The sequence below is a fragment of the Seriola lalandi genome, unplaced genomic scaffold (genome assembly GCF_002814215.2).
Source record: "Seriola lalandi dorsalis isolate HSWRI2012SDOR001 ecotype SW California unplaced genomic scaffold, Sedor1 jcf7180002054829, whole genome shotgun sequence".
Lineage (NCBI taxonomy): Eukaryota > Metazoa > Chordata > Actinopteri > Carangiformes > Carangidae > Seriola > Seriola lalandi.
Window position 1 is genome coordinate 1,194,619 of NW_019525382.1, and position 261,593 is coordinate 1,456,211.

The window sequence follows — 261,593 nt, forward strand, 5'->3', positions numbered from 1 at the left end:
TTATTGCTGCTACTTTGCCCATCTTTGGTTTACAGAAAAAAATGTATACTTGATTTTTTTTTATTTTTTTTTTTTGTATCAGCACTTTGCCAGTCCTTGGTTTTAAATGGACAAAAATTTGATATTGGAATCTTTATTTATCCTTTGTAGCAGTAGAAGCTTAAACAGCAGCAAAGTCTATCAAAAGATATTTTTGAATGAAGTATCTTTATTGTCTTTATTGTTAGTTAGGACATGCCTAAAACAACCTCAAGCTAAATTTAAACGCTGGTAGCTAAATAGAGCCATTGAGTAATTGTGCGATTTATTACCCGATTAGTCGATTAATTGTTTCAATAATCAATGACTAGTTGACCATCAAAATAGTCTTTAGTTACAGCCCTAGCCTCCACCTTTTACAGCCATCATGTTGACGATCCGGCAAACTATCCTTTGATCAGCACGTAGGACAGCAGCCTTGGTGTCAAACTTATCAACTCTACTCTAACAGCCACCAAAGCAACATGTGAGAGATAACAGTAACTGCGGCGGATTTAAATCCCTGATTCCGCTCCATAAAGAGAAACCTGTACTTGGAAGGTGGGTATGGAATGAGGAGAACAATGTAAAATTTAAGGGTTATTGTTATGAGCAGATTCGTGGTGGTTTATCGGGGTGAGAGCAACTCTGACTAGTGATCAAAAGAGTTCAGCCGTTTGTACTGGTGCAACACAATGATTTATTACAAGGTCTGTTAAGTTTTACACAGCACCAAGTTAAGCCACCAAAAATAAAATAGCTAAAATGTCTTAAAATGTCTTTAATAATATGGGCTAAAAACAATTAAAATTCCATTTAAAAAAAAAAAAAAAAAAAAAAAGGGATGAGGAGAGCTAAAAAGGTCCATATTATTAAAATACAGGAGGCTAAAAAGTCACTCAGCTTAACAAAAGGGGGATAAAGTGACCGTGTGAGTCCTGGTGCTGCTGCCTCGCCGGTGTCGAACCTCCTCGCTCTGCGGCTGCGTGTACGTCGCGTCCTGACGCTCCTTTCCTTCTGTTGCTGGCTGGCGTTCAGGACAGCCGCCGCCTCTCAGATGCTTGTTGTGGCTCCCGATTCCTCCCTCTGCTCGTCCTGGTGCCTCAGTCCGTGTAGTTCCTCACCGACGCCGGCTCTCTCCTCTCGTGCAGCGTCTGCCCTCTCCGTCTGTCACGCTCTTCACCTCTACCTGTGCAGTGTTTTCGCACGAGTTGTCACTACTGACAGGGAGCATGCTCAATGGTAGGGGTGGGCGGATCGATTTAAATATCGATAGTATCGATACTAACGTTGGTATTGGGTATTGATCGATACTTGTGTGATGAGATCGATTCTTAAGTTTCAGTTTATCTTCTGTAGAACTCCAGGCATTTACAGAGTGACCGACTGGCCGTATAACACCGCTCTTCTCTCTCTTCACTCATGCTCAATTAGCCCCTTCCCTTTCCTTCGCTCCGCGGCTTCCACTGCTACACTCACTCACTCACTCACTCACTCACCCACCCACTCACTCACTCACTCACCCACCCACCCACTCACTCACTCACTCACTCACTCACTGCCTGTGGCTTTTTATTTGCCTGAAAACTTTGTCCTGTGTTTTATTATCATCATAAACATGATTAATTAAAGGAAAACTTACAAAATAATTAAATAATCATGAAAATTCAAGTTTTCATTCAAATTTGCATATTAATGATGCATTCACTTAATAAATTATGATACATTGCTCCCCCTACACATAAGTACATGGTAGTAGTAAAAAGGATCGGTATTGGTATCGGTATCGGCAATACTGGCCCTGTATTTACTTGGTATTGGATCGATACCAAATTTTGCAGTATCGCACAGCCCTACTCAATGGACAAATCAGGATTTCCCAGAAAGCCTTCCTTCATAACTTTTGGGAAGAAAGCAATCAAATTAAATAATTGGTGGGTAGAAGTAACATTCCTACTTTCAGTGAAACATGTATTTTTGGAAAAATTTAAAACAGAGCAATAAAAATATAAAAGACTATAACTCAAACCCCCAGGTATGACGGATCCCTGACAGCTACTGGGCTCCGGTGCTTGTTTGCTGTGGTCAGCAGAAATATATAATCAACCTCGTTGTAATCAAATACAATTTAAATCCCTCAATTCTGTGATGTTGAAGTGAAGTACCGATACCTCACAGCACTCAAGGGCTTGAACTGAGCTCCAGCAATTAATTGTCTGTCAGCAGAGAACTATTTTGATAATCGATTGATAGTTTTTGTCATTTTTCAAACAAAATACCAAACATTATGTGGTTCCCACTTCTCAAAGGTCAGGATTTTATGCAATTTTGTCGTATATGATAGAAAACTGAATATATTTTGGTTTTACACTGTTCAGTCAAAAAAAAAACAAGCTATGAGAGAACATGGGATTGGGCAGTGGGTATTTTATCTGGTGTTATTTCACTACTGACGTTTTATAAATAAATCGATAATGAAAATAATTAGTAGTTGCGGCCATAGATCAGATCTAAACACTTCTTCCACCCCCTGGTTGGATTGTGACAATGGCGCCTCCCAGTGGGCAGAAGCTGTCAGTACAGGGGGAGGACGGGTATCAAACAGCCGGCAGGAGAGGTCATCACCGTCTTCACTGCAGGTCCACAGACAGACTGCTCTCTGTCCGTGCCTGAACAACAGGCTGTTGTTTCTGCACTTGTAAAGCACCATGAACAGGCCTGCCGTGCCGTTGACCTTCTGGTAACAGTCCTGAAGATGCCCTATGCGAGCTGCCCTGTGCTAGAAGATGGCGGAGTCGGATGGTGGGGATTTTGCTTCGAAACATCCGCAGAACAGGTGAGTGAAGCGGGGTGAGGGTGTGGTGTGTCTGTGGTGTTGGACTGGTCTCTTGGTGTTACCTTGTTCGAAGTCTCCACGGCTTCGGGACTGCAGCTCAGTCCGAGCCTGCTGGGGCGTCCCGGCGCCGCGGCTAGACACCAGGAAACACCGAGGAGCTGCCCGGGCCTCCAGGCATCCGCACTGCTTTCGTTTTCTATCGATGACCCGCTGTGGGAAAAAAGTAAGGATGTAACAGTTGTCAATTTAGAGGAGGTGACACACATAAGCCAGTCTGCTGTGTTGTAACAGGTGAACATAACCAGATTTGTAGTCAGTTTTTAGGACAGGTCATTGATAAGCGTTTATCTCTCTACCTCTCCTGTACAAGCTCTTGTTTACTTAAGATTCATGTATGCCTAAGTATATGTAGGTAGAATTGCGTTTGTGCATATCACGGTGTCTTTGTGTTTATATTTCTTTTAGAATAATTATATCCTGTGCAAACACACAAACATGAATAATAAATATTATCATGGCAAAATTAATACTTTGATGCACACTGCCTTAATGTTCCTGTCATCATTAGATTGCCTTAACTGCAATAATTAACCAACTGCGGCTGAAACTAAAGATTATTTTCACCAACAATCAATAGATTAATCCATAAAATATCAAAAAATGGTGAAAAACTTTTATTCACAATCTCTGAGCCCAACGTTATGTCTTAAAATTGCTTTTTTGTCAGACCTGAAGTCCAAACCCAAAGATATTCAAATTGCAATCATATGACAAAGAAAAGCAGCAACTTTTCACATTTGAGAAGCTAAAGCCACCAAGTGTCTGAAAGTTTTGCTCGATAATGGACTTAAATGATTGATTAATAATCAAAATAGTTGCCGTTTGTTTTTCTGTGAATCGACTAATTGTTTCAGCTTTAAAACCAACCAAACACATCCAAAGTTAGGTGCAGACAATGATCTAACAATAATCGGCCTAACCGGCCACACATTGCTCAGCAAAGTTTAAAGTTGTGAACAGAAATGGTAAAGTTAAATGTGGACAGTCTGTTCTCTTGTTTTTATGAATGATTCTATTGTGATTAAAATCGGATGCAACACCCAAATTGCCCATACTGCATGTATTGATATTTATTTTTAAGAATTTAAAAATCTGATTACAATATATCAGTCAATAGTCATTTTTAATATAAAAGCAGAGATTAAAGTTTTTTTTGTTGCTTCAATTTGGTTGTTTTTCCATGGGACACATGTCACAGTGAGAAAAGCTCAGGTGTTATCAACAAACCTAATGAAGACTGAAGTCCGTTTAGCTGCTCATTTTCAGGGTGCTGGTGTTGTGCATGGTGCTTCACTGTCACACTGTTGTGGGCCACTGGAAAACTTGAATATAACAGAGCCGCTGTTTTTGTTATCAGTAACTAACACCTGTGGCTTTTCCTACTGAGTAAAATGTCTGCTGTGAAAAAGGAGTACTGTGACTGAGAGTGGGACTGCTAAAGTTGAAAAATAAACACACGACCAAATTGCCCTATGAGACACCTAGAGCTTTTTCCTAGAGCTTTTCAGCCACTGTTTCATACTTATTCCGTTGTCTGACAACAAAAACAAAAATGTATGTATATGAAAACAGCTTCATTGTAAATCTGGCTGTATTAAAATACGGTATATGTGAGTAGAGAGAGAGGGGGAGAAGCAAACAGATACAGAGCTGAAACTAGCTGACACTTGAAGAATGAAGACGTGACAATGTCAGTTTTTTACAGCGGATCCACAACAGTTTTCAACTACGTCCTGAATCTTTGATTTTCAATGATTGAATTGTTTTCAGTCTGTCTTTTGGAGTCTCCTCACCGTGACATGCTATGACGCCAATAGCTGTTGGTTGGCTGGCAGATGATGAGATCCTCAGCTTATTTCTGCAGTAAAAGTGTCAAGAGACACTTAGCATGCCTAAACCTAAACGAAACCTTTTTAGGACCAAGTAACCCATAATTTGATATTCTTTTAATTTAACAGGCTCACTTTGTAGTGGAGGGACTAGTACCCGCTCCATTCAGATGAACATCTGCGGTTTTCATGCAATATAGGCAATTTAATACAAACCTACATTTTCAAAACGATAAGAGAAAAAAAATCATCTTATATTTGGGCCAATATGGTATATAATGGCAAGACTGGTTCAAATTACTGCAGTCATATCTTTGGCACAGATTAGCAACAGTGTTGGCTGATAAAATAAACCAGGTCAATCTATTGCCTGGGCTTTAGTTCCATCTATATCTACAGTTCAGTCCAGATTATTAAAGTTATAGTAATATTTAAAAAGTGCCATTTGACCATATCCATGAAGCATGAAGTCTCAATGACTAAATACACAAGATCAGGCCACAGGTATGTAAAGTCTGGAAAAGTAAGAGCACTGTCATATCTGTAAGTTATTGTTCAGTTGAATATAAAATTGTTAGATCCATGTACACACAGGCCTAAATGCTTCGTGGCTTCAGTCTTCAGGCCATTCATTAAATATTGCATGACCTAATTTCTCCCTGGTATCAAACAGTGATCTGAATATTAAAAATATTGGGTTAAAAAAAATGGGATCATTCCTTATGTAGTGTTTTAATTTAAAGTGATACCAGGAAGATAATTAATCTCACAGTTTCTGTCTGTGGTCATAATGTCTCATAAAGTCTTTATTTTGTACAATGTTTGTTGACACTTGCATGCACAATAATATTATCTCTACCCAATGCAATGGGTTTTATACCCACAACATGTTGTTTCTGCACCCTGCGATTTTATATGTAGGCTTACTTTTGATATAATGTTTCCACCCCCCGTGATCATGCTTCTTACTGGCAGATTCATTTCAGTGTTCTATGCTCAGCAATGAGGTGGCAATGTTGCTTCTATGTAGTGTGTTCAGATACGCTCTCATTTCTCTTTTCCCCCTGGTCGATTGTAACAGATTAGATTAATCTCATCACTACTTCGATACAGATTAGATTACTTCATCACTATTTCTTTGTGCATCTACATCTTTGGTTAACACCAAAAGCTACAAATCCACAATTTAAGTACTGGAAAAAGGTTGTAGTTATTTGAAAAAAGTGCAGGATCCCTTGATTCACTGCTTGTGACTCGGCCTGTCTTTCTCTTCCAGTATGGCTAACAAGAATAGCACCCTGCGCTGTACTTTCTCAGCCCCAAGCCACAGTACCACTCTCCTTCAGGGCTTGTCGGTCTTGCGGGCTCAGGGCCAACTACTTGATGTCGTGCTGGCCATCAATGAGGAGCGCTTCCAGGTCCACAAAGCTGTGCTGGCTGCTTGTAGTGATTACTTCAGGTTAGTGAAATCATAAGACCCTTTACTGGCCATTTACATTTTTAATTGGAAGCACTTAGCTGATGCTCTTAGCCAGAGCAATTTATACTGAGAGCACTGTTAGAGTAAGCAGTTCACAGATCAATCATATTCAAAGCAATTTAGTTGGGAGGGGAAGGTAAGGGTGGGAGAAACAAAATGCAAAATTGTGTACTCGCTTGTGCTTGTTTTTTCTTTCATTTTGTCTTTTGATATGAGCCATTATACTTAATAATTTATATTTAGAGAATTCCTACTGATTATAAATTGTAGAATGATATATTCCAGACATTAACAAATGTTTGAAAAATGTAGCCAAATCTACTCTTAATGTTGTTTTGCACATTTTTTCTTTAAAAAGTAGTTTTCAGTTCATCTGCCGTGGACACCAGACCTAAAAAACAATAATTTAGAAAGATTCTGTTACTTAGTCATGGAAATTATTGCTCTGCATTTACATGAGATGGAATTATAAAAATGTTTTTTACTGACTTTTTGTGTTTCAGAGCAATGTTTACCGGAGGCATGAGGGAGTCAAATCAAGATACCATTGAGCTTAAGGGCTTGTCTGCCCGTGGGCTGAAACACATCATCGACTTTGCCTACAGTGCAGAAGTCACATTGGACCTGGACTGCATTCAGGACGTCCTCGGAGCAGCGGTGTTTCTTCAGATGGTCCCAGTCGTGGAGCTCTGCGAAGAGTTCCTCAAGTCAGCGATGAGCGTGGAGACATGCCTGCACATCGGCCAGATGGCCACCACCTTCAGCCTGTCTTCCCTCAAGGAGTCGGTGGATACCTTCACCTTTCGTCACTTCCTCCAAATTGCTGAGGAGGAGGACTTTCTGCACATTCCCATGGAGCGCCTCGTCTTCTTCCTGCAGAGCAACAAACTGAAAAACTGTAGCGAGATCGACCTCTTCCACGCCGCCATCAGGTGGCTCCAGTATGACGAGTCCCGCCGGGCTCAAGCCAGCAGTGTCCTCTGCCATGTCCGCTTCCCACTAATGCGCTCCTCAGAGCTGGTGGACAGTGTTCAGACGGTGGACATCATGGTGGAGGACGTGCTGTGCCGGCAGTATCTCCTCGAGGCCTTCAATTACCAGATCCTTCCTTTCCGACAGCATGAGATGCGGTCCTCGCGGACACTCATTCGTTCTGATGTCATGTCACTCATCACCTTTGGTGGCACGCCCTACACTGACAACGACCGCACAGTGAGCACCAAGGTGTACTATCTCCCTGACATCGCTTCCCGCCAGTTCAAAGAGCTGACGGAGATGGAGACAGGGTGCAGCCACGCTTGTGTTGCTGTACTTGATAACTTTGTGTACGTCGTCGGCGGGCAGCACTTACAGTACCGCAGCGGCGAGGGCGCAGTGGACAGCTGTTTCCGCTACGACCCACACCTGAGCCAGTGGCTACGGATCCAACCCCTGCAGGAGGCCCGTATCCAGTTTCAGCTCAACGTGTTGCACGGACAGCTGTACGCCACCGGAGGGCGCAATCGATCTGGCAGCCTGTCGTCTGTGGAGTGTTACTGCCCAAAGAAGAATGAGTGGACTTATGTGGAGCCACTTAAACGCAGGATTTGGGGTCATGCAGGGACTCCATGTGGAGAAAAGCTTTATATCTCAGGGGGTTACGGCGTCTCACTGGATGACAAAAAAACTCTTCACTGCTATGATCCCGTATCAGACCAGTGGGACTTCAGAGCTCCCATGAATGAACCCAGAGTGTTGCATGCCATGATCAGCAGCAGGGATCGGGTCTATGCACTGGGCGGTCGCATGGACCACGTGGACCGCTGTTTTGATGTGCTGGCCGTCGAGTATTACATTCCAGAGAACGACCAGTGGACCACCGTCAGTCCCATGAGGGCAGGGCAGTCCGAGGCAGGCTGCTGCTTACTGGACAGGAAGATCTACATCGTTGGAGGCTACAACTGGCACCTGAACAACGTCACAAGCATCGTGCAGGTGTACAACACAGAGACAGATGAGTGGGAGAGGGATTTGCACTTCCCAGAATCTTTTGCTGGCATCGCTTGTACGCCGATTATACTTCCACAAAACACCACACAACGCTAACTGCCAGACCTGTGACTGTGAAGATTTTATTCCATGTGCTCTTTCTACCGAACACTGACTCGACACTAGGTGTGAACGTAATATAAGCTGTTAGTGTGAGTGTGGGGGGGTTTAGTTGAGGGAATGACCTGAAAAGCTACGAAGCAGCATTACACAAAATAATGTATTATTTTGTATCTTTGCTTTGGGTGAGGTGTGTCTAATCAAGAGGTAGACCTTCATTGATATGAGCAAACCATCATATGAAAACTCTAAAGGGTTTTTATGTTGGGACACTTTTATAATACACTTTTGAATTACGGGATTTGAGAGTTTGTCATTATTCACCAAAACATTTTGATACGTTCCAGTGGAAAAGCCTTTAGCAAGATGATTTTGAGAGTAATTTCCTGTTTAAATAACAGATTGACTGATATATTATTGCCAGTCTGATTTTCAGTCAGCTATGACATAATATACAGTATAATCAGTCTTTTTATAACATATAATCAGTCTTTGATTATTGTACACTTGCCTATTTGGAAAATCTAAAATCACTGACAAATGAACTGAAGATATAGGTTCTCTTTCAGAATAGCATAAGCAAAAATTATAACACGTTATTACAAACTATTAGTGATTCTGTGAAAGTGTTATTGTTTCACCAATCAAGGGCTTAAGTTTCAGACGGCACAAAGAGGCTCTTTGATTTTATCCTATCCTTTTATCGGAGTAGATTTGATTTGATAATCGCATCTTTGAGTGAAGGCCTTGAGTTAAAATTTGCTGTGCAAAGGTATTAAGAGACTCAACCTTTATAATGTTGGACTTTTTGATTGTACAGTTGTGTGTATTTTTTTTTTATTTGTTGTTTTATTATTCTACCAAAAAAAGATAACTGATAATCTTAACTGTTTTTACACGTCTCCTAAAATGTACTGATCAACAAACCACATACCGATGCACAGAATTGATTGCACGAATTAACACAAGCATTGGATGTGTCTCAACTTCGAATCAGTGATTCCACATTATGGTGTTAATGTTCTTTCTTTCGCCCCTCAGTCAACGTTACAAGCCAGTGTGGACCTCTTAACGCTGCAACATAAATCTTTGATGTTTGTGCCCATTAGAATGTCAGTGTGTGCTGCTTTTTATGTTAAACAAGTGCTACATGTTGCTTTCAGTACATGCTTCTGTCCCAAGCACAGTAACATTTAATGTTGCAGGGGATAACTGTCTTTTAAAAAAAAAAAAAGAAAATGTAACTACTGAGCTGTTGCTCAAACCCTCACAAATCTGTAACTCACATGGTAAACATGCTCAAAGTATTTGTCATGGCTGATACCGACTTGTGTTTTTATTTGACTGCCTTGCTGCACTTTTAAGCAGTATCTATCAGACATCTGATTCTGCTGCTGAAGTTATAACTGTACTTAATGTGTGTATAAGGAAGAAACAAGCTTAAAGTTCTTATTTCCTTTTTAAATGTGACCATCTGTATGATGGTGAGGAGTGTCCATTTTAAAACTGTCTCCTGTTTGCCTTAGTGTTTCTTTGTCTTGTTCTACCTGTACCAGTTAAAGCACATTACATTGTTGAACTGCAATATAAAAGAAAGCACTGTAGTCAAAGGGGAATGTAGACATTTGTGTAGCTTTATGTGCATCCTTTATTAAAGGTGTATCATATTTTAAAAATATCCTTCACGTGCTTTTTGTTTTTCGAGTTTGATAAGATGACGCACACAAGCCAACTGAAGCGCTGCGTCACATCATAAAAGTTGAAATGTTTGTGTCCACTCATTGCCACTGACAAAGTACTGTGCAGTTTTGCCTGATAAGAAAAATTATACTTCTTTTAAATCCAAGAAAAATGTCTTCTAGTAGATTTGCATTGATATTTAGGGTCATAGTCCTTGGGAATTTTTATTTTCTACTTGATGATGTCGAGCTGTCCAGGTGCAGAGGCAGCAAAGACTGCACCTTGACACGTGGAATGTAAAGGTGCAGCAGCGCCTTAACTCTGTGGTGTCCGGCCACCATGCTCCATATAACCATGCACCGTGATTTGCTCGTGGTACAATAATGAACAGAGATTTTTAACCAGCTCCAATGGTTCCTTTAAGCCTTTAGATGTTGATCTGGGATTCATTTTTACCTCACTGATCATTCTGTGTTGTGTCTTTGGAGTCATCTTAGCTGGACGTCCACTTCTAGGGAGAGTAGCCACAGAACTAAATCGTGTCCATTTATAGCCAGTTTGTTTAACTCTGGAATGATGACTATCTTAACTCTTTGAGATGCCTTTGTAACCCTCTCAGCTTTTTGCACATCAACAGTATTTCATCGTAAGTCTCTTTCATCTTTTTTTTTTTTTTGGGGAGGTACGGTTCACATTAGCAGATCCTTCTTGTGAATAGCAAACTCATAAATGTATTTAAAATAAATAAAGTATTTCTTTATAAATCAAAGTAGCTCTAACCCACACCTCCAATCTTTTTTTTATTGACTGACACTATGATAACTTCTGACTCACTTAGCTTTTATTGATGTCATTAGCGAAGGGATCACATACTTTTTCCAGCCCACACTGTTGATGTTTGAGTGGCATTATCAATATGAACAAGAACAGCACAATGATTTGTATGTTATTAGTTCAATTAGACTGTGTTTGTTCATAATCGTAACTTGGATGAAGATCTGAGCATATTTTAGGACAAATTTATATATAAAGGGAGGTAAAAAGGGTTCACTCACTTTTTCTCACCCTCCTGATTCTTGTTTAGGTATAAGCTACAGCACCACCAAACACATTCAAGGATTTTATATGTGCTTCTCAACTTTCTACAACCAAACATCGGCTACGTTGATTTTAGGATTCAGATGCTTTGCAATTTTTTTTAAGATCTTTTTAGGCATTTTGACTTTATGAGACAGCGACGGTGTAAGAGATGGGGGCAGAAAGAGAGAGGTATTACATGCAACAAAGGGTCCTGACCAAAATCAAACTAGGGAGTTTGCAATTATATTGTGTTTACCTTAATCCACCAGAACACAAAGTTTCCCAGGCCCAGCAATTGTACTATTTTAAATAAAAAAAGGGAATATAGTGTAACAGCAAGAACATTGTTGCTGTTTTATAAACTATAAAAACCTATTATACTATAACCTAGATGTCCTAAAACCAAATCTTAGGTCATTTTGGTGTGTGTAGCAAGAACTCTCAAAAACTATAGGAGGTGGATTTATGCTGTTCAAATGGAATTTGATTCTCTTGTGGAAATGCCAGAGATTGGTGGCGCTCAATCTACTGAGAAACATGGACAATACTTCTCACCCCTTAATCCTTTCTGCATGGATAAAGTAGCATCCTCCACAATAAGCTAATACCACCAAGATGCACCACTGATGGCTGACAGATGTGTGTGGCCATCAGTCTGTACAAATGACACTCATACTGAATACTGCCAAGGGATTATAATCATGCATCTCGGTCTTAAACCACTGTTTATATTCCTACAACTGTTTTTTACTACATTTCCTACTTGCACTTCCTACTTGTGTGATCAGAACTTCATACAGTTCATACAGTGTTTTCCAAACATTCATACACATTTAAATGCCTGTGATTTGTAACATATGTGACACAGATGCACCTTTCCCTGCAGTTCATTAATTGCTTATAATTTGAAACACTAGCTGTTTTTTTTTTACCTCACTTCATTTCATTTTTACTATTTGATGTGTAAATATCCATGTCTACTTTATTGTTGCCATTAATAAAGGGTTGTTTAAGCTATAATTAATGAACATTATTAATGGTTAGGGTTAGAGGATAGCAACATATGGTTTGCCAGGTTGTGTGAAATCTTTCCCCGGCATGACACTTTCGTCTTTTTAGCCAACTACCTTATTATATTTTTTTCTTGGTGTTAATCACAGAAACCCTGGGGAAATGTCATATTATTCCATCATAGGGGTACTGTAAGGTTGCAACCATCAATTATTTTCATTATTAATACATGTCACGTTTATTTTTTCTAATCGCTTGTCGATTGTTCAAGCCCAGAATAACATATAAGGCAATAATTGTTTTAATTTGTACTGACCAACATTCATAAAACCCAAGGATATTGATATTACTGTGATAGAAAACTGGGGCAACTAGCAAATATTCACATATGAGAAGCTTGTACCAAGAATGTTCCTTGAATTCTTGGCATTTCTGCTCAAAAAAAACTTTTGGGTTCTCAAAATTGTTGTCAATTTTCAGTATCGGTTACTGGGTCCCTGGGGAAATTGTGAAACTGTACAGTGGGCACCAACAGGGGCCCAACAACAAAGTTTTGCCCCCGGTGCTCCTCAGGAGGAGAGTCCAGTCATGTTTGTGCTGTTTCATTGGAGACTCACCCACCTACAAACCCTGGGCTACTGGCAGCAGCTGCAGAGGCAAAAGGCGAAATAGCAGACACGCTGACCGTGCGCAATGACGACACAACAAGGCCCAGGCGTAGTGCGTAACGTAACATTCCATTGAGAAGAAGAGGGAAAGATGGCGTCCTCTAACAATCCTCGCAAATTTAGCGAAAAAATCGCTTTGCATAATCAGAAACAGGCGGAGGAGACTGCTGCGTTTGAAGAAGTGATGAAAGACTTGAACATCACCAGAGCTGCACGGGTAAGACGCGCACACCCCCGGCTGTTTACATTTTGTTACATCGCTGTTTTTGCAGCTAACGAACGCTGCGGAGATAAATCTGAACGTTGGGATGCTAAAGTGGCTAAAGTTAATATTAACGTCCTCAATGTTATCTGCACCGGTGCAACACCACAAAATCACGTTTTCACCCTGCCTGCAAAATAAAAAGCACCCTGGCCTTCCTCAGGGTAGTATAGCATGTGCAGCGTTAACCAGCTTATCTAGCCTGTGTAATGTGCACCTGTGCTCTTGTATGTGGATGGTTTGAGCAGCTGACATTTCATTAGCAAACACATCGGCTGGCATGTAAATCACAGTATAATAACATGTTTGGAAAGTCAGCTGCTGGAAACTGCATAGGAGCAGCATCTCTGTGAGGGATCGTATGTGATAACCAGTGACTGTCCTCTTTAGGTTAACCATCTACTACTAGCTTGACGTTACCCGTTACACCAGCTCGGCAGCTATTTGTTAACAATAAGCAAACATCAGACTTTTCGGAAATAAAGTCAGCTCTAAATGGCCCAACATGTCTGTTTTCCTAGCTCTAACAGTTTAGTTTAGTCAGTGTACATTAACGTTAAGTCAGCATAACTTTGTCAACTTTCTCTCAACGATGGTAAACAGATGAGTTAACCACCAGGGCTGCAACTAACAGTTTTATTTGTGTATAAAATGTTGGAAAATTGTAGAAAATGACCGTTATAATCCAACAGCCCAACACGATGTCTTCAAATATTTTGTTTTGTTCCACCAACGGCCCAAAACACAGATATATTTGGTTTACTATTATGTAGGACAGATAAAAAAACAAAGAAACAGTAGATTCTCTAATTTGAGAAGTTGGGAAGCAAATGTTGGTCGTTTTTGCTTGAGAAAAATAACTGAAATTAATTGAATTATTCATTTATCAGAAACTACCTATTCATTTTCTGTCTGTTGAGTTATGTTCCAGCTCCATTATCAATAAACCTGCTGATTATTATTATCCCATGTTTAATCAAAAGCTGGAAAGAGTGCTTGGTTTGTCCTTTATTACATTGATATAAAATAAGTGATTTTCATCATTTAAGTAATCAATTAATAAGAATTGACATTGGTTCCAGCTGCTAAAATGGGACTAGCTGCTCTGCTTTATATAATTGTAAGTTAAACAGGCAATTTTAAGATGACACTTTGGGCTCAGACATTGTGATAAGAATTTTTCACTATTTTTTTTACATTTCATAGACTAAACAATTGATTTATTATTCAAAATAAAATCTACAGATTAATTGATAATTGAAATAATTTAGTTGCAGTCCTAGTTTCCTCTATAAAGTATCATAAAATAGGGAAACATGCCCATTATAATTTCCTCAAATAAAAGTTATTGGATTATAGTCCAATAACATTCAATTAACAAACATATAAATCACAGTGACGAAGCAAATCTCAATATTTTAGAAGCTGAAACAAGGCAATGTTTTTTTTTCAACTTTCAACTAAAATGATTCATCAATTATCAAAATTGTTGCCAATTTTTGGTCAGTCAATTGATCAAGTAGTCGTTTCAGCTCAATGTACCACAAAAAGGAACAGCTTGTTGCCAGGAAACGTTTGGGCTAATTGTCGGCCCTATTGCTGGAAATGATGCCCACTTAGCACACGCTGCATCAGTGTAAACCTGAGCTGTACTGTCATTTACTGCATGGAGAAGAATTGAATTAACTTCTCTCAGATTTGTGGTCTCTGCCAGATTTCTTTGTGTTTCCATCCAAACATCCGTCCATTGCATTTGTTCAGATCAATCTTACTGCAGTTCATTATTGGTAGAAGAGGCCTTCCATCACATGTCACACATAATGACATACATGTCTTTTGTGACTGATTTCTCTATGAAGACGTGTGGCTGATGTACTAGCCAGATGTGTTACATGGAAAGTCTGATCTGTAATTGCACCAGCTGTCAGTCAGGTGTCACTCACATCAGCTGATGTGGTCTTTATTTGCTATGAAAGATGTTGTCTGCCTCTTGATTGTTCATGAAACAGCCACATCTGCCTGTCTCACCATGTTTCGTCTGTCAGTTAATGAAATCATTAATCGTTCATTTCACCACTGTGGACTGGCAGGTGTCATTCATTTTTAGCATCACTTTTTTTGTGAATCAGATCAGTCATTCACTCATGCTTTCATGCAATTTTACTTTGCACAGTTGCAGTTACAGAAGACCCAGTATTTGCAACTAGGGCAGAATCGTGGACAGTACTATGGAGGCTCACTGCCCAATGTCAATCAGATTGGAAATGGCAACATTGACCTGCCTTTTCAGGTGAGCCCTTAGCCTCTCGGCTGGTAAATCAAAGGTTTGTTCTCGAACAGTGTACCTTTTTTAGTTGTTGGCGATAATATTGGACACACAAAGGCTGCAGTTATCTGTAGTATTGGTGAAAGATTGGCTCAAAACAGTGAATAAAGCAATTAAAGAAAGTCTGCAGGCTTAGCTTAGGTTATGACGGTAGTAAAGTGTCCAGAAACGACCTGCTGGTCAAAGCTGCAAGGTCCGACCGGTTTTATCTTGGTTCAAGAATGAAAGAATGAAAGGATGAATGAAGTGTACTACAAGGCATACCAGTTCTACCCTGCAGTGTAATTTGGTTCCAAAATTTTTAAGTATATCATTGCTTGTCACGGCTTTCCATCTTTAAATACATTTGCCAACTCGAGCATCAGTATGGGGGGCCCATGGCTTGACTCATTTTGAAATGAACACATTTGCACCATTAATCCTAAGACATTATCCAAAGACATAGTTTTGCTGTGTAAGTAAGTGGTTTTGCTGGCCTCATTCACCTGGTGTGCTCACTCTAGAACTCGGTGCTGGATACCAGTCGGACAACCAGGCACCACGGGCTGGTGGAGCGTGTTTACCGTGACCGGAACCGCATCACATCTCCTCACCGCCGGCCACTGTCAGTCGACAAACACGGACGCCAAATATCCTTTGTCTGAAAGCGCGTGGGGATGAGGATGTTTTGACTTTATTTGTAGTTGCTCTGCTCTGAATCTGTACCCAGAGCCTGCTATATCACTGCAGGGTTTACACCTTTGGTCTTGTTTTGGCCTCTTTTTGATAACAGACACTTGGGTGACTTGGACCCCCTTGGCTGTTTCCAAAGACATAACATGATCTGAGTTGGTCTCAAGTGTGAACAGTTTCTGTCCAATTCTCATTGACACAAATACAATGACATTTCATTTCAGCATATTTCATAGTTGCAATGATGGATACACTTTAAAATGAATCTGAACTTGAGATGGGATATAAACTGTATGGGAGGATCTTCCAGCTCTGGCTCTTTATTCACAGTACCATGATAGATGAGAGTTGATTACATGGTTTAGCTAACAGAAGTAAGTAAGGAGTGTAATTGCTATGTATTAGACAAATAACACTGGAATTATTTTGTTTACACAGTGTACTAAACCAGACAAATTTGCATACAAAATGGTTTGTGAGGAATACATGCAGCATGTTAGCATCTGAAACCTCAGAGTGAAACAGTGGATAGTTGCCCAATCCATTTAGAGTGATGTCTCTGCAGTATATGTAGGTCTGACACATGACAAATACCACCAGTTATGGTTTGATACCTCTAATGGTGAGGTATCATCACACAGTGCTGCAGTGTTTGACAGATTTCGATCAAAGTGAGGTGAATTTAAGAGCGTGATATCGAATGATACAATATGAGACAGTGTGTTGTCACACTTCTGTTGACAGGATTATTCTTAGAAATATGTTCCACCATTAGGTAACAAGACGCTGACTGAAGCCCTTTTCAAAGTAATTGGATCCCAGTAACACTTGTGTGTATGTATCAGGTCTATTAGATTGAATCAGCCAAGAGACATAAAAGTATGGATTAGCTTGGATCCATTTTTCATCCCGCCTACTTTATTAGCCTTAACTAAATTCACATTGACAGCTGTCCTTACAGCTCAGTTTACCTCTCCCCACCGCCAGACACTAGCTGGAGAAGGTAAGCCACCTCCCCTTGTCATTTTGCCAAAGTGATAATTGAGGCACAAAACTGGATACAGCTCAATTGCAAAAATTAAAACATGACACCTGTGTATCCGTGTTGATACAAAATTTCCAAACTCAACCAACACAAAGAAGAGCACACATTTGCTGAATGACGGCAAACAAGTGTTCATAACAGTGTGAGATTCTTGATGGGTAAGATGCTGTAGACTTGGCTATCTGCCCTCAGTGTGGATTTGGCAGTGATTTTGCTGACATCTCATCTTTCTAACACATACAGGACAAATTCGGACTCTGCCTTACACCAGAGCGCCATGAATCCGAAGCCCCAGGAGGTGTTTGCAGGGGGATCACAGGAGCTGCAGCCAAAACGAGGTAACGGAAGATCCAGTTACAAAGACACAAGGCTGCTTTTATTTATTAATGTGCCAGTGCAGGCGGCAAACCTTAAATGACACAAAAGGGTTGATGTCACAAAGAAGTGGATCTAGACTCCTCATGAAATATTTATAGAGTAAATGGATACTGATCTCTGGCAAAGAACTACTTCAGCATGTAGTATAGCACACAGCTGGCTGTAGAGAAGTGACATCTCTTAATGAAGCTGACTCAGGATGATTTAGAGAGCAGGATCAATAATTCACTGATTATCCATGGATTATGTCTTTTTATGTGTGAGGCTCTGCTATAATGAAGCCAAGATTGGCTGGCATCCACAATCTGTCTGGTGGTCACCTTGCTATTTTTAGAGACTCGGCAATCTAGTGCACAGCAATATATTCTGCATGACTGGGTGGGATATTGATGACTCATTTCTTGCACTGATTTGAATTGTTGTGTATTTTGTCATAGCAAGCAACTGTGTCTTGCTGTTTCACTAATTAGTACTGCTGCTAACAGTGCCTGGGACGGAGAATTCAGAGTCAAATGCAGACAAGGATGCGCAGAAACAGTTGTGGAATGATAAGAAGGTACTGATGGGAGAGGGAAGGGCTGCAACCTGTACACTTGTTAAGGTACAAGATTTGCAGCTCATGATTACGTTTTCTCCTCAGGATGATGCATCAAAGCCCAACGCGTGTGATGTCCCGGGAATCAAGTGAGTGGCTCAAGTGTATTGTATTATTATTCTTTACAGTGAAACTCTGGGGTTAGTTACACAGCCATAAATAAGTCATGCTGTAAGTGCACCGATACAAGACAGCCGGTCTAGCTACACTAGAAACATGCTGGAAAGGCACTTAAACACGCTGCATGTAGTCCTACAGGAAATGACCCAGATGCTGGTATAACACATCTGATCCCAGTGAAAAGCAGAGTCTGGAAAGCAGTCATTGGTGCTTTTAATATTATTGTAAGAGTCGTCTGTTGTTCCCTTTCAGCACCACTTAATTTAAAATGAGGTTTAAATAAATGTTATGCTGTCCAAGTCACTAATGGATCACTGATGCTAAAATAGTACAGGAATCAGAAATGTTCCTCCCACAGTAATTAAATATAGTTTCATACACGGACTAATCCTAAATAACAGCTCTTAAGTGTTCTCTGGTGCTGTTAAAGGTTTGTTTACATCTGTAATGTTTGTCATGGGCCTGCATTTTCAATTCTAATAATTTATGAAGCATAAAATTCAGTCATTTCAGTCAAACTCGAGCAATGTCATATTTCACTGACCGGGCCTTGTAGTTTTCCCCGTCATGTGGCCAGTCACACTACATTAAAGTTCTGCTAAGGCGAAAAAAGTTTTATTGGCATGACATAAGTTATGTTACGTCTGTTGAAATGCACTTTTAAAGGATTATTAATTTCAAGGAAAATCATGACAGTAACATTATTGGTTCATAAATGGCCAGATTTAAATAGGTATTGAATTATGTCATGAAGTATCAGTGTCTTTAGTTAAAAAATATTGGCATCTTTGTTTGTTGATCAAAGTCTAGACCACATATTGTGTCACAGAAAAACTAAAAAGCGTTTCTCATGACTGATGGAACTCTTTTTTTCTTTTTCTTTTTTTTTTTAGTATATTCCCATCACCAGACCAGGAATTGAACCCATCCGTGCTCCCAGCTGCACACAACACCGGCGGTTCGCTGCCTGATCTGACTAACATCCAGTTCCCTCCTCCGCTATCCACCCCGCTGGACCCCGACGACACCGTGGCCTTCCCCTCCCTCAGCTCGTCCAACAGCACAGGCAGCCTGACCACCAACCTCACCCACCTTGGCATCAGCGCTGCCAGCCACGGTAACAACCTGTCATTCATGCTCGCCATGTGAGGAGGTAGAGTGATGGGAAAAACCTCTGTATGCTTTACACTCACACTTCACTTAAATTTTTATTACGAGCATAGTTGTAGCACAAAAAACATTTTGTAGTTATTTGGAGTTTATTTGGAACTGGATAGTAGGTAAAATATTTAGTTTGAAACAGCCACAAAGTAAAACAGTAGAAGATATCAAACCTAAGAGTTGCTACTGTAATACTAGTTGTGTTTTCCCTTTATATCATTTGCCTATACAGCAATTTGTGAAACAAAGCTCAAAAATATGTCAGCGATATTCTCAAAATGCCAAAAAGTAACAGGATTCTATTCTACGCTCATATCTGCGACCTCAAGTGAAAGCACATGCAGTGTTGGCATGAGTTCTGAGTCTGGATCAGCAGACTGTTGGCTGCCTTTTCATCATTTCCGATGACTTGGCCTTTCTGAGCTGATGATCAGTTTGGCTCAACAGCATCAATTAGTCACAGCCTCTCATATTTGAACCCGAAGAACCACGTAGGAGCTGTACAAAAGCACAATGGACTTGTGTCTTGGTCATATGCTATTCTGCGGTAAACTCTTACGCATTCCACACACTAAAGCTGCAACAGTTACTTGAATTGAGCAAATATTTTGATAATCGATTCATCATTTTTTAAGAATAAAATGCCAATATTCTCTGGTTCTAGCTTTTCAAATATAGTATTGGAGTAATAGAGTGTTTCCTGACATTTTATAGACCAATTGACGAATTGATTAATTGAGAAAATAATCAGGGGATTCGGTAGGTCTGAGTTGAGTTGAGTTGAGTTGTATTCACCTGTATTTGTTTCTTCCCAGGGATCCCTACCTCCTCTCAGCCCACCATGACTGTCACGGCACAGCGCCGGCAACCTCCTGTGGTGCCGCTCACCCTCACCTCTGACCTCCATCTTCAACAGTCCCCGCAGCAGCTCTCACCCACCCTGTCCTCACCTGTTAACATCACACAAGTAAGGAGCTGCTGGGCCAGTGTACAGTTGTGGCCTGGGTGGTGTTTTTATAACAGTAAAGCACTTTGACTCTAGGAGGGTAAAGAGTTGAAATTACACACAAACCCTAAACAGAGTGTGTATGCGTCTTTCTTCAGGCCGTGCCAACGGAGTCGTTGACCCTGGAGCAGCAGCTCGCCCAGTACCCCCTGTTCAACCAGTTGACTGCTCAGGCCCAGGCCCAGCTGCTCAGCGACCTGCAGAAGCAGCAGCAGGCCCTGCCGCAGGGCATCCAGCTCATCGCCTTGCCAACTCAGGCCTCTACTGGTACAGTCACCGCCACTGCAAGCAGCCCCTCACCAGACAGCCAGACGACCGCCAGCATCAGCATCAGCTCGGTAAGGAGCCAGGAAGTCTAATCAGAGACTGGAAGCAGAGATAAAACAAACAGTTAACCTGATGAAATGACTGGGACTGTTTTGCTTATTCTTAAGGTTCTATTCATTTTGTCACTTTATTGTTCAACCCAGAACACCCAGTGAATATCTTCACATCCTTTTTATGCTACAGGACTTTTACATTAATTTGTCATTTTTTTTTAGAATAACTCACCTTATTTACTCTTGACTATCAGATCATTTTTATTAGTTGTGTGATGATCAGGAAGATGCTAACAGGGTTTTTTTTAAAGCTGACAAATTCTTCTCACCATTTGAAACTTTTAGCATTTTCTATAGTTTTCTCAGCTTTTGTGTAGGTTAAGGCATTTTGAGATACAGTAGGAGGAAATTGGCTTATATAGACTTATACGAAAGACATATACACCTTTGACCACTCTCTATAACACAACAATAACTTCAGCTATGATATCAGATGTTACTGTTCCACAGTCACATTTTCCAGCCACAGAGTTGCCCCACAGTTTATCAGCTGGTGATTCCTAATACTTCCCACTTGCATGTATACACTTTATACATACTGAGCAGGTCCTTGGCTGATGCCCTCTCACACCCCGTCCTTTGAAGTTTGTGTGTGCCAGGCATGAAGCTTAGTGCTAGCTAACCCTCTTCCCTCCAACAGTACCGCAATCAGACTGGCTCACCAGCCACTCAGTCTCCAACCTCCCCAGTCTCCAATCAAGGCTTCTCCCCCGGCGGCTCGCCTCAAGTAAGGGCCCACCCACCGAGCTAGCTGCTGTTTGGGGAAGGGCTTTGCGTCTGGGGGGAAAGCTAATTGTAGATGAGTTAGGCTGCTTTTCATTCTCTGTATCAGCAGTTAACCACTCATGGTGTCAACAGCTGCATAAATCATTTCTTCATCACCACTGTCACTGTTCACTGTGTGCATGACAACATGGCGATAGTTTGTTGATGGAGGCCCGACCATTTGTTACTGTGAACATGTTAATGTTCATTTGAGCTACACATGATTGAATCTTATGTTCGTTTGTGGTGAGCTGCAAGATGAAGACAAGAGGTCTCAGATTGTTGTGAATAGACTAAATAGTGTTCCACAGGTAAATTATGAAGTAGTGTATTGGCTACAACTGTGATACACTCATCCTGTTGGGAAAGTTTCCCTAAGAGACCATTAATCTAAGGGCAAGGAAGTCCTCATCATTGAGGCCTTTTCTCCTGTAGAAGTGAAACATGAAATACGGTAATACACAAAACACACATTTTTGTAACTTCCCATCAGTCTCATACCTGCAGTTTGAGCGGTAAAATCATTTTCTCTGGCAGTAAGCATTTTTCAGTCTTGAGTGTCTCTGAGCTCATCATCCATGCCGGCCGTTATTCTTGGCTGTTTTCTGCAGTAAAGACGTTGGGAGATGCTATGAACCCGATGCCAATCATGATGCTTATATTTGCTCCGTGGCAGCAAAACACCAGATCATGAAGCCTTCAGAAACACCTGCAGGTTACCCTGGACTACCAAAACATATTTATGGCTGACTATTAACAGTTTCACTATAAACTAGGGCTGCAAATGAAATCGAAATATAATCGAAATTGCAATATGAACTGAAGTGGCAACAGCTGCCATTTTTTTTGATAAAGGTAAAATGTGTCTGAACATTTTTGTGCGTTATTAGCACCATCAGCATTGTGGTGCTGCAGAGACGCCCCGGCCTACAAATCATATTCTCCAGACCTTTTTTTTTTTTTGTTTGTATATCGTTCAGCCCTTCTATAAACAGACTTGAAAACACTCGCTAGCCTAGCAACTTTAAGGCTACGAACAACCCATAATGCAACACTCTCAGTAGAAGGGCCTGTTAAAGCAGTCCTCTCTGCATTCAGAAAGAATATTTGATGTTCTGAACATGTAATTGTCTAGTCTTTGAATATAAGACAACTTCCACTTTTTCCAATGTAATTCCCAGAAAAAAATATCTTGTTACATTCTGGCCAATATCATATCAGTTGTTTTTTGGTTTAAAATTTGAACTAAGTTGAAATACATTTCTTAATTGATTGGTTGTGTGTTCGTTCCCTCAAACAGACTTTATTTCAGAATAATTCTCCCATGTATTTTGGGTCATTGGAACACAACTCTGCCTCCATTTACATCTGCTATTTACATACACACAAACACAACATGTCGCTGCCTCCTGTGGGGAAGAGTCATCAGAGCTTTATTCCATCTTCTATAAAACATTTGGCAGAGAGGAAAGGACAGCTGCATGTGTTTTAATAATACACGTTATGTGTTCAGTGTTTTTCAGGGTGCATGGCCACTTAATGGCTAAAGGCCACATCAAGAAAAGCCATTACTCTGTCAAAAGCTGAAAGATAAGATGTCAGAAAAATGAAAATAACAGGTTTTTTAGTTAATGTGAGAAAGCTGACTTGGAAATACGAGGAGGAGGGACTCGAAAAGGGAAAAAGTACAGAGGTAAAGATCAAATCTAGACCAGCTAAGACTTTCACACACTGATTAATGTCCTCGGCTTCAGTAACTAAAAGGTTAACGTTGGAAATGGTTAGACTGGGACTCCACCACTAAAAGAAAGCCAATCACACAGTGTTGACTCTGGGTCCAGTGGTGCTTTTCTCATTGCAAGAATATTTGAAAGGGAAAACCTGGTATTTGTCTGCCCGGTGGTGTTCTCACATTTTACTCACCTCTTTCATTGCAGAGATGTGGAACATGAAGGCTCGGGCAAGAGTGACACTGAGTGGGGGAAAGAGCCTCTGTAGATTTCCAAAAGCACTTAAATTCAAAAGAAATCATCTCAAATGCTTGCCTCTTAGTCTAAGTGAAGGTAAAGGAAATCCCTAGATATCCTGTATAAGGTAGAGTGGTGGATGAAAGTGTTTGAGATGGTTTCTGTTGAATAGATGTTTTTGCTGTTGGGTCATTGTGCTCTTTGCCCTCATCAACCTTGCTCTTGTTGGAGTCCACGTTTTTCAAATCTCTTCAGCTGTAGCAAATGAACAATAGTTGTAATGAACTAAAATATGAGAATAACCCTTGTTGTTGCCAGATGCCAGAATTTCCCTTTAACAAATTGATTTGTGTTTGTGTCGTCATGAGCAGGGCTGCCGCACTGTTGTATATCCCTGTCTCCAGGGACGGGACAAACAACCACACCATGTTCATTCTCCCATTCCATGTCTTAGGGTTTCTTTTTTTTTTTCATTTGAAATTATTAGGTGTGTTTGTTTAATTTGAATAATAAATCATAAAGAAAATCCCTTTTTTTAAAGTTTTTTTCGAGCGTTTCATTCACCTCTTTTTGTCTCTCGACCACGACAGCTCTAATCCAGAAAACCATTTGCTTCGGTCACTGCTCGGTCTGACAGTTGTGTCACTTTGTGTTTTGCTTGTGTTTTCTGTTCTTCCTTCGCTGAAATGTCTGCTTGTGGGCCCAGATAACCTGCCCTCTGGCTAATATTGCTTTTTTTTGTGTGTGTGTGTGTGTTTTTAATTGTTGCTGCTTTCTTACCAGTTGTTCTGAATTTTTTGGTTTACTTCTCTTCCTCCAGCACATCCCTGTGGTGGGCAGTATATTTGGCGACTCCTTCTATGATCAGCAGTTGGCATCGAGGCAGACCAATGCACTTTCTCACCAGGTGACACAGAACGCTCAGAAAGCCAATAAGCAGCAGTGACAGAAATGTTTTCATCAGAAAGTCACTGACTCAAACGCCACGTTTCAATTCTCTGATTTCTAGCTGGAGCAGTTCAACATGATCGAGAACCCCATCAGCTCCACCAGCCTTTACAACCAGTGCTCCACCCTCAACTACACACAGGCGGCCATGATGGGCCTCACTGGGAGCAGCCTACAGGACTCTCAGCAGCTGGGCTACAGTAACCACGGCAACATCCCCAACATCATCCTAACAGGTAGCCACACCAGCCAGTCCATTAGATATACTTTTGCCCTATTCCACTTGAGTTTGACCATGAGCACATGGGACTCATTTAAACACAGTTATGTGCTTATCTACTTCACAGTTTGGATGCTGCAGCGTAACTGCGGAGTAGTATTGAGTTTAACTTCTTTCCCAGGATGAAATTACCTCCCTCTTCCAGCGCAAGATGACAGTGATGACATGTAGGAATTTATTTATGGTTAAATGCAGGATATAGTAACAGTGATATCGTACTCGCCCCCAGTGAAAGTTGAGATATCAGAATGCAGCCATGTTACTAAATGTATGTCCAATATGTCTGACCACATTCTGTTGTAAACATCCATCGCAGGTCACAGACTGACTTGAGGCTGTACTTGGATTGTCCTGTGCAATGAGGACATTTTTTGTAACATCACTGGTGCTCATGTTTGTTTTATCTCTAAATAAAGTGGCTAGATAATCTGTTTTATGCAGCCCGCATGATTGTCAGTCTGCCTGTGTTTGTTGCTCCACTGGACCTATTTTTAGTGCCGTCGCTGTGTTCAGAGATCTCAACAATTACTTTGGAAAGTGCAATGTCACATAAACAACAGAACTGCGGCACAGGGTTAGAAAAAGACTCTCCACACGTCACATGGTGGCATTATATGATCCTTTAAGCTCAAAATAATATTTTAACGATATTTGTTCTGGCTTTATGTGTAATTGTGTGTAATAATTCTTTGTATTTATTGTTTTCTTTTCCCAAATTATATAAGTGTCAAATGACAGCTTGATTAAAATGTCCAAAATAACATAACCAGTGTAACATAATAGAAAATAGTTTGTAGTTACTGTTGCCATTTAAGAAATGCAGATACCTCTTTAAATTTATTGTAAAAAAAACATTGGACTGTCCCGTGTTTCTCAGACGTCAGTATCACCATCTTTCTCTATTGTCTCATTTCTCAGTCACAGGCGAGTCTCCTCCGAGCCTCTCCAAAGAGCTGACCAACTCTCTGGCCGGTGTTGGTGATGTCAGCTTCGACGCAGACTCTCAGTTTCCTCTGGACGAGCTGAAGATCGATCCACTCACCCTGGACGGACTGCACATGCTCAATGACCCCGACATGGTGCTCGCCGACCCCGCCACCGAGGACACGTTCAGGATGGACAGGCTGTAACGTTAGAGGCCGACTGTGGCCAAGAACAAGAAGGGGAAAAAAAAAAAAAAAAAAACCACACTAACTTGTGAATGGAGAGAAGCAAAGGGCAGGATGAACCCTCTCCCTCGTTGCATGGCTGTCCAGCTGTCCGACCTCGCCCTCGACTCCGTGAAGCCCTTTGAAACGATGCGCCACCAAAAGACAACAGGGAAAAAGACATCCAGTGGCTTGCCGGGGAATGGCCTCGCTGTCGTTTTGAATGAGATTGGTCGCTCAGCGCTTTCGCTAGCCTGCTGTGTTTACAGTGTACCATTACATGCCACATATATTCCAAAAACGCACATTTGACTTTTTTTTTTTTTTTTTTCTTTTCATATCCACTGTACTATTTGTTTTTGTTCATAATTTGCTCGTAGCAGGAAGCTGCTAGGACATTGGGCTAAACCATTCCCGTTATAACGGCTGTGTTCAAAAACAAACAAAAAAGAAAAAAACTTTGCTTTCCTGTACCCGGCAATCAAATGAATCGGTTTTTCCCATCATGCCGTAACGGCTTTCTATTTCACACTCAAAGCTTTATTTTTTGACAACCAAATGTTATTTTCATCATGTACTGTATGTTTTGATGCTTTATGTATTTATATGTTCTATTTATTTATTTGGTTAAAGATTTTATATTCCATTTCATAATTTAAATTTGATGCCAAAATGCTCTCTGTAGGCATAGTGTAAAATTGCACTGATGTAATTTGTGTCTATTTATTAATTACTAACATATTTATATATGTGTTTGTTAAGCTACTTGGTTAATGAAGGAGTGCAAAACCTCCCCATAGTTGCTCTTTGGTGTTCGATGTGCCATTCTCTGATGTGGGACGTGGTAGACGTTGCCATGCTGCAGCCCAGCGGTCAAATCAAAATGTCATAGTTTCCAGAAATGGATTTGGGTTTTATGCCATTTGAATTAATTCTTTTCTGAGAAAATCATCAGGTATTTCTATTTAACTAGAAAGCAAGAGAAACGTGTCCAAATTCATTTTCTGCCAGTGAAAAGCCAATATCCATGCAGACTGAAGCTGTCTGTTTTTAAACCAGAGAACACTAAAATCTTAAATCTTTTTCACTGTGAAATCACCTGATTTTGCCTTACATGAGTATTCTACTGTTCTACTTAAGTGTCTAATGTGACAGCGTATTTTCGTAACTTATTGTAACATTTTTCTTGTATTTGAGAGGAACTTAACTTTTGATTAGTGATACTTGTGGTTATGTTGTGTAAGGTTTGACAAATCAATGTACTGTATTTTGTAGCGGTACAGTTTATAGCCAAATTGTTGATGTTTTTTAAAGTGGGGCAAAAAAAAAAAACTAAATGAAAAAAACTCAAAAGGACGGGTTTAAAGTGTTTGAGAAGTAGTGCAATTATGGGGAGGCTTTTTGCTCCTTGACAGGGAAGCTCTAACAAAAACGCTACTGACCTTTGCAACAGGGGTCATCAATAACAAAAGTACCATACAGCAAATAGGGGTTTTAAATATTGATTGAAGGATATGTAACAGTATCAAAGCCTTCAAATGGTTGTATTCGTTAGACGCCGTCTTGCAGTCTCAGAGTTTATGAAGATAAGGATATTTTTATTACAGTGAGTAAACTGAATGAAGTAGAAAAAGGCTACGTAAAGATTATGTTTAAGAAAGAATATGAGTGTATTTATATATTTAAAGTATTTTATGCAATTTTTTTTTTTTTGCCAGCACCAACACCGGCCCCGTTCCATTCAAAACAAGCAGGGATCTAATAGAGTCTAAAAGAGTTCACACAAATCTGAAAATGTACATCCCGACATCATCTCTAGCTACGTCCATGACACAGTTGTCTTTTGCCAAAAATGTGTCAAAACAAATTGTGTCAAATTTTAAGATTCACGTCAGATGTCGGTCCGCTTCAGCCTTTTGTCAGAGTTTCCCTGAGAGTCGTGTGTAGGTCTGTGGGATCATGTTTGGTATATTGTAATGTTCATGTACAGACGTGCTAATCATTTACTCACCTAAAGCGCTGTTGGGAAAAGTTCCCAACCCCCTCCCCCCCCTCTTCCCGAAAAGGAATCACGTTTGGTTTACTGCACTCCTCTACAGTTGTACAGTTGGTTTCAGTTGAAGTGTTTCTTGTCTGCTGTACACCTCCATCAAAGGTTTTGTTTGCCTTCAACAGATCTGTGATTCCTATGCAAATGAGACAAAAAATGACCCTCAAAGGAAAAAAAAAAATCCACCTGGCTGATGTTTTATTGTTTAACACATTCCAGGAGTTAAGCTGGATTTATGCTTCGGAGATGGTGTGGTAATGGAGACCTCCTCAAGAATGTAACTACACACTGCAGCTACAGCTGGAAGTGTGATTGGTCAGCTTGGCCTGCTTGTGTTCTCTGTGACATGTTGCTGATGCTGGTAGAAATCGCTGACAGTCACATTTTCAAGGGAGGGTCAGTAATCTCCTCTTCAATATCACTCCACAAATTTATATTGTGAGCTAGAGAAGCCACAACTTTCCCTTTTGCAGTATTGCACATCTAAATTATTACTAAATTATTACTTTTGTGCATAAGATATACAAACTTGTACAGACATGATAGAGACAAGGATTTCAAGGGCTCTGTTGACCGTCACAAAATAACAGAAAAAGTGGAAATGATGAATGATCATCTCTGTTCAGCTGCTGGACAAATGTGTGTTTTTGAGATTAAGCTCCTTTGTATCCCTATAGAACATGAAAGAAAAGATGTAGTCTTCTTTAGTTGGAGAGTACAGTGTATAATGAGTGCAGGACGTGGAGTTTTGCAGTGGTGCTATGACAATCAACGAGTGAAATCGTACGCTGAGCTATAAATGAATCTGCCAGAGAAGCATAAATCCAGCTTTACTTTGAAATGAAGTGTCTTTTCTTTCTTTTCTTTTTCTTTCTTTTTTTTGTACATCACTCACCCTGCCTGTTCTGTCTCTAATCACTCTTGGATAGTCTCTACATTTTTCACAATTCCCGTCCACCTTAATGCATACTTCCTCTCTGCCTCTTCTATGAATTTCTTCCTGTGTGACTGTTGAACTTTGGTGCGAAACTGCTGCTCCAGAAAGAAACCCTTTCTCTCTAATCCTAAAGGAACTGATGCCAAACTTGACCTACTCTTAATGTTTTAGATCATTGGAACATTTTACTGTAGTGAAACATTTGTCACGGGCCAGGTACTCATTGAAGGAAGAAAAATAAACAAAACAAAACAAAAAAAAGGCCCAGAAATGCACAACACTTTACCAGGAGCTGATTTTGTGTATCTAAAGTTGGGATTTTTCCTCAGAGTCACTGAAACAAATGTATAGAGCTCATTCTTTACATGTTTCCAAAGGTTTTTATTCCTAAAAGAAAAAAAATACGTATTGTCTTAGACCCGAACGTCACTGCTGCGTTACCAATAATGCCGGTGTGTTGAGCTTTCCTGTCATTTCTTTTCTCTCATCCTGCTGAATAACAGTCATTCACACTGACCTTGTACATACACTATAGCTGAAACAAAATGCATGACTAAACTGACAGTCCAAACCTCTAAATGAGAAAAGGCCTTCTATAGCTCCGCAGGTTTGATTTGTGTAACATAAAGCTATCACCAAGTCTGAAGGGATGCATGTATGGGTCTCTCCTGAGCGACAGTTAACTCCTGTTAAGTGACTCTGTTACCTCCATCTCTGTATAATGCTACTTCACGAATGATAAAAGAATGTATTTTCTGTGGCAGTGTCCTAGTTTGAGCCTGTTGCCAAATGACCTGACGCTTGGAGTTTTTTCTGGTCCCGGTCTTCTTCTCTTCTCTGCTCTTCGGTTGTCTCTTTCCTCCTCCCAAAAAAACAGACTGTTGCTCGTTCCACTCTCTCTCTTTCTCTCTCTCTCTCTCTCTCTCTCTCTCTCTCTTCCTACTGTAGCATCTCACTGCGTACGAGTCGGTGTAAACAGGCGATTCTCATACTGTCGATCCGGCCGCCTCCTCTCCGTCATCACAACCTTTTGGCTTTCTTGAGAGAATGAAAGGAGGTTCTGTCTCGCCAAGACGGCAGGTTGTGGGAGCTTCTGCATTACGCAGGCAGCTGCATGACATGACAGACACATTGAGCAGATTCTTATCCCATGTTATGTACAGGACTTAAATCTAGCTATGCTGAAGTGGAGTGTGTTTTAAGACATCAGATATGATTGTTTTATGTTGTCGTTGCCTATCATGTCAGGTTCTGGACTGGGTAAAGTGTAATTCTGTTTTTTATTTGATTTTTTTTATGTTTTTGTGCAGTGTTTAGTCCACTAGTTGCTTGGCACTTTATTTGTGACCTCCTGGCTTTTGAGCAGGGACTGTTCTGCCCGATGTGAATGCTGACTGTTTCACACCAGATGTATACTCCGGAGATATTTTCATGTCAAAGAAAAGATGACTTCTATATTTTCCTTTGTAAACTATATTTTGGCTTGTCTTGTTTTTTTTTTGTATTTTTTTTGGTATTTGTTTTGTTTTGTTTTTTATCTGTGAAGATTTTAGGAGATGCAAAACTAGAAAGGGCTTACTCCAGTGCAGCTTGCGCTCTTGTGTTGGAAAAGAACGGCGCTCCGAATGTATTTCTCTGTTGGTCATTATCCCCCACATGAAAACCACATTGAGCGATTCACGCTTCACACAGTGACACTAGATCGGCCTCAGTGCAGCAGTTAGTTGCAGTTTGCGTCTTGACTTTGGCCACACGAACTGCTGCCAACAGAGAACTGCACTGAACGCTGCTGCAACACAGTCTCACTTCTTGAAATGATCCAAACTCTGAAATGCAGGTTACATGTTTTGGACATGAAGAAGGTGATTCCATCAAAATGAAAGCATGTGGCCCAGGTCTTCCCCGGGACACCACGCTCTACCAGAGGTTCCCAGCTGCCAAAAAACATCTGGTCGATAAAGCGTGGTGTGCTGGAGAAGAGATGCCAGACATGAGACATGAAGACATAAAGTGGTGACATATGTGACAGGGGTGTTAATGTAGTTGCCATTTTCACTTGTCACACAAAGTGAACAATGACTGTGTAACACTGGTGAAGGTTAGAATTAAATTTAGGCAACTTAACGACTTTGAATAAAGTTAGGACAATGTAGAAAAAAAAAAAAGAAGAAGCGGTTAATAAGGTAAAAGAAATGTAACCATTGATCATCAGAGCTGAAGCTTGGTCGTGGATACTTCTCACATGTAGAGCCTGAATTTGCGTTTTAAAATACTGGAAACAAACTTCTCAGGCCGATGAACAAAGAATTGGAGGTCCATATTCCAAACATTAAACAGAAGGATGACCTCAGAGTATATTTTACTACGTCCCATGAACTGTTTGGTTCTGACTCATCTGCTTGTTTTAGTTTAAGACTCCCCTCGCTTGCATTACTTCTTAGCACAGCCCATGTTTATGCTGTGTTAAAAAAAGCAGTGAAGCTAAATCTGGGTCCAAACTGAAAAAGCAGATGAGTGAAGTTCATACAGGCGTCCTGTGTTTCAAGGTTTATCCTCAATCCCAGAGCAAAAGGAAAGAGCTGCTGCTCGGTCTTTACTGCTTGTTCCCAGAGTGTTTTAGGTCTGAAATGTCCTTTTAATAACACAGGGTTTTCTACATCGACTAAAAGGCTCTGGAAAAACAGTTTAAATTCCACGTAAAGCTTATAGTGAGAATAGCATTATATCACTGTTGTCCTGTTAGTCGTAGTAAAAGATCTGTAGTTATTTATTTGTTGCCATGTGATTCTCCTTATGTGACCATTTGTTTATAAGATGAAAGAAAAATGTCAATTAAATTGAATGTGGAAGATTTTTCTCTGCACATAGTCTTGATTTGGAGAATAATGCTGGTTTAAAAAAAAAAAAAAATGTCCGGTTTCATTTTACAACATCACAGCGTGTTGCTGTGGACATGCATGATGTTTCGATCCTGTTGTATATTGTCTTTGCTATCGTTTCTATTTTGTAATCTGTATTTCAAAATGCAAAATTTAAAAGATTATTTTGGATATGTGCATGCTTGTGAAATGTTCAGAATGTTGATTTCCACTAAAAGCTGTTGAGTTTGAAAAAAGTCATGTCTGTTACTTAAAGTCAAATGTTTGACCTTGTTTGTAGAGTTAATATATGAGAGGGATTACTAATATTGGATAACGTATAGAACCTTTCATTTATAGAGCACGTTTCTAGATATTTAAAGACTCGTTACATGACAAAAATATAATATTCCTGATCTTTTTTTTTCGAAAATTTGCATCATCACCAACAATTATTTTTTCCCACTGATGCATTTGACATGTTTACAATTTAAAGTTACGTCTAAAATCAATTATTTCACAATTGGTTTTGTGCTAATACTCTCTGGTTATTGATCAGAGAGGCTATAATCTATTTGAAAATGCACAATCGCCATAATAAATTGTCACAGTTAGAAGTTAGAGTTTAAATTCATCCAGATACTGCTCATAATTTACCAACCACCATCCACATTTATTCAATATTGACAGTTTAATCTTTGCAATAGTTCTTCCTTCAGAAAGTATACATTGAAAGTTATAAAAAATATAGATGATGATATTTCGTTTCAATATTATTTCAGACAAATTTCTTCAAAAAAACTGTTTATGTTTTATTTTTTAATCGCTGGTTTCCTCTGAGGATTTTTTTTACAGCCGTGAAGTTTCCGCTTCTCTGTCAGGAGTTTGGAGCGCAGTCGATCTGTTGTCGTCTTCATTTCAGAGACGTCTCTTGGACTTTTCATTCAACTTTTTGTGTGACAATGATTTTCTTTCTGAGACACCGTTGTGCGTTGGAAAGTGTTCCCAGAATTCCCTGGGCTCGTCCCCGTTTCATCAGGCCACCAGCTGGACCTGCTGGGCTCTGTAGGTGTCAAAGTCCTCAGGAAGAGTGTCTGAAACAAGACACAGCATGAGGTGGAATCAGTTTAGTTCAGTTTGAGCAGCCAAAGGAAAAATACTCCACAAGGAGAAGGAAAATTTGTTCTGTTCTTACACAATTGCTGCATTTACACAGCCTCTATTTTCCATTTGTGTTTGTACAGTAAGTATAAAACAAGTTTGCACACCCAAATTTATCAGAATGCTCTTTCAATTTCTTCTAAAACATGGAGAGTAAAATGTTCAGATGTGTTCTTTGCCCTTCTTCAATCATTTTACTTCATATCAAGCCATTTCCAACTAATTAGCTTTTTAATAACTGAGGTAAGTAGTAGTAAGTACTAATAACCTTTGTTAAACTGTTTAAAAACATTAATGCTCAGTTTAAAATATCATTTTGTTTAGAACTTAAATACAAAACCAACGACAAGTAGCTGATAAATGTCGCTGTAAAAGAGCAGTTTGTGGCCACAGTCGCGTCTCTCAAACCTCTGTGACGCGTCACTCACCGTTGCAGCGATAACGCAGGTTCGCCCAGATGATGTTCTCCTGGGAGAAGCAGAAGACTCCTAGTCGGCCTCCTCTCATCGTGGCGTCGATGATTACACCTGTGTCCGCCACCATCTGAGGACCCTCGTAAAAACGAACTCTGCACACCAACAAAGAGAAGGTAACAACACAGCAAAGCATGGAGTCATGATTTGTACATATGTTATTCAGTCTGTAAACAAGATAATTTAGAATATGCTTGAATATTTTTTCTCTCTCTCTCTCTCTCGCTCTCTCTCCCTTTTGGTAGCAGCTGCCAGTTTCTCCCACCTGCCAGTCTTGGTGCTAAGCTAAAGGCTAACCATGTCAAGGATCAAACTTACCGCACAGAGATTAAACTGATTTAAAAACAATCTCATCTAACTGATGTACCTGATGTAGCCGTCAGCGGGCCGGTGTTGGAGGAACCAGCGGTACGAAGTCTTGTCCTTCCAGCCAACATTGCGAGCATCTTTCCACAGGAGTTTCACCTGGTCACTGGTGTCACCGGTGTGCCACAGCGCGTTCCTCAGGTTCTCGCCTGGACCTGTGTTTGACTTCACGGCCTTTTGGAAACCACAAATGACAAAGTCTGAGTCTCTGGACCAACTGATGTCTTTGGCCCTTTGATTGCAGCAGATCATTAAGCTTGTCATGGCAGCTCTTGGGTGTTTATGCATATCTTGAGGAAGAATGGAGTATTGTCAACATAAAGACACAAGCAAGAAGTAAATGTACACAAGGCCACTGGCTAATAGCTGGCCACTGAGGTTTACCCCAAACAAACAGGTTATGTCTTCCTCCTCTGTTCCTGAGAAATGCTGATATTTCGGCACCAAAGCACCATTTATAAAGGTTTTATAAGCTGTAATTTTAATGGCTTTATAAATCAGTTTAATAGTGCTTTAGAGATCAGTCACAAGCATAAGAAAGCCATTTAAAAATCTAAAATGTGAATGTGTCTTTACAATATTATTTCTTTTCTTATTGGCGGAGCAGCACACTACCTTCAGTTGGATGCCAGGTTCTGCCACAGCTCTGAATGGGTTTGCCTGCCAGTAGATCTGCTCCACCTGCTTCCACATCACCACGTAGAAACTGGAGCTGTCCTGGTAGCCGAAGATAAATCCTGCGTAGTCGTCGTCCGTTACCGTATTTACATGAAAGGTCCCTTCAAAATCCACGCCGCTGAAAGCAGTGTAACCTGTGGGGGAAAATGTTGCACACATGTATGACTAGATATGGTAACGGACCAGCTACAGTTTTAAAGCACAAAGTGAAATTTATGGATACTTTGATCTTTATAGAAAGATTGAAGTTAAGCTGGTGGTGGTAGCTTCATATTCACCGTGCACTCATGAGAGAGGTGTCAGTCTTCTCATCTAATTCTTTGCAAGAAGCCTAATGAGCTACTTTCCCAAAATGTCAAAGTATTCCTTTAAACAGCTGATATGATGCACTTACCAACAGCCAACCCAGGATCACTGTTCATCGTCTGGACAATCTCTCTTCCCTGCAAGATTAAAAAAAAACCATGGATTTAAGATTTAATCAGATTAGAAGAAGTGTTTTGGGACACAAGAAATACAACAACAAAAGGAAAAAACAATGACTTAACCTGGTTCAGCACCACCCAGTTGGGGTCAATCTGTGCATCTCCCTCCGGATCTAAAACGACAGTCTGGTACTCCCTGAAGTCAGTGAGGGTGACTTCAGCATTTTCTGGACAAACATCGATGGTGTCGATGATAGTGTCGTTGTCAAAATCCGTCTCACAGACATTACCTATACCATTGCCTGAGGAGATAAATTAAAGAGCAGTCGTTGACTGACTTAAGAAGAAAACTTTTTCTTTATTTGTTGTTTAAGAAAATGACAGGAATTTCTCCTTTGATATGTCAGGAGTGCTGCCCACCGTCAGAGTCCTCCTGCAGAGGGTTGGGGATCAGACGGCAGTTATCGGGACCGGGCGGCAGCAGGTCTGGGATGCCGTCATTGTCATCATCATCGTCACACTCGTCACCCTTGCCGTCTTTGTCGGTGTCGAGCTGAGAGCTGTTGATGACAGCTGGGCAGTTGTCCCGAGAGTCTTGGTGACCATCACCGTCACTGGATAGACGAGAGTTTGATTTTATTGTCGTGTGAAAGTTTTTGATTTCCAGTACGACACAGAGAACTATTGTATTTGTGATGTGACTGATTAGGTCACACGATACCTGTCCTTGTTGGTGTCGCAGGGGTCTCCGATCAAGTCGTTATCAGCATCCATCTGAGAGAGTTAATGTGAGTTATTGTTGAGAGGAAACTGAACAAGGTCTGTGTTACCTTTGACAAAACAGGCAGCAAGGCAATGAACCCAACATATCTGCTGACATCTTTAATTACGTGACAGTTTTTATAAACGTCATTAGCAGGAGGGCAGCCAAAACAAGAACTTTAAGTTGTCCTTTAAGCCTTTTGTTCAGATCAGTCATCAGTCATTGTGCTTAGTGGTGAAAACTATTCATATATTTACATTTTTTGCTCTTGAAGAACCTTATTACAGCTTATTACTGATGGATTATAAAGTTAGAAAAGTTTTGGTTATTGTACATGAGAGATGTGTTTTTGATGCGGCTCAGTTGGAAAAGGTGATGTCAGTTTTTTACAAAATATGAATCAAAATCTGATGACAGTTGTTTACTCATGGAAAAAGACCACTGTCATTCAAATCGGACCAAACTAAACCCAACAGTCCGACTCTTTTTTTTAACTTTAACTTTGATTGTCATGAATATTTGATGTGTGAGTTGCAACCACATCCATTTAGCATTCCTCTTTACTTTGCAAAATGTTTTTATACTTCCTTACTCTTACTCTTACCTACTCTTCTGTCTGAGGAGTTGAACCTGTTCATACTTCGGCTCGACAGACTGACCAGTAAGATGATCATACTCTTTGAGTTAAAATGGCTCTTATAACACATGTTGAGTTTCAGTATGTAAACAGCATGGGAGCAGTATGTAACCAGAAGAGCATGAAACACAGTCTTCTGACCTGGTCGGGGTTGGGAACATAAGGACAGCTGTCGCAGGCGTCTCCCACTTTGTCTCCGTCTCGATCTTTCTGGTCGGTGTTGGGAACCCTTTTGCAGTTATCCAGGTGATTGGGGATTCCTGAGATTCAAGTGTTCATCGGTGAATGTGAAAAGTCAACCCCTGATTTTTCTTACACTGAAGTCGTATAGCTGCATGTATTCATCAATGATACAATCATACCTCAAGTTGCAGGCCTCATTCATATCAATGTTTGCAAATATTGCTATGACAAATCAAAACCTACATACTCACATCCCCTTTTAGTCCATTTAGAAATGGATTGTCTGTCCTGTAATATATACATACATATATATATATATATATATATACATATATATATATATATATATACAATGACCCATATGGCATACTAACCATCCCCGTCAATATCTTCATCACACTCATCACCAAATTCATCCACATCTGTGTCTTTCTGGTCGTTGTTTTTCACAGCACGACAGTTGTCGCAGGCGTCACCAAAGTCGTCCTCATCAATGTTCCTCTGATCCACGTTGGGCACCAGCACACAGTTGTCCTGAAAAGACGCTGTTTTAGTTTCGGGAAGTGAAGTGACTTGAAAACATATACAGTGTGTACACAAGCCATTCTTTAATTTGTATCTCTTTTCAATGATTTTCATTTTTCATCACTGTCTTTAATGTATGAACCTGCATGTTGGGGATCCCGTCTCCATCTGCATCCTCATCACAGGCGTCTCCTATTCCGTCTTTGTCTGCATCTTCTTGACCAGAGTTGGGAACAGTAAGGCAATTATCCTGAAAAGAATTTTGCTCACTATTAATTAACGTTGACTACAAGAAAGCAAAACCAAAAAATCAGGTACAATTAAGTTAAGAAAGGGAGATGGCAGGCAAAAAAGGACAACCAAAACCCATTTATTGCACCAGTATAGTGTATGATACACAGTGTTTTGGATCAGTTTCTCCTTCCATGAAGAGCGTGTTTCAATTCAAGAGCTGCTGAAACTAAGATATGTTAGTTTTAGTTTAGAATTTTACCGTCCCATGATGGTCTAATTGTTGTTTCTAATGCAATTCAAGCCCCAAACATTGGCCTGAAACAAAGACTTTTCAGTTTCTGACAAAGTGTCAACAAAAGTTAACTTTAAATACTCTACAATTTCTCACTCTCACTCTCTCTATATATATTACGACAGCTACAACGACAGTTGTTATTCTTTGTAGATGACTATATTGTGATCATTTACACTGTTTTTTGTATCGTGGAAATAAATTAGTTACTCACCTTGTTACAGTTCCTCTCAGGACAGTCCAGCTTCTCATCGGGGAAACCATCGATGTCAATGTCAGAACCGCAGAGGTAGCCGTTACCAGCCCATCCAACTCCACACTGTGCGGATGGAAAGTGTTTTATGAACTGTCCCGACTGTTTTCATTGGCTCTGTTGTACACTGCAGTAAGTCCTCTAACAGGCCTGCGATTGCACAATATTTGGCACAAAGTGCTCAAAGTTTTATATTTCAAAGAGTTGGGTCAAAAATGTTTAAACAGCTTCATGGTATGTTTTGCAGCTCTGTACAAACTCAGCTACTACTACTGTATATTTAATGCTTGCCAACCTTTTCCCCGAGGAAAAGAAGTCTAATGTTTAATTTGTTCACCTGACACTCGATTGCCCCCTCTCGATGTACGATGCACTCTGCGCTGGCGTGGCAGGGGTTGGGCTGTCCATTCCCGCAGGCTCTCTCAGGCTTGCAGCCACGTCTCTGATCGCCAACGTAGCCCGGCTTACAGGGACCACACCTGAACGAGCCCTGATGATACACAGAGGCACTGACTCCATCAGCATCAGAGCTCAAGGTTCACACCTACACCTATAGGCAAAAGAACCACCAGCCCTCTGACTGGACTTGTGATTGAACTGACACTGTCCAATCAGCATCAGGTTTTGAAGACATGGTCAACATTTCTAACATTGTTAGTCCTCTTTTCTTATATACGAGTTATAAAGTACTGTATTAGCAGCAGATTCCCCTCAAGCATAACATGTTCCTAGTGATTATACTCACAGGTGTGTTCATACAGACTGAGTTCTCCACACAGCCTCCACTGTTGGAGGCCTCACACTCATTGATGTCCTTGCACACCTTGATAGGAAAAGCAGACAGAAAGAACATCCAGTAACTTTAATGGGCTTCCATGTCAAGATCGAAATAAGAGGCAAAATGAAGTGCAGTGAAGTGAAAGCAGTCTTGTGTTTCAGATTGAAGTGGTGCTGAAACGGTCCAGTGCGCTCTGTTTGACATTCTGTGTGGAGAGGGAGGAGGTGTTGCTGATGGATGTAGAAAGGAGCTGGTGAAAGGGACAAGACGAACGTGTTGAGGTAGAGAGGGGAAAATGGCTACTCCTGTATGTTTTCATCCAGACTTACCACAGTCTCATAATAGGGGAGAAGATGTTTTAAAACATTTTTTTGAATTTATTTATAAATTACTTTATTTTTCACAAATTTATTTTTAAATATCTAATTAAATAGGTTGTGCAGCAGTTACTGTGGATGAATGATACTACTGTCCATACAGTTAGTCTTCATCTTTTTAATAAAATATTGATGACATATTGTTTTTAATACCTAAATATTTAAAACTACCACCACTTCAACTGAAATAACCACATTGATTTAGTTTATCTATAAAATATCTTATTATTATAATAATCATCAAGATTCACTTACTAGCATCCGCAGGGTGTGTGATATGGTCAAGAAAGAATCTCCATGCTCAGTAATCTATGAGCCTGAGTCACTTTGTTTTCTTCTTTTGTTCTGACAGTGGATGTAGTGGTTTAGAGGAGGTGAACAGTGTGTTTGTATGTGTGTGTGTTCACCGTTGCTGACCTGTTTATTGGCGGTGGCGTAGGCAAGGCCGACGCCCTGGACCTGGGGCCCAGTGTATCCAGCAGGACAGGAACCACAGCGGAAGCCGGGGGAGGTGTTGATGCAGCGCACACCCATGTGACAAGGCATCACTGTACACTGCCAACAACAGAGATACACAAACACACACATGAGGATGTTATTCATGATCAATTCCTGGCTCTGCTACACCACGTAAGCTGATGATGATCAATTGTTTTGAAGTGCATCAATCACAAAACAAATATTCTTTTCTTTTAACAAGCCCTGCACAGTAACTCAGATGTTTTCAGTGGCTAATGTATTATGTCGTGACATATTGTATCATATCTCTGTGTACCTCATCCACGTCAGTGCAGTGGGTACCGTTACCCTGCATACCATCAGGACAGGGTCCACACTTTACACCCTGAGGTGTCTCCATACACTTCACCCCTGGGTGGCACGGGTTGGGCACACAGGAAGAACGAGGCTGCATTCCTCCCATCCCTGAGGAGAGAGAAGATCAAGTATCTTGTGTTTCAGTGCAGTGAAGTGTCGTTTCATACGATGCTTATCTAACTTTGTTCTGATGATTTGTGTCTAATTCGCTTTGACGGATTCTGTGGTATATCAGCTTTATATGATGATATGGAGCTTCCATCAACACACAAAAATATTAATGCATTCTGTCCTGATAATAGTCATGTATACATCTTGCTATGCACATCTTTAAAATCTGGGGAAAAAAACTATGGATAAAGTGTGTTATCAATTCCAGGTCTTCAAACTTATTGAAAATGGATGTGGAAATTGGCTTTTACTATCAGCCTACAACTCAGGACAACAGCCAGAGTTTTCAAATTCATTTTCAAAATGTAAGTGGGGGAGTAATTTCAACATGGAAATGATGTACTTTCAAACATGAACTGGAGTGTATTAAGTACATTAAGGGTTTCTGGCAGGTCAACTCACCACAGGCTTCACACTCCATCACTGTGTTCTTCAGGAATACTATCTCTTTTATCTGAAAAATACAGTGGATCAATAGATTATCATTTACTGGCACAGACATACAGTTTGTATGATTCCTCAACACAATAAGTAGCAAACTGAATCTGATTATCTGCCCATGCAAGTTTAGTAAGGTTTTGTCACCTAGCCGTTTGGAAAACAGCTGTTTACTTATTGGTCTAGAAGAAATTTTGTGAGTTCAGCAGCAATTTCCCCATGAGCTGTCTCTTTATATCGCCTCTACTTCTATCGTGTATTTCCTTCTTACTGAAGTAAGCATGCTAACCAGCTAGCCCTGGTCCAGCTGGTCTGTCTCATTACTGTCCGATACTGAGTCACTGTAGCGTCCCGGCAGCCGTGCAGAAGTAAGGCTGCAATGGCAGAAGCTTTTGGAAAGACTCTTAAAAAAACAGCTGTTACTGCTAATGGTGGCTATGTAGCGTTAGCTTACAAATAGCTCCTTTTATTTACAATGGTTATCAATTAAAATGCAACATTTTTGAGGCCTAAATAATTATGATGAATCAATGAATTTTAGCTTTTAGAGCTTTTAAGTAGAAACAAGGGTAGAGTATTTGAGTTTTATCTCTTCATATCTAAAATGCATCTGATTTATTTTTTGGGCAACTGATAAGTGATGGGTTTAACATTTAGTCTAATTTTTATCTGCAGAAATAATTATGAAGTATGACCTCGCACCAGATCATAAGCAGCCCTGTGTGTGTGCGCAGACTCATGAGTTGTGCACAGCTGAGTATGATGAAGATGACGAGATCGCTAACTGTGCACCAGCTGTGGAAGTGAAGATGGTTTTTACCTGTTGTTTCAGAAGCTCTTTGATCTCAGCCAGCGCAAGGTTAGTCATTTTAATCTGGCTGATAATTTCTCCATCTGGATTTGGAAAAAAAACAAAAACATTCAGCAATGTATTGCACTTACAACGATTAGAAGAGATACATTACATAACTATTTATATTACCAGCTGATTTACCCTCTTAAGTGAACCAGTCTACTCATGTGCAGAGTTTAACTATGTGTGAGATATAACCCTTTTAACACACAGTGCCCTAACTGCAAGGGTTTAAAAGTAACTGGTACTAAATGTTTCTTGGGCAGCTGAGTCGTTGTAACATTAGTTCATAAAAGAGCTCTCACATGGCTCAGAGTTGACTGAGAGTGATTTAGATGGGAAGCCTGAGACACAGAAAGGCCAGGCGGAACAAAGAGCAAAGAAAAATGTAACAGCTCATGACCCAAAGCCACAACCTCATCTGTCAAACATGGTGGTGCTTCTGTTATGGCTTTTACGTATGCAAACCAATGGAACTGACACACTGGCATTTGTTGAGGATTTCACTGCTGACAAAATCAACAGGATGAATGCAGGTCGACATGAGCATTCTGTGTGTTCACATTCAGTAAAATGAATCTAAACTCACTGGATGATTTCACCATTTAGCAGGACAACTGTCCTAAATGTATGGTCAAAGCAAGCAAAGGGTGAGGAGGTAGAAAATCCTCGAGTCCTGTGAGTCAATCACCTGATCTCAGTCTGATTGAGCTGCATTTCACTTGCTGAAGACCAGACTAGAGGTAGAGACCCCACAGCTGAAGGCTGCTGCACTGAAGGCCTGGGACAGAATCACCAGGGATGATACAGAGCTTCTGCTGATGTCTATGGGGGTAAGGATTTAGGTAGTCATTCCCTTAAAAGGATTTTCCAAGACAATATTAAATCTACTCACATTAAATCTGAAACTTGGTACTTTAATGTTGTATCCATTATACTTATTCAAATTAAATGTGCTGAAGCTCAGAGCCTGAAATGCAAAAAAATATGTGGACTGTATGTACAGTACACAGAAGCACTCCATCGAACGCCAAAACAAACAGTCGTAAAACCTTGTTCCAGGTGGATGCCTCTTTAGAGGTCTTTGCACCTCATCAGTTTTTCTGTGGATACTCTGTTGGCTGAACATCTGGGACTGGAAGCTCACTGGGGGCAGCGGTTACAACACACATGTCCTCCTGTACAACATGATGCACTGCCTCTTATCTAATAGTCTAACACCTGACATTCCTCAGCCACCACAGACCTCACTTGTATCCACTGCCCACGCTTTCACTGGAGTCGGAGATGTTTTGATTGGAGCTGGAAAACTGATTTTCCAGATATGGAATGATACAAAATTTTATGTAAGTTGCAAAAAGTTATGTAAGTTTTTCATGTTGCATGCGTACAGGAACTAAACTCTGTGGACATCCTGGTGTTTTTACAGCGTGTCACTGTAAGTCCAAGTACCGAGTCCCAGGTTTGAATATGATCTGGATTTTCAGTGCAGATAATGAAATGTAAACCATCTGTCACCATAACCATCCTACAAAGCAGAGAGGCTGAAAAGTTGCTTATTCAAATCAATAAACTCTGGAGTTTCAGCCTGTACTTTGTCTGGTATAACCACTAGCTTATGGTGGTAACTAACTGACATTACTACGTCTGTTTTCTGATTTTATGAGTCTTCTCCTATTGTTCTACTGTTACACTGTGTTTTAACATGTCAAAGAAACATTTTTCGTTTTATCACGAAAGTAAAAAAAGCAATTCAATAGAAAAATTACAAAATGAAGGGAAACTTTGTGTGACTGAGCAGTGAGAGTGAAACAAAACAGTGGAGTCACGAGCCAGTTCAGAGGAAAATTCTCTGCTCTCGTTGTCACATTGTTTTCACATTATTGATATGTTGTTATTATAAAGAATATTGATTGTACCAACTCTGAAATTTCTCTTTAAGTCCACAAAAATGTGAAAAAAAACAAAAACTGCAGTGGTTCTCAGTTTACAGACCCTGTGGCTGTCAGATTCGTAAACCTCCAGCCAGGCTGGGATACTGTTTGTGTTCAGGTGTAGTCAGATCTTGATGGACCGTACTGCTTGTACTAATTGACCCAAAGACCCCAACATCCCCCCTTCAGTCACTTCAGACATCACCTCTTCCCCCAGAGGAGCCGTATAAGGGCAGAAATCTCCCCAGTGTGAAGCGCAGGAAATGTGTTCTTCTCATTAGCAGCAACTCTGTTTACTGAAAGAATTCCACAGCACAGAGAAAAGATACTGGAAATAAATCTCTCCCACCACTAATAGAAAGGTTGGAGGATTTTTTTTTTTCCTTCAACAGAAAGCTCACAGTGATTGTTTTTCCTCATTGTGTGTAAATACATTTATGTCCTCAAAGCTTTGCAGGGAATACTCAAACTCCAGAGTCCTCTGAGTTATTTTACCTTGACAAGTCAATTTTGTGTTTCCTCGAGAAGTCAGATTCTTGGTTTTCTAATTATAAAAATAAAATAAAAATAATAAGCAAATACCTTTTTTGTAAACAAAATTGTGGCTTAATTTTGATTAATTTATAGGATGTTCTCAGACATTTTTGCGATGCCATTTTCCCAGTGAGATAAGTCAGTTTTCATTTTATTGTTTCCCAGCCCAAAGCTTGTTTCAAGTCATGTTGTCATGCTGTGCTGCTGCTTTTTGCAGTCATTACCTGTCTTATATAGTCATGTGTATTTTAGTGATTTCTATGCTGTGTGGTGAAATGAGGACAATAAAGTTCCTATCTAGCAAACCTATTTAAAATGACTATAAAATCTAAAAAGAGTTTGGCTCACCTCTCTGTCCTTCTGCAACGTGTTGTCCCATGCACAGCGCGCAGGTCAGCACCAGGGACCACAGCATGGTTTAATCTCTGCAGCTCTTCAGGTACAGCAGATCTGTGTCTTCTCTCTCCCCTTCCTTGAGCTCAGTATCAGTGGACCCCGTGCAAACCTGGTTCCCGCATAGTTTTAGTCTTTCCTCCCCTGCTTTGGCTTTATACCAACCCCCCCCCCACTCCTCAACCGCCCCACTCACACCCCCACTCCCTGGCTTACATCCCCAATCCCAGTCCTACAAATCACTTCTTTGGAAATGAGGATAGGGGTTTGATTGCACAACATGAGACATCCACACATATAACAGAAGCATCAGTCTCTGTGTGGTTTCCATTCAGGTCATACCAAAGTGGGCCAATTGAAAGGACCGGTTATGCTTCACTAACAGCTAGGTAGGGCTACATAGTACAAATCAAAAGGGGGTTTTAGTCGGTTGGTTGGTGTTTTCGGTTCAGTGTATTTTAGACAAACTGGCCTGCTGGAAGAACGCAACCCACTGCAGGGCCAGTGTGGATCCAACTGGGGCTCTGCAGCAGGACTGGTTTTGATGCTTCAGGTACTGGCGACGGGCAGGAATCGAATCACACACTGCACCACTGGCTGACTGATTGTGAACAAACCCATCGCACCACCAGGTCCCCTTCACACTGGGTGTTTCCCCTAATCGCGCTTTTCAATCGTTACTTCGGGTTTTGGACTACAAAATTCACAGAGCCTCCTAAAGATCAACCTTTAGAGCTTCAGTCTTTTAAGACCATGAGCTCTTTGGTCAGACAAATGATCAAATGATATTTGAACTGAGACACTCGAGCTTTATTTCTTTCACATTCTGACTCCTTCATTTAGACATTGGCTGTAAGAGAAACAATGGAGCATTCCTTTTACTAAATACCGCAGCATATCAGTTCTGGGCTTGATTTTATGAGGCTCCATGAATTTTAAATCCCAACACCCAAAGTGAAGACTCACAGCTCTTAATTGTCAGAGCAAACGGCTCAGGGTGTCAGAGGCTTGCTCTGAAGTCTTGACGTAGTGGGTTCAGTCCTTTGGTGAATTTTGAAGCCAAACAACCAGATGAAACATTTGTTTCAAGTGTCCTTGACCCAAAATAACTTATTTATAAGACTCAATAAAATGAGGGATGATTATCTGACTATGCAGCTCGTGCTGTCACAGAACTTTTTGGAAGGTTTGTGGGTATGAGTTTGATTGTTATGGGGCTCAGTAAAAAGAGTTTTTTTGTTCTTGTTGTTTTCTCATAAATAATTAGAAATGATGGTCCACTGTTTGTGAAGTAGGAATGTGTGTGTGTGTGTGTGTGTGTGTGTGTGTGTGTGTGTGTGTGTGTGTGTGTGTGTGTGTGTGTATGTGTGTGTGTTCGTATTTTTCAGTAATGGGATAGACAGATGTTGGTTACATTCCTCACACTGAAGGTTTTGGGGTTTTAGACCAGATCACTTTGACAAGCTCTCACCACCTCCACTCCCTCGTCTTCTCGCTGCCTTGCCCAAAGGAGCGGGGAAGTCTCATTCTGGGCCATAGTGGAAAAACAAACACAACATCTCGTTTCTGTCGCCACACTGGAGAATTGGATACTTTGTGTGGAGTGGAAGAAATTACATAACATCTCTGAGATCTTCTTTCTCATCTTTAAACTGTTATCAATAAGGGCTGAAAGTTTGATTTAATTCTAACTGGTTCAATAATGTGTTTTATCAAAGGATGGAGGGAACCATTAATGATTAAAATTCCTTCAATGAACAGTTTTCCCATTCTTTCACCTTAAGGGTTTCTAAGGTTCTCAAATGTGATGATTTGCTGCTTTTCTTTGTCTTAAGTTACAAGTAATTATATCATTTTGAGCTTTAGACTGTTGGTCGGACAAACCAAAGAATTAATGGATTCATCAGAAAAATGATCAACACATGAATCCATAAGGAAAAGAGTCATTGGCTGCAACCTCCTATAAAACTGTTAAAAATTGTATTTACAACCAGCTACAATAAAGGGCCATTTCAGCTTTAGAGGTGTGTGACTGAGCTCCACCAGTGCTACAAATGTGACCTGAAAATGCAGCGAACAGATCTCTTACCTCCCCGATCCTCTCTGCCGCTGTGAGGAATGTTGAGGTCAAAGGTCGAGAGCAACAAGCCTCCTGTAAAGTTCATTAGTGATGCTTTATTGCTTGTAGTACAAGAGTTTGTCAACACGGCAGGGGGCTTCCCAGTTTCTCAGGACGCGACCTCGGGTTGACCTCAGACCTTTCCTGTCACCTCCCAACAGCCTCAGAGTTACATAATACAGAGTTTATGAAGACTTCCTCCTGACTGCCACCCGACTCCTGTCCTGTGTGTGTTGCAGCATTAAGTCCTAAAAGTTTTATTTTCTTTTTTTTTTTAAAAAAGGGGAATATTTCAACATGTTTTTGTACAATCAATCTGTTGAGGCACTTTGGTAAATGTAATACGATACATACTGCTGAATCTAGGCCTGGGCCTAAAGTGGAGACAAGATGTTGAAACGATATCTAGAAAACTGGTTTTAAACATTTACAACCAATGGAAAGAAATCATAAAAAAAAAATTTATGTCAATAAGGGGAGGAAATTAAAAACCACCAGGACTCAGTGTTTCTCTTAATTTTATTCAAAGACATGAATTTGTCTCCGTCTCAATGTAAAAAGCAGCAATGTTTATGCTTTATTCACATTTGAATTTCTGATTGAGAGTCAGATTAATTTGCATTTTCTGTTTCTTTAATAAAATACGGTTTGGTGGATTAAAAGAAATCCAACGACACCTGGTAACACAACTACTGATGTGGGACGAAGGCCATCCTAGAACGACCACGCAGCTCCTACAAACATGGATCACCACACAGTGTTTGGCACAGATGTTCACAAACGCATAAATAAGTAGGTCTAAAATGTCCAGGTTGGGCTGCAGTGTGAAACGTTTACTCTGGTATTTACAGAGTCCTCATGCTGTGTAAAATGCAGAAAGCACCATTTGGCTCTAACAGAAAGGGTCTCATTTGGTAAAACATCAAACTGCCCCTTTCCCTAGAAAGGAATGGGAAGTCCCATCATGTGGAGGCCATGAGGGCGAGTCAGATGCAGTTTCATCAGAGCAGCGTGACATCCTACTCGGCTTTCTTGGCTTTCCTCTTGCGAGCGCCTTCGCTCAGCTCCTCCTTGGTTTTGAGAGGTGAGGATGGAGTGGCGGCGGGAGGATGGTGGTGGTCCTCCTCAGAGCCACCCAGTGGGGAGCCGAACAGCAGATGGCAAACCCAGGACTCAATGAGGGCGAAGGGGGAGCCGTGAGAGTGTCTTGCGGTCATCACCACCTGAAGGAAGATGGAGACAGTGGGAAAATTTTAGGACATTTAAATGGGCTCTCCACCTATTTTTTGCACGTGGAGATTGGTTTACTCATCGTGACGAGTTCAAGTCAGTTTGAGAAGAAGAGTTTTATGACATTGTCTGCGGTTTTGGAGGAACTTTCTAAAGTCTGATGAAACAACCCTGATTTTCTTTGATGTTTGAAACATGTTTACCAGGAGCGGAGGGAATAACAAAAGATGCAAATGAGTTGCAACATGGGAATTGTAGGATCCAGCATTTTTGGACCTTGTCTCATACAAGGGACAAAAACTGAAGATATCTCAGCCTCTGCTGCATCGGTGTTTACCATTGATCAAATTTGTGTCTGTTAATTGAGATCTCGCATTGCAATGTCACTGAACTGTAATGACCTTTTATTCTCCTGTTGTTCAATTTTATTTGATATTGTCTCGTGTTTCTTTTATATCTCTGAATTGCCTTGTTCTTTAAACGTGCTGTACAAATAAACTTGCCGTGCGTTCTTGTGCATGTGCTAGTCTGACATAAAACAAAGCAAGGATCTCATCAAAACACTGATCCACAGGTTCACTGGTGCTCAAAAACTTAAACAGAAGTGTGTTTCCCTGGAAAGCCGATGAAACACAAATAGTGTTTCATGTGTGTTTTTTTTTCCTTGTTTAAATTTAGCCACAATTTAATATGACAATTTACATATGACAAGCAAGTGGGGTGTTTTATTTCTGGCACATAATCCTTTCATGAAGGATGAAATGTTATCTTCTTATATACAACACAATACGCAATCAGAACTCTAGACTTAAATCAGCTCTGTCAACTACATGTCACACGGCAGCACCTTGCTTGTGGCCATGAAGAGGGTGAAGACGAGGATGAGGGTGCTCTTGGACACTGGCAGCCAATGAGCCTCCTGTAGGGTGAAGAGGATAGCTCCGTACAGACTGGCTTTGGTCGGGCTGCGGAGATGAAAGACAAACTGTCAGCAAAAATCTGTCCATCATATTGCTTACTAGGGCAGAAATCAGAGATGGAGTGGGAGATCGTGGCAAACATTTTTTAATTTTTAAATTTTTTTTGTCATTATTGAAAAATTTGACGTTTTTATTAGAGGTTTATTGTTACCTCTGAAGTTTGAACAAATTCTCTTACACTTATCAAAAGCCTTATGATAAAGTTGAAGTGTCTGTTGCCATGATAAAAACCATGGGTAATATATTTTCATCTGACAGTGATATTACAGGCTCTCTTATGGATGCTGCCACTAGGGGGCACCAATGTCAAACTACCAAGCTACATATAGTATCTTCAACAAACTTACTGTGCGTTTCAAACAGATTGACTGTAGTTTGGGTCTGACTGTGATCACAGTTACTTTTAAGTTCTAGTTTTGTCTCTGGGGTTGGGCTACACGCTAATCTAAAACAGCCTACATGCTGGATGAGGTAGTGATGAGTATGTGTTCCCATCAGCTGCTGCAGAGCAGGAAACACAGACTTACAATGACATGTTGAGGATCTCGTTGGTCTCGGGCCTCCACACACCGCGCAGCAGCTGCTCAAAATTGGAAATGAGAGCCACTCCAGACCCTGGCAAGATAAAAATAGACAAGTGGAAAAAATGAGGACAAAAAAGTCTGCGTCTCGTGTCACTGCTCTCATCTGGCTTCAGCCTTTCTCCCCCATTTTCAGCATGACCAGCCTGCAGGGCCGCACCGCTGCAGCAGAGACAGTAAGAGGCCAGAGCACACTGACTCTTTATATAGATTTTCTATGGCTATTTTTGTTTTATGGGAGAGTTTCACAGAGAAGAAGTACAGGGGAAATGTGGTTTACAGTAGGTGTTTAACAAAAGACGGGACCTCGCAGGTGGTCCTTATTTAACAAACATTTAAATTGTTGCCTATTGGTAAGTTGTGATTAAGTTATTGTAAACACACGTATGAATGGCTTGCACTGCCCGGGGCAAAAATTAGCTGCTGGGTGTCTGTTAATCCCCTGATCCCTCAGCTCTGTGTGAACTATGTACAGTTTTGCTCGCATGGAATGCTATCTGCCCCCGTATCGGCTGTGTGGGGATTCGATTAAACACAAATGAATTCACCATGCACCGTGTAAGCACAAAGATGAAAAAGATAAGGTACTGAAAACTGGACTTTTTGACACGATTCAAAAGCCCAAATGAAACATGACTCATTTTCATGCCACAACTTGTTTTGCTCATAGTGTACTGTAATATCCTGCATATGATATTACCAACGATGTAACGGTACCTGTCCTGTCCTACTGTATGAACACAAGTTGCTGTGAAACCTGACACCAACCTTTGACGTATCCGATGATGACCATGATGAGGAAGCCGTGGTGGTAGGCGTGGTGGGCGTGGTGAACACCGGCGGCGATCTTACGGGTGCGGACGACCTCCTTCAGGGCGACCAACACGAGTTTGACAGGCAGGAAAGCCACGCATTTATAGAAGAGGTTCAGTGGGCAGTAGAAGATGAGGTACCTGTGTTCGTACCGGACATAGGGAGAGAAATATAAGATATCAGAGTGAGGGAAGGTGAGGGTAAGAATTTTCTTTAAATTTCTCTCCTATAGTTTATATTTAGCTTGATGAACATTGTATTGAATGTATTGTATTAAAGGGTCAGTTCACCCAAATCACAAAAAGCCCCCTATATTTTCCCCCTTGCATCTAGCCATCAAGTTTAGTTTTTTCTTCTGCTGAGACGTGAAACAACCCACACAACCCACACAACCCAAACAACTGGACTTTTTTCTCAAAGTTTCATGTTCGTTAGAAAATTGTTTCTAAAAGGTCATGAGTCGTAGTCGACCACTAAATGATGTTTTAAAGTCTTTTTCACACTGCCACTGAAACTGAATCTTCAAATACAGTATAAAGATACTGAAATCTACCTATAAAACTCCCCCCAGGGACTGTAGATCCCCCATATTCTCATAAAAAAAATACATGGTGCCAATCTGTGGATTCTCCCAAATGACTGGGTGGTAGTTTCTTAACAGATATGCTGAGCTTTTAGATGTTTTCAGCCCCACTAACCAACCTAAAAACTAACAAAAAAAATCTTAAAAGCATAAAAACAAAGTAGCTGCATAGTTAGATATAGTTGGTCAAAAGTGGGAAGCATATTTAGTGTTTTTGGGTCCGACCCGTTTGATTGAAAGACTTGTTTCTTTTCCTACGAAAAGCAGAAAAATAAATGAACCATGTTGTTGTCTGGCCACAATGGCAGGTCTAAGTCAGCAGTCACATGACATAAATTACCAGTCAATTTTTTGAATGGAAAGACCTCCAAACAATGGCTGGAAGGGAAAAGTCTTGAAAGTTTGATGAAATGTGCAAAAATCAAACAAAAAAAAAAACCAAAAGACACTGTGCATGTGTGACCTTAAAACAGAATCTCCTCGCCCGTGAAGGGTGAAGTCGTTCTGAGGATTTTCTCACCAGACAGCTGAGGCCAGAAGGATGTGGCTGTTGTGTTGGAAATAGTCGATGGGGCTGCTTCCAAGCATGATGTCTGCGAGGATGTAACTACCGAAGCAGTAGAGCATGGCACAGAGCCAGGAGGCCACAGGACTCCTGCGAGAAACCTCCACTGAGCCTGCAACACAGAGGAGGAGCTGTCAACAAAATGTAATAACAGTATAATAAGAATGTGTTTCAGTGAGCAAACAGGTTAGGTTAGAGGTGTTGGTGAAGGTTGTGTGTGTGTGTGTGTGTGTGTGTGTGTGTGTGTGTGTGTGTGTGTGTGTGTGTGCACTCAGTGTCCTGCTTATGTCTGTTTGTGTGCAGATTAAGATGTATTTGGCTTTTATTAAATATCAGATCTCACAGTCAGCTTCATCCACTGTCAGATTCTGTCACGACCACAGCTACAAAAATACCTTGAAGCATTTTAAATCTTATTTTGATTGAATGTATTCTTTCTTTTTATAATTTCTTTATTAAATGAAGGTGCCTTAATATATGGATTCGGATTGCAGTGTGAGGGAAATACAGTTTAGGCTTTTCCCAATTAATTGTAACTGAATGATTGTAAGAAATTATTGATTCCTATAACTAATTTATTTAAAATAAAAACTTAAGAGGTAAGATGCCGTATGTACGATTTTAAAATGTCAAACTTTTGTTTTTTCTTATACCAAAAAAACATTGTAGCAGATATCAATTTGAATTTTAAAATGAAAAAAAAGTTAATATAATTAGTAATTGACAGATTTAATCATTCAATGTAAACTCATTTTAAACCATGTTCTTTTTAAAAAAAAACAAAAACAAACTAACTCTTCTTTAATTTCATTATGTTTTTTTTTTTTTATGTAACAAATTATTTTAGATTAGAAACCATTGAAAAAAGTACATAGCCTTGACTGTGTCCTAAATTTGAATTGTCTAAATCCTGTTTTAGAAGCTTTTCCACTTTGGCCAGAACAAAGTTCTGTGATAATCTTTGTTCTTTTTTTGGAAATCACATGGGTCAGATTGATTTGGGCCGTGTATATGAAATTTAAAAATATTCTGTTTGTTCTTGCAGCGCAAAACTGTTAGCGACGACCTTCAAAAGTCATTATCAGTGGATCCCTTGTGTGTCTATGCGCTATATCTTTGTCCACACCCAGTCGACCATTTCAGTGCACACCCCCGATAATCTGTCTTTTTTAACCTAATATTGACCCAGGACTTCTACAGTCATTTACAAGTTGACAGTTTGCCATCTCAACAAATGCCCGAGCACAGACTTCAACAGAACAGACTGCTGTTTGTAATTTATAAACTATATGTTTTAGATATGATAATTTAATATTCATTTTTTTAGTATATGTGACACTGACTTATTATGTGCCAAACGTCTTGGACGACTTGAAAATTGCTTGTGTCTGATTGGTTGGCAGGTATCCATTAAAACTGTCTATCAGGACACTTCAATTACAGCCCCAGTCAACAGTTTGCCCACATTTCTAAATCAATATGCAAGATGTGTTAAACTGCAGCTAACTATAGCAAAAATGTCAAGGCTTCAAACTGCGTTACAGGGAACCCTCACCGGTGAAATAAAGCAAACTGCAGCAAACTAAGAGAAAACTGACTGAAAGAAACAGGATGAGCATTTGAAGATGGACTGTGTTGTTTCTTTCTGTAGCTTTATGTTCAATAACACACTCTGAGGGGCAGAAGAGGAAGAAAAAGTAGCAAAACCTCACTACAAAACTAAAAAGGCCTGCTATCAAACATTTTACTTGTGTAGAACTACATAAGTATTATAGTATTCTGTTTTTAAATGAATAAAAAACTGGCTGCTGTTACAACATTGATAGAAACATACAGTAAATCGAGATGTGAGCACAAATCTCCTACAACAGGTGGGTGAGGGTGTCGTGCTGCAACTGGCGCTCAGTTTGAAAGCAATCTGATCCTGAGAAATGCGGCCCTATAAATATATTCTGCTCAACTGCTCCTCCTGCCTTGCAACTGTCAGGCCCATCTTAACCTCTGACCCCCACACTTGTCTCCCTTCCCTCCTACAGTACCGACCCCCCCCCCAAAAAAAAACTCATTCATGTGCTCCTCTAACATGTGGTCTGTGAACTGGGGATCTCTACTCAGACACGTGCGACTAATGGTGGATATAAGGTGATCAAATCTTGGCAGTGTGAGTCATTTGACTGTAAAATGTCCTGAAATGTGAAATGAGATAAAGTTGTACACAGTCATGAGGTCAGCCTTGGTTGATAGACATGCTATAGTTAGTCTGAGGCCTGATGATAAAACAGATTTTAACTCTAAAACGTGCATCAGTGCCTTTGACTGTACGACTCTTTAAAAACAAATACTGTCTCAGTGTTTTCGACTTCTTGTTCATTTAATCTAAAACTAAATACAACAAATGTGTTAAAAGGAGAGTGAGCCAGTCCCCTTTACCTCAGCTACTACGGGAAATGTGAACAGCAGCATGGTGTTGCACCTGCTTTTTGACACCCGTAAAACTTTGGGATGCAGTAAGAACTAAGTTTATTCATAAATTCATTTGTACATTCAAACTAGCAACGGTCACAACAGAAATACTACAACAACAACTGCACTAAAGTAAAACGGCAAGTCACTGCAAAAGATTCAGAATTTCAACTGACACACGGAGACATGTTGCTGCGCTTGCTTACAATTCAAAAGCATCGGGAGAGTTGTTATTCAAACTAAATTTGCATCTCGCAGTAAAAGTTTGCATTGCTCACTTTACATATTGCACATGCAGCAGCAGCAGCACAACAGCCACGTGTTGTGTTGTTTTAACCTGGCTCAACACTTAACAGAGTACACCACCCATTAACCGTAGCACTCCTATGACACTATCAGACTCCTAAGAACCTAAGGTATCGTCTTTACTACCCAAAAAACTTGGAACCTACATCACCCACAATGCAACTTGACAGCTGACAATTTAGATCAGAGTTTCAGGTGTGTTATGCTAGTAGCGACTGACTAAGTCTCGAGCTGCTAGCCTCAAGCAGAGATGAGGAGCGGGCTACAGAGGTCTGGTAACTTCATCTCTCTTCAGACCCAACCAACGTTGACTCAAGTGACATCACTTGAGGCAGATTGTCAGATTTCCTGCAGCTTCCTCTGGCACCACAAAATAAAACTTTTCTCACATATGCAGTCGTAGTCCCCAAGACCTGTAATCAAACTTTGATGTGTTGATGTGTATCTAAAGGTCCGCTCTAAGGGTGACTCTAGATTAGCATTAATTTATTTTCTGCTTAATTTAATTTAAAACACAGGGAGTTCAACAACATAGTTAACTCTGTCTAACTAAGTAATACTAACTAGCCTAGTTGTAGATACATTTTGAAAAAGCATATAACCATTAACTTTCTCCACATACTTCATGTAGCATAATCTAAGTTTCCAGAAGTAATTTAAAGAGACGACAAAGTAATTTAAAGAGATACAGAAGTTTATTCACCTGACTAACAGCTCCTATACTTTCCTCACTGCCAGTGGCTGGAGCATCAGTGCAGCGGAAAATGTGGGAGATAATGACACAAAGATGACATTTCCCAGTTGTCTTAGTACAAACCACGTGACTCATGTTGTACAAGGTGTTCAATGCAGCTTATGCTCCTTTAGAAGCAACAGAATAAATCTGTGAACTTTTTGATTTTGTGACGAGGTTGAAGTGTGTGTGGCGCTCCTGCCTTCTTCACTTCACACGTCAGAGCAAACTTTTTCTTTAGGGGTGTGGAAAGTGAGGTATTTCAAAGACTGCACACTCCCAGGGACATCAAGGTCATGCTGGGCTTCTTGCTCAACACCTTATTTCATGTTTAACGCTCAGTGTAAATAACACACCCAACCCAAATGCAGCCTACAAGTGTTCAGCAGAAGGGGCTTCGGAGGCCCACTGACACTCTATTTCAGGATCTTCTATTTATTGCCTAAGCCATTGGTATGCACAGGCCTTCTCTCGGGTTTCATCCTCCTCGAGAGGATCTGTTGCTCAAAGGAGTTAAATCTTGGAAAATATCAGCCTTGACCCAAAGCTGAGTAGTTTAATCTACTCCAGCGAGTTCCTACAGTGTAAATGAGGTCAGGCTGCTGCAGCAACAGACATTTCCTCAGCACCAAGCTCCTGCTTCACTTTATATAACAGGTCAAGCTTTATAAGGATAGGGTGCTATAGAGATAACAGCAACAGAAAGACCATTTTGGGATTCAAGAGCAATGAGTAGTTATACCACAGAAAAAAGCCATAAATTAATAAATAATAAACCACTAATTATTAAATGCACGTTATATAAATATTAGGCTTTTTCATCTCAGTCACTACTTATACGTTCTTTTGGGTTTATATTTTTAATTCCTATATTAGCAATATATATTTTTACTTTGTGGTGTTATAAATAAAGGTATGTTTATTAACAACAACAGGTCTGGTGAGTGTGGAGCATGTAGTACAGTAGATGCACCTGCCAAACTATGCAGATAAATATATTTATGTAATAGTGAAGCATGCCCTTAATCTGAAAGACAAGCGCTCACTTGCGGCAAACAGAAAAGTGTCAAAGCACACTTACCTGGCTCATACTTGAGGTAGAGGATGGATACGATGTAATAAGCGAGATCAAACACAGGAAACATTCCCATTTTAGAGAAGGCTGGGGCAAAATCGCCCAAATTAAGAACTGCCAGCACCTCCATGTTGTGTGTCTGACAACCAGTGACTCTCTGTCTTATTTTTTTTAATTTTTATTCCAACTGCGCAGTCTGGATCGGAAGCCCCCCCAACCCGGTCGACCGACTCTCCACCAAGCCCCCCGGTCTGGACAGTGAAATCCTGTGACACTCAAGCGCTCCTATTAATACCTCTCATCTCCAGAGCCTCAGCATCATCATCATCATCATCTGCGCTCCGTGCCAGCTGCTCCGCTTCTTATGCGACAGGAGGTTTACGTGTCAGCTGCTGGAGAATTAAAATGACAAATAAAAGGCTTCGTCCTCTTCTTCATCGTAGAGTGTCCACGCTTACTACGAGCAAAGAATTATCCACTGGTTCCGGATCAGATCCCGCACCGGGGCTGACTCTAATCCCTAACAGCTCGACAGCATTTGGTGATATCGCTGCTTGTTTACATTCTTCCACATGAGGCAGAGATATTGTGATTAAATGCGCAGCTGTGCTAAACTTGAATATATATATATATATAAAACCCCTATTTTATGTATTTTAATTATAATAAATTATTTTAATATTATTGTTTTTTATTGTTTTATTTTTTTTATTTTAATTCTTGAGGAGAATAATAATCGGCGCAACGACGTTTGTCACCACCAGGGGGCTCTAAAACCACCACACTGAAAACCTTGCATCTCCAAAACATCTAGTGATTTGAGATGGGTGAATTGTATTGGTCATCTATCTAAATGATCAACACCCGTTGCCTATTACGTTTATCCGTTTTGGACATCATTATCCGTGTCTTCAGAGAAGTTTACTGTTGAAAAGCAGCAACAATATCAAATAGTTGGCTACTGAACTCTGACCCACCCCACAGATGACCTCCGCTACTCCTCAGTGGTGGGTCTGAACATTTTTCCTCCTCTGTTGTATATGCATGGGGGCAGCAGAGTTGGCAGTAAAATATTAGATTACACAGTCATAGATGTCACAATAGAATTTCTTGTTATTTTAAGCTACATTTACTTCCTGACTGTTTAAAAAAGGGTTATCTAAGTTCTTTAAAATTTTAATTTTCCAACGTTGAAGAGAGAGAAATGACCCTGCGATGACCTTTCTTAGCTGTAGATGGCGCTCGTTTCTAAGAATAGGGTCTCCAAAGCAGGATATTTCTGCTGGTGTTGCCTCTTAAATCCAGCCTGCTGAAACTTAGTTGATGAGTTTTACGTCCCTAAATTTAGTCTTTCAGGTAGAACGTCGTAGTCCTTATACCAAATATTCTTATAACATCCATTCAGTCTCCTTTCCCCCCTCTCCTACAATGCCCCTACCCACAGTTTAAGCCTTATCCACCCATAACTACTTAAACAAATCGTAAGGAAGTGATAGGGAGAGGCCTGCCTGACAGGCAAATTCAGGGTATAAAAACTCAAGAGACAGCGCTCGTCGGGGCACTGAAACTCCATTGGTCACATTTTTGATTGCGTAGATGAAGACGGAAGTGAGAAATCTCTGTGATGTGATGAGAGCAAGATGATCGCAGATCTGTTGATATTCGGGTAATTTATTCAATGTCTGGCATGTGTTTACATAGAGACACGTTTTTTTATTTTACTGAAATGTTTTCCGTGTGTGTTTTTGTACACGGCGGTGCCAGTTAGATGGCGGTGTAACAAGCTAACTAGCTCAGTGCTAATGCCAGCTCAGCAGCTAACGTTAGCTCTGCAGGTAAATAATCTCACCTGTCTGACCACTTTGTCTCTCCGTGCTCTCCAGGACCTTGCTGGTGAATGCAGGGGCTGTGCTGAATTTCAAGCTGTGAGTATTTCATCCAAAGTTAAACGTTTGACTTATCATTTTGTAAATATACACGAAGTATAAAGCTGCCAGGAAACTAAATTGCTAGAAAAAAGACAGACACGTAATAATTACTTAAATATTATTAGAGAACAGGTCAATGTTGTACAAAAAAAAAAATGTTTTACGATATAAACATGCAAATTTAGCATGAAAATATAATAAATAAGATAATAATATCGTCTGTTTACATGTTAAGTGACTTTATCCCAACTTGTTTTTGTGCCTCTTCCATTAAAAGTTAGTATATGCCTGTATTGTCACTGACAATATGAATAATTAAAAGAAGTTGATGATATGAATGAGTTGAGGTGTGTGAAAACCCCACATCAGCACTTTGAACTAGTGTCACCAGCTTCTCTCTAAATGATGTACAAATAAATGTATGCTTTTGTAAATAAAACATGCTTAGAGTGTTTTACATTGAAACCAGAGGGTTAACCACTGCTGCTTTCAACTTTACATGTAGAACAGGGCTTTATTTTATTTATCTATTTATAACTTCTCTCTATATATGTGTTATTGACCTGGCTAATTTTCAGTTGCAGTTCTTTGGTGAGATGTTCTGAAACCAATGAAGTGAGGGTATACAAAGACAACAGGATGCCATAAAGGCAGCAATAAAAACAAAATAAGCATTCTCAAGACAATGCAGACACCATCCAGAGGGAAACAGCAAAACAATAGTACAATAATATAGCAACAATATCCATTATTTGTAACATGTATCCATGCAACCAACAGAAGACACCCAAAACAGAAATAATAAGGCATCAATAAAATATAATTATTATGTTGATCTTGACAAAATGTTGAAAGATACTGAGTAGTTAGTACAATGGTAATATCAGACACATAGGCCGTGCAGCACAGTCACAACTATAGAAGATAATATCACATTGTTAAATAAAGCAGCAGTAAAATGAACAAATGGAACAGTAGGACATTGACTGTGGATGTTTTGCAGCAAAAGGAAGGAGGGCCAGGGATTTGGAGATGAGTCCAGAGCGCCAACAACAGGTGTGTATGAGTGTTAAAGAGAGAGATGAGAATAGAATTAAGAAAATGTGTGTGTCACAGATATCTAAAAAGTACAGCCACAAAAATGATTAGTCCATCTTTCAGGTGACAACATCAGAGAGTTCCTGCTCAGCCTGCGATACTTTCGGATCTTCATCGCTCTGTGGAACATCTTCATCATGTTCTGCATGATTGTGTAAGTAAGACTCTGTTAGTCAATACTGGTCATGTACTTTAAAATAGTTGTAAAAGGACGTAATGGTGAATGTGCTGATCTCTCAATTTCATTCACTAGGTGACGTGTTCTTCACTGGCACTGTAGTTTATTTTGAGTCAATCCCACATACACCATCATTCTACTCACACTAGAGGGTCAAATGTTTATTATTAATGGATGAAAATAGTCCCCAACAAATAGGCTGTTGACCCCTGTTTGAGTAAAGTTTGCTAAAAATCACAGTGTCCGGCTGTTTTTGGAATTTACTGCGCCTTTACACAAATAAATCTATATATTTGTGACCTATTTTTCAAGATTTATATCTTCAGTAGAAACCAGTGGAGTTGGGGTTGTGTGCCACAGACTGAATAAGGAAGTCAGAAAGTAGCTCATATGGGATTTGTTGACAGTATGAAAAACAACTTAACATAAGGCTCAACCTAATAATCCCTCTGCTGCCTTTTTGATGTCGTAGAATGTACAACATGGGACAAAAATGTAAACTTCCGTTTAAGATTGTTTGATTATAAATCATTTCTGGTGATACTTTTTCACCAGACACACATGTAATTGCCTTTGACTAGTGTACGTGACACTTGACACGTGACACGTGGTTAATCCAAATGTAAAAAAAGGTGATATCACTCTCAAATTGATTGACAGGTCTTTTACTACAGGGACATACACGAGGCAACAATTAGGTTAAATATTTTCTGAGGCTTTTGGAAGCCCCCTTTTCTTCCATTGTCCACCCTCTTATGCTTTTTAACCTTTTAAACAAAAGTCCTGGAAAATGTGCTATGAACTTGTTTCTTATCTAAGTAGTTGAATGTCTTAAATCTTCACAGATTGTTTGGATCATGATCAACATGTGCGGTGACCAGACTCCCACTTTTTCAACATGGATGCTCTGAACTTCTCCTTGATGGGATTTTCTGTTCCTTTGACTCTTTTAACTGTAATTATGCTCCATTTTCTTTACCACCTCAAATTCTAATTCTGCATCTGGCTGTTCAGGAATCTATGAATCGCTGTATTTATTTTGTCTAATACAAGTTGTTACATTTTTACTTTTTTGTTTAAGCTGTAACTATCTCACCACCCCTGCCTTCTGCTGGATATGTGTCGTAAATGTGCCCTTGTGCTTCAGTGTAGAAGACAAGATGGTTTCTTCAGCATGTCGGTTCATTTATTAAAGAAACACCAGGGTTGAAAATGATGGGCAGCCTTTGCTAACAGAATAGGAAATTTTGTTGTTAGTTGTCTGTCATCATTTAAGGATCCTGCTCTGTCCCATAACCTCACATATGGCAACTGTAATCAGAGTTGGTGTTCAACCTTTGACTTACCAAGATGATCTTGCTGAAACATCCTTTTATTCCTTTTACCTGCATGGACGTCAGAGTTCAGCTGGATCCAACAGACAAGTCAGAATTATCTCTGTCACCTTCTGATACAATAAATGGTTCAGACATCTCCAAATTTTACTTATCTCCTGTTATGTGTGTGATGTGCAGCGGCTCAGATAAAAAAATATAAATATATATTTTCCTTTTATTCTGAGGCACATGTGCTGTAAGTAAATGTATATGCACTATATAATGTAAATGTGTCCTTATTCTTAACAATAAAAATACAATTTTCTTATCCTCTGTCTGTTAATTGACTTGCATGGTTGTGACTGTCTATACTGACTTTGCAATGACATGACTAATAAATTAAATACATTTCCTAAAAGCAGTTGCAGTTAATTTGCAAGAAATTAACATATTTTACCATCTTTTATATCAGACTTAATTTTATTTCAATGTTTAAGCATAAACAACTACAGCAGATTTGGATTTGTTAACCTCAAGAAGTCTTCTGTATAACCTAGCGATTATTTCATTATTGTCTAATCTGCTGGTTATTTTTCGATTAATCATTTTGTCTATCAGACATTGGAAAAAGGCCTAGAACACAAGCGCACATCATTAAATGTCTTATTTTATCCAAGCAGAAGTACAAAACCCAAAATATTTAATTTACTCCAGTGTCCAAGAAAAACAGCAGGTTCTGACATTTGACTACTTGTATGCAGTATTTTTTAATTTCTGCTTTAAAAATATCTCAAATGATTTATCATTTGCCTGCAAATCTGCACAATTGTTAAATTTATGCCATAATGGCTTTAAAGGGGTCTTTTATTTTTTTTAATCAAAAGGCATAAAAGAAAAATGCAGTATAAGTTAAAGAAAAAAATCAAAGAACACATCACATAGAGCTTTTGAAAAAAAAGTGTGTTAAGAGATAAAACTTGGTGATGATTCTTTATTTATAAATTTATTACATGATACCTATATTACTTGTTAATTTTATATTTATTCCAGCACATTACTTACACTCTTCCATTCCTTGCACCACTTCATTTTTAGCCTACTGGGTTATATATATAATAGTCATGTGTTGATTTATCTTTGTTCTGCTTTGTTATCCCTGTTTTTTCTGTATGTCCGTTTATCTCCCTGGGTGCTTTTGTTATTGATACTGTGAGCTGTGCACTAACGTACTTGACCATTAAAACCGATTCTGAAGTAAAATAAAATATATATTATATACTTTATACATATGTAATAAAATAAACGTAGGTTTTAATAAGAGATCTATTATTCTATCTATTGTTCAACATATCACGGCAAACAATAATATAGACGCGAGATGACGTAAATTGACGGTGGTTGCGTAAAATTCTCCCGTCGTGCTCTTCGCGGGCTCTTCACAAAAAGCCCGATGAGAAGGCCGAGGAGGAGGAGGCTACCAGCCGAGGGGGGTAGCCAATTCCCGGAGAGGATTTTCTGTTCTCGTTGTCTGAATTCACGAATACGTGAGGACAGCGAACGAAACTAGATTTAAAGCATGATAAGACATGACGCCCACTCCCACAGAAGATCTTCCGTCGGGCCTGTGAGTGTCGGCAGGTTTCCCACCGCCGCCTCGCCTCCTCGGGGGATCCTGCTGTCTTGAGTCCGTCCTGACCGACCCACGACACCGCCAGGCGATGACAGCGGCTACAGCCACTCCGCAGGTGATGAGAGACCGGCTGCTACAGGCCATCGACGGCCAGAGCAATGTGAGTATGTCCCGTAGTTTCCAAGGAACGAGCTGGGTGAAGAGAGACGGACAATAAGCCGCTTCATGTCACTGCAGAGGGGTGATAAAGTGGAGGTGTGGGGCGAGTTATTATTTGCTTGCTAATTAGCTGGCTAACCTCTCTTGTTAGTGATAGTAATTAATACCAGGCATTCAGGAGCCTGGCTAACACAATGCTGTTGGCTAATGTTGATGAAGACAAGTTGGCAGTTTGTACACACTGAATTGCACAATGCCTCATAACTATAGCTTAAACTAAGCTACCAGGTAGGAAGTGTAAATCTGCAGGTAAGTGTCCTTCAGTGACAGATGTTGATTAAATGAGGGTTTCAGGAAACTCAAGTCTTTTTATACTTTGAAATAACATTTCAACCCTTACCCCATACAGCTGATGACAATGCGTTGGTGTGTTACAGGACTTCTCAAAGATTGGTCAAATCTGTGGTACAATTAAACTGGACAACACCCTGTCATCACTGTGACATTACAGTGTCAAACTTTAGTAGGATGCCGCTCCAGTTCTTCTCTACTGTGAAATTACCATGGTTGTCTCACAAGCATTATTGACTAAGGTTAGATAGTATTTCCAACTTGAAGAATTGTATGGTGTGGATTCTGCAGTATATACTGTGCTCCAGATTAAAGTGAACAGTCAGATATGTACAGTACGTTTCTTCTATCTTGCTAGCAGATCTTACTTATTCTCCTTGTGGGTTAACATGGTTGTATTTGCATGCAGTCTCCAGTCTCAGTTTGTCATACTGAACCTGAAACCAGCATGAGTACATCGTCTCTTGACATACAGGTGCAAGTTTGAAAGTGTATTCAAATTAGGCCCCGGCCTTTTAATAGCCCCTCTTTCTTTTGTATGTAAAACGTGCACATTAGGCCTCTTGCCTATAGGACTATGTTGGAATAATATATATAGTGTGTGTGTGTGTGTGTGTGTGTGTGTGTGTGTGTGTATATGTATATATACATACATATATATATACACATATATATATATTGGTGATTTGATCCTTTGTTTTCATTCAAGTTAAACATATATAATATGTATTCATTTGTTCTTATGTTTTTTACTTATAGTTATAGTTATTATAGTTATTTATTTTCATAGTTATTTTATCTAATTCCCAATGACTTTTACCAATTCAGTGCGCTGATGTCAATTTGGACAATAAAGTTTATTGTTTAACTGTAAAATGTCTTGCTTTCATTACATATCTTCATCACAAGTGTCCATATATGTGTGTGTGTATGTATGTGTGTATATATATATATATGGAATCACAAACTGTAACATCGACATACAAGTAGATGTACTTGGACGCTGTTGTAACGCTGACAACACTATACTGTTACAGGATTGTGTTATATAAAGGCATGTGTCTTTTCAGCAGATATGCAACATGGTGGTAGTTGTGGAGGTGATCTCTTTTTTGGAAAAATATCCCATCACCAAAGAGGCACTGGAGGTAGGTTACATGCATGCCAACAACATGTGCATTCAGAAATAAAATTCAGCTGAATCTGGTTTTTCAGGAATCAAGTGACAGCCAGTGTTTAACACCAATCTTGTCTCCTTGAAGGAAACCCGTCTTGGCAAGCTCATCAACGATGTCCGGAAGAAAACCAAGAATGAGGACCTTGCAAAAAGAGCCAAGAAGCTTCTGCGAAACTGGCAGAAGCTAATTGAGCCAGGGAAGGATGAGGTGTTGTCCAAAGGACACACTGGTGCATCATGGTCTTCCAATGGTGGTGCTCATCCCTGCATCTCCACTCCAGCTGCCACCACACCATCAGGTAAAACAGGTCCAGAGTTGAAGAACAGAAATGACTTCAACAACTGCTACTCTCCAAGGGTGGAAAAACCAGGCAACAGGAAACGTAAGGCTAACCAGAGGGAAGGACAGCTCTTGCCAACCAAGATATCCAAAACAACTCTTAATGATAAAATACAAAACTCAAAACAGCTGCCAACCAATGGAATTGGCAGTAGCTCTGAAATTTTTACAGATTCTCATGCACATCAGCCTTCAGACAGGGAGATTTCTGAGCCTTTGGACAATGACAGGCTAAATAAAATCCCTGTCAATGCTGTTAAACCTCATCCAAGTGCCCCGGTATACAGCCAGCCTCTTAGCACTTCTTCTTTGCTAAAAGCATCCGTTCTGCAGCAGCAAGCCAGACAGGAGCTAGCTGCCTCTGGGGGGCAGTATCGACCCAGAAGCCCTCGCTGTTCCTTGCAGAGTCCTCAAACTCCAAAGCAGGAAGTTGTTGTCAAACAAACTGCAACCCAAGCACAGAGTGAGCCTCGTCTTTCTAGCCCCACTCTGAGGCCTGGGTCTGTGGACACCTCTGGGCTGGGGCCTTCTCCTCAGGCTTTAAATGTCTGTGTTCAGGGTTTGCACACTGACGGGTTGGGGTCTGCAGATTTAGACTCTCAAAGCAGGACTCCCAATACGTCTCTTCACAATTCAACTGCCTCCCCCTGCAGTGACGGGGTCAGTTTGGAAGATGATGGTGCTGTTGGCAATACAGGGAAAAGGAAAAGACAGAAATACAGGCCTAAAGACTATGTGGTGAATTTAGATGGACAGACTGTAGTTGATAGCACTAAACCAGTCAGGTTAAAAGATAGGAGGCTGACATTTGACCCTGTAACAGGGCAGATCAAAACCTCCTTCCATAAGGAGTCTTGCCAGGAGGGGGAGGTCAGACTGGGGCACAGACCTGAACCTCAGTGGTCAGATCAGCCGAAGCAGAATCCATCTGTCCCTCCCAGTCCCTTCCAGCAGACAGACTGGAAAGAGCTGTCGAGGAGCGAAATCATCCAGTCGTACCTTAGCCAGCAAAGCAATGTGCTGACATCATCAGGCGCCCACACCCCGGGTGCACATTTTTTCATGACTGAGTTCTTGAAGAAAGAGGAACACCAAAGTAAAGACACCAAGGAAACACACGTGTTGGCACCAGAACGATCAGCCAAGGATTTACCAGGGGTTAGCAGAGAGGTCAACAACGAAGACCTCAGCAGATTACATGCACAACACTGGTCCGGAGTTAACGGCTGCTATGACACAAAGGGTAACTGGTATGACTGGACGGAGTGCATCTCCTTGGACCCACATGGAGATGAAAGCAGGCTGAACATACTGCCATACGTCTGTCTGGACTGAAACAGAGGTCAGGTTTCTGAATTGGAAGGTGTAAGCTGCCTTCATCATACATGTGTGAAGGCACTTCTGTAAGTGTAAGCTGCTGTTTTGCACTGTTAGTGAAAATGGAATAAATATGCTGCCTGCTCGGGTGTGTGTTGGAGCACAGGGTGTGTAATCAGTGTTTTTATGAGTTTGTGATCATTGTGTGAGGACAGCACGAAGGGAAAAGGCTATGCATTATCTGCCCATGTAGTTGTTGGTGTTCAGTAACTGTAAAGATTGAGATTCCAATACCTGCCCTTCTTTGTACTGTAGAGAGACATCACATTAAACTGCACAGCCACAATTTATTCATCTTATGTTATCGACACGCCTTGCAGAATGTGACAGAATCTTCTGCTTCTTATCATATTTAGTTCACAGTGCAGCATTTTTTTCATTTCAAGTTTAGTTCAATTTTATGTTTTAAAAAAAATCTGTGACCTAGTGGGATATATAATTGGAACATACATTTGAGAGATAAATTTACCAATGGTTTTTTGTTGGCATTGGTCGTGTCTTGAACAAGGCTTTTTAGCTGTAAAAGCTGAAATGAATGCTATATTCAAGTAGCTATCATTACCATAAGTATTAACTGTTGTTGCTGTGAAAAATATTTCTCATTGCAGCTTTTAGAACCATTTTTCCCCCATTGCACGACTGTCTTATGCTGCGACTTTTAGCAGAATGAATAACTGACAAATCAGTCTTAAAACATTGGAATTTATTATAATATTTTTTTTTTTTTTGCGTTTTGAATACTGTTAAATAAAGTGACACGAAACTGCCAGATGTGACCGTGCAGAAAAGAAAGGCTTGTAACGGGCTAGAACGATATAAGCTGATAAAGAAATGTGGCTGTCATGTATGATATTTATTTACATCCACATATTCATTTTGAGATTTATATACATGTTCAGCCTACACTGAATAATCTTTTTCTTTACTCAGAATCGGTTCAGTGACGCAGCAGTGGCAGTCCAGACTTTCCCTGCTGATACACCAACCTATCTTACACAGGGAAATGCTCTAAAATTACACATTTTGATAACGTGAACTAACTTTATTTTATACTTGCCTTTTCCCTTTACTGTGTATTTAGGTTGTAAAATATGAATTGAAATGGCAGAGAGATTACGCCACTAGCTTGCATATTTGTACTGTCAGGAAGAACTGAAATATAAATTGACATGCTGGATAAAGTACTTAATATCATTCCTTTAGATATTGTTTGCCTTATGGAAACCTGTGTTTTCCCTAAAGACGGAGCCTTAGTGAATGTACAGAAATTAGCCTTTTGTGTTCAGTTGAATGCAGAAGAGAACATATTTGCTACTTAGTCCTTTTAAGTGGACATGTTGATATGTGTTAATAAAAAAAAAATTAAGGAACTGTGATTGCTTGTCTTTTCTTTAGGCTGGATCTGCATGCACGTCACCCTCAATTGAATTTTAATCCCCAGGATACCCATAGTTCTTTGTTACAATTTCTCCTCCGTAAATGCAGTTGGTGTTGATTTGATCCATTTGTTCAACAGAAAAATAAAATGGTAACATTTTTTGCTTCAAAAATGACAAACGTGTCCCAGTTAGAACTTCTCAGTTTTGAGGTTTGCTGCTTTTTTGTGTTATGTGATAAACTGAATACTTTTTAGTTTTTGGTTTTGTCAGACAAAATGGGAAATTTGATTGTCATGGAGGAAATTGTTATGGGCATTTTATATACAAAATATTTAACTTATACTAAACATATATTCTTTATTTAAATGCATTCTTAAAGGGTTTTCTTAGACAAAGTATGACAATTTAATCAATTCTGTAGCAACATCCGAGCACGTGAGTGGCGATGCAAAGTTTACAATCCCCATTTTATCTCTTTCAGACAGGAGCTGTGCAGCCAATCACACAGCTGCCTTTGACCTTGTCTTTAAACAGACTGGAAAAAGTTGTTATATTTAAATAAAAATGCAAAAATATGTATACAATGTGTATCTATATAATTATTTTACATATGCATTAGGTTATTTATCTCTTTCATGGTAGTGTATTTTATGTATTTATTTATGATTAGTATAGTATTGTGAAAAAGTTGTGAAAATTTAGTTTGAAATTCAAACTCCAAAGTCTACCATTTTAAGAGTAGTTTACAGCAGTTCCATTTTATAAACGCATGTCCGTGAGTATCTTTTATTTTGAAGCCAGGGACCGGAAGCTGTGCGTTTCAGTCGTTGTCGGTAGTTTGACTAACGAGCAGCGCTGCCCTCCCCCGGCGAAGCCACATACACACACTACCGGTGACTCGTCACTCCGCGCTGGAAGATGGCTGCGGTGGAGCGGACCCCGGTCAGGGAAGGGATCCGAATAGTTTCACTGTGTGTGTGCTGGTACACGGTCAGCTCGGGGGGCAACATCGTCAATAAAATCATCCTGAACGGATTCCCGTACCCGGTCACCGTATCTCTGTTTCACATCATCTCTATCGTCGTCTTCCTCCCACCGCTGTTGCGGGCATGGGGGGTCCCCAAAACAGAACTGCCGGGCAGGTACTACCGGTGGTACATCTTGCCTTTAGCTTTTGGAAAATATTTTGCATCTGTGTCGGCTCACTTCAGCATATGGAAAGTTCCGGTTTCATATGCGCACACGGGTGAGTACAACGGATTTGCGTTAGCTTTTTTGAGTGAGGCCACCCGAAGCGTGTCCGCCACGGTAACTCGGTGATGTGTCTGCCGTCAGCTGATGTTAGCTTCGCGGCTAACGGCGCACAACTCGGCGACACCGACAGTTTACTCGCTTGTGGGCCCCGGGTAATGTTGACGTTGTGTAGACTGTGATCAGGCAGCCTAATTAACTCAACACTGGTCCCCTAACTAGCTTCAAATTAGTCCGTTTTAAACTCCCTCGAGAGAGACCGGCTGCTGTAAGCTAGCTAGCCAACTTAATTAACGCCGATATAGTACGTCAGGGGGGAGGGTCCATTACTGAACCTGTTCTGTGTTGTTGCAGTGTGCACTTCTAACTTCCATCTCAGACTTACCACCTCTAAATGCAATTGATTTTTCTCCTTAAGAAACCACGTGAAATTATATTAGGTTACCTGCTGCGGAATTTAATAACATAACTCGCTGCATGTCTTACATGATGTTCAATGCTCAGTGGTAGAAGTACTCAGATCTCAGTCAAAGTAACATACAATCAGAGTTAGCTTTATCTGTGTGCATACATTCATTTTGATTCCCGTGTTACTTCCTCTGAACCACTTCCAAGATGTCAGATTTAGCAACAGGCAGGATTTATTTTAGGGCTATTACTGTAGACCGTGTTAGCTTTAACGAGATGTTCCTAATAATCTGGGTGCATTGGGGAACCTGGGAAAAACAGTTAACTTCCAAGAGTCTGTCTTAACTTCAAATCATGTCAGAAACTATCTCTCATGTTTAGACCTCAGTTGGATCACTTTAAAGACCCATGATGGTCTTTGACCCAATTTTAGAGCCATTGCTGGACTTCTGTCATTAAAGATGACAGTTTCCATGAGATCAGGTTCTGGAGCTGGAAAGCAATTTCCAGTCTAATACAGTCCTGCAATAAGGTTATAAGGGTTGAGGTGGATAGGAGTTTTCAACATTACTGGATCCGGTTTTGCCACTCTAAGCTTAAAAAAAAAAAAATAGTTGCAGTGTTAAAATATGTGTAATTTGAATGCATAACCAAGGTGTTTGCTGAGTAAAACTGTCATTGTTAGTGACGCCAGAGTAAACTTGTTGTAATAGTAGGAAAGCGAATATATGGTGCAACACAACAGAGGCGTGACGATCAGAGTGAGACAAGTTTGACAGGTGTGGGTTCGGCTCTGACGTAGGAGCATTGTAGTCCAAACTTCCATCTTTTAAGCTCCATTTGCTGCTGTTAGTTGCTATTGCATGATTGTCGAGAAAAAAAGAAAACAAACTGACATTACCATATTTCTTATCTGTTTCTTTCACAGTCAAAGCCACAATGCCAATATGGGTGGTGCTGTTATCAAGAATTATCATGAGAGAAAAGCAAACCACAAAGGTGAGTAGTTTCGACACAGTAAACAAGGCACAAGGCCTGCTCTGTTTCAGCCTGTTTCTCATGTGTTCGAGACTCAGCAGTGGTGATGTGGCACAGTACTGCGCCTGTACTGCATCTCATATTACGGCCATCTGCAGGGGCTTTTGTCCCCGAAGCCGATGAGGCGCTCGGTGGGAGTGTGGAGGTCAGGGAGGGAAACTAACTTTTATTTCCACAAACTGGCAACATTCACATGAAAAAATCCCCAGATTCACTCACTACTTTTTATATCAGGAGCCAGCTTAGTTTGTGTTTATGCATGCCTGTTTTCCATCATGCATAGTATCAAGGAATGCAGCATGCAGGTGGTTGAACACTTCCAGACTAGAGGGCAGAGTTATATGAGAACCAGAAGAAGCGTTGTCTCCCATTTTCTGGCTCAGCGATGTCATGGTTTTGGAGGACAAGTCACCTGATATACTTTGATATCAGCCCATGAGTTTTAGGAAAAACTGTGGGAAGGATTTACATTAGATGGACTGGTAGGTCAACTTCAATCACAGTAGTTAAGTATATCCTGGAGTGTGTCCCACTGCAACACTACGTTATGACGGAATCAGGCAGAACGTCTTCATGAATAAAGCTAAACTTCAGTTCAAGTCCTTTTGTTTCAGGGTTAGCGTTAGGGTTAGTTTGTCAAATGGTGTGATAATATTACTATATACAAATCCACTCAAAATTTACAGTAGTAAAATTATGTTAATGAAACATCTAGAGCTGCTAGTAAATGTTATTTTCAATACAACTTAATCTGCTGATTGTTTTCTCTTGTTAACTGATTGATTGGTCTATAAAATGGAGAAAATTGTGAGAAATGTCCACCACAATTTTCCAGAGCCCTGGGTGATGTCTTCAGATGACTCCAAAAATATTCAGCATACTACCATAGAAGGCCAAGACAACCAACCAACAAATATTCTTAATTGAGAAGCTGGAAGAAACAAATATTTAGACTTTGTGTTTAGAAAACGACTTGAACAAAAGATCAATTATCAAAGTCGTCAGTTAATTTTCTTGGCCTCAGGGTGTGGTAACAATGTGCAGTATTGCTTAACTACAAATATGACATTGAATGTGACAAAGTCTAAATTGACACTCCTTGACACTCCTTTCGTAGCTGTTATAGAAAACTGATCATTACAGAAAAATATCATCACAGGGGAAGTATGACCATATTTTCTTCATGCACAGCTTCTGTCAAACTGTTAAATCGTATTGGCTTTACTAACTATAATGTAGTTCTACCTTTAGTAATATTCACTGTGAAGCTCTATTATTTATAATCAGACCAGGAATCACTATCTGCCTCTTCTTGGAATTAAAGAATGGGGATTGGAGGCCCAGAAGTTTGATTGTGGCAGTGGTAACAGGTTTTGACATCTCTGGGATTCAGCTTCATATTCCCTCCCAACGGTGGAACATTTTACAGTCAAGGTTTGCCAAATGTGAATGAGAGGACTTCTTGAGTCTAACATCAGCTTGTCATGTTTACTTTCCAGCCAACAGTTCAGTGTTCAGACAGGCTGCGACCACAGACAGGGAACGTAGGTGTTGATGACGTGTTACTTAATGTGCAGAGATCCTGTTTGAGGAGTAGCAGGCTGCGCTGTACTGTGCTGAGAAAACCTGACGTTGTATCAAACACATTGGAACATCTTGTAGACTGAATAAGTACTTTGTGAAAATAATACAGTTCAGTTCAGTGTTTATACTTGACTCAACTTTGTTCAAAAGTGACTTTGAAATAAATTCCCAACATCACAGACTGTACAAAATACACTCAGTGTCTACTTTATAAGGTACAACCTAATGCAGTCTAATACAACAGCCCTGCCATAACACCTGTCTTTTCAAAGCTCTGTTTCTGTTGACATTGTCAGAAATATGTAAATTAGATTATATGTGTATTGGTCATACACAGTGGTGGTTTCATACTGGACTATATTATATTGAATGGTGATTCTAATTTTTTTTTACCTTTCCATTTACAGACATTAGGGAAGCAGAAATTTGAAATACCTCTCAATATAATGTTGAGCTATAAATAATGATTATTTTCATTATCAATGAATCTGTTGATTGTTTTCTTGGTTAGTTCATTCTATTAGATGCTAAGAAATAGTGTTATTTGCAGTTCCCGAGGCCACAGTGATGTCTTCAATTTGCTAGATTTGTACAAACACATATTGTTCATATATGTCAAACAAAACCAACAGGTTCTCACATTTGAATGTTAAACATTTTTGACTGAGACAATTAATCAATCATCAGTTGATTTATCTTCTTTCAATCAACTAGTTGATTAATTGACTAATTGTTGTATAATGCAGTCCAGTACAACACCACCACTAACTGCGACTTCAGTGCTAAAACATAACTTAGTTAACACCTCTATTACAGTGTCAACAATAACTGAACATTATAGGTAAAAGTAAACTTTATGGCAGAACAGTTGCCTCGGATTTTATTAGACTGTACAGGCGTATGTGATAATATGGACACTGACTGTGTATCTTAAAAGAACCTAATGCAAATTGACTAAACTGTTCCTTCCTCAAATGTGTTTCTGTCGTCTTGCATCTTTTCCTTTTGAGCGCAGAAAGCCTTCAGGATGAATTTTCAAAATCATTCAGGACACCTGAAATGGGACAGAAATCTAGGCCTCTGCCAAAATAGATGATGCCTCTCTTAATGTTCAGAGTTATGAAAAAGAACCAGCGCTTACCTTCAGTGTACTTGTGAAGAACAATTATTTTGGCACATGCAGGACATAGCAAACTGTTTGGTGTGTATAAAGACGAAAATATTGTTAACTTTTCAACCTGAGTCATGTTTAAATAGTTAATACCTTGTTACCTGAAGCTGCTCTGCTTCCTATTAGTGCATCCTGACTGTGTAATCATCAACCAAAAAAAGACAGCTGCTTTAAAGGGCCAGTCTACAGGTTTGGTTTAGAGCCAGTAAAGTCCGCACGTCTGTCTGCAAAAATGAAAAATACTTGTTTTGTTTTTTTGTATGAGGACCAATTTCTGACTAAACAAGTGAACAGTCTCCTTTTTACTGCTCTTTTATAGCTTGTTTTAGCTACTCTTACTTTACTACTGAGATCCTGGTTCTTGTCATACCATTGTTCATGTCTCTGTACCTTGTACTTGTATGAGACAGCTTGTTCTGACAATAAAAAACCGTGGGCCGTCTGATGACAGTAAATTGGTGCAAATAGCCAGTAGGTGTTCAGTGCAGTGTTTTCTCAGTTTCACAGTGAGGGGTTCATTGAGAGAATTAGTGAGTGGGTGCTCAAGTGGGTTTCACAACAACTGCACGTCTGTATCATTTCTCATGGTCCAACATTTTCAATATGCAAATCAATGTTGCTGTAGATGTTATGACGCTTTCATTCTTAGTAGGTTAGCTAGTAGTAGGTGAGTACTTCCAGCTGCAGCCTCTAGAGTAGTATATATTAATATTGTAATTAATGACTATAGCTGCAACAGTGAGTCCATTAGTCAGTTGATAACAAATTAATTTGGAGCTGATTTTGTAATCGAGTCATTTTTCCAAGCAAAATGACCAAACATTCACTGGTTCCAGCTTCTCAGATACAACGGTTTGATGCCTTATTTATTATACATGACAATAAACTCAATATATTGAGGCGTATTATTGAATAATTTGCATATTATTTTCTTAAATGTTTGTGTGTAAAATTATTTAAAAAACTTGAAAATGTTCATCACAATTTCCTAAAACCTTTGGTGGCATCTTCAAATTCCACGTTGAGACTGTGTTTTGCCAAAGTCCAAAGATGTTCATTTTACTGTGACACAAAACACAGAAAAGCAGCTAAACCTACCGTATATAATGAAAAGCTGCAACCCGAGAATGTTTCAATTTTTGCTTTGACTTCAACAAACAAAAACACTCACATCAAGATAGTTGCCAATTATTTTTCTGTCAATTTGTTGCATTTTAGTGTAATGACTTCAGGGTTGGATTGCAGGTTGGGAAACGGCAGCAGATGAAATTTTAGTTCTCTCTTGCGCTTGATACAAACTACTAACGTGTTGTTTCTCTCTTGCCTCGGTCTGTGTCTTTGTTGTAGGTGTACGTATCGCTCATCCCCATCATTGGTGGAGTGCTGCTGGCCACAGCGACTGAGCTGTCCTTTGATGTTTCAGGATTAATCAGTGCTCTGGCTGCCACGCTCTGCTTCTCTCTGCAGAACATCTTCTCCAAAAAGGTAAATCACCCCCATGCTGATATGTGCCACTTTATCCCTGCGCCAAAGAAAAAATTCTCAGTGGTAAGATGTGAAACGCCTGAAACTGACATCCTTGTGTGTGTGTGTGTGTGTGTGTGTGTGTGTGTGTGTGTGTGTGTGTGTGTGTGTGTGTGTGTGTGAGTGAGTGAGTGAAATGCACTCAGAGAGGAGAAGTGGTTCTGTGTCGAAAAGTCATGAGGGTCAACTGAATTTCACAAGAGGAAAATCTGCTGTAATCTCAAAAGTGGGCTGCAAATGATAATTGATTGTTTTTTCCTTTTCCTCCTGTTTGTTCTTGTTTTTTTCCTTTCAGCTTTGACTTTGTGTACCAGGTTGTTACGTTCATGACTAATTATTGTCCTTGTTTGTACGTTTCGAAACGGTTTAGATCAAATTTATTTACATCAACAATATTTTTTGTCACTTTTCTGCTTCTTGCGATGAGTTTGATTCTATCGTCCAGAGAAATCATCCATATCAATGATCTCTTTCTTTTACTTGTATTGCATTTATCTGAGTGGCTTTACAACGTGGACAGTTCATACTTACAAGACTGACCTAAGATTTTCAAGACATCTTCATGGCTTGTATGTGGCATATAAGATAAGTCGCATGCTAGTCACGATGGTTACTCTCACATCATGTGCAAGTTTCAGGCAGTCAGTAATTGAGTAATTGGACGTGGGTGTTGGTCAGTTAGTCACCAATTTTAGATGCTGTTAAAGTACTCTCAAATGTTACTGCCATATTCAGTTTTACAAGCTAATTTTAAGATTAATGCTTGAGGGGGACTGGAGGGAGAATCTAACCTATAACTGCTGAATTCAGGTGGTTCGCTGCTGTTCTCTCTTTAGCCACAAGATGGTGGCTGCATTTCATAGAGCCTTTTTTTTTTTACAACTCTTGATCATATTCTCTGGGCAGCATCGAAGTGAAAATCCAGCTTTCAGCAGCCATTGCAACTTAACAATAAAGTGAATTTTTAACAGAATCATCCAGGTTAAAAAGGTCCTGGTTTAATATAACATTACTGGCACCAAACTGATTTTTTTTAGGTTTGCAGGGATGGACTGTTTCTGTTTTTAAAGGGGCAGGCGGAGTGGTTAAAATTAAATGTGTAGTGGATAACAGAAAGTTTCAAAACAGGGAGACACCCAAGACTGTCCATCACCTCCACATCACCTGTGCTGGTGCAGTCATGACTCAAGTAATTTTTCCACTACCCCCTTTTTTTTTTTCTTTTTTTTTTTTAATCAATTTCTTTAATCAAAGGTATTGCGTGACACACGGATCCACCACCTGAGGCTCCTCAACATCCTGGGCTTTAATGCGGTGATCTTCATGCTGCCCACCTGGGTTCTGGTGGATCTCTCTGTGTTTCTCGTGAATGGAGACCTGGTGAGTTGCAATAACAGCTCTTGAATGCAGTCTGACATTTGTATCATCATTTATACATGTTTCCTGAGTAGAAATGATCATGTTGCTCCATCAAAAGCAAGAAATAATGTTTTATTATGAGATTTAGAATTTAGCAGCCAAAATAAATAGCTCATAAATAATTACACAATGCCATAATTAAATGCATCTGCTTGAAAGTTTAAGAGGTTCCCGTGAGCCTCACACTATAAACTCCTTGATGAACTTCTGCAATTTTCTGTAGTGCTCAGTGACCGAACAACTTCAGCTAGTCGTTTCAAAGCTTATTCAACGCTTCACAATTTTGTGCAGCAGTTATCTGACAGAATGTGTGGACAGACATCTCAAACAGTAAGACCTGCGGCAATTATTAGGGCTTGTTTTCAACCGTTGATTATTTCAGGTTAATAATTTAATCTATGAAATGTCAAAAAAAGGTGAAAAATGTCCATGAAAATTTCCCAGAACCCAGTGTCTTCAATTTGTTCCTTTCATCTGACTAACAGCCCAAATTCAAAAGAATTTGGCAGCATTTTGGCTTAATTTAAAACGGTGAACATTACCTAAACACTACCTGCTCCATTTTTGTTTCTTTTCCCAGTCGGACGTGTCGGGGTGGTCTGGTACCTTTGTCCTCCTGCTCATCAGTGGCTTCTGCAACTTCGCCCAGAATGTCATCGCCTTCAGCGTGCTCAACCTCGTCAGCCCGCTCAGCTACGCCGTCGCCAATGCCACCAAGAGGATCATGGTCATCAGCATCTCACTGCTGATGCTGCGCAACCCAGTCACCCTCACCAACGTCTTGGGTATGATGACGGCCATAGTTGGGGTCTTCCTCTACAACAAGGTGAGTCCCCCCCGACCATTGGGTGTTAGCAGGTCAGGCAGGTACGGAGGAAGAAGTGCACAGATCTTCAAGTCCGACAAGACAAGTTAACAAACATGCAAAATAAACAAACCAACGAATAAAACGTATGGATTATTTAATTGATTATTTAACAACCATTTCTTTAACAAAAGGTTGCCAGTGGAACCCCTGAATCTAAAATCAATCATAAACGTTCTTCTTAAACTCAAAAGCACAGACGTGCTCCAAACTGAGTCTGTTCTACTGTGATCATCTTCTTTACCAGCACTTTGCTCTGTTTACATTGTAGCCGTTAGTTTTCCTAAACTGCAAACTGCCGGGCTCACTGCCTAAAAGTATCTTTCCATATCAGTCGTGCTCTATCCAACTTGTGGCTGTTAACCATTGACTTTAAGAAAAATAGTGACATTACACATTATTTATCCTCTTGGAGAAATTCATTCTCTGCATTGACCCACCCAAGCTATTTAGGATCAGTGGGCAGCCACAGTGCGGTGCCAGGTGGCCAACTTCCTAAGACACCCAGTCATTTAAAATCCATTTGCCCCTCTCCTCTGCTAACAGGCCAAGTATGACGCTAACAAGCAGAAGAAGCTGCTGCCGAGTTCCAAGCAGGACCTGATGTCCTTTGACAACCCTGCGCTGGAGAAGATCCAGGCCAACGGGTCAGTGCCTTTCTCCCATGGCTCAGAGCAGCAGCAGCAGCAGCAGCAGCAGCACAGCTGGAACAACGTACTGACCGACCACTTCCAGTACAGCCGGCAGGCCTACACGACAAACTACAGCAGCAACCACCAGTATGTGGTGTAAAGGAGGAGTCTGTCCTCGCTCTGGGTCGCTGTCATAGACATTACTGTTACCGCCCCCCCTCCACCCCCCAGCAGCGGGTCTTCTTCCGCTCGACTTCACACTCGAGACTGAAGGCAAGTGCTGTATGGTTTGATAGGAAGAATGAGGCGGTCATGATCGACCAGTGACGTGATCTCTCCCACGTCCCTCCCTGTCTAAACTTCACTTTCTGACACCTTCGCCGTATGTCATTGCTTATTTATTACTTTGGTACGGACTGTATGGGATAGTTTGGGAGAAAACAAAACTCATATCAGGCATTTTGGTGAAGGATCAAGCCATGTTATCCAGACAGAGAAATGCCACAGCAGGTGGACATTTGAAAGGTAGTTGATCAGTGATTTACACCTCACTGTTTGGAAATGTTTGAGTTTTGTTTTCACAACCAGCCATACATTGTTACATTGTATTTTGTTCACTTTCAGAGGAAAGGATGTCAGCTGTAATTATTTACTGGAAACATGCACCCAAACAAAAGTCTGTCATGTTATATTTTGTAACAAACGCAGTTCAGTGGAAGGGCTTAACATTTTTGCTTTTAGGCATTTCATGTTTAGCATTGTCATTTTTTTTCATGAGGCATTTGTCATGATGTGAGGAGAAACGAATTGTTTAAATTGTCCTCGGTGAATAAATTGTCTTCCACTATTCAGAAGCTTGAGGCAGATGGAATTTGTTTGTGGACAGTGGAGGATTTTAGGTGACACTCACCTAGAAAAGTGGTTTTGTAGATTTTGTCTGGTGGTACAATAATTTGATCAGACTTTCACCAGGCGTTTTGAGCTTTTAATGACTCAATGGAGCAATGTCAGTCAGTTTAGCACGTTGGTCCAGGCTGAAATATCTCTGAAATGTCATGATCCTCAGAGGGTGAATCCCACTGACTTCAATTCTCCCTTGACTTTTCATGTAGCAACCATCAGCTGAAAATTTCAATACTAGTGTCTGCCGTCCTATACTATACTGAAATCCTGCAAAACGAATGACATTCCCTCCCTCAGCCTCAGCTCTACTATGTTTAGTTCTGATTAACAAATGCTAACATGCTGAAAATTCACTGCAACACAGTATCTGCACCGGCTTTAAAGGGTGCTTCAAAAGTACAAGTGCCTGATGAAGAAAAATGCCCAAATTTCAACATGAATTCATTGTATCTGCATGAAGCTGATGCTTGTAAAGTTGTCACTCATAAATAGATTAGTAAAATTTCAGCCAGGCTTGTTGTCAGGAAGTGTTCTGAACTGCCACTGTTGAAAACTTTCTTTTCTGAGATGGCTTTACAAAACACACTAAGTGTTCTTGTCTTTGAATTGAGACAAATTTCCCTCAAAACCAAGAGGGAGACTGGTTCTGTCACTTAGAGTCAATGACCTCCCTCACATCTGTCCTGTTCCCCAAGGTAACAAAGACATTATCATTTGTTATCATTTATCATGGGGCATTAATGTAAAATGTAAAAAGTTAGCTTAAACTTGGATTTACCAAAACAAAGCATCCTTGTAATATGGACTACAACAGCTGCATACATGCTTGTGTTTCATCTTCCCGGGGGAGTCTAACCACGTGAAATGTAGTACAGATGTTAAAATTAATTATTTTGCTGTTATAGCTTCAAGTTGAAGAATCAATTTAAAACAAAGGATGGTAATTTTTTTTTAATTGATTATTTGTATTTATTGATCTGCAAAGCTTCTCAGGCAGAGTGAGATTTTCTCTCCTGTCAGGCGATTTTTCAGCCTGAACCAAAGCTGCTCTATCATGTTTATGTTTTTTTAAACAGATGCCCGTGTCGAGTTTGAACATCATGAAACAACTAAATGTGTTATGCAGATTGTGACCGTCTGTCAAGTGACTTTATAGTCCTGCTGTTTTATTTAAAACATTATCGTCACATTGGTGTCAGACAGTCACTGGACAGACTTGATTTAAACTGAGACATGCATGAAATCAGAGTTTTGGTTGTGCAATTAAAGATTCAGCTGTAATTTCAGTTGGACCTTAGGCTTGATTATCATTATTGATTACTATGTTGATAATGATAATCATCTATTTCTGAAAAGCCTTTTTACTGCTTGAGGAACTATTTCATTTAGGAAACATCTGTCACTTGTTTTTCTTCTAGCATGACTGCTTCTGTTATCTCTGATGCACACCGGGCATCACACTGCAGCAATATAAAGTTTTCATGTTCTTTTTTTTGTGGTTTAACTATCTCTGCATTTGAAATCAATGTTGTATATTTTGGGGGACAACATTCATTTAATTTTTGTAAAAGTGCCATTTGTAGCCTGTGAGCTCTTCTTTTTATTTCAGCTGTAGTTTCTGGATGACATGGGTGAGGGAATTGTGCAGTTATATTGCATTACTATGGCTTTTTTTAGTGTACTATGTTTGCCTTTTCCGATCATTTTAAAACACTGTCACAGTATTTAACGTGGAGAAAAATCCCCAAATGATCCTGAATAGATCTCTGAGGGGGCGGTGCACTCTGGGCTTCCCAGAGACAGACTAGTATCAATTCTTGTCTGTTTATTCTTTTTTGAATGGAAACTATTTCTTCTGAAATAGTTTGTAGTTGCATAGTTTGTAGGTTCTTGGGAACTCAAAGATGCTCTGGTTTTCTCCATAAGGGAGAGAAACCATCAACGCTTCGGTAGGTAACCAAACATCCTGTCTTTAAAAAATATGTAAAGTTGGCTGTTATTACACTGATTGACCACAAAAGTAGAAACACTTGTATGATGTAATGTGAACTTTAACAGACCAGATGCAATGAATAATTTGTACCTTACGCAAAAAAAAAATATTTTTCTTTTTGTTAAGACTGCTGCTGTAGTTGTTTGTGTTGACAATTGTGCACTTTGAGGCTGTTGGACTGTGTTGAATGGAAACATGTAAGCAGAAATATCCTTGAAATATAATGCAGTCCAATACAGCACCACATATTACAGCCTCACAAATGACAAAGGAGTTGAATCAAAACGTTACAGACGATATCGGCATCAATTAAAATTATACATTTCATAAGGTCAGCATTTATCTGCTGCAATGTTTTTGTTTCCAGCTACGTTTTTTTTTTTTTTTTTTAACTGTTCATTACATTTCTAAACTATGGATTAAATTACTGTATGTTGTGAAAGTTTTTTGCTCCAAGTGCTGAAATCGAAGAACTACCACCCAACTTTTCAGCTCCACAGAGCTTCATACTCTCTCTGAGCACATTTTTGTTTTTCAGTCACATCTACTGTATAGTTCAGTGTAGCTGCTCTCTCCAGCTACAACAACTGGGATAAACCTAAACAGCAGACTAATTTACTCACAGTGGAGCATTTAGAAGTTGAAAAGTTGCTAAATGAGGAATAAATATCATGAGAGAGACGGATACATGCAAGTATTTATCATTTAACTTAAACATCTTCCTTATTTCTACCACTGTCATATGAGGATACCAATGCCTGAAAAAACACTGCTGTGTTGAATACCTGTCCTGATATATTGCAAAACACTAAGCACCAGCTGTCAGTCAAGACGATGCACACACATGACTTCAACTAGTTTTCTACCACTGGTTCCCCAGAAACATTTAAAACACAGTCACATGTGAGAAACCTGTTTTATAGATATCAAGAGGAACATTCGCCTCCTTTAATCATCACAATTACTCTAATACAGAGTTAACCTCAAATTAAAATTGTCTTGTAATTAAGACATAGAATAATACTTCATCTGCATGTCAAAGCAGCAGAAATGTGACATATCGAGCTAGCTGCGAGTTAATTCTACTAAAACATAAAAAAAATAGCAGATGTACATTGACAAATAATTTCATTTCATGTTTAGGAATGTAATACTCGTGTAATCTGTGTATCAGAGTCTGCACTCATTTCCCCAAAATGTTGAATCTAGACTTTTGGATGTAGCAGGAAGTAAAGCTGGTGGTCTAGTATCTTTTCGATGCATTTTTAGCCCGAGTACATTGGGAGAAAGGAATAATAGTACAAGCTACATTTGAACCTTTTGTGGTTAATCACACTGTCTACTGCTGCAGCTCATGTTTTAGCATTTTGAATTTTTTTTTTTTTGTCTTGTTCATGTCCTCCCTCGTGTTGCCAAAAGCAAGAGTGTAACTATTGATGCTGATGCTCTATAGGAAGGAGGCCTTGCTTGCTGGTCGACAGGATGTCAAATCAGTAAATTACCACATGTAGGACACGTGTTGCAATTTATAAATTTCCTCCTGATTTTGTTTTTCCAGTGTCATGCTGGCTGTTTTGTTTCTGTACAGTGGGCTAACTCTAAATTTAGGGAACTCTTGATCTGGATGTGTGCTCTTCGCTGTAAAACTTTTCACTGGGATGTAAATGTTAACGAATGGAGAAAGAGTAATTGTACAATTATTATTTTTGTGCGTCTTTAATGGATCTTGAGACAGAATTTTTACTTAACCGATGTTTATAGATTTTTTTATTTATGGTGTCAAGGTATGAAAATGTTGTACAGAAGTGCAGCTATGCACAGTCTTGTCTGTTTATGTTTAGTAAATGCTATTTTTAAATGTTTGGGGGGGAATAAATGCATTATGGAATCCTGAACATATCAAATGTCTTTTCCCTTAACAGGTAAAAATCAGGCTGACTATACTATGGGCAGGGGTGAAATATTTTTGTTTTCAGTCACACTTCAATAGTCATTTTTCTAGTGGAAAGTTAAAATTGTATATATTGAAGTTGTATCATATTCTGTACGTCACTTCTAGGAGAACGGGTGTTAAACGTGAAGCCTGTAGACTTAACCTGCTCTCTTCTTTTCTCACTGGTACCAAGGAGCCAAACCTTAAGTTCAAGTATTCATTTGAATATCACTCAGATCACTTCTTCACTCAGATTGTATAGCTTTTATTAGTTTACAGAACTTGGTCATCTTCCAAGCACAAGCTCAGATATCTTTCTCAGGAGTTGAAGGTAGAAGATAAAAAGAGAGTTTAAAGCCCTGTGAATAATGGACTTACATTCCTCAGGCTGTCAAAGACAGGACTCTAATGGGATGATGAAGTGTTAATTAGTGTCTGCTGGATGTGTAAATGGTTAGTTTTGGAGTTTTTTTGCCCCCTAGTGGCCAAGAGTCGATGAACACAGCATCAATTCAAGTTGTTTTTTCGGGGACATTAGAGTGGTAAATGGCAATATACAGGGTTTTTTTTTATTTTGGTTGAGTGACAAATTTCATGCACACATCATTTTTGTTTCACAGGCTGTGTTTGCTGGTAATTTATCACCTTCTCATTCTAGTCTTTCCACAGAAGCTCTCAGTGCGGTGCATCTTTTATCGAAACTTTCGGGGAAAGGAATTGGGTCTGCAAAAAGCCCGGGGTGGATTTTGAAAACATCCAGGAAAGAAAATCGTGCAGATGGAGCTGATTCACCCTCCTTTTCCCACGTTTGATGAAAAAAACATCAGTCTCAGTTACCAGTATGTTGTCCACCTGCTCGGCTGCCACCTCCTGAACCACTGGCCCGCCGATGTTTTCCAGTGGTTTTTATACACAGGTGAGTTCAGAAGTAATGAGGCAGGAGTGTTTACTATGTTAAACTTAACATAACTAATTGGACACAGTGACAGAGAGGACCAGGTCACACATCTACAAAATCTCAAGGATAACACAATGAAGTCAAAGAATTTCTATTGTGGTCCTTGATGTAAAGAGCATTGATGCAGGAGTCCAGGTGCCTACAAAAATCCATACAATAAATATGATGCAGTATGTATTATCAAAAATGTAATCCCATAATCATAAACATACTCCCATAATCCCCAATTTAACTTCCTTCCTAAAAAAGATGGGTCATTACTTACTTCTTAAAATATGCAGTGGGAACATTTACCTGAGGCAGAACTACAACTGAAACCCAAACAATGCTGACCCTGTACACAACCAGGAACAGCAGACTTAAAGCTGTCATAGACTGAATAGTACTGATGAAATGGAGAAACTGGACAGTCGACGGCAGAGATTCTTGTTAGTTTGATCACGACCATGTCGCACTTAGGTATTTGTTCCTGCACAAAAGTCCAAATTACTGTAAATTCCAATTTATTTTCAAATAATCTCCTTAGAAGTTTCCTGGAAAGAAACATATGATCTGAATAATATAGTTAGAGGTCAAATAGAGAGTGATCGGTTGGTCAGTCAACATTCAGGTAAACATGCAAAATGTGCATGGTTCTAAAAAAGCATCTCAACACAAATGAAGAGTAAAGTTTTTAATAATACATGAATGAGTGTATTGGAGTTTAAATCGAGCAATTTCATTCATGGAAATTCATCTGGAAATTTATAATAAACTTAACTCACTGATTTGATCTGATCTGAACTCTATAACATTCTCTGAACTTTGTACTTCGTACCAAAATACGTCCCGCATACATTCTTTCCAGGGAACTTTCAAGAAATTATTAGGAAATAAATATTTTCTTGTGATATTGATGTAGATGCATCTTCATCTGCATCAACAGTAATGTAGTCATTTAGTAGAGCCCAAGTCCTGATCAGGTCCAAAGCGGCTAAAGACCAACTTACTTATTTGCTAAGTGATAGAGATTAAAGACAAACTCAGGCTCAGTTTTACTGCAAACAAGAATCTTTAATACAAACAGACGTCAGCAGCACATAGTCAGTGCTTTATCAAGTTCATATCAGTGTCTCTCCGAATGCAAAACTACCTCCCGAGGAGTTCCCCAAAGCCACGTCAGGTGTCTCATAAAAACAGCTGTGATGGGTCTCGCCCAGGTTTTCCTGCGATGTCTGTGCACTGCTATATGAAGACGTGACTTTTAATACTGGACCTTCCATGACTCACAGGTCAATTGAAAATTGTCTCTAGATGAAATGAGCTATTCATCTACCTGCAGGAGCTGTGTATCCCTGGAGCATCCAACTGATTCGTTCACATAAACTACAGGACGGACTAATGATGTGGACGGAGGAGCTGGAAGTGAGGGGAGAAAGAATGACGAAAAGTGCAACATCATCTGGATGTGATGGTAAGGAGGAGGGCGGAGCACTGAGTGGACAAGGAGAGGGTGGATGACAGTCAAAGTTACAGAATACAGGCTCAGTCATGTCTTATTGTTGCACCTCCGTAAGTCCCGTGTGCGTCATGCGTCTCCATACATGATATCAGAGCAGGCCTCCACTTTTATTCAATAAATAATCCTCCAGGAGCTCGGCCCAACTGTGGGCCACAGGCTCGTCACCGTCTTTCCATCTCACAGGTGACAGCTCTGAAACAGAGTCTGTGACGCTGCATCAAGCAGCAAACATTCATCAAACTTGTCTTCAGCCTGCAGTGTTTTAAGTCTGGTTGAGGCTCTCCGTGTCACATGGAGTGAATTTGACAGTAGCAGGCAGCTGAGTGATGATGTTTGCGCTGCACATCAGCTGGGTGAACACGTGGCTGTCCTTCATGATATCAGGATAAAACAGATTCCTTTGTGGTGTAGAGGAGGAACTACTTCGAGTGCTGCTGCTTCCCCTCGATAAACTGAGTAATCGTCGAAACAGAGACCTCCTGAGGAGGATGTAGATCCAGGGGTCGAGGATGGGGTTAACAGAGGCTATCCTGATGGCAGCCAGGTCAGCTCTGGGGTCGTGTTTTAACATGAAGCAGTTGGCAAACACACGGATCTAAAGGAGGAAAACTACAGTTACTACAGTTCAGATCTTCAGACTGTAAATAAGAGTTTTAACATGTGGTTAGATGTTTACAGGAATATCTCCTTTTATTTATCAAGTTTGAGGTTTTCCAATTCAAATTAACTTAGCAAGAAATATATTAGTTCTTAGGGCTTTATTATCAATGTATCTACAGATTTTTTTTTTGATTAATCGGTTAATTGTTTAGTCTATAAAATGTAAAAAAAAAAACATTGTGAAAAATGCCCAATACAATTTTCCTAAAGCCGGAGATGAACTGAAGAAAGTTTGACATTTTTGCTTGATATCAAATTAAATACCACTTCATTTCTGTCTATCAACTCATCAGTTAATGAACTATATGATCCCTCCTCAGAGTTTTAATGTCTATGAATTGTATTTCATAAGTTAAAAGAAAAACAAGATTTTTCCTTCTCAAACTGGTTTATTTCAATAGTTGAAAGGGCAAAACTATCAATTATATATCAGGAAATTTGAATCAATGGACAAAGCCCAGAAAATAAACACAATTTATAGTAGAAGAAATGTGTTTTTAATTCTCTCCCATCCTGTTAAACATCAGCTTCATATCATGGCCCCTTTGGAGGGCCCTGACCCCCAGGTAGGGAACCAATGGACTACATAAAATTACATTGCAAACTATAATTCCCTGTATCACAACCATATGGAGAGCTTATTAGATGAATATAAAATACATCTAAGTCAAAACTTTAAACTCATGTTGGCTAACACAGACACGAAATGTAGATAAAATGTCATAACTGCAGTGACATTTTTGGCAGTTTTCATCAGTTATTTATAGTTAGGTTCATGCCAGGTCAGGTTTTTTTTCCGGGTTATTAACGAACATTTTCCTGATGGACTGAAGGAAAAAATGTTGTAATGAAGGTGAAGTGATAACAGTCTTTGTTTCTGTCAATGATACAGCACTAATGATAAATAATATACGCTACTATGATAATATGCTCTGTTGGCTACAGTTCAGTTTTGCTTTTAATGCCAATTTTTATGCCTTTACTACTTATCATTGCTACTACTTCTCCGTTACATGTAGACTATCTGACAGCTAAAGTTAATAGGCTAGTTCGACTTCATTAATAGTTGCTGCTGCTGCTCCATGTGAAGTTAATGGGATGTGCAACTGCACCGACTGCTATTGCAAACAGTTAGTTTAATGAATTCCTACTTGACTCACCACCAGCGGGGCTGAACAGGCCAGGACCACCGCGGAGGTCATCACCAGCACCGCCATCATCTGCGTCTCTGCGGCCGAGGACAGAGCCCTCCACCTCTCCCGGACGCTGGCTCTGGTGACGGGCCGCTGCACCGTCCTCTGCCGCATCAGCAGCAGCGCTCCGGACACCGCCAGGTTCAGCACGATGGTCCCCAGGATGAGCAGCAGGCTGACGACGCCGTACAGCGCGGAGTAAGCGGCGGCTCGCGGCTTGTGCGTGTTCCAGTCGATGAAGCACCAGGTGCTGGACGACTGCAACAAGCTCCCCGCCATGCCGATCATCGGGAGGCAGCAGAAGACAATGTGACTGATGTAAATGGAGATGAGGAACTTTTGCGCAAAGCGTCTGTCCACCCCCCACCGCTGGTAGGTGTAGGGGCAGCAAATTGCCAGGTAGCGCTCTGCTGCCATGGCGAATATAATGCTCAGACCTGTTAAACCGAAGAACAGCAACAAAAACGATTGAAACTCGCAGACGTGTGAGTTTTTCAGCACATTCTGGTCCAGGTAGTTGGCTATAGTAAGCGGGCTGGCCAGACAGGTACCCAGCAAGTCCGTCACCGCCAGACCGCACACCAGCGTGTAGAAAGCGGAGGATTTTCTCTCCTGTCTCGATACTGAAAGGACGATTATTGCAATCAAATTCCCAATGGCGCCCCCAGCAAACATGAAAATAGGTAAAGCGATTGCTGTCTGGACGCTGACCGATTGTGAATGCAGAGGCATAGTTTCGTTAACGGAGACATATCCGTGCGTAAAGTTTGGGCTCTCCATCGCCACATGCACCCACCGGCTGGCGTTTGTCAGCGACTATACCTTTGGTCTGTTGTGAAATTGGGAGCGCATTTCCTCTTTAACCCCCTGCAATGAAAGATAAGGAGTCAGCATGGACATTTTCTCTGGTAGTCCCATCCCCTCATGCTTTCCAGTAACCCAGATGCTAGTTAACCACGAGGGATGTTGCGCGCAGCTGTGAGCCAAGGGGTGGGATGTTTCTAAATGTGCTGAACCACGCCTGACAGGATGGATGGGATGAACGCGACAGACGAAAAGGAAAATAGACAATTCTCTCTTTCAATTTCCGCTTCATGTCTCATCTGCCAGTGTTGGCGTCATCACAGCTTTGCATAGTTTGTGGCAGCTCTTAAGGAGGTCAAATTGAAGGGCTGGTGAGTAAAGAGCGAGGCTGAAGAGACTTCAGCAGACTTTTCTCACCCAGTTACACATGAGTCATATGTGGGCGCAGGGAGGTTTGTGGCAAATGCAACAGTTAGTCCTGCACAACTCACTCAGTTTGCATTCAGAAAGCTTGGACATGGTCACTGCTAAGGTGATAAAAAATGATAGTTTCTTAATAAATGATTGCAAGTTGTGATTAACATCCTAATAAGTCTAATGCATTTATAAGGCAGTAATAATGACAAGGTTTGGTTTTTTAAATTGTGAAAAATCCCTTTTACTCATTGTACTTTGTAACTGGAAAATAACTGCAAAGTAGCCGGACTAAAATTGATTGATTATCATGTTCTTAATAGATTACCAACATTTATAGCTGCATTACTGCCAAACAAAAATGATAAACTGATCAATAAAGAATTAGAAATGCTCCATTAACCATTACCAGCCTCTTATAAAGAATAGAAAAGCTTATTGTAAATTTTCATCAAGTAAAATGTAGTCTTTCACCCAACAACAGTGTTAGCTTTAAACATTTAACCTCTGTTTAGTGCTGCGCAGCTGTTGATCTTGTTTATGTGTCAAAGTGTCTCCTCATAATGTTTGTGAATTGTGCAGCGAGTCCGGTTTTCACAGAGCCAGAATTCTTGCAGTCAAAGCCTCTAAAGTATTTATTTACTCACAGTTGTTTACATGCAAATATCTAAACCTCCAACAGTCACTGCTGCTGAGTCCATGTCTCACTTTTAAAGTGTGTAACCAGCTTTAACTTGGTGCACAAAGGTCAAAATTCTCCAAGAAATAATTGAATGATTTGTTTCAACCCCTGTGTAACATCAGCATGTGCACATGAATTGAAAAGTTAGATGAAATCGATGTTAAACTCAAACATGTTTCCCTCTATTGTGCAGGTTTCGCACGTTGTTCTTTAATTTAATTAATTCCAGTGTCTGTGGGGCAGAAGTTAGGATTGTGTCAGGAATGTTGACACGTTCCCCACACGGTACTAAAACCAGTGATGACAGCATCATCAAAACACATGAATTACAGAACTGCATCACTTTTAGTTTACCTCTTTAGTTTTGATTTGACTGAATTTTCGATGAAGTTGCGGAAAATTTAATTAAACACATGAACGTATGATTGGATGAAACAAGAGACCGTGATTGTGTTCCAGTATGCTGCTGTGGTTGGTATTTTCGTCAGTGCAGCACACAGCTTTGTCCCAAACAGAGATGACTGTAAATGGTTGTGAGGAACAACAGAGGGCTGATGGACAACGAGAACACAGGGGACGTCAGTGCACTTAGTCTGCTCCGACTCTCCAGCCATCACACATTCATTACAGCGTGACTTATGTTTACAGTGAGGAGCAGCGGAGAGGGGTCTCAGTCTGCAGCCAACCTTAAAAGACAAAATACAACACCTCTCTGAGAGGTAAACCGCTGCTGCTCATCTCTGCTGCAGACAAAGGAGAGCTGGCAGAGTCTAAAAAAACAAACCACTTAAGCGATACCAAAGCTCGGAAACTCCAACATGTCCTTAAGGTGAATCATGGAATGTACAAGACGTACCTCTTTTGGTTTATAGCTTATTGAATGTCATAAAGGTAATTCATTTAGAGCAAATGCACTTAAAGTGTATTATCTATGTCTGTGGTTTCTGCAGTGGGCAGCAGCTATAAAATTGTAGGTGCATACTATATGACTAAGCTGCAAAACAGAACTCAATACACTATCCCCTTAAAAGGTCGTTATACCTTTCTCTACCCTCATCCTAACAGATGAATCAGCACTTGACATCACAACCAGAAGACTTTTTCACCCACTATTCTAAAATATTTACACAAAACCTTTTTATTTTTATCACATTTTATATAACAATAACTTTACATTTACTTCCCGTAAAACACTGTATCGTTAGTGGTTACTTCAGCCCTGTTCCCAATTGGGTGATGTCAGTACAGCTCTGAATCCATGTGTTAGTGCAATCAAACCATTCTTTGAGAGATGGGCTGTGATCCATTGCTCAAGAAAACCAAAGATTATTTTCATTATTGAGTAATCGTTTAGTCTCCTAAATGTCAAAAGATAATTAAGAATGTCCATCACAATTTCCCAGTGCTCAAACTGAAATCTTCAAACTATTTGTTGGTTCAACTAGCAGACCAAATCCTAAAGATACTCAAAGGCCACTGTCATAATTCACCACTTGTTTTTGCCTACAGTGCTATCCTGGTGTTGGACTGACCATTGGCCATACAAGGATAAATCTGCATCAGCGGATCATAAAAAAGGATTGGGCTCACTGGCCAATCACAATCAGCTTTCAACCCTCACTGACCCAACTCCAAAACACCACATCCCACTTGTTTGAGTTGCCGGTTGAACCAGGACTGGCTTCCTTAGTAGTTGTGACATCACAAATCATGCTCGGTGGTACACCCTTTAATTTAGATATAGCTCTCTGAACACACATTGTTCTGTACAATGAACGTCAAATATCCATTAGAAGCGGAAATGAAATATTTTTTTTGAGTCGAGGGGGACTTTAAACCTGCACTAACGGATTATTTTAGCCCATTGGGGGCAGAAAGGGCAAGAAAGAAGTTGTGAACGCATCATCATTCAAATATACATTTTTAGAGGGACCCTGTGAAAATGTTATTTTAAGACCTTAACTGTTTTATTTATTATCTTTTTTGTAAAGTTCTGTTTAATCAAACACAAAAATCCCTCAGACAATGTGGCTTTGCACCACAGAAGGACTGTGAGGCTTTCATTATCAGTAGCTGACACTTATTTTCTTTAATCATCAATCGAAATTAGTGAACAAAATGTCAGAAAATAGTGAAAAATGCCCATTAAGTTAACATATTCAAATTTCTTTTGTTGTCTCAAACCCAAGCATGTTGAGTTTAACATAGAAAACTGGGAAAATAGCAAATATTCACATTTGAGAATTGGGAAGCAGGTACAAGTGAATTTTATTTAAGTTACTTAAACAATTAATCACTTATCAAAATTGCTGCCCATTAATTGTCTGTCAATCAACTTTTGATTAATCAACTGATCATCTAAGATGATCCGTTGACTGGTTGTGGTCTGTTTCTGCGTACGTCTGGGAAAACAATGAAACTGTCATGGAAGAGTGGGAGTCAGTAGGAACCATTAGGAGGTTAAACCAAACATGTATAACACAAGTGATGCAGAAAAGAGAAAATAAATAAAGAAATGATGATGTTGAGATCATTATCATATTCCCCCAAGTATTTCAAACTAAGCATAATAAAACACTATAAGTCACCAGCAGCATGAGCACAAAGTTCTCCACCATTAAAGGACCAGCTATTCAACACTGTAGTGTTAGTATTGCATTGTATTGTATTGCTCTGATAAACCTTTTGGTGTAAAAGGAGTTTAGGCATTTGGGGTAAGAGGGACACAAAACTCTGCCCTTCCCTGGAAGTGAGATAAACTGATTCCCTGGGTCCTCAAAGGCACAAAGGAATCAGAAGTCAAGTATGTTCAGAGGACTTGCATACGCAGATTTTAGTCAAAAACAACACAAGATAAAAAAAAAAAATTAGAGTAAAATAAACTTGAGTAAAATAAACTAATTATTCACAAGAAGGAAGACTTCAGTGGGCAGAGCAAAAAACCCAAATAGGACTGATTAGGTTCAGTGAAAAAACACTAGTGATGAGTGAAGAGGGAGCCACTCCGTTCGGTCCTGCAACTTTAAGGGAGTGAAACACATTTAAATGGAGTGCAGGTGACATACAAGGCAGCGAGGCCGTCGTCCCTCCCAAGAAGAACAACAGCATCATGTGTCCCATCATGCCCCTGAAATCATGTTTATAAACAAATCATTTTCAGCAACGAAATGTGATGACGATTACATTTTCTACTAACATAATGAGGAAATCTTTTTAAATTAATGTATTATATTTTCCAATTTGCAAAAGTGTTGATACTGAACGTATCAAGCATTTCTTTTTAAGATGCATCCTAAAACACAAGACAATTACAACATGCAAAATTAGGATGATGATATTATTGATGAATTTGAAATTCTCCCTGCAGATTTGACTCATTTATTGCAAATTCATGCAGTTGGAGAAACAAGAAACTGAACAAGTCTTTGATTACTTCACAAATTATATTAAAAATAAAAATAAAAGACTGGATGTAATTCTGTAAATCTGCTTTCATTTCCAGAGCAGCTGCAGTTTTGATTAAATTCAGTGGAGACTGAGTTATTTAAACCAGTATGTCTAAGCAGGACCTCCACAGAGAGAGACTCCAGTGGTCCACAGTTAAATGTGAAAAGACTTAAGTTGTTGTGTTAACAGTTTAAGAGAAATTATTCCCAGCTACAGTAAATTATGATTCTTATGTTGCACTCTCATCGCTTGACAGTTTTATGACCCTGAGGGGAATAGAGTACATCACAAATCAGCGATCAACATCAAATCAACAAATGTCTTCCTGTGCCTCTGTGACAGCTCTTCTCATAGCTTCTCATATGAATGTTTGTGACTGATCAGAAGTTTGGTAGTTAATCTGTGACATTGAAAATAACCAATAATCTGTCAAAATGAGATTAAAAGCAAGTAACCATCATAATGGATAGATCAGTTAAAACCTATTCCTATGAACCGTTTCCCATGGTGATTAATGCACCAAACAGTCTACTCCTCATGTTCACAATAAGTTCTATTTTACTTCAAATTTCTCGTTGCCTTTCGTTTCTGCTGGTTGAAATATTTTATCTTTGTTTTTATAGCGCCAATATTAGTTAGTTCATTGATTCCAATGTAAACAAAACCATTTGGATCTAATGTGTAAATAACAGCAGTTTGAAAGATTATTCTTGGTTCTTAATTGTTGTGTGTGCCACTTTCAATGTGAACCTTGATGTTGTTTTAATCACAAATGGGTATGTTGTTGCAATACCAGACTCAAATCAACTCGTGTACATGCGTGGAGTGCCAAAACAAACAAATGCAGTACTGAGTTCCCTGGAACTGAAAGATGCTAAAATGCCGGAAGCCAGTAAAGATTTCGTCTGAATACCTACTCATCGTTTGCACACTTTTGAGAAATGTTGTCACTCCAGGTTTTCCGAGATCCTCTTTATCGACATTCAATGATCTGCTGGGGAAAGACAACTCCTGTCTAACTTCAGAGCAGCTTCTTTCATTCTTTTCATCCTTGTCGGCTATAGCAGATATGATATCTTTCTTGAATAAAGGAAGATCTGTAACTCAACCCCTTTTTTGTTATTGTTAGGTGGTTATGACCAGAGCATGACCATAAGTTCAGAAATATTTTTTGAACGTAGAGGATAAGATGACGACAAATGCTGATCTGACTCCAGCACTCACAGGAAGTGAAGCGATGTAGTTCATGGGAAAAAATATTCAAGCAACACTGCTTTCTGGTAATCCATCTACCACCACGGACTATTACTATGATTTAAAAAATGTTTAGCTGGAGGGAGTCATATCTGGACAATATAAAGGTTCAACTTCCATGTTTCATTAATTTCCCCTTGGGGATAAATAAAGTATCTATCCATCTATATATCTATGTTTCTGTTTCTCTGCACTTCCCAATAACCCTTTATGTTCCAATTAATTTCTGTTGATGCCGTTTGAGTCGAGCTGAATAAAATATCAATTAAAGTGCCACCCCGTCACTCTGGGTTTAAATCTTATCTGAGATTTTTCCACATGAAAGCTGTTCACATATTTCATTCTGGACCGAAGTGGTAGAGCGACAGCTCATCAAAAATCACACAAAATTTATTTCTCTGGTTTCTCTGGTAAATCATGTAAACCTTCAGCATTTTGGTATAAGCTAGCCCCCTGTCATTCTGTTTGAGCAATACACATACTCATGCACTTGGTCACTTAATTTACTGCAGATCCATCTGGAGAACAGATGCTGGGACTGTTGTCTGTCTGATTTTTAGTTTTTTCATCCAAAAAGAATAATCAGTGGAACATCCCATTTACTGTGTTTGGAGGTTCACCAAAGGCAACCATTAAAAGAAATAACACAATATCCTATTGGCTCTATTGTGAAAGTAAAATGATCTTATAGTTAAATAAGCCTTTGTAAGAGTTTGTAAGAGTCACAGTGAGCAGGTAGGAGTTCAGTGTTGGGAGATGACTGATATTAGCACTTAACCCGAGTCCTTAAGAGTCCAAATACTGTGTTGTGGTCAGACAAAATTTAATCCAAGCAAATAAAGAACAAGCTGATCCATCATGAATTATAGTGTTTCTAACTTGCTTACACATTAAAATTGAAACGCAGTCACTGAAACCAGAAACTCATGTACCAAATCCCTAAACCAAAAATGCAGAATTGCAAGCACAAGTTCTGCTTTACACTCGGTCTTCAATTCTAAATCTGACTTTTCACACAGTTCTCTGCATTAGTCACAACTTTCAAAATTAAAATCTCTCGTGTCCCTTTGGAAAAAGCAGTCATGATGACAAGCTTTATTTACCAACCAACACAGGTGTAAACACTAGTCACTTATTTGTTTACTCACACATGAGCTCTTCTGTTATGGGGGAATACGGAGGTCAATGATGACGCAAGAGCCAGAGGTCAAGGAGTGAGAGAAAGAGGAAGTAGAGGAGGGCGAGCATGAGAAAGGGCAGTTTCCTCAGATGACATCAGGTCGACCATGTGCTCAACACTGGATTGAGTATGAAGGAGGATGGGCAGAGAGTTCATCCAAACCTTAGCCACCACACAGTTGCATCTATCATACGTATACGTGCAGAAATGAGAACGGGTAAGTTGCCTACCTTCGACGCTATGCGACTGCCCTTGATGCTTGTACGTATACTGTAGTGTACTGCAGTCCAACATGTCAGCGTGTTACCGATAGACGACCAGGCCATGGTGGAAGACACAAATCTTTTCCCTCATCAATCTACACTCAATACCCCATAATGACAAAGTGAAAACAGAATTTTAGAATTGTTTTGCTTATTTATTAGGAGGAAAAATTTTAATATCACATTGACAAAAGTATTCAGACCAGCTTTGTTATGACACTTGCTCAAGAGCCTCCCATTTCTCTTGATCAGAGTTGAGAACTTTTCTACACCTTGATTGGGGACCACCTGTGGTCAATTAAGCTGATTGGACATGATTTGAAAAGAAACACACCTGTCTATAGTGTTTTGTGTTGAGCACATCAGTGTTGTTGTTGGTTGGGCAGAAAGAGCACTTCATGCCGTGTGTCATTTTGAGGAAAGAGGAAACTCTTGTGAATGCAGAGCTTTGCTCCTTCCTGGAGATGGTTGGAGTTTTGTGTTTTGAGACAATAAGCCATAAATGTGTGTAAACAACTAAGTGCCGTGACCCTGAATTTTCTAAAACATTGACATTATATTTGTTTAATTCTCTGTATGTTACCCAGAATATTGTACTTGAAACAACTAAAGTTTCACTGTCACATTACCTAACATTATGTAGTTGTATTTGAACTCACTGAGCACACTGGTTTGACTGGTTTGATTATTTCTGGCTTGTTAATGAGAGAGGTAAGAGGAGAATGGTCGGACTGGTTGGATCTGAGAGAACGGCTACAGTAACGCAGATAACCACTTTTTTGTGTGGTGAGTAGAGAAGCTTCTCAGGATGAACAACACATCAAACCTCGATTTGGACGGAGTATGACAAGCAGGAGATCGCATCAGGTTCTAGTCCAGGCCGCTGTTGGTGTAATGGCGTCCCTCCCTGTCATGGTTTTGAGTTTCGGTCCGCTCATTCATCCTTTCATTCATTCATTCATCATTCTAATTCTGCTGTCATTCACCTTTCCCACCTGCAGAATCACCTGACCTGCTCCTCCTCCCCACTCACCTGCCCACCTGTCCCCCATTTCCTCATTAGCTCCTCAGTATACATACCGGTCTGTTTCCACTTGCTCTCTGCCAGGTCGTCTCTGTGCCATGTGCCGGTCCAGTACGCTGTTCTGTGCCTTCCTGGTTTGGTGCTTATTCTGTTTTAGACCTTGCCTGTGTTTTTTTTTTTTGTTTTTTTCTTCTCCACCCTTTGGACTTTGTTCGCCTGCTTGAATTTTTGTACCCTAGTTTTTTTTCTTAGTGAAGACTCTTTACTTTTACATCTGCCTCCTGAGTCGTGCTCATGGGTCCCTTTTCTGCGAGCCGTGACACTCCCCATATACGGCTCTGTTTACAGTTGTAAAGACACACAGGAGCTTGGCGTTCAGCCACACTGTCACTAGCCACCTTGTTTCTCCTGAGGTATTTTTACACTGGTAAAAGCCAGTCAGCTGTTTGTACATGTCATCTACATGCAAACACAGGCAGAAATAAAACAAAAACCCTTTCAGTGTCCTGTATGACAATAAATGCAAACAAAGGTGTCTCTGTGGAAACAGTAGTGGGGGACATATCGAGAACACAATGCTGTTAATGTGGGCACATTCAAAGACGCATGTTAAGAGAAAGGCAACAGCTGTACTCTGGTCTGTTCATTAAGTAACTCTTCTAATATACATAAATTTAAACACCAGCAAACTGGAAAACATCTGGATTTGGACAGGACCAGGCTGATGTTTAGCTTTAGTGCCAAATGTTTTTTAGTTTATCCAGCGCGGTTCTAAATCTCTTTCATCTACACAAGAGGTCACACAGTTTCCACAACACAGAGAGGAACATGTAATCCTTCTGTTAAAGTTTAAAAATGAAACGCGCAACAGCAGCAGATTTGCTGTCCCACATTATATGAAGTGGAATGTGGGAAACACTTGACCGCGTTAGAGTAATCTGACTGAGACTTGCTCAGATCAACATATTGGAGAGCTGCTCATGTATTTGATGTTATCATTCACATCCTGTGAATTGGGAAAAAATGTTTGTACACGTACTGTAAATATGATCATCATCACGTAATGTTACAGGTCACATAATTGACGTTTAGCTGACGTCCAAGAATCGGCTAACAATTACAATTAAAAGCAACGTGACAAAGGAAACATGTTTAAAAAGTCAGGGAATATGTTCAAAACAAATATGTGATGCACTTGGCTGTGCCTCGATGCCAAAGAATGAAATGTAAGCCAGCTTGAGCCCATATATGGATGCTGGACTCGGCTGTGGGTTTTACGGTCGTGGACTTTGGTCCATGGTCCAATTTAGGTTGAGAATCAGCTCCAGTTAGCAGCTCTCAGGTTCATTTTGGACCAGTGTAAGATTGTTCCGGTTCATCCCAGACATGGTATGAGCTCAGTCTTAATATGGATTTCAGCATCCTGAACCAGTGTTTGGTGGCTATTTTATAAACTGAGACTGAGACTGCGTTTTTAAAATTACTACTTTAAGGTCAACAAAAACTATGAAATTCAGAGTTCAGTATTTGCTATTGTAAGTCCTGGCAGCGTTACAAAACCTTTTGAAACTCCATTTAGACCTTCATGTTGTTAAAAAAAATAACATTTGCAGGAAGTGCAATTGACAAGTTAACTGAACAAATCAAATATGAAAAAACTTCTGAAAGTATCACCTCCAAAATTAGGACCAGGCATGACTGTATATGTGCATATATGACCATGTGATGCATGGACCGATGACAAAGCATCCAATACACACGGTGTAACAAATCCCTCAGTGCATCGGAGCCTCCCAGAGCTCAGCTACAGTGTGTGTGTATGTGTGAGAGAGATAGTCTTTTGACTTCTTCGCTGTCACTGTCGGGAAATGACAGGCTACTGTAACTGTTATCCCACAGTTGTAGTTCTTGTTAAAAGGGAAACACGAGACCTCCTCAGTGTTGTGATGACAGTAACCTACATGAACTTTTCCTGTCTTTCTTCAGATTCACTGTTAAAGTGGATTAAATCTGGTATTTCATGTCCTCAGGTTGCTGGAGTCTGTACCATTCTGCCAAATCTGCTGTCGTGACCTAAATATTCAGGGTTTGCATATTATTTTGATTTTAAAAGAATCCCACTCATTTAGAGGAGATTTTGGGAAAGCTGTGCTTAATCTGACATAAAACTCTTCCTGTTCTGGGGGTTTTCAAAAAATTAGCTTCACTTTCTGAGAAAATGTTTCTTCAGGCAAAAAGCCTCTTTGTTAACTTAAATATCACGTCACCAGCGGTCTGGTTCAAAACATGTATCTGAGAAAATGCATCGCGTGCACGTTCAACATGGAAACCACGAGGGGGGTCTGACAGCTAGAGAGAGAAAGTGACTTCCTCTGTATCTGTAGTATTTTCAGCTTTCTGAGAAACATTTCTGACTGTGTATGCAAATTAAAAGCAGTGGTAGAAGAAGTGTTCAGACAAACTGGAGTAAAAGTAGCCTAACAATACCGCAAGGACTTTTACAAGCAAATTTTCTGCATTTAAAATGTTAATTATTTACAAAATCTAGCCCACTACAGTTTTCAAAAGTAAATGTAGTCATTAAGTACTTGGCGAAAAAAACCCTTTTAGGAGACTCTCATGAAAAGAATTACACCATAAGTTGTCTCACACCCTCTTGCGGTCGTCTGAGACAGCATCACTGTTTGCAAACGCCACAAAATGACATGTTTATGTTAAAGTGGCAAAGCCCATTGGAGCTAAGGAGGAAGTCAGGGGACATTATGTAGCAACAAAGTCCACATCTGGAGGAAGTTGAGGTGTATAGATCGATTGACAAAACACTGTAAGCTTCCTGTTTCAAACTGACGGTCTTTGTTTCTTTAACCATGAATATGATTGTTCTATTTATCTATTATTCAGTTATCATTGTAACCACGGTTGTCAAGGTCCTCTAACCTCAAATCAGTATAACCACGATCTTTCCCTCAACCCCACCAAGTTCTTTTACTAAGTTTTAATAAACCTTTACTATAGTGCTGTTAAATTGTAAAAGGGTTAATTATTCATTTCTCATCCATGATTTTTTTTTCTTTTCCGTGGCATATCTCTTGCCGCCGGAGGTTGTATCAGAAGACAACCTATATAGTTGTTCAGGGTGGAGAACTTGTTGCCTTTTACAATTATCATATAAAGCACTGTCCAAAGGTTTTAGGTATTTTAGATTATCATCCATCACACAATATCATCAGGGATGAGCGTCTGGTCGGTCCCAAATTCATTCTGCAGACAAAAGAACAAGGAGTCCTGCAGCACGTTTGTGTATTTGGTTGTGTTGTGAGTATTTGCAGCGCACATGTTGTCAAACTGACGAAGATGTTTTCTGAATCATCTGTGTTTTGTCTATTTGCATGTGTTTTCTTAAGTTGTTTTTCTTCCCAACTCAGGCTGCGTTTGTGTTAAAAGAATTCTTCATAGGTCATCGCACAGACCAACAGGAAGTGATAAGAGGAGGTGAATAATGATGAATATTCCAGTGTGTTATATATATTTCATTCTCAGGGGAGTGCCTCAAAAAATGGGACAAAGATACAGACTAATGATTTTTCTCACCAAACTTTTGATTACCAGGAAACGGGGGACTGCAGTACAAAATCAATGGCAGCTCCTTCACCAAACTCAAAGGCTGAAACAACTGAGGTTATGACTGCCTGAATAAAAGAACATGAACTGTGGTTTGTTTAGCCGGAAAGTGACTGATAACTTTGGCCCCACACATACACAAGGTTAGTTTGAAAAAAATGATAATAATATTGCTCTTCAGTGTGAGTTGACAAGTTTACTCAGCGGTTCACGAAAGTGAGTCATTAAAATGACACGTGTGCCGTCATTCATGAACAGTGAGGGGTGCTTTATAGGAGCAATCCAAACATTTCTGCACATGTTCAGTTTAGTCATCACATAGTCAAGTACTAGGCTTGTGAACACAGTTGCATAATGTTGTCTGTGACTCTGGGGGGTTTGAGACCCTGATGTAGTCATGGTGATTGTCTCTCCTCCCACTCAAAACATGGGTTGTGACCAAAATCACTCCCTATTTACTATAGTGACCTATATTTATTGTCTGTCTGCCATTTAAGTATAGCATATATATATATATATATATATATATATATATATATACATATATATAAAATATATATATAAAATGTAAGTGTTGAGTGTCTAATACACGGAGTAGTGAATGAGTGAAAGGGGGGGCTGGGGGTGATTTTGGACCCAGCCATCAGTTTTTAACAGAAAGCCTGCATCACAAAGTGGAGTGAATCCTGTTGTGTTTTTGGTGACTTTTCCTCTGCCATCATGAGATTCACACACGTGGTTTGAAGCGACATGTCTTGACAACTATTTTATGGATTGCCATGAAATGTAGTACACACATTCATGTCCCTCTAAGGGTGCACTGTAATGACTCTGGTGATCCTCTGACTGTGAATTTAGCACCATCATCAGGTCAAAACTTAAATTTGTCCAATACTTTGCTTTATGACCAAAGTACTGCAAAATTATATTCCCATCAACTTCAGTTTACTTGGTTAATTAGCAAATGTTAGCATGCTAACATGCTAAACACTATACTCACTAAACATCAGCATGTTAGCCTTGTCATTATAAGCATTTTAGCATGCTGTCATTAGCATTTAGCTGTAGACTATTAGTTTTAATCTGTCTCTTGTAAGTGTCGAAGTTTGACCAGAAATGTGATACTTAATCACTTCAAGATTAAATGATACATGAATAATGAAGTCAAAACACTACAGGAATTATGAGATCAATCCTACATTTTGCAATAAAGCAAAAAAAGTTGCAATTTAAGTGGTTTACATGAGGCATTACATAACATTGTAGTCAAATCAAATTTCAAATTTCAAAATATCTAAAGCGAGAAATTTCTGAAGGGGTTTGTGTCATCTGGTTTCTCTCAACCATCCTTCCTGCAGAGTTTTTCAGTGAGCTGTTTTTTTTTGGCAGGGGGGCACATTTAGTTTAGCTGTTATTTAAAGAAAATACCACCCAAAGTCTGTCGTTGAGGGAAACACATGACCTCACACTCATCCCCTGAGAGGGAAAGCACCATATACTGACCCCCCTTCCAATTAGAAGCTCTCCAGTCCTCGACCCAAGTTCCCATGTACTTGAGCCTCCCAGCGGATGTTAATATATGACCAGTGTGTCTACATCCTGACCTTTGACTCTGAGAAGTTTCAGCTATGAGTCAAGCCAGGCAGCAGTGTCAGAGCACAGACGCACTCACGCAGCAGGTGAGGTGAATCAAACGGTCTCTCTTGTTCAAATTCATCTTCATCTCAGAAGTCCTTAAATCTGTGGATGCTTTTTCTGTGCAGTTTGACAACAATAATATCTGTCATTGAACTGATTTAGCATGCTCTTTTGCAGCTACAATCTGTGACAGTCACATTGTGTTCGCAGGGATCCTGAGCCCCCCCAGCTTACAATTTCCAAACAAACTTCGTCAAGATGGAGATGGAGCAAACGGCTGGAAGTTGTCCTGCCCCGGGCCAAGCTGCTGTCAGGACCTGGCTCCCCACCAGTACAAAAGGTAAAAGTATCTGGCTGCTGCTGACTGTCAGGATTCATTCTTAGAAAAAAACATAAGTTCAGAGATGTGCCCTTGAGCTGTGACCGGTGAAAAACCTGCTGAATGTACGTTTCCTTGCCTTTTCTTTGGACATGATTGGTCAGGCTGCTTCAATTCCTTAAATCCCATCAATTCTAATAGTTACAACATAATCCCTGAAAATAACCAAAGTCATTATTCCCAGCAAAATCAAAATCATTAATTTCTTTCTTTTATTCTAAACTTGTTGCTTCATTTTTGTTGAAACGTCAAAAAGAGACAAATACATAACTTTGCTGTCTGAGATCTCAAATCAGATTTGACTTGATGTGTACAATCTCTCTAAAGACACCGAGCAGTTGCAGAAATGCTATTTGCTTTCAATAAGAATAAAGTTTTAATGTGACTGACTAGATTTACATTCTTTTTAACTGTTTTTCTGTAGCAACGCATCTCTGCTGAATGCGCATGGACTGAATTGATACTGTCAGTGGGAAGAATTTCATCCAAAATGAGACCAAATCCAAAAGCCGAAAAAGAAAAAAATGGATATGTGGAATCTAGTGTTTCTGAGCGACTAAAGATGTGTTCAAACAGAACGCAAAGTAAATTTTACACCTTGCATCATTCAATGAATTTGACAGCCGGGCACTTTTTGCAGGTTATGTTTATTTGCCTCTGACTGAACTAAGAACTGACTAGAAACTCTTGCTCTTTCTGTTATTACCCTCCATCCTCTCTCCTCTCTCTCCTCACATGTGCGAATCTTCCACTCAAGTTGACACATTTTCAACTCCTGCAGAAGCATCTTTGCATCAGTTCGTCTCATTCTGTGTGAATTCGCATCTAATTTCTTCTTCCTTCCTTCCATTCTCCGCCTGTAAAATCTAGGGACATCTCGGTCTCTGTTTCTTGGATTTTGACCCTTCTTTCTTAAAATATGTCTTTTCTCTGTTCCCCAACTTTATGGTTCAGTGCCAAACCACTGGTGTCAATCCTTCAGTGGAAGTAAATGTGGTCTCTTTTTGGTGAGAATCAATGACGCTTCATTTCAACTGGATACTAGATATATTATTTTGAAATTAGGCGGTCTGTACACTGAATAACTGAGAGTGATTATGTTTGTTTTCTCAGTCTTGATTAACTAAAGGGTGTCTATCTGTTCCAGCAGTTCGAGAAACACACTGTTGATGCCACTTGTTGAGTTATACAATAGTGTTGGTAATAGACGCTTTCATGTGAACTGGATAAATGTCGGTTTATCTGGTGTAAATTACAGCTCGCGTTGCTCCAAAACGCTGTGTCCTTGACTGTTTACATTTGGAAAAGCAGATGTTTAGTGAGCAGAGTGATAGATTGTCAGCGAACCTTTAAAAATGTAAATCTTGCATAATCTTTTTTACACACTGCTCAGACGTGTTAATGATTAGCCATCGGCCGAAACTATGGCTTTATGAGAATATGATCACTTTGGCTTAGACTATAATCTATTTCTGTGCCTGTAAAAACCTTTACTAAGGTGCTTTTGTAGCCTAACCACACTTGGGATTCACCATGTGAGCCTCAGGCGGCAGTGCAAGTCCTGGGCTTTGTCAAATTTAGCCTTAATTTCTTTCTTCAAAAATATGCAAAAGTAATCTAGGCAGGAATTGTTTCCTGCAAAACGTATTTGGCAAATTAGTAGGATGTCAATGTGACTTCCAGGAGACAGGATAAAGAGCTTTTGTTGTAGCTGACTAATAAGTGAGTGCTTAAAAGTGACCACAAGGATGTTGAAATGGATACTGAATTAGAAGAGAATACTTGATCAAAATACTTTCAGCGGCATTGTGGTCCAGTTGTTAGGGATCCAAGGATGTCTGCTCAGCCAAATGAAAAGCCTGACTTTTTTCTGTACTTTGCCATAGCTGCTCAACAATGGATCTGTGATATCTTCTCATGAGTATCAGCATCAGTGTAACATTTAGGGACAGTTGTTTGGTCTAGTTTGGTTTGGATTATTGACAACATTATGATGCTTTTATAAAACACGACATAGAGAGCGAAAACGTCTTAAGACCATAAACCGTAAAAAAGCTGGAGGCATACATTTCAATACTGGAAACCTGAACCTTAAAAGCGTAAAATACATAACCGTTCTTTTAACAGTTCCTTAAAACGCAGACAGGGTAGACGGTGTTCCAGACATCCCAAAAACCAAACTATAATATATGATAAAATAGACATTTTATCATTTTGCAACATTGTTAATATATATATTAACAACGTTGCAAGTTCTTAGGAGGCAGAAATCAGAGTAAAGCGTGAAACAGTGCAGTGAGATATCTACATGGGATTGCTTGTCTACTGGACTTGGCTGTAGATACTTGAAGACGTGTCACGTCTCATCCAAGAGGCTTCTTCAGTTCTGACCGACTGGTGGGGAGCGCCATGGATTTAACATCTGTACGGTCGTTATCCAGGCCATTGATGTCACTTGGTTCATCAGTGCTCCCAGCTGTTGTAACGAGGAGTTGGCCCTCCTGTGTTGATCCATGTGTTTGTTCAATAGTTGTTTAGTTGATATACAAGTCTGATATACAAGTCTGTGTACACCAGAGCTACAGGTGGTGAAGGAAAAAACGGGAAAAACGCAACAACATCGTCATCCCCTGCGTGTCTGCAGTAAGACACTCAGGAGGATCTTCAACAAGCACTGCATCTCCGTTTTTTTCAAAACGCAGCAACGCACTAAGACAGAAACCGGTCCATTCAAAAGGCCGCACACCCAAACACAGGAAAAGCAGTGTAGGGTATGCAGTCAGGTGCAGTGAGGAATGCACAGACTTTCATATTGGGAGGGGCCACCTCCTCAGGTCGAGACTCAGCAGTTTACCTACACCTGAAGGGTAAGGGACGCTCCCTCACGGACAACAGTGTACATATTTTAGGAAGGGAGGAATGGTGGTTCTGGTAAAGAGAAGTGAGGGACGCTATCTACGTTAAAGTAGAGAAACCATCCGTCAACAGAGGAGGAGGTCTACGGCGACGCCACTTATCCCCCACTAACAATGTCGTCCTTCAACCCTGCAGGAAATTTAACAACCATTCACACTTGGTCTCATGTGACTCCAAAAACTCCAAAGACCGTCATTTACACGTGGCCTCAGATGACTTTACGACAACTTTAACAACTGTCTTTACAACAGCCAAGAGCACTAACGAACCAAATGACATCAAGGCCTCAAAAATGATCCCACAGCGGTTAAACACCTGGGACTCCCCACCAGTCAGTCAGAACCCGAGGAAGCCTCCCGGATGAGACGTCCTTATGTATTCACAACCGAGTCCAGTTGCCCTCAATTCAACTCTCCTTGGATACGCTGCTTGAGTTGTATCATGTGTCCTCCAGACTTTCACTGCAGTTTATTTTGCCATCTCAGGTCACTCTACAGTCGAGCTTCTCCAAATAACAGGAAAGAGATCTGTTGACCAGTTTATCCGTCGCAGGAGGTGGTTGAAGCTGAGTATTGTCAGGAGAATATATATAACTCACCCGCATTAGAAACTCCCCATCTAACAGAGCAGTAGCAAATGGGCAAAATGAAAAATGTCTTCATGCCTATGTGAGAATTTAGCATTGGGGCTTTTATTGGCTCATTTCCCCAGTTTACTGTCTGCAAAAACAGCAGCCTGTGTTTTCGAAAAAAAAAGGAGCAATTTTTGTTAATTTTACTGGGTATTTCGCTTGTTACAATCACCAACTTACAATACTGACTTTGACTACTGGACTGTTTAACGCAGATGTGAGACCTATTAGAGTTTAACATTAAACTAGACCACGACTTAACGCCAGTAAACTGTTACACAACAAGCATGAAACTGTTTAAGAGCCGACCTTTGTTACATCAACACATACTAACATTTCCATACTTGCTAAATGACCTGTTTCCATTCCAGGAAATGAAATGAAACATTGACCAAGGATCAGTCAAATGCTCCCTCAGCTATTTGCTTACAAACGCACACACACACACACACACACACACACACACACACACACACACACACACACACACACACACACACACACACACACACACACACACACACACACGCACACACACACGCACACACACACACACACATTCAGAGCACAAAGACGCACATACTTGTACTGTTTATCTGTTTACAAAGATACATAAAAATATGTAGTTATTAACACAAAAATGCACAAAGTCACAGAGACACAAACAGAGGCATTACGGTGAAGACACACAAGTGCAAACATATCGAAAACACAAATACACATGAGCTTTAATTGAATTATGACACACAAACATTATTAAAACACAACAGATTAATATAAATATACACAGACACGCATTTCCTTGCTCTCACACAGATTTATCCTCACAGTTTGACCCTTTATTTCCTCTCCTCGTGTTTCCCAGGAGCCGCCAGCACACCCAGTGACACCACCTCCCGTTTTCATGGAGACGGGGTTCGGTACAAAGCCAAGCTGATCGGTGTAGACCCGGTACCCGAGGCGCAGGGGGACAAGATGTGCTGGGACACCATGATGAAACTAAAGGTAGTCTGTCCTCCACTGCCAAAATAATCTTACCTCTGTCTTGTCTTGATTAAAGATGGTTAATTGCCTGTGAGATGATCTTCTCCTCCTCTACGTTCAAAGTCATTTTATCAGAGAGCAAATTAAAGATAAACACCAGACGTCTGGTATCATATGGCAGGAGAGATGGAAAATCTGTCGTCAGTGGTTGTTATGAGCTAGAGTGATTTGTCTTCAGAGGCCAGTATTTAATTCGAACCATTGCACAAAAATGCTGTTTTGTCAAAAGCCGTGAGGTGTAATTTTCAGTCCTGCTAAGCAATCTGTCTGTCAACCCCCACAACTATTGGAAGGATTGTCATGAAAATTTAGCAAAGAGACATTTATGGTTCCCAGATGATAAACCCTACTGGTGATCTCCTCTTGCACCACCATGACGTTGACATTTTGGGGTGAAATGTCTTGACAACTATAGAGTTGTGAACTGGGGAGAGCTGTTTGGGCATCTCTTGTGCATGGACATGTTCAATCATCGTTGCAAATGATCAACGACTGTGTTTCCGAAATATCTGCTAAAAAAGAAAAATGGATATACAAAATACAGACTTAAATTAAAAAAATTTAGCTGAGAAGTTGACTACGACTCCCAGGGTGCATTTCATTGACAGTGAAAACAGGATGTACAGCTTAAATTGTTTCACTTTTAATTTTGATAGAATTAAGCAGCTGTGGTGCCACTTTTCAATAATGAAGTATTTTGAATTTCCAGGAGAGTCCTGTGTTACATGACATGAAATTCCCATCAGCCTCACACAGCTGTAGAGTAAAGGTGGGGATTATAAACATAATTTGGACATGACCACTGATCGGACCAAGTTTAATCAGGTCCGTTCTAGTCTGGATCAGTTAGTGTTGACAGTCAGCAGATAAAATCGTATAGTGTGTGATATGTAAAGACTCATTCTTGTAAAGATTTCTTTAAATATGATGTTTGCATCACTTGTTTGCATCACATGAGCAGCTTTACCTGAAAAAAGCTTAATTTCACAAAGTTTCCCTCACCTCTCTGTATCCACCTCTCCATCCAGGGTCTCATCCAAACTAGTCCTTAGTTTTTTCAGCACAAATGTCACTGCTTAAACAGTTCAAGCCCCTGGTGGTCGGAGAACACATTTGGCGTTCTTGTAGTGTTTGTGAGGTCGCTTACTGCCACAGCTCCAGCTGGTCCAGTTGTTCAGTGTGTTGTCGAGTGTATTTTCTCAGCCATGAAGTTTATGTTCCTCCCTGGCTGTCACATCTGTGCAAGTTGATGGAAACAATCTTTATATGAGGGGATTGTCGGTCTTTGTAGGTCCCAGCTACTTTTGAGGTGTGTCCCAAGCTTCAGTCTTATAGAAACATTGATACATTATAATGTATAATAACATCAGATTAATGGTCATGTTGGTATGTTGCAGTTTGAAATTGTACCATTCTGGAGACAACACAGTGGTAGTGAAAAATAACACTTGTTAATGAAGACTGAATTTGACCAAGTAGTTCATTATGCCAACTCCATCCACCAACAGTCTCAATCACGGCCTCTTTCCTTTGGATTAGGAGCGATGTAGTGAAGGAACTTTGTCGTGCCTCCGCCCCATAAAAAGGGCAGATGATGGTGTTTGGGCACTGGAAACTTTAAAAGGGATGTTCCAAATAAAGCATGTCAGCAGGCCGGTGTAAGTGCTCAAAAAAATTTGATTTTATTAACAAAAATATTAACAAACAGAAGAAAAATGAACCCTGGGAAATTCACGAAAAAATAATCTAAACCATAACGCCAAAGAAATACAATCTGCAGCCTCACAGCAAGCTGCCACCTGCTCTGAGTCTCTGTATCGACTCCTCACTGGCATCTTATCTTCTCCTTCTCACCTAACTGGGGCCTCCCACCAGCTCAGGTAAGTATGGGGGTGAGCTAATCATCCCACTAAAATACTGATTAAATAACAATGATAATGACAGAACAATGATAATGTGGGGGATCGGGGCCTAGTGAAAAGGGAACAGAGCAGCCTTTTTTAAAAACTTGTTTTCTCAGATGTAGAAGGAGTTGTGGGAAAATTCCTGCAGTGGAGATCGGGCTTTTGATTATATCTGACATCCCAGTGAGTCCTGACGTCTCTCTGACTTCATGCCCTCTAATCTCACAGGACTTTGCACGTGCCAGAGAGAGAAAATAATAAATCAGACTGTCTATGAACAACAGTTTGGCAAAGTCAATGTGTAACTTACACTTTTAAATATTACAACTATTAAATTACTGTCCTCATATTATATTATATTAAAGCCACTATGTGTGCAGTCTCTTATTCAGCATTACTTTCATTGGTCTTTCTGAAAGTTAAGTGTGTCCTGATGTTTTTGTTTGAGATGATTTAAACAATTACTTTGTGACAATAATATCCAGGCTCTTCAAATGCTAAGTGTCGCACTTTCAAAACCCCTGCGCACAGCTGTTGTGTATGTGGTCTGTATGTGGTTACAGCTACAGTTGCTATGATTAGACAATCATGAGGGAAGAGCTTGAGTGAAACAACGGTTACAAAACAAATTCTTCACAAAAAGTTTTGATCTAAATGATTATCAGTGTAATCATTAATCAATATTAATTTACTCCACTCCTTTCCACAGGAGCAGCGTCTTTGACGTTACATTAAATTCAGCTGAGAAATCCATGTAGATTTGTGTCACGTTTGCCTCAAATTTTCCGTCCCCTGCACTGTGTCCGTGTGTGTGTGTGTGTGTGTGTGTGTGTGTGTGTGTGTGTGTGTGTGTGTGTGTGTGTGTGTGTGTTTGCATTTCAGGGCTTTGAGGCAGCAGCGAGGAAACAGGGGAAACACAAGCAGAGAGTTTGGCTGAAAGTTTCCTCCACCGGCCTGAAAATCGTGGATGAGCGGACAGGGGTGCGTCTCGTGACTAAAATTCTCCCACCTCTCTCTCCTCGTTGCCTTGTCCTGTAGTTGTAGCACCACCCTCAGGTTCATGATTGATCTTAAGTACTTTCTGTTTATTACTTTCAACCACAACAACCATTGTGGATTTCTAGTGAGGAGAAAAAGCTGGTTTCCTGCTTGGATTACCACATTAATACCACATAGCATTTGCATTCTTACTCATTTTTCCAAAATCGGACAATTCTCCTGATTCCTTCAGGAGGTAAAGCTCAATATTTATACAACTGACCTGCATCAGTCCCGTAAAACTATTCTCCAATACTTTTCTGTCTAGTTTCTTGAGAAAGGGAAAAGCGTGGCGAGCCGCTTTACTCACAGATATTGTAAGATCTGATTTGATTCTCTAAACACCATAATGTTTGGCTTTTTTCTTCAAGTTACAATTTTCCCCTTAAGTTATTATTTGTTAAACATTTACAAGAAGTGGTGGTGAATGAAATGAGGAAGTAGTTTTTCCTATGTGAAATGAATACTGTGCTTTATGTGGAAGTTGGTGTTTGGAGAAGTTCTGCTTCCACATCTGCCTCTATATTCTGGTTCAATTTCTGATCCAAGTGCTGGCTGTAGTGATTACAAGAACTGCAGACTTTTGCCTGAAACTGAATTATTCTTTGAGATGACCCAGCAAATAACTTTTATAGTAATTTTATAGTTATGATATCTTATTTTCCCTTTTTTTTTCTTGCAGTAATGGTAGTTTTCTGTTTTCCCGTTTTTATTGCTGAATGGCAGTGAAGTGGTTATTGTATTATTATATATTATTACAGTGGATACTGTAAAGGACTAAAAGCTCAAATCCTTTTCATAATCTGCTTTACAGGCTTTACTTCATGAGCACGAGAGGAGCAGGATCAGCTCTTTGACAAAAGATGAGTCAGACCCCAGAGCTCTGGCCTACATCTACCAACACCAAGACGCCTACAGCCTCTTCTACATCAAGACAGCTAACCTGGTAACAACAAACAGTACGCAAAGGGGAACAGACATGGCATGTATATGTATATATATATATATATATATAGAAAATGTGTCCCCGAAAGGATCATCACATTCATTTATTCATCATTTCAAACACAAATGTGAAAATAGACTTTATCCAGGTCATAAAGGAGTTTGGGGCACTTGAAAATGCAGAAACTTTATATTTCCTTGCATTTACTTTTGATTTGATGTAATTCTTCAACAAACACATTTTATAGAAAAGGTGGACATTATTTCTTCAGACTAGGTTCACACAAGTCTATCTTTAAAAAAAATTGACCTGCCGATATGTACTAACATTTTTTAGGTCACTGTAATCATTCCTCCTGGCTGCAAAGAGAGCCCTTCCTAATTGTACCAGTGTTGTATTGTACCACCCTGCAGTGAATGTGTTTGTTTAAACAGTGTGACGTTTTATCTGGGTTCATCAGGCAGATCCAGTCCTGGCTGACATCAAGGAGGTTTGTCAAAGTCTGGACCAGGAGACACCACAGGAACCCGCAGAGGCACCGACACAAGTCAGAGAAAAACTTTGGGTTCATCGGTTTTTGTTTTTTTCCTGTGTCAACACTGTATTCTGAATGTTGTTTCCTCTTATTTTTCAGACCAGCTCTTTATTGCTTCTAAATGAGCATTCAGCCCTTCCAGCTGAGGTAAATTAAAGAACAATTAAGGCTCAGTTTTTATTCCTAAAAAGAAAAATAATCTCTTCATCTGCTTTTTTCCAAATGATGGAGGTGGAGGTCACATGTTGAAACAATACTGACTGTTATTTTCAGGGACCAGCTTTTGAGGGTGTGTTCAGTCCACGGCCAGACTCTTCACCTGGACGATCGAACCAAGTAAACCACAACACAACGTCTATTATGTGAATGTTTTAAATTCGCTGTGTTTATGAGAGTATTGACATTTTTTTATTGAGAATTTAACCACTAACCCACTAAACAGATGTACCCACAACAACAAAAAATAAACAGTACATTACTTGACCTTTTGGAATGTCATTTTTTTCAAATCAAATAATGAATAATGAGTAAATAAGGATAAACGTGTCCAAGTGGAAAATATAATTGCACAAATACATCATATTCTCAATAGATGAGACGTCTCAAGTTCAAATGCTAGCTAGCAGCTCATCTTCTAAGATCCTGAACTAAGCAAATAAGTTGACACAGAATTTCTATTCTATTTAAATCTATATTTTATCTATATAATTTGTCATTCATATCCACTATCGTTTAACCAGTCACTCTATATTTTTAGAAATTAGATAGAAACTAATGTTTTTTGTTTCTGTGTCTACAGGTCTCATCTAGGAAAGAGCTGATGGAAGTTTTCTCAGTCCAGCTGGAGGAGCCGCTGTCACCTCTCCAGAGCTCGTGTCCCAGTCAGCCAGGTCAGTGGTACCACGGGGCAAAGTGCTGACGCGAGGAACCTTAAAGTGCAATAGGTTTGGAGTTCAGAAGTCAGATAACTCAAACATATTCAAAATATGCCAATACCATAAATAAATGCAAAAACAACCACAGACTAAAAAAGCCAATGTGTCTTTAAGTGTTACCTGTTATTCCAAATCCAGGGCAACATGAACACCCTTTCTCTCCTTTGGTCTCTGGTAATTATCTTCCATATTTTGCTTGATATTTTGAATCTATAGCATATTTTCTTTACATATTTAGAACACAAGTCCCGGCAGTTTATTTTCACAGATGTTTATGAACTCCACACTCAAACTAGATTAGTCTTGTGATTATGTAACTTGTAACCTTAGTTTGAAAGTCCTGTGGCCAAAAATTACAGAATTGGCAGAGGCTTTTTCTGTCAGTTCTAGATGCAGTTTCCAATCTTTTTTGGGGTTGTGGACATAAAAACATGACATATAAAAGTACAAAATATATTGCTAGTTCAGTCTTTCTGCCATCCCATCAAAGGGAGGATTCATACAGAGATGTAGCACATACACTGATCGCCTATCATGCAAATAGATATCATCAGATAAACAAACTTTCATCACTTCCGTCCTTTAGATTTCAAAGTTACTCGCTGTGGGCATCTCATTCGTATTTCTACAATCAGGGCATCAACACTTCTGTAATGTGTTAACACACACTGCGCTGTGGCAGTGAGACTGTGGTTAAATTAAATAACATGGTTGAAGTGCTGTGGAGCCTGCACACCAAAACTTCATTCATGTCTTTACAGAAAATCAGATAATACAAACTAAATATCTGATCCAGCCACGTGCTATTTAGAGTTCATAATAATACATACTGAAGATCAAGCAGCGAGTTAGATCATTTAATTTAGATACAAACCATACACTGTTTCTCAGCAGCTGCTGCTCTTCAACTGACATCTGACCTTTGACCTGGAGACACAAGAGAAACGTCAATTTTCCCTAAATGTACACAGTATTTTCCCATGATCGCTCTGTATAAGTACACAGGTCACATTATCATAATTCCCATGGTGCTGCTGTTTCAGTTACATTTTAATATCATGTACAGAAAGACAGAGGAATGTGCAGTGTTTACTGTTTATCAATGATGGATTAAGTAATCTCACACATTTTCACTGCCTCGTCCCAACTCGTGCTCAGTTCCCACAGATTCAGTTATCCGCTATGATCATTTTTTGTTTTTGTTGGGTTGCAGAGGATGACCAGATATGTATGTATGTACATCCAAAGCAGGATTGAATTTTAACTCACTATCTTCTACTTTTCTCACAGAGTCTCCACAGCCTCCACAGCTAATGCTCTCCACCTCGCAGATCCTCTCCATGTTCCCCACCCAGCCACTAGGTGGCTCTCCATACGTCGCTCCGCCATACTCTCCCACTGCCATGCCCTGGGACCAGAGAGGGCCTCTGGGAAACCAGTGGGCTGGTCCTGCTGCGGCGCCCTGGCCAACCATCACTGGTGGCATGGCAGCGTGGGCACCAGCAGGCGTCACAGCGCCCCCTGCAGGCAACCAGATGGAGGCTCACAGAGTGGTGAGCGCTCAGCCAGGGGTCATGTGGGGGGGGAATATACCCGCTTCACCCACCACTGTCAACGGGTACCCCACCCCTTTAAACTCCGGTTATGCTCCGACTGGAGCAACAGGAGCACTACAGACAGCACCCCCCGGCTTGGACAATGATCTCCTGTGATGAACTCCACACCACCAACGTTTCATTCAACGCTTTATCCAACATTACATGGCAATATTTCAGTCTGCAGCAGATTAAAACCAAACACCCTGTCCCCACCCAGATATGAAATATAGACAGCAGATTGGATCACCAGCTATTTGGTATCATATTCTCATGTTTCATTACAGTTACACAAAATCCACTCCTGTAACTGGACTTCACAAATCTTTAGCTCCTGTAATGAACTGGCTAAAATGAACACTTGCTTGATGTGATCTTGTGTTATCATGCAGATGTGTATAAAATTCTTATTTTCAGTCCAAAGAGAATTTACCATATTTTTCTCCTATTCCTTCTTTCGTGGCCGCTGTATGTGGAGTCATAAGAGTACCATCAAAAAGAGTAAATCCGTAAAAGAATAAGAAAATAAATATGGAAATATAAACAGAAAGAGATCAAAAAATGAAAATGCTTTTATCTGTTGCTTTTGCTTCTGCTTCTAAATTAGTTTCCTTATGCTTAGCTAAAATCTTGGCGCTAGTATTATTATCTAACCACCGTTCACTCCTTCTTTTGGTTTCATAAATTTAGATATGTGATGCAATGGAAAAACAGTCAGACTTACAGTATAAGGTGTCCATGACATTTACTGTCTGTTTAAACTGGAAAATACAGTGTTTCCTTCCAAAACAGTTTCACTGCTGCTGTTTCTCATCAAATGAAAACTGAGAGAAGTTGATACAAATGATATTTAATTTCTTCTGCAGTCTACTCTGTTTTTTCAGTTTTATCTGAAACACTGAAATAACTTTTCCTGTCTTTATTTGGTCTGTATCAAATTAACTACAATTTGATATCTTATATAAAAGGTTTTTGTGAGTTCTTGTACTGGGTGTTTTTTGGGGAATTTTCCTTATCCAGACCAAGAATCTAAGGACAGAGGGTGTCGTGTGCTGTAAACACTATAAAGTCCTTTGGGGGCAATCACAATTCTGATTTGTGATATTGGTTTTATATATATACAGTATATATATATATACATGAAGGACTTGACTTCACCTGTACAACCAGAATGAAATACAGAAAGCAGAAGCAAGCCCATTTCATCTCACTTCACCTCACTTTTACTTAATTTTATTTTTCTTTAAAATTCAGAGTTTTACCTCTGAATGAAATTATTTCATTCATCTTTGCTTTTTTTGTGCTTTCCTTTCCTTTCCTTTCCTTTATTCACACAGCGAGATGATAAAACACAAAGAGCAGAGAAAATTGATAAATGCTGATGATACAAAATTACTTGCTAATCCTTGAAATGTGGCCTTTTTTTCTAAAAAAAAAAAAACAAACCAAAAAAAAACACTCAAACATATAATGAAAGCTCTGACCTTTCAAGAATAAAATTGAAACAAACATTATGACAGCATGTTAATATTTCCCTGCTGTTGAAGCTCATGTTGTGGCGCTGTCAGTTAACCACCTTCCCCACAGTGAATTACTGAGCATTTCCTCATTTGCAGTAAGCTTAGAGACACAGGTCATGAAGGTGTTTGTACATTCACGTCAGCCTGGATACTGAATCACTGCTGGACATGGGGCACTTTATCCACCACTGAATCATCACTAAAGCTAAAATATGGTAAGAAATTCTCATTTATAATCATTTGTATAGTTTGGTTGTAACATGTATCTATTCTTGAAGGGATTAACAGCTCCCCTACTCTCAGCTGGAGTGACTGTGTAATTCTGACCATTTCCTCCTGACAGTCAACCCATCTATGAATAACCTGACAATCAAAGAAAGACCATGGACAGATTTTATTGTTTCACTGGGTAAAACCTCAGTTACCTTTTATCATAACCTTTTAAACTTTTAACCTGGTTTAGAATCCTTCAAACACATGATCTGGCATTTTGAAACAGCACGTTGTGGCTCTCTGGTAGAGCCGGTAAAACATTAATGTGTTGAGTTGCACTTGTTCTCTACAGGAATTACATCATTTTCACAGCCAAAAGGGGAAGTTGGAATTTGAAATTGCCAAGAGTGGCATCCTGCGGCTGATGAATGAAAGCTTTATCACACAGCTATCACCAGTTAATGATTCACAGTGTGCACCGCTTCACTTCAGTTTGTATTTTAATAGCATTTTGAAACTTTTTTAAATAGAAGAAGCTCAGTGATGGTTGATATTTAGCCTTTAAATTGCAAAATATCTTAGTCCTCCTTCAGGTTTTTCTCCATATTTGGGTGTATAGAGACTTGAGAGGCTTGTGACTCTAAAACTCAACTAAAACCAGACTTATTATTGTATTTTTTCAGCTCTTAAATCAATTAAACAACTACATCAAATGTGTTCTGTAGCAGAGACTGGCTGTTACACAGCGTTGTGTTAATATATTGAATCCATTTTTTAGCTTTAGCACAGGTTAGTGCAATTTAAAGTTTAAAGTGGTTGTTGGTGTAGTCTTAATAGAGATCAACAGAGTTACACAATATTTCGGAAAATGCTGACTTTCAGAACAATATGTGTTATGGTAACAACTAAGTCATATTTTATTCATTATTTATTTTGTCACTCTGTTTTAAATACAGTAGTTTTTCTGAGTGTTGTCAGGTTTTCTCTGGAGCACCTGCACAGCTAGAGACTGTGGAAAGACACCTGAGTTAATGTGTGCCACATAAAGGGAAACGCACACACACGCACACACACACTTGTACACACACTGTGTTTCTTCTGCAGGCGCTCGCTGACTGAAAGTGGAACCCCATGTCTGAGTTTTGTGGTGTAGAGAAAAAGTTTTTTGTCTGTTTCCTTTGTTCCTCGTGACAAGATAGAGTGAGCGAGCGAGCGGGCAAGCGACTGAGCAGAGTTTGCAGCTTATTGGTGCAGGAGCAACAGTGGAGGGTATTTCTATGGTAACCAGCGCAGGATGCTGGCTGAGGTAAAGAGGTGTGTGGTTGTGAGCACTTCCTGCACTTCTTCACATTCTTCTGTCTGGCTTTGTAAAGCTTTCAACTTGAGGTGTTCAGACAATAGTTGGGTGATTCCTTTATTATGATAATGTTTTTCTTTTTGTTGTTGTTTACAACGTACCAGAGACATTCATTCATCGTGTTTCACTACTCTCTCCAAATCTTATTTCCTCTATGGTCCTGTGTTTGCCGATCACCTTCGGCAATTGCATAACCAGTGCTGTGGTTTTAAAAACTGTTTTAAGACTCCACCAGCTGAATTTCAACTAAACCAATGAGTTTGCTGCTGCCGCTCTGTAACACTTACTTCAAACTCTCTTTTCTCTTCTTGCTCGGTCCACTCGTCAAGATGAGAATGATTACATTCAAACCCCAAATAACATCACAGAGACGCCTCAAAACATGTTTCAGTCCCTGACAGATTCCTGTTGACACTAATATAGAGGAAAATTTCTTTTTTATTTTTATTGACAATGCGCTAGTACATCTGCAAAAATAGTACTATATATCAAACTTTGTCAAGAATGCAGCAATTAAATCGTGAATTTATTTCCATTGTTGTCCCTGGTGTTTACACAGTCCACCAACCTCATCAAGTCCAACATTAAGATATTACAAACGTAATAGAAGACACAGAGGAAGTCATGTAAACAAACTAGAAGAGCGGCTCTCCAACGAGGCCATTGCAAAAATACATATGCCAAACTTTAGAGAAACAATTCAAATTCATAGCAAATGATCCAGATCTGCCCCAAAATGTCATTTGTTCCTTCCCATCCCTCCACCAGGTTCGGTGAAAATCAATCCGTACTTTTTGCATAATCAGATAAATAATCAGACGAACAAACAAACAAACATGGATGAAAACATAAACTTCTTGGAGGAAGTAACAATTGATAAAAATCTTTTCAGAACCACATGAAGTAATAGTGACAAAAACACATTAAAGGGGATCAACATCATGAAATAGTTCAAAATGTAAACATCATTGATCGTTTATAACAACATTTCAATATCTCCACTCTCTATTAAGGAATACTAGTTAGGAGCCATTGTTAAGCCTTTGCTTTAAAGCAATGGGAGTTTGGGTTTGAGCTTATTCCACTCCACTGCACCAGAGTACAGAAAGTAATCCTGACCTGTCTTCTGTGTCATCTATAAAGCATTAAGTTTGCTACACTGGATGTGATGTTATGGCTATGGACTAAAATAGTTTAAAATATCAATGAACAGTTTCATGTTCACTCCTACAAAACAATATTTGATTCCTGTGCTCCACTGGAGGCCAGTGAAGCTGTAAGAACTGAAATCTTCTTTCCTTTTTGACTTTCATCCCAACAGAATATGTTTTTCAAAAACACTCCAAAGAGAATATGTTTACTCTACCTGGCCTCTCCATCAGGTGCACATATAACATTTACTGCAATGCAGTGCAACAGGAATATTATAATGTTCAGTTTCTGTTGACACTGTCACAGGTGTTTATTACTGACCTCCTAGTTAATGGTGAGCAGTGTTGGGGAATAGTGAACACATTATTACTAACTAGGACTTAAACTATTTTGCAGAAGTTTGCAGGTAGCTACGCTACATTCATATTTGCGTATTGATTCAAGTAGTAAATTACTTTTTTGCCATTTTTGAATAACTACTGAAACGACAAACAATTTTTGGCCATAAAAGGAAAAGAATGATTTAAAAAAAAATAAAAAAGCAATTCTCTCTGTTTCATCCTGACCACTGTGAATGCAAACAAAGGCAATGCATTTGTCAGGCAGGCCACACAACACGCTTTGTGTAGTGCATGTGCAAAAGCTAAGGGCGTTGCTTAGTGTTCACACAGCGACAACACCATGATGGATAAACCTCCTCAGTCTCAGCTCAGACTGTTTTCTGAGTGAATGAATCAAAAACTAGCAGATTTCAGCTAAACACTCAGGGAAACCAAATCCTGCAAGGCTGGGTCAGTGTGGGCTGGGCTTGGGGCATCTGAGACTGGGGATTGTATAGTTGTGACATCACAAAGCTATGGAAGTGATAACGGCTTTTCTGAATATGGGCTTTGTGAATTTCTCCATGGACTGAGACTTTGATAATTTCACAGTATTAATATGGGATCTAGAACTGCTTTATAATCAAAAAAGACATAGAAATCTCACCTAATATAATATGGGACCTTTAAACAGTTATTGTTTACAAAACCATAGCTGACATTCCTTGCACTTTCCTATTGATAGTGAGGTATTTTAGTTTTTTTGGTTTATGTTATAACATGTAAACAAGTAGGCACTTTTTGCAATAAATTGCAATAAATAAAACATTTTTCTTACAACTTGATGAAAAATGTTACATAAACATTTTCTTTTTACAAAGTAGTTTGAACTAGCTTTAGTAGCTTAGTTAACCAAGCTCATTTTCTTCCTCTGGTTTTCTTCGTCTTGTAGCTTTGCTGTAGTTCAACTTCTTCCAGCGAAGTAATTCGTAGCTTGCAAAGTTATAATGCTTTCAAAGTAGCTTCCCCAACACTAGTGGTGAGTTTGTATGGGGATGGGCCAAACCCCCTCCCAATATAATGTAATGTAGTCCAGTTTCTCACCACATTTATTTTATTTTTTTGACTTTTTTTTAAAGTTTAGTTTCGTTTTTTTAGTTTGACTAGCTCCACAGTGGTGTGGTGCAGTTCATAGTGAGAAACCAGACAGAAAACCAGGAAATGTCTTCTAAACATGCAGTAGTAAGAATAAAAGGACTGAACACAAACAACAGGAGATGAGTATATGATGCATAAAGTTAATTCAACTGTACAACATCATGCTGAACTATATTAGAGTTTTGAGGAAGTGATGATTCAGCCATAACAGCCTCACTCTTTCTGAAACAGGTGAAAATTGCTGCAAAGGGATTTTAATCAATACGTTCTCCTCATTAAAGTGACTTTACAATATACCCTCCCTTTTAGCATCTATAGGCACTATATATCTATATATCTATATATCTATGGATATATAAAGAGAGAGAGAGGTGGTGGTTTGAGGAGGTGATGAGGAAGTGATGAAGTGCTGTATATATATATATATATATATATGTATATAACAAACAGAGATATCTGCTAACAACTACTTTGCTCTGGTACTGTACAGTATAATGTGTTACTATTGTGTAACTATTTATTCTGTGTTTATACTGCTTATGAATGGTGCTGATCTGGAATTACTTCTTTCTGTCTTTAGTTTTGTGTGCTGCAGGGAGTTGATGGGGACTTGTGAGCTCTGTGAAGATAAAAACAACCAGGAAATTGTGTTGTTGCATGGTGCAATCACACTTTGTAAAGATAGCGCAGGCTTTTGATGAGTTGTGTGTGTTTGTGAACGTGGGGGTCATGCCTTGCTGTGAGCTGTGCTGCTAACTTCCTGCTTAAGAAACAGAGCAGCCGCAGGTTTGAGTTTGTGCTTCTGTGTAATTTTCAGGAGGAGATCGTAGATGTCAAGGCTCTGAGGGCCCGGTTCAACAACAAGACCAGCACCTCGGACACCAGCAGCCGAGACAGCGGGTCCCCAAAATCTCCACGACCTGGGTTTGGGAGAGCAATCTTGCCAATGACAGATAACAATCTGGCCCATCACAGACTGTCTCCCTCTGTTCCTCCTCCCTTGACTGGCCCAGGGCTGGTGAGGTTCCCAAGGCCAGAGCCAACAGCCGCCTCCAGCCCCCTCAGACCTGCCTCTGTCCCGCGACCGCCTCTACATTCTGGAGTCAGAGCACCCATCCAGCCGGCAGACGCCAGCAAGGTCAAACAGACGGGGGAGATGCTACAAAACATGATGATGAGGCACCAGATCCCTGCAGGTATCAGACCAGCTCTGGCTCCATCACCAACTCCACCTCAGGCCCCTGCACCAGCTCCCACCTCCACCCCTCTCCGACAGCCGCCCAGACAGAGGAGCGCAGGGGAAGTGACCCCGCTGAGGAAACCCCTGCCCCCTGAAGGACCCCTGCCCTTGAAGCCAAAACGCCCGCCAAGTGTCAACCTGGAGCCCTTTATGAGGTTCACCCGAGGACCTGCCCTTCCTGCCCCGAGGAAAAGTGACAGTGAGTCTCTCTAGTTTATTATTCACACGCAGATTTTTAATTATGTATTACTCAACTTGTAAATGAAGACGATCTAGAATTTCTTTGCTTATTTCTCTCTGGCTAAATGTTTGTAAAAGATTCATTTCTCTGAAGATGGAAAGAAAACACCTGCGGTTCTTTCTGTTTTTAAAATGATTTGAGTAACATCATCATGGCAGTTGCTGGTGTAATTATAAGATTAGTCAATATAATACAAGGACAAAGCTTGTTTTCTCACAGTAGGAAAAGTGCAGGTATAAAAACTGAAATTAATGGTGGTTGAATTCCATCTAGTTGCTTCAGTTTAAGGGTCCTGGTGTTGTGCATGCTGCCTCGCTGTCACACCGTCATGGTTGACTGGCACACTTAAATAGAATAACAGTAACACCGCTCTTATTCTTCTGCTCGCTATTCTTATTATGAAATGCCAAAATGTCTGCGGTGAAATAGACGTGTGTGGCAATTTTACTTTCCCATGAATTAAACGCATTTTCAAAAGCATGTCAGACATTTTGGCCATGTTTAATGATGATCGTTAGATTTTTTTGTTTTATTGAAACTTTTGATGGAAAGTTAAGTGATTAAGATGGATGAATATCCAAACCTTAATATTACTGACAGAGCATCAGATACCTAAAGAAGAATCTTCTATAAAACATAAGGATTCATTATTTAAAATCAAATCTCATGATCACTGGTTCAAAGTGTTCAAAGCAACATTGACAAACCAGTGTGCTTCATCTTTGATTGGAAGTCAGCAGCATTAAAGCTCATTGAAATTAAACAAACAAGCCTAGTGCGGAAACATTTCAGCGAATGTGCCTCTCTTTTTGCCTTTTCATCAAAGATTGTCAGTGCTGTCATCGCTGCTTATCTGTCTCATTGTAAATAAAATTTCTTCATCTACGTAAAGACATTGTCTGGCTCTTCAGCAGGTTCCCCAGGTTCAGCTGGTAGAAAAATGTCCCTGCCAGGATTAGTCAGTCCTCCAAAACTGCCACAGCGATCCAACAAACCAAGCAGGCTGCCGCACCAGATTGCCTCTATGTGAGTATTCACCACTTCACAACATGCTGGTGTTATTAGATACAGAAACAACCTGGTTTGAATTTCAGATAATTTACATCATATCTTTAAATGTACAATCAATGTTAATAAAATCACTGAGAGAGCCACACCAGATTCTCATTTCCTTCACAGTTGTCATGATGTTAAGAAGGAGGGCAGGAAATTATGCGAGAAATTAAATTTTAAAATATCAACAACAAACATGTTGCAAACAACAAGTGTAACACAAATTATATAAATAATATAAAACCGTTCTTTTTGTGCAGTTACTTCTACTACACTACTACACTACACTACACTAGCTCCTAAAAATGAAGTTTATATACAACAAATATCTTTTTTGACGGAAACGTGATACTGTCCAGATGATGGTTTTATTTGTTTTTATTTTTTTCAGCAGGAAAAAAGTGTAATTGCTGAATAATGAACAAACGTTTGTTTATTGATTGCAGAGACATTGATGATAGCCAGGACACCTATGACGACATTGCAAGTTTTGAGAGGAATGGTAAAAAATTGTTTACTGGTGCATCGCTGCAGCCTCTTTCCTGCTTGAAGCTCTCCTTCTTCTGACACATTTTAAGTGATAAAAATATATGAGTTGTAATTTACTTGTATTATCATGATTATCAAGCAGTTTTCTGAGAAATTGTGCCACTTTTTTAAAGACATGTCTTTCATGATTTCGCAGAGTCCTGGAGTGACAACAGTTCACAGTGTCTGGATGGGGTGGGTACAGAAAATTGAAACTGAAATTCTCACTTTAAAGTGATAATACCACCCATTTGAAGAATTCAAAATCAGGTGGTCTCCTCTTGTGAGAACACGTTGCACTCTTCCCCTAAAACTGTAACTAAACTTAGAATGAAAGTCCAGTTCACTCCTGTTTGTAATGCTTTAGTATTCGTTTATGTTGGTGAGACAAATGACAATTAACTTTATTCACTGTCAGTGCTTTCAAGTGCTTCCTTTGATTTCAAGCTTGAGTTAAGTGTAATGTACACATACATAGACAACAATGAGGAAAACACAATGTGTTATATGACTGAGAAATAAGACAATTAAATTCTTACAATGGGTGGTATTCTCCTTTAATGTAATAATCCCTGTGCATGAATATTTTCTTTTGTCTTCAAATCAAATTGTCTTTTGTCTTGCAGGATGATGATGATGATGATGATGTATATGAGTTTATTGATGAGTAAGTATAAACTTTCTGCTTTCTACTTTCCAAGTAATTGTTGAGTCTGTATCTAATAGGAGCTCTACATAACCAAAGTAAAAAGTGGCTACGTTGTGAAGCAATTGTTTCTTTTATTTCTGTTACTGCTGCTGTTATTTTTACATCTGCTGCTACCGCTGCTGCAGTGTGCTACTGTTGTGACAACCACCAACAGTAGTTTTCTTAATCATGGTCGTATTTGCATGTGAGATGGAGTGCTAGGCTGTAATGATATGAATATTTACACATTTACATTTATTCAGTCAGAGGACCGTTTTTTCTAAAGATACGTACAAATGAGATACTATCAAAGCCACAGCAGTTCAAGGAGAAGTCTTCAAGAATAAGTGACTTATTATCTGCCTATTTTGTTTTAAAGTCAGAAGAATTTCAAATTGCATGAAGGTTCGTAAAGCATATTGTGCAGCTTGTCTTTACTTCTAAGTTATGTCTGTGATTCAACACACATGTTTCCTGTAAGCAGGATATTGTGACAAATAACAGGCAGAGTCTGTTGAAATCTGGGCAAATCAGAACAAACTGAAACAGTGAAAGAGAGTAAATACTGAAGTTGGCAAAGAAGTTTAGTTTGAATTGCTTAGTGCAGAATGAATGGCTTCAAAACATGTTATTTGTCTCTCATGTACAACTGATTGTTGTGATGTTACAGCTTTTACTGAAAATAAAATGAATGATCATAATATCTGTGAAATTGATATGTGTGAGAAAAGATACACCTTTTCCAGAGAGTTTAATGTAATGTAAAGTTTTAGTAATGTCATTTTAATAGAAAACTATGAGAAAACAAAAACACTGCCAAGCCTTGTTTTGTTGTTAGTCATGTAGTTAGTGCATGTTGTCATGTGAAGAAGTAATTTTTCAGTTGAATTTCTCCTTTCTAGGGACCAGGTGGGCGTGAATCGAGTAACTGCTGAGAAGATGAGAAAGAAAGAAGCAAAGAAGCATCGAGAACAGGAGAAGAAAGAACGGATGGAGCGTCAGAAAAAACAGAATGAGCTGAGGAAGAACTTCCAGGTAAGAGCCCAGCGACATCTGTCCTCCATGAAACTTCCAAAGATCCAGTTCCTTCAGCAGCAGATCTGATGGCATCGCCTTAAGCATTTAGCATGGATGACAGTTTAAGGAAATTCAAAACAGAAATGCTACTTGCATTTTGGAGATAAATATATAATATAGTCATAGTAAATTTAGGATAGCTACTTTGGGTAAGTTAACCTGATAAACTTCCAGCTTCATGATTGCTATGATTTTGAATTAAAATGCATGTTGAAATATAGATTTTTATTTCTAGTATAAACCAGAGATCCTTCTTTGAACTTCAAATTTGCGACTTTCACACCTTACTTATCTGTCCATATGTAGTTGCAAGGGGAGGTGGAGGTTCTTCATACAGCCAAAGTCCGACACGATTGGCACGGAGGATCAAAACTGGATCTCAGTGTACGACAAGGCGAGAGTGTGGAGATCCTTCGGGTGAAGAATAACCCAGGAGGCAAATGGTTGGCTCGGTCTCTGAATGGAACCTGTGAGTTCTGCTTTAAATTTCTCTTAATCAATCATGCAGAGCATCTTCCCATCTGAGCCACAAAGGTAGGCGTCTGAGTAAGCCATGAATCGGCCCGTCCAGCAAATTCACCTCCAAACATAAACCAACACAGAGGAGACCTTTGTTTGCATATTTAAAAAACACAGTTGGAAATACCTGAAATTCAATACTGCAGAATATATTTCACATATTGCTTAAGTGGAAAAGTTATATGAAGCATATCAAGAAAAGATGCAATAAAAGCTGACACATTTTTTCCAATACTTCTGCAATTAGTGTGCTCTTGTCACAGAAGATATACCTGTTGTTGTGTTTGGCAAGTGTTTCTTGTGGTCTTTCCTTGGCTCCTACTTTGCTTTGTAATGGACATTAAAAAACACAATGTATTATGTTATGCAGATAAGACACAACTCTATCTGTGAAAGCAAACAGTTCTTCTGGCCCTCTGTCTTTTGACCTCTTATTCTCTGGCTTGTTGTTTACTTCCTCTAGTGTTTATTTCATCTTTCCAATAAATTATGTAAATTAAGTAAGCAATCAGAATCAGAATCAATTAAGTGCCAAGTATGTTTTCCCAAATGACGAATTTGCTTAGGTGTTTTGGTACATAACAATGTCAGCAATTGTAGACAGTTGACAGGTTGAGGACAACAAAGAATGCTATAAAGGAAAGCAGAGCAGCATTTGAAGTGTAAAGCGTAAAGCATGTGTAAAATTTGATTGAAGTCAGTTCAACACGTGGTTACCTTGGTTTCTCCAGCAAGCTAAATGGCAATATAGCATGAAAGTAGTGTTACTATTCTTGCTACAAGTTTAATGCAAATTCCACACAGTGATGAACTAAGAAACAATTGCTTCACAAGTCAATGCTTCGAAATGATATTGCATATATGTATACTATATACTATAACGTATATATTGCACATTATCCTGGCTAAAGGGGATAACAATTTAACAACAAAGTGTTTCAGACTGACTGCCATTTTTAAATAAGAATCTAAAGCACATCACAATCTGCCAGTCTGTTTACCTTTGACCTTTCATGTTGGTCACATTTTGTTGTTGTTGATGAAGCGAACTCCTTTACAGTATGACTATTCTGCTAATCCAACAGTAGCAGAGTGCAATATGCACCAAATTAATAATACAATAACTGTCACAGTATTATATTGATATTTTTCACATTTACTGATGTATTCAGTATACATAATAAAATTCAACACCCAGCCATAATACTGATCATCGTTTGTTGCGTTTGTTTCATCTGTGTTGATTTACAGTATATTACCTTGTCGTTGTGTAAACTTGCAGACGGATACATCAGCAATACATGTGTGGACATTGACTATGAAGCAGTGAAGCGCAAAGTGCTCCAGTCCAAAAAAATAGACTCATCACCATTACCTCCACCACCTCCAGACCCCCCACATATGTTTGATGTGGACTCCAATAACAGAGACAGGTACAGCAGATTGTGTTCATCCTGCTGTATAGAAAATTTTCCTTTTTATATTGAAAGAAAAACCTCTCAACACTCCAGCCAACCTTTACTTTAAGTTATGTTCAGTGTATCAGTAATTTGAAATTCTGTGAATGTAACCTGTAAACATGCCTAATTGTTCGGTTGCATTGCTTTTTCTGGTTCACCTGCTCTTGTTCCAACTAACATGTACGTTGTATTTCTTCTAATCTGCAGCATGCTTCAGGATGATGGTAAGTAACAACAAAGCACATATGACTAATTAGGATTAATGTCAGATTTTTTTTATTTACAACAGAATTGCTCAAAAGAAACAGCAGTCTCAATTATTTCTGTCAAATGAAGATCATTTGACTAGGTAATTTGGTTTAATAAAAAAATAAAAAATAAAAAGATGAAATAGCCGCCCAATCACCAGCGAAACTTCAAGAAGGAAATCTCTAAAAAATTGTTATTATGCAAAATTGTTGTATTGTTATATTGTTCAAAATTGAACATACAATACAGTAACATGGGGTGCTGTTTGCTAAATATGATATTTGACAACTTAAAGATTAAGAAAGATGACCAACTTTAACCCAAACATGAATATTTTAATGAAATAGTACTTGGCTATCTAGTGTGGGTCAAACTCATTGTTTACTTTATTCTATTTATCATTATTTAGTTTATTATTAATATCTATATTTAAGAGTTAAGCACATGTTTTATTACTGTTATTGTACGATTGTTTCAACCAAAAATGTTAATGGTTATTATTTATTTAGAAGACAAGATAAAGTTAGTTTCAGTTTACACAACTTGTTTTGTTCTCAGATGACTATGATGATGTTCAACCATTGACTGAGGATTTCCCCCCACCACCATTTGAAATCAGGTATCTGCTCATGTCTGATTCACTGAAAGGAAACAGGAAATGACTGGTTGAGTGTGCTGCTGTATCATTATAATGTAAATCTTTGTCAAGATCTGATAAGTTATGAGACTGATGTTCAAATAGAAGAGCATCATTTGTTAATTTCTAATTACTTTCTTAATCCCTTTGGAAAAAAAACATCTGAAAAACATTTGTTGAATAATACATTGCTATGGTATTTGATTGCTCTATATTTAATTGTCAAGCTCTGAAATCAAATTGTGAAATGTTTTATCATTTTCAGCATAGATCCCAAAGTGGAGAAGGAGCTAAGAAAAAAATTTAAGGTAAATATTTTTTCACACATTTATAACAGTGGTTTACAGTTCAAGTGTTAGCTAAAGAAGAGTGTCATCGGCATAGAAGTGAAAGGAAATATATTTATGAATTATTTGTCCAAAAGGAAAGAACAGGGCCCAGGATTGATCCCTGAGGAACCCCTCATACAACTCAAAATTATATCATGATGCATATAACATAAACATGCTACAGAACCTGCATTGAGAGATTTAAGAAAACTTTAAAATGCCAAAAATGGGTCACTGTAACTGTTGTTCTCCAGTTTGAAGGGCAACCCAAGGTCCTACACACCATGATGGTGGATCCCAACTGCATCTTAAAGAAGCCAGGAGGGAAGGATCTGCATGTGTCTCAGGGAGATGTCCTAGATATTATCCAGCTCACCAGCAGCAAGAAAGTTCTGTGTCGCAACAGGTTTGGAAAATGTACGTGAACACTTTGCATCCCTGTGTGATTTTATGTTATAGTAATCTACAGCATATTTAGATCCCCATTAGCCACTGTATTGTAACAGTGGCTACTCTTGCAACAGATACCACCAATACATATATATCATACATCAATACATATGATTGTATAAAATAATTCAATAACAGTTGGATTTTACAAATTCATTGAGACTGTTCTACATAAAGTCTGTTTTGTCTCTCCTCTCACAGATGGTTATGTGTCCAGATCACTTCTTCTTCCAATGTAAGTAATCTTAATTGGTTCATATGTGACTCTGCCTTCATTAGCAAATATAAAGTCTTTATGAATTAGCCTTTTCTAAATACGGTTATTGTTGTTGTTATGGTAACAGTTTACTGTATCTATGACTTCTGGATGTCTGGATAAAGCTTACACTGACAAATATAGACCCACTTATATACACTGTGCACACACCTACAGTATGTGTTGTATACTGTATGAAGTTTGGCTATTGCTACATCCGTCCAAGTTGTAAATATAAATATTGCACTTGATGCACCCATTTTTACCCTAAGTTGTAAACTCAACTTTGACTTAATGTGTTAAAGCTTTGGTTTAGATTTTACACGGAAGTATCAATGAAAATTGTCAGTGAAATGTCAGTATCAATAAAAATAACTTTTCTGCAATCAGTTTAACATCAGTCTATGTTTGCAGGGAAGGAGACATTTACGACGATGTTGACTATCCAAGTGGTGAGTTATCTTTGGATCCCCATGTTCTATGAATAATTGCAATGCAAACTGTGTTAATATAATTTCCAGTGTAATTTGAAATTGTTTTCTCTTTTCAGACATCTATGACAACGACTCCACACACTGATTTTTCAAACATGTCAAACTTAACACACACACACTTTCACAGCAAGAAACACAAATGTGGAAACAAACTATATGAAAGCTAAAAACGTGTGGGTCCAAATGCTTTATTTGAATCTATTGCAGCTGTCCTGCTCTCAAACACACAAACAAACAAACAAACTAGACTGTAACTCAAACTCAAACTCAATAAAACTATAAAGTATAGTACTATAAAGTCATACAAAACTGATCCATGTGGATATGCACATATGTTCCCTGTGCTAAGACCTGTCATCACTTGCATTGTTTGTCAAACTGCTTGTATAGCAAATGAATACACTATTACTGTAGCTTTGTGTTTTGCTTGACCTCTGAGATAACTTAAAAATAAATAAAATAGCTTTTTTTCTGATAATTGTGATTTGATTTTTTTGGCAATTTTTAAGTTTCTTTTTTTAATAAAGATTAAAAAAAAAAAAAACCTTTTCACCTCCTGAGTGTCATGTTTATCAAAGTCAGAGGAGGACTGTGGATTGTAGATGATGGAGCAATGTAGAAATGAGGCACAAGAAATGAACCGGGAAAAACAGCAATATCTGGGAAGGAAAAAGAAATCGGTTAACTGTATGGAGAGAACCCAAATCAGTTCATCAAGAAATGTACACTACATACATCTTTTATATGGATTTAGAAAAAATGTGAAAGACAACCCTTCTGCTCTTACTATGCATCTTACTATGAGTGTGGGTGCACAGCTATGCAGCGTGCTACACACACTTCCAGTAAAGGATGTATCTTCAACTTTTACTGGAACTGTGTTTAAGTCACTGTTGATCTTTGAGGTTTTCTCTGGAAGCGACTTGTGAAACTATGAAAACAGTAACTGACTACAACTCCAAACAACCAAAGGTATCATAAAAATGATTAGTACACTGACAATGCAATGGAATTGCATATACACTTAGCTGGTAGTTGTAGCTAAAACTAATGCAACAGTCCTACAATAAACAGCATGCTCATGAAGGTTATAATGTTCAGTTTGTGCTGGAACTGTTCCAGAAAGGGGTTAATTCAATGTTATGGTCATTTTGGAGGATGTAGTTTGTGGTGCTGTTGAACTGAAAAGCATTATACCAACAGACATTTCTATTATTTTGTCCAGCCTGTTTATACCAATGAGTGTTGTTTAAATGACCGAAACACCTCTCTGTATAATGCCATACTGTAAACTATAAGTTCAAAGGTAAAGTATAAGTAAACAGTAGGAGAAGAAAGTCCCTACCGTTAATCCTATGTATCAGTTGATTCAGAGTAGCCTATGATTAGCATAACAAGATCCAAAATTTCCATCAATAAGAAAAGGAATAAAATGTCTGGACTGGATCTGAATACAAATAATACACTAGCAGTCAAAAGTTTAAGGGCACCTCCAGTGTTTCTGAAATTAAATTAAAGCACTAAACAAATAAACATGTTGAATTAAATCTAATCTAGATATAGATTCAGCAGCCAAACAGACTCGTGACGTTCTTTCTACAATGGAAATCAAATTTTGTCCAGAAAGTTCATCCCAACACTGTTGCAGAAGTTCCCATAAATGTATTGTACTTGTAGGTTGCTTTGCTTTCACCTTCTGTCCAGTTCATCCCAAACCAGCTCCATGAGGTTTAAGTCTGGAGACTGTGCTCGTCTTCATCATGTGAAATCACCATCTGGTTCTTTTCTTCTGATGTTTCGGCCCATTGTCTTGTGGGATTAACCCCTGACCAACCAGTCTGTTTTTTGACTGTGTTATTTGACTTTTTTTCAGCATTCTGACAGCAATATACAGTACTACTTCCTGCAGTACAGTATTGTACTAACAAAGCATTAGAGGGTGCAGTAACACAGTTTGTTCCAACACTGCCATTGTACAGACAGAGGGTTTGTAATTAACCAACAAAAGTTGGGAGAAAAAGTCAGGAGTTGTTTGCATTAACTTTCAAAGCTTAATTTACTTCAATTGCTGCAGGTAAGTTAAGCAATTTCTTCAAAAGGTCTGATTTCTATGAAATGTACATGATTTTTCCATTTTTGGTGACCTTTTTTTCACCTTGGGCAGGTTACTGCTTACCTTTGTTCCATTTAAGGTTAGTCACTGGACTTGAACTGTTTAAATTTCAATAAAAAGTGGGAAAACAGGGCTGTTCTAAAACCTTTAACTGGTATGTTTCTTCATGCCTTATATATACGGATATTGATTCATACTGGAAAAATGAAAGGCTACTGAACTATCCGTGTGGTTTATATTCTACAACATCAGCGAGCATTATTATTGATATGCAACAGCCAGTATTGTTGAAGCAGAAATGATATTGCCCAAACTGTGGAGGGCAGCATTACACCATTGCTGTGTCTAGTCTGCAAGAAGACCACGAAGAAGAAGCTCCATTTACTCGGTGATCATCTACTCGGGTCTATATTTTGTTGGGTACTTCCTGTTTCAAAGTCCAGCTGAGAGCTGGTCCAGTGATTAAAGACAAAAGTGGAGATGTTGTGCAGGAGCATCACAGATCCTTGTTTGTTTCTTTAACAGCGTCGTGAGTGTGTGAGTGAGCTGCGGACAGACATGCAGGAGTCTCTGGAGTCTCTGGTCCGACTGCTGGAGTCCTACAGAGGAAGAGATAAAGTTGTAAGTATCCATGGAGTCTAAAATAACAAACACCTAACTGTTATCCCCTCTAATGTGGGATAGTTCATTGGTCTTAAATAACTTTGTTATGATACTCCATTTTCAGTGTAAGTGTAGTTTCAGCATTAGTTCAGTGTTTACTGCCAGCTGAACTGAGTTTACTCCTGCAGGACAAGAAAAAAGAGAAATAGTGTCCAAAGTCGAAGTAAGAGTCATCTAAACACATTACATCTCCTACAATATTAATCATATGAATATAAATATAAATCCTTAATAGAGTAAAAATGTAAATACTACTGTAGATACTACTACTGTAAAAATTATTTTAATTCATGCATCATTTTGCTGTGTTAAGTTGCTTCATAAATGCTGAAACACTGCATTAATACTGTAAATCATTATGTAGAAAACACAAATGGCAAAAAGAATAACTTTAGAGCTGAACCAATAAACCATTAGATATCCAGAAGAAAATTAATAATATTGATAACTATTTTGAAAATCATTCAAACATTCTCTGGATTCAGCTTCTTAATTGTGAGGCCTTATGCTTTTTCTCTTGTCTTACATCATACATTATTAAAAAAAAACACTGTAGGGCTGCAACTAATGATTATTTTCATTATCAATTAATCTGCCAATTATTTTCTTGATAAATCCTTTGTATCAATAAAATGTCAAAAGTGACATCTCCAAATGTCTTGTTTTGTCCGACCGACATTCCAAAGTTTACTATCATGTGTGACAAAAAAAAGCATAAAATCCTAAAATGACTAAGACAGATGAATTGTTGCAGCTCGAAACGTCGAAAAGCTTGACATTATTTGATTTTAAATCCTTGGACAAGAATAAAAAATAAAATAAATAAAATAAAATAATACTTGTAGCTGCCACCTTGGACTCTCTCTAATCGATAATAAAAAATAAAATGAAGTTGCAGCCTTAGATTCAAGCTTGTGAAAAAAATTTCACTTCACAATCCATCAGTTCTGCAGTTTTTTCTGAATAATATTTGAATATAGAATATAGAAATGTTGCAATTTTAGCATAAATACTATATGTCATTATTATGTCAGCCATTCAGGTTTATGTACATATATATAAAAAGATCAGCTTTCACTACATCCCTGAGAGTAAAGTCTCCTCTTTCATAAACACCCCTGTCTCCTGAAAGTACTGTGAGCACCTCCTGGTGTTTCCCCTCTCTCTGTTTGTCTTTCCAGATCAGGACGGTCTGTTATGGCTCCCAGCTTGTTGGAGGAGTTCTTTCCCGTAAGGCAGAAGCAGACGTCTCGTCCCAGCGACTCGGAAAAAGTCTGCTGTTATTTTCTGCTCAGCTCAGCCAATGCAGGACGGTGCTGAGGCTGTTTGACGATCTCTCCATGCTGGCTTATTCACGCAGCTATGGGTTTGGAGACGGGGTGGGTCACACAACAACGCTCTGCTCCGTCCACTTCCTCCTCTCAAGTCTTATCATTCCTCAGAATTCAGTCAGGGAGGGATCGGTGAACATCTGTCCCACTAAATGAAAAACATGATACAGTGGTTCTCTGTCCATATTCTAAGACAAATGGCAGTGGTGGAAAGTGACTAAGTACTTTTACTCAAGTACTGTCCTTGTTATTATTATATCAAGATATTTTACATCTCTTCTGTTCTTGTAAAGGAGGAGGACAGAGGGGTTCGTTGGATTTCTGTGCTGACCAACGTGGCCGATCAGCTCTATTACCCCTGTGAACACATCGCATGGGCCGCCGACGCTGAGCTCATCAAAGTCAAGTCTGATAAATGGTGGCTGTTGAGCACGGTGCTGTGGGGAACCTCGCTGCTGCTGGGAATACTCAGGTGAGCTTACCTGTACATGTATCACAGAAATGATAAATGTTACTTATAGGCTGATTACTGAGAGGTGTAACTGAATGTGTAATTGAAGAACACAGTAAATGAAGTGAATCAAATTTACTGTATTAGTTTATCTTTTATATTTATGGCATTTTGTGTATTTTAATATGTTCTTATTTATATAATGATTTTATTAGTACGTGTTAAATGTCTGTCCAGCACTCATGGAGGCAAGTTCTGAATAATGTTTAAAGGCAATAAATTTAACTCGGCTCATAATTTTCCTTCATGTGAAAAAAATTCCAAACAGATCAAAAGTAGATCTGTTTTTTCACAATTAGTTTTTACTCGTTCTGTTAATTTTTCAAATCTTCTCTTGCAAAGTGTAGTTCCTGTTCAAAAGTCTAACTGTTGTATAATCTGTGAAAAATGAAAACTAAAGCAGAGGTTGCTTTGACTCGATCCCACCGACACTAAGAGTGCATTTTAAGCTTAAAGTGGAGCGCTTTGTAACCCACTTACATTATTTCTTGCTTTACCTGCCAAATATCGAGCATAAAACACTTTCAGTCGTTTTTTTTATTTTTTATTTTTAAGGTCGCTTCGAGTTCTGCTGCTGCTGAAGAAGAAGCTGAAGAGATGTGGGAGAGATGGAGCTGGCAACAGGTGTTGTTTCTGCAGTTTTATCACAAATGTTCAGCCTCTGTAATGGATATAAGACAGGCTTCTTTACTTTGTGAGACATCTGTATAAAACAATGTGTCATGATAAATCAGTGGGTTTTTTTTTCCTGTAGTCGCTCTCAACTCTGCAGACAGATGCAAGGGGAGGTTCTGTCCATCCTCAGCAGCATGGCTGACCTCAGTAACGCCATTCACTGGATGCCGCCCGGCTTCCTGTGGGCCGGTCGATTCCCCAACTGGCTGGTGGGGCTGATGGGCACCATCTCATCTCTGATTGGTTTAATCCAGATGAGCGCCGGCGACAGTGACCAGACAGACAGCACATAGTCTTCATCTCACAGTGAGGAGTAGATGAGAGGCTTAGATCAGCACCGAACGATTGACTTACAGTCTATCGGTGGAAAATGCTGAATGAAACGATGTGAAGCAGATCCAGAACATATGAAATCAAAACCATCTGGACCTATGACTGCACAGTAAGGAAATAAACCTAATACACTAGTGGCCAATCTTCAGATGTGAATGAAAGCTGCTTGAAAAAATAAGTAAGCAAAACATCTTCAAATCCACAAGATTTTTTAAAATATGTTTAGACATTTTAGTCAGTCGTCAGACAGTGAGAGGAAGGATTTGATGATGAGATTAACCAATCAAATTTTCTTTTATTTAGCTCATATTTTTAAGATAACTACTGCAGTTTTACAATCACACAACTGTGAAATTCATTGAGAATATATGTGTTGTTACATAGATGAAAGTATTACATGCCATACATTTTAGTAAAGTGTAGAGGTTTTCAGAGGGTAGAATGTAGATCCTACATGACAATAAAATCCTAATGGCATTGTGGTTACTTGGAGGCACTTCCTAGGGTAAATCTTCTTTGTATTTATCCCATAATGACACTGTGTGTCCTGGTTTGTCAATATTCAAATTGGTCTAACATTTCACCCTGTTCCTGGCTGGTCAAAAGTTGATTTTTGCAGCAATCACTAGGTTTAACGGAGGTTTTAAGTGCAGGAGAGACACAAAGTGACACTAAACCCCTACCTGTTCTGTCACCCCAGAAGGTCACAGCACAATTAGCTAAAATAGGGGATTTCATGGCTGTGTTTTGAAATTAAATCTGTGTGTTGAGTTTAAGAGATGTACGATAATGAGTAGAAAGGCTAGTAAATTGTTGCCTTAGAGACACACTCCATACAGCTGATTTTAAATCTTGCATTTATTCGTCTACAGTGATTCATAAACTGTGAATTAATTATTATACCTTGTTATTATTGTGATGATTGGGCTGCGAGGATTGAAATTGTCTTAACTGTTGACATTAGCCGCAGAAATATCTGAATACATCAAGGAATCAGTAAAAATCAGGTATGAGATTTTGGAATGAAGTTTGGTATCCCCTAGACATCGCTGGCCACATTTTAGATGGAAACAGTCTGTAATACTGGTCAAATGGGACAGAAGATACCCAGAATGTAAACTGAATAAAAATGTAAAATAATTTTAAATCATGTAAAATATTGAACATTTTAAAATAAACATTTGAATTCTCTGTCCTTTTTCAGTCGTTTACTATTGTATCAAAACTGATAGAGCCTGGAGTATCAATTATTAACATATTATTAACATATCCTAAACTAAGAGTTTTTGAAATGAAGTTTGGTATGCTCAGAGACGTATATGGAAGCAGTCTGTATTACTTGTCAGAAGAGACATAAGCTGCTGGGAATGTAAAAGATTTTAGATCATGTAAAAATTATGAACTTTATAAATGAACTTCTTTTTGGATCGATGTATTCGACGTTTGATTGAGCAGGACTTGTAGGTTCAACGTGACGTATGCTCTTGCTACCTTCAGCTGCTGTCGGACATGTAAAAAAAAACCATTGGAGCCTATTGAGCGCAAATATTCAACATTATAAAGACATGTCAAATGCCCCACAAGACCGAGGCTTATCACTTTTTGTTTTCATCTTCAAATTTTTATTATAAACACAGTACAGGGACAGCTACGTTAAAGCAACTAAATAACATATTATAATCGAGAACCCGAGAGACGGACGTTCACAAGAGCACTTGAACGTCACACAAGTACAGTCTGCCAACAAGTAGAAGCTGTCGGTTTAACAGCAGCCGCCACAATCACAGGAGAACTCTGTTTTATACAAACAGTGACTGGTTTTTACTGGTGGATTATGTAAAATTAATATATTTACCGGTGCTGTTGTTGTTATTATGACGAATAAAACTAAGCTAAAGTTTTGGAAAAGGCTCAAACACCAAACCACGTCAACTTCTCTGTCGTGGCACCTACAGGAGTCTCTCTCTGGCCACAAAGGAACCGAGAAAGACCTAAAATATCAGGTAAGAGCTGTTTTAGCTACTTACCCCCTTGTATTTTTATTGTAATTCCCATGTTTTGTTAATGAACTCCTTTTCAGGGTGCTGCAGTGTTAATTAGCTAAGTAGTTAGCCTCAAGCCTTTTGGAATAGCTAACTTTAGTTAGCCAAATTCAGCAGTTTTTGCCTCGCAGTGTTAAATTTGTGTTAAGGCTTTTTGGGTTTATTTGTTTTGTTTATTTTTTAGATCATCGTTAGTTTTGTGGACTGCCAGCCCTTTGGCTAAACAAATCAGCTCCACGAAATACTGCCTTGCAGGTTTTAGGGAGAACTGTGTGCCATTTCCAATACCCATTAACATTTTGCGCATTTAAAGTCGCTTTAAACTGTTGTTTAAAGCACGTAATTAAGTTGTATTTGATTTCTAATGGTTGATTGACCGTTAAAGTTGCACCTACTAACCAGTAATATGCTTATCCGTAAACTGTATCTCTGATATTTGGTTCTCGGGATTTTTTCCTCTTAAATACATATTGGTATTTAAATAGTGTTTTGCCTGGTGGATCATTTAGGTGCTGGATTTACCAGAAGACCTGCCTGATGTGTGAAACGATTCTTCAGTGTTGTTGTTCGATTACACTAACGCTCATACAGTTATCGATAAGGAACATATCAGTTTAAGTGAAGTTTTGTATGCTTTATCTTCAACACATGGGAGCTGAATTACCAAACCTGCTTGTTCTCCAGGCAGTTGATTTGAGGGTATATTAATTTGCAGGTAATGACAACTGAATGAAAAAGAGATGCGCAGCATGTTTATTCTCTAGGGGTCTATTTGATGGTAACACACATTGTACATGTCGTCCATGTACTTTGAGCTTTAGGCTGCTGTTTCTATCTTGATGGCACTGAGAACAAGAGGGTGAATGATTGTGTTTCAGATAGTGCTGGGTTTAACTTGTACAGCTGTGTCTACTAGTACTAAAGACATGGTGGTAGACAGTCTTTTATACTGGGAGCGTGGTGAGTGCAGCAGCTCTTATTTAGATCAGAATTACTGATTTTGCATTGCAATTTAGTTCCATTGTTGGAAACCTTATTAACCAAATTCCTTATAAGTCTGCTGCATTGTGACCTCAACCAGGAATCAACACAGTAATACCAGTTTTCCTCTGACAGGCTTTTGTACAAAATGGACACAGACGTCTGCCCTGCTGATCAGCCCACCTCTGCGCCCTCAGACACCCAGTTGTCTGACTCTGTCCCTGTTAATGAAGTCTCTGGGGTTGAGGTAATCAAACGGACTGTAGCAGCTCTGCCAGGTTCAGAGGTGGAGGATCTGGATTCCTACAACCTGATTGAGCCTCCTCCATTAGACTGGAGGTCTGACTCCTCCAGTGAGCCAGGCTCCGCAGATGACCTGGATGACCCCGGCTTCCCTCCTTCTCTTGACAACATGGACAAGGCCAGTCCAGGTGAGCCAGTATTAATGCCTTTGGACGTGAGTGACACAGTGGCTCAACTCAACATAAACCAGCAGGAGCTGGTGCAAAATAGTTCAGAGCCGGTCCAGAATACAGAAATAGAGGTGGAGGAAGGGGATGAAGCAGTTGATGAGGATGAAGGGGTGAGGGTGGAGGATTTGGAGGGTGCGGAAGACCGGGAGGAGGTAACATTTAGGGACGTGGAAAATATAGTTACTGCAGAGGAAGTTGCTAACAGAAGATCAGGTGATGAAGACCACAGCCGCATTCACACCCTGCTCAGCCAGCTCCAGCTGATGGGTGAAGAGCCTCATCCCAGTCATCGGACACCACCTCACCATCACTACTCCAGCCTGTCAGAGCTAGAAGACTGTGCTCCCTCCTTAATAACAGATGACAGCACTGAAACCACTGGGTTGCTGTTCTCTGAAAGCCACCAGAGAGACCTGCTGGGGCTGCTGCAGTGCACAGAGATCGGTGCTACTCCCTGTCCCACCTCTCTGCCCCATAGAGGGGAGGTAGATGCTGTAGTGTCAGTTTCCTACAGTCAGGAGGACGCTCAGAGGTTCTGGGGGCATTATGGGAATGGTCAACATCAGCGGCACAGGGACGACTCCCTCACCTCCCTGCCTGACGAAGAGTATCCTGAACCAGTGTGGATGAAACTGGGCGAGGAGCCTCCAGACCAAGAAGCTGCTGCAGAGAGTGAGCAGGTAGGTCATGGTACAATTACTATAATAAGCTAAAAGGAGGATGAAAAAAGAGGTGTAAAGTATGAGGCATAGAACTACACAATAAATACTTAAAACATAGATTCATTGCAATTGCAATTAATTCCCTCTCCCTCTGCTGTCACTGCAGAGCGCTGATGACCATCCTTCATATAAAAATGGTGAGTCACTTCACTATATTTCTTTTATCTTGTAGACATTGAGCTGGATTTTTTTATGTCAAATGTCACAGTGACACAATAAAGAAAAGAAAATAGGGCATTTTATAATTAATGTGTTTTACTTTTTAGTGCCTGGTCCTTGTGACCCTGAAGACCTGTTGGATGGGGTAATATTTGGTGCCAAGTATCTGGGCTCCACTCAGATCAAATCAGACAGGAACCCGTCTACGAACGCTCGTATGGCTCAGGCTCAGGAAGCTGTGGACCGAATAAAGGTAAAAATCCATTGAGAGACACACCAAAACCATCGGATTACCATGGATACTGCTTTGAAACAGACTCACGACACACCAGGCCTGACTGACATCATGAAAATAAAGCAGTTGCTGCGCTACATTGCTTGGTTGCGTTTCTGGGTGGTGTTGTTGCTGAAAAGATATTTGAAGTAACGTACAGACTTTTCTAATTATGACGAGACCAGCTGGCTGGGATGACGTCATGTACTCGTATCTAAAGAGTGACCCTATACTCAGTATTAGTAAAGTACTTCTGACTGGACTGTATTTCTTTCAGGCTCCAGAGGGTGAGTCTCAGCCAATGACAGAAGTGGATTTGTTCATCTCCACGCAGAGAATCAAAGTGCTGACTGCTGACTCACAGGTAATGTATGTTGTGCTAGTTGACCAGCAAACATTGTCTGTTTTTACCAAGTAGTTTTAAAGTTATTTTCCTTTCCTCTTGTAGTTCACCCTTTTCAAGTAAAAAAAAAAATGTAAATAAAGTGTAAGTGAGTATAATACAGTGTTATTAGTGTCAATACTACCACTTTGTTACCATTCAAAGTGGTTGTATTCTGGCTTTTAGCCAACACAAGCTGATGATAGATATGATGGAGTGAATTGTGAGATTAATTTATGGATGACTTCAGAATCCTAATGTTCAAGTTTCAAGTAAAATGTATCAGCTTCCCCTTACTTTATCCAAAAATACATGAAGATATTTTTTACTATGATCTGTGTGTCATTTACGTGTGTTGTAAAAGGAGGTTGGTTGGAGGAGTTATCGAAAGGTAATGGAATTAAAATACTAAAACATGTAGGAACCCTGAGCTGCTTAGATGTCTGCAGTCGCCAGTGTGTGTCCATGTTATTTTTCCTGATCCCTACTTGTTAAATATCTAAAATATAATTAGATTCAGAGTTTAATTTCTGTTGTGAAAACATCATAGACTGTATATAAAGAGGAAAACATTAATTATTGAACTTTTATTTTATAAAGCACTTCTAAATTTACACCCTCGTGCTGAGCGTTCACAGCAGGAATCCTTAATATAGAACTGGATGGTGATTTAATATCAGAGCTCTGCAGTGATGTTGCAGTAATAGTAGAGTCTATTTTCCTCCACTGTGTGGTTGAATTGTCAGGAGCGTAAAAGTGGGTCATTTACTGTCAGCTCCCCCTTTGCACGGCTGGTTGTGCCTCACTGCACCATACTTGTAAAAAATAATCACAGCTTTTTGGTGATGATTCAGTTATTATGTACAAATAATATACTGACTATTTGAGATACACAGTGGCATTAAAAGGGAAGATGCATTTATAAATCACTTTGTTATAAGTATATTTGCAAGAATCGTTTTGAAAAGTCTTTTAGTTGTTACTTTGACGGACACTACAACCTCTCAAATTGGATAGCTGACCGCTCAAATTCCCATATCATTTTTTGTTTTGTTTTGGGTTTTTTTTTTTTTACAAGTTCATGATTGTTTTCTTAATTAGATTTTCTGTCAACATAACTCATCAGTGACCTGCTTTATGGCAGATCACTGTTATTCCTAGGACAGTGTGTGACCTCGGACAGTTTTGGAAATTTTTACCAGGCAATAATAACCTGACTGACAAAAAGAGAAAAAATAAAGCCGGGGCATTGCTCTTTCCATTCAATTCAATTCAATAAACTTTATTTGTCCCCAGGGGGCAATTTAAAGGGCACGTAGAGTTTTAAGCAAGTTAAAAGTCTCTACAGGTTGATATTGCGAACCACACCGTCCTATCTTCTCAGTATCTAACAGCATTAAGCTCCTCGTGTCCTGTTTCCACTCAGGAAGCAATGATGGATCACGCTCTGCAGATGATCTCTTACATTGCCGACATTGGTGAGATCGTGGTCCTCATGGCACGAAGGAAGCGTAAAGGGCAGGATGGTGACCCGCCCTCCAGCTCTTCCTCGTCATCATCGTCGGGGCCTCAGAAGAAGTGCTTAATGATCTGCCATGTGTTCACTTCTGAGGATGTGAGTCAGTCGATTGAAAGGTCTTACAGCAGCATCACATTTCTTTCTTACTTAATGGGAAGCCTTTGTCTGTTTGACTCATTATATATAAAATTCTGGACCCTGGACTCTCAACAGCTGCTGAGGTTTGAGGATAAAAAAAGTGTCTCCTTCTGTTTTTATGATCTTCATAGTGGTCACAACTCGCTCCAGCAGAAGTCTTGAGCCTTTAGCTGCAAAACCCTTAACATTATGTAAACAGGCTGACAGTTCAAGACATTATTAAAGTGTCTCTTTCTCTGCACAATCTCAGATCAAATGTGCTGTTTCCTGCTGGACTAAAGTTTCAGCTTCAGCTTGGCCTGGTTTCCTTCCCCCAGACTGCCAGCGAGTTCTCCTGAATGTAAAAAGGGTCTGGCTGTCGTCCCAGTTTCCCACTGTTGGCAAGACTGAATAGGAGGAGGAAGAGTTTCTTTTAGAAACTAATTAGCTGTGGGATACCGAAGGCCATGAGGCTCCTGCTTCTACTGCAAGGTTTTCCCAACTTATTTAGGAATGAGTTTTACAAAGGGTGAGGTTAAGTGAATGAGTGAATGTAACATTCAACTTTAATGAAACAGTGACAAGCAGATCACTTTTTATAGAAAATCAGGAAACCTTTTTGAATGCTTCATTCAGGGTGAGGCATTTGTACTGAAAGTACTGTAAATAAACTCATTTGCTTATTTATTTATATGAAAACGGAGGGTGAGAGCGTGTGTATATTTACTTAACACATGCCCTCAGAGGCTTACCATTCAGATGCCAAAGTCTCCATATAAACATGATTGGTTAACAAATGCTTATCTGATGAGTCCAGGGCACAACAGGCAATTGCACTGTTCTATAACCACACTGTTCTACCCATTGCACATATGCTTTCAGAGAGACAGACTATTTCTCTGCACAATGTTGCAATGTGCATGACCTCTGTGACTGGTAACACTTACTGATGTGCAGTTCATTTATTTTCTATTGAATAATTAATTCCTATCTTACTCTGTTCTTTACCCTTGTCCCTGTGTGCTTGTTTGTTTTTTATACTTGGTGGATAATGGGTTTTATTTGTGTCATATGAGCTATTGGATGCCTGAATTTCCCTCAGGATTAATAAAGTATCTATCTGTCTATATATGACATAACAGCAATCTTGAAACCTGAGTCAGTTTTCTCTCCTCCTCCTCCCTGTTTCTCCATCCAGGCTCAGGTCATAGCCCAGGCTATTGGTCAGGCATTCGGAGTGGCCTATCAGCAGTTCCTGCAGGCCAGTGGCATCAAAGCCAGTGATCTGAGGCCCGGCGAGTACAGTGACTACCTGGAAAGTCAGGAGCTCTACAATGGAGACTTGGCCCACTTCTCTGACTCTCAAAACCTCAGAGATGTAAGTATAGTGATTGTGGTTTCACATTTTCCCCCAAAATATAAAGCTGACCCAATACTTCTGTTTGATAGTGATGCCACTTTTCTTTCATACACACCTGCGCATAGTAATCGAGCAGAGCAGAAAGTGGCCATTAAAAAGATGAATACGTTTTGAGAATATGTTTGAGGGGACCCCCCCATGGAGATGTCGATGTTTAGTATCAACGAAATCCTCAAATAACGTCTCAGCTTTTCCACGAAGAACAGAGAAGATCAGTGTCTAGTCCAGAGGAGGGACAGGACTGCAGCTCAGTGCACCTTTCAGCACAAAGACTATTCACCCCTGCTCTCCTCCAGCTCGTTTTCCTGCCCGAACACTTGTCTCTCATTTCTGACATGTCATTTATCCTGAATTTTATGCAATCTTTAAAGTGAATGTCACCAAAATCTATCTAGACTCGCCAACAGATGAAAGGTGGCCTTAAAATACATGTAGTCTGCTCCTTCTTTTGATAGCAAAAGTCACTTTCATGGATTCATGGTAATTACAATATATTCCAGTGGTGACCAACTTTCACTGAAAACTAAGTATCAAAATGTCCAACTACATTTTTCAAACCACTCTTGCATTATAATCCACTTCTCCACTGTCCATCCGTCTGTTTGTGTTCATATTTTGCCTCTCCAGTTCACCAGTTAATTATGGGATGAACAGTTGCATGAAATGTTCAAAAACATAAAAGCACAGTCTCAACCAAATCACACAAGGAAGCAACCAACTGAAGCAAGTGTGACCACCCACAAGGGTCACCCGTAGATGAAAAATTCATCCCCCTTCTTCCCTACCATCAAAGTGGAAAAAGTGCTACGGACCAATTGGGTAACAACAGGTGCTGCAGCGACTAAAATGGTTAAAGGTCAAATCATAAGTTCTGCATCAGCGATGGTCACCCAAAATTTGCGACTGCGCACTGTTGAAACACCTAGTGTGACAAATGCATGTGTGTGGAAAACAGTTACCCAGTGTGATATGTACTGTACTGTCCATGTCCATGTTCTTAAGTATAACAGCAGCTTAACTCCTTAGATGTGTCAAAGAGTGGATCTTAGTATTAATACACAGAGTTACAAAGAGAAAAACTGATTATTTTTAATAATACGGATGTGTTCATTGTTGTTTGTCTGTTCCAGTTACTGCATTACTTCGTGTACATGCTTTCCTGTGATAGATAATTGTGGAGAAATCATTGGTAAACCAGATTTTTGTGTGTTTGTGGTTCAGGTAGTCATCACAAAGGCTCCTGGAGAGATCCTGGGGCTGGCAGTGGTGGAGTCAGGGTGGGGCTCTATCCTGCCCACTGTGGTGGTGGCCAACCTCCTTCACGGAGGTCCAGCTGAGCGCTGCGGCGAGCTCAGCATCGGTGACCGCATCATGTCTGTGAACGGCACCAGCCTGGTGGGTCTTCCCATCACCACCTGCCAGAATATCATCCGGGTAAGAAGGGAAGGCTCAGCACAGACTCAGTCACTGCGATGATAGAAACGCTACTAAGAGTAATAATAAAAGTTGTGTTGCTTTGGTTTTATGATGCAAATGGCCGAATTTCTCAGTGAAGCTTCAAATAAATTGCCTAAACTGTTTTCACTTTACATAAGTGCACTGTCCTGAGAGCGCACTAGATGGCACTGTGTTTCCATGCAGCGTGAGAGTGGATGGATTTGATAGTGGAATCCAGACCAGAAACAATCAATCTAATAAACAATTAGTTGAACAACAGAAAAATAATAATCAGGCATTTTGTTACTTCATTGTTTAAATAATGTAAACGTGGACATTTTTGGGCTTGGAACTACTGATTGAACTTAACGAGACATTCGAGGTCACGTTCATCTTTGTGAAAAGCATTTTTTCACTATTTATTTGATGTTTCACAGTCTAGATAATTATCATAAAATTATCAACAAAATACAAAATAAACATTCGTTGCAGCACCAGTGACTTCACACAGTTGGGTTTCTGAAGGACAACAAGAGTATTTATTCACTGATGATGTATGTTGCAAGTTTTTGGTGCTGAGATTTGATATTTCCCATTTAAAGTGAATAGGTTTCCTCCTGCCAAGGTAGAACAGGTTTTGAAACATTTACCTGTAGTGGGAGCAGTATGATGAACATAGTATAAAGTATAATGCAATCAACACAATAGCCCTGTAATTAGTGTTGGGAAGTATGTAATCGTTGGTGTTATGAAACCATCAGATGTGTCCGAACAGAGAAAAATACTGCTGTCACCTCGGACCAATCCCCTTAACTTGCTCTCGTTTACATTTCTCTTCCATCTCAGGACCTGAAAAGCCAAAAGTATGTGAAGCTGAGTATCGTCCACTGTCCTCCGGTCACCATGGCGATTATCAGGAGGCCAGATCCCAAGTTTCAGTTGGGCTTCAGTGTGGAAGACGGCATTGTATGTCAATATCCATATTTCTACTGTCTCACTATTACGTTTGTTGCATTAAACCACGTGTGAAAGAAGAAGAGTAAATGAGGAATACTTCCCCTCCCTCACTGTTAATTGCCCAACAGTAGAAAAAAAGACTTCACTGCACAGCTTACTTTTGGGAATATTTGTAAATGTATAAACGTGTTTTGAGCTCTCTGCACTAGTATTGCCTTGGTAAATGAAAGAGTAGCTTGACAAAATAATATTGAGGTTCACCTCCTCACTTACTCCAGCTTTCAAACACATTTAAGGCATCCCTTCCTCTTTTCCCATTGCAGATCTGCAGTCTGATGCGGGGTGGTATAGCAGAGAGAGGAGGCATCCGTGTCGGGCACCGCATCATTGAAATCAACGGGCAGAGTGTTGTTGCCACTCCACACGACAAGATCATCCAGAGCCTGACAAATGCAGTCGGAGAGGTGAGAATGGATGAAATCCTTACATGAACAATTACATATAGTTTATAACTTGATAGTTATTTTGGAGAATATAAAAACTGATCATAAGCTGTTCTCGCAGTTTAGATTTTGATTTTTCTCTCTCTGGGCAGATTCACTTGAAGACGATGCCAGCTTCAACATATCGGCTCTTAACAGGACAGGAGCAGCCAGTGTTTCTTTGAACACTTCTACTGCACAGTGTTCAAACTACATGAACTTTTGCCAAACTCAGAAAATATTATGCAATTGATCGTACGGCATATCATAAGCTGTTGTCGCACCACTGAATACAACAATCTAGTCTAGCTATATATTTTTAAGGAGTCCATTTGAATATTGTAAAAACATATTTTAAAGTGACAGGGATAGACATTAGCTCGCAATTTATATTTATCAGATATTTAACAATGCAGGCAATAGCTGAGATGCAATAATGCATAAACGCAATATTTTTTGATTACACTTAACTTACATGGTGGTGAAAAATATTGAGTACTCATATGAGTCTTCCAGCCTGGTGTGTCTTAGGTAAACGTGCTTGCAGGGGAAACTTTATTGAATCAGCACAGAGGGTCTGTTTATTTCATGGACTCCCGGTCCTCCACATACATGTGCATATCAACAAGTGTCTGTCACAAGCTTCAGAGAAGGCTACGGAGTGCAGCACTGTAGTTCATTCATTCAAGGCTTCCCTTATTGTGCCTGACAGGAAGCAGATATCATGCAAAGTTGAAGGTAACTGCCTTATTTGATAGAGAGATGCTTATATTTTTAAGAATCTGTTATTTTGGTTGTTCATTAAAATGATCTGTAAGATGTCTTTTTGATGTTATTTATTGTGAGCCAGTGGTCGCTGAATAAGTTTCGGCTTCTAAATATAAAGCCATATGTTCTGAAAACCAATGACTTAGTATTGGGTACTGCTGAGTTTTGATAAGGATGATCCTGTGAGGATGTTATCATTGAACAGTATATGTAACCGAAACTATTAAATTGAAATTACAGTTGTTATAAGAATAATGTGATAATTGCAAATACCATATAATTAATTATTATTACTACTAATATTGTATGTAGTTGCAGGTATAACATGTAATAATCTGCTGTTTGTACTAATAAAATAATGCCTTTTATTAATACATTAATATTCTAAGAATACAGTTCTTATTATCCAAGACGCTGATGGCATGTATTTAACACTGCTGTCCAGGGCTGGCCAATCAGCTGTCAACTTTTACCAAAACATAGACCAAAACCAATCAGATCCGTTACCGGCTTCTTTGACCACTACCCCTTGAAAGCACTTCAGCCAATCAGCGTTGCTTGTGGGCGGGATCTCTTTAGCTTCCACCTGCTATGACAAACATTGAGAGTCTGATAAGCTACCGATCGTTGGTGTCCGATACACGGAAAGGAGATTTTATCACCTATAATACAAAAAGGTAATAATTAACTACAGTTTTATGAGTCCTTGGAGCTCATTAGGTTGTATTTATTTTCTTTGAAAGAGCCTGTAAACCCAATAATAGGATCATTGAGTAACATGCTAAGAAGAGAGAGCTACATCCTAATGTGACGCTAGTTAGCACGGGGTTTTCCTCTTTTCCTTCTTAGTTTACTGTTAATTATTTTATTTACCAGATGAGACAGCGACATAAACTGGTAACTGCGTTAATGATAGCATTTAAGTTATATTTTTACTTTACATTTTGTTTGAATGAGTTGTTTCCGGAATTGAATGCAATAATGCCCTTTATTTAGGGAGTAATTTGTACCAGTAGGTTAATTTTACATTTTTTAACATTTACATGCCATTAACTTACGAATATATTGCATTGAAATAATATCCAATATTTTGCTGCTGTAAACCTCCATAAAGCAGGAAAGGAAAACAATGTACATGGTCAAAACAGATTTAAAAAACGATAAAAACAGAGGTTACAAAACCTGTATCTGACACCTGCAAAGACGTCTGCAAAGTCTTTAAGGTTAAACAAATGAATGCATGAAAATAGTTTTACTTTAAAGTTGCACAGTGTTTTTCAAAACGATTTGCAGAAGAAATGAGCCTTCTTTCTAACCTGGCACAAATCGTGATCCAGATTATTGACTACAGCACAAACATGCAGGAGAAGCCACGGTGAAAAGGCATTCACAGAGCAGAAGTGAATGTTGAAGTCTCAGAGTGACACAGGTAAGCTGTTAGGATCAGGAGGATTTCAGGATAAAGCAGGGGATTGTCCATCTTGAGCAGATCGCTGCGGGCACACAAGACAACCTTCACTCACAATGAATATAAAAACATCATATTTGATCTTCCACACAGTTGGTTTAATATTCTTCAACACATGTTTTGTCAAATCAAGGGGCATGAAATGGAAAAGTTTAAAAAAAGATGTATTCTACTGATGATTAAGTTCAGCTGTCCTCAGCCTCGGTTTTGCCCCCTGCAGGGGAAAGGTCAGGTACAGTTTCTCAATACAGTCTTCAATAATAAATAGCTTCATATTAGCATATATCTTATTACTATGACTAATTCCATAGGGGACGGAACAAGACAGGAAACACTTAGGACAATGAAATAACTGTAATTGAAGTAGGGGCAGAGCGGCCTCAGAAGCACTTGAACACAACATCTCTGCTGAACTTGTCGCTTTTGTTTTGTTTTGTTTTTTACCATGTTTTGTGATTTCCAGGATCACGCCATGGCCAGGTAGCTGTTGAGAGCCATGGGGTTTTTCAGACAGCTCTTACTCCTGCTCTGGAAGAACATCACATACCGCAGGAGAAACAAGGTGACAATGAAAATAATAGATTGTTTATTCTGTAAGAAAAATATGATATGAGACACAGCTTGGACATTGAATAAGCCTTTTATTTACAGCTTTACATGCACAATAATAACTCCACCGTCTCAACCATATCAGCTGCAGTGTAGGACACATTAGGTGACAGGGTTGGGGGATAGTCCTGCTGGTCTCTGACAGTATTTGATGCACCGTTAACAGCTCCCATGTTCTCCTCTCATGCAGATCCAGCTGATCATCGAGCTCCTCTGGCCACTCTTCCTCTTCGTCATCCTCATCTCTGTTCGTCATTCACACCCTCCTTACAAACAGAGCCAATGTGAGTGATATTATGTAATATGTATCCTTTCACACACGCACACAAACACACTTACAGGTCTGAGAACGAGCCCTTTGCCAACCAGCTAAAGAGGATTAACAGAGTGATTCCTGAGCCACGCACGATTTGTTTTCCTAACCTGCTGTGTTCTTGACCTTAATTTAGAAGTCCTGCATTAGTGTAAAGTGATAATATGATAACATAATTTAATGCAACATTGCAAGACAACACAATGTAAGCTAATTGGTCAGTGAGTTAAAAACTTCCTTACATCAAGACAAAGTTATATCATACTTTTTCTTTGCTGTTTTTTTTTTTATCTTCAGATCAGTCTTGCATGTAAAGGCAGCTCACGATGGGTTGAGGATAATAACATTATAATTTGATATTACTTAACAAAAAACACAGTATTCATTTAGATAACAGCAGCTTGCTGGGATTATTATTCAGTCTGGTGTCTGTAGATTGAGGTTCAGGTCAGTGCCACAGTAATTTCATTGTTTTGTGTTTTAGGCTAATCTTCTTCTACTAAACTCTGTGTGGTTGTTTTTCTTTTCCTCTGCTTGTAGGTCACTTTCCAAACAAAGCCTTACCATCAGGAGGCACCTTGCCCTGGATTCAGGGCATTATCTGCAACATCAACAACCCCTGTTTCCACAGTCCGACACCAGGGGAGATACCGGGCCAAATTGGCAACTTTGACAACTCCATGTAGGTAGACTGGAGGTAAAAATAAGAAAAAGAAAACATGGAAAGCTGTGTGTAGCGGCTTAGTTCACAGTCAGCCCAGAAAATCACAAGAGTTTAAAATTATGCACAAAGATTTGAACAAGTAAAAAATTTCTCAAAGCATACCTTAAGTTTCTGGATAATAACTTACTTTCCAGGCAGCAGCTGATTTCACTTCATTCCGCAGTGATACAGAAATCATTTTGAATAAAAAAAATTCATCCATCACAGTCAACATTTAGTTTATTTATTTATTTAGTATTCACATTAAGGTAGTAACTAGGTAATTAAAACATTAGTTGATTAGTTGAATTTCCTAGTTACAGCTTCTCAGATATGAGAATTGGCTTGTTTGCTCTTTTGTAATGTGATAGTACATTTCTGAGGGTGATGATTGAACACAATATTTGATTAATTCACCTTGCGCTTTAAGAAGTTGAAATGGTCATTTTTTTGTTATTTTGACACTCACACATTTAATGTATATAGAGTAATAAAGAGTGATAAATTGCCAAATGAAATGATAATGAAAATAATTGTTGTAATAGTTTCAGCCCTTCATCTGAGTTGTATTATTATTGATTAAGCTGAGATGACAGGCTGTTAAAACCTCTTTTTTCAGCTGCTTATGTGAAACAATCTTTTTTATGCAAGAAACACCAACATTGTTTGAATGAACCTAATTTAAATTTGGAGTCAGTTGAGCACCTCGTTGAACACACCTGGTGGCGTTCACAAATGGGAGTTTTGTGTTTGCTGGTTAACTGAAAAGTCTGCTGTTGAATGTAACTAAACCGCCCCTGTTTGTCCCAGTAAGGACTCCTCTTGTTGCTCTGCTCCTACAGACTGTCTCGTCTCTTTGTGGACGCCCAGACTGTTCTGTCCTACAGTGGAAACCGGAGCTTCTTGGGCTTTCAGGACCTGATGGAGAGTGTCCAGAGGATGGGAGAGCGCCCTGGAACCTGGCCAAGTACCACAGTTTTAATATCCTCTAGCACTTGTCTGAAGGGATGCATTGACATGCTGACATAGTGATGCGTAAACACACTGGTGTCTTCTTTCCGCAAGCACTTTATTCAGAAAAATTCATATTCGTATTAAAAACCATGTGTGGACAAGGTTAGTGAGAAACTTAGCTATCATTAGATTTCACATTATTAATGAGTCCAGTTATTGTAGTATGACAAAACACACAAGACGGACAAGAGTATATTATATCAGTGTATATCTTAAAGATTCCAGGACTCAGAATAAATTATGTATATGGAGAAACCCAGTAGAGCCGTAGCTTCTGTCAGTGAAGTTGTAGTGCAACTTAAATCTTATATCTAGAATATATATGTAGGAGTACAGGGAGACGAGAAGATCACAGTGTTTGAACACATCAGTGAAGCCGCGGGTTCTTTGTCATGTAGCTACTGGAACTCATATGTGCATGAAATACAAAGTATAACAGATTGAAGCCCCTCCAGGCAATCAATAACAAGAAAGCATAGAAATCTATTCAGGATTTGTTATTGAACCGTCACTGTTCCCAGACTTATCTGAGCAGGACTGAGAGGTTACAGTGGCAGTCAGGGTTACAGTAACGCCATGAATGGTTTTAAACAGGTGTTGAGTGACCAGCTGAATGTGGCCATTCACTGCTGTTGTGAAAGCAGCACAGAGTGTCTGTTCAGCCTCTCCTTGCTGTAGGCAGATCAAATTACATGACTACCCCAGACAAACAATTGGATGAATGAAAGCAGGTTCTTAAGTGTTTTTTTTTGTTTTTTTCTGCAACAAATTCCATATCAACAACCTAATGGATATCTGCAGACTCCAAAAATAACTTGTATAGTTAAGTTCAGCCTCACAGGGAACCACTTATTCTTGCTGCACTATTTTTATTTCATTGATGTCCACTTAAAAATCCAAAATGTTAGAGAGGAGATGCTAATTATGAAATGTGTGACTTGAGATATGAATAGAGATATGAAATATTAAATAACAGGACTATCAGTATTGGATGTCAAGAATTACCTAAAAAAAACAACAAATTAATGTTTCTGTTTCTTCTGCAGCAGAAACAGTAGAAGATTTCATGAAAGCCAATGAGACGTTGTCCACCTTTCTACTGACCAACGGCAGCATGTTGCCTGAGACCGTGGACCAGCTGATGAAGGCTCGTCTAAACATGCAGGTGAGGTATCGATTGTGTATCTTTGTATAACAAAAATTTTATGTATCAAATAAGGAGCCACTAAAGCCTCAGAATTTGGCTTTTGTTAAATCAGTTTGTCAAATCGATGGCATTTCCTACCTGAGTGATTTTCCCAAAAGATGCAAAATCCATTCAACTTTCAGTTCAATTTCAATTCAACATAAATGAGTTGAATATATTATAATGACCAAGAGGCAGCAAATAATGTTCACAAATGAAATAGGAAATGAATTGTTCTTAACTGATTTACTGGGTTAAATTCTAGTTCAATAAAAAATAAATGGATAAAAAACTTAAGATTCAACAAAATTGAGAAAGACATGGAAAGCATTATAGAAAGCCTAGAAAATTGACATATAATTAAAGGTGCAAACAATTTTATGTATTATATTTCTCATAGCCTAACATTTTAAATGTAAATGTGGGGAATTAATTTTGTCCCATCCAGATTACTGTGGCTGGAGATCAGATGCAGCTGAAGGACCTGGTGTGTAATGCAAGCCTGTTAAGACAGTTTCTGACAGTGGATGGAGGAGAAGCTGTCATGAATGATCTTCAGACTCAGCTGTGTAGCCTGCCTGCTGACATCCTGCAAGAAGCCGAGCACCTTTTTCTCTCTCAGCTGGACTTCAGCAAGCTCTTCACGGTAGGAACCACTGGAGTTGCTTATGTATCTGTTGAGCTACAGTAAGTGCCAGCAGTAAACCTGTCTGTCTCTCCCTCCTGTTAGAGAGACCGTCTGATGGCCAACGCTGGAGACCTTAGGGACATCAGTCAGGCCGTCACCTCAGCTTCCCGGGAACTGGCTGTCCTCATAGATGACGTAAGAACATACATCTGATTGTTCATATCCATCGGTGTTTGTATTTAATTCAGATAACAGCCTGAAGACTGGACAAAATGTTTTGGAGGTGCTGCACATTTGCATTTATTATCAATAAGTCACCATAAACGAGTGTCCAGATGTCCGCACTTGCAGACTCACTGACCTCACAGGCGTGTTCCCGGGAACTCTGCAAGTCCACAAGGGGCTTCAAGCGGACTCTCTGCGGACTTCTAGAGAGTCTGTGTAGGATGCAGATCTCACCAGACTTGGAAAATTACCCATAATTCATAGAGTTATGAATATGAAAGTGTAAAACATGTTTAAATTTAAAAAAAAGGATAATAATAGTAGTAATAATAATAAGTACAGTATATTTATTTATTTGCATACATTTATTGATGTGGTAAAGCTTGATATTACACATACAGAATATGAATAGCCTGAATAATTTGGGTTTGTTATAATCTACAAAACTAGGGAGGCAGAGGTTGGTCTTTGTCCATTTATGATGTGAGAATCCCCAGTTGAGCTGTATAAGTGGGTAATATCTGTTGGGTGGACATATCATCGTATTATGGGGGTTAATCAGCCTTGCATCTTATAAAGGTAGTTGCTGCAAGTGGAACTTGAAGCTTTTGTTATGTTTGTATACTCCAGCCTTTTTTCCTGTTTATTTTATTGTTGCTGTTGTTTTGTAGAATTCTCTTCCTGATCTTACATAATGTTCTCATGTTTCTCCCTGCCTTTCTTCTCCCATGTGTGTTCCTTTCTCTTCCTCCAAACCTTTGCTCTTACTTCTGTCCTCCCTCAGTTTTCCTCCCTCTCCAGCTTTGCAGAATTGAGCGCAGCTCTTCGTCTTCTGTCTCCAGAGAATCGCACAGCGCTGCCTAGAGAGAGTTTCCGAGCTTTTTCAAGGATCATGTGCGGTCACCCTGAGGCTGGTGGCGAACGCATCCCGTCACTCAACTGGTACGAGGACAATGACATCAAGTCCTTCTTAGGCAAAAACGGCATTGAAGACACTGACCTGGATCGTGACAACAGCACCAGTAAGAGGCTTTGCAGATCAGAGTTTGTGTGGTGTTACTTTGTTTTCTTATTTTTTGGCTAGATATGAATTGAAATCTGTGCTCATATTTGACAAGTTGTGCCCTGAGGTCACAGATCATTTCAGTACGCAGATGAGTGAAAGATTTCCTGTGTCACAATTTATTTTTTCATAGTTATTTATTTTCTATATAACACTAAAATTTTGCAAGTGTTCTCCTTGACTTTCAGTTGATTTGAATATTGTAAATGAAAAAGAAATGGATTTCACGTGGTTAGACACTTTTGTAAGCTTTACGCTCAGTAACAACACTAACAATCAGTTCATCATCATTGAGCATCAAATTCCAGCTGTGTCTGTCATTGCTGCTCTGTGTGCACTGTTTGTATTGTTAAACCAGGTGTGTTCATCTAACATGTGTCCTGTTTGGTCTGGTCTTTCCTCCCTGCAGCTCCTTTCTGTAAAAGTTTGATCCAGGGGCTGGAGTCTAACCCTCTGTCCCGCATTATGTGGCGAGGAATCAAACCTCTCTTTATTGGGAAACTGCTGTATACGCCAGACACTCCTGTAGTACAAGAAGTCATGAAAGAGGTACAACAAGATAGAGTCAGAGTTACCGAAACTGTAAAAAATGAGGAGGAAGGGAATTAGACAAAGAAGCTAAATTTGTTTACCTCAAGGGATAAGTTATCAAGATTGATCGCCAACTTTTCAAGAAAGCTTGTAAGAATGTAACTCATGGTTGTTGCTAGGTTGGTTCATATCACCAACAAGCCCTATGGGTGTTTCACTGACAAGAGTAATATATACTGTATTGGCCATAGAGTTGAAGTGCTAAAGTGTCATTTCACACAACCAGAACATGCCTCATTACCATTTAAAGCATTTCTTTCTGAAACTAATGAGTATCAATAGTTAAGTTACCACTTAACTGCACTATCCCTGGGCACAGAACCGTTTTAAATCTTCATGATTTTTGGATTGAAATGTACTCTGCTGTACTTGCATTATGAAGTAAATACATCCATTTAAGCTAACTACAAGTTGTGTCTGCTGAAGGTGAACAAAACCTTTGAGGACCTCCAGATCCTCCAGGAAATAAATGAAGCCTGGACAGAGGTGGGACCGCGCATCAAGAACTACATGGAGACCAGTGTGGAGATTCAGATGCTGCAGGTCTGGCTCAACAACTACTGTCTGTCTGCAAGTGGGATGAATCTGTTTTTTTCATATAATGTGTCTGTGTGCATAAACAGGATTTGTTGAGGCGGCCAGAGGTTGCAGTATTAGTCAACTTGCGCTTGGAGAACACGTCCTGGACGGCCTCACGGATCGCTCGTTTCTTGGACACACCCTCTCCAAACGCCCGTCGGAATCCTGGGGCACCACCTTCCTGGTTGGACATCTACAACGACATCAGCCACATCATCAGCACTCTTGCACAAGTCACTGAGGTGACCCCCCCCCCCCCCCCTTTTCTTTTTTTTCTTTTTTACTCCCATGGAATTTAGAAGTAGTTTAGAAAAAAAATCATTTGTATCATTTACATTTTCTTTCCTCTGCTTCAGTGTTTCTCTCTGAACAAACTGGAGGGGCTGGAGACTGAGGGTCAGTTGATTGACAGAGCACTGGAGCTACTGGAGGACAGGCAATTTTGGGCAGGTGTGGTTTTCCTGCTGCCGAATTCTTCATCTCCTGAGCTGCCGCCCCACGTTACCTACAAGATCCGAATGGACATCGATGAAGTGACTCGGACCAACAAAATCAAGGACAGGTACTGAGAAAACACCCAGAATGCTTTGCTTTTATCCTGCTTCTCTTCCACATGAGTTAATAGATTGTTTCATTGGAGTGTCAAGGAAGCTGCTTTGGTTTTGCCCTCACTAATACTTAACTGTTCTTTGGGAAATAGCGACTTAAAGCATAAGAGCTGGACAAACCAAATTGCAATACAGCTTAATATGTTTTCTTTGAAGTCCAAACTGAAAGAACGGGGAAAGTTTCAGCTATGGGAACATATAAAGGATGACCTGCATGAAATTCCATGAACTCAAAAATCAACAATATTAAGCCAAAAACAAGCTTTTAGTTTTCACCTTACAATGAGGAAATTCTGTTTTTACCATCAGGTTTTGGGATCCTGGCCCAGCAGCCGACCCATTTAATGACATGCATTACATTTGGGGCGGCTTCGTGTACATCCAGGACCTGGTAGAGAGAGCTGTGAGCCGAGTCCTGACCGGAGTTGAGCAGACTACAGGCATCTACATCCAGCAGATGCCTTACCCCTGCTATGTGGACGATGTGTGAGTCATATGTTGTTGTAAATTGATGTTTTTATAAACTGTGCACGTAATTCCACACATTTTTACTGGGAACAAACCAGTGCATCCACAAACTTCCATCTGAACCTTTAACTGGTGGCCAATGGGTCAGTGTGGTTCAGGGATCATGTTTTGTCCTGAAAGGCAATCAAGGAGATTTTGAAAATTCAATAGTTTAAAGTTAACTGAGTTAGAATAATAAGTGTAGAATACGTTTTGTAATCATTAAAGAGAAATAAATACCAATAATTAAATCGGCTTCTTTGAGTTTCCACAGAATCATTATTTTGCATTAGGAAGTAAATAAGAATTTTGATTACGATTTCTCCTCCCTTCTGCTTTTCCACAGTTTCCTACGAGTGCTGAACCGCTCCCTGCCACTCTTCATGACTTTGGCCTGGATCTACTCAGTTGCCATGATCGTCAAAGGTATGGTGTACGAGAAGGAGGCGAGGCTGAAGGAAACCATGAGGATTATGGGTCTGGGAACAGGAACACTGTGGCTCAGCTGGTTCATCAGCAGCGTGGTTCCTTTCCTGGTCTCTGCAGCACTTCTTATTGCTCTGCTCAAGGCAAGATGACCACTCACTCTGCAGCAAACATATGTAAAGGATAGATGCACCATTAACTGTAAATGGAGGGCTGGGTGGGATCAGAGACAGAAATGAGCATGTTAGAAATATAAATGGTCTCTAGTCAGATTTCTTAAAGTAATGGGGAGTCAGATTAGAAGGTGGTATTATGCGGTGTTATATTTCCTTCTACCCTTCCTTCTTGTCTTATTTCTTTCCAGTGGGGGGACATCTTGCCTTACAGCGACCCAGGTGTTGTCTTTTTCTTCCTCATGGCATTTGCCACCGCCACCATCATGCAGTGTTTCCTCATCAGTACCTTCTTCTCCAAAGCCAACCTGGCTGCTGCCTGTGGGGGGCTCATATACTTTAGCCTCTACCTGCCCTATGTACTGTGTGTCGCCTGGAGAGACCACCTCAACACCACACACAGAGTCTTTGCTGTGAGTAAAATAATTATGGGTACAATTGTAAAGTTTTTTCCACAATTTAATATGCTGCAATAAATGTATGTAATTCATTAAATATTTGGGGCTTTCGTCTTGGTCATTATCACAGATGGACTAAAAAATGGTTTGTTCCTATTTCCTCAGAGTTTTCTTTCTCCTGTGGCATTTGGGTTTGGCTGCGAGTATTTCTCTCAGTATGAGGAGCAAGGTGTGGGCATCCAGTGGTACAACCTGCGCTCCAGCCCTGTGGAAGGAGACTCCTACAGCTTCACTATATCTATAATCATGCTTTACGTGGACGCCTTCATCTATGCCACTGCAGCCTGGTACATCGAAGCTGTGTTCCCTGGTACAACTTCATTCACTTTCATGAGAACTTAATCTGGCTAGGAGAAAACATAGTGTCTGTGCACTGGATTTAAGCTCCTAATGAAACTGGTTCTTTCTTAAAGAACAAAAAAAATTCTGTGCTTCATTTAGACACACTCTTGAAAATACCAACATTTGGCCTTAACTGAATGTGTGCACATGTTTGTGTGTTTTTACACCAGGTGAATTTGGGATCCCCAGACCTTGGTATTTCATCTTCCAGATCAACTACTGGGGTGGAGTTCCCCTGGAGGCAGGCATGCCGATCCCAGCGGCACCTTCAGAGCAGGATGAAGGTACGAGACTCTGGAAGTTTCTGCTCACCAGCACCTGTTTCTTTTCACTCGCTGGTTATTTTCTGCTCATTTATCGTGGAAAGATTTATTTAGACGTAGCCTTAAGTTTGTAAACAGAGGTTGCATGACTGATAAGTAGCTTGTCGATTGGAAAGGGTTTTAGTAACCTGTCATCCTGCCTAGTTACAAATTTTGGTGGCTGTGTGGAAGCTGTCGACCGTCTTTTCATACCAGTTAAAAGGCTCTACTCGTAGTTTTGTAATCATAAGCTCATTAACTACAAATCTACAAATCTAGTTAATGAGCTAAGACAATAAGCATATTAACTCCTAGGACCTGGCGTCCACATATGTGGACCTCACATTTTGGGTTCTCTAGACCACAATACTAACTTTTTCTCAACAAGGGCCTGGTGACCACATATGAGGATATTATACTGCCACTCAGTAATCGAAATTTAAAACTAATATCCTCATATGTGGACATAATTTTTCTCAGGTCCCAATCAGCCTAAATAGCAAAGAGAAATTAAAAATGCACGCCATGCAAGAGTTCGGGTCTTAGGAGGTTAAGAACAAATGGAGACTGAAGCTGAAGATTTTTTTACCTTAGATCAAAACTCCACATTGTAGATACTGCATATTTCATATAAGTATATAAATTGTGTGTCTGTCATCAGATCACATTGAACCAGAACCCAGTAACTTGATTATGGGCGTGAGCATCAGAAACCTGGTGAAAATCTACAAGAAGGGGGGCAAACTGGCTGTCAACCACCTCAACTTGAAGTTCTATGAGGGACAGATCACCTCATTCCTTGGCCACAACGGAGCTGGCAAGACCACCACCATGTGAGTATAGCTGAGGACTGAAAGAACATGACTATGATGCCCTCTGTTATTATCTTTTAGGCCAACGTAGAGTTTTAATTTTACAAGAATAAGGTGCAGAATAATCTCTCTGGTTGAGTGAAAGCAATGACAGGAAGGCAAGAGAGAGAAAAAAAAAGGCTAGAAAGAAAAATTAGAATTAAACCCTTTCACTCTGATACCAGCCACCTACTTACATCTGTATTATTTTGCAGTTACTATATGTCTTAATTATGTATTGAGTAGCTGTTAGTGTACATAGAAACATACGGTCTGGAGTTACAGCTTTGTCACTTAAATTATTGTAATTTTGTGGTTTCAGGAATCAAAGTCTGAATAAGACATGCAGTTGTGATCTAATTTCATGTGGAAAGTGCATCAGAACAAAGAATTTATGTGATATATTTTCTTTGTGTTTTCAGATCTGTCCTGACGGGCCTGTTCCCACCTACCTCTGGGACCGTGTATATCAAGGGAATGGATATTCGGCACGATATGGACATCATCCGAAGGACACTGGGAGTTTGTCCACAACACAATGTCCTGTTTGACATGTAGGGATCACCTCTCCCATGTCTACACAAATTAGCTAAATTATTTTGAAATTAATAACAAGTCTGAAAAGATCTGCCAGATTTATTTAAAGGAATAGATTTATGTTCTCTCTCTCTCTCTCTCTCTCTCTCCCTCTCTCTCTCTCTCTCTCTCTCTCTCTCAGACTAACAGTGGAGGAGCATGTGTGGTTTTATGGGTGTCTCAAGGGTTTGTCTGAAGATGAGGTGAAATCTGAGCTGGACACTCTTCTGGACGACGTTGGCTTGTTGCACAAACGACACGAACAGACCAAAAACCTCTCTGGTAAATTGGCTAGTTTAACTTTGAATGTTTGGAACTATAATACATGTAAAAGGGTTTCTCAATTTTTATGGATAAATACAATTTTTTTTTCTGTTCCAAAAACTGTGTTTCTGTCAGGTGGCATGCAGAGGAAGCTGTCTGTGGCGATAGCATTCGTTGGAGGATCTAAGGTGGTTGTTCTGGATGAACCTACAGCTGGGGTTGATCCTTACTCCCGCAGAGGAATCTGGGATCTGCTGCTCAAATACCGCAAAGGTGTGGGACTATGGGCTACATCTCAGCGGGGGGTGGGGTGAGAATAGGAAGTTCTGATAAAATGTGTGCATTTGTGTAAATATACAAATACCTACTATACAACAGAATGCTACATTTTAAGGTGCCAGAGGCCAAAAATATATGAACTAGGAGAAGAAATGATATGCTTAAGAGTAGCTGCTGTATATGGAGTCTAATGGCGTTCTTTTTTGGGGTGATTTTTTATTTGAATGGGAGGATTACATACTGTCTTAAGATCTGAGATAAACTGATCAATGAGGTGTCGAGATGAAGTAATGACGATTGTGAAAGCTTTTATTATGAATGCCAGTGTTTCTCTAATTACATTTCTTCTTTTGGTAAATGAGTCCTTTCCTTTTACAACATTCATCATTACTCCCGTCATCTACCAATTTGAAAGCTTAAGCTTTTGTTCTGAGTGCACCGTCCTCCTGTGTCATACCCTTAAGATGTAACAGTTCATTAGTCTTAAAAAAAAAATCAAACAAGACAAGTAAAACATAATGTAAGACCTAAACAATGCACAAATGACCAGTACCAATGAATATATTTCTCTCCTGTTTTCTTTATAAGACCGAACTATCATCTTGTCCACTCACTACATGGATGAGGCAGAGCTGTTAGGTGACCGGATCGCCATCATATCTCAGGGAAAGCTCTGCTGCTGCGGATCACCGCTCTTCCTGAAATCCCAGCTGGGATCTGGTTATTACCTCACTGTGGTGAAGAGGGAGGGACTGGACACTAGCACTCCCAGCAGTACCAGTATCTGCACCAGCACCAGCAGCACCAATAAGCTGGCTTCTCTCAAGGTCTGATTTTTTTTTTTTTTTTCTGAATTTTAATTATCTAGGGAAAGTTAAATGTGCCAATGTTTGATTTTGGTTTGTAAACTTAAATTATCAAATAAATCTAAAGCGCAAATCCTTTCTATTTTTTAGCAATGCTTTTCTTACATTTGTTACATGCATTCTCCAAAAACACCCAGCCAATGTATAAACTAGCCATTTTTGTCTTAAAAGGTCTAATTATGATAGAAAAACAATAGGTGAGTTTCAATCTAGAAATCAACCGAGATGAGGTGATAACAACAATGCAGGAGTGAAACAAACACAAACGAATATGTATTATACTTACTTTTACATCAAAATCCATTCACCTTGGTGGGCAATTAGCCACTGGCATTTCAGCTGTTGTAGTTCATGTGACAGCATCAAGTTTGTCCTTGTCTGTCCCTGTCTTTAAATGTTGTCAACTCTGTTGCAGGACAGCGAGTCATCCATGAGTGAAGACACCGGGCTGGGAAGCGAGGACAGCAGCTCATGTGAGTGTTTAACAGGCTGGTAAAGCCTCTAAACTGAGGTGGTTTCGATATTGGTAAAGTACAGTTTGGTGCATTGGCACTTTCTACAAGCACCAGTTTAGTATTAATGATTAAATACCAATGGGATCATAACAAAACTCTTGTCTTCATGACAGACCTGGCAGCGTTGGTCTCCCTGGCACAGCACCACGTCCCAGGTGCAAGGCTGGTGGAGGAGTCAGGGCGTGAGGCAGTGATCAACCTGCCGCAGACAGCTGCTAAGAACAGCAGCCTGGCGGTCTTTCTGTCAGATCTGGATCAGAGGCTGACTGAGCTGGGCATCAGCAGCTACGGCCTTTCAGACAGCACACTGGAAGAGGTAAAACATTTACACTTATATTGATGGATAAAGAATAAGTCACTTTATCTACTGCCAGAAACGTTCTAAATCTTGAGTAAGGAAAAAAAGTCAAAGTCATGTAAAAAGACTTGGAAAAAATATGAAACTCAGTCATGCATATTACTTATGCTTGTATAAAAACGGCCTCAGGGGGTCTTAATGTCATTTTCCTCATGCCAGAAAAACAGTGAAAGATCAGAATTCTTAGGAAGTACGACACAGTAATCTAGTCATACACAATCAGAAAAAATAAAATGATTGAATAAACAATGCTGTCTGAAAGAAACGACAGGTTTCTATTAAGTTCATCTGGTAAGTGTGTGCATGGCCCTGAAAACACTTCCCCACTAACCTTACCTGTCTTTATGTGTGTAAATTTTGTGTGTGCGTGACAGAATCACCACCTCACATCAGTGAGGCAGCGTCCCACCAGTGTGATCTACATTGGCTCAGCCAGGTCTCATCAGGAAAGCTGGATATTTGTGGAGCAGCCATGGTCGTAATGGGCTTAACGTTGGCATCAGATTAGCACTGATAGCAGACCTATGGAGCCTGATAAGTTTACCCAGTGTGAAATAACCACTCACTCTCTGCTCCTCTGACCTCTGCGTAAAAAGTTATTTAATGCTCTTTTACTGCCATCTGCTGTCTGCAGCTTCAGTTGTCAGAACATAACAACAGTTTCAAGGAAAACTAACTGAAAATAATCTGTTCCCAGACCTGGCAAGAAATACACTTTATTAATAAACATGGACAAACTGAAATTAATTCCTCAATTTGAATTTAAAGCTGAATATTCATTAAATCATTAAATATTCAGCCATTTTAGGGCTGCAGCGGAGAAGAGTTTCATGTTTAAATGAGACCTTGTACAGTTATCCTGTAGTTAAGTCACTGCCATCCTGTTAATTTCCAGATCTTTCTGCGAGTGGCGGAGGAAACAGGTGTGGATGCTGAACCTGAGCTGCAGCCTGAATCTCCCCACAGCCGACAGCCATCAAGTAGGCAAAGAGAGGAGGGACAACATGCTGAACAACCAGAGACAGGTACGCACAAACAATCACAGACACATACAGTAGATCTGTGTACATACCAGTGCCACACTGTGTTTCTGTGTATAGTCAGTCTACCATTCTGTCTCCAATTGTGATTGTTTGTTTTCATACTGCTGCCAGGAAGGAAAAGACTTCGTAAGCAAGGTATCCTCAGGTCATCACTCACCGAAAATCATTCAGCAACCACACACCAAACTTATTCAGTAGTAGTAGGGAAACTTTGTGCTGCACGACTTCCATTTTTGATGAAAAATTATTAAATAGAAACACAACAATAAAATGTAACCCAGTTATCATGTCACGTTTCTATTTTAGTTTTCTCCGACTCTGGTCTGACAAGTGTGTCCATTGTATTGTGTCTTAATTGTTCCAGTATATTGGTGTAAGTTCTCACTTGTGCCTTTGCTGTTTACAGAACCTCAGGAGACGGACCTGTTGAGCGGAGACGGCCGAGGTGGGATCCCCCTGACCGGCTGGTGGCTGATGTGGCAACAGCTGAGGGCTCTCTTTGTGAAACGCTGGCTTTACACTCGGAGGAGCCGCAGGGGCTTCTTCGCTCAGGTGATGACAAACACCAGCAGCAGCTGTTTAAGAGCTAGACTTAAAAGCCATCTGTCATCATGGGCTTCACGGTATCCATAATGAAAACAAGAACTGTATCCTCAGTCAGTTGACTAATTGGTTGTTAGAATCTTTGTCGACTAAAAAATGTTTTGTTGGCTGCACATGTTTTATGTTTATTATTTATGAATGGGGAATTAGCTATTAGTCATTACTGGAGAAAGATTTATTTTCTATTCAAGTTGATCTTGCAAAGCCACTCAGCTGCAGGTTGCTTCATGTTTCAGATTGTTCTGCCTGCTGTGTTCGTCCTGATTGCCCTTCTCTTCAGCCTCATTGTCCCTCCATTTGGGAAGTACCCTGCCCTGCAGCTGCAGCCCTGGATGTATGGAGAGCAGTACACCTTCTTCAGGTTAGTCTGCACCTAAATATCCGTTATTCTAGTCGGTGAAGAAGAGATTTTTCTCTGCCACTCTGTCAGAGGTAAACAGCTACTAACTGCAGTTTTAATTCTATGAAGTCGTTTTCATCACTTGATGCCTTGTTATTGTTTTTCCGACGAGCTCCTTCACTATATTTAATATTAACAGCAACGACGCCCCAGGGAACCCAGCCATGGAGAACCTGCAAGAAGCTCTGCTGGACAAGCCAGGTTTTGGTACCAAGTGTATGGAGACAGAGGAAGAGGACAACAGCACGTAAGACAATCTCTGTAAACACAAAAATTTGTCTCACTAGCATCACTTTAGGTTTTTGGTTATTTGAAACCATTTAAGATAATATAAGTAAGTTAAGATAATTTGATTTAAGACCAAAGAACAATATTGGCATGTCCATAATTACAGGTTTAACAAATGTATTTTAAAGCTATTTAATGTTAAATGTAGTGTCAAGAAAATGGCATGAAAGGTGGCAAAAAATACATACTGGTATGTATTAACTAAATGCCTGAGATTAACTTGACTGTAGTGATTAAAACATTCTGAAGCTTTCAATATAATTTCCCTTTTTGGTGATTACTGCCTCGGATAGAAGTAAGAATTATTCATTTCTTCACAAAGTGCCGTCATTTGATTGGGGGTAATAATTGATCTATTACCTTCACCGGTAATCAGTCAATATAAGATGTAAACTTATCTCTACCTGTACAAACTAATGGCTTTGAAGGATGCTGTATGCTGCCAAATTGTCACAGTGGTTTAATGCACGTTTCTTTTTTTAATACCAGATATTCAGGCAACTTTTTTCCATGTTTAAAAACCAAAAACTAACACACACTCTATGTTCGCTGCCTGTTCTCCCTGCAGGAGTCCTCAGTGTGAAGCTGAGCGGGGTGGCCTGTTCATGCGGCCACAGGTTTCTTACTCCACATGGCAGATGTTCAGCCGAGGCAACTGGAGCAGAAATAGACCCTCTCCTGAATGTCAGTGTAGCACAGAGGACGTCCGCCGGATGCTCCCTGACTGCCCACAGGGTGCTGGTGGCCTGCCACCTCCGCAGGTCAGAGTGGTGTCAGATGAGGGCAGTGTTGAGCGATATGACTTTTGCATTAAGACTTGATATGAAATTACCTCGTTCAGTTATAAATTCAATCCAGAACAGACAAACAAACATTTCCTTGAGCCTTGTAATATTTCCTTAAATGTTTGCTTGTGCAGGGTGAAATAAACTGCAGGGTGTGTCTGTATTTGGCTCTACTACTTTCAGTTGAGATCTTTTAATTTGTTATTTTTCAGATTAAGAGGCTGACTGGAGACTTCCTCCAAAATCTGACAAGTTATAACGTTTCCGATTACCTGGTGAAAACCTACTCTCAGATCCTCAAGAAAAGGTACTTCGTTAAACATAATACAATGAGATTGATGAGGATTATTTTTTTGCACTCCATTTACAGTACTTCTGTTTTGTTTATTGATGATACATACAAGGGTCAAGGGATACATTTGCATTGCTGTCCCTTCTCTTCTGTTTGGAAATTGAGCTTCATCTTTCATGTCAGTGATTGATGCCATAGAAACCTATATCCTTTTATTTCTCTATAGGTGCCTTTCATTTGACCGCAAAATCTTGTATTTATTTAATTGTATAACTCGTTAACCTGTGTATACTTTTGTTTTGAATAGCTTATTTATTTTAGGGTTGATGATAAAGAATATCTTTACCTTTTTACAAGCAACATTCAGACCATGTGACCAACATTTTCCCCTGAAAGCAGGCTGATGAAGTGAGATGAGCATGAAAACATCTGACTGAATGGCATAATATTTTGATCAAAAGCACAGATAGTTGTAGTGAGAGCGCTGATGTTACTGTAGATATTTCAGCCCTGTATTTCAAAAGTTTCCTCATAGATTCACTCTTTTCCCCCCTGTGCCATTTACAGCCTGAAAACCAAGAAGTGGGTGAATGAATTCAGGTAAGCTGCTGGAATAAAACACAATTTTTGGAGCAAAATGTTTGCAGTTTCCATAACCATAGTGTCCACAGTTTGAGCCTCTCTTATTTAATCTTTCGAACATTTGTTCTCCTGAAGGACTGAAAAGAAAAACTGTTAAAGGTGTATTTTTTGTGTTGCAGATATGGAGGTTTCTCCCTCGGAGGCAGCGCCACCCAGACTTTATCTCAGGTCCATCATGTCGAAGACTCGATCATGGCAATCAGGACTCGTTACAGAGTTCCACAGGTACAGCGAGGTCTCAGGCTTGTTTATCCAATCCCACCGTCTTCCTGAATGTTCTAAATGTTTTGTGATATCTGTTGTTTCATCACAGAACAGTTCACTGAATCATCTTCTTAACCGACTGCCGGATTTTCATGGAAGACTGAACAGTCAAAACAACGTCAAGGTAAATGCGTGTCTGTGTATTAACTTCTCTCTTCATCGTCTGCTGCAAGTCCTAAAAGGAAAAAACATAAAACACTTGAACGCAGATAAAACTCAGATTACAAGTTTTTAAAGTGAAAAGCGTTTATCTTTGCTGTACTCAGGTGTGGTACAATAACAAAGGTTGGCATGCCATGGTGTCATTTGTCAACGTGATGAACAATGGCCTGCTGAGAGCGAGCCTACCACCAGGTCCAGAGAGGAGGAAGCACGGCATCACTGCCTACAACCACCCGCTCAACCTCACCAAGGAGCAACTCACCGAAATGGCCATGTAAATTCTCCGCTGTGGAACTTTTAGGTTGATGTTGGTAGATGTTATATAGCTGTTACGGCTAGACTTACTCAGTGTGAATGTTTCCTCTGTGTTTATCTGACTGTGTCACTCTTTCAGGATGACCACATCAGTGGATGTTCTGGTTTCCATTTGCGTGATCTTTGCCATGTCCTTTGTGCCGGCAAGTTTCGTCCTTTTTCTGATCGAGGAGCGAGTCAGCAAAGCCAAACACCTTCAGTTTGTCAGCGGGGTCAAACCGATCCTCTACTGGCTGGCTAACTTCACCTGGGACATGGTCAGTACTCAAGAGACAGTCAGCCACAAGTCCAACACTTGTCGTATTATAGGATTTCCCCAATGTGACAACAATCTCAGATAGAAAATCTACATACTGTCTGTTCACTTTGCAAATATGTGAGGTAAATATGTTTTATAATTAATTTTCTACCGTACAGTATTAGAGCGGAGGAGAAGGCTACACTTCTGTTGGAAAAGATTAAATCTGTCAGTGATGCTGTAATGTCAAGGAGTTGCCAGTTGACAAGGGTTGACAAAAGCCGCAGATTAACGACGCAGCTTCATTTTTTTTAATGCAGAGCTGTTTTTCGGTCTTAACAACCTGTAACTTAAGAAGCTCAAAGATAGGGAAGTAATGCTGTGGTCACTTGTGTACACTTTTCTGTATTTGTTTTCAATGTCAGGCCAGTAATGTATGGATGGAGTAAGAGCTCACCCCTGTTCTCCAAACAATATAATAAAATAGAAAAATTGCATTTTGTTTTCAGTTGAACTACACCGTCCCAGCCACCATGGTTGTGCTGATCTTCATCTGTTTCCAGCAGCAGTCGTATGTTTCTGAGACAAACCTGCCCGCTCTCGTCCTGCTGCTCCTTCTCTATGGGTACGTTTAAACTGTTCATGCTGTTTCTTTCTTAAAATCATCTGTTATAAAATCTGACGAGACTGAATGATCAGAGTGATTCATGTCTGTTCCTGTGATCCAGAATCAAATGTATCCTTTAAATCTGTTTGTCTCAATATTTTAATCTAATGGTCTCATTCATTCATTCACAATACTTACAGCATGTTGCATTTGACTAGGATTGATTTCAGAGCCTGGGAACTTCCTGTTCAAGATATCACAAACTGGAATCCTGATTTTGATCTTTTTTCCTCATTAAATTTTTGCTTTGTACATAACTACAAAGGCAATCACATTTATAATAGTAATCTTTAAATTGTCTGACTAGCCATAAGATGATTTCTAACACTCACTAAATAAACCTCCAAGCCAATAATAAAAGTTTAAATGACTTCCATATCACTTCAATTTGCTGATACATGATTTTCTCATTTTTTGTGTCTCTCTGTAGACAAAGTCTCTGTTGTCCCACTTGAATCATCCCAGCAGGCACCAGACATCAATTTGACATCATGAAGACACTGGACTCAATTTTAGTTGGAAATGAAAGTCGAGTTGATGTCAAAACGTTGGCTACCTGATATTGTGATGTTTAGCAGACAAGAATGTCAGTATTTAATATGTCCAGATGACGTTGGCATGAGACATTTGGAAGACTTTGGATTTTGATTACATAAGGACACAATTTAAAACCAACAAACTATCAACTATCAGCTGTTGTCAGTATTGTACATCAAATTGACGTTGGCTTTAGACGTCGTCATGACATTGTATTTTGGTCCATTCAACCAAATATTAACATCTAACGACATTGGTGGCCGGCTGCGTGCCTGCAGGGATGGTCAGTAACAAAAGTAATGTATCAGTCTATGCTTTTCGAATAACCTCATAATCTTTTTTAGGTGGTCCATCACCCCTCTTATGTACCCAGCATCCTTTGTGTTCACCGTCCCGAGCACGGCTTATGTTGTTCTGACTTCCATCAACCTCTTCATTGGAATCAACGGCAGCATCGCCACCTTCGTCCTGGAGCTGTTTGTAGACGAGGTACAAACTGCACCAGTGTGGACATAGAGGGGATAGTATGTAACGTAACATGAGCTAACAAGTTATTCCCTTGGGTAATAAGAAACAAGGAAAGGCTCAGATATTCAGAAACATAAAGCTGTATGAGAGCTGCATTAGTGCTGCTCTGCCTTCATCAGCTAAAGCTTAAATTTAATCACATCAAGTTTTGTAAAATTGAAGAAATTTTACAAATTGTCAAACTTTTAAAATGATGTTAGCAAAAGTGAAGTGATATAGGAAATCCAGAAATCTGGACACATGGAGCAGTAATCTCCATGTGTGATACTGTGGTAAAACAAACATATAATGTATCTAGTGTTACTTTAACTATTCAGCGATTCTTTCCAGCATCTGAACGAGGTGAACCGGATTCTGAAGAAGGTCTTCCTCATCTTCCCTCATTTCTGTCTGGGCCGAGGACTCATCGACATGGCCAAAAATCAGGCTATGGCAGACGCCTTCCAGAGACTGGGTATGAAGCTGTGGAGGAGGGTTTTTATTCCTACTCTTTGAATATGTACCTCTATATCTACCAGGTAGACTAAAATATATTTTGGTGCTTGTGGTGATTTGGTGGTCCTTCACTCTACAGGAGTTTGAACATACTGTAAACTGTATATTGTCTTGTTGTATGTAGTCTTCTATGTGCCATCCTACAGAAAATTATTACATACTTATACACTTTGCCAAATGCAATCAAAGACAGTTAAGGTTTTTCCAGGAACGTTTTTTTGTGTTTCATCCTTTTCCAGGCACCAAACAGACTCTGGATCCTCTCCAGTGGGATTTTGTAGGGAAGAACTTGTTTGCGATGGCGGCTGAGGGCGTTATCTTCTTCATCTTCACCATACTGCTGCAGTACAAGTTTTTTATTCGTTTCAGGTATGATTAAAACTAGTTCTGTCACCATGGAAACCCGTTCTGTGTACCCGTGTGTCAGAAAAATCATGAATGCATCAGAATTTAAAACAAAATATTACTTAAGCATGAAATGATTATAGAAATAATGTATTTAGAAATTAGGTGAGTGTAAATATTTAAATAAAATGCAGAGAGAGCTTTCTAAAAGCAACCAGATAAACAAAGGTAGTCAGAGTGGTCATTCTCTCTTCTTGTGTCTGTTCAGACCATGGTGGACTGAACCTGAGATGCCTCCTCTTGGTCCAGAAGACGAGGATGTTGCCAGAGAGAGAGAGAGGGTCAAAAGTGGCAAAGCCCAATCAGACATCCTCACCATGACAGATCTGAGCAAGGTACAACCAGCGTACAAGCCTAAAAAGTCAAACTAAAACTATCTACATAGCTACTTTAATACAAGGAACACAGGACCATCAGGTTGTACTGTTACATTGCACATACGTATCGTTTATATATATCGTTTTATGCTTCTTTTTTTACTTGATAGAAGCAGACACTTACAGCACATATAGAGATAAATCTCTACCACTGATCCTGCACAGCAGAGTAGCTGATGTTATGAATGCCTCATTGTAAGTTCTTGGCTGTCATTGTAGCGTTTTTCTTTGTGTTTTTCAGGTTTACAAAGCAGGTAGGAAGCCAGCAGTGGATCGTCTCTGCCTTGGGATTCCCCGTGGCGAGGTGAGAGATTTACACAATAAATGCAACACTCAACACTGTGATTGTCAGCTATGTATATCTGCTGCAGATACAGTCAATCAATGTCTGGAATCACTGCTAGTTATGTTGTAGTTCAGCTAGTTATTTTTTCTCCCAAAAGAGATAATTAGAAAACATCCAAGTGATTATATGATAACTGTTGCTGATGAAACTACGACTACTGCTACTATTGTTATTATTGCCACTACAGCTGTCGCTTCTCCTGCTGCTTCTACTATTACTGTAACTGCTATTAATACTTGTGCACGTAACGGTGCTGTTTCCAAAAATACTGCTGCTGCTGATATTCCTGCTGCTGAGCCTAGAATAACTGTTGCTAATGTACTTGTAGCACTGCAGCTTTTCAGCTACAACCACTGTTGTTACTGCAACAATAGCTGGTGCTGCTACTGTAGAGACTAAGAATATACGTGACATTTTTGCGAAGCTGCTGATTCAAAATTTCAAATGAAGGGATCCAAAAGCCTCAGCTTGTGTTTCTTGAAGTAGTTCATGGTCGATTTTGAGATTTGCTTTGGATCATTGTTCTGTTGCGGAAGCCAGCCTATTTTTAGTTTCACCTTCTTGACTTGACTGCAGGACACTTGTATCTAGAATTTGCTGATATTTAGTGGAAACCATTCTTCACTCTACTGTGCCAATGGCTACCTCACAACCTCAAAGCATAATATTTGTAGTGAAGTTGTCCTTTTCATCAAATGCTGCTCCTGTTTTTCTCCAAACACACTTTTGGTGATTGTGGCCAGAGAATTTATCAGCTCTGAAAATCATCAGCTGACAAACCCTAATGGTAATAGTTGACCTGCCTTACAATGCAACAAGTCAACGAAGGCTGGATGAGTTAATGAAGAGAGTTTTACAAACAGTAACAGTCCATTAACATTTGAAGAAAGGTTTTAATGTCTGTTTGTCGCAGTGGTTGTATTTAATTTTTTTCATTTAAAAAATTATAAGTATGTTTAATTTGTCCAAAGGTGCCCAAAAGTTTGCATACAACTGTATATTGTAACTTTGTGTTGTTGTGTGTGTCCTCCAGTGTTTCGGCCTGCTGGGGGTAAACGGAGCAGGGAAGACGTCTACATTTCGCATGCTGACTGGAGACACACCCATCACCTATGGAGAGGCTTTCCTGAACCACCACAGGTAGAAATCGCCTCTGCCACCCAGTGGAAGCCATAACAGAAGTAGTAGTAGTAGTAGTAGTAGTAGTAGTAGTAGTAGTAGTAGTAGTAGTAGTAGTAGTAGTGGTCATACTAGTAGTGACATCAGAAGTCCTAGTAGTAACAGTAGTCGTAATACTAGCAATAGGCCACTGTTTCAGGTGTACCATTTGTGCAGTAGTATTAGTATTAGTAGTAGGGTTAGAGGTATCATTAATAATAGCACTAGTACAGTAAAGAAGTAGTTGTTGCAGCAGCAGTCATACTATCTGTAGTAGTCCGAGTATAATATCAGCAGTATTTGTTGTGGTGATAAACTGTGCGTTTGTGTGGTTCTCAGTGTGTTGACAGAGATGGAGAGAGTCCACCAACTGATGGGTTACTGTCCACAGTTTGACGCCATCAGCGACCTGCTGACAGGTCGGGAACATCTAGAGCTGTTCGCCCGCCTGCGGGGAGTTCAAGAGGACTCTGTGGCCAAGGTACCATGAAGGAACAGTTCACCCCAAAACTAAACTTAATGAACAAGAAATGGTGAAGACAGGCACATACATATCCTTCCATCTGGTGTTTATAGATGTAGATGCTTGTACAAATGAAATGACATTGATATCTGAGTTTGTCAGACAAAGTGATAAAAATTCAATTATTGAATTCTAAGAGACACGCTTCACTGCTCCCTTGGGAGGTCAAAGGTCAAGATCAGCTTCAGTCAGTAATTGTTGTTACGTTTACGTCCAATCGTTTAAACCATAATTATGAGCAGCCATGTGGAGAAAAAGCGTTCACGTCAGCCTCCATCTTGTAATTCCGAGTCAGAGATATCAGCAATGTTATCTCCCACTAGGTGACAAGAGCTACAGTCAACAATCTGCAAATACACCGACCCTGGCAGTTATGTCAAAATAAAATCCATTGTTAACAATCATTGTTACAGTCAATTTAGTAAATTTTATAGGACCTAGACACTGTTTGTTTGTATCTGGTTTCACTTCGTAATCACTGCAAATACATAACATGACAAAAGAAGCTAATTCAGGCTGTTAATCTGGTGTGCATACAAGGTTAGCGTTAGGGCTAACCACCTCAGAATAAGACATGAAAACTCCCAGACTAAGGGCTGTTTTTCCCCTAACAATAATTGAGGGCCCGTAAGTTACCACCATGCCTTTTGGTTCAGTGTATGGCAGCTGTGTTGACCTTGCACGAATGAAGCATTACACTGAACTTACGGCTCTATGATGTTGCCAGTTCCTAGTTGTCTGCTGTAGTTCTGGTGCAAACTGCAGAAATCAAGATAGTCAGGTCTCAAATTCAGTGGCCTGATATTTACAGGGAGCCACCTCAGCTACAGCATACAGGAGAGTGTCACTGTCTTTAATAACCATAGTGTTTGTTGGGGTTTGGCACACCCATATGGAACAACAGGTTTTTAATGCCGCAGGATGTCACAGTGACGTAGCTTCTCTGTTGTCCTGTAGGTGGCGCAGTGGGGTGTGAAGAAACTGGGCCTGACGCAGTATGCTGAGCGGGAGGCCGGAGGCTACAGCGGGGGCAACAAGAGGAAACTCTCCACTGCTATCTCCCTCATCGGAGCTCCACCTGTTATATTCCTGGTTAGGATCAAACTAACTCACTAAACAGCTGGAGAGCAACCTCTACGATCAGACAGAGGACAGAGGATGAAACTTTTAGAAATCAATGACACTTAACTGTCAACCAATAAAACATTTTCCAACAAACATTTTTTTTTACAAGGAAACGGCAAAAAAAAATAGCATGTAACCTGTTAAATTATAATATTAATATTTGTTCGATACCATTTAAAAAATACCTTTTGAAATTACTCTGCAACTTAAATAATAGATACAGGAATGGCCAAGTAAAGGACAAACAAATACTATATTTACAATTTCTCAATTCAACATGTTTACGTAAACAAAAAGAGCATTTCGAACCACAAAATCACAAAAATACACATGTGCATATCACATACAACAATCCTTACAATAAGCATAAAAATTGTGCACTTTTTTCAGCTTATGTCTTACCACCTGTTTTTTTCATGCTTCGGTCTTTTTAATGCTTGTTAGGATGAGCCCACCACTGGTATGGACCCAAAGGCCAAAAGGTTTTTGTGGAACTGCATCCTCAGCGTCACCAGAGAAGGAAGAGCTGTAGTTCTCACCTCCCACAGGTAGGAGGAGATGTACACTTATTTTGTACATAGCCATGAAAAGGTGATTATAATCTATTACAAGGCTGTAAAGGCTGAGAAACACTAACGAGAAGACCCACAAATCCCAAATTTTACAATTGGAGCAGTGGAAAACACAGATGAACTTGATACTGAGTGTTTTCAAATGAAATCAGTGGTTATTGTGAGCATGGCAGGAATTTGTAAAGTCTTTTCTGCTTCACAGCTGAAGGTTACCTCAGTGTGTAAATGCTAATGGGTTTATTCCTGTGTTTGTGTGTCAGTATGGAGGAATGTGAGGCTCTCTGCACCAGAATGGCCATCATGGTCAACGGCAGGTTCCAATGTCTGGGGTCTGTTCAACACCTGAAGAACAGGTAAGCACATTCTGACCTGAACAATACAAGTCAAACTCCAACAGTTTATCAGTCATTGGATAAATGTTATGGTCATTGAGTTTGTGTCATTTTCCATTAAAGCCAAAAGCCTCATGTCCTAACATTGCTTCACCCCTCGTCAGTTGTATCATTTATTAAATGAACACGGGGCTTTATAGAGGCGTTGAAATGAAAGTTGCAGGACCCTCTCTGTGTCACAGTAAAGCAGCTGACTGAGTCACTTGATGAGGTTTACAGTCATGAGATGAATCGGTCACGGTCTGATATAGATAATATTAACGGAGACAGTATGAATTTGTTGGCGATTTTCCTACCGTTTATGCTGTGTTTATAGCATCTATCACTTTAATAACAAGAAGCAGTATTGAAATTTTATATGATTTTTGCATCAAAGTGATGAAATCATTTGATTAGATGGGTATTTAACATATTAAACTGGTTAAATATCCCTAGACATATATATATTACCCTGAAGTGCATAGACCACTAGGTAATTTAAAGGTAATTTAAAGGTAATGGCACCAACACTAATGGACTTCACTAAGAAGCTGTATGATGAATATTTATGGAAATAATCTCTTGTGTATATGTGGATCTGCTGTATGTACTTGTTCATTATAATCTTGTAGAATGTTGTAAGTTCAACCTATTTTGTATTGTGTGTGTGTGTGTTGTTAAATATTCATGTTTTTAAAGCTGCACAGACCATTAAATTATATTGATGTAACATTACATATAAAATCTTGAATATTGCTTCTCTCCGTCCTTCATCTTTCAGGTTTGGCGATGGATACACCATAATCCTTCGTCTGGTAGACATTAACTCCAACCCAGACTCATGTCCCATCAGCACCTTCATGAAGAACTGTTTTCCCAGCATCGAGCTGAAGGAGCGTCATCACAATGTGCTGCAGTACCAGCTGCCCTCACACGCCTGCTGCCTGGCTCGTGTCTTCAATGTGTTGGCCAACAACTATGAGAAGCTGGGCATCATCGACTTCTCTGTTTCACAGACCACCTTGGACCAGGTGAGGACGGTGATGAAGCTGAGATGAAAGCATTCCAGCCTCTCCAGCATGTTAGCTAATGAATTTTTATACAAAAAGCTGGTATAATGGATCTGATCCGGGATCTTGTGTTAATAGAACTAAACAGACCTCTTTACTGAAGCAGTGTGTCGAGACATGAAACACATTAATTTGAAGGTTTAAGAAGTATTGGTAAATTAACAACTAATGATACTTATTAATCACTAGCTGGTAAGAATCAAAAGAGCTTTCTGATCTGTTCAGTAATGTGCTGAAAAGTGTCGTAAGATAGTTTTGTTTTTAATTACATGTTACTCTGACATACTGTAGCAAACAACTGTGGTGTCTGTAGTTCTACTGTCAACTCTTTGTCAAACAGTTTGACTTGGATTTTGAATATGTTAGTTAGCATGCATGCTAAGATGTGTTAACAAGAAAATAATTGAAGCTTGACAGCAGACCATTCTTATATAAATTAATTGTGTGACACTAAAGCTGGTTAATTTTCATAGGTGTTTGTCAACTTTGCCAAAGAGCAGACTGATGACGATAGCCTCACAGATGTCGTCATCAGCAACGGGACAGTACTGACCAACGTGGCTTCACTGCCCACTAGGATTAACCCTCCCACCATCCAACCACAACCGACAATCACACCCCCTCAGCAAAGCAAGAGCAAGAGTCCACAGCATGCTAAATCATCTGACAGCAAACCAAAAGAGGGTAAATCAAAACAGGGTCAATCTAGCAAGGGTAAATCTAAAGAAAGCAAAGCTAGCGGAGAAAAAAGCAGCAGTACAGCCATGACGAGATTACCTCCGCCAGAGGAGAAGGACAAGGAGATGCCTCAGATGAGCCGGAAGGGCAGCAGTGGATCAAACAGCAGCAATGGAGGAGCTCAGGGAGAATCCAGTAAATCCAGTAGGTCCAAACACAGAGGAGACAGCTCCAGTAAAAATCCTTCTGCACTTTTTATAGTCAGCAGCAACACACAGGACAGCGCACTGTGAAGTTACTGGTGCAACATGAGCGGAGGACGCAGGACCAACTATAAGAAAAAACTTTTATTGCTCATTGTATTTTTATTTGAATGTTGCTCAGTGTTAGCAGCAATCTCAATATGCAACAGAGGACAACTGAGATCACTTGGAGTCTGTCAGTAAGATGGAATAGAAAGTGTCGGCAAAACTGACTCAATTTAGTCATGTCCCCTCGGCCTCCTCTGAAGAAAGAACCAAAAGTTATTGTTTCCTAATAATGGCTTTGGTGCCTTGTTCATGTGTTAACAGATCTGTAGCTTTATAACCTTTATTCAGATTGATAAATCCTACACTGTGTCTTTTCTTTGTGTATCAGTCCAAAGTTATAGTTTATTTATCCTAAAAGAATATTATGCAATGTTCAATGTAAAAATGATGGGTGGCGATGCATGGGTGGCTCACCTGTTTAAGCATGTACCATTAACGCAGCAGCCACACCTTTCCCGTCTCTACCCCGCCCAAAATTATAATTATTTAAAAAAAGAGGGGGGGTGGCATTCCTCAGGGCTCAATCATTAGACCTCTCACAATCACATCTTTGTTTTAAAGAAAGCACTTTTGAAAAAAAAAATGCTGCAGACACTCGAACAATACCAGAAGTAAATGTGTAACATGTAATTATTAAGATGATTTTATATGCCAGAAAGCATTTACGTGGTTGTAAATGCTTTCTGAACAATATACAGTATCTTTTATGTGGAGAGGATTCATGCTACAAGTTCATTGTTGAACACGTCTTAGATGTTCAATGATGAACTTTACAAATGTTATTGTCTTGTAAATCAAGAAATTTTTTTGTCCAATTTTTGGCAAAAATGTTTTTTATTTTATTTTTTATTTTATGTGATTTGTCATTGGGTACCAGTGTCATTGTCCAAGGGTATTACATATGATTGGGGCAGGGGCTATATTTCTGCCTGGTATTTACTCTTGTTTTGGTTATTTAATAATGAAGTCTTGTTTTCTCTTTTGACCTTCCATATGTCACATGTGGATGAATCAGACAAGGTCTTAAAACCTAATTTAATTATTATAAGATATTAAAATATTTTCAAAATATTAAACTATTGAAAAATCTTTTAAGTCTCGACATAGATGTGACTCTACGTTGTTGTAACTGTCATTACAATTTCCTCTACATTATCCCAATCACCACAAATTGAATCAAAGAAATGATAATAAATCAAGATCAAACAATCAAAGGATTAATAGTCGCGTATAGTCTGAGCTGTAAACACCAGACACAACAACAATGGGTTTGGTCAAAGGTTGTTTTTTAATTCATTTTAAGTTTCTTTTAATAAACTCTTTATTTTTTTATTTTTTTTTCTATCAAAAAAGGACACAGCTGACTGAATGTCTAAAGCAGGTTGTTACTGCACTGAAATGCACTGTTATTATGATATTTAGAGGATTGTTACAACAGTAACTACAGTATTGGCATGAGACATACGTATCAGAAGAGTTTCATCCCAAAATGGAGACTGTAACATTATAATTCAATGTTTAAAAAAGGTTAAATGTATTTGGAAAAAAATGACATGCTAAAATTAAACACTAAATTGGATTTAAAAGGTCTCATTTTGGAATGAAAGTCAGTACTACCAAATGTACTTTTAAGGTATTAAGCTTGAACAATTTTACTTGAACATGCATTTAATTGTGTATCTACTATAAGATATACATTATATACTGAAAGTATACTAGTGTAGAAAAAACAAAGGGTATATGTCTGTTGTGAATGTTTTGTCCTGAAGGAAAATAAAAACATATTGTTTGCTGTATATTGCGAGCCCAGTCACTGCAGCATGGTTGAAGTCAGGAGGTTTTTCTTCGTCATTGTGAGGATGAGTGTGGGTTTAGGTGCAAAAAAAAGCGGAGGAAGGGTCCTCTGTCTGTTTATACTGTATCCTCCCACTGAAGTTTGTGTTGCCGCTCCACTGTTAAAAGAAAGAAAAGCAACACTTCACTTTAAAGCCCCCTGTTAAGCATAATATAAGCAGTATACAAAATTGAATAAATGGTCTTAAACTCACTACAATATACTTGAATGTAGCTGTAAGGACATTTTAAAATGTTAATTAATGTACAGGATTTATGTCATAGTGAGGATTCAATAATTATCAATATTTTTAAATTTAAATCACCAATAAATCTGCTATTAAATATCTTAACATTTGTTTGGGCAGAAACAGTTTTAGACCATTATGTAAAACTCAAGTTAGTGTGTCTTTAGGATACATTAGTTTGTAAATGAAGACAGTTGAAGTAATAATCCTTAAGATTTTCTTTTCTATTTATGGCCGCCAATTTTTCTGTTACAATCATTACATATTCTATAATTACAATCATTAGATCCTTCTCTATGTAATAGTTTTTATTGTCAGTGGCAGGGTCCGCTATTCCCACACCAGATTCAACATGCACATGCACAGTGGATTTGTTTCCTGCTGTACTGGATGACGATTGGAAGATGAGAGCTGAAAAAAAGGTATAACTAACTATGCATAAAGCAGTAACCTTCATGTCACCCTGATAATATTATTTCTACAACCCCCTTTTGCTCTGAACAATATAGGTCTAGAGTATAATAATACTCAGAGCTAGAAAACATACATGCTGGCCGGGTAGGTCTCCTGCCCGACCCTCTTCTCTCTCAAATGCTGTTTACCAACAGCCACAAGGAGGTGATCAGACTGGACTTGTCTCCATGGTCCTTCATCACCGCCTCTCCTCTTCCTCTCCAGTTTCTGTGTTACTGTCTGCAGCAGAGCGTCCAGACTGGACAAGGAGATGTCCGGAAGACGAAACTCAGCCGATCTCTGCACAGAGAACAAAGTTCATCAGCAAACTGAGAAAAAAAGTCTCATAAAAAAGTGTTTTGTGACTGAATGTCTAAAAACTTTAAAAACCATGTATAAGTTACTAAGTTTTTTTTAAGTTACACATAAGCATATACATATACTCTTAAAAAGTTTAACCTTAAACTTGATTGTGTCTCTCTGTCTGATTCATCAAACTATTTGCATCTCCTTTAAGATTTAGAAAGATGTTAAATATGTTGAAGGAGGAAATTGGACCACAGACATGAAACGTTCCTAAATATCTGTTTTAATACTCTGACCAAATTAAAGGGGTAATAGGGACATTTTGTTCTGTATTGTTGGATACTATGACTTCATGCAGTAAGTCAATCATTGCTCAGAAAGTTGAAGCAATTTTTGTCTTTTAATTGTGACCTCAACATTTCCTCTTAATCATAACAGTGTCAGACCTGTCTGTGATGATGCAGTTTCTCCAGGATGCTAATAAAGATTGATGTTAATGCCACTTTTCCTATGACCCCCTTTAACTGAAAATGAACCTCTTCTGCCTGAGCAAACCTTTTTAGGACTCTCTCTCCATATCAGGATTCTCAGGAACGGGACATTTTAAATGAGGTTTTGTGGTTTTTGTAGTTTAACTCACGCTTTTAGAGAACAAGGGATTATCTATCCAGGGCCTGCTGTCTGACACTTGTCCTGTAACTGGTGCGTCGCCTCCACAGCCTTTAGTTGTAAAGTTTGGAGAGATGGTTGTTGTTTTCTCAGATAAGCTGATGGGAGGTAGAGGTGTGAGGAACCTCTTGGTCTCCTGATGGTGACGACACTCTGAAGGAGCTGGTTTAGCTTGAGTCACAGGTGGCAGCACAAACAGAGGTCTTAGTGATTGTTTGGTTCCAGTGGCTCTAACCAAAGTTAATCCTGTGAAAGAATCACATGTATTGAACGTTTGTTGGAATAATTTGGTGACAGATGGGTCATTCTTGCTGTTGATTTTTGCTTCCTCTTCACTCATACAGCTGATATCTTCTTCTTTCTCCTCCTCCTCCTCCTCCACAGGCTCCTTGGCTGAAGCTAAAACGGGCATCAAGTTGACACAAAGCCTCATTATATTCCCTGATGTCTCACATGTAGTTGTACCCTTTTCTGTGGCTGCTCTGCTGAGAGATGTGGTTTCTTTAACCTTCTCCTTTGACTTCCCAATTCTCATCCTAGGAACTGATTTCTTTACTTCACCCATGATGATCGGACGTGTGTCTGGTTCATGTTTTTCTAGTTTTACTGTTTTCTTCTCCTTCCCCATCACAAACTTCAGATAAAAACACATCAGTGAATCTTCTCTGATATTGTCCAAGCATCTCTCAAAAAAGCCTCTTAAGATTTAAAAAAAAAAACAAAAAAAAACAATTTTCAGACTCAACAGTGTTTTCTTTCGTGCTCAAAACTTCTCAGCTCCCTTTCTCTCAGCAGCAGTGAGAAAAGCTCACAACAATAAAATGACTGGCCAATTAAACTGGCTGTTATGGTAACATGCACACAAACCCCAGTCACCCTTAGTGGAGTGGAAAAAAATGCATTGTTATTTTAGATTTTACGTCACTGCTTAAGATGAAAGCAATTTAAGGTGCAGGATTATGAAGATGATGGAGGTGGCAGTGCCTTTATTTCGAAATTATGACAGGAATTTTTGTTTGATGGGGTGTACCAAAGATTGTCTATTGGCTTGATGAATCACCCAGGAGTTTAAAAAAAACCCACTGCAGTCATGCACGTCTGAATATTTGATTCACATAATGTATGAGCTACCAAATTAAACAAAATAATTTTCTTTAGCGTCCTGGTGATGCTTGTTAAAAGGTCATATGTGAATTTTTGTAGGCTATCAACAAGTCTAAATACAACTAACACGAACTGTAAAAATAAAGAAATTTCTGCTATAGTTTGTTTCTGACCCAAATTTAAAGCTGCACTAATCAATATGTTCTATCTCAACAAGGAATCAAATTATCAATCAAAGGTGTAACTCACAGTGACGAACCCTCAGATAATTGTCACTCTGCAGTTCACCTCAACTCTACAGAGTGTTTTAGCATTTTTTCAGCCCGTTGTTTTGCTTTTACAGCTTACACATTTTTATTTATTTTTTTATTTTTTACTCCTATGCGTCATCTGCCTTTTTCTAACTAATGTACCTTCCCTATTTGTTCTTGTTGTCCTCGTATCTTATCATAGTTAGTTTTCACAACTGCTGAATATCTGAAGTGGCTTTCCTTACAATCAAATCCAAACGTGATTAAATTAAATTTACGTAGATCTAAAAAGAACATATATACACATATACATATGCTCTTATATGTTCTTGAATCTGTTAAACGAAGTAATTAGAGGTAATATGTAGAAGAGATTAGATATTTAAGAGTTGCACCAGGTGTAACTGCACGCAGACAGAGTGAGAGCTCTTACTTTTTTCTCCTCTCTTTGTTTGTAGTAGGAGGACTCCCCGTCCAGCTAGCAGCCAAACATATTCACTGTCTTAACTTCACAACTGTATTTATTTTTTAACAGGGCCCGTAAGGATCCACACAGCGGGTTCTTTCCGTGCATTTTTGCTCCAATAAGATGGTCGTTTTGACAACTAACAATGAAGAACAGGATTATATGTGAGTGACAATTACGAGTATTTTATGTTAGCAAGCTATTTAGCATGAGCCACCATTTAAACAGCTAGTTAGCTTTAGTTAACGTCAGGAGCTGTAGTCGGGTTTACATTACCCGAAATGCTGCCAGCTCTCTTTCTTATCAACACAACTGCATAAACTCTTAGTTGCTAGTTTAGACTAGTTTGGCTAACGTTAATATTTATGGTTGACAGGCTAGTGGGTTAAATCCCCCACCCCCGTTAGCCTTTTAGCCGTTAACTAGCTGACCTGGATATGTTGGTTGTTGTATTTTGATTACATTCAGTTAAACTACGTCACGGTGTTTGCACTAATCGACGAGGTGAAAACCCGTGCTTTTGGGCTTCTCCTACAACAGGTTAATTGGGTTAGGTGAAGTTACAGAAGTGAAAGAAAGTCGCTATATATATATATATATATATATATATATATATGTAATGTTTGTAAAACCTCTGTTACAGCTTCCACCTGGCTACCAACTACATGTCAGAGTGATATTATTATTGTTTTATTACTGTGGGCAAACCTAAATAGGCCAGGCAGAAATGATGCATAAATAATGCATATTATGTTGCTGTAGTGTTGTTTGTAACATGCAGGGCTCAGGCTAAATATGGCATTTCAACTGAGCAAGTTGGCAGGAAACCCAGCAGAGGCGCCCACTGACCTACATCTGAAGCTGCTGCTGCTGCAGGGTGCTCCTCCTTGCTCTGATCCATTTAAAGATACCGCAGAGACAAATCAGGCAGTACAGTACAGCAAAAGTGGCCATGTCTCCTGATGACACAGGAAAAAATTGATGCCCCTTTTTTTAAGGTGCATTTTAGTTATAGGCTCCAAGGCCCAGTGAAAGAAGCTGAGCACAAAATTCAATTCTCTAGGGCCTACCATGACATAGCAGGCAAGAAACATTGGTGTCGTTTTTAACTTAGAATAAAATTTAAGGACTCATGTGGGGTTTGTCACCAAATCTGCTTTTTACCATCTTGAAATACAGTTGAAGTGTGTACACAGAGTTACAGTTACACCTGATTCAGCACTCTGCTCCTCAAATTCTGACTACGACCTGAAAGGAGAAACCCACCCAAAAGTCCTTAACAACTGCTTTAGTATTTTTTATCAGCTTGATGATGATCTTCACCTGTCATGGCCACTTTAGCTGTTTGGTTACTTCTTCTTTCCTTTGATAACCTGCCAAATAAGATTATGTTGTAAAGATGTATTGCATGCCCTGTTTAGCCGCAATCGAGATTGATAGCTTTAATAAAAAAAAAAATTCTCTTTATATAGATACACCATTTCACACCAAAATCCAGCAATAATACAATTAGTAAGCTATTGTTAAAGAGACAGGAGGATCCAAACTCAATGTCCACTTCACTTCTGAAGCACCAGACCCTCATCGACTTTAAAATGACATTAACAGGAATGACATCATACAGGAATAAAAAGTTCATTGTTGTGAAATGAATGACAATTAGGTCAGACGAAAAAGCTTGGTGTCTCATGCTGTTGCTGTGTTCGTGTCATATTGGAGTTGTTGTAATTATGAGTTTCTGACTTGGCGTTCACGTAAACATCCAAGTCATAATTACAGCTTGGAAGACATGGATTTTTGGTGCCTGAAAGCCAACCAAACAAACAAAAGACTCATTCAGTGTCATTAAACCCAAACGGATGTTGTCACATTACAACATTTTAATTCTCACACGACCTACTCTGTAACTGTACAACTATCTTTATGATGTGAACACTCACAAGTCGTTAAAATGGGAATCTTTCCCATTTCTACTATCCATCCCAAATAATATGCCCTCAGTATCAATGTGTCTGCCTGTAAGTACAACATAAAGCTGAATAACTAGTGTTTCCATGTATGTGACTGTATATTCACTGACTAAAGTCATATTTTGTTTTCTGTTTTCCCAGCCTGATAGAGGAGCGTAAATGCACCTCCCTGCCCAGCTCTCCCGCCAAGCGAGTGTCTCCCACCAAAAAGAAGCAGTTCTTTATTAACCAAGCCATCCGCAACTCTGACCTCATTCCCCGAGCCAAAGGCAAGAAGAGCCTCCGCAGACAGGAGAACAGTAAGTTCTCACTTCACATGACCAGATAAGAAGATGCTGTCATCCACTGAAGTCTGACCTCCCGAAGAGCCTTCAAGTGTGCCACCATCAGAAAATTGGTGCCTTTAATGATGGAAAAGAGCATTTACATTGAATTCTCTGTTACTGCAAAAATGCACTTTAAATTCATAAATCTGTCACTGGAGGATTTGTTATATCACCACTGTCCATCTGTCTCTTCTCTCCTTCTCTGAAAACCAGCGCGCTTTCTTGCCAATCTTCTTGAGAGGGATGAATGCTCCAAAGATGATCTGGAGGTTTGCAGTAACCCGGCCATCCCATCCATCTTCACTGAAGCCTGCACCAATGGAAACTACATAGAAGTAAGACAGCTTTGTTTAAACATATCTGCATTGATGCGTGAAAGGAATTAAGACATTACGGTTACCTTGGGTTCAATTGTGACATTTTTTCCCCCCGATGGTTTAGAGAAACGTCAAGTGTTTTTTTGTGCACTCTGTATGTATGTGATATGTCTGCAATAGCTGACACATTAAAACCTTATCTATTGATAAATTTAATGATTAACGGTTTAATTTAGTGCTCCTACAGATAGAACAACATCTGTGAAGAAATTACTATAAAATTTTGCTTGTATGTGTGGCGACTGTTTCTCTCTTGAATGAGATATAATTTCCTCCAGTGTAGTGCCAGAATATCATTGTGTTAAGTGAAAGGTGAAAGCTTTTGTGAGTGTCGGACTTAAAGTGCGAGCATACGACCATTTCCTGGAGGCAGCATATACCAGTGTAAACTCAATTCACAATGAGCTTGCAAAAATACCAGCAGAAAAGATTAGCTCATTCATTTTTGGTCAGCAATACACTAGTGTGACTCAGTATTAGCTCAGGTTTTGTTCTCTTGCTTGTGTACAGGCCAGCCATTTATCAAATTTCAAAAAATGCTCCATTTTCCAGCGTCGTAGAGAGCATCCTGCAGGCACACTGACACTTTGGTGGAATTTATATGTTTTAAACTTTCTATAAAAACCACAGACATTACAACTTGTCTTGCATCTGTGATCCAGACATCACATCAAATCTATCAGCAGCCATTAAAATAAACGGACTAGTTTCACTTATTGTCCTGTTCTTGCAGCCTTGGAATGACTTCATGAATTGCTCCGGAGAGGAGCAGGAGAGGCTGTTGTCTCTGCTGGAACAGGAGGAGGCCAAGAAGAAAAACACCAACCGACTCCTCAAAGACCAGAGGAATGGTGAGTGTCGCAGTTTTGAGTAATGGTTGTAGGCCGGTGGTTTAAAGTTCGGCTGTTTGGTTTACCGTCACTCATCTCTTCACAGTAAATCCTGCCTTCACTGCTCAGGACTGCTTCCAGAGAATTGATCGCAGGCTGCGAGCCACTCTTAGAAGGAAACAAATCCCAATGGTGAGTGTTAGGTCTTCTTCTCATTGTACTCGATAGGGAAATGTTTGATCGCTGATCATTTCAGTTGGGTCAAGATTTAGATGCATGGAAAGAGTCTATGTACTGTACAGTAGCTTCAGACTTAAGCTCAAGTTTAGACTTTGTCAACTCTTTGTCCGTATGGTTGTGACAACTGCTTGAAGACATGTCTTTGCCACATTTTGACAAACCTTTCCTGCATATCTGCTGTGCATCAAACCCAGAGGCTGCACCAGCTTGTTGTTTGTTAGTCCCTGTTGGAAAAATTTTTGTTTCCTTTTCTTAGTTTCTTGTGTATTATTAGCTTAAAGTTATTATATTCTTAATTTACTGATTATCCTTTTTGTCTATAAAATATTAAAGAAATTGTGAAATAAACCAATCTCAGTTTCCCAGAGCTCAAGGTCACGTCTTCATACAGTATGGGTTGTTCAGTTCGATCATCAGTCCAAAACCGAGAGATGTTCTGTATGCAATTATATAAAACATTGAAAAACAAAAAAATATTTTTATTAAAAAGAAAGGCTGATGAATGTTCTTCCAGGTAACTAATCAGTGAATTGACTAATTATGTCATCTCTACATTGGCCATTTTGGGTTGTTTAGAAAACAGTGACACATACTCTCCTAGATTTTCTTTTTCTACATTTTTTTAATTTCTAGTACTGTGTACAGATTTACAAAATCACCATTTTGATTAACAAAGTAACAAATCACAAATGGATTTTACCACTGCACTAGATCTTATGTGGCAAGCATCATATTGACCAAGGCCCTGAACCAGATGTACCTTCTGATTGTGTTCCTTGTCCTCACAGGGAACTCTGGAAGTACTTGAGGAAAATCTCCTGAGCTTCTTCAACACTCAACCTCACTCAGTTTACACAACCAACCTCACCAGCAGGTAGAAATCCTCTTTCATATGTCCAGCATATTTGCAGCTCCTAAAGTCTTAAAAAGCGCTGAATTCAGATTCCTCAACAAAAGGCCTGAGAGGGTATTAAAAAGTCTTAAATATTTTTCTCTTCCACGGGCAGTTAATGTGTTTTTTGTTTTTCTTGAGTAGCCCTTGTTATCAAATTTCATCAGTAACATTATGGAAAATGATTGTGTCCATGTGCTCACTATCAGCCCTCATCATTGAGCCATGTCCACACTGACTTTAGACCAGTGTGGGGGGGGGGGGGGGGGGGGACGTGCTAACACATTTACTTGGCGATAAACACAAGATGAAAAATCCTGTCTCATAGCATTATAAACCACTGTGCTGTGTGTTGTTGTGATAAGCCTTCAATCTCAAACTGAGCTTCCTGGATCGTGTTTCATATCTCATCGCCCCGGCCTGAAGCAACACAAGTGTTAACACACTTTTATCTCTGTACTTCTTGACAAATATACAGGTTGAAAGTTCAGACCGATGGATCCTAATTATGTTCGCCCACCTGGAAAAGGTGGGGAAAGGTATATTAGATAACATGAAACATTTATTGCAGCAAACAAAAAGGAGAATGTGAGAGAAGGGGGGTACATATATTTATGGATCTCTGTGGAGAAAAAATGGGTCAGTACACATGCAAACGAATTCTCAGTGTGAGGACACTGTGGAGGGAAAGAGCAGAAAGTCATTTCTCTGTTGTTTGTGTTTGTAAATCAGCTTTGAGAGACTGCTGCTTCACGCCGTCTGCCAGTACATGGACCTCGTCTCTGCAAGTGAGTGGAAACACATACCAATATATATCTGGCTTGTCCGCATCCTGTCTGGCATCGGACAACAATTTTTCAAAGTCTCTTCCTTCTGTCTGAAGCTGTGTAAATGTCCATGACATTGACATTTGTTCACTGACATATACTGTAAATAAATCCTCTGTTTAAAGGCTGTAATGTTTCCCTACCAGTAAATATGTGTGTGTTGGGATCTTTTTCAGTTTAATGGCTTCTCCACACTGATGAAGCGAAAATGCACAGGAAAGCATTGAATGCTTACATTTTGTCAGATCAGTTTTGATTGAAAATACTGGCAGAAAACATCAGTTAATCATCTGACAAATATTTTCCATCTAGCACTTACAGACAACCATAGAGAGACACTTTTCAAAAATGATTTCTCTTCTGTTGACATAATCCTGTTTATGCAGCCTTGCTGGACTTACAAAGCTATCTCAATGTGAGTCACATGAGAGTGATCAAAGTCTGTTTTTTGCTTGTTGCACCCTCAGGCACCGACAACAACGGGTCACGTCAGACTGAAGTGGTGAACAAACAAGAGGAGTTTCTGCCTCCTGCACTTCTGCTGTCTGCTTACCTGGAGCAGATGAGCTGAGACCAGGACCAGGCCCTGTTTCCCCTGCATGGCTGTGCTGCTGGCAGGAGCTCGGAGAGATGTAGATAAGGTGCGCAATCCCTATGTAGTAGTCTGTGTAATGTTCAACAAGCTCCACAAACAGCTGCTTCCTTCTGGTTGGTCTCTGGTTTCTGTAGTAAATTATCAATTAATTTAATCCACAAACAAATCAGAGTTCATCAACCCCTGTATGTAAGCAGGCTTCGCATACATCCGAAATGTTACATGTTAGATATTAGCGTCATAGCCTGCTATCTGGATGTATGTTATTATGCTGAAGTCAACATTCAGCTCAAAGCACAGCTTGGCCCGAGTTCAGGAGGTAGACACACATCTGAGGTAGGCAAAGTACGGGTTAAACTGTTAAAAGTCTGACTGAACAATGGAGGCCTTGTGGAGATGCATTTTCAGAACATAATATGCTCTAGACGTGCCTCTACTCTCATACTGTTTTTGTGTTTACATCATAGTGTTACAGTTAACCATGTATCGGCTCTGATATCTTACAGTCTGACATAGCTCGAGACAGAGACTTTAGTAGACCAGTCCTACACAGTGTGACAGGCAGTAAACTCACACTATCATTGGCACCTTAACATCATGACAGTGTCATTATTTAATTTTCCATCAGTACATCCCTAATTATTTTTAACAAGTTAAGTTTCTAAAATATATCTTGTAATTCGAACATTGCATCACTGCTCTGACTATCAGCCACACAAGTTAATTGATTGGTGAGGACTTGCTTGTGAACTCAAATCTGATATTCATTTCAGTAAAGCACAACTTCATAACAATAAATAATGACATAGAAAACATTTATGGAAAGTTTGCTTGGAGCCCATTTCTACTGTTTGAAGTCTCAGCTCTGTTCAGGCTGTATGGACCCTGTAGGGCTGATAGTGAATAACAGTTTGTAAAGGTGCTAAGACGAGGAAGGCGCTCTACTACATCAGGAAATGCATCACTGCCCAAAGGATTAGCCTGTAGGATTTGTGTAAGTAGTGAGGTATTAAGCATGAATATTAATAATCTCTACATTATATACACAGACACATCACTGATCGTCATAGATATAGAAGTAAATGTCTGTCTGTAAGGGTGTAAAATAACAGCTTCTAATATGCTTGGGAAGCGAAGTCATTCTTTTATACGCATCTCTTTGTTATGTATGAGAAGAAACTTGCTCTTTAGGTATAGCTTCTTCAAGATCTGCTTTGGGGGATTTTTTTTACTTTGTGTCTTTCTCTGCTTGCTCTGTCTGGCCTTTTCACTCATCATCTGAGGGATACACTCACATGTGGCCAACCACACTGTCAATGCTGATCAAGTAACAACTTGGAAACAACTGAGCACAGACTGTGACACGAAACAGTATGTCTTGTGCTTTTTTTTCTTTAAAGCTAAAACACATGACAGTATGACAGTACTCTGGCTGCACAGATCCATTGTAGACACTGGCAAACGGCTGCAGCTGCTCCTGTTGTGTTGCTGCTGTGCTGCTTTCACTGCACACTGGTGTAGACAAGGTCTAAATGTTATTTCAGTCAATATTCAAAGACAAGATAAGGAACTATACTATTGTTAAAAATTGCTTGTGTCCCTGTAATTTTTGATTTATTGATGGGTTTTTTTTGCAACATGCATAATGTTTACTGAGTTTACACTAAACACAAAATTACAACTTAAACAGCGTGTGTCTTACAAGAACTGGTACTATGGTTTAAAGGTATACTGTATGAACAGTAGATGTGTTACGATAATGGAAAAATAACCACATTTAAGGTGTTTTGATGGTAAAGACCTGCTGAGTTTTGACTCTCAGGTGTGTGTGTCATCTCAATAATAACATTTACAACCCCAGAAAAGCACTTCTGCCTTATGAATGAAGTTTCTATGTTTTTTCTGTACATGTATTTCTACATTTGTACTTGACAAGATTTTGGAAACACTTATCCAGGTTATTTAAAAAAAAAAAAAAAAAAAAATCTTATCCCCGATTTTCTTTTCATGCTGTTGTCAGCAGTGTAACAAAACTTGATCTATTGGTGCATTTTGTCAACAACCAAAGTTTGTGCATTTGTTGTGTGGAAATCCAACTTCTCAGGCTTTCGATTTCTCACTCTGAATGTCATGTAGTGATTTCACATGGTGTCATTTTCAGTGTACTGTATACTCTCATCAAGATGAACTTGTTTGGCACTGCCAACTTTTTAAATACCTGAAGAAGTAGTTGTGCTGTAAATAATGAACTCAGATAATTGACTTGTGCCAACTTTTGGGTTGAAAAAGCCTATAATCATCTGAAAGCTTTATACACTAGATTGTAACATCTTTATGTATGTATTGACGTGTGTTACGGTACCTATTTATAGTTATCACTGCAACTATTAAAGGATTTAAGATATTTTTTCTCTTTTTTACTGTTGAAAGCCATGTCTGAAAAAATGGTTTTAATAAATGTCTCCACTAATCTTCTGTTTTTAACCACTGGAATTCAGTTATAAAGTCACTTTTCTGACTTAACTTCATGCACAGGTATAAATATCAGCTCCAGCCAGTCTGTTATCAGTGGTGGAAGAAGTATTCAAAACTACAACTTCAGTAAAAGTAGCAATACCCCACTTCAGAAATACTTGAGTGCAGGTGAAGTCCTGCATTCCAAAGTAAAAATACAGAAATATTGTGAACAAAATCTACTGAAAACATAGAAAGATGTAGTAAAGAGTAGTAATTTACTTAGTTACTTTCCACCACTGTTTGTTATCAGCATGTGAAATTACTGAGGTTGCCATATAACCACATTTCCTTTGCTCATATTATTAATTTTAGTGCGCTGCATGTTGTGCGTTTGAGCACATGACTGTATAGTGTCTTGTGCTGATTTGAAATATGGTGTTTGGCTACAAAGAAGACAAGCAGATTGCACATAATGTTCAAATTCACTTATATAAGGTGTGAATGCAAGTCAAGAAACATGAAATTTGGACATTTCTGGAAACCGATCCTTTTAATAAGATACAGCACAATGCTTTGATTAAAATCCAAAAATATTCATATAACCAAGCAACTGCAGACTTTGATTTACAAGCATTTACCCTTGACAACAAAAAACCCTTCAAAACCACCATACAAAATATTAGGTAAAAGTACCAGTAACACAAAATCATTGAGGTTTTATAGGAGAACTGAATGCTTTATTTTTTAGAAAGATTGTTGATTGTTTATTTACTGAAGCTATTTAAAGTGTTTCTAAAAAGTTCCGTGACAGATGGACAGTGGTATTTTAAGCATGAAAGTTGTGTGGATTTGCTTCGATTCTTACCAATAGATGGCGTAATAGTGCAATGAACTACAGGTCATCAGTGAACACAAGCGTCTGAATTTATCAGAGTGCCCATGTGAACATCAATGTGCTGAATCGACCATTTGCACATGTGTTTTTTAGTTTTAATGATTGGAGCTGTTACACAACTTTTCAGAGCCAGCTTTAAAAATGGTACATTACATGTGACAGACAAGATAATGCAAACACTCTGAATGATGACTTCAACTTTGATGCAGCTGTTTGAATGAATGACAATTAGCAACATTTTTTAGCTATTTAAGGATTAGGAAAAATCTTCTCGTTGATTATTGGCAGTCTTTGAAACAACCAACATGGATAATGCCACCATATACAGTATGTAGAGGGTTGACAGATACTGCCACTTGGTATTCAGCTGAATTTGACCTAGCTTATTAAGATCAATATTAAGGTCTCTCTGGAAGTGAAGTCTTTATATGTACTACTACTAATATTTAATAAAGTGCAATGTGTTTTCTGTTTATGAAACATACAGGAAGTCACACTAAGAATACTTGAGAATCATTAGTAATGCTTTAAGAAACTGACTGAACATCAAAAGTTTAAAACTTTATCTTTTGTCTTGACGCCTGATTATTTCTAGTGAAGTGAATAAACATGTTGCATCATGTTGTGCTCTCAGAACTGTCCTCATCACCAACATTTTCTTGTTTTTGGATTCATCCTTTCCCATGTTCGACCATACCCTGGCAAAGATCAACTCAAAATGAAACACATCAGTCATCTTTAATTATTTTGGTATCAAGTGTGAAATTATAGCTTTCATCACCACAGAGACACATTTGATTTTAATTTCATCTCTCACTGTGTCAGGGCCATGAACACACTCCTCTCCGGGATCCTATTACTTCTGATGAGGCAGAGGGAGGATCGTTTTTCTGTTTTAAATATCTTTGAGCACTTTATTTTAGTAAACAGCTGCAACCAGTCTGCGCTCACTGTAAACTCATATGTGGAAACAGATGAGGAAGACGGTGACTTTTGAAACTTGTCAACAATTGTGGGATGAGGACAGATGAGGCTATGTCCTGCAAGGAGTTTATCTAACTGTGGCTGAACAAATATTATGTTTTGCTTATAGTCAAAATTTGAATGGACTAGACCTGTTTACATTGTGCTTTTTCATTTTTCCTCTCCCAAATATATTGCATGTTCTCTCTGTCCTATAAGTTGTTGAATTATAGCTCTGGTTGGATTCATCTCTAAGAGGAGCCCTGGCACAAAAATTTGTTGTTGGGCCTCTATTGACCCCAACTATACATGACACATGATACATACACCAACCAGTACTTTAGGGCTGAAATGATTAGTTGATTAATCAATTAGTTGATTGACAGAAAATGACATGGCAACAATTTGGTTAATGATTCATAGATTAAGTAATGTTTTATTTGTTTTCCCTGTTTACTGTGATGGTAAACATCTTGAGGTTGGACTGCTGGTCAGAGAAAGAAAACATAATTTGAATGCCAATATGTCGTTTTTCACTATTTTCAAAAATTTTTTTGGATGGAACAATTGATTATCAAAAAAAATAATAGTCGCATGTACTGATAATGAAATGAATCGTTGGTTGCAGCCTTACAGTATCCCTATGGTGGAATATGCAACCTTGCCTCAGGTTTTCTGTGCGTCAACTACTTGACACAGAAAAAAATGAAGTGATTTAATTAAACACAATTTAAAACAATTTTGGTTTTATTAGAAGCCGAAACATTTTAGTTATTAAAGCTATATTTAGACACAGGGTCCCTCTACAAGAAAAGGGAAATGAGATGCGGATGGAGGATCTGATACACTGTAGTTGATATTGTACGTCACTGGTGCAAATTTCTGATAAATTTGCGATCAAATTATGTAGACCCAAATAATATTGAGTAAATCTGGGGCTTTTTGGGGGTCTGTTGGTGATCCAGCCATGGTTTACTGAATTTTTAAAGTATAATGTTATGTGTGTGTGTGTGTGTGTGTGTGTGTGTGTGTGTGTGTGTGTGTGTGTGTGTGTGTGTGTGTGTGTCTGTGTGTACGTACTGTATCAAAAGGAGTTCAATAGCATTTTAAATGGATTCATTTTGAACAGACAGCTACATCAACTATTTTCAACACCGTCATTCTTTCTCATTCATTCAGTTTGCCAGGCTCCACTGCATACTGTATATTGAAAGTAAAAAGTTGAGTTTAGGTGAGTTCCCTGCAGTCGAATAACCCACTTTTCCACCTTCATATTTTCAAAATGAGTTTTGAGAAGCTTACTGAAATTAAGGGAAACTGTATCAATGATTTTGATAAAACTAAATTATCCATAACGATATAAGTCAGTAATGTTTGTAGCTGGTGAAATCTGATGGGCTGAATAGTTAGGCTTCAATTTTAAGCTTATTTTATGCAGTTTTCATACCAAACACTCTTTTAATTTTCCCATCCAACCTTCCTGCTGAACAGGGGCTCTCCACCAAGGGACTGTCACTAAAAATCAACACTGAGGGGAAATGTAAACACACAACACATGATTTACTGTAAGTTCCATGACAAACACTAAGTTATACTGTACAAATCTTGTACTAAATACATTTATATATATTACAAACTTCATGCTGAAAATATAAATGTACAAGGATTTTGTGCAGAATCTTCATAATGATTAGCTTTTTAATCCTGACCTTCTCTACAATACATGTAAGTGGTTCTCAACTGTTTGGCCTTGAGACCCCCTTAAAATGAAGCTACAGTATGTTTACTTCATTCATTCATTCATTAGCCGTAACACTTAACCTTATAAGGAACCAGGGGTGCTGGAGTCCACCACAGCTGAGACTGGGTGAGGGCAGGGTACACCCCCCCCCAGTCTATCACATTGCTGACATATAGAGACAAACAACCATTCACACTCACATCAAACCTAAAGGCAATTTAGAGTCAGCAATTAGTCTAAACTGCATGTCTTTGTCTTTGTTTACTTGTGACCCCTCAACATCACGGTGTGGTCATCAGACAAAACAAAACATTAGTAAGAAAACATCCAGAAAGTAGATAAACATCATTTGTGGGGCTGCATTTAACAACTAGTTTTATTACTGATTAATCTGCAAAAGCAGCAATTTATCACAACTGAGAGGCGGTTTTTTCGTTAATCTGTTGTTTTTGTTTTTTCTTTTGCTCGCTTGTTTTGTTTTTTGTTTATAGACAGGGTGGGAGTGAAGATCTAGTGACTGATTCATTGGATGTAAATAATTAGAATTTTAAATTGTCTTTTGTGATGGACATCCCCTCACAGTCCTCTGACTTGATCATCACTGAAAATCTGTGGGTAGATCTTGGATAAGGCTGGTGTTTGTCCAGAATTTTTTAACAGTAAAATAATTATGTGATTATATGGAAAGGCCCAAACCAACAATATGTTAGTCCATCTCTCGATATTTTAGCTTCCCCAGCCTGTCTCAGGCTTTCAGCTCCTATCCCATTCATTCTTTCCATAAAAAATAAAACCTAATTTTTAAATGAGTATTCAACATATACTTTCATTTAAAAATGCTAAATAAATTACTAAAATAGTTGGGCACTTTGGTTTTTAGATTTTACCCAAACAGGAGTAAATTGTTCATTTGTTAGGGACTATTTCCGGCTTCAGACCTGGTGTGCTCGCAAACACAGCAATTGTGGGAATGACTCAAACTAGTGCCCATGTTCTTCACAATGACGGACAGCAAATGAGCTTCATGACACAGGGAAATATGATACTTTATATTAGACATTGTTAATGGGAACAGTTCATTGTTTTGGTCGTTTCATACAGTTAAGAAAAATATGGAATATCACCAAACATGCTGTTCATACAAGACAACCTACAAGAACTAGAAATGAATAGTAGTAGATCAACATAAAGATATACCAGCAGGGTCACTAAGTACGGACTTCGTAGGGTGCCTAAACTTTTGCACTTGCCACAATTACAGTTTCGTTTTTTTCCCTTTTTTTTAATTTTTAATTTTTTTAATTAATGAAATTAAAAGCGCTCTTTTTGTTTTCTGCAGGGCTTGTGTTTACTTATTTTCACACCCTTGCATTTACCGACATCCCCTGCTCCGGGGGGTGGGGGTGTATGGGGGGCTGGCCCCTGCTGATTCAGAGGTTAGGAATTTGCATCTGATTGCTATTTGTCAACCAATGATCTGACTGAGCAGGCCGGAGACTCTCTCCACGCCTCTCTCTCGCTGTCTGTCTGTCTGAACGATGCGGGCTCTCAAACTGTGAAAACACAATCACACGCAAGAGCCGAATGCGTGGATATCATGCAGTCACATGAAACTACTTCATTTCTAGCTGATAAACACTCGAACTACCTTTCCTCTTCCTCATTTAGGTGTTATTTTCTCTGTGTGTAATCGGAAGGGTAGACTGGATTCAGAAACGGGGAAAACAGGAATGTTTCTTCCGGTTCCAAAGAGTCAAGAAAAAAGCGAACGGAAGCCAATGTGGTAAGTTTACATTTGGTTTTATTTTTTTGGTTGGCTTTATTTCCGTATGTACAGGCGTATAAGTGATATGCATTTATGTGTCTTCCTTCTTTTATGCGATCTCTGTTAACTCCTCACTTACGGGACCCAGCTAGCTTTTTTTTTATCGATACGTTATCAAGTCGCCTGATCAATTGGATATTGCTAAGGTAGCGGATGGACTCGACTGCCATATGTCACCCAAGGATCTAATTTAACCTACGCTAAGTCCAATGACACTATTTATTGTTGTAAAGTGAAACGGAAGACACGGTGGTTTGATTCTGTAGGGTTTTTTTTGTAAGTTTTCGGTTGTTATATTCAATTTTAAACCAAACGGAGTAAAAAAATAAAAATGTTATAAGGTAGCACCACCCGTGTTTACTGTCAGTTCAAAAGCGTTAAACTGTAGTAAAAGCTAACGTTTGAATTTCGACCGTTAACTTGATTTAACACAAGACACGATAACAAACGTAAAGCCATAACTTTGCAGGCTGCTTCAGTTAATAATACAAGCTGACTATTTACCATATTATCTGGTGCTTTAGCCAGAGGGTAAACCAACGACTCATGCGTTTGCTGTGAAAGATTTACAGTTAAAATTGTTAATCAAAGTTAATCAGTTACAGAGTTTAAAATGCTCATAGTGACGATATGCACTACAAATTTGAAGCCAACATTTATGAGTGTCTCAACGCCATTAAAACATACATTGGATGATGCAACGTTAGTACATCCTATATCTTCAAGTTAGGTGTTAAAGACAGTGCTTGCCACAGCATCTACTGCTGGGCCTGAAGAGACCGTTTGGTCTGCTAAATTGTCGTGTTAGGGGGTCAAAGCAGAGACAGTGGGTTAATTCGGAGTGAAAGGCTCCTTTATGAATCAATTTAAGGTTGTGTTGTAGGCCTTTTTGCCACGTACGTTTAGAGCTGTAATGAGTAGTTGACCAATTGATTCGATCGTCAGAAAAGTAATCGGCAAATATTTTATAAACGATTAATCATGTTACTCGTGTTTGCAGCAAAAATGTCATGTCCTTTGCCTATCAATTATTAAGGTTTCCTGCACTTCCCTGTTTTATATCTTTGTAAACAGAATATCATTGGGTTTTAGACTGTTGGTCAGACAAATCAAGACCTCTGAGGCCATCGCCTTGGACTCTGAGAAAGAGGAACAGGACATTTAGACTAAACGATTTATCATGAAAATAATCAGATTTCTAATTGATAATAAAGATAATCATTAGTTGCAGCCATACTCACGCACTCATGATGTTGTAATATTGTGGTAATACTGGTTTTGTCATACCAGGTCTAAAGATAAGACTAAAATCAGAGCAAATTACAGTCCTGTTCAAGAGAAATGTGCAGTCGACATGTATTCAAAGATGCAAAAGTAACTCTTAAGCATCAACACAGGTGCAGATCTGTATCACTTTAACATCAAACCAATATGATTTCACAAAAGGTTTGAGGCTTTGTGAGTTTTTCACAGGTGAAATCCCTTTAATTGTGAAAAACAAAAGAGGAGTAGGTTGATAAAAGAGTCTGTCTGCACCTGGTAGTGGCTGAGATCAAGACAAGTCAAGTCAAAACATCCACAAGACAAGTCCAACATGTCAGGGAAGTGATATGGACACAATGGTGGTGGGAAAATCCACTGTATGTAATAAGCCACAGATTCCTCTCTATGACATCAACGGGCATTAAAGGGGGCAGCAAACGTTTCATTGCAAGTGGATTAAAAAAGAGCTCAAGAGGTGTCAGTACTGTACTGTATTTTTTTTCTTTTTTCTGGAGTCTGGTTGGTTATTCCACACTGACAAACCTCACAGCCACAACCAAAACTGACTAGCATTTGGTTTGTGGTTGATGTAGTTTCTCACCAAGTAATGGGGGTGGGGGAGTACAGGCACAGGAAGCTGGTTTGATTTGAAAGCCTTTATAGTACTTTGTGTAAATGACCTTAAACATGCTTGTTCTGAAAACCTATGGTTTAATTGTCTGGTTTCAGTGAAGATTTTCATTGTCTTGGTCTGATCAAGACATTGGCCCATATGTTTCATTCTACTGTGTAACTGAGATGACAGGAAAACAGTTGTGAAATGTCCTGGCCATGAAGAAAGTTTATTTAACATAATGTTCGCTGTAACGTCACAAATTGATGAGGAAATTAGATTTTGAAACCTGAACCAGAAATCTGAATGACAGGATGGAGCGGGAAGCACAGGGAGTCTCTTCACTTGGAAGTTTACTTTTAGATTTTCATTGCAAAAGAAATTGAAATGGCTTTTCAATCTCTGTGGGAATTTACCATCAGCCATTTACCATTTAGGATGTACTCCGCCTGGTTTCTTACGCTACCAGCCACTTCACCAAGGAACCACTCATCATTTGCTGGTGTGATTACATTTAAAATTTGACTTGAAGCATAATTTTGAGTAGGCAAGTTGCTCTTCTACAGCCATTGTCTTCCATGTTAAAGTGCGTTTAACTTCTTAAAGTTGTGGCTGACAAAGGGAAAGAAAGTGAGAGATGTTATGTTTGAGAACTTGCCACCAGCAGCTTCTCAATGTGATTATTAAGCACTGAAATTCTTAAAAGAGATTTCCAGGCCCTTATCACACCCTGCACCCCACCATCCTCCAATCATCTTAGAGGCTTGCCTAGAAATTGCCACACTAATCTGTTTGGACCAATCTGGCATATGGTTTCCTCTGTCCGACACTAACTGCACCAGCTCAGTGTTTCCAATGGACAGAGGCACTGCTGCAGCCAGTGGGTATGGCGGGTGTTTACATTGTAATTGGCCCATTGTGGGTTAGAAACGTATGGCTGGCGATCAAGTTCAGGTTTTAAAAGGCCTTCACTTGCTTTAGCAAAATGTAGGCTGGCCTTAATGAGCAACACACCTTGTTACGAAACCAGATTTACATAAAGAAGCTTGTTTTTGCACTTGATTTGAAAAACTGATGCCTGTGTTGTCATTTCATGTCAAAGGGACATGTTGACATAGCAGTTAACCTTGACCTAGCGTTATATCAATATGATACTAATATTGTGATTTCCCCTATCATAGGATTTTGGTTATTAACTATCACGATATAGCTTGATTATTGTGTCTGTCTAGGCTTAAAAGCTGCATTAGTTACACGAAACATGTTTCTAAAGTTATTAGTCAGTTACAGTTGATGGAAATGAGCATATACCACCCACTTGGTCATCTCATTAGAAACATCAATAGTGCTTGCAAACATTGTAGATTGTCAATATTGTTCATTTTAGGCAGAAGCTGATGTTGAAGTGAATATGTCAATATCTAAAGATCCCAAAAGTTGCAAGTATTGCCCCGAGAAAAGTTCTCATTGTGGAGGATAAGCCTCCTTGACTGTTGATATCACCAGAAAGAAATCTTAACTGAACAAATTGCTGTAATAAAATCTACTCATTAAAAAAAGATTTGATGTATAGAAATTTAATCGATCATCATCAACTATTTATCAAAAAAAGAAGCCCAACACTCACTGGTTAAAGATTAAATAAGGAATTTGAAGAATTTACCTTGTGATTTGGAAAAATTTAATGGCATTTTAGAAGCAAAATTAATGGATCATTTGAAGAAAATAAAAGTGAGTCAAATGATAAATCAGTAATGAAAATTGTTGGTTACAGCACTAGTGTGGTCCTCTCCAGTTTTTCCAGCTAGTGAGAAACTGCTATCATATCACAGGTGCGCTTTAGGTTGATATCAGTCTCGCTGTAGTTGACTCATGTATTTCTACTAGGCCATTGGTCACGTGAGTGTTATCATGACTTTGGTTTATGGCAGTATGTCTACTTCCTGTGTTGTTGTCCTGATGTTGTGTCTTCTTGGTTCTCCAGACTGTATTTGTTCTGCCCTCCTTCTCTTGACATGTAAACTGGTCCCCGTGGCCTCTTCTCTAATCGAGTGTTTGGTGTGATCTGTATTGAAACCAACTCAGGTTCACACAAAGATCTGTGCGTTAGTCATGTTCAGAGCTAGAGTTCTACTTGTTCTCTGAGAGGCAGGTGATTTTTGTAAATTCACAGCTCAGTGTGTTTGAGTTTGTTCAATGTACATATAGAGATGCAAGGCGGGAGGTGCATTCAAACGTTTACAAGCAGAAATCTACACAGCTTCCTGTCATCACAGACATTTGATCTCAGCCCAAAGGTATTTGAACAAAATTTGGAAGCAGCGAGTGTAATATGCAAAGAGATTGCTCAGTTTGCCTCGAGCATCATTGCTGAGTGAACAGCGGTCACTAGCAGTTGGCCACTAAACTGGTTAGTGGCTGTGAATTAACACAGACAAACATGCAGTGACAAGACAAACAGGTCTGACATCTATTTGTGTTCTTATTCTCAAACTATAATCCTCTACAGGGTTGTAAAGGTTGCTTTTATGTTGTCACTACATTCAAATCTCCCTCAAGGCTTAAGGGTGTGGGCTTAAGGTCTATATTGTGTCACTTGACTGTTTTCTGTAATAACCCACCTGTAAATATCAGCTTGTTTGCATCACTGTGAATGCAACTGCTGTCTGCACACCAGAAGCTTTCCTGCCATTTAACTGTGTGGGAAGCAGCGTGGTTTGGCTGGCTTTCAGCTGTTCCTGTGCCAAAAGCTACATTTCTGAAGGGCCTGTACAGCACGTGGGGCTTTGAACTTTGTTATCCTGCCAAAAAATGCAGGAAAAAAACTCACAAGTTACTTCAGTGCTTGGGCCAGAGCCATGGGGGAATCCCAGCAGGGCCGACGGTGACGCAGGCACAGAGCAGGGTCTGAGGTTTTGGGATGCCCTACAGTTTCTCAACCAGGCTGCTAGGACTGTTGTAAGCTCTGTGTATTCAGTCAGCGGCTAACACAAGGTCCTGTGCCAGCCACTGTGATCTATCCTGGTACTCGTCTGCCTGGATACCAGCACACCACACTGACATGTCCATCAAGCATTTGTGTTTCATATTTGCATCTGCTGGTGCTGGCAGCCTTCCCTAGCAATCGAGAGCTAATTTAATCAAATCCATGCCAAAAGATACACATCCCTCGTGAGCAGACATAGCAGCCAGGTTTTATTAGGCAGAGCACCTGACCATGAAACTATAACCTACATTTAGCACAGAAGTGACAATTTTTGTTCTGGATGTCTCCATGTACAATGCACAGAGCGCTTTATCTAAGATTTTCACTCGTCCATCACCTCTCTGCAGACAAAAGACTTGATTGTTAAAGATCACAATGCAATGACGTGACCACACAGTCACCATATAAACCAACAAGTTAATCCAGTTTGGGACGTTCATGCCATTCAATGAAAATGAACTCCCCACCCCCCTCCCACACTAGAGGAACTGTCATCATACCATCCGTCTAGAGCTAGAATAGCAAATACATTGAACTCTGCAAGCAGCAACATGCAGCCTCCTTTTTTATGGCAGTCATGTTTCACAAAGGTATTTGACGTGGTGGGTTGGTTCTGCAGCTCACAGTTATCATGAAAACAGAAATCACTTGTACACAATTTAAGAATTTGATATAAGTGATTTGAAGATGTGTAAAAGTAGTATATAAGCCATAAACGTAGCTGAATGTAATATATTAAGTAGTTGAAAGTAGCATTTACAAAATGCAGTTAGGGAAATGTATTTCTCCAATAGAGTCATCACATGGTTTTTTGGGTTTGCTGGTAAAACGGACTGATTACATTAATAGGAAGCTATGGAACTGAGTAAAAAAGGAATGAATAGAAATGTACAGGTAATGGACACAATAACTGATGTAACCCAGTCCAGGTTAACAGCCCTGCACTCTTCTATTTTTGTAAAGCCTAGGTTGCTCAAGTGATGTCAATTTGGTGTCCATAAAGTGTTGATTTAACTTGGGGTTGAACTCCACAAAAATATAAATACATTTAAATAAATCCAACTATTCAACCAGAACAAAGTTAAACATAAAAAAAACCTGACATGATGTGTCATTGTTTTACTTTAGTGACCGTGTTTGCCTGTGTTTCTCCACCAGAGCTGTCATCACATGAGATTAATGTTTGCTCTCATAATACTGCAGTCTCTAGGTGAAGCTGTAGGAAGGGTTGTAACATGGCGAGGTCAATATCCACCGGTGAGACGTTGGACATAAACGCCTGCAACCATGTCAGCAGAATCAGCAGAGACTTTTTTTCTTTCGTTACAACTATTTAGTGACTTTTCCTGTAGTTAGTCGCCCATATAGCAGTAGGTAGATAGATAGTAGATAGATTTAGAGTTAAAAGGTTTGCTATACATTTTGTCAGTGGGCTTTCTTTCTTAATGCAGCACTTAATTAACATATACCCCAAATATATGATATTTTCAACCCACATAGGAATATTTTGTGCTACATATAGTGTTTGACCCTTTATGGTGATATTGCTTTCACCTGAGTCATACATATTTGTTTTTTTAATAGCAGTGTTTCTTCCATTATTGTCCTCTATTTTCAGAGTGGAAAAGCCCCCACGACATTGTCCAAATAAATACATGCAAGACACATACAACACCTACAAAGAAAAAAGTTGCTTTTCTTACTACTCAGTGGAAAAAAAAATTGTGCGAACATTTGAATGTGGACTTTTTATATTTATTAGACCACACATCACATCATTCAGGTTTGTTGAACAGTTACAATAAATCACTTTAAGCCACACTTGCATGCGCAACTGAGTCCTGTTGTTTGATAGATAACCACAGATTTCACTGCTGAGAAGTGGATCACTGGATTATTTTTGCTATATGCCCAGTTAATTTATGGCATAGCTGGGGCTAATCAGATTTGGCTCTCTGCGTTGCTTCAGCCCGTTGCAAGAGGTTAGTGGAAAGTGCGTGACCAGCCTGTGCGACACTTCCTCAATGATCTTGTTGTTGGTGCAGTGGGGCTCAATGGAGCCTGTGTTATTGCCTTGCGAGGTAATAGTGCAAGGAATGTTAGAGAGGGACGCATAATCAAGACCAGCACCACTGACCAACTTCTTGTTTTTATCCTTTTTTTTCTTTTTTTTTTATGGTGGAAGGATTATGAATGGCTACTGTTTGGCTACTCCCCATGCAGTTACTCTTTAACTTCTGTCGTATTAAATGCTACCTTCTGTTGACATGATGAGTGAATGCTAGAAATTAACTATAAAAATAAATTCTATTATATATATTTATAGATATATTTCTATATCAAGCAATCAGGTAAAATTAAATGCATTTAACTATTTTTTGATGGCATGGTGGCATGCTGCAGCCAGAATTCCTTTGGTATTAAGTATCACTGGCATAGGCACCTGGCACGATACGGGACACCGGGTAGCACTGCACACTTGGCACTAATCTTTATAACATTTTCTTCTCATACTGTTTATGTTGTCCCTTTTAGATTTATTAGTAGCCTACTGTTTGGGAAAGAAATACAAGAAACTCCTCCCCTTCTTGATTATGGTTTTGACTAGGAGCTCAAAGCTGTTTATTGAAACAAATAATTCCTTTGTGTAAAGCAAACAAACAAGATGTTAGTTTCTTCCTGGCTATTATTATATTATAAGAGAGCAGTTTACATGTTAAAGTTATTTTGTATCCTGCTGCTTTTTAAAAACATATATGTGTAAAAACACATGTTTAATGTACTTAAAGAGTTTGAAGTAAGAAAGTTGCGGTTGTGTGTTTTCTCCCCAGCGTCATAGAATCTTTTAATCTCCAGTCACTTAACATCTAGTGAGTGAAATACTAACAAAGAAGAAAACCATTAATGTGCTTTGTGTTTTGCAAATTCAATTTGGACAGGCTGTCCTGAAGCAAACATTTAATATTTTACAGCTCATAGTATTTGTAAAGCTTTTGAGAGAGGTCAATTAATGTTGTATGTTTTACAATTTTAAAGTTGTTTAAGTTTGTTTGTTGCCTTCAAACTGCAATGTGACGCATTAAACTGTCAGGGTTGCATGACATTAGAAAAAATGAAATGAAAAAAGCTGTCTGGTCTTACTACAGTCAGAAAACAACCGAGAAGTATTTGTCCAGGAATGTGTGTGTTGATAGCATCAGTACAAAGCCTGTTTCACTACTAACAGCAGTATAGTATGTACTGATCCAGTGCTGAGTGATGAAATGATACAACCTGACAAAAGTCTTCAATCTACCCATATACTGTACACTGAAGCTGGTAATGGTAGATAGAAATCTTCTGTAGACTACAAATCAGGTTGGGTAGTCTTTTATTCAAAACAGGTGTAGCATGAGCATCAGTACGATAGCTAATTTGATAAAGAAAGTACAGTACAGAAAGTACTCAAACTGCATTATAAAAAATCCAAGGGAGACATTACAGTACCACACACACTGATAAACATATGATCTTTAGAGAGTGAAGAGCAGAAACGCCAGCAAAGAGCACTCACAACGAGCAGGGATGGAGACGAAAAACATGAATCTCGTTGATTACCGCTTTAAGAATCTGGTTCTCTCTGATTTTTCCAGTCAAGCAGAACAGACAGACGTTCATTTTAATACTCAGTTTCAAGTCTCACAAGACCTCACCCAGTTCACCTTAAACCACTTGGCTGTATCAGGCAAAATATGGTTTGTTCTTTCAGTACACAAAAGGAAATAAAGATTTTGAATTCAAATGTTGAAATGAGAGATATGTGTCTGTACTGATGAACATGCACAACACTGAGGAAAAACCCTGGTGTTAACTTGCGTGTTTCTCTCTGAAAAAGTCACCTTTTTACTGCACTATCAAAACTAGTTTGTAGCACACATGTTGAAAGTACCATGTGTTAATTATATCAGCGGTGGATCGTCAATGTATTTCTGAAAGAAGGCCCCAAAGATAAATTCCCCTGTGTTTTTGTAGTATTTGAAGGCTTTGAGGCTTTCTAGAATACATTAACAGACTATGAGTCTTATATGTATACACGTTTGTATATGTGAATGTATGTGAGGCAGTGTCGGCCTCTTTATCTCGTTGGAATTAGACCCTTAGCTCTTGGTCTTATCACTCTGCCCTGTTTGCTCAGACCTTGGTGTCTTCCACCTCTCAAATGTAGGTTTAAAAAAAAAAAAAAAGAGGATTAACCCATTAGCTCTCATCGTTTCTACTTTATCCTTTATTCAGCCAACTGTCAAAGTTTCTGTCCTGGCGGCTCCTCCCCTCCCTGACCCCCACATGGGCTCCTGCCACCTATCCCAGCAGGCTGGCCTCCCTTTAGCCAATTAAGGTGTTAAATAAGCCCTAAGGGTCTTATTGTCAGCCGAGCAATTTGAGAGATTGTCTTTTATGTTGTGTAAAAGCAATATGTGTTGATTTCTCTTTTTCTTAAGCTGAGCAAATTCTGTGTACCCCCCATATTCTGTTATAAAATGCAAATTTAAGCGTTGAAATGTGACTTCAAGTGACAGGAAGGAAAAATATGAATGTGAGTGAAAGATGACACGTTAAGATAGCAAACAGACAAGCGGGCAGTGTTGAGGTGGCAGTTAACAGCAATCAGATAGGGGACACTTGAAATCAAACACTGCTGTTTTTTGTAGGCTTTTGTTTTGCATGAAAAGTGGTATTCACAGTCACTGAAACAGATGGCAAACCTTAAAAGAAAATCACCATATGTCAGCCATCACAGCAGGATTTACATTTGTTCTTTGGCCCTTGGCAAACACAAGATGCCAAGTAGTCGTATTGATTTGGAGGCAAATTCCGAAACCATTCATAAAGCGCTGGCAATAAATTGTGGAGTAAATTAAATCAGTTAGGCTGCTTAATATTTTTTTTTACTTTGCTGTTGGAATTACCTTTACCCACCTATATAGATATGGTACATGTTACTCAGTGATGGAGCAAAATCATGAAGCAAGTAGGTTTCTGTAATTTAGTTTCGACAGCATTTTTGACTGGAAGAAAAAGGACTTCAGACAGACTATGAAACCTATTTACTCACTGGCCATAGCAGCAACTTCCTCTCAGAATTTGTCAGCTATGCAACCGTTTTTGAACAAAGCGGGGCTTTCAAATAATAGCTGGTTACTGTCCCAAGGGGTTGATATAAAGAAATGTAAAGAAACTACACAATGTACAGAGGTGGTTTCCCACTATTGCTACGGTGTGAAGGAGACCCAGCAGGGAGTTTTAAGGGGATTTGGCCCTTGCCCACTGAGACTGCTTGGTTCCATGGCTAGTTATGGTTTAGATATTAAATGTCTTATAACTCTGGCAAGGGGTTAGCTCATCTCGACTAGCTTCGTAAAGCATTGTTTAAACCCTAAATCCTTTAGTAAGTCAGTATCTGGCTCAGACAAGCCAAAGTAAGGCTCTGTGCCCTGACCAGTATGAAGAACTGGTGCTGTAAGGACCATCCACAATTCAGAACTTTCAAGATACCATTGTGACGAAACGCCTGGAAAATGGTGACAACATTTGGGATATATCTGCAGTCACTTATGGGAAAAAAAAAAAAAAATTCTAGATTTTCTTGTTGCTCTGATTTTGTGTTTGCTATTAACAACATGTGGTACATGTGGAGTGGCTGTGTTCATCCATTCCTTGTATTTATTGAGCATGAGTGTTGAAAGGTGAGATCAGCTGCTGTAATGTTTGATTAGAATATAAGAAACAAGACTTTTTGGTTGTGATCAAAACTTGAATGAAAGTGACTAGACTGAGACACCCGCAGTAAGTTAACCTGACACATGTCATGTTTTTTGTCTGTGTATGATCATTATGATTGTCACATAAAATGTTTTCTAAGCATCTAAATGCGCCCCATCATTTGGGGAAGTGGGGAGAACCATATGTAGTGGCGCAATATAATTTGCACCATCTAGCATGTAGGAAATCATGATGCTTGTGATCAGCAATGGAATGAAACAAAGCGACCACTTCTGCTTCCCTCTGCACAGGAAGAGTCATCACAACAGCTCTGTTGTAGCCACTTCTGTCTTTGAAATTACATATATGACACTCACTGAGAGACAGTCTCAGAGCTTGTAATGTTTTTGGCTCAAATTAGAAATGTAAATCGTGCCCATTCGCACATCTTCAAAGTGTGGCAGTGTAACATATTGGGTAATGGATGGTGTGACACATCCAAACAGTGCATGTATGGGTTGTTCTGAAGTGAATTTGCCGGGTCACTTAATGCAACTGGATAGCCCAGATCTGCCACCAGTAATTCTTGGCGTCTTTCCACTTTGAGCCCAGATCTCAGAACAGAGACAAGTTGTCTCCGTCAAACCAGATCCAGTAAGGCAAGATATGCTGATCTGCTTATACTGGTCCTATTCTCCCATCTGACAACTGCAGCCGTTCAGTTGTGCCTCTATCGCCTGTAAAGAATGTCATGAATCAATATTGAATATCTGTCGGCTGCCTCACTACATCTGCTCCGTCAGTTGTCACTTCCTTCACCCACTGAAGAAACACAAGTTTCACAGCTCTTATTTCCTTGCGCAACAGTTCTGTAACATACAGACATGGTATAGGGTGACTGAATTTTTTTTCCTGTCCATGCTGCAGAATGACTGTTGCTCGAGAGATTTGAATTGATATACAGTCACACTTTGCTCATATGCCAGTGACCCATATTTAGGCTTTTATACTTTTATACTTCGCAGTAGTGGCAGAACTTAGTGCATTTTATAGTTCAGGCATCTGATTAGTTGAGCTAGAGAGAGAAGCTGCACGATGTCAATTGCATGCTGATTACCAATTGTTGGGCATGTAGTAGAGGAATATGAAGACTGAGGACATTTGCTTTCTTGTTTTTCTTCAAACTCTCCAACTGCGTCCGTCTCAGATATCAGCCCATCTCCATCATGACGATTCTTCTTGACAAGAAGTACACAAATTGGGCATTTACATTTTTTTATTTACACATCTTATGTGTCACTTGTAACACGTACAGCTCTGTACACACTTTCGGACATTTGTAGATTACTGATGTTGTGTAAAGGTAAGTTGAGTCACACCTATGTAATATTGCACAAGCTGATGTTATTTTCCATTTGGATTGCATATTTTTGCACTGGCTGATTGAGAAACCAATATCTGCTTACAGGGTAACAGTGATAACCAGGATGTTTATGGGTGTTGTCTCTCTTCTCATTATGTATGCATGACTATGTAAACAGAAGATATGGAAAACAGTCCATTTTCCTGTGAATGGAAGCTGAACTTAATTTCTCTTAGCAGCTTATCGAGAGAGCTTGGACCTGGAGTGTATGTACTGTTTATCCTCCTCTTGCCTTCAAAACGTGCCTACAACATAATTATATTAATATAGCTGTGATTAGTGTGCTTTTCTGTGGAATTCCAGTTAGCCACATGCTGGAGAAAAACAACTTTCTTTGCCTACTCTCCCAAGAAAAAAGAAAAGTCTTCCGGTAAATGCACTGTTATTGATAAGCTGCAGAATATTGTGGGCGTGGATGGCTGTGGACTAATTTGTGAAATGATGGATGAGTGTTTTAGTGCTTCATGACTTTTTTATCACTGACATTCTTATAAAATGTGGGTGAAACACTTTTAATAATAACTATATACTAACTTTTAATACTCAGCTATCAAAAGCTGGAGGAAAAGTCAAAATGCTCAGGTGATATACGAGACAGAATACTCCTGTGTAAAATAATCACACATAAAACAGATATGATAGGTTGAGCAAAGGAAGAAGACTTTTTGCATGTAAGCCGTAGAAGCTGGTTGAAATACTTGTGGTATAACCCCGAGATCCAAGAAAACCTGCGAATATTCATATTTGCCTTAAAAAATGACTTAATCAATGAATCATTTCAACTGTAAGGAGAAGATCATTCATACTTTTATCCAACGTGTGTCCAGTGTAGCTCAGTGTGAAACCTGTAGTTTCTGATAGTTTAACATCAGGGCAGGTGGTGGTTACAATGTTCTGTCTGTTCATGTATTAGTCAGTTTAGCTGAATGAGTAGTGGCATATAGTCACTGCTGCCTCCTGTCATGACTGATACTTCAATATGTCCAGCACCTGCACTCGAATTTAATTTCCCCAAGTTGTGTTGACTTGGTGTGCAGCTCTTATCTCTGCCTGACTGATCTGAGCCACAGCCTCTTCAAACCCAGACTTAACATTTTCAGCATGTTCTAAGTAACAAGAGAGGGGGCAGGATAGACAGTTACTGTCCCTCGAGTATGACTCTGAGGTATAGGTTGTTGGTAATCGAGAACAGACATTATTGGTTCCAAAGTATTGAATCTTATTGCCTATAACCGAGACTGCTTTGCATACCTGAACATTTTTGGGAACAGGTATGTAGGAGAACCATTACCGCCCCCACAGAAGTTGCAGAAAAACTCCCCACTGCGTCTGTGTCTTGCAATAAAACATTTTAATGAGGGGAAAAACACACCAGTCATACCCCAGCAGGGTCACAGCTCCTAATATTAATTGTGTGCGTTTAAACATACAATCTTGACTCATAATGTTCATTTTTGCTGTCTGGTTCAAATATTTTTTGGCTTCGAGTCAACCAGGTGAAGAATGTGACGGTTCTTCCTGTGATTTCACTTCCTCTTGTTGTTGAGGTTAAAACATTTTGTCCTGTTTGAGCAGCGTGTCAGGTCTGTGTTTGTGTGAGTAATGCTGTACATGTTACACAGCTGACTTGAACTCACAAACTGCATTTTTGTGTGTGAAATTTTTCTCTCCTGTCACATTTTCTTAACTCGTGATTTGAGTTGACAGGGCAGCCCTGTAGTCATCACTGGAGTTTTCTGCTCCTCTGCAGCTCACAAAGGTTTTTGAGAAGACATTATTCAGTCAGTTGATACTTGATAGTCATGATTTCAAATGATTGATCAATTTCCTCAAATAATATGTTGGACTTTACAACGTCATCCATTAGATTTGTTTATCTCTAATATGTGGGGGATTACAAAACATGGAAATGTAACCGTTGCAATACTGACAACAAAATTACAACATGCACAAAATAAAAGTGTGGTTCTTAACCATACTTGCTTGATAGCTTCAAATCAGATCAGAGGAGATAGTGGAGATAGTGTTGGGAGATGTCCACTTTAGTGAAAGGCCAGTGAATGGAAAGTTGCATTTTAGAAATAGAAACGTGTTCTTCTGATATGATGCTTTGAGGAAAGTTGTTTCACAGTTTTGTCACTGTCACCACAAAAAGCATTTGACCTTCAACTGGAGGCAAGAACAGACAGTAAGGAAGTAGCAGGCTGACACTGTTATTCTTTATTCTCCCTCAGGTCTTTGTAGTCTGTCAGCAAACTCTTGTGTGCGGCTCAGCTCTGCTGCCAGCTTTGGTTTCCCCCCAACTGCAGGAAAAACCATTGAGACAAGAGAGAGACCTCTGACTCAAGAAGTGCAGCAGACCTCTGACTGCATGTCTCAGAGCTCTGACCGACCCCCCTTCTCTTCCTTCTCCTCCTTCCACTTCTCCTCAAGGACCCGCATTTCAACATAACTATAACTTCCAAACCTCCAGCCAGCTGCTTGCTACTTCATCACAGGCGCGGTTGGTAATTGCTCTCCCTGGGCTGAAGGATTGACCATCGTCCCCTGACTGGCCCCCGACTGGTGCTCTTTCCGTGGGGGAGGGAGGGGAAGGAAGGTAGTTGAACGCCGTGCCACTTTCCCTGGAGATGAAGCTGCAGGCCGTCATGGAGAACCTGCACAGGCAGCAGAGGGCCAAGCTGCTGATGGAGCAGCAGCTACAGCAGCAAGCCGCCCAGCACACTCAAGTCCGCACAGGTGGAGGAGGAGGGGATGAGCTGATGGGGAGCCCGGCCCCTGAGGCGGAGCAGGCCCAGATGGCAGCGCTAGCGGCCATGCGCGCCGCGGCGGCTGGGCTACAGAGGGTGTCGGACAGCCCCATGTCAGAGCGCAGCAGTGGCGGCGAGGAGGAGGGTGATGATGATGACAATGAAGAAGGGGAGGAGCAATACAAGGACATGATGGGGTCAGATGAGGAGGAGCAGATGTAAGTACTGAATGTCTTTGGTGAAGTTGTCCTAAGACTTCTGTAATTTGTTCTAGTGTCTGGTGCAAACAATATGATTCTGTTTCTAATACACACAGCAAACAGAAATGGGACGAGGAGGACTTTGAAGGCGAGATGGAAGAAGACTTTGACGATGACCTGGCAGAGGAAGGTCTTCCAACGGGCCATGATGCTGTGGCCCCAGGCAAAGGTATCCTCCTGTTGCCCCACCGCCAGCTTCACCCTCACTCCCAGCTGCTGAAGGCCCGCCCTAGTGTCGACCAGGAGCCCCGCGTAGCTATCCTACCTCCCCACGCCACGCATGGCCATCTTGGTGGGCAGGACCATGGAGAATGGACCTATGAGGAGCAGTTCAGACAGGTAGGATCTCTTTGTATCTTTGTGTAACAGGAAGTGTGTTCTTTTGTTGCACTCGTGTTAGACGATTACATGTTAATGAACTGGAGATTCAGGCATATCAAAATTTGTAGCCTCTGTCTTTACTATTGGTCGGGTATATTAGAAGGGGAAGATCATGTCGTCACTATGGAAAGTCATCTCAGCTAAATTCCTAAAATATTCTAAAGCCAGCTGCTGTTGCACACGGAGGAAGTACAAAATCAGAAATGTTGGTTGCTGACCAGGGAGCCACATCTGGCCTTTGCACCCCTCACATCAAAACTGCATGTTACTTTCTCAGCAGCACATGTAGTAATCTGACCAGGGTGGGAAATTAACACCAGCCACTGGCCAAATGTTTATAAACCCTGAGCTTAGGCTTTCAAGTTTGTCTCCTTCTGGCAGGGTACATGTTTTAAAGGTTCTGGTCTAAAACTATCTTTTTTTTTTCTGGTGGTGCTGCTTAGTAATGTGGCCTAAGAGTAGAATATGGGAGATTCCTGATGCAATTAGGACTGTGAGCTGAGGAAGAGAGGGGCTGACGGTAGCTAGGAGAAGAGGAGGAGGGGTTAGGGTGCATTTTAACAGCTTTACCATGCTGGCGTTTACTGTAAACAAGCTAGTGGACTGGATATTATGAGGGAGGCCTCAGTGGAATAAAACGGGCTGTTTACGTGAAGAGATTTAAATCTGTCAACAGCTAAGTTTAGATGGAGGGCTGCTGTCTATAAAGACTCAGAGACTCTGCGTTTTCTGTCATATTTGCTGCACAAGGTGTTGCCATCTTGTAATGTACATTGATATTTCTACAAATTAGTCACCCGCCATCAGTCCAGTATGAAATGAGATGACAAAGCTGCTTGTGGGTAAATTGGATAATTACAGAAAAGTTTTCTTCTGAAAAGAAAATGAAAAATCAACAGAGAGGAAGAATGACTTTTTTTAGAACACATTATTTATTATCATTTAACTTGCTTGTCTATTCGTGCTCTCTACTTTCAAATCGGTAAAACTTTAAAGATAGTAATGGAGGGAGTATTTTAGAAATGTAAAGCAGGAGCACTTAAAACTTGCCTCTGCTTCTGTGTAAAGACAAAAAGTGAACATGCTAGTGTTACTTTTATTAAAGTGGATTGTACTGAGCCACCATTTCATGCAAATGTGCCTTATATAACTTAATGAAAGCCACTATTGAAATGAAAACACACTCATGGCCTATAGCAATATTTCAAACTGTAAAACATATTTGAGCGAGATTTCAAACTTTTCTTTTTATTGATGCCTTCGGTATGTTGGAGGTAAATTCAACACACTTCACCCAGTCCACATGTGCCTCATTTTTAAACCTAACCATAGATTCTGTAATTTAAGGTCTATTTCTTGTAATTACAGAGAGTAAGGAATATAACTCCCCTAAAACCTATACTCTGCTACTCTAAATAGTCCACCCCTCCCTCTGCAAAGCTTTGTGTGAATGCCTTGAATTGATACTCTCTGCAGTTGGTTGTTTTCATACGTCAGGTATGAAATACAGGACATTTTTATCATGACATGTCAGACATACATCATGCCAGCATGAATTTAGTGTAACTGACAGTTATATAATCAAGACAGCCAGTACCTTGGCTGTTAAGATAGTGTTACCCAATCCATTGGTGATTAAAACCTGTGACGCCTACACAACATATAACTCCTCCTACTATGGAGACTATGGAGAGAGAAGAGGAAGACCAAACTGCATAATGTCCTTAAAAAGCCTTCTGCATTTTACCACATTGTATGGCTACAACAACACAACTTGGTCCACAAACTCCTTACTGCTGATAAGATCTAATATTATGAATCCAGAATTTTAGTCCTGTGCATCATTCACACAGGACTAGTTTTGCTCTTGGATGATTACAGTGATTAGTAATAATTGTAGCTCTGGCCTGTGATTATAATCCTCAGTAAATCTACTGTGTCTGCAGTATGCCATGTAAAAATGACCAATGTGTTATGATGAGCACAGTCTGTCCCTTGATAATTCTAACCCCATGCAAATCAGACTCTGCGATTTCAGTCTTAATTTATATTTGGTGTGTGCCATTTTTACTTTGCTTCTTCTTTTTCTCCTGAACCTGCCATTTGTGGTTTCTTCTTGTTATTTGAAAAGGAGACTGTAGTGAAATCTGCAGACCACAGTTTTATATGTTTGCAGGGCAAACCTTCAATTTTGTTTTTGCTTGATCAAGTAGTTAAGAATTGTAAAATGTTAAAATTATATAGTAATATCTGTAATAGTAGTCATTTAGCACATTTGAGTTTTCCTGTTAGTATGCAAACATTGCATAATTTACAAGGGCTGCACACAAGCAAATGTTTCGCTATGAAATTGTGCAGCCACATGAAATATCACCAGAAAAATTCAGTACGATAACTACAGCTCTCAAGGCTGGAATAATTTCACCTGAAAATCCCTCTCACCTGACCACACAGGCATCCATAAATTGAGATTTATCAAGTTCACTACAAAACCTGAGAATCTCTCATAGGAAAAAACAGACTTCGGAGGCCATGACCTAAGTCAGCCAAAGATATGGGTCTTATCATCACTGTGCAAAACAAGGAACTGATGCTATACTAGACAAATGAGACCCTCATATAACTATACTTTAAATGTTGTGCTACCTGCTTTAATCTTATACATTAACATTGAGTATTGAGTGGCTGTAGTTGAGGTAGAAATGTGATAAATGCATAATTTTGATGCCACAGCAGATTCTGGTTAAACTGAACTATGAAGTCATACATGACCCTAACAGTCCATTTTTGTTGGAAAAGGATTTTTTTCCAATGATCACACAAGACTGAAGGGGGGTCTTGCCTGTTTGGAGGAATAAGAAATGTTGGGAATAATAATGGATTAAACATTGAAAGCAGCCCCCTTGAATAACTGGATATGGCCACAGTGTTCGCGGCAAAATCCGGCTGTCAGTGAGCTGTGTGTTTTGTTTATGATGGAAATCATTGTTTAAATGAGACTTAGCTCATTATTCTAATTTAGCCTTCCATGCAGTTTCTTATGAGCTTTCTATTGAACAGTTAGTTTTGTTTACATCAAGGCAAAATGCGAAATATAAAAAAAAAAAAAAAAGTCTCTAAGAATCATAGGAGAAAATCATGAAGTCTGTGAGTAAAAAATTGTAATTCCTATTTTGAGCAGAAATGTGAAACCCAGTAAGACACACGTGCTCTGGAGTTTAATCATGTGTAAGTTGAGTGTTTTGGAAGGCTATGGGTGGGGAGGAAGGGGTTAAGGCTGTACAGTTTATTTTGGGCAGGTGGGTGGAGGCTGTTGGAATGTGCCTGAGGGAGGGTGATAATGTGGCCACTAGGAACCCCAGATCCTCAGCAGAAACCTTCTGTGCCTCTATCAGTCTGCAGCAGTTGGAGCTCTTCCAAACTGAAAACTGTCCTTTTCTCTCCTATGTTCATGTCACTTCATTTGTATAGTCCGGTGTCACTTACAGTGTCTCGATGTGGCATCACAGGCTCATGAAGCAGTTGACTCGACCCCAAGGTAAATGTCTCCATAAAAAACATTAGGGCATAAGGGAAAAAGCTGACAAAACCTTAGTAGAGGAAATTCTAAAATTCAGTGGATGCAGTTGGCTTGGAAAATGGCAATTTAAAAACTGATCAGAGTTTTAACAGTTAGTAGAAATACAACATACACAGGCTTACAGGCCCAGTACTAATGTAGTGAATGCAACATAAGTTATATTTATTATTATTATTATTTATATATAACAGTAAAATAAGTCCAAAGAATAGGTCCAGTGAAGATTGTCCAGTAAAATACTATTAAAGAAAGGCCGTGATTAACTCAAATATCAATTACTCACACAAATCCAGGTTAAAGTTGCCATGTAGGTGAGGAAATATCCAGGCAAACCCTTACTTTTAGTTTGGGCTTGCCCCAGGCCGCTTGTGGCTGAGATATATCAGCCAAGGCCCGAAATGCATTCCTGTTGGATCACACAGCCACCATCCTCTCTCCTCGCTCAGCTAAAAGGTCAGACTAAATCAAGCCAGGAGGTGCTGTCTGTTCGGATGTCTGATTACATTGTGGTTTTAAGTGAATTAATCAAAACACTCAAGGCTCATTGCCAGCAGTGTCATATCAGGCTGTAGCAGAGACCAGCAGAATTAAATAAAGCCCAAGATATCAAAAGTATAGATATCAAATTATGCCAGCATCGTTGGATTATTTTGTAATTGAAACTGATTTGCATTGCTGGTGGAGTGCCATTGCCACTGAGTTATTTCAGTGATACCAGTGCAACACTCCTCCATACCTTGAGCTCACCCCCATACATCTGCCCCTTAAAATATCCATATCAGTATCACTCTTTGCATCACACTCTGCAATTTTATTTCTAGGAAATGTTTACGCTCCTTTTAAAGTCAATCGTATAAGTGTTGTCTCACAGCCAATAGGCTTACAAGTATCTGTTCCCATCAGCCACCAGTTAAATACCTTTCTGCGTTTATTGAGTCACCCAGCTAATATTTGATCATTGAATAGCTCTAGTGCTGAATAGGTATGAAATAGTGATTTTGGTTTGATTAAAAATATTTCTTTTTTGTAAATTGATGCCAAAGATGTCAAAATGTGAAGCGAGTTGAAATGGAAATTATCTAGATATTATTGTTACTTTGTTACCCAAGTTTGATTAATTGTGCATCATTCTGAACAGGCTTTAAATATACAAAGTCACCTTTGTACCTTTGTCTTGGTACCAACCACAAATCCAGCCATTTTATGTTATCCATGTTAGCTATGTTAGCTAATAGCTATCTAGATAAACGTGTTGGCTATCTGCTGAACTCTCAACATTATGACAGTTAGATATCATCTAGCTTTATTTTGTTCTCAGAGATTCATTGAGGCTTGACCCTCATTTTCGATGATACCGAGATTACAAAAGCAGAAAGAAGTTAATATGAAGGGATGAGAAAAGTCTTGTGTTGTGTTTTAATTAAGATAATTTCACAGGGCCTTCCCTGTTTCAGTTCTCCAGAAACACTGCAGTTCTTTGCCTCCAGAGCCACTCTGTATCCAAGAAATGTTTGTGGATTTACAATTACAATCTGGTTTCATTAATGTGAGATCTCTTCATTGCTATGGTATACATCTCATATAACTGCTCCCCTGCCCCCTTTATAAACAATATCCTTCTCTGGCCAGAAATCGTCCAGAGGCCATGCAGAGGCTTTGAAGTCTCCTCTCCTGTGTCTCTGTCTGCTTTAAACACCAGCAGCTGGGCAGATGGAGCCCAGATGGACAGTAAAGTGGGGATGTCTTTAAAAATTCATGGCACTCACCATGATCAGGGTGAATGGAGGGGAGTTGGCATTAAACATTAAATTGCTCAGACACACACACATTGGGAGTGGGGGGAGGGGGCCGTTAGTGACTACAGGAAGTGTAGCTCGAATGAGAGCCAATTGGAAGCGACACTTATTGGGATTGCCCGTCAGGTTTCTGCTGATACAGCTGTCTGATAAGTGATCGTTGGGTTTATATTCCACCATGAGGCCTTTTGATCTGCCTAAGGGTTGTATAAACAGGTCGAAGCATGTTGTTTATTGCATTTTGTATGAACCTGTGCATTTTCACAGCTGCTCAGACAGGTATTTCTTAATTTTTTAAATGTCCTTCATGACTGTTTGTGCACACAGTCTTTCTATAGAATACTGTTGATAGGTTTGTAGAGTTATGCAATGAAATGACACTTAACTGCATCGATTCAGGTTAAATTACATTTCCTCTTTGATCCTCCGTGCCCCGTGGTCTTTTTGTTGTTAATGAACTGATAACAACTGACGTGAAGCTATGTCAAGCTGTGTCTTTGCATAGTTTGGTCATTATTCCTGCAATATTTGACACCAGTCCATTTGCTCGGATATCATTCATTATTTCAGGGCACATTAACTCCAGAGCAACAGATTATTTGAAGTTATGTAAAGCACATCATCCGTAATCTGTTTTGTTAACTCGAGACTGCAGTGGTTGAATTAATGGGCACAGGGGAGTTTTTATTTAATTTATTAACTTGTGCCTGTGTGCAGTGATCTGTGTTTAACAAAAAGAAAACTAGGACTTAATGGGCCCTGTTCATGTCACGAAAACAAAAGGCGGCATGTGAAGGCCCCTGAAAGTCTTCCTGTTGAGAGAAGGAGGAACAGTGTCGAGGGGAAAGGGTAGGTGTGACCGAAGGAACAGGAAAAGTCAGTCAGTTGGCGTTGGGCTTTGAACCAGTGCCAAGTAGAGTGTTTAGTACATGCTCATTTTGTCTGTGAAGCGCTGCAGAGCATTTGAATCGTGTCCAACACCTAGCGTGCAGCATGGAGCTGATGTCAGAAACTGTACAGCCATGGGGATTCTGGAAATTGACAGCCGCTCAATACGGAGGAGGAGAAGGGGGTTGAAGCAGGAATGTAAACAAAGATTGCGTAAAGGCTGAGGCTAGCTCTTTCGTCCTGTCTTTTTCATTTGCTGTCCTGTTTTATTTGTATTTATTTATTTCGGCACATTCCCTGATGACTTGTATGGTTTCTCCCACAAGCTTCCTCTTGACTCTTTACACTTGATAAAGAATGAGAAAATGACTATTGTGCGCTCAATAGACTCGCATAAATGCCCCACATCCATTATTGCCTTTGCCAAGGTTATGTGTGAATCATATTTTTTATCTGTACCGTAATCCTCTCTAAAGGAAATATGTGAGTGCTGCTTCATCTCTTTCTTCTCTTTTTGCCCTTGCATTACTTAGCTTTGTATCTCAATACAAGCACCGAAATCGTCTCAATCTCTAGTTTATTTGAGGTGATGATTCAACTGTGTTGTGATATTGGAGGCTGCAGTTTGTGTTGCTGTTGAATTGTATCGTGTTATACTGACAGATGTTTTATATCATTTAGTAGGGGCTAAATAAAAATCACCTCTCTGTATTAACTACTACATTTCAGCAGTACCACAAACTACATTCTGTAAAATTATAGCACATTTGATTCAACACTTTCAGTAAAAATTTAACATTATAACCTTCATGAAGGTGGATTTATTGCAGGGTTTTTGGATTAGATGTTTTATTAGGTGTACCTAATAAACTGCCAACTGAGTGTAGATCTGCACTGAATGCAAACCCTAACTGACATCTTTTCATAAAACGACCTAGTGGAAGGCATTCATTTGAACAAAAGACTTGCATGTGTGCTTTCACCTTCAGAATGCTTCTGAAAAGGAAGCGTGTGTTGAAAGCTTTAATTCTTGAAAGAATCAATTAAGAAATAGGTCAAACACAGATGAAGATACTTTAGCTGCACATTTTCAAGGTCTGAGTTGCTCTTTGTCCCGGTGTGAAATGAAACTGGACTGGATAGCAATAGAGAGCAAAACAAATCAGCATGTTTTCAGATGTGACTCTAAGAGGCTATGCAGCCAATAGTTCAAACATTATGCAGGGCACACTTCCCTCACACTGTATCATAAAAGACTCTATTAGTGCTTTGACTCATAATCTTTGAGGCACATTTGAAACTCTAGCTGCCTACTCTTGTCTGTATGATAATAGCCGACCGTTTTTAATTGTGTAGCCATGGCAAGAGACCTGGCTCTGTTCAAATTACAGATACAAATAGTAATTCTTAACCTACATATGGCACCGATATAAACTGATAATTGACCTTTTTCACTTCAGATATCTTGACATGTCATAGCAAGAAAAGTGTGCGTATTGTTAACAACATTAATAACGGTTTTATTACATTTACATTCCAGGGCTCTGGTATTGTGCATGCTGGATCAGTGACCAGGCTTACTGGTATGCTTGAATGGGAATGGTGCCATCAGTAATATTATTACTAACACTTGTGGTTTGCCTGCTATTAAAAATAAGTAAAAAATCACATAGAATAATATAAATGTTGAAAATACACGTGTACAGTGTGAGGGAAGTGGTGTAAATAATTAAAAAGAAGTTTTGACTGAAATGGGGAAAGAATCTAAAATAGTCTCAGAGCAGTTGTCCTTTTAAAAGCTGATTTGAATTTCAGTTTTCAGATTTAAAGGTACGGTTGATTCACACTATTTCTGTAACTGACATCTGGTAGAGGACAAGAAATGTAGTAATGCACATACAAAGGCAGGTCAAGGTTCAGGGGGAAGGCCTGTGACAGTAGAGACCTTTTTTTTCTATATCTACAAACAGGATGTATACAAGAATTGCAAAACTAGGTTTGCATGCAAGCAAACAAGGCTATAAATGTTTCCAAAGATCAACTCTACAAATGTTTTTTTGAGATGCATTCACACACAATGCATATTGGTGAGAAATAGTGAATGTAAACTTCACTTTGTTTGTTTACAAAATAGCATAAAAAAAAGCTCCTCAGGGTACCTCTAAGTCCCGTGTCAGTTGCTTGTCTTAGGGTTCTATTTTGTGCTGCCAAGTGTCCCAGATCAGAATTGAAAGACTGCAGCTCCATGCAGAGGACAAAGCCAGGGAATGTTTGAGGTCAAACGGCAGCCCGTCCACCTATTGATTGGGGCGGGATTAGCCACGTGGCCACAACATCTCAGTCTCTGATGAGACACATGGACAGATATCTGCCCTCCATGGGGCTGGGTGGGCCAGACATGTTTTTAAGGCCACTATTGTCAACCATTAAACTCATTGCCCTGCCCATCCATCACACTGATTGACTGTGTAAGCAACCCGACCACGTGTCTGCTGCTCAGCATGGAGCACCTTGCTCCATGCTGAGGAGCAGCAGTGTAGCAGAAAGCCTTTTTTTTAGCCTTTCTGGGCCAGATTAAATATCATTCGTTGTCCTCTTGTATATAAGAACAGTTACAGACCTTCCTCTGAAACTTCAGCTACTCCCCTATCTCTTTCTCCATCTTTCTGCCTTGAGACGTGCACCTTATCACAGCATCTGCTCTGGCGCTGAATAAATACCTTCAGCTTTCACGCAAATGCTCATTAGATGATTATCTAGGTCAAACTTTATCTGCCATTTTCGAAGAAGGCTGGTTTGAAGATATATTTATGAAAATATATTTGTGAGCGAAATGACACTTAAAAAAAGGCTTTGAGGGGCGTCGTGTGGGGTAGTGGTCTAAGCAGGCGCCCCATGTGTAGAGGCTACAGTCCTCGCTGCAGTCGGCCCGGTTCGAGTCCGCATCGGACGGCCTTTACTGCAAGTCATTCCCCCTCTCTCTGCCTCCCCATTTCCTGTCTCTCTCTACTATCCTGTCCAATAAAGGCACAAAAGCCCCCAAACAATATACTGAAAAAAAAAAAAAAAAAAAGGCTTTGAAACAAAAGTACCAAACAACTGATACTGCAGTGTCATTCTTTTGGCTGCTCCCTTCCAACACATCGTTTTATGATCCTAAATTGCTGCTACACCCACTTCCCCTCCCTCGGTCTGCTCAGCTTTGCCCTTCCCAGACTGGGCATCCATCATCGTGATAGTACTCATTAGCAGTGCGGTTAGAACAGATTGCTCACAGCTACATACATCAAACTCTCGAGGGCCCTGGGAAAGCTGGCTGCTATTTCTGATTCTTATCCAAAACTACAGGCCATGGCAGCTGACAGTAGCATGCAGGAATGGAGTGCATGTAAGCGCAGGATAGTGTTCATTCTGGTTTCATGTCCTATCCTCATCAACTGGTTTTCACCTTTTTCTCATGTTAGCAGGGGATATTGTATATCCAATTATACTGGACAGAAGCCAAGCAAAAAAGTATTTTTGCACAGCCCTGCAGACTAAGGCATCACTTACCACCTCTCACACCATAAAGAAAGCATGTTCTCAAAGATCATTTCTGGGACAATATTGAATTTCCAGAGTTGTATTGCAGCACCAGGAAAGTTATGGTGTCTTGAAATGAAAGGGATTCCTACACATTGGTTCTGGAGGGTGATGGAAACCAGACTGAGAAACTTCATTAAAAAATAAAATAGAATGAATCTTATAAATAATTTTATAGCCATGGAAAATCCTGACATCTTGAATCAAATCGATTTTAGGCACCTTAAAAAAGAGAGATGGCAGAGATGGCTACAGGGGATTTATGAATCACTGCTGCGTTGTGTTGTCCCACATTCTACAAATTCAAACGTGTGGTTTTATTCAGCAGCTATGCAGCCTGCTTGTGTATCATTCTCGGTTTCTTTTTCTACCTCGCTTATCGTCTTGTTTCATTTTTTGGAGCCAATGTGACTGTTGCAGATAAAGCAAACTTAGATACAATCAGCCACAGCGGTGCTGTTTGTCTTGGCAGGCTGTTTGTTCCTCTTCCTCAGTCGATAGAGTTGAATTTACGAGGTCAGCCGGTCAGTTAGGGTTATGATGTATTTGATCCTTCCTGTCAATAAAACACCGTTCAATGCAAGTGCAATTGGACAGCTCTATTGTAGCTGTTAATTGTGTGCATGTGGGGGATGGGGAGGGCCAGGACGGAGTGGAGAGAAACAAAGATGGATTCATTATAGATGTCAGTATATGGAGACATGTCAGTGCAGTTTCTGTCACGCTGCTGTCAGTTGACTGGATTAAGTTATTTTCCACATGTACATAAGACGCTCAAGGACGCGATTTAAAATAAGACTGAAGAAGACTGAAACTTAGCGGTGGCTAATTTCCACTGTAACTAAACTGTCCAGCAGAAATGAAGAAAACTAATTTGGCACTTACACTTAATAGTAATTTTTTAAGCAGGGAAATATTCTCTTATCTTTCTATGCTGATAGATCTCATCAGTCAGTCATGCCACACAGGTTGCAGGAGTTGATTCAGGATGAAGTGTTGTTGGTTTCAGTTTTAGCCTTTGTCATCATCTGTTTCGGTTGCCTCTTTATGTTTAGTAGAAAAAAGGCTGTGAAATTTGTCGTTTCTGATCAAAGAATGGTGTTTGTTTGTTGGCTCACTTGTGAGACCGTCCCTGACTTATGGCTGCATTGCATTCTGGTCCATTTTCTACTTTTGTGGATATCGATATCTTCTATCTTCTATACTTTACAATAGATTTATTCCTGCCCCTTGTCTTTGATTCACCTGGTTTCTCTGAGTAACCTGGTGACTAAGGTGCTTGTAAATGCACTGTTGATTCTGAAGGTCGGTGTCATAAGGAGATGTCAATGTTCTGCTCTGGTTGTTTGATTAACAGGTGATCTTTGGAAGGTCTCATGCAAACAGTGGCAAAACATAATCCTGAGCAACAAAAGAGAAAGAAAACCAAGAACATGGGCTTGGCACTTTAAGAATTTCAGTCTCTATGAGTTAGCTGTCAAGCAGAACACACAGATTAAGAAAACAGTTCAAGTGCCATTTAATACCTAGTTTCTCACCCAGTCTTTAGAAGATGGATCAGTCTTTCAATAATTGCTGTACATGTGTTTTGATTTATATTTTAAACAGTGTCATTCAACAAAAGCAGTGTAGTTTTGTCGTTATCTCATTAAATAATCCAAAAAGGGACAATTATGGCCACTCTAAACCTCTTCTCATTTTTAGTATTCCAGTTTCCAGTCCACCATGTTGTGTGTTTTTATAAATCAGCCTGTGGTGTTACCGTGTCTCTTGACTTTCAGCTGCATTCATCTTCAACATTAGAATCGAAATCAAAATCACATTAAAATCGGATACTAGCTTCAGACGACATAGTATTGCCGTCATTGCAGTAAAATTGAATAATGGGCCTGCATGTAAACACCCTCCATGAAATTCCTTCTGTACACAAAAGAAACTGTGTTTTTACGGAGGCCATATTTACGTCAACCCAAAACTGATGAACCGAATTTACAATCTAGGATTATATTTAGCTTTGACCTCATCTGGTATCCAGTGAAGGTCTCTGTTCTCAAGGAAGGCTTTCAGATAGTGTGTCCTCATTTTTTCTTACATTAAATATAGATATTTTTATATAAACCACCGTTTACAGAAACAGCAAAAACGTCTATATTACAGTACAGCAGTCAATAAAACAGGAATTTACTGGGGTTTCTAGGGCTTTTGATCTCTCTGTGGTCATACTGCTTGAACTCACTGCTTTTGTTTATTTGTGATTAATAGGCCATGAAATGAATCAGCATTTATTTTGATAATCAAGTATTGTAGGTAATCGAAAGGACTGTTGGACTGGACAAAACAAGACACCTCATGATGTCACCTTAAGCAGAAGGAAACTGTGATGGGTGATTTCTGACTGTTTTCTGAAACAAACAATAAATCAAAAAACGAATCGTCTCATCATTACATTTGAATAATGAAATATTATCTGATGTGGCACTCCAGTGAAAACACACATTCAAGTAAACAATTACAGGTGAAGAGTAAAAAAAAGAACCAGTGTCATGTGTTTACTGTTCACCCAGTCATATTTGTTGCATGATAACACCCAACAGCTCATTTTATAACGAACAGTAAATTATAGTTTGACACTTATGAATAATTCATCATTGCATGTCATCACTGTCATTTTGTACTTACAGCAACAAAGGCGGTGCATTGTATTGTGCGATTAAAGTAATGTTGATGCTTTGACATGACTGTGCATTTTCTTCGTGGGAACACTGAAGCGATGCTGTGTTGGTGGCTGTGTTTTTCTTGGGTACAATAATGACACTCATAAAAAGGGCTTTGGTCTGGAACAATGCTGTGTTTTAATATGGCTGATCATGTGTTCATGAGCCGTATCAAGACTCGCCCAGCCCCAGCCCCCTCCCTTCCCTCTCTTTCATATATGTGATTGTGTGTTTACATTTAAGATTCTTATCATCTCTTTTTGTGTCTACAAACTAGCTTTGTGAGACAGTCCATCATCAGAGTCTCTTTATGTACAGCTGTTATCCTAGATTAGCAGAGTTAATTTGATCTAGTCATGCTTAAAAGTGTTACACACAGCAGCATTACATGACTGAGACAGCAGCATTTTCCCATTCAACTCAAGCTGGAGGATATTAAAAAAACATGTTCATACTAATCTCTTTCATGAGAAGAAATAACCCAAGGACTTAAATTATTATGAATTATTATGTTGTGAAACTGGTCCTTCAGTGTTGGATTAAAGGGGATTTAGTCGCAGTGTAAACCAGCTTTCTGCTGTCTACAGCCACAGGAAAAAAACCTTCAAAAACTCACCTTTAGTCTGTACTGCAGCTACCAAACGAATCCACTTGTTTCAACAAGGTAGTTTAAATACACTCAACCTTCAGTGCTCACAATATACTTTACTCTACTATAAATAGGATAAAGAAAGAGCTGAACCTTGTCCTCAATCTGTATGAAGATGAACACCCCCGCTGCCTAACATTGCTACATGCATGTGCATGTAGCACTATAGGAGGTGCCAGTACACTTACATGTACATAGGTACACATATGTGCACCAGTGTGCTGTCCCAACATCACACTTCCTCTTACTTCCTCTTAGCCTATTCTACATGAACCACTGTAAACAACTGCATCATATTTGCATTCTGCCTAGTGTCAGCCGGTTACAGTCCTTTTACCTGTTTGCTTCTCTTCTACTCTCTGTGCTCAGTATTTTACTATAGCCAAATTCCCAAATAAAGCTGTTTCGCTCTTAATGTTATGAAATAGTGACCGAAACACTGCCCATTAAGACTACAGGTTAATTACCCTTCAGTCAAGCTGCTGCTCTACTGCTAAAATCCTGATTGTATAACCACAATGTTGTTTGGCATCTGGGTAACAAACTGCTGCACCGCCTCGCTGCCGCTCACTGAACAAAGTGGACGGAGAGGTGAGCCTCTCAGTTGTGGGTTATAGTGGTGACCGTCTTCTATGGAAAGTCGATAAATTTGTCTCTAGGTGCTTTTTTTTGAAGAAACAAAAATCGCTAAAGGGGTCTGACAGGTTGATAAATCTAGCAACAAATGTGCTAAGTTGGCAACACTTTTTCCCCAATTTATTTCACAAAAGCAATGGCCAATGGAGAAACGCTCAGCTGGCCCACCAATTGTGTAACTTGATCACTCATTCAGTCACTCACCCACTCCCTCATGCTGTGTTCCACTTGCCTCTGAAATTGAATGTCAGATCTGGGAATGACATCACACCAGATTTGACCGCATTCCAGTACAAGGCGAAAGATTTGATTTCAGGCATTACACGGTATTTTGCACATACAAATTCAACTTCAGGGGGCGTTCCAGTTAAAATTTCTGACTGGGAAAGCAGAAATTCTCACTTCCCACTTCAAAATGAAGTCAGTCACCATCAGTCAGTCACAGACATTTGTGTTAATAGTGCTGGCAACGCTGTTGTGGTCCTGCCAAAAATTACTTTCAAGCAACAGCATTGAGGCCAAGCATTTATAAGGAAAAGCCAATGAGCCAACATCATCTAATTTTGTACATGAAGTGAATGCTAAATTTATTTATTTTATTTTTTTTACTTTGACTTTTAGATAGTTTGTGTTCATGATTGTTTGCATATCAGCTTCCCCTCAAGGTGATCGAGGTGATTGGCAGGTGTAAGGAAACGTGTTGGCGATACCCCATCTCCTCTCAGTTTTGGTTTTCAGTTGCAAAGCCTCTATTATGTGCTATGTGACACTTGTGTGCCGCTGGCTCACTAACTGCCATTTGCATTAATGGTAGAGTGAACCCCTTCCCCCTCACACACACACACACACACACACACACACACACACACACACACACACACACACACCTACACCCCCTCCTTACAGTATTACCTACCACCACCACCACCACTGCTTTGATGGCTACAAAGCTGCAGCAACAGGGTGCTCTTTGGTTACTGATTATTTTCCATATAAAACCACTTTGTTTTCTGTTTATAATTTATCTGCAGACAGGCTGTCGCTGACCTACATACACAGCCAGGGTGGGACACTATCAGAAAACAGTTAAACACTAAATGCCTGTTCAAATGTGGCTCTGAAGTCTTGGTGCTTAAAACAGCATTTGGTTAACTTTCCTCTGTCACATTTGTCACCAGAACAAACTTTTGTCTTTGATGTTACAAAAGATCTGTTTAAATCCTCTCCAACTCGTAAACTCCGTAATCGTTGATCTTTTTCTCTATAATCTGTTTGGGAATGCAGAAAAAAGTTCATGCAATGTTAAGTTTTGAAAACAGCCTATTAAATGATCTGGACTTTTGCTCTGTAGTTTTAATGGGCCTTTTTGTTCCAGGGGATTTGGTGAAGGGGCGTGATCTGGCTCCAGGCGTTACTAGTTGGCCCAGTTTCTAGTCATTTATCTAGTTTCTTGTCGTTTATCTGAATAGCAGAGCTTTAATCCAGGAGGGGCCCCTATACCCCAGCATACATACTATAGACATGAAAACCTATATGATCCGACCACACCCATCTCAGCCTGATCTTATGTATGTAGTGTGTGTGTTTGTGTATGTGTGTGTGTGTGTGTGGGTGGTTGGTGGGAGTTTATATACATGTAGCTTAGATAGGGCAGGAGACAACTGATAGAAATTGAGGGAAGTTAAGGGATGGGGAGAAAAGTGGACGAGTGTAATAGAGAGACAAATAGAGAGAAGAGTAGAGGAAAACAATGAGGGGAAAACAGAGATAAAGGCAGACAGACAGGGAGAAAGTATATAATGAGGGGTTGTGGGTGGCAGTGATCTTGCCGGTTGGACAGGATCCTGATTGGCTGGCTCTCTGTGTTAGCTTTGGTCAAACAGGTGTCCCACTTTGATGATATCACCTCTTTCCATAACTGTTTCTTTTCAGCTACTTATCTCCTTTAGGGCTGCAGCTACTGATTATTTTTATCATGATTAATCTGCCAAATTAAGTAATTAGCAATAACTTGGTCTATAAAATGCCATTAAATTGTGAAAAAGGCTTGTTATAATTTCTTACAGACCATCAAATGTCTTGTTTTGTATGACCGACAGCCCAAAACCCAAAGATGTTTAGTTTAATAAAGAACATCAGAGCATCCAAACAGCATCTGTTTGGTGTTATTGCCTAAACATATCTGAAATGATTTTTCTAGAACTTGTATATTTATTCTCCATAATGGAACTAGTCCATTACCAGCTTCTGTCCAAGCCACAGGTTGTCATGTTTTACATATTGTATGAACAGTGAACTGAACCACTGAACAACAGCTATTGGTTGTTGTTCCCACACCACATTACAGCATCAGTTTGTTTCCAGTGTTGAACTCCACATCCAGCCTTTATTTTGTGAAAATTTTTATTTGATAACTGTGTCAAGCTGTTTTTTTGTGGTGTTTTTTTATAGCTATACTGTAAATGTGAATGGATAAAGAATATGCGTCATTTGGCAGTTTGATTGACGTATGTGTCCTACCGTGAGCCACAGTTTGCACTGATATAGTCATGATTTGATTAAGGTGTTAACAGGACTTCCTCTTTAGGAATTTGATTAGAATTGAAGCCTTCCTTACTCCTTTATGATTACTCTTGAGTATACTTATTCAAATTAAGGTAACTAAAAATGTAATTTAAAAGGCCATTTCTTATTTCGGGTATTTTCTCAGTTGGATTAATTAAAGAATAATCTAGTTCATGTAAACATAATGTGACTCTATACATGCACATCAACATTCTATTAATGCCTTAGTTGTTGGATTGTATCAGGCTGTGTAGTCTACAAATTATATAACGGACAAAATCCTGGACAAATTATTGTCCTTGTTTTCAAAAATCCTAAATACAGACACTTTGATATGCTGATGTGCGATGCATCACCAGGGGATGTTGTCATGTCATTCATCCTAGTTTTTGCAGTGAATATTTAAAAGTAAAATAGCAGAAACAGAAGGTACCAAGCTAAGAATTTAGATTATTTTTGCATCTTCATTGATACAAAGCAGGATACTGCGTCCATGTTAACAGCGAATACTGAATGAGACTAGAAACTAGATATGCATTAGTAAGACAGATACTGTGAGTGTGTTAACACAGTTGACACGTCACTGTAGGCTGCCAGCTCCCTCAGTTGGCAGGGAAACAGTGAAACTTATCAACATACTGCCTTTCAACACTGTAACGGAGCAGTCACACTTGTTTAAATTGCTGTGTTTGAACAGTCATTACATGAAAAACTCAGCTTTAATAATTAGTTTCATACCCAGTAGTGTCACTCACACTGACTGCTGGTGTCTTATGGGGAAAAAGCAGGGAAAACTGCCTTTTGTTAATTGAGGTTTTCAGCCTTTTTCTTTAAGTATTACAGGAACTAGAATACTAAACTTTACTCGTGTACTCCAGTATCTAGCTATGTCACCACATCTGCGGGACTGGAGGGATTGGGAACTGAGCATTAGCTCCCTTGTTCCCATGTGCCCCCAGAAAGCTGCTAGGGAAATGTTTGTGTGATTAGGACAGAGAGGGGGATAGAGAGTGAATAAACCAACATCGGGGGATGGGGGTCTGGAGGGTGAGGGGGTGGGGGGGCAATTTCCAAGATTTATGGCACGGCACTTCACGAAATGCATGCATCCTGTAATTAAACTCCCCTCCTGCCTCCACCAGGCCCGTACATTAGCCGGCATCCCCCACCAAACCATCCACCTCAGCCCTCAGTTCAGTTCCCTCCTACCCACTAGATAATAAGATCTTATGGCAGCTTGGCATCGCTAATAAACGCAGAAACTCTTTAGTAGGTGACGGCAGTTTGTTTCCTTTTAAACCTGTGGGTTGGGAAAAGGTGTTTTATTCCTTTTCATTGATGTAGCTTTATGGTTGGAAAGTAAGTCAGTTTGCAAATTTCAAATGTCAAATTAATGTGCTGCAACAATTAGTCAATTAATCAATAGAAAGAAAATAGATTTGCAGCGATTTTGATAGTTGATTAATGCTCACAATTATGAAGCTGGAACCAAAGAAGTTAGACGCTTGAACAATTAAGACATTTATTAAGCAATTATCAAAAAAGTTGTGTGTGTGTGTGTGTGTTTGTGTGCTCACAACATAAGGGTATATAATGGCCTCATCTACTAGCTGTGGGCGGGTGTCTGTGCACCATGGTTCCATTTCTGTGGTTTTGTTAAGAGGTGCTCATTGTACATTGTGTTTCTCAGCCTGCTATTCTCAATGACATATTACGAAACTACATTACCACAAATAAATGTGACATGTTGTTGATGAGACTTTGATGCTTCTTACGACTCGCTGTTACTGATGAGAGAGTAACCGTTAGTATTAAGTGTGTGCCACATTTTGTTGACACATAAATAGAAAAAACACTCAATGAGATATTTCACTATCACACTGGCAAACTGGATTGGAAAAACAACCACAGGCTCAATGGTCTCACTGTACTCCCCCGAGTGGGTGCCCCACTTTTACTGCTAACTTTCACTGAACTTTCCAGACCCCGGGGCCCCGCTAGCAGCTGGACCCACATCAGGTTCTCATCAGGCCAGACTGGTCCACAGCATTTCTCTGTTCCTCTCTCTCTGTCGTCTCTTCTCATGATCAGAAGAAGGCAACTGGTTGATTTCTTATGTCTGATCTTCCCGTACAACTGTCCATTTATAAGTGACCAGGTTTTATTTATTTACTTTCTGTTTGAACAGCGTGGTCATCTCACTGACACATGGTGAAGCTGTTTGTCATAGTAACAGTTATGGCATCAAGGCCCTTTTCTGTCAACTACTCGATGCATCGTTATGTGTTGAGATTGTTTTTATGACAGCTGAGCTTCCTGGTTTTGGTATTCTTATGTCAGATCTCAAACACATTTGTTGTTAGATATAAAAACATCACTCGTCTTCATCAGTCTCCCTCCTCTTCCTCTCCGCAGCTGTATGAACTGGATGGAGACCCAAAAAGGAAGGAGTTTCTAGATGACCTCTTCAGCTTCATGCAAAAAAGAGGTATGTAACTGTGCACGTGTGTATGTTTTTAATGCTATAAACCCTGCATCAGCACATCACATTTGCTCTCACTCATTAAAATACAGCGTATCCATTCAGTTTCTTTTCTGGTCGTATTATATCTCCTCAGTGTCATTGAGAAGCTCTTATTAGTTGGTTATAGAGAGGATGAACTACACCGTCTCTCTCTGACATACGACACAGTGCTGTCTACTCATCTTTCACTCAGATGGGTGGGGTCTTTATTCATTTCAGAGATGATTGCTTTATGGTCGCGTCGTTCCCAGGCTATAACTAGAAGGAACACATCGTATCAATGCCTGGGAATGGATTGGTTTACCCTCCCATCTTGTTGCATGTCCACATGGCCCTGCCTACACTTCTAGCACTACACACACACACACGCACTACACACACACACACACCCAGACACGCACTCAGAAACACTGACTCAGCCACAATGCAGGGTCTTGAATGTGTCTCCAGAAAACTCACCATCACACTTAAAAATGTGGATTGTACAACATTGTATTTGCACATGTAGGGTACGCACATGCCCAGCAGCGTATTGGAGATTATTCTCTCATAAATACCAAGCAGCGTTGGTGATTTGACAGGTTGAGTAATGGCAGATTTAATCATATCAGTGGGTTGGTGATTGACATGGGAGACAGCACACATGTGCTCACAACTGAACAACCAGTACTAAGTGTTTACACTGTCAGAGCCACTGCCAATGGGCGGGTCTGCCAAGTCATCTGTGAGAATCTGAGAGCACCATCTGCAGGCTGCACTGATAACTGATGCATTGATCCTCAACATGCAAATCAAATATCAAATATGTTTATTTAAATATGTTAAAGGTGGGCCTGAGGACTGTATTTACGATTACTCATTATTTAAAATGATGCAATTTGAAGATCAGCTTGATGAAAGCTTTGATTTTCTTTGCTGGGAAAAGAACATTTGTCACAGATTAATATAAACGTGTAGGTATTGATTTGGTCTTGTCCCAAGGCATTTTGTCTCATGCTTGGTTTGTATGTATATTGTTCAAAAACAAGAAAAACAGCCTCAGGTTGAGTAACGTCAACAAGTAAAATACTGGACAGACTTAAATGTTTAAATGTTTTCTCAAAATTCTATGAAATTTGTCAAAATTAAAAGATGTCAATTTAAAATCCTGTCATTCAATACTTATGTACCGTTGGGTATTAGAAAACAGAATCCACTCTTTTATGAATTCAATTATGATGTTTATGCAGAAATGTATCAGGGGATTCTTGTGCCCCTTGTGCTCATGTTGGTCAGTAATGAAGGCTTCAACAGTAAAATAAATTCTATAATCCATCAGTTATGCAGCCTGTGACGCTCTTCTTCCTTGTAGTCAATATTATATTTTCTGTGTCTGCAAAGGGCTTTACTTATCTACAGTCCATTGATCAGTCAGATGATTTAACATTTTATTGGACTTGCATTGGAGCTCACACTGGTCTGCTCCGTGCTGTGTATATGAAAGTTAAGAAAAAGCCTTATTATCAGCTGGAGGACAAAGAGTTTCCTGACCTAGGTAAAGCACATGTCATATATTAAATAAGGAGGTGAATAAACACCAGCTTTGATTTAAATAATGATGAATGTCATTATACCTCAGCCCTGATTCTGCGTCCTGATCAGTTTTCTTTTTTCTCTGCAGCCTATGTTCAGGAAGCTCCATGGTGTTGACATGAAAAGCAGTTTCTTGCCATGATGGTATTTTATTTCTCTCCTGACCTTTTCCCCCTGCGTGTGTGTGGGTGTGTGTGGTTCCAGGAACCCCTGTGAATCGTATTCCCATCATGGCCAAACAGGTCCTGGATCTGTACATGCTCTACAGGCTGGTAACAGAGAAGGGCGGCCTAGTGGAGGTCATCAACAAGAAACTATGGAGAGAGATCACCAAGGGACTTAACCTGCCTACCTCAATCACCAGTGCAGCCTTCACCCTTCGCACACAGTCAGTACACATGAGTGTTATTGCACCTCTAGTTGTCTTTCCTTGGTCTGAATTGTAGCTGAAAGGTTATTGGTTCGGTTTGTTTGGATTCATACTGTTAAAAACGTACAAGTAGTTGTTTATCAGACAGACGCATCATCGCAAGAGATTTCAGTTTCTATAACTTGAGGTTGCTACAGCTGTTACAGCTATCATCCTTGTGTTCTGCCCAGCGTTTCAAGCAATAGAAACTGCTGCCTATCAGATGTCAACCAACCCTTATGTTTGAGTTAATTTCCAGTGGTTTCGTTCAGATTGACTTACATTTTCAGTCTTAATCAACTGAACCACAGATATCTTCCTCTCATTATTTAGCTCAGCTCTTAATCATACAAGAAATCAAGCAACGGACGATAACTTTAAGGAGATACTTATGTCACTTAAAGTTATCGTCCGTTGTTTGATTTCTTGTATGATGAAGAGCTGCCATGTTTTATCATAGTCAGGGTATCCATGACATGATCTCTGGCTAAGTATTGTATATGTCCGTAAAGCTGGGGGACTTGGGGGTAACAAATTAATGAACAAATGGTCAAAACCAAAGCAGCAGAGACTGCCAGGTCTATGAAACTCAAAGCCCTACATTTGTTATACAGAATTCATCTTTCTGTCATCTCCAAGTGCAAACAGAGATATATTCTTGACAAAGCTGCTCCAGAGCCACAGAAAACAACATACAACTGGTTTTCACAAGCTGAATATAACTCATTATGAGAGAAGTGATCCTGGTGTGTAACATTGGTGGAGTGCCACTTTAATTTCACCACCCAGAAATGAGCTTAAACCTTTTATATTTTATATATATTCAACTTTCAGCAGTAGGCTAGACAGTAATGTCTCAGATAGACTGAGTTCAGGATGTCTCAGTGTGAAGGACTTTTTAGTTAAATACATTGCGTTCCTCGCAGATACATGAAGTACCTGTACCCGTATGAATGTGATAAGAGGGGTCTGAGCAACCCCAACGAGCTCCAGGCAGCCATCGACAGTAATCGGCGGGAGGGCCGACGACAGAGCTTTGGCAGCTCCCTCTTCACCTACTCACCCAATGGGACACCCACCATGCTGTCCTCGCCGAAGCTCCCCACGCCCAGTGTGGGCCTGACGGTGGGCACCAACGGGGCCTCACTGACCCCCATCCAGAAGATCAAGAAAGGTGAAATTTGTTAATTATGCTGCTATTTATTGTTGGAGAACTGTCATGTTGGAAATTGAAGATTTTGGAAGCATGAAAGAGATTTTGAGTCATCAAAACATTTAATGACTGATTGAAGATTTTTGTTTGTCTTCTTTTTTTACATCACGGTAAACGTATGAATGTGTTATTGCCATAAGATCCTGATTTACAGTATTCCACAAATTGTAATCCCAAGGAAGTGAAAAGTTAAATGAGGGAACATGGTTTCATCTCTCTGCTCATTTTACCTTTATATACCTTTACACATCCAGGATTAACAAATCAATCCTCAAACTTCAAAAGAACGAAGTTAGCTGGATGAGAATTAACAGGATAATTTAAGCCTGATAAAAGTTAGCCAGAATTATTTAAACACAGACCCCTGGTCAACAGTATATAGAGTCTCAAATCTGCATCTTCACCATTTCATGGGAATGAAAAAATTATTAACAGACCTTAACCAGGGACAACACCATGTGCATCTTAGACCAACTGTTCTCTGTCAGGGAGGAATGTCATTTATATCTTGATAACCCATCATACTCAGTTCTCCCTTCTGTCCCTTTTTGTGCTGTTTGACAAGAAGAGGGAGGCCAGCCGCTGCCGGGAGTCGGTGTGGCTCGTTTGCCAGTGGGGGCCTTTGCGGGTCACTCGGTGGCTGCTGTGCAGGCAGCGGCAGCCCAGGCAGCGATGGCAGCTCAGGTGGCAGCTCTGGAGCAGCTGAGGGACAAACTGGAGGCCGGCGAGCCTCCAGAGAAAAAGATGGCGCTGCCGGCCGAGGAACACCACCGACTGCTGCAGAGAGCGCTGCAACACAACCTGCTGGCCATGACCGCCCAGATACCCATGAACATCCGCATCAACAACCAAGGTACTGATCACACAGGGAAGTTTCTGATCTATTCAGCTGACATGAGTAATACAAAACAACCAGTCAGACGTGATTTTCATGTTTTCACATTAGAAGGAGAAAGTCCTCCACTATCTTATCAACATGAGACAAAAATGTGAACCAGCTTTTTTCCCATCTGCTGAGTTTCAGTTTAAAATTCCTTCTTTAGAGAGGTTTCTAATTCTATCTAACAGATTTTTGTCTCAACTTTGTTGTCAAATTAAACAGTATTTTCAAATCTATAATAACTTTTGGGAAAATTATACTGCCCTGTCTAAAAGATCTCATCCTTGCTCTGACAATTAATATTAGTGTTTTTAACTCTGCTTAATCTCAAGTTAATACACATTCATCTGTTTCCATCAGAGTGACAGCACATAGGAATAGGGTCATTTGTTTCAACAGACATCAATAATATGCATATCGTCCACGTGAAAATTTAATTTTAACCCCTAGTGATGAAGGACATTGCCTAAAGGTAATGTGGACATGCATGACACAAGAGAGTGTAGGGTGGTGACTTGAGGAATCTGAAAATCCATAATCATGTGCTCAGAAGTACAATAATCAAGCAGCACAAAGTATATTCTTCCAGAAAAATCTTTCTCTTTCAAGATGGTTAATCAAACAAAAACCTGCTCTGAGTCTAAGGTTATTTACAACATTGACCAGTTTCTGTCTTGTGGTTTGCTTTACATCCAACTTGTGTTTTTCTGCTATGTTCTTTCATTAAGGGTCTTAATCAGCTGAAAAGAGACGAGTGCACATCAGTATAAATACATCATGCCTGCTGTGGGTTTACTACAGAATTTATATGAGCTGAATTTCACACATTCTTGCTCTTACTGACAGTTAGTGTCTCAACACTTTCTTGTCATCTTAGCACCAACCACAACACCCAGCAGTGAGGAAGTAGCCTATAGCATGCCTATATGTTGCCCTGTTTAGCTCATGGAAGCACCATGCATGTACACAGTCATACAGAATGTGCGTGTTTGTGCGGGGATTCCCTTCTGCAGGTATGCACTTTGATCTTATAGCACAGCTTTTCTGGGTTACTGTCTATCTGATTGAACACACAAACTGTTTCTCAGTACTGATGATACAGGTGACTTCAGAGAAATGTTTAACTGGACATTTTTGCAAATTCACTCACAAAGTTCCTTTTCTGAGAGATATTATTGGAGTAGTGTTATGGAGACATCTAGCACAGTCGTTACGTTAAATAAAACTAAAATGTAAGTTAAAAGTTTTGTTAACACAGCTTCACTCTCTGCTTGTCTTTCTAACAGACGGCAGGCAGGACTCAGCCCTGAACCTCACCACCAACGGCACAAACAGCATCAGCATGTCAGTAGAGCTCAATGGAGTAGTGTACACTGGTGAGTATCGCTGTCATGTTACATGATGAAACTTGGGGTGATTTTGTAACATCTGTTCAGGGACTATGGATGAACTCTGGCACATTTATTACACGTTATTAAAAATGCACTATCCCTGATAGATAAACCAATAAATAAGTGAAAGAACAGTTTCATGGTGAACAACAGCCAGGTGAAGTTACTGTGACAGTGAGGGATTATGCTTGAAAATAAGTCATTTGTATGATGTGTTGTCTGACCCGAATTTATACACAGGTAAAGTGACAGAAATAGTTGTAAAGAATGAAAAGGGAAGACTAGAGCAGGACGTTCCGTCCTTTGCTGCTTTTTCACCTCTGTGCACCGCAGCGTCAAGTCAGCGTGAGTGTCCAACACTGAAAAGGTGTGAGGGGAGGGGGGGGTGTCTGACGCTACTGGACCGCTTGAGGTTGCTGCGGTTGGTACCATAGTGCTTTTTAAGAAGACCAGCACTGGGTGCTGGGTAGATGGATAAACTTTTGTTCTCCAAGAAATACTTTAGCCATGTAAAACCACACTTTGTCCTTTTTACACTTGTGTTTTTGTACGGACTAAACAAACAAGATACGTTGTGATAAGCTTTGTGCTAAACTAGGCTAATTTCCTCTCAGCTCCAACTCCAATTTCTCCTCTGACACTCTAATAAATGTATTTTCAAAAATGTTGAACTTTTCCTTTTAAGTTAAATTTTTAAATAGAGATTAAATTAAACAGGAAATACTTTGTGCTTTGTAACTTTAAGTTCTGTGTTTCTTGTGTCTTTTCCTATCTAGGCGTTCTTTTTGCTCAGGCAGCAGCAGGGTCGGCCTCATCTGGTGCGTCTGGATTGTCTGTCTCCAACTCGGCAATCAGCGGTCGTGCTGCCACTCAGCAGCAGGAGAACACACCTACCTCAATCTCAACCTCCAGCAACCCGTTGTCTTAACAAACCCACAGCCTTTCCCCTTTATTTTTTTATTTTTATGTTTTTTTCAAATTACCACGCTAAGTAAAGCCAAAAATCAACCTCATTTTCTACATCATCTATGCCAAAAAAGAGAAAAACCATAAACCGTACAGGAAGACACAAACTGAAACTCAGATCACTTGAAGTACACTATCTCAGGTTTTCTCTCACAAACTCACCTCTTTTGTTCTTCATAGCCAAAATAATTTTGAAAAAAAAATAACCCAACTGAGAGCCAGTATATGCTAAACAAATATGTATGCACAACCTGTGAATTATTTATTTCTGCATAAATGTACAGATTATCAGAGAACAAAAGAGTTGGTAATAACTAGGAAGGGCAATGCACTGTTTACACACACAAACACAGCTACTGACTGACAGCGATATTTTATCCTCTAGGGGAGAGATTTTTTTTATTTTATTTTAACTTTTCAGTGTCATTATTATCATTATTGTTATTCTCTATTGTGTTTATCATTTAAATCTTTAACAATCCTCTCACTGCAGGAAAAAAAATCTATATATTTAGAATTCTATTAAAAAAAAAAAGAAATATGAATATCATCTATTTTTAATCAGAAAAGCTTTAAAGGTATATGTTGTTTCTTCAGGGCATATAACCATGTACCGTTGTGACCTCATTTTGTGTAAAACCTTATAACCTTATTCACATGGCAGCCAGTTTGGATCTCTATGTGGAAGAGTGAGTCTGGTGCAGGTATTCACTCCTGTTGTGTACCGAGATACACATCATATCTACGCCACAGATTCTCCAGTGAAATGCAAATTTGAAATGGCTGGACCTCAAGAATCTGCACGGATATTGGTTGACTTTTTAATATATTTGGTCCATTTTTGAGCGCTACCAGAGTTGAGGTAGTAGCTAGTTAGCTCGAATGCTACGTAGCTGACGCCCCTGCTGAATTCACACAGTTGTTATGGTTGCTCTTCCTGAAACAGCTGGCTATCTAAAAATCCTCACCTGTTAGTTGACATAAGGCCAGTTCAATACATATCTATGGCAATCATGCAGGTGCATCGTCAAGCTTAGTGTTCAAAATGGTTGTTTGTACAGTTGTGCAGGTGGGCAAATGAACTAAAGCATCCACACGCAGGACTTTCCGAGCCTCAGCGGCGTCCAAATGACTGCTCCTCTTGCTGTTTGGGCGTCAGATTTTCTGTGAGTAGCATGTTTTCCATTGTTCTCAGGTGTCCGTCTGCTCATCACATTGAACAATATCCCCCGGTCTTCTATCACACTTGACGAAGCAATGCTTTTCCGCATCTATCCCTGCAGAAAGATCAGTTTTTATCTTTTTTTATGACTTGGCCTTCTAGTGGAGTGATTGTCTTAAAGTCAGATGCATGTATGTATTTGTAGATAAAAGCCCTTCAGGAAACAGGGAAACTCTGATTTCCTGTCTTGAATTTACAAGAGTCGAGCGTCCGCTAAATCTTTGTAACTGTGGTGACACTCACATGGACAATCAGATGTCAGGAGACGCAGTCTGAGCTTCAGAAGATACTTACCCTGACAATTATTTCAGCTCATATCTGATGTTCTGTTGTTGTTGTTTTTTTTTTTTTTCTTGTATCATAGATTACAGATGCTTTTGTTTTTTGTTTCAGCTTTGTGTTTTTGCATGACTTCTGATCCAAGTGCTTCTTATCCTGTGCTGTGATGAGGACAGGGTCACCTATTCTCATAGCTCGCCACCTATCAAGGATAATACAGAGAATGTCTTGTGATGTTCTGACTGTTTTTAAACGTTGCTTAATTGGGGCTTTTGATAATGTAGCGCTTGCTTGTGTCTTAGTGTTTGCACAAACACTCACTGCAGTTGGATTTGTAACAGGTTAAATCTGCCACAGCGGAGACACCATGTTACCTCATAAGTAGTTGTGTCTCTGCATTTTGAAGTAGATCAATCATTCAGCTTTTTGAACTTTAACCTGTGTTACCTCCCTGGACTGTTGGCTGTGAAAGATTGTTACTCAACCCCTTCGACCCCACCCCTAAACAAAGCAGCCTCATTCCTACTGACGTTAGGAAGTAAATCAGGCTTTGTATGTGGGTTCTGTTCTGAGGCCTTAACACAGCATGAGATGACCAGAGTGCGAGCAGTACCTCCTTCTAATCAGTTTTTACTGTTTCAGTCAAATATCACCAGATGGCTGACGAGGCTTTGATTCTGGACTTGCTGCTCGGTGGGAAATCGCCACCAGCTGCTACACAAACACTGGTCTGTTTTAGAAAGTACTCTTTATACTCAAATAGCCAACAACTCTCATTCAAAAACACAAACATAAAATGCTCAATAGCTAAAGAGTACAAATAAAATGGATTTTTTCCTCCTTAGAAAAGAAAATTAGAGCTTTAGTTGGATTTTAAAAATGTTTTTCAGAGACAGAAACAGGATCTCATTGGTTGAGTTGTATCTTAATGACACGAAGAACCACAGTTTTCCCATAATGATTAAGTTCAAGGTTACTTTAGTGACTGGTCAAGTTATTAACAGAAACCTGGAACATGAATCATATTTGTTTTAGATGTAAATCTCCTGACAAAGCTAGTTTGTGACTCACTTATTCAGAAGGCCAGACCAGTTTAATGAACACCACCCTGCGCCCACCTATAGGCAAGAAATGTAACAGCAGCAACAGTTTTGACCTGCAGAAGAAGACATGCCGATGTCACCACCCTCAGGCATTGATGCAACAGCTGCACTCTACGTAGCTGCTGTTTTGTATGTATGTGCCTGAGGTTTTAAAATTGGCAGCCAAGACAAAAACGTACTTGTGCTTTGCAAGTTGATGCAATTTTGGCTTTGGCGTGGCTCATACAGCCACACAGGGTAAAAACATAAAAACGGAACATCATTGTGTGACATTGAGCTGCAGTGGTTATTAAATGTAACTCAGCTCGTGGTTGTACAACACCAAATATAGAAAGTTCTCAAGTGTGTTAACGAAGTTCATTTTGCCAGTTTATAATAACAAATGCAAAACAAACAAACCCAAACATCAGTTCTACAGAGGAGAACCTGTTGTAACTTGTTGCCTGCAGGTGGCACAAGAGTCAAAACTGTGACAGCTGTCACCTGCCTGACTTGTAGCTGGTGCAGCTTGGACCGGCTTTAAGTGCACCTGCATTTCTGAAACTGCTGCTGCTGTGACTCTACAACAGTTTGCATCAGTGGCACTGCGTGTTCTCGTTCATACAACAGGGTTAGAGTGAATGCTAGCTTAATCTACGATAATATCTATGCCAAGCGGCAAACCAAGATAAAAGTTTCCTCCTCTCCTACCTCTGCATTTTGTCTTCGCTTCTTAAAAACAGCAACTCTTTGGCTCTGACCACAGAAGTTTATTTCAACCAATGAAGTCGTTTTTAAGTCTGAGAAGCATTTGCAGAAGTGAAACTCCAGTTTGTGCAAGATTAACGCTTTCTGTCAACAGCCTTATGTAGGTGGGAGACAATAGAAAGATAGGTTTATTTTTTTATTTGTGAGCAGCTTGCAGCTTACTTCTCTGTGGAGGAGTAATTTCACAGATACAGGACAGACGGATGTTTACATGATGAATTAAGTTATTTGGGGAAGAGGTAGTTGTTTTGCAGCTGTGGCTGTGAAGTCAGCTAGCAGACCAATCAGACCTCAACCATTTTGCCTTTTTAAAATGCAAATGGCATTCATGCAGTTTTGACATATGATGGAGCCTGATTTCAAGATTCAACAACCTATTTGAAATATTTATCAGTGTAGGTCTGTGTCAGAGGAGTTCAGTACATTTCTACGCTGAAAAATGTAGGTAGCATGTTAAACAGGCAGTGCCTTCTGATGCTGCCTCGTGGACAAGTGAGTCAGTGCAGAGACACACACTACGGCTAATCTGTCCTCTTTACATTTGATAGACAAATCTATCCGAAGCATTATGCAGTGTAGCTACATATATATCTTAAAAATCACTGAAATTGACATCTTTTTCTCTCAGTCCGGGTCTTACAGTTTTGGCAAAAAACACTTATTTTGCTTCATTTATAACAGTTATAGTGAATTAACTTTGAAAAAACAATATTTGTTTAGATCTGTAGGCTGCAGATAGCTGGGTTAAGATTGGCTTTGGACATGTTATTTTGAGGGAAGCTCTCAGTCATACTGCCTTAGAGAGTGGTAACTACAGAAACAAGCAGAGTTTCTTAGCACGTGTAACAGATACATGAGCTGTAAAACATTAATTTTATGTCTTTTAAAATCATTATTACTCCGTGTCACAGAACTTACATGAAACCTAAAAAAAAAAAAAACATTTAGATACTAATGTTACCTTTTATATTTGGGCAGGAGAAATGGAAAAGCCATAAGCCACAAATAAAATGGGTTCTGCCTATTTGAACTAATAACTTAGTTTCGTAAATTCATCTTTAATGAAATGCATCATGAATATTTGATTTAAAGGTCGAGAAACCACATGATTTAAGATTTAAGATTTAGCTATTTTCTTATAAAAAAAAGTCAGTTACAAAGATTTTTGTGCATCAAAATGAATTTTTCAATTCCAGGAAGCAGGAAAATTTGGATAGCTTCAGCTAAAGGCTATCCCACCAGCTAGCTTTTAACTCGGCTTCGATCAAACACGTAGCTACTGTGTGTTGCCTTTGTAGGGCTGCGTGATCTCCACAGTAATGGTGGTGTATACATGCTATGCTGAAAAGGACCTAGGGTGAAAAAACAAACATGAAAGAAATCACTTTAAGCTCTTTTAGTCAGCTCAGTTGCACACAGAAAAACCTTACATTTCCCTCCATGTCTCTGTCTCTTCATGAGTAGCAGATGTCACAGTTGCTGGTAATGGCTGACAATCAAATAGAGACATGCTGTGGCTGAAAGCTTTGGTTTGGAGGGGGAGGCTGCTGGAGAAAGCGAAATTCAATCAATCCCAATCTAAAGGATCAACATTGCTTCTTTAGATTTGACCCTGTGACCTTTTGACCTCTGAGGCAACATTCAAGCACCTGCCCCCCTTCACCGGATCCATGTTTATCGTATATCTATTGACCGGCCCTGCGAGATATTTGCATTTGAACAGTGGATGTACTGCAGCTCTCTCTGTCTCTCTGTGCGCGGCAGCATCTTCAGGGAAGGATGGCATAATTGTGTGGTAGTGACAATCAGGGGACGTTATGACAACACTGTATACCTCCAAACACTTTGACATCCCTTCAACCACAATCAAGCCCCGTTACTACCTCAAAGACTAAAAGCTTTGGCAGATCTCTTTGCTTCAGCCACAACAGAGAATCCTGTTGAAGGCTTTGTTCATGCAGGAAAACCGACCAAGATGTTGTTGATGCTGGTTTATAAAGAGTTCGGTTTGACTATGAAAGAGATTGTAAAGACCACAGACAATCAGATTACAGCTAAAATTCGACTTGTACCTTTAATTAATAACCATTTTAGAAAGGGGAATCGGTGATGTTAAGGTAGTTTAGAAGCTGCCACCCCTGTAGTAAGAGCTCCCCTCAGTGGAGATTTTCGTTATGACAATAAAACAGTTTAGCTTTCCTAGATGGAAAAACTTAAAGGTTTGATTGAAGGCTGCAAAGACTCACTTTCCTTCAGTATGGTCATTTATGGCAAAGAAATGACATATTTTCAGTGTTCATATCTTCATTTCCTCCCAGTGTTTCCAGAGTTTTCTTCTTGTTGAGGTGAAATGGCATTTAAATATTCATGGGACACTTTAAAAATCAGTTGTGTCAGTAGCTCTTTAAGGTATTTGAATTAAGAATTCATTCACAAATTGAAAACACAATCAGTAAAGAATCGATAATCAAACTACCTGTCTTGTCTGTTTCTCTGTATCTGTGGTCATTAGTTTAGACACTTTGCATCTACAGTTCTTGGCTTTAATTTTTATTTGTCAAAGTTACATTATTGTTGTGTGGTAATGCAGTTAAAAGCTTGGATTGATTTCTAAAAGTCTGCTTGTTTGGTGCGTTCATGTGCTGTTGTACAGATCGGAACAATGACTTAGCCGGACTAATTTTCTTACTAAGCATTTTGTTTGTCTTGGAGTTTGATTTCCTGACAGTAAAAGTAGTAAATCTAGTGCTGCTCGAGTCAACTCCCTGTCGGAGCTTCTGATCAGCACAAAACCCTCTCCGTCAAAAATGTCATAACATAAAAGATCATTACTTTCAGGTGTTTTTTCTTGAAACATTGCTGCTTTTACTCCCGACAGAGCTGTAGCTAAAATAACCTCTTGAAAACTTACCAGGTCCAGAGCGTCTTGCATGGAAAATTGACTCAGACTCCTGTTCCCCACATGCTGCCGACATGGAAATTTTGCCAGAACATTTACGGGTTATGGTGCATGTGGGTTCGGGGGGTTTTGACTGAACTTCACCACTGACTTTACCTCCATCAGGTGGACTGTGGAGAAGGGAATATGATGATGAGAAAATAACAAGATGCCTTCTGCTGTGACAATTGTTGTATGAATTAACCTGTATTAATAAAATTCATTAAATAGATTATTTCTGAAATATGGCTTATTAGGGCTCTGGATTATATCATGTTTATATTGTTTGTTTCGTTTTTTGCTTTGCTTTTGCTTTTTTTTTGGATATGCTGTAGCAACCCTGGCACACAGAGATTACATGTAGAGCAGATTTATTAATATAGTGATTATAATGATAATGTGATTACCTTAGGGAAGCATGTGATGTAATGTGTGTGCGTGGGTTTCACATGCGTCTGTGTGTCAACTTCAGAACTGAAACAAGGCTTTGTCGCTTGTCTCTTACAACTTCTTCTCAGGAAAATCTACCTCTGCCTCCAGTTTGATGCATTTAACCCAGTGAGGGCTCGAGTTACAGTGTAGTGGGTACACAAAGAGGGCGTGAGGGCTCACACCAGGGTCCGAAATGAACTCCAACATACCATAATAGTTTCTTAGATATGAACACAGTTTCCTGGTAGTACACATGAGATTGTAATATTGTGATGTATTTATGACATTATAAGTGGTGGATATAAATATATAAATAAATATCCTTAACAGATTTTTTTTCACCCTGGTTGGTGAACTAAAAGGTTCATTTTGGACACTGAGGTGGCTTTCTCTCTGCTTCTCTCTCTCTGTGTTACAGGTTCGTAACACTTCTGCTGTTTAGTTCATTTGAGCACCAACAACAGGGAACCTCCAGCTCAACAGCTAAATACTACTAGTGCTACAGCAAGTACTGCCTCAAGTACCACTGTTAGTACTGCAAGTCGTTTTTCAGTCTGTTCTATTAATGTGTGCTTATTCCTCTTTTTTCTATATATGATTACATTTTTGATGAATGGGATGTTTCCCGGTAACCACGGTAACAGTGAAGTGGCGGCGGGCAATGCAACTGTTTTTCTTTTTGTTTGTTTTCCTTTTTTCTCTTTGTTTTTTTGAAGGGTGGAGAGCTATTCTTGCCTATTTACTCAATCTGTGTTTGTGTGAATACTTTTATTTTGAATCTGAAATTAATAAAATATCACCTTTCTTAAATGTCAGCAGAGCTTTGGATGTTTTTTATAAGTTAGCAAACCTGTTAATGAGTATATTTTAAAATGTTATATGTTCCTTCCCTTTTAGATGGTTAGGTTATCTAAGTCTTTCATTAAAATGTGGTCATTATGTACTTATTCACACTGATGTTGTCTCCAAAAAGTGACTAGGCTATCAAAGACTTAGTGCCTTTGTCTTAGTCTTTCAACAAATGATTTTAGTTAACTGGAGAAAAACTTACTTACTTACCCAAAACATATATAACTACAACTTTACACATGTATTGGAAAGGAGCATTGATACTGAGTAGATTGACAATCAACAAAAAGAAGAGACTAATAGATTTGTGCTAATCACAGTGGTCATATATTGTATATTAGTAGCCTAAACTTTTCCCACTTTAAACAATAATAGCAAGTGATGGAAGTTTTCAAATCCTCTAAAAGTGGAAATACTGGAATATAAAATATTAAATGACAACAAAAAGTCTTGCATTCAAAGTAAGTAAATTTAAAAATGTGTTATGTAAAATATTTCCCGTCACGTCTTTATTATTGTTATGATATTAAATTCATATTATTACTGATTGTTGTAGATGGTCGACCCCTAACCCTAACCCTTTGCTGTTGAGTCGTAATCTATAACAAAGCATCATGTTTTATAAGGTCATCATGTGTTTGTATGTAAAATCTGTGTAACTAGTAACCAGTAACTCCAGCTGCCAGACAAATGTTGTCAAGTAAAAAGTACCATGTTTCCCTCTGAGATGTAAAGCAGCACAAAATGGAAGAAACAACTACAACATTAAAATAACACTTATATTTTAACGGATCAAAAACAATGATCCTTTAATATACTAACAATCCCTGACAGAGGTCATCACTGCTGATGACAGGGAAACAAAAGTGTTTAAGCTTTTCCGGGCTCTTGTTTTTATGTTGTCTGACTGATTGTATTCTCCTGGTCTAGATTTTGCCTTCAAGACCCCAATCAGGTCCAGCATGTGCCACAACAACATACTGTCAAAATGAAAATATAATGCCTTCTTATTGATTAAACAGCTAAGTTAAATTAGCTCTAAGTAGAAAATGTGTTAACCAGGTATCTTCCAGCAATATGCAGCTGAATCAGGAGCCACTCAGATCAGCGCCAGCAAACTTCAGAGAAAAAACTGGAGAAAAACAAAGAAGCAGACACTACTGCATCTTCATCAGCTCTACATTGACCATCTACAGCAATAAAAAGTTGGATGTACAGCAATTCCTCACTCATAATAATAAATGAATGTAATGATAGAGGAGAGCACTGGTAGGGGACTTTTCAGACGTATTTTACTCTTGACCAACTAATACTTAAGCACTTCAATAACATTTTCTTGAAATTTGGTATTTTTATATTGATACATTACTTAATAATCTGAAAGCCTTTTGCAGTATTAGATTACTCCTCGTTTACAGTATCCTGAGATGAGGAAATCGACTAACCCCCGAGCCCACCTCACCCCGTTTTTCTCGTTTCGACCTAGATTTTATCCAGTATTAAACTGTTTTTTCCTGACATGTTTTTAAATTTTTTTTAACAGTTTTGAGGGGAACTATCTTTTAACATAAGGTTTCTGTGTTTCTCTAGAATAAATGAGCATTCTCCTGCCTTATATAGCCAAACAGATACAAACATTACTTGTTCTACAGCCCTGCAACGTGACTAGCGTCTCACGTTGACGCTGGAGTTTTCTGAAGCACCGCCCAATAACAGCGTCCGCAGTGATGAACCTATCGCACCCCGGCAGATTTAAAACCACACAGAGTGATTCGAGAAGACACGGGGCTGAGCGGGGCGGGCGGAGCTACATCGACTCTCAGTAAGCTACTGTTTACAGACTGGTGGGAGTAGAAAAAGAAAAGCCAACCATCTAAACTAAAGCGACCAGCCTACTGTGGAGGAGTTTGTGTTTACATGTCTACAAGTCTCATATGAAGAAGAAAAATGAAACTCAGGTCTCAAAAAACGGTTACAGCTTGTTTGGAGACGCCGAGGAGAAACCGCCGCCCGTCCACCAAAGCGACGCCGAGAGGAAAGCGCCTATCGGTGACCGAAAGCCCGCTTCAAAACAAGGTAACTCATTTCCGTTTGCGACGATTATTTTGTAATATCCTTGTGATTGCTCCGTAAGTGTCCGTGGTATCGGTCCTCGTCGTGTTTAGTCACAGTTTCGGCCGTTGGGGGTGTTAGCCTAACGTGTTCCCATAACAAAATAGTAGGCGCTAACGTTAGCTCTTCGTGGTTGTGATGAAGCTGTATCCGGACGATAGGTGGTGATCTTCTTCACTAATGGCTCCTCTTTCCTCTCTTGTTTTATGAGTATCTGAAACAGCTGAGATGTAGGTAGTTATGAGGAGGGGCAATGTTCGTTGTTTTCTTCCTATGGACCCCCATGAGCTGTGTCCTTGAATAAAGATTGAATTGAAAAGAAAGTCTGACCAGCAAAGAGGACCGAAGAATGTCTTCCGTATTTCTTAGCACAGTCTCCTTACTTCTGCTGAATTGCTTAAAAAGTGATTAATTTATAAAATTGGTGGGTTGGTGGACTTTTATGTCTAATTTGACAATTATATTTCTAATTTTTTTTTATCATAATTTGCACCTCTGTATGTTGCTCTGTACCTAGGTGGAGGTGATGGTCAATTAATGAATTCGAGTTACATTGTCACCTTATAGTCTCAGTTTTGGGGCTAAAAATCTGCACAAGACAAATACTGTAAACGTATTTTCTTAATTTTAGGGGAGAACAATATATTGGACAAAGTAAACCAGTCGTACATATGCAGTCCAGTGTTTCGCAAATGTTGAAGATTTACTTGTGGAGGTGGGTGGCAGGGCGTAGGATTGATGTGCATAGAGAAGCTCATGCAGTTTAAAGGGGGAGAGTGTAAGCCAGGTTATTTTCTTGAAATACAATTTACAGAAGTCCCCTGAACGCCCCACATGCAAGTTATTGGTAGACCCCAACTAGTCCCCACTCAAGACTTGTGTGGCCAAAAATTAGTTAGTTTGAAAAAAGTGATGCAGGGGGTTCTTTTGTAAGATTTACCCAAACTGTACCCTGGTGATTTATTCTAACTGGGCCCAAGTAGAGCCTATACACGGGAAGCGCTGCAGTTGGTGAATGTTTTAAGTCCTTTAGGCTCTGCCAGTGTTTATGGCTACATCCCTGTATGCGATTGTGAGGTCGAGAATATAGAGCACTGTGACCTGGAGTCTGACGGAGGATTAAACAGACCAGTTACATGTGAGAGAGGGTCCCAGTAAAAGTAGGTCACATGGACACATGCATGCAGACTGTTTGCACTTTGACATGAGCAATGTATACTTGCTCTCCATGGTAGATTGATTTATAGGCTTCCATGTTGGCTTTGTCCTTTAGTGTGACTGCTGCAGGGTTAAAGGGAAAAACTAAGCAAATCACAACAAATACATATCATATCATATAAGACTGAGACACAGCCTCAGTTGCTGCTGTTTTATTTGCCAAATAAGGACAAAAGCAAACCTACCTTGTGCATCCTTTCTTTACAGCAGACATGTCTGAAATGGTTAGCTGGTGCAGTCTTTTGTCTTTTGCGCATCTGTTTTGCATTTAAATAATAGCACAATCACAAGTTGTGGTGAAATCGTACGACTTCAGTCAGCATGCTGTCCTGGACAAAAGACCTCCTCTGGGCAACATTTGTGGTGGTGTTTGGTGTTTTGGTCTGAAAACATCTAAACAGTCACATTTTGTAGTTTTCATGAGTTTGAAGTCACAGTTTGAAACCAGACCTGAATATGATTTGAATTATACCTCAGCAGGGACGTGGAAACAAGCGCCTTTCTCGAAACTAACAGCTGTATGTAGTTTCAAAATGGGGTTTTGGTTTGATTGAGCTTGAACGTTTTCTTAGTGTTAAAAGCTGTGTGAACATTCAGTGATTTCACTTTCTGACTTACAGTACCTGATTCTTCTATGAGCAACAACACATAATAACAGTCTATTACTATATTTTGATGTTCCAATAGATAATGTTTTATAAATACTGCCCATCTCTAATTTTATGACTATATCTTTTTATCTCTTTATCTCTGTAGGTTGAAGAGACTTTGGATAATGACTCCCACCACTCTGATGATGAAGTTCCCACAATGACGAGGCGACCACTGCCTTGTGGCCGGCCAAGGAAGAGAGCCATCGCTGTCGATGACAGAGAAACAGGTATGTTTGGCAGCATCTAGTTATTCTCAAGGATGGGTTTTATTTAATCGAACCATTTCTTTTTTTCTGAGTTCCTCATGCCGTTTCCTGCGCTTGTTTTTGTGTTTTCTGACTGGTCCTCTTCTTGTGGTCTAGATTTGGCCTTCAAGACTCCGATCAGGCCCATCATGCGCCATGAGCGCATACTATCAGAGATTGACCCAGGGTCTCCTTGCAACTCAACAGCCAGAAACATCTACTCGCCCATCGTGCGTTTCCTCACACCCAGCAAAGAGAGTGAGTGCAGCTACTGAGCCATAGAGAAGGACTTTAAACAATCTGTACTACATGAATGCAGGATCTCAAAAAGATTGTTTTGTGGGACATTAGAAATGCACTCAATGCTTCCACTGCTCTTTCATCCACTTTGGGAGATATCCATCCCTGCTCAGCGTGTTTTCTTTCACTGTGATGGAAGTGACTGGGGGCCTAAACTCACTTACTAACCAGTATCTTTCTGGTGGCTTGTGGTAAATTCCCACCCTCCATGCATTAAATGGAAAAAGCAACGTGAGCCTCTTGAACTGCTCGACAGACATTAATGTGGTGAGCTAGCAGTTGGTATTTATTTCTTTTGGTGAAGGACTCATTGTCCTTTTTTTTTTTTATAAGAACCAGCATGAGTCATTGTGAAAAAGTTGTTGTCACTCTGAAAACAATGTTGATGCTGTAAACAGCTTTTATAAATGATTCTCACTGTTTTGTGCACTGAGAGGCTCCAAACGCTTTGGTCACAGTTTTGATAATATTACGTTTTGGTGTGTTATTGTTAATAGCAAAGCATCTGTTAACACTGAGAACAGACAGGGAGCAAAGTACTGAAGAGCTTCCCATCATTTAATAATTTATACATGAAGTTCATCAAGTAATTCAAACTTCTGGCAGTTTCACATTCATTTCTTTCCACTTGTGTAGAGCTATTGTTAATTTAAGAAAATCCGCCTCTCATGGGAACAAAGGAAGGGTGGAAATCCCATTGAATGGCAGGGCCAGAGTATTAGGATTCCATGCTTGCTCAGAGATTAACAGGCTTGTGTTTCTCACAGTTTGTATGTGTTTTGTTTTGTTTTTTTCTGTCCAGATATGAAGTGTCCAGGTAGTGGAACCAATGTGTTGATGAGCCCAGAACAAGGTGTATTTGGTTATGGCTCCATCGACCTTCTGGTTGGAGACGAGGAAGATGACGTCTTCAATCCGTGAGTACATCCATCGTCTTCTGCTGTTGGCGTCACTTCATCCCATGAAATTGTTTATGTCCATTTGTATTTCTGTTTCCAAGACCATTATTTTCTTTTCTAGATTTACCTTCATCAAGAACATACCGTCGCAGTCTCAGCATTCCCGACCTCGACTTAGAGATATTCCCCCCAAGACCAGGAGCACGCCAGAGGCCACGCTGGTGGTCGACCTGGTGAGTTCATGCCTCTGTGGCTTCCTGCACTCGGGACATGGGCACAACAATTCAAATACATGAATATCCACCACATGTTCTTGATGAGTGAACTGATTAGCTTACTCAGTTGTCCTTAAGTTGGTTCAGTTGTTGTTTCTGTCACTTTTTTTTGCATGGCAACTACTGTTCTAGAGCATATATAAATGCACAGTACCGCATCGGTACTCAGCATCGACCATTACACAAGTTCAGGTATCCCAGTAGGTATCAGTAAGGATTGCATTGCAGTGGGTTGGATGTAGAGCAATGAAGTGGGTTGGATGTAGAGCAATGAAGAGAGGTCTTATATCAGCCAGCAGCAACTGAAATCCACACCAATTGTGGCAGAGCAACTTCTTCAGAGTCTACATGTTTTTGCCAAAAAGTACCTTGTCATAAGGGCTTAACATGTATTACATCATACACATGCTGCACCACGGTAGCTGCACATTGTTTTCCTGACCTAGGCTCAAACACAGTGGCTGTTTTGTTTTTGTCCATCTGCCTTGAATTTAGCCTTTTTGCTTCAGATGATCTTATTTTCTGTTGCTTAATTCAGAGATTATGGTAACTTGTGTTAACTGGTATGGATGTATGGATGATGCCAAAATCAGAAAGCAGTATCAAAAAACTAAAATAAACCAAGTTGGATTGATTCATGTCCTTCCAGGAGGAGACCCTGATGTTCAGCTCTCTGAACGTGATCGAAAACGCAGAGTTCACCTTCCACACAGCTTTCCAGGACCATCAGTACAAGGTGAGTGCTCACTGCACGCTGCCGCTCACAAACCTGTCTTTAAAGTCGAAGCACACTGAGCAAATGATTGCTGTCTGTTTGTAGTTTTCTGCCTAAATCCTGATAAAAACCACCCATGTAAAATGTTAAAACGCCTCATCTCAGCTCTGATAACACAGAAGTATTAGTAATGTGTTTTATCTTCAGTGTTATTAATGTGCATTTATCAGCTTTGGTGTTACGCTGTGCCAATGATCCTGAGAAACGCAATTTTATATTGTTTTTTGGTTTTTAAAAAAAATAAAAATAAGAAAAGCAACACAAACTGAGATGATGTAAAATGCTCTGTCAACAATAGGGTTAGATAGTTCAATTGGAACTGAGGAAGGAATACATATTAAGTTGTTTGTTCATTCATTCTTTCATCCTCCCTTGTTCTCAATAGGTGCACATGGTCCTACGACCACATGTGAAAGAGTTTCTGCAGTCCATGGCAAAAATCTATGAGGTATGTGTTAATCTGATATGAAATTAAGTTGTCTGGTCATTTATTGGTACAGTTGGCCATAGATGAGTGTCGTCTACAGAACAGTCTGTTTGTTTTCAGTGATATTCACCAATGAAAGTTTTATTCTGCAAAGTTTGAACTTTAAATATTGAAGGCTTTTCTGATGAACAGATGGTTTTCAGATCCTATACTCACACAGATACTTATTTTATACCTCTCCCTTTATTTTAATTTAATTCAACCACTTTAATTCCATCGTTATCTTACTTGTCTTTGTATATGAAAATAAATCGAACGATATGTAGGTTTCACGGTGTTCTGATGCCCGTTGAGTTCTGGTTTATATGGAATTGGTTCCAGCTGCTGTTTGTGTTCTGTTCCAGCTGTTTGTTTACACATGTGCAAAGAAGGAATATGCTGAGAAGATACTGGACATCCTGGACCCGCAGAGGAAACTGTTTCGGTATGTCTCCCTGACGTCTCCCTAAACTCTTTGCTTGACCACAGAGACTCGCACCCTCTCAGGTTTAGACTCTGCTGCCGACCCGTCTGTGACCAGCGGACTGACTCCTGGACGCTGCTCAGGAGCGTCACACGGTCTGTTTGTGGTGTGACCATTAGTTATTCGCTCTCAGTGTTCTCGTGTTAGGATTTAGTTGACTGTCTTCCAGAGTGAATTAGAGAGTACAGATGTGGCCACGTCATATGGTGAGGGCAGTATAAATTAGTTTTCCATTTGGCCTCAGGTGGTATAAACACAGCTGCTACTTTATCATCTAATCCTGGTCAGGACCCCACTTCGCCCCCAGAACTGCCTGAATTCTTCATGGCATTGATTCAACAAGGTGCTGGAGACATTCCTTTAAGATTCTGCTCCGTGTTGATATAATAGCATCACACAAGCATGACCCAATCTGCCTGTTATCTTATTTACCTTCTCTCCTCAACACAGCGATTCCATCTGCAGACCTGCCGCTCACAGGGTGTGTTTTGTTTTTTTCATCCTGAATAAACTGTAGAGACTGGTGTGTGTGAAACTCCCAGGAGATCAGCGGTTTCAGAAATACTCAAACCAGTACCAGCAATCCTGCCATGCTCACTGAGATCACTTTTTGTCCACATTCAGATGTTTGGTTTTAGCAACAAATTAACCCCTTGGTATTTGCTTTTATACATTGAGTTACTTCCATGTAATTGATTGGTGTTTCTAATAAGGTCACTTACAAGTATGTAAAGGTAAATAGTTGCATATCAGAAAACTGGAAGAGTGAGACTGATACAGAGCCACAGGCCCAGGCCAAATTTAGAAAAAGGTACGTCGCTGTTTGCAACCTCTCCTTCTACAAACCAACGAGCCTAAAATCTATAATTTGCATTTGCAGTCTTCAAGTGTATCATAAGATATTCATTAAGACACTTTCACTTACCATGTTTAATTAAATTGATTCATTTTTAGGCACACGTTAATTACTGAAAATGCAAAGCTATGAGATCCTAATCACTGCTGAATCAAATGAACGTATTGTATTCACACAAATGTGGACAGTGTACGTACATACATATGGTATTGTCTGATAGGGAGAGAGATCCACGCCTCCTCGTCAGAGTGTTGCAGCCCCAGACATCGGCTACTTCCATATAAGTCAAAGACACACTTGGTTCACAGAAACAGGCGTAAATGTTTTTAACACTTTACTGTTTTTCCTTGTAGACATCGTCTGTATCAGGACGAATGTTCCTGCGTCCTCGGCCACTACATCAAAGATCTCAGCCACCTGGGGAGGGATCTCACCAAGACGGTGGTTCTGGACAACGCGCCGCACACATACCCGTACCATGTAAGCACTGTTTAGCTTTGGTTTCACATGTCATCTTAAAATCTAGTGCTGTGTCATTTCCATTGATTTTTGGGGCTGCAGATGGTCTATAGTTTTGTGATTATCAGCAAATCCCAGTAAAAGACCAGCGACGTGTTTGTCCGTCTCTCTCTGATTTCCACTCAGACTCGAGCCCACTGGTTCTTACTGAAGATGTAAATGTTAAAAAAGAAATTAATGGGTTATTTCTGAAAAGAGCTTAACAATGAATGTTTAAACTCAAACTCAAACTGGACTGAAAACAGCATTTGTTGGGAACAGTGTTCAACTCACATAATTGAGTATTTACAGCAGCAGGACAATTTATTGTTTTGGTTTACTGATGTGTTTTTAATTGTGTTTGAACTACAGGGGAGCTCTATAAGAGGAATAAGATCTATAAGGTTTTAGATAGACAGTATTTGTTAGTCGATCGATTCAGCGTTGGTTTTGGTCTTTGCAAATGTTTGTTGACAAAATATAGAATATCACCAAACTTGCACTTAAATAACATTGAAAATATTATTGATGAGTTTTTGAAGTAGAATTCATCCATACTAGATCTCCAGCAATCGTATCATCGCACAGCTGCACAATGAAAACGGCTAACTTAGGGTTTTTGTTGTTTTCATAGCTGATGAACACAATACCCATCAAGAGCTGGTCCGGAGAGTCAGCGGACAGAGAACTACAGAAACTCATCCCGTACATGGAGAAACTGTCTGCAGCGGTACGTCTGTCATATTATCAGCTTGTGTTTATTTCATGTTTGTTTCACACCTGGTTAGTAACAGAAACTAGCGGCTGTATCCTACAGTCCCCCCCCCCCGTGTGGACGAATGAGAATTACTCCAGCAGCTGGTCGGTTTCTCAGAGTATAACCAGTCAGTTCAGAATAAAACAGCTGGTTATCTGCAGCAGCATCTGCCCGCTGTCTTTCCTCCCCCGGTTTCATCGTTCTGTCCGAATATCTCCTGCTGTGTTTTTTCAGGAGGATTTTCGGGAGGTGCTGAAGAAGAGGAAGGATCACTTCCACAGGCTGCTGTCAGAGGACTGACAGGATTCTCCCCCACCTCATCCCTCACTTTAACTACTTAACGTGACTTTCGCAGCTCATGTTTGCTTTCTTTTTTGCTTTGGCTAAAAAAGCAGAATCCAGTTGGAATTGGCTAACCTGAAGCCCGTTGTGTTGTGGCGGACCTGCCTGCCCTCCTCCGTCCTCCCTGATGACTTAAAAGGCAGGCAGATCGGTATTTCAAACATGCTGCCGGTCGTTCGTCACCTAAACCCCCCTTTCTCCAGGACTCATTCCACAGGGCAATAACCTGCTACCCAGTGTTTGTGTATATTTACATGACAAAACTTGAAATATGTTGTTTATAGTCATAATTTTTTATTTATTGATTATATTGCTAATCAAAAGCTGTTTTCTCTGTATATTTTAGATATGCTTTTTTAATGCAATAAAATTACCCGATATATGGGAAAATAAAGCTCTTCTGTCAATCATTTTTGGTTTTACTTTGACCAGATTTTGTGTGTGTGTGTGTGTGTTGTGTTTCAGCTCTGTGGCCTGATACTAAGTTAAATGCTGGAGCGTTGAAGTGTGTGAGATGAGTGATTTGTCATGAAAGCTGCTGCAGATCAGACTGAGGAGGAGGAGGTTAAAGTGAACAGCTGTTAATGCCGTCAGTGAGGTAACAGTGATAGGACAGAATGAAGCTGCACATCTGTGTCATCCTGTGTTAAAATCATGACTTTATAGATTCCACACATCCCCTTATTCTGGTGGGTTTTTATCAAATTGATGAATTGTAGTGAGACATTAGCGACGTTTTTATCTTCTGTGGGTTTCTAGCTCCCCTTCTGTGGTGTCACAACTGTGGTGTTAACTGCTGGCTTCTTTTGATTTCTGGAAAAAAAAAAAAAACATTCCTGCTGTTCAAACAAAGCTCATCACTTCCTGAGCAGCAGGAAAGCAGAAGTTCAGAAGAGCAAATGGAAAACTTTGGGAAATATGGTGGAATCACTGTTGTGTTATAGCAGTCAGAGGGTGAGTGAAACTGTATTAATGTAGGAGTGTCACCATCACATTGCACATTTTCCTTTTTAATGTACTGTATATTCAGATTGTTGTCACCATACTGGGATCTAAACTTATCTATGGCATGTCAGGTTCTCTACAAACAGCTGAATATGAGGAAGTATCAGTTGTTGCTGAGGAAAAAGTTCCCACAAGGCTAATTATTTGTATTTGATTATAAATATGAACTACGTCTTGAAAGAATAATAGAGAAATGCCAAAGTTAAACTGTGAAGCTTGATAATGCTTAATTTTACTGGTCTGAAAGTTCTAATTTATTTCCAGATAATGTAAGAAGTTTCCTGGAAAAGAAGTTGTACAATTTGGATCTGGTTACAAATAAAACAGTGATCACTTGGCACATTTCAGTTTTCTCTAAACGCAGAACATGAACAACCTCAAGACTTTTATTCAGAGGATAACAGGCGAATTAAACATGAAATGTGTCTACAAACAAATAATTCAGGAGAAATGAAGAATAAAGTTTCCAATTACAAATGAGCAGGTGATACATTTTCACTGGGGTTTAAATGGAACAATTTCTTTGATGGAAATTCATCTGGAAATCAGCAACAACCTCAGCACAACTAACTGAACTAAAACAACAGTGTCAGAGCTTTGTCTCTTATTTTCCCTCTAATTAACCAAATGTCTTTTTCCAAGGAATTATTAGGAAACAACAGACCTAAATTTCCAGTTAATGAAGGTTTAGACTATGACTGAAAATAGTGGGGGAAAAAAATCAAATAGAAATACAAAGAGTCCAAAACAAATATATTGACTTTAACAGTGATATAAAGCAGAAAAACAAGACCTCCTCACATTTAAGAAGCTCAAGCAAACAAGTTTTTGTCATTTGTGCTTCAGAAATAACTTACTTAACATCAAGCAGTTATCAAAAAATGTTGAGGAATAATAGTCTGTTGATCATTTTCTGATGCTGCAGCTAAAAAACAAAACGAAACATGATACAACAGGAATATTGGAGACCATCAGATAAAACAAAATATCAGACTCTCTGGGTTCTAGGAGCATATATATATATATATATATATATATACACACACTCACACACACACACACACACACACATATATGGGCCTGTATATATAAATGAGTCAGTGCTAAAGAAAATAAAGAGTGGATCCACATTTAGTGTGTTTTTACAAAATACAAAAGCACAATAAGAAACTCCCCGTGAACATCTTGAGTCTGCGGTTCCTCATAATGATACTATGGTGATAAATACAGGACTTAATCCAGTGAAGTCACAGTAGCTGCACACTATCGGTCTGTGTATGAATATTAGAGGAGTGCTGCAGTTTAGTTCCAGTGTAAATGTTTACGGCGCTGTTTAGATAAACTCGTGTTTGTGATGTTATTGTTAATGTTGAATTTAAAGGTAAACTGAACGTGAGTTGCCCCCCCCCCCCCCCCCCCCCCCGCTCTTGCTGCTGCTCCTCTGGTTTTATTTGCTCCATATGGTGTTTGACATGGTACCCGGGAAGAAAAAAAAAAAACTCCTGTGTGGGCGGAGGAAAAGCCTAGTATTTTGTCCGTCCTGAAATTTGATTCAGAAGTTCAGGATCCTGGAAGACAAAAAGCAAACGGAGGGGGAGGGAAGAAAGGCAGACACGGACTGAGGGGTTTTCTTTTTTTTTTTTTTTGACTGCGAGAAGAGTAAACTCACCAAATACTCTGCAGCCTCCGACAAAAAGTAAGTTCATTTATACCAGTAATCTCTCTTTCCATAAACGCATTTAATGGAGCCAAATGAATTCCCATTTCTCTCTGAGGTGTAACAGTGAACTGCTGTAATTGCTGCTGAATGGCCACAAAATATGAGATTAGTGCTTCAGAATGACTCGTGTGTCCTTTACGCACAGATTCGTGCGGACTCTGGCGCGTTTGGGTTTTATTTTATTTATTTATCACCAAATTAAGCATTGCCTGCAACCCGTTTGCTGAGAGAGCAGACTTCATTTGCTCTGAGGAAGAGGTATTTAAAAGTTTTTCTTTGAGAGAGTTGCTCAGCTGCAGGGGAAAAGTTATTTTTCAGCGGAGAGTAAAAAAGCACATTGCCCCCCTACGCGCGTTTCCACATCCACGCCAGCTCCGAGAACCAGCGAGATTTACTCCCCTCCGAGTCCTAATTGCGCTCTATACATGGTAAAGTCCTCATTGTTTGGAGAAAGATCCTCGCCGCAGATTTTTGCGTGCGCCACAGCCGGATGTGCGCCAAAAAAAAAAAATCCAGGAGAAAATGCCCCAAATTCAGTCTGCAGATGTTAATAAGAGGCTCTAAAAAATCAACACATTGTTCAAATAGCGGCAGAGCAACAAAGGCGCGTCTTTGGTGTTATTTAACTCTCACTCCTCAGAGGCTTTTGTCCATATCGACGTGCAATTAGCGCGTTTTTATGGCAGAAGAAGGATTCTGATCCTTGTACCAGGCTGTAAAAATATTACATTACGAGTAAAAGTCTTGCATTCAAAATTATAATTAAATAAGTGTGCATAGGTACTGGCAACAAAATGTATATCAAGTAGAAAAAGTATCATTATGCAGAGTGAACCTGTCTGTGTTCGCATCATTAGTGTTGTAGGAGGTCAAAGTGAAGCTGTATTTATCAGCTTCATACACTGTTTGGTATAACAATGGATTCTGTATTCATAAAGTGATGGCATGCTTTGTTTTTAAAATCCAATCTGAAAGTAATAGCAGCTCTTATATAACCGAGTAAAAAGTGCAACATTTCCTCCTGAAAGGTAAAAAAGAAAAAGAAAAAGAAAATTGTACTTAAGTGCAGTACTCCAATAAATGTATTTAGATACTTTCCACCTCTGCAAACTGTCTGTGACTCTCCGTAGTGATTTTATTGTTAATTACCCTCTAGATTAAATTCGACTTTTAGGTATTTCATTATATGTATTTCAGAGTTATATATATATATATATATATATAACTGTGTATCTGTCCTGGTACCAACCTAATCCTGCTATGTGTTATGTCTGATCATAATTCATAATATCTGCAAGCTACTGAATATGCTATCACAGTAGTATTTTTTTGTTGAATATTAGGCACTTTCACCTCTTGAAGCCTTTAAAATATTCAAAATCACTTACAAAATGGAAACTTTCAACTCTTCAGGGTTCTGCAAAACCTTAAAATAGGTGAAAAAATTTTAAAAAGCCAGATACTTTCACTGCTACAAGCCACAGCAAAACTGAGGCCATAACCGGAGATAAGGCGTCACAAGCCAAAATGGTTGGGAATCAGTGTGACATTAAGCCAACTACACCTGTGGTGCAAGTGGTGCTCCATCATAACAGCTGCAGCAGCCAAGATTTCAGACACACTGAGATCACAAGTTCAAGTTGCCTCAGCGCAGGCCTACCCCTCCTTTAGGTTTGGATTTTGGATAATTTATTTATTCAGTTGAATTGTCTTTTTCTGTTCATTTTATTGTCCAACATGGAGGTTTAATGCCTTTTAAAAAGAAGTCAGTTCTGATGGAGAAATACTGATTTACTGGAAATGGAAACTACAATGTGTTTGTTGCATCATTTATCAAAACATGACGGGTACAGTACATGATGTTAAAAGGATGGTTTGACATTACGGGATATATGTTTATTCGCTTTCTTGCTGAAAGTAAGACGAGGAGAGTGATATCACTCTCATATTTGTCTGTTAAATATGAAGCTAGAGCCAGGACTCTGTTAGCTTAGCTTAGCATAAAGACTGGAAACAAGGGGAAACAGCTAGCCTGGCTCTGTCCTGTGGCATCAAAAACCTACCACCTCCGGCCTGTCTGAAACCCACAAATGACCAGAGCAGTCACAGAGGATGTGATCTCAGTGTCCTGGCTGCATGGCCAAACCAAGCTGCAGTCTGTTTTGTTAGAGAGGTTAATCAGTCCTATTGCATGTTATTCCTGAATGTTCTCAAAAGTACATTATATTATAATTGAAAAACATTAGAAGAGGCTTCAAGAAAACAAAACATTTTAAATGATACCAACTCAAACCTGCAGAACCAACATCACCTTACAGGAAGATAAACTCTAACATCCTGTCAGTGATGATTATAGTGTGATCACAGACATTAACTCATATCAACATTAATTTCCTTTATTCCCACAAAAAGCCCATTTCCTCACATCAGTTTGACATCACTCCACACAAAGTCCCAGTAAAGTTCTGGTTATAAGGGTTTATTCTTCTTCTTCTCATTCTTTAAATGGAGGTTAAACCATAGTCCTGTCATGGTAAACTTATAGTAAACTGACTGTCAACTTTTTCAAAACAGAGGTTACAAAGTGCTTTACGGGTAGAGGAAAGGGAAAAAATACAAGAAATGATAAAGTGTAAAAGAAAATTAGGAACAATAACAAAGAAAACAAGCAGGTTTTAAGTTAATTCTGAAATACTGAGCTGGCTTCTCCAGCTTCTGTAGTCTTCTTGTTGCCGCTCTGTGATTTTCTGGGTGGAAACCTGGATTTGAATAACTTTGTATTTAAGTTGAGAACAGTTTTCCAAAGTTTTTTTAATAACATTAATTGTTCTGTCAGGGTTCATGTTGATGTGGCACCAGTTACTTGAATAATTGACTCTAATGAAAAGTAAAGATGAAACTCTGGGTTCTACAGAAAGGTGCTTTTTTTTTAAGATGTGTGCAGATCTTCTCTGACACTTGGAGAATAGAGGGGATTTCTCTGCCGCACGTTTCCCTGCTTTGGTGTTTTAAACTGATTTTTCTGGCTTTGTTTCTGGACCTCTTCCTGCTCCTCCCAGGCTGAGTGACTATGAGCACCTCGGGGCTTCAGGCCACTAACCGGCAGAACGTGAAGGAGCTCGACAGCATGAAGGAGTCCATCAGTGACATTATCAACCAGCTCCAGGACATCGACCCGGCCAGGCTGTCCTTCTCCCCCTTCCTGGACCTGGACACTCAGATCTCTTTGGCGCCGGTGTCAGACAGCCCCGAGTCCTCGGTGGAGGAGCTGCACTCGTCCTCCCACTCCGTCTCCGGCTCCCAGCGCTCCCTTGAACCGCCACCAGCAACCAATCAGCCAAAGAGTGAGTTATTACTGCAACTTTTTACTGTCTGTCTGATGGAGCTGTAGGATTTGAGGGGAGGCCAGAGCAAATGATCAAAGTCGGGTTTGAGTCCACACTGGATCCAAAGGGAGTTATGACAGAGTCAGGACTGATTAAAGAGGAACAACAGTTAATAAATAAACAGTGCAGATGTCTCTCTAGTTATGAAAATGAGGTTCAGTAAGAGCTCTGGGTTAAATCAGCATCCATGCCATCAATGCATGAAAGTTTCAAGATCTTTAATTCCTTTCTGCAGGTTTAGATTTTTGGTTGAAGTTGTTTGTAGAGCTGAGGACGACATAACAAATCCGGACGAGGTGGGAAAACATGTTTTTCACTTTTGATTTTGTTTTAATCGATAGAAATAATGCAATGATAATAGCATTCAATACAGATACACTGGAGTATTACCATTGAAAAGCAAGCAGGTGTAATGGTCTACCAAATAGAAAAGGCTTTGATTATTATGTGATTTAAGACTTGAAGTCTAATTTAATGTTTTATTGGTTGCTGTATGATGATTTAAGAGCCACAGTTAGTAAAATATCCATTTCTGATCAGTATTCATGGATGCAAGATTGTGTTTGAGGATGGGAACCTTTTTTTGTGGCAGATTTTTGTTTCTGACAAATGTTCCACTACTGCAACGGTATTTGTGGCGTCTTATTGAGTCCATGTGGACCTGGCACATGCATGTGCATAACACGATAAATAACCAACTGACTAATTTACACAGAAAAAGTTTGAAGTCAAAAAAGACACGAGACAGACAAAGATGTTGAAGAAGTGTTTTAGAGACAGAAGAGCTACTGTCCTCCAGGAGGGAGACCTCATCTATAATCCGAAGTGGGTGAATGTTTGCAACCATTGACAACACAAGTAGCTCATGCTTCAACCTAGAAAACGCTGAGATCTTCAATAGATGTCAACATGGTTGCCTGTAGCAACAGTGAAAACACCAGGGTAAAAGTTACAGCCACAGTTGTTCCATCATAAATGGTTAAAATCAGTGTTGGATTATTTTTGCATTTTGGTTCAAAACCATTTTCTAAATGTGGATTTTTATGAGCTTTTATTTCTGCAGTGAGGGTTGATGTCGATCTGGCCTCTTTCTGCACATTGCAATCAGTCACATGCTTGAGGAAACGTCCCTGCCCTGCCTGTGGCTCTCAGCCCTGAGCCCATTTTTCTCCTTGTGAAGACATACATGTTTGAAATCACAAATACAAAAGGCTCAGTAGTTTCCTAAAACATATGGGCGCTGCACAAAAAAGAACTTGTTCATTCATTTGGGACTATTTTCAGCTGCGGATCAATACACATTTGGTGCCCTAGTGACTGCAGCAGGATGTTGAATGTGGGATTGAAGCAATGAATGAGTTCATCTTAAGGAAGGGACAGAGAAAGAATGAGGCTTTGGCTACACAGAAAAACACTGGTTAGTGGGATCAGTTTATTGCTGGTTTGGGTCTTTTAAAGGTATTTGTTGGCAATAAGATAAATCACACTTTTACAAAGCTCCAAGTAACCCTTCTAAAAGTTTATATGAGGCCCAGGCCTCGTGCTCCACGGTGGACACATAGAAGTGAGGGACTGATTACTGTAAACCTGCAGTTGATTGTTTTCAGTATCTGGTTTTGATGTTGTATTAAAATGTGCTCTGATTTGAACAGGCTCTGCTCCCTGCCACCAGCAGCCCGGAGACGGCCTCCCAGAACAGCCACGAGCAGATCAGACAGAGGAGGGGGAGCTGGATCAAACTCTTTCCAGTCCGATCATCACAGCGCACAATTTGGATGGTGCCACGGAAAACTGCGTCAGCAGTCCAACCCCGGCCTCTCAGGGAGACATTCCCAATGGCACAGACACACCGAGATGGAGTCCAGAATCCACCAATCTGGACTGCACTGTGGACGAGGGACGACCTCTGATAGGCCCGCCGCCGGAGAGCGTGGAGTTGACAGTGTGGAGCTCAGAGGGGCGGGGAGAGACTTGCCAGGCTGCAGAGGAGGCTTCGGATCGGGGACGATGCTGCTGCCGCTGCTGCCGGTGTCAATGCTGTCAGAGCGGCCGCGTTCCCGCCTTCTTCTCAGTCCTGGCCTCTCTTCTGTGTGCAGGCGGGATGCTCTATGCACTCTATTTCTATGTCCCCATTAAACCCCCCGACTGCCCCGACATAGCCAGCCGCGTCATTTTCACCTTCCGCTGCTGCGTGGTGGCAGCCATCCCCATCCTGCTCGGTACGCTTCAAACACCTGCACGCTGACATTCAAAAAGAGCCGGTGTGAGCAACACAAATGAAACATAAAGATTAAGAGAGGATTTGGTTTGTCTGGCCGCCTCGTCTCGGAATGTTTCAATGTCTCCTGTCCCCTTTAATTTCATGCGCTTTCAACCTCAGTGCAGCAGACGTCTTCCCAGGCCTCTGGAGAGAAGCATAATTTCCTTCTCCTGCACATAGCTTTAAATGGAAACTACAATAAGAGGTTGGCTGCCTCCTTTCTCTCCCAGGCTGTGGCCTAATTGTTTCAGAATATTTTAATCACTTCCCAACCAGGGCGACTACAATGAGAGGGCAGGTGGCAAAAACATCCAAAACCAAAGCCTGTGCAGACCATTTTCCTCTCACCTATTTGTCAAGCTGATGTCAGTGAGGAGTATTTGCATGTGGGCCATTCTGCTGGCAGTTGCTGTATTCAAATGAAGGAATTAGAAAAACAAAGTATGCTGTCACATGAGATCAAGTGCAGCTAGGAGTTGCTGAAAGTTGAGAGTTGTTTGTGGAAAAATGGCCCAGATTCAAGATGCTAACTGACTTATTGCTCTTTTATCCCTCTCAGCGATGCTCGTGGGTGCAGCGTGCCAGTTCTGCACCGCTTCCTTCGATCTGCAGGAGTCATTTCCCAGAAGACGTGCGGTTCAGCAGCTGTTTGTCACGGCGTCCTTGGAACAGCTTCTCCTCTATGTCCTCAACCTCGTTGTTATGGCCACTTTACTGCCTCAAGACCAGCTGAAGTTGGTGCCTATACTGGTTGCCATGTTCATCTTTGGAAGGTGAGGCTTAAAAGTGGAACAGAGGGGCATTTTGTAAAAGGTGGCTCAGAAAAGTCAGATGAAAAGTCAGGGGATCACCAGAGTCATTTGGCTTCATCCTTTCAGGACCATAAATATCTGCACAAAATTTCACATCAGTCCATCCAATAGTGGCTGAGATATTTCAATCTGGACCAAAGTGGTGGACTGAGAGACCAACATGGCCATTCCTGCAGCCATGGCTAAAAACAAACACAACCACTGTCATTAACAAAGCCAAAGAGAATTTTGGCAGCATATTGTAGACAGACTGTGACACAAGTAAAGAATAACTCCTCCTCCAAACTCCCAGTTTTTTGCAGCACTCTGCTTGTGTCCAGCCACTGTTCATTCAAGTCCAATATGAATGATGGGAGTTTTGTTTATAAGTGCTAAAATTATTGTACTAGATAGTTATATAACATGCCACATCAAACAGATCTGAAGTTGTTTAAAGACCTTTAGACTGATGTTCTGACCCTCTTGTATTGCTAATTGGTTTCTGGGTGTCTGCTTCTTTAATTTTACTTTATGGGTTTTGTACAGATTAAACAAAATAGATATAATGTGTTAATTAATGAGCTTTAGAGGCCTTCAAAGAGAGCCAGGGTAGCTGTTCTTTGTTCACATTATTTAAGCTAAAATCAGCTAAGATATATTTACCTACATATGAAAATATGACTTTATTTTATTTAAGTGACATTTAACATTGTCTGCATCACAATGCATTTAAAAGCTTTGATATATATATATATATATATATATATATATACACACACACACACACATACAGTATAGTATAACATCTGCATTATTATTAGTACTTTTACTTTTAATACTTTGATTACACTCTCCTGAGTACACTTACATACTTTTACTTAATTAATATTTTCAATTTTTTCATTTGTAAAAGATATTTTACATACAGTATAGCGTTAATACTTTCTCTTAAGTAAAGGACCTGAGTGCTTCCTCCACCACTGGAAGACTCTGTGTTTTAGTTTGGTAGATAGGTTTTAACACTGCAAGTGAAGCCAAGTCTAGAAACTAGCCTGACCTGAGCCAGCGTATTATGGGGGGAGAAGTTTCCATTGTAACTTATGTCAGACTTATTTTAACCTCCTGTATGAAACAAATTTTCCTGACAATGATCCTGATTGACAGGAAGTGAGTTTGGTTTGACTGGTAATCTTGCTTCATCAAACTGTCATCAGACAGGCCGTGATGTTTGAACTTGATCTGATTCCCTGTTTTGGTTTCTTTAATCCTCTACAGGCTTGTTTATTGGGTCAGCCTGAACGTGTGCAGCTCCTGGCGTGGCTTCGGCTCCGGCCTGACTATCTTCCCACTCCTCGCCATGGTGGCTTTGAATCTGTTCCTCATGTACATCCTGAATCTCAAAGCGCCACTTTTTGGCTCTCAGGACGTCCTCTATAATCAGGTCACCCCCTCTTCCTGGTCAGGGGAGACATCACAGAGCCCGAGTGGCAAACCAGGCATCCTACCCACAGACATCCTGGACTCTCAGTGAGAAGGCGAGCCGCGCTTTCTTCTTTCAGAGGAGGAGATCTTTCCAAAAATAGTCCATTCCTGTGGTCTGCAGTTCAGCACAGCTACACACGCTGCCACTATAACCTCCAAGTCTGTGACGGCTTAACTTGTATTTTTGCTCCTCCTATACAGGACTGTCTTTTTTAACCCATAAAGACCCGGACCCATTTCTACTGCAAGGAAAATTAAGGGGGGCATAAAACAGATTAAATAGAGCACATAGAACACATTTCTAAAAAGTTTTTCAAAATTCCGCCACTAGGTGGCAAAGATCTCAAAAGTGACTTAGATGTCACTTTGGTCCTAAAATAGTTAAATTATATGTTAAACCTTAATCTTAATTTGTTTAAAATAAATCAGCCTGAGAATGTATTTCTTTGTCTTTTT

The 261,593-nt window shown here is 39.6% G+C and overlaps 18 protein-coding genes across 25 annotated transcripts; 14 read left to right on the top strand and 4 right to left on the bottom strand.

Annotated features, from left to right (window-relative positions):
- The first annotated feature begins 2,552 nt into the window (after positions 1-2,552).
- klhl26 (kelch-like family member 26) lies at positions 2,553-9,987 on the top strand. 2 transcript variants are annotated; one of them, XM_023426548.2, is made up of 3 exons: positions 2,553-2,854; positions 6,020-6,202; positions 6,727-9,987. In XM_023426548.2, the coding sequence occupies exons 1-3, from the start codon at positions 2,805-2,807 to the stop codon at positions 8,306-8,308; spliced, it is 1,815 nt and encodes a 604-aa protein (XP_023282316.1). In that variant the 5' UTR covers positions 2,553-2,804; the 3' UTR covers positions 8,309-9,987. The 2 variants fall into 2 exon arrangements, with proteins under 2 accessions (XP_023282316.1, XP_023282317.1); XM_023426549.2 differs by lacking the exon at positions 6,020-6,202.
- Positions 9,988-12,818: 2,831 nt separating this feature from the next.
- On the top strand, positions 12,819-31,641 carry crtc1b (CREB regulated transcription coactivator 1b). Of its 3 annotated transcripts, none has more exons than XM_023426531.2 (14): positions 12,819-12,967; positions 15,186-15,302; positions 15,842-15,967; positions 16,952-17,013; positions 17,299-17,393; positions 17,904-17,989; positions 18,074-18,117; positions 19,042-19,265; positions 20,125-20,276; positions 20,414-20,653; positions 21,336-21,422; positions 24,248-24,334; positions 24,437-24,611; positions 25,574-31,641. In XM_023426531.2, exons 1-14 carry the CDS (start codon positions 12,842-12,844, stop codon positions 25,783-25,785), a joined length of 1,833 nt encoding a protein of 610 aa, XP_023282299.1. In that variant the 5' UTR covers positions 12,819-12,841; the 3' UTR covers positions 25,786-31,641. The 3 variants fall into 3 exon arrangements, with proteins under 3 accessions (XP_023282299.1, XP_023282300.1, XP_023282301.1); XM_023426532.2 differs by having other exon boundaries at positions 17,919-17,989; XM_023426533.2 differs by lacking the exon at positions 21,336-21,422.
- A 659-nt stretch (positions 31,642-32,300) lies between these two features.
- Positions 32,301-44,054, bottom strand: comp (cartilage oligomeric matrix protein). The gene is made up of 19 exons (XM_023426535.2): positions 43,888-44,054; positions 41,039-41,112; positions 40,183-40,234; positions 39,569-39,717; positions 39,211-39,348; positions 38,384-38,461; positions 37,976-38,128; positions 37,600-37,704; positions 37,002-37,109; positions 36,709-36,868; positions 36,293-36,411; positions 35,473-35,525; positions 35,172-35,365; positions 34,875-35,053; positions 34,721-34,769; positions 34,264-34,460; positions 33,650-33,822; positions 33,238-33,377; positions 32,301-32,742 (listed from the first exon to the last, which is right to left on the bottom strand). Exons 1-19 carry the CDS (start codon positions 43,952-43,954, stop codon positions 32,684-32,686), a joined length of 2,247 nt encoding a protein of 748 aa, XP_023282303.1. The 5' UTR covers positions 43,955-44,054; the 3' UTR covers positions 32,301-32,683.
- A 2,498-nt stretch (positions 44,055-46,552) lies between these two features.
- tmem38a (transmembrane protein 38A) lies at positions 46,553-55,639 on the bottom strand. Its single transcript, XM_023426527.2, has 6 exons — positions 55,387-55,639; positions 50,759-50,915; positions 49,611-49,795; positions 48,789-48,876; positions 48,129-48,246; positions 46,553-47,274 (listed from the first exon to the last, which is right to left on the bottom strand). The coding sequence occupies exons 1-6, from the start codon at positions 55,508-55,510 to the stop codon at positions 47,071-47,073; spliced, it is 876 nt and encodes a 291-aa protein (XP_023282295.1). The 5' UTR covers positions 55,511-55,639; the 3' UTR covers positions 46,553-47,070.
- A 1,303-nt stretch (positions 55,640-56,942) lies between these two features.
- On the top strand, positions 56,943-60,228 carry smim7 (small integral membrane protein 7). Its single transcript, XM_023426489.2, has 5 exons — positions 56,943-57,046; positions 57,264-57,305; positions 58,312-58,364; positions 58,470-58,560; positions 59,430-60,228. The coding sequence occupies exons 1-5, from the start codon at positions 57,021-57,023 to the stop codon at positions 59,443-59,445; spliced, it is 228 nt and encodes a 75-aa protein (XP_023282257.1). The 5' UTR covers positions 56,943-57,020; the 3' UTR covers positions 59,446-60,228.
- Positions 60,229-61,333: 1,105 nt separating this feature from the next.
- Positions 61,334-66,310, top strand: LOC111670016 (mediator of RNA polymerase II transcription subunit 26). 2 transcript variants are annotated; one of them, XM_023426551.2, is made up of 3 exons: positions 61,334-61,690; positions 63,111-63,188; positions 63,303-66,310. In XM_023426551.2, exons 1-3 carry the CDS (start codon positions 61,619-61,621, stop codon positions 64,890-64,892), a joined length of 1,740 nt encoding a protein of 579 aa, XP_023282319.1. In that variant the 5' UTR covers positions 61,334-61,618; the 3' UTR covers positions 64,893-66,310. The 2 variants fall into 2 exon arrangements, with proteins under 2 accessions (XP_023282319.1, XP_023282320.1); XM_023426552.2 differs by having other exon boundaries at positions 63,114-63,188.
- Positions 66,311-67,194: 884 nt separating this feature from the next.
- Positions 67,195-80,996, top strand: slc35e1 (solute carrier family 35 member E1). The gene is made up of 6 exons (XM_023426523.2): positions 67,195-67,559; positions 68,901-68,971; positions 73,113-73,250; positions 74,544-74,669; positions 75,289-75,534; positions 76,120-80,996. Exons 1-6 carry the CDS (start codon positions 67,232-67,234, stop codon positions 76,363-76,365), a joined length of 1,155 nt encoding a protein of 384 aa, XP_023282291.1. The 5' UTR covers positions 67,195-67,231; the 3' UTR covers positions 76,366-80,996.
- Positions 80,997-83,024: 2,028 nt separating this feature from the next.
- LOC111669979 (prostaglandin E2 receptor EP4 subtype-like) lies at positions 83,025-86,408 on the bottom strand. Its single transcript, XM_023426497.2, has 2 exons — positions 85,314-86,408; positions 83,025-84,088 (listed from the first exon to the last, which is right to left on the bottom strand). Exons 1-2 carry the CDS (start codon positions 86,124-86,126, stop codon positions 83,756-83,758), a joined length of 1,146 nt encoding a protein of 381 aa, XP_023282265.1. The 5' UTR covers positions 86,127-86,408; the 3' UTR covers positions 83,025-83,755.
- A 13,071-nt stretch (positions 86,409-99,479) lies between these two features.
- Positions 99,480-112,574, top strand: LOC111669962 (uncharacterized). Its single transcript, XM_023426476.2, has 10 exons — positions 99,480-99,714; positions 99,884-100,013; positions 104,465-104,604; positions 107,430-107,528; positions 108,400-108,531; positions 108,992-109,078; positions 109,166-109,213; positions 109,340-109,402; positions 109,866-109,956; positions 111,292-112,574. The coding sequence occupies exons 2-10, from the start codon at positions 99,932-99,934 to the stop codon at positions 111,711-111,713; spliced, it is 1,164 nt and encodes a 387-aa protein (XP_023282244.1). The 5' UTR covers positions 99,480-99,714; positions 99,884-99,931; the 3' UTR covers positions 111,714-112,574.
- Positions 112,575-113,201: 627 nt separating this feature from the next.
- LOC111669982 (FYN-binding protein 1) lies at positions 113,202-127,015 on the top strand. Of its 2 annotated transcripts, none has more exons than XM_023426501.2 (16): positions 113,202-113,331; positions 118,134-118,755; positions 119,709-119,823; positions 120,297-120,352; positions 120,536-120,573; positions 121,005-121,045; positions 121,969-122,101; positions 122,450-122,612; positions 123,945-124,095; positions 124,330-124,346; positions 124,930-124,990; positions 125,274-125,316; positions 125,592-125,754; positions 125,989-126,022; positions 126,458-126,495; positions 126,594-127,015. In XM_023426501.2, the coding sequence occupies exons 1-16, from the start codon at positions 113,329-113,331 to the stop codon at positions 126,620-126,622; spliced, it is 1,707 nt and encodes a 568-aa protein (XP_023282269.1). In that variant the 5' UTR covers positions 113,202-113,328; the 3' UTR covers positions 126,623-127,015. The 2 variants fall into 2 exon arrangements, with proteins under 2 accessions (XP_023282269.1, XP_087035494.1); XM_087179368.1 differs by having other exon boundaries at positions 119,712-119,823.
- A 2,049-nt stretch (positions 127,016-129,064) lies between these two features.
- On the top strand, positions 129,065-133,354 carry pex11g (peroxisomal biogenesis factor 11 gamma). The gene is made up of 5 exons (XM_023426488.2): positions 129,065-129,271; positions 130,495-130,692; positions 130,938-131,116; positions 131,711-131,779; positions 131,910-133,354. The coding sequence occupies exons 1-5, from the start codon at positions 129,209-129,211 to the stop codon at positions 132,121-132,123; spliced, it is 723 nt and encodes a 240-aa protein (XP_023282256.1). The 5' UTR covers positions 129,065-129,208; the 3' UTR covers positions 132,124-133,354.
- Positions 133,355-133,886: 532 nt separating this feature from the next.
- Positions 133,887-143,951, top strand: LOC111670006 (amyloid-beta A4 precursor protein-binding family A member 3). Its single transcript, XM_023426536.2, has 11 exons — positions 133,887-134,166; positions 135,322-136,339; positions 136,488-136,518; positions 136,648-136,793; positions 137,092-137,178; positions 138,623-138,811; positions 140,031-140,210; positions 141,474-141,686; positions 142,536-142,655; positions 142,970-143,110; positions 143,242-143,951. The coding sequence occupies exons 2-11, from the start codon at positions 135,335-135,337 to the stop codon at positions 143,311-143,313; spliced, it is 2,184 nt and encodes a 727-aa protein (XP_023282304.1). The 5' UTR covers positions 133,887-134,166; positions 135,322-135,334; the 3' UTR covers positions 143,314-143,951.
- A 534-nt stretch (positions 143,952-144,485) lies between these two features.
- On the top strand, positions 144,486-174,791 carry abca7 (ATP-binding cassette, sub-family A (ABC1), member 7). Of its 2 annotated transcripts, XM_023426517.2 has the most exons (50): positions 144,486-144,573; positions 145,828-145,926; positions 146,164-146,257; positions 146,827-146,968; positions 147,832-147,956; positions 149,050-149,168; positions 149,638-149,835; positions 149,920-150,012; positions 150,827-151,064; positions 151,515-151,654; positions 152,123-152,239; positions 152,320-152,517; positions 152,632-152,837; positions 153,193-153,369; positions 153,737-153,959; positions 154,181-154,402; positions 154,553-154,757; positions 154,960-155,073; positions 155,753-155,924; positions 156,365-156,496; positions 156,661-156,800; positions 156,918-157,055; positions 157,650-157,888; positions 158,343-158,400; positions 158,556-158,758; positions 159,696-159,825; positions 159,955-159,978; positions 160,250-160,395; positions 160,683-160,807; positions 160,986-161,093; positions 161,703-161,895; positions 162,132-162,226; positions 162,779-162,811; positions 162,973-163,078; positions 163,167-163,241; positions 163,384-163,553; positions 163,674-163,851; positions 164,342-164,457; positions 165,381-165,525; positions 165,895-166,018; positions 166,299-166,428; positions 166,673-166,799; positions 167,083-167,145; positions 168,221-168,327; positions 168,685-168,826; positions 169,826-169,960; positions 170,438-170,541; positions 170,826-170,918; positions 171,718-171,967; positions 172,480-174,791. In XM_023426517.2, exons 2-50 carry the CDS (start codon positions 145,861-145,863, stop codon positions 172,975-172,977), a joined length of 7,176 nt encoding a protein of 2,391 aa, XP_023282285.1. In that variant the 5' UTR covers positions 144,486-144,573; positions 145,828-145,860; the 3' UTR covers positions 172,978-174,791. The 2 variants fall into 2 exon arrangements, with proteins under 2 accessions (XP_023282285.1, XP_087035486.1); XM_087179360.1 differs by lacking the exon at positions 159,955-159,978.
- Positions 174,792-174,805: 14 nt separating this feature from the next.
- On the bottom strand, positions 174,806-177,221 carry LOC111669993 (uncharacterized). The gene is made up of 3 exons (XM_023426519.2): positions 176,476-177,221; positions 175,624-175,829; positions 174,806-174,947 (listed from the first exon to the last, which is right to left on the bottom strand). Exons 1-3 carry the CDS (start codon positions 177,154-177,156, stop codon positions 174,806-174,808), a joined length of 1,029 nt encoding a protein of 342 aa, XP_023282287.2. The 5' UTR covers positions 177,157-177,221.
- A 1,103-nt stretch (positions 177,222-178,324) lies between these two features.
- r3hdm4 (R3H domain containing 4) lies at positions 178,325-186,786 on the top strand. The gene is made up of 8 exons (XM_023426534.2): positions 178,325-178,489; positions 180,437-180,594; positions 180,835-180,956; positions 181,732-181,849; positions 181,935-182,020; positions 182,857-182,942; positions 183,693-183,748; positions 184,255-186,786. The coding sequence occupies exons 1-8, from the start codon at positions 178,449-178,451 to the stop codon at positions 184,356-184,358; spliced, it is 771 nt and encodes a 256-aa protein (XP_023282302.1). The 5' UTR covers positions 178,325-178,448; the 3' UTR covers positions 184,359-186,786.
- Positions 186,787-191,938: 5,152 nt separating this feature from the next.
- Positions 191,939-240,579, top strand: arid3a (AT-rich interactive domain 3A). Of its 2 annotated transcripts, none has more exons than XM_023426495.2 (9): positions 191,939-192,221; positions 206,522-207,255; positions 207,354-207,636; positions 226,504-226,576; positions 228,389-228,572; positions 229,520-229,767; positions 230,372-230,659; positions 231,973-232,062; positions 232,854-240,579. In XM_023426495.2, the coding sequence occupies exons 2-9, from the start codon at positions 206,918-206,920 to the stop codon at positions 233,003-233,005; spliced, it is 1,656 nt and encodes a 551-aa protein (XP_023282263.1). In that variant the 5' UTR covers positions 191,939-192,221; positions 206,522-206,917; the 3' UTR covers positions 233,006-240,579. The 2 variants fall into 2 exon arrangements, with proteins under 2 accessions (XP_023282263.1, XP_023282264.1); XM_023426496.2 differs by having other exon boundaries at positions 230,375-230,659.
- A 1,823-nt stretch (positions 240,580-242,402) lies between these two features.
- Positions 242,403-250,887, top strand: ctdspl3 (CTD (carboxy-terminal domain, RNA polymerase II, polypeptide A) small phosphatase like 3). Its single transcript, XM_023426480.2, has 11 exons — positions 242,403-242,689; positions 244,700-244,823; positions 244,959-245,099; positions 245,944-246,058; positions 246,162-246,273; positions 246,965-247,051; positions 247,476-247,538; positions 247,922-248,001; positions 249,250-249,376; positions 250,029-250,124; positions 250,386-250,887. Exons 1-11 carry the CDS (start codon positions 242,561-242,563, stop codon positions 250,449-250,451), a joined length of 1,140 nt encoding a protein of 379 aa, XP_023282248.1. The 5' UTR covers positions 242,403-242,560; the 3' UTR covers positions 250,452-250,887.
- A 2,181-nt stretch (positions 250,888-253,068) lies between these two features.
- Positions 253,069-261,382, top strand: LOC111669977 (uncharacterized). Its single transcript, XM_023426494.2, has 5 exons — positions 253,069-253,194; positions 256,278-256,562; positions 258,257-258,823; positions 259,424-259,637; positions 260,931-261,382. Exons 2-5 carry the CDS (start codon positions 256,289-256,291, stop codon positions 261,184-261,186), a joined length of 1,311 nt encoding a protein of 436 aa, XP_023282262.1. The 5' UTR covers positions 253,069-253,194; positions 256,278-256,288; the 3' UTR covers positions 261,187-261,382.
- Positions 261,383-261,593: the final 211 nt, after the last annotated feature.

What these genes read in the sequence shown, in the direction of transcription:
- klhl26 (XM_023426548.2), top strand. Translation starts at nt 2,805, where the DNA reads ATGGCGGAGTCGGATGGTGGGGATTTTGCTTCGAAACATCCGCAGAAC. An exon ending in TCGAAACATCCGCAGAACAG is followed by an intron (nt 2,855 to 6,019) that starts GTGAGTGAAGCG and finishes TTTCTCTTCCAG; the next exon opens with TATGGCTAACAAGAATAGCA. An exon ending in GCTTGTAGTGATTACTTCAG is followed by an intron (nt 6,203 to 6,726) that starts GTTAGTGAAATC and finishes TTTGTGTTTCAG; the next exon opens with AGCAATGTTTACCGGAGGCA.
- crtc1b (XM_023426531.2), top strand. Translation starts at nt 12,842, where the DNA reads ATGGCGTCCTCTAACAATCCTCGCAAATTTAGCGAAAAAATCGCTTTG. An exon ending in TCGACAAACACGGACGCCAA is followed by an intron (nt 15,968 to 16,951) that starts ATATCCTTTGTC and finishes AACTAAATTCAC; the next exon opens with ATTGACAGCTGTCCTTACAG. An exon ending in CCCCCGGCGGCTCGCCTCAA is followed by an intron (nt 21,423 to 24,247) that starts GTAAGGGCCCAC and finishes CTCTTCCTCCAG; the next exon opens with CACATCCCTGTGGTGGGCAG.
- comp (XM_023426535.2), bottom strand. Translation starts at nt 43,954, where the DNA reads ATGCTGTGGTCCCTGGTGCTGACCTGCGCGCTGTGCATGGGACAACAC. An exon ending in CGTTGCAGAAGGACAGAGAG is followed by an intron (nt 41,113 to 43,887) that starts GTGAGCCAAACT and finishes TTCCAAATCCAG; the next exon opens with ATGGAGAAATTATCAGCCAG. An exon ending in TGCGACACCAACAAGGACAG is followed by an intron (nt 35,366 to 35,472) that starts GTATCGTGTGAC and finishes TCGTCTATCCAG; the next exon opens with TGACGGTGATGGTCACCAAG.
- tmem38a (XM_023426527.2), bottom strand. Translation starts at nt 55,510, where the DNA reads ATGGAGGTGCTGGCAGTTCTTAATTTGGGCGATTTTGCCCCAGCCTTC. An exon ending in CTTCTGGCCTCAGCTGTCTG is followed by an intron (nt 49,796 to 50,758) that starts GTGAGAAAATCC and finishes GTACGAACACAG; the next exon opens with GTACCTCATCTTCTACTGCC. An exon ending in TCTTCATGGCCACAAGCAAG is followed by an intron (nt 47,275 to 48,128) that starts GTGCTGCCGTGT and finishes ATCTTCCTTCAG; the next exon opens with GTGGTGATGACCGCAAGACA.
- smim7 (XM_023426489.2), top strand. Translation starts at nt 57,021, where the DNA reads ATGATCGCAGATCTGTTGATATTCGG. An exon ending in GCTGTGCTGAATTTCAAGCT is followed by an intron (nt 57,306 to 58,311) that starts GTGAGTATTTCA and finishes GATGTTTTGCAG; the next exon opens with CAAAAGGAAGGAGGGCCAGG. An exon ending in GTCCAGAGCGCCAACAACAG is followed by an intron (nt 58,365 to 58,469) that starts GTGTGTATGAGT and finishes TCCATCTTTCAG; the next exon opens with GTGACAACATCAGAGAGTTC.
- LOC111670016 (XM_023426551.2), top strand. Translation starts at nt 61,619, where the DNA reads ATGACAGCGGCTACAGCCACTCCGCAGGTGATGAGAGACCGGCTGCTA. An exon ending in CCATCGACGGCCAGAGCAAT is followed by an intron (nt 61,691 to 63,110) that starts GTGAGTATGTCC and finishes GTGTCTTTTCAG; the next exon opens with CAGATATGCAACATGGTGGT. An exon ending in TCACCAAAGAGGCACTGGAG is followed by an intron (nt 63,189 to 63,302) that starts GTAGGTTACATG and finishes GTCTCCTTGAAG; the next exon opens with GAAACCCGTCTTGGCAAGCT.
- slc35e1 (XM_023426523.2), top strand. Translation starts at nt 67,232, where the DNA reads ATGGCTGCGGTGGAGCGGACCCCGGTCAGGGAAGGGATCCGAATAGTT. An exon ending in GAGAAAAGCAAACCACAAAG is followed by an intron (nt 68,972 to 73,112) that starts GTGAGTAGTTTC and finishes TCTTTGTTGTAG; the next exon opens with GTGTACGTATCGCTCATCCC. An exon ending in TTCTCGTGAATGGAGACCTG is followed by an intron (nt 74,670 to 75,288) that starts GTGAGTTGCAAT and finishes TTCTTTTCCCAG; the next exon opens with TCGGACGTGTCGGGGTGGTC.
- LOC111669979 (XM_023426497.2), bottom strand. Translation starts at nt 86,126, where the DNA reads ATGGAGAGCCCAAACTTTACGCACGGATATGTCTCCGTTAACGAAACT. An exon ending in CCTGTTCAGCCCCGCTGGTG is followed by an intron (nt 84,089 to 85,313) that starts GTGAGTCAAGTA and finishes TTCCTCCTTTAG; the next exon opens with ATCCGTGTGTTTGCCAACTG.
- LOC111669962 (XM_023426476.2), top strand. Translation starts at nt 99,932, where the DNA reads ATGGAGATGGAGCAAACGGCTGGAAGTTGTCCTGCCCCGGGCCAAGCT. An exon ending in GCTCCCCACCAGTACAAAAG is followed by an intron (nt 100,014 to 104,464) that starts GTAAAAGTATCT and finishes CGTGTTTCCCAG; the next exon opens with GAGCCGCCAGCACACCCAGT. An exon ending in ACACCATGATGAAACTAAAG is followed by an intron (nt 104,605 to 107,429) that starts GTAGTCTGTCCT and finishes TTTGCATTTCAG; the next exon opens with GGCTTTGAGGCAGCAGCGAG.
- LOC111669982 (XM_023426501.2), top strand. An exon ending in TCGGTCTCTGAATGGAACCT is followed by an intron (nt 122,613 to 123,944) that starts GTGAGTTCTGCT and finishes GTAAACTTGCAG; the next exon opens with ACGGATACATCAGCAATACA. An exon ending in CCACCACCATTTGAAATCAG is followed by an intron (nt 124,991 to 125,273) that starts GTATCTGCTCAT and finishes TATCATTTTCAG; the next exon opens with CATAGATCCCAAAGTGGAGA.
- pex11g (XM_023426488.2), top strand. Translation starts at nt 129,209, where the DNA reads ATGCAGGAGTCTCTGGAGTCTCTGGTCCGACTGCTGGAGTCCTACAGA. An exon ending in ACAGAGGAAGAGATAAAGTT is followed by an intron (nt 129,272 to 130,494) that starts GTAAGTATCCAT and finishes TTGTCTTTCCAG; the next exon opens with ATCAGGACGGTCTGTTATGG. An exon ending in AGAGATGGAGCTGGCAACAG is followed by an intron (nt 131,780 to 131,909) that starts GTGTTGTTTCTG and finishes TTTTTCCTGTAG; the next exon opens with TCGCTCTCAACTCTGCAGAC.
- LOC111670006 (XM_023426536.2), top strand. Translation starts at nt 135,335, where the DNA reads ATGGACACAGACGTCTGCCCTGCTGATCAGCCCACCTCTGCGCCCTCA. An exon ending in TGCTGACTGCTGACTCACAG is followed by an intron (nt 137,179 to 138,622) that starts GTAATGTATGTT and finishes GTTTCCACTCAG; the next exon opens with GAAGCAATGATGGATCACGC. An exon ending in ATGTGTTCACTTCTGAGGAT is followed by an intron (nt 138,812 to 140,030) that starts GTGAGTCAGTCG and finishes TTCTCCATCCAG; the next exon opens with GCTCAGGTCATAGCCCAGGC.
- abca7 (XM_023426517.2), top strand. Translation starts at nt 145,861, where the DNA reads ATGGGGTTTTTCAGACAGCTCTTACTCCTGCTCTGGAAGAACATCACA. An exon ending in TCCTTACAAACAGAGCCAAT is followed by an intron (nt 146,258 to 146,826) that starts GTGAGTGATATT and finishes CTCTGCTTGTAG; the next exon opens with GTCACTTTCCAAACAAAGCC. An exon ending in CACAGACCACCTTGGACCAG is followed by an intron (nt 171,968 to 172,479) that starts GTGAGGACGGTG and finishes TAATTTTCATAG; the next exon opens with GTGTTTGTCAACTTTGCCAA.
- LOC111669993 (XM_023426519.2), bottom strand. Translation starts at nt 177,156, where the DNA reads ATGTGTTTTTATCTGAAGTTTGTGATGGGGAAGGAGAAGAAAACAGTA. An exon ending in ATCCCTTGTTCTCTAAAAGC is followed by an intron (nt 175,830 to 176,475) that starts GTGAGTTAAACT and finishes TTCTCTGTGCAG; the next exon opens with AGATCGGCTGAGTTTCGTCT. An exon ending in GAGACCTACCCGGCCAGCAT is followed by an intron (nt 174,948 to 175,623) that starts GTATGTTTTCTA and finishes TTCTTTTAACAG; the next exon opens with TGGAGCGGCAACACAAACTT.
- r3hdm4 (XM_023426534.2), top strand. Translation starts at nt 178,449, where the DNA reads ATGGTCGTTTTGACAACTAACAATGAAGAACAGGATTATAT. An exon ending in AATGAAGAACAGGATTATAT is followed by an intron (nt 178,490 to 180,436) that starts GTGAGTGACAAT and finishes CTGTTTTCCCAG; the next exon opens with CCTGATAGAGGAGCGTAAAT. An exon ending in CATGGACCTCGTCTCTGCAA is followed by an intron (nt 183,749 to 184,254) that starts GTGAGTGGAAAC and finishes TTGCACCCTCAG; the next exon opens with GCACCGACAACAACGGGTCA.
- arid3a (XM_023426495.2), top strand. Translation starts at nt 206,918, where the DNA reads ATGAAGCTGCAGGCCGTCATGGAGAACCTGCACAGGCAGCAGAGGGCC. An exon ending in TCAGATGAGGAGGAGCAGAT is followed by an intron (nt 207,256 to 207,353) that starts GTAAGTACTGAA and finishes TAATACACACAG; the next exon opens with CAAACAGAAATGGGACGAGG. An exon ending in ATGAGGAGCAGTTCAGACAG is followed by an intron (nt 207,637 to 226,503) that starts GTAGGATCTCTT and finishes TCCTCTCCGCAG; the next exon opens with CTGTATGAACTGGATGGAGA.
- ctdspl3 (XM_023426480.2), top strand. Translation starts at nt 242,561, where the DNA reads ATGAAACTCAGGTCTCAAAAAACGGTTACAGCTTGTTTGGAGACGCCG. An exon ending in TCCAGGACCATCAGTACAAG is followed by an intron (nt 247,052 to 247,475) that starts GTGAGTGCTCAC and finishes TGTTCTCAATAG; the next exon opens with GTGCACATGGTCCTACGACC. An exon ending in TGGAGAAACTGTCTGCAGCG is followed by an intron (nt 250,125 to 250,385) that starts GTACGTCTGTCA and finishes GTGTTTTTTCAG; the next exon opens with GAGGATTTTCGGGAGGTGCT.
- LOC111669977 (XM_023426494.2), top strand. Translation starts at nt 256,289, where the DNA reads ATGAGCACCTCGGGGCTTCAGGCCACTAACCGGCAGAACGTGAAGGAG. An exon ending in AGCAACCAATCAGCCAAAGA is followed by an intron (nt 256,563 to 258,256) that starts GTGAGTTATTAC and finishes TGATTTGAACAG; the next exon opens with GCTCTGCTCCCTGCCACCAG. An exon ending in GCCATGTTCATCTTTGGAAG is followed by an intron (nt 259,638 to 260,930) that starts GTGAGGCTTAAA and finishes AATCCTCTACAG; the next exon opens with GCTTGTTTATTGGGTCAGCC.